The sequence below is a fragment of the Heteronotia binoei genome, chromosome 11 (assembly GCF_032191835.1).
Source record: "Heteronotia binoei isolate CCM8104 ecotype False Entrance Well chromosome 11, APGP_CSIRO_Hbin_v1, whole genome shotgun sequence".
Lineage (NCBI taxonomy): Eukaryota > Metazoa > Chordata > Lepidosauria > Squamata > Gekkonidae > Heteronotia > Heteronotia binoei.
Window position 1 is genome coordinate 80,817,635 of NC_083233.1, and position 270,323 is coordinate 81,087,957.

The 270,323-nt window shown below is 48.1% G+C and overlaps 2 protein-coding genes and 7 non-coding genes across 10 annotated transcripts; 6 read left to right on the top strand and 3 right to left on the bottom strand.

Moving 5' to 3' along the window:
* The first annotated feature begins 1,903 nt into the window (after positions 1 to 1,903).
* LOC132579769 (U1 spliceosomal RNA) lies at positions 1,904 to 2,067 on the top strand. Its single transcript, XR_009555993.1, has one exon. It is a non-coding gene; the product is annotated as a U1 spliceosomal RNA (small nuclear RNA).
* Positions 2,068 to 3,199: 1,132 nt separating this feature from the next.
* LOC132579770 (U1 spliceosomal RNA) lies at positions 3,200 to 3,363 on the top strand. Its single transcript, XR_009555994.1, has one exon. It is a non-coding gene; the product is annotated as a U1 spliceosomal RNA (small nuclear RNA).
* A 3,757-nt stretch (positions 3,364 to 7,120) lies between these two features.
* On the top strand, positions 7,121 to 7,284 carry LOC132579771 (U1 spliceosomal RNA). Its single transcript, XR_009555995.1, has one exon. It is a non-coding gene; the product is annotated as a U1 spliceosomal RNA (small nuclear RNA).
* Positions 7,285 to 14,887: 7,603 nt separating this feature from the next.
* On the top strand, positions 14,888 to 30,247 carry TRAFD1 (TRAF-type zinc finger domain containing 1). The gene is made up of 11 exons (XM_060250368.1): positions 14,888 to 14,993; positions 18,566 to 18,701; positions 18,802 to 18,855; positions 19,676 to 20,081; positions 21,855 to 22,112; positions 24,687 to 24,754; positions 25,556 to 25,780; positions 27,732 to 27,852; positions 28,287 to 28,596; positions 29,118 to 29,181; positions 29,520 to 30,247. Exons 1-11 carry the CDS (start codon positions 14,944 to 14,946, stop codon positions 29,565 to 29,567), a joined length of 1,740 nt encoding a protein of 579 aa, XP_060106351.1. The 5' UTR covers positions 14,888 to 14,943; the 3' UTR covers positions 29,568 to 30,247.
* Positions 30,248 to 30,620: 373 nt separating this feature from the next.
* TRNAL-GAG (transfer RNA leucine (anticodon GAG)) lies at positions 30,621 to 30,692 on the top strand. Its single transcript has one exon. It is a non-coding gene; the product is annotated as a tRNA-Leu (tRNA).
* Positions 30,693 to 34,390: 3,698 nt separating this feature from the next.
* HECTD4 (HECT domain E3 ubiquitin protein ligase 4) lies at positions 34,391 to 227,125 on the bottom strand. 2 transcript variants are annotated; one of them, XM_060250370.1, is made up of 76 exons: positions 226,940 to 227,125; positions 190,218 to 190,735; positions 181,564 to 181,653; positions 181,155 to 181,285; positions 180,259 to 180,367; positions 177,109 to 177,247; positions 172,702 to 172,872; positions 171,261 to 171,453; positions 163,134 to 163,295; positions 154,662 to 154,775; positions 150,106 to 150,246; positions 142,080 to 142,312; positions 140,271 to 140,416; positions 135,436 to 135,506; positions 135,176 to 135,281; positions 134,234 to 134,354; positions 131,119 to 131,241; positions 126,176 to 126,300; positions 124,874 to 125,027; positions 123,156 to 123,256; positions 122,288 to 122,486; positions 120,395 to 120,514; positions 119,819 to 119,923; positions 118,329 to 118,492; positions 116,939 to 117,172; positions 114,688 to 114,880; positions 114,415 to 114,519; positions 113,366 to 113,454; positions 112,957 to 113,132; positions 111,485 to 111,620; positions 111,235 to 111,376; positions 107,402 to 107,568; positions 104,711 to 104,857; positions 102,573 to 102,757; positions 101,276 to 101,429; positions 100,085 to 100,365; positions 92,733 to 92,922; positions 92,568 to 92,649; positions 91,139 to 91,341; positions 88,663 to 88,798; positions 86,984 to 87,166; positions 84,281 to 84,451; positions 83,768 to 83,937; positions 82,220 to 82,335; positions 80,632 to 80,735; positions 80,214 to 80,375; positions 79,983 to 80,131; positions 79,010 to 79,089; positions 78,731 to 78,894; positions 77,692 to 77,929; positions 73,224 to 73,360; positions 71,069 to 71,195; positions 69,246 to 69,383; positions 66,450 to 66,586; positions 65,514 to 65,674; positions 63,841 to 64,022; positions 63,406 to 63,611; positions 60,294 to 60,424; positions 59,073 to 59,278; positions 58,100 to 58,279; positions 55,968 to 57,268; positions 53,703 to 53,910; positions 52,371 to 52,594; positions 51,480 to 51,631; positions 47,484 to 47,590; positions 46,007 to 46,130; positions 44,834 to 45,024; positions 44,551 to 44,697; positions 44,091 to 44,210; positions 43,741 to 43,896; positions 42,813 to 42,916; positions 42,410 to 42,631; positions 37,436 to 37,602; positions 36,154 to 36,349; positions 35,608 to 35,830; positions 34,391 to 34,573 (listed from the first exon to the last, which is right to left on the bottom strand). In XM_060250370.1, exons 1-76 carry the CDS (start codon positions 227,123 to 227,125, stop codon positions 34,437 to 34,439), a joined length of 13,263 nt encoding a protein of 4,420 aa, XP_060106353.1. In that variant the 3' UTR covers positions 34,391 to 34,436. The 2 variants fall into 2 exon arrangements, with proteins under 2 accessions (XP_060106353.1, XP_060106352.1); XM_060250369.1 differs by having other exon boundaries at positions 131,113 to 131,241.
* On the top strand, positions 85,096 to 85,167 carry TRNAS-GCU (transfer RNA serine (anticodon GCU)). The gene has a single exon. It is a non-coding gene; the product is annotated as a tRNA-Ser (tRNA).
* TRNAS-GCU (transfer RNA serine (anticodon GCU)) lies at positions 98,710 to 98,781 on the bottom strand. Its single transcript has one exon. It is a non-coding gene; the product is annotated as a tRNA-Ser (tRNA).
* Positions 106,854 to 106,925, bottom strand: TRNAP-UGG (transfer RNA proline (anticodon UGG)). Its single transcript has one exon. It is a non-coding gene; the product is annotated as a tRNA-Pro (tRNA).
* Positions 227,126 to 270,323: the final 43,198 nt, after the last annotated feature.

Below are 270,323 nucleotides of genomic sequence, written 5' to 3' on the forward strand. Positions count from 1 at the left end.
GACTCTTCAGAGTGGAGGGCGGGATATAAATCCAAGATCTTCATCTACCTCACAGGGTGTCTGTTGTGGGGGAGGAAGGGAAAGGAGATTGTGAGCCGCTCTGAGACTCTTCGGGGTGGAGGGTGGGATATAAATCCAATATCTTCTTCTACCTCACAGGGTGTCTGTTGTGGGGGAGGAAGGGAAAGGAGATTGTGAGCCGCTCTGAGACTCTTCGGAGTGGAGGGCGGGATATAAATCCAATATCTTCTTCTTCTTCATCTTCTTTCCACCCTTCGGCCACTGCACGTCTTACGTTTTTTCCTTTCTGTTGGAGAGAGTTATGTCTACAAGGGTTTGCATCCATGCTTAAATTCAACGAGCCCATGCCCTCCTCCCATGACACCCCTTATGGCTGACTGGCCCGGGGGAGGGTTTCCGAACAGTGTAGGGCTGTATCCAACCCAGATTCGGCAAGGGCTGCCCCTGGAATGGAAAGCCTGCACAAGCCCAGAGCACAGGCAGAAAGGTTTGCTTTCTTACTGGTGCTTTCCTCTGGCACAAGGTAAAGGCAGTCCCCTGTGCAAGTGCCAGTCGTTTCCAACTCTGGGGTGACGTTGCTCTCACAACGTTTTCACGGCAGACTTTTGACGGGGTGGTTTGCCATTGCCTTCCTCAGTCATCTACCCTTTCCCCCCAGCAAGCTGGGGACTCGTTTCACCGACCTCGGAAGGATGGAAGGCTGAGTCAACCTGGAGCCGGCTATCTGAAAACCCAGCTTCCGTCGGGGATTGAACTCAGGTCATGAGCAGAGAGTTCAGACTGCAGTCCTTCAGCTTTAACACTCTGCGCCACGGGGCTCTTACAAAAGGAAAGGAAAGGTCCCCTGTGCAAGCACCAGTTGTTTTCGACTCTGGGGTGACGTTGCTTTCACAACGTTTTCACAGCAGACTTTTTACGGGGTGGTTTGCCATTGCCTTCCTCAGTCTACACTTTCCCCCCAGCAAGCTGGGGACTCATTTGAACGACCTCAGAAGGACAGAAGGCTGAGTCGACCTGGAGCCGGCTACCTGAACCCAGCTGCCACCGGGATCGAACTCCGGCCGTGAGCAGAGGGCTCCGACTGCAGTACTGCAGCTTTACCACTCTGAGCCAGGGGGCTTTGGCACAAGAGCCCACCAAAGCTCTCGGGGGAGGGGCGGCGGGAGACCCCACTGGTCGCAGAACTCACCTATGGGATCCAAAACTTTCCATTTGTGAATTGAGATCTTTGAGGGGAGGGGGGGGATTGGTCCCACGCTTAAAAACATCAGGAACGGAGAAGTTTTCAGTGGCTTTCTCCTGGGACTCCGCAGCCTCCAAAATGCCTGATGGGAAGAGAAATCTCTCAACTCAGCTTCCGCATGTCCTGATCGGGTGCACGCCATTCCTGCAGTGTCATTTCCTGCCGAATAAAGAGCTGGCAGAAGAGCGATGATAAAGCAGAAGGCGCACCAAAGCTTAGGTCCGGGATGAAACTTGGTGGGTCTGAAAAGTCTCCCCGGGCTGGTTTTTATCTGCTAGAGACCCGCAAGAGCCCGCCCCTTTTCCTCTTCCCGGATGGGGACGGCAGGATGCCCTGGAGCTCCCATGGGCTGCAGTCGCCCGCGCAGAAGTGCAGAATTGCTGCCCGAAGGCAGCCGCGAGAGCCGGGCGGGGACATGCAAATGAACCTACAAGCAAAGCATTGTGGGGGGGAAGCCAGGGGCAGATGGGGGCTCCCCTCGCCCGCCCCCGGACCTGTTTTGCGGCTTGCAGCCTGGCAGCTTGACAGGCGTCGCCGGGGTGTTGGGCGGAGAAGGGGGCAGGGGTGGGGTGTGGGGCCACCGTGTGTTGGAGGGCAGTGCGGGGGAGAGGCGAGGGGCTGGCGGGGCGGGAGGAACTCATACTTACCTGGCAGGGGAGACACCATGATCAAGAAGGTGGTTTTCCCAGGGTGAGGCTCGCCCATTGCACTGCGGGCGTGCTGACCCCTGCGATTTCCCCAAATGCGGGAAACTCGACTGCATAATTTGTGGTAGTGGGGGACTGCGTGCGCGCTTTCCCCTGATCGGCCTGGGTGCAAAGATAGAATTGCTTTCAATGATTTCCCTCTTTAACGGCAACTAGATGCTTTTTTTATCTAAACAGTTGTATTTATTCTTTGGCCGTTCCTCATCTAATTATTATCTGATTATTTCGCTACATATACTAACCATCTTCCACTATATTTTAATGTATTCTTTTTTCTAATGAACTAGAATCATGTTTATGTGTGCGCGACATGTTTAAATCAAGCCTCTAAGAAACCTGTCCCCTCATTTTAACCCAGAGCTCACATTACAAGAGACTCTCATTTATTGCACTTAACGCCCAGGCTACTTAATGGGTTTAGTGCCTGGCCATCAATCTGCTATTCCAACTTAATTACCTGCACGTTTTGTTTTGTTATTTCCTCTTTCCCCCCCTTATTTGGGCATGTGCTGTCTCGAGTTGCTTCACTCCGTCTCGTTTTCCTGCTGCTTTCAATTTTGCCAAATAGAGGGATCCCAGTAGACAGCCGGGTTGGTCTGAAGCAACAACAACGTAGTAGACAAGTGGCACCTTTAAGACCAACTAAGTTTTTTTCAACATAGGAGTCGATTGCCCCTTTAAAGACCAACTTAGTTTTATTCCAAACGCAAGCTTTCGTGTGCACGCACACTTCTTCAGACGAGGAATGAGGTACAATAAGCAGAGCCACATAGAGCTGGTGGGGTTTGGAACAGTGGCGCAAAGCTTTCATATGCCTACTTTTGCCTACTGTTGCTGTCTTTTCTATGAAGCCGTGTTGGGGTAGTCGTGGCCAGACTTGCTTAATCCTTTTCTTCTTCCGCGATGGGGACGGCAGGATGCCTTGGAGCTCCCATGGGCTGCAGTCGCCCGCGCAGAAGTGCAGAATTGCTGCCCAAAGGCAGCCGCGAGAGGCGGGCGGGCACATGCAAATGAAGGCGCGCGCGGAGCATTGTGGGAAGGAAAGCCGGGGCAGATGGGGGCTCCCCTCGCCCGCCCCCGGACCTATTTTGCCGCTTGCAGCCTGGCAGCTTGACAAGCGTCACCGGGGTGTTGGGCGGAGGTGGGGGCAGGGGTGGGGTGTGGGGCCACCGTGTGTTGGAGGGCAGTGCGGGGGAGAGGCGAGGGGCTGGCGGGGCGGGAGGAACTCATACTTACCTGGCAGGGGAGACACCATGATCAAGAAGGTGGTTTTCCCAGGGTGAGGCTCGCCCATTGCACTGCGGGCGTGCTGACCCCTGCGATTTCCCCAAATGCGGGAAACTCGACTGCATAATTTGTGGTAGTGGGGGACTGCGTGCGCGCTTTCCCCTGAGCGGCCTGGGTGCAAAGATAGAATTAGTTTCAATGATTTCCCTCTTTAACGGCAACGAGATGCTTTTTTTTATCTAAACAGTTGTATTTATTCTTTGGCCGTTCCTCATCTAATTATTCTCTGATTATTTCGCTACATATACTAACCATCTTCCACTATATTTTAATGTATTCTTTTTTCTAATGAACTAGAATCATGTTTATATGTCGCAGTTGGGGGGGAGCTGTCCCGGAGGTGCACACTTGACTGCGGTGTGCCTCAAGGGGCGGTTCTCTCCCCGATGTTATTTAACATCTATATGCGACCTCTTGCCCAGATTGCCCGAAGGTACGGGCTAGGGTGCCATCAGTATGCTGATGACACCCAGCTCTATCTATTGATGGATGGCCAGCCGACCTGCGTCCCGGAAAATCTAGACCGGGCACTATATGCCGTGGCTGAATGGCTCAGACTGAGCGGGCTGAAGCTTAATCCTGCGAAGACAGAGGTCCTTTGCTTGGGTCGCCGTGGTCCGGAAGGGGGAATCCCCCTACCAGCCTTTGACGGTGCGCCGCTGATAGCGGCGGACAGGGTCAGGAGCTTGGGGGTGCTGTTGGAGCCTTCCCTAAAGATGGAGGCTCAGATAGCAGCCGCTGCCAAGTCCGCGTTTTTTCATCTTAGGCGGGCAAGGCAGTTGGCCCCCTTTTTGGAGCGCGACGACCTAGCAACAGTGATCCACGCCACGGTCACCTCGAGGTTAGACTACTGTAATGCCCTCTACATGGGGCTGCCCCTGTCCCGAACTCGGAAATTGCAGCTGGTGCAGAATGCCGCGGCCCGGCTGTTATTAGGTCTCCCAAAGCGGGAACACATTCAGCCGGGTCTTCGGACCCTGCACTGGCTTCCAGTAATATACCGAGTCCGGTACAAGGTGCTGGTTATTACCTTTAAAGCCCTATATGGCTTGGGACCTGTCTACCTGAAGGACCGTCTTTCCCCGCACGTTCCCCAGAGAGTACTGAGGTCGGGAACACAAAATCTCCTTACTATCCCTGGGCCGAAGGAAGCCCGGTTGAAGTCCACCAGAGAAAGGGCTTTCTCTGTTATGGCCCCTACATGGTGGAATCAGCTGCCGGAAGAGGTGAGGGCCCTGCGGGACCTTGTTCAGTTCCGCAGGGCCTGTAAGACGACCCTCTTCCGGCTAGCCTTTACTTAGCTTGAGAATTTTACTGTAACTTGCTGGATTCCTTTTATATATAGCTGAAATATTTATGTGTATTAATAACTAGGGTTTTATCTGTTTTATCTGTTTTAAATATGGATCCCTTTATATGTGTAATTTTGATGGATCTACTATTGGAAGCCGCCCTGAGCCACTTGTGGGAAGGGCGGGATATAAATCTTAAATAAATAAAAATAAATAAAAAATAAATAAAATATGTGTGTTACATGTTTAAATCAAGCCTCTAAGAAACCTCTCCCCTCATTTTAACCCAGAGCTCACATTACAAGAGACTCTCATTTATTGCACTTAACGCCCAGGCTACTTAATGGGTTTAGTGCCTGGCCATCAATCTGCTATTCCAACTTAATTACCTGCACGTTTTGTTTTGTTATTTCCTCTTTCCCCCCCTTATTTGGGCATGTGCTGTCTCGAGTTGCTTCACTCCGTCTCGTTTTCCTGCTGCTTTCAATTTTGCCAAATAGAGGGATTCCAGTAGACAGCCGGGTTGGTCTGAAGCAACAGAACAAAGTAGCAGACAAGGGCACCTTTAAGACCAACTAAGTTTTTTTCAAAATAGGAGTCGATTGCACCTTTAAAGATTGCCCCTTTATAGCACTGGAGAAAGTGCAGGAAAGGGCAACTAGAATGATTAAAGGGCTGGAACACCTTCCCTATGAAGAAAGGTTGAAACGCTTCGGGCTCTTTAGCTTGGAGAAACATCGACTGCGGGGTGACATGATAGAGGTTGACAAGATAATGCATGGGATGGAGAAAGTTGAGTAAGAAGTACTTTTCTCCCTTTCTCACAATACGAGAACTCGTCAGCGTTCGATGAAATTGCTGAGCAGACAGGTTAAAACGGATAAAAGGAAGTCCTTCTTCACCCAAAGGGTGATTAACATGTGGAATTCACTGCCACAGGAGGTGGTGGCGGCTACAAGCATAGCCACCTTCAAGAGGGGTTTAGATAAAAATATGGAGCAGAGGTCCATCAGTGGCTATTAGCCACAGTGGCAAAAAATTTATATATATAAATAATTTTTTATATATATAAATAATTTTTTTTGCCACTGTGTGCCGCAGAGTGTTGGGCTGGATGGGCCATTGGCCTGATCCAACATGGCTTCTCTTATGTTCTTATGTTAAGTGAATTCCACATGTTAATCACCCTTTGGGTGAAGAAGGACTTCCTTTTATCCGTTTTAACCTGTCTGCTCAGCAATTTCATCAAATGCCCACGAGTTCTCGTATTGTGAGAAAGGGAGAAAAGGACTTCTTTCTCAACTTTCTCCATCCCATGCATTATCTTGTCAACCTCTATCATGTCACCCCGCAGTCGACGTTTCTCCAAGCTAAAGAGCCCCAAGCGTTTCAACCTTTCTTCATAGGGAAAGTGTTCCAGCCCTTTAATCATTCTAGTTGCCCTTTTCTGGACTTTCTCCAATGCTATAATATCCTTTTTGAGGTGCGGCGACCAGAACTGCACACAGTACTCCAAATGAGACCGCACCATCGATTTATACAGGGGCATTATGATACTGGCTGATTTGTTTTCAATTCCCTTCCTAATAATTCCCAGCACGGCGTTGGCCTTTTTTATTGCAAACGCACACTGTCTTGACATTTTCAGTGAATTATCTACCATGACCCCAAGATCTCTCTCTTGGTCTGTCTCTGCCAGTTCACACCCCATCAACTTGTATTTGTAGCTGGGATTCTTGGCCCCAATGTGCATTACTTTGCACTTGGCCACATTGAACCGCATCTGCCACGTTGACGCCCACTCACCCAGCCTCAACAGATCCCTTTGGAGTTCCTCACAATCCTCTCTGGTTCTCACCACCCTGAACAATTTAGTGTCATCCGCAAACTTGGCCACTTCACTGCTCACTCCCAACTCTAAACTCCCAGTAGACAGCCATGTCTACAGAACAAAGTAGTAGACAAGGGCACCTTTAAGACCAACTAAGTTTTATTCAAAATAGGAGTCGATTGCACCTTTAAAGACCAACTTAGTTTTATTCCGAACGCAAGCTTTCGTGTGCACGCCCGCTTCTTCAGACGAGGAATGAGGGACAGTAAGCAGAGCCACATAGAGCTGGTGGGGTTTGGAATAGTGGCGCAAAGCTTTCGTATGCCTACTTTTGCCTACTGTTGCTGTCTTTTCTATGAAGCCGTGTTGGGGTCGTCGTGGCCAGACTTGCTTAATCCTTTTCTTCTTCCCCGATGGGGACGGCAGGATGCCCTGGAGCTCCTATGGGCTGCAGTCGCCCGCGCAGAAGTGCAGAATTGCTGCCCAAAGGCAGCCGCGAGAGCCGGGCGGGGACATGCAAATGAACCTACAAGCAAAGCATTGTGGGGGGGAAGCCAGGGGCAGATGGGGGCTCCCCTCGCCCGCCCCCGGACCTGTTTTGCGGCTTGCAGCCTGGCAGCTTGACAGGCGTCGCCGGGGTGTTGGGCGGAGGTGGGGGGCAGGGGTGGGGTGTGGGGCCACCGTGTGTTGGAGGGCAGTGCGGGGGAGAGGCGAGGGGCTGGCGGGGCGGGAGGAACTCATACTTACCTGGCAGGGGAGACACCATGATCAAGAAGGTGGTTTTCCCAGGGTGAGGCTCGCCCATTGCACTGCGGGCGTGCTGACCCCTGCGATTTCCCCAAATGCGGGAAACTCGACTGCATAATTTGTGGTAGTGGGGGACTGCGTGCGCGCTTTCCCCTGAGCGGCCTGGGTGCAAAGATAGAATTGGTTTCGATGGTTTCTTTTCACGGCAACTAGATGCTTTTTCCCGCCTGTTTTTATTCTTTGGCCGTTCCTCATCTAATTATTATCTGATTATTTCGCTACATATACTAGCCATCTTCCACTATATTTTAATGTATTTTTTTTTCTAATGAACTAGAATCATGTTTATGTGTGCGCGACATGTTTAAATCAAGCCTCTAAGAAACCTCTCCCCTCATTTTAACCCAGAGCTCACATTACAAGAGACTCTCATTTATTGCACTTAACGCCCAGGCTACTTAATGGGTTTAGTGCCTGGCCATCAATCTGCTATTCCAACTTAATTACCTGCACGTTTTGTTTTGTTATTTCCTCTTCCCCCCCCTTATTTGGGCATGTGCTGTCTCGAGTTGCTTCACTCCGTCTCGTTTTCCTGCTGCTTTCAATTTTGCCAACTAGAGGGATCCCAGTAGACAGCCGGGTTGGTCTGAAGCAACAACAACGCAGTAGACAAGTGGCACCTTTAAGACCAACTAAGTTTTTTTCAACATAGGAGTCCATTGCCCCTTTAAAGACCAACTTAGTTTTATTCCGAACGTAAGCTTTCGCGTGCATGCACGCTTCTTCAGACGAGGAATGAGGTACAGTAAGCAGAGCCGCATAGAGCTGGTGGGGTTTGGAATAGTGGTACAAAGCTTTCGTATGCCTACTTTTGCCTACTGTTACTGTCTTTTCTATGAAGCCGTGTTGGGGTAGTCATGGCCAAACTTGCTTAACATAAGAGCCTTATAGAATAAACATCAGATGTTTGAGAGCCACAAGACATGAACATCAGATGTCTGAGAGCCACAAGAGGAAGGAAGGAAGGAAGGAAGGAAGGAAGGAAGGAAGGAAGGAAGGAAGGAAGGAAGGAAGGAAGGAAGGAAAATAAATAGATGAGGAAGGGAGAGGTAGAAAGAAAGCAACTTTAAAAGCACTTTCTAAGCTGCCAGGTAGCTTGGCTGGGAGACATGATTTAAGAGACTAATGCCTTCTCCAAGTCAGCTGACTGGGCAATGGGGGCTTCAAGAGCCACGCAATATGTGTGTGTGTACACACGAAAGCTTCTATCTTGAACAAAATTTTGTTGGTCTTAAAGATGCTACTGGAAGTTTACTTTATTCTGCTTTTTCTAGTAATTCTTTTCTCATAATGTAACCGAAGTACAATAGGGTCAGTTTGCTCAGCTGATGCTGGACTCAAAACCTCTAGGGACTCAGGCTCAATTTGATCTGGAGCCCACTGGTTTTTCTTTTCGGTAGTCCACAACTGGAATTAGTGACTGCACTATAGTGCAATGCGATATATTGGAATGTATTCCTTGATCCCTAAGAAAAGGATGAGAGGAGATGAATGAAGTGTAACCACTAAATAATAATAATAATATTTTATTTTTATATCCCGCCCTCCCCGCCAGGCGGGCTCAGGGCGGCTAACAGACATGGGAGTCCCATGATTCACATTAAACAGTATAACAGACATGGGAGTCCCATGATTCACATAAAACATAACAGTTTAAATATCAATTACAAATAAATTAATTAAAATAGATAAAACATATAAAAATAGGTGCTAAAATGATGTAATCCTGATGTACATAAGATGGCTAAGCGTCTGTTCGTTAGTTAATCAGGTTCTGTCTCAAATGCCAACTGAAAAAGAAATGTTTTGCAAGTCCTGCGGAATTGGTTCAGGTCCAGGACCTAAGCAGGACACTTTTACACACCCCTCTCATATTTAGACATATTTATTGCTTTTCTGTTTCCCCACATCTCCAATTAAATCCAAACATATGACGCCCCTGTGAACTTAGCTTGTTATTGCTGTTTGGCAATGAAGTGTTACTAAAGTCCTCTATCTGTGTGCATTTCTGTGAATCGGTGTGCTTTACAATGGAGTTCCAGCTTGTCATTGACTGCCACCTTTATTGTGAATTCCTGGCACACCTGAGAACAGGATTAAGACATCCTGATGCCTCTCAGAAGCGACAGTTATCCAACCAAGGAAAAATAAATAGGGAAGAAAGGACAAATGGTGCTTAAAGGGTCACCTTTTGCCACTAATTAAGAGCAGCCTCTGAGGCCCTGCTCTATATTGGCAGCATGATCCGGTGAATGGAGAACAAAGACAGGGCCTCTTTTGTGGTGGCACTAGGCTGTTGAATGCCCTTCCCTTGGCAGTTTGCCAGGCACCTAGTGCTTTAAAAATCAAGAGTCCAATGGAATATTTTTATACTTTGCCTGGACGTTCTGTTAATTACATCACATGTTGTGTCTTTTTTTTTTTGGTGCTGTTTGTCATCTCTGTTTCAAATAGATTTAAGACCAGGGGTGGTCAAACTTGCTTAAAATACGAGCCACGTAGAACAAATGTCAGCTGTAGGTAGGTAGGAGGAAGGAAGGAAGGAAGGAAGGAAGGAAGGAAGGAAGGAAGGAAGGAAGGAAGGAAGGAAGGAAGGAAGGAAGGAAGGAAAATAGATTGGGGAAAGGAGAGGTGGAAGGAAAACAACTTTCACTTTAAATGCTTTCTTCAAGCCTCTGGCTGGTTTGGCTTGGCAAAGGGATTTAATTCATGAATTAATTTACTTTAGATTTATATGCCGCTCACTCCACGACCAGACTCTGGGCGGCTAACAGTCATGATAAAATATGAACATATGAAGCTGCCTTGTACTGAATCAGACCCTCGGTCCATCAAAGTCAGTATTGTCTGCTCAGACTGGCAGTGGCTCTCCAGGGTCTCAAGCTGAGGTTTTTCACACCTCTTTACCTGGACCCTTTTTTCACACCTCTTTGCCTGGACCCTTTTTTGGAGATGCCAGGGATTGAACCTGGGACCTTCTGCTTACCAAGCAGATGCTCTACCACTGCAATACTGCCGTCGGAGCCCTCTGCTCACGACCTGAGTTCGATCCCAGAGAAAGCTGGCTCAGGTAGCCGGCTCCAGGTTGACTCAGCCTTCCATCCTTCCGAGGTTGGTCAAATGAGTACCCAGCTTGCTGGGGGGGAAAGCGTAGATGACTGGGGAAGGCAATGGCAAACCACCCCGTCAAAAGTCTGCCATGAAAACGTTGTGAAAGCAATGTCACCCCAGAGTCGAAAATAACTGGTGTTTGCACAGGGGATTACCTTTACCTTTTAAGCTCTTGGAGGATTGGCTACATCAGGGGTGTGTGGCCTAATATGCAAAGGAGCTCCTGCTAGAATTCCACCCCTGGCCCTTGTCAATATTATTACACTGCAATGTTATTTACATCCTTGTTCCTTTGCAATCTTAGATCCAAATAGACAGCCGTGTTGGTCTGAAGTAGTAGAACAAAATAGGAGCCAATTGCACCTTTAAGACCAACTTAATTTTATTCAGAACGTAAACTTTTGTGTGCATGCACACTTCTTCAGACGTCTGAAGAAGTGTGCATGCATAGAATCATAGAGCTGGAAGGGATCTCTAGGGTCATCTAGTCCAACCACCTTCACAATGCAGAAAACTCACAAACACCGCCCCCTAAATTCACAGGATAGAATCATAGAATTGTAGAGTTGGAAGGGACCTTCAGGGTCATCTAGTCCAACCCCCTGCACAAGGCAGGAAACTCACAAACACCTCCCCCTAAATTCACAGGATCTTCATTGTTGTCAGATGGCCATCTAGCTTCTGTTGAAAAACCTCCAAGGAAGGAGAGCCCACCACCTCCTGGGAAAGCCTGCTCCACTGAGGAACCGCTCTAACGGTCATAGAATCCTAGAGGTGGAAGGGACCTCCAGGGTCATCTAGTCCAACCCCCTGCACAATGCAGGAAACTCACAAATACCTCCCCCTAAATTCACAGGATCTTCATTGCTGTCAGATGGCCATCTAGCCTCTGTTGAAAAACCTCCAAAGAAGGAGAGCCCACCATCTCCCGAGGAAGCCTGTTCCACTGAGGAACCGCTCTAACAGTCATAGAATCCTAGAGTTGGAAGGGACCTCCAGGGTCATCTAGTCCAACCCCCTGCACAATGCAAGAAACGCACAAACACCCCCCCCCCCTAAATTTACAGGATCCTCATTGCTGTCAGATGGCCATCTAGCCTCTGTTGAAAAACCTCCAAGGAAGGAGAGCCCACCACCTCCCGGGAAAGCCTGCTCCACTGAGGAACCGCTCTAACGGTCATAGAATCCTAGAGTCGGAAGGGACCTCCAGGGTCATCTAGTCCAACCCCCTGCACAATGCAAGAAACGCACAAACACCCCCCCCCCCCCTAAATTTACAGGATCCTCATTGCTGTCAGATGGCCATCTAGCCTCTGTTGAAAAACCTCCAAGGAAGGAGAGCCCACCACCTCCCGGGAAAGCCTGTTCCACTGAGGAACCACTCTAATGGTCAGGAAGTTCTTAGAAGCACAGAGTTGGAAGGGACCTCCAGGGTCATCTAGTCCAATCCCCTGCACAATGCAGGAAACTCACAAACACCTCCCCCTAAATTCACAGGATCTTCATTGCTGTCAGATGGCCATCTAGCCTCTGTTGAAAAACCTCCAAGGAAGGAGAGCCCACCACCTCCCGGGAAAGCCTGCTCCACTGAGGAACCGCTCTAACGGTCATAGAATCCTAGAGTCGGAAGGGACCTCCAGGGTCATCTAGTCCAACCCCCTGCACAAGGCAGGAAACTCACAAACACCTCCTAAATTTACAGGATCTTCATTGCTGTCAGATGGCCACCTAGCACACGAAAGCTTACGTTCTGAATAAAACTAAGTTGGTCTTAAAGGTGCAATGGACTCCTATTTTGTTCCTTTGCAATCTTGTTTGTTTTTTGTATTGGAAAACTCCAATAAACAGTTAATTACCCCCCAAAAAGAGAACTGCCTTCTTCTCCAAGCCGGCTGATGGGCAGCGGGGCTTCAAGAGCCACACAATAGGCATAGAAGAGTCACATGACGCGGCTCCTGCGCGAGCCACGGTTTGCCCCTCCCTGCTCTGGGAGCTCCGGCTAATCCCAAACTCCGGAGGTGGAGTGGGCGTGGCGCGCTCCTCGGTGACGTGCGTCGCAGCCAATCAGCTGCCGTCTGCGCCTCGGGCTCCGGCGGCGAGGAAGAGCGTGAGCCAGAGGCTGAGCGAAAGGAAAAGGCCAAAGTTCCCCTTCTGGACGGGCGTCCGCTTGGGCCAATCGCAGAGCGGGGAGGGCGTGCTCGATGGGGCTGCCTGCGAATGAGCGCCGGGAAGTTGCGGACGACGGGGCGGCGCCGTCCAATGGGAGGGCAGGGGCGAGTGAGGAAGCGCGGCGGGTCTGAGGGAGCGGGCAGAGGGCGGCCGGAACGACGACGGCGGCGGCGGGGGTGAGTGGCAGGCGGCGCGGCTCCTTCCCCGGCCGAGGGGCCCACCTGAGGGTCGCTAGCTGGTTGGCTTCCGGAGGCCTCAGCCCGGGCGGGGCCCCCGCGAAGGAGCCGAGCAGGGTTGCCAACCTCCAGTTGGGACCGGGAGGCCTCCAGGAGTGACCCCTCCCCTTCTGGCAGAGGGAGGGAGGGCGGGCTCTGGGAGTCAGATCCCCCCCCCCCATCCCCAGACTGGGGATTTCCCGGCTGGAGGTGGCAACTGCAGACCCAGGGACGTCTGGGAGAGAGGGGTGGAAAGAAAGCCACTTTAACTTTAGATGCATTCTTCAAGCCCGCTGGCTGGCTTGCAGAAGTGAAGGGGCTGCAGGTGTTTTCTCCATAGAAGGGAAATCTGGGGTCGTGAAATGGACCGATTGTGGTGGTGGTGGGGGGGTGTGCCTTTTTGCCTGGCTCTTCCCTCCCCAGTTCTGCACGGTGCAGGACGATTGGCTGCCTCTTGGGCTGGGGCAGGAAGAGGAATGGCTGCGGGCTTTTTGAAATGCCTGCCTGTCTGTTCAGTGCCTTTTGATCCTGCCCTTTTTTCAGGGGGGGGGCCTAGAGTGGTGCCCCCAACAACTCCCCATTTCCCCGTTTTATCTGCACAACCACCCTGCAAGGGGAGCCAGAGTGAAAAGTGGGATTGCCCAGGGTCACTCTTGCAAGAGATAAAGAGAAAGCATCATCTGGGTTGTCTCTCTGCCTCGGGTTCCTAGTGGCAGCTACAAGCAGAGCCAGCTTCAAGAGGGGGTTAGATAAAAATATGGAGCTATTAGCCACAGTGTGTGTGTGTGTGTATATTGGCCACTGTGTGACACAGAGTGTTGGACTGGATGGGCCACTGGCCTGATCCAACATGGCTTCTCTTATGTGACACAGAGTGTTGGACCGGATGGGCCACTGGCCTGATCCAACATGGCTTCTCTTATGTTCTTATGGCTTGAAGGCTTGTTAATAACACAACCCATTCTGCAGAACCTGGAGGCCTTCTTCAATACATTATTGCATTCCCAGTCAGTTCCCTTAATGCTTATGAAAGAGCCCCACAGTTATAACTTGTTGGTAATTCATTTAGGCCAGGGGTGGCCAAACTTGCTTAATGTAAGAACCACATAGAATAAGCATCAGAGGTTTGAGAACTGCAAGACACGAACGTCAGACATTCGAGAGCCACTAGAAGGCAGGCTGGCAAATAGATGGGGAGAGAGAGGTGGAAAGAAAGCAACTTTAACTTTAAATGCATTCTTCAAGCCCGCTGGCTGGCTTGGCTTGGCGGAGTGATTTAAAGAGAGCAATGCCTTCTTCTCCAAGCTGGCTGACGGGGCAGTGGGGGCTTCAAGAGCCACAGTTTGGCCACCCTTGGCTTAGGCAAATTGGAGATCAGATTATTTTTGCAATCATTTCTGTGAATTTTTTTTAAAGTGATTTTAGATAAGTTGCTTAAGGGTTTTGAAAAGCGCGTGTCACTGTTAAGATAGGCTGTTGTTTTCCATTGTGCGGCTAAGAGAGAACTGATCTGGAACCCACACAGCATAAATGCAAAGGTAGGAAGGCCATGAACTGGAGGGAAGGGGGGGAAGAATGCTTCAGAGCAGGGGCGGCCAACGGGAGCTCTCCAGATGTTTTCTGCCTACAACTCCCTACAGTTTCTTGCCTACAATTGGCCATGCTGGCTGGGGCTGATGGGAGTTGTAGGCAAAAAACATCTGGAGAGCGAACGTCGGCCACCCCTGCTTCAGGGTCCGGGCGGCTCCATTTCTAGAAGCTCTTTAACAATGCCGTGTGTGGGCCTCTGTATAAAGCTGCATGAAGCCAGAGAACAACAATGCTGTGTTTAGAATACGGGCATGTGAGTCATACGCTTGCGAGCTGCGGTGGGTCTCTCAAATGCATCAGTTCCCCTTCTTCTGCCTCAGCCTGTTGAGTTCAATCAGATCACGTAGATTTCCTGCCTTGCCCTGGGTGGCGCAGGCTGGCCTCCTCTCTTCAGATCTCAGGAGCTCAGGAGGGTCAGCCCTGGTTAGTCTCTGGATGGGAAACTGCTCAAGGCCAAGGATTGCCTGGAGGGAATTTGACAGCGCCTCCCACCACCAAATAGATTTCTTTGGAATGATGCCAGCGGCAGGGAAACAGGGCTGGTCCTGAGGTTAGGAGCAGGGAATGTGAGTAGGCGGGGAATATAAATCAGCATGCCGGGGAAAGGAAAACAGAAAGTGACCTTTTTTTCCTCCCCGTCTCCTCCCAGTTCCTGGAAGAAGTGAGCACGATGGCTGCAGTGGCAGAAGAGGAAAGTGAAACCCAGCTGTGCAGCAACTGGTAAGAAGACTGAAGGGCCAGGCTGAAGGAGGGGCGTTTGTTCCAGCTCTGCCTGCTCTCCTCTGGATTAGGGTTTGCAGTCAGAATGGGTTATCTTTTGTGTTTCTGAGATGTGATGTTCAGAAAGATTGCAGCTTCTTAGATCAGCGGACCCCAACCTTTTGGGCACCAGGGACTGGTTTTGTGGAAGACAATTTTTCCATGAGGGGGGGTGGGTGGGGGCAATGGTTTCTGGATGATACAGTTGTGCACTTTATTTCTATTAGTTTGGGGTAGTAGTGAAGTGTGTGGACTCTTATGTGGGAGAACCAGGTTTGATTCCCCACTCCCCCACTCGCAGCTGCCGGAATGGTCTTGGGTCAGCCAGAGCTCTCGGAGAAGTTGTCCTTAAAAGGACAGTTGCTGTGAGAGCTCTCTCAGTCCCACTCACCTCACAGGGTGTCTGTTTGAGGGAAGGAGATAAAGGAGATTGTGAGCCGCTCTGAGTCTGATTCAGAGAGGAGGGCGGGGTATAAAGCGATGGTGTTCTAAATTCTTGGGACAGGATTGGTGGGAGTGGGCTAGAAGCTGAGAAGGAAAGTGTCAAGCATCGATATTTCTCAATAATCAGTCTTTTGTTGTTAAATCCAAAGTTGCTTTATTGTAGAAACTCTGAAGTTTTACCAAGGACAGAATCCTTAGAAGTAATGACGTATACATGATTGCACTGTTACTATATAGGATTACTTCAAAGGATAGCATACAGATGCTGTTTGAGTCATGGGTTCAAAGGTTAGTACATAGTATCTATTTTACTACTAAGGAATTTAGGTTATTAAAAACATCTCCCTTTCTCACACTTCTTCCAGACCTGATAAGAACTGTCTGTGTGAATGTGGAGGAGAGGCACCTCACAGCCAGGCTGCAGCGTTAACATCCTTGGGCTAGATGGATTTACTGTTTGCCCAACCGCTGAAAATAGGAAGGGAGGCGGTGGATACTAGCAGCCTGCTTTCTGTCTAAGAACCCATCACTGTATTTAGAAATATGTATGCTTGACAGAAGGCAGGGGCAGTAAAGGAGGGCCAAGGGAGCTGCAGACCCATGGCGGGGGGACCAGGACCAGACCGCTTAGTGCTGAACAGCTACTGCAGACCTGGTGGGATGGGAAGTATCAGTGGGAGGCTCCATCCTGGTTGCAAACTCTGTAGAAAGGTCAGATCAAAAGCATGAGGCATTTCTCAAGGTGGAGAAGAAAACAAGACAGAAGATGATGATACTGGATTTATGTCCCGCCCTCCACTCAGAGAGGCCTACAGTCTCCTTTCCCTTCCTCCCCCACAACAGACACCCTGCGAGGTGGGTGGGACTGAGAGGGCTCTCCCAGCAGCTGCCCTTTCAAGGACAGAGTCTCAGAAAGGCCTACAGTCTCCTTTCCCTTCCTCACCCACCACAGACACCCTGCGAGGTGGGTGGGGCTGAGAGGGCTCTCCCAGCAGCTGCCCTTTCAAGGACAGAGTCTCAGAGAGGCCTACAGTCTCCTTTCCCTTCCTCCCCCACAACAGACACCCTGCGAGATGGGTGGGGCTGAGAGGGCTCTCCCAGCAGCTGTCCTTTCAAGAACAACCTCTATGAGAGCTCTGGCTGACCCAAGGCCATTCCAGCAGGTGCAAGTGGAGGAGTGGGGAATCAAACCCGGTTCTCCCAGATAAGAGAGCTCTGGCTGACCCAAGGCCATTCCAGCAGCTGCAAGTGGAGGAGTTGGGAATCAAACCCGGTTCTCCCTGATAAGAGAGCTATGGCTGACCCAAGGCCATTCCAGCAGCTGCAAGTGGAGGAGTGGGGAATCCAACCTGGTTCTCCCAGATAAGAGAGCTCTGGCTGACCGAAGGCCATTCTAGCAGCTGCAAGTGGAGGAGTTGGGAATCAAACCCGGTTCTCCCTGATAAGAGAGCTCTGGCTGACCCAAGGCCATTCCAGCAGGTGCAAGTGGAGGAGTGGGGAATCCAACCCGGTTCTCCCAGATAAGAGAGCTCTGGCTGACCCAAGGCCATTCCAGCAGCTGCAAGTGGAGGAGTGGGGAATCCAACCCGGTTCTCCCAGATAAGAGAGCTCTGGCTGACCCAAGGCCATTCCAGCAGCTGCAAGTGGAGGAGTGGGGAATCCAACCCGGTTCTCCCAGATAAGAGAGCTCTGGCTGACCCAAGGCCATTCCAGCAGCTGCAAGTGGAGGAGTGGGGAATCCAACCCGGTTCTCCCAGATAAGAGAGCTCTGGCTGACCCAAGGCCATTCCAGCAGCTGCAAGTGGAGGAGTGGGGAATCCAACCCGGTTCTCCCAGATAAGAGAGCTCTGGCTGACCCAAGGCCATTCCAGCAGCTGCAAGTGGAGGAGTGGGGAATCAAACCCGGTTCTCCCAGATAAAGAGTCCACATACTTAACCACTACACCAAACTGGCTGTCACTACACCAGCCAGTACACCAAACCGATAGTGTGAATATTGTGATACTGGGTCACTGCAGTTCTACTTTGACTGGGCAAATGTGTGAAGGTTTCCAGACACTGTAAATGACTGCCCTGGAGTGGCTGATCGCAGAGCCATCTAGGGGTGTAGCAGCTTTGGGCTTGTTTCTGACTAGGCTCACGATCGGATGCCCGTTACAGACAACCAGGGCTTTTCTTTTTTTAATCAGGAACTCCTCTGCATCTTGGCCACACACCCCTGGTGTAACCAGTCCTCCTGGAGCTTCCAGGGCTCTTCGTAGAGGGCTTACTTGAAGCTGCTGGAGGATTGGCTGAATCAGGGGTTTGTGGCCTAATATCCAAAGGAGTTCCTGCTCCAAAAAAAGCCCTGGAGACAACAAACTGGAAATAGGGGCCATAATGCTATTAAGTTCAGCATTCACGAAATATCTTATTTCTGCAGGGAGGGGAAAGTCTGTTAGATGACAAAAGGGAAGGGGGCACAAAACATGGATTCCTACCATGAGCCATTAACCATTCAGGGAGGAAGGTTATGTCAAAGATTACACTTGGACTCACAAGCATTAGCTAAAAGCAAGCCTTGTGCACTAATTTTTTAAAAATAGTAATATTATTAGGAGAGCCATCTTAAGCAGGTCAACTGGGAAGTAAGTCTTGCGTTATTCCAGGGGTGGCCAAACCGTGGCTCAGGAGCCATATGTGGCTCTTTCACATACATTGTGTGACTCTTGAAGCTTCCACCACCTCATCAGCCAGCATGGAGAAGGCATTTGTCTCTTTAAATTACTTCTCCAAGCCAGCCATGGCTCAGAGAATGCATTTAAAGTTGCTTTCTTTCCACCTCTCCCTCCCTCCCCCCATCTATTTGCTTGCCTTCCTTGTGGCTCTCAAGCATCCGACGTTCAAGTCTTGCGGCTCTCAAACATCTGATGTTTATTCTAAGTGGCTCTTACGTTAAGCAAGTTTGGCCACCCCTGTGTTATTCAGTGGGCTCACTCTCAAGAAGGCACCTTCAGGGCCCAGAAGTTTTGATTCCAAGCCACTGCCCCAAAGCCCTTCCGTTGCTGCTTCCTCGGTGCCTTCTCTAAGTGCCCTCTGTCTCTTACCAGCAAAAAGGACATTCCCGTGGCGAACTTCACCATCCACGAGATCCACTGCAGCAGGAACATTGGGGTTTGCCATTTCTGCCAGGAGTCTGTCCCTAAGTCAGAGATGAAGAACCACATGGAACTGGAGCACACCCAGGTGACCGAGGAGCATCACCCGTTCTCCTCCATGGTTTGTTTCCTCCTCGGGTAGGTGGCTTTTGCCCTGACATTTTATCTGTTTTGTTTTCTCATTGCAGGTTACCTGCAAATGCAGCAGGAAGATGGAAAGAGGTGACTTACCGGAGCATGAGGTTAGTTAGCTGAATCTTGGGAGGTGTGGTGGCTTAAGGCGTGCAGTTGTTCTGCAGAAGTGAGCGGAGTCCCAGCGGAATGGCCAGTGACCCGGCTGTTGTAGCCCCCCCCTTCCTGGTTTTTGCTAGCTAGAGGAGAGCTGAGTGTTTCAGACGGAATGGCTGGTGCTGGTGGCTTGGTGCACATCTCCAAACGCAGGGTGGGCTAGGAATGTATTTGCAGAGGCCTAGCCATGTTAGCTTGTGGTAACCAAATGAACAGAAGTCGTCGAGGGGCACCTGGAACCTTGTTTATTTCAATATGAGACTGTGTCTTGTTTCTTCAGATCTGGTGTGACTCTTGAAAGCTGATACTGAAGTAAACTATTACGTTAGTCTTTCTGCTAGCATAGCTGCCTTGCTGGAATCTGTTGTTTTTAGATGCGGGAGCCTTAACAAAGGGTCCCATATGCCGGTTTGGTTTTTTGACCCCCCAGTTTGTACATAGAGACAACTTAGGAGAATATCTGAGTGGGTTCAGATGAGCAGCTGAGGTGGCAGGGAGGTCGTGTGAGTGCGCTGGGGCAGTGCTGCCAAGGGGTACAGTAGCTGCTCAAAAGGGCCCTTTTTCTCAAAGTGCTTGGTGAGCTCCTTTCGTGTGCTGTTTGTGTGAAAGCAGCCCTTTCTGCAGGCAGTTAGCCTGGTGCAGCGTGTGCCTCGCCCTCTGTGCCGCAGCAGTCCTTCAAAAATCTCCCTTTACGACCTTCCCAAGTGCCTTCATTTGCCTGCATCCTGGTGCAACGCGCTGCAGCTGTTGACCCGCTGGGCTTTCTTTTCCTAGGCCTCGGCCTGCCCTTTGCGGCTTGCCACCTGCCAGCACTGTGACTTGGAGCTCGCATTCCACAAGCTGCAGGAGCACTTGGACTACTGCGGCACCCGGACTGAGCAGTGCAGCAGATGCAGCCGCAACGTGATGCTGAAGGACCTGAAGGAGCATCCCGAGGACTGTGGGAAGAGGGCCGAAGAAAGCCAGATCGGCCCACCCAAGCCCTGCTTGAATTCCGAGGCGTCTTTGCGAAACATCCCGACGATCAGAAACGTCCTTCATTCCGACAGCCCGCTGGGGGGCCCCCCAAGGATGAACCGGCTTCCGGAGAGCAGACTTTACAATCGCCTTTCAGACCAACAGCCTCCCAGGAATCCTCCCCGAAGGAACGTAGACCTGTCGCAGCCGGCTGGAAGTCAAGGTGATGGCCTCCGAAGAGAACTGCTTGACCTTTTGTAAAAAAACCCCTTTTGAGGATTCAAAGTGCTTTAGTTCAGTGGGCAGCACTGAACCTCTTCTGTGCCGCTGCTCTCAGCTGCACCAGATTTCTAGTTGTAACCCTCCCGCCGTGTGTGAACGCTGGCCTTTGGGTTGCTGGGCAAGCACACGAGCCGCCTTTTCTGCTCAATTCCCTTGTTCTCACAAGATCTGAAAGTGGTCTGCTGCTGTTTGCTGTGTCTGAGTGGGCCACTCCCAGGCAGAAAAGGCTTTTGGCTAGAATGTCCCTTTCCCAGGGCCTGCTCATCCACTAGGCATTCTAGGCAGTTACCTAGGGCGCCGGCAGGGCAGAGGCGCAGAATTCGGCCTCTCCCCCCCCCCCCCTCCTTAGGCAAACGCCTAGTTTGCCTGCTCACCAGCCTCCTCCCTCCCTCCCTTCCCCAACAGGTCAGTTTCAGTGCCGGGGAACAGTGCCACACTCCCCAGTGGGCCATCTGGAAGAGTTCGACCCAGAGGTCGAAGGTCACTAGTTTAGGGGATGGGGCTTAGCCTGCAGATGGGGCGCCCCCTCTTTTTGTGCTCATAAACCCCGTTTAGTGGCAGCTGCTGTCGAGGTAGTGGAGAGGAGAGAGACTGTGGCAGAGAAGGAGGGAGGGAAGGAGAGCCTGGCCTTGCGGCTGATGGGGAGTCTTGGGTGTGGACTGACCGTCAGAGGCTCCTGGGCAGTTGTGAATTCAGGAGTCAGGTCCGCCATGAAGGCTACAGCAGCCGGAGGCCAGGTCTCTCCTGAAGCTCCTAGGAAAGTCTTTGCACAAGTTCATCACATCCACAAATTTGCACTTGTGCGACTTTTTTTACCCTCACAAATGCAACGCTGGCTGGTGATGATAAAAACATGTGTTTTGTTTTATCCGTAAGTCCCCTGCCTCCCTTCCGTGGAAAGGTGGCTCCCATCTGGATTTGCTGAGCTTCGAGAATGCATGCGTTCGGTCTGTTCTGCCAGTTTTCTAATAGGATCCAAGCGGCCTGTATTTCCTTGTGTGCCGTAACGAAAGCAAACATCCACGAGAACATCTGAGGGCTCCAGTAAGCCCTGCTCGGCTCTCCTCCGTAACTCCACCTTGTGCATTTCTTTGAATGTTGCTCTCTGGCTGCCTGTTCTGGAATGATGGGGATGCTCTTGATAGGCCTGAAACCGCCCTGACCTCTTTCAAAGAGGAGAGCGAAAGCAGGCAAGAGGGCCTGGCTGATCTTGAAGGGAGAGAGTTGCCCGTTATAGAGGTCAGAACCAATTTCTCGCAGCGAACCAAAAACCCAGTGCCGGATTAACCCTGTGGAGGCCCCTAGGCAGCCAAAAGCCTTTGCAAATTACCTCCGAGTCAGAGCATCTGCTCCACTCCCCCGGCCGCAGCGTGCAGGCCCCTTCTCCAAAGCCCCTTTGACAACACTGTGGGGAGGCCGAGAGAGGCGAACTTGGCTCCGCCGTCACCAGCAGCTGCACCAGGCAAGTTGGGCAAAAAGCAGCTCAGTCGCTGGCTACACGTGCAGGCTCAGAGTGCTGCAAGCAGGGGGGAGGCCGTGGGGGAAAAGCCAGCCCCGGGGGGCCCCTAGGGCAGTGCCTCCTTGGCCTAATTGTTAAGCCAAAAACACACCTGGAAGGCTGACGCATCAGGTACTTTCAAGACCGTCCCGATGGTTCGGCTCAAAGCGCTTCTGCGTAAGTCTTAATAGCCGCTTGTGTTCCTTCCTCATGAAGATCGCCTGGAGAAGACAACCAACACCTTGGCCTTTGGAGCCAGAGACCCTGACTGCCACCTGGATTACCTCTTGGCCCTGAGCTTGCAGCGGGACGGTTCCCCCCACGGCCGCAGCGCAGCCGAGCTCCAGAGGGAGGTCTGGAAGAACATCTTCCCCGCAAGGACGAGCACCATGGGCAATTCCCTTGAGGCGAATGACTTTGGGATCTTCTCTCGGGACTTGCTGGGATCCGTGGACCTGTCCAACAAGTCAAAAGGTAAGCTCGTCGAGCAGCACACTGAAAATGCGTCACTGCCGTTGGTTGTGGAATGCTTGGCTAGCATTTGGGGAGCATAGCCGAACGAAAGATAAGCAGCTTGCAAACACTGTAACTTGGGTCGGGGAGGTAGCAAGTTACAGTTACAGAGCCAGTTTAGTGTCGTGATTAAGTGCACGGACTCTTATCTGGGAGAACCGGGTTTGATTCCCCGCTCCTCCACTTGCAGCTGCTGGAATGGCCTTGGGTCAGCCAGAGCTCTTGCAGGAGTTGTCCTTGAAAGGTCAGCTGCGGTGAGAGCTCTCTCAGCCCCACCCACCTCACAGGGTGTCTGTTGTGGGGGAGGAAGATAAAGAAGATTGTAGGCTGCTCTGAGTCTCTGATTCAGGGAGAAGGGCGGGGTATAAATCTGCTGTCTTCTCCTTCTCCACTCCTCCACTTGCACCTGCTGGAATGGCCTTGGGTCAGCCATAGCTCTGGCAGAGGTTGTCCCTGAAAGGGCAGCTGCTGTGAGAGCCCTCTCCAGCCCCACCCACCTCACAGGGTGTCTGTTGTGGGGGGAGAAGACATAGGAGATTGTAAGCCGCTCTGAGTCTCTGATTCAGGGAGAAGGGCGGGGAATAAATCTGCAGTCGTCTTCTTCTTCAGGTTGAATCGGCTGGAAAGAAAAACTGGAACCAGTTCCAGAAATAGGCTGTATGTGAATGAGACCCATTGGTAGGAAGGGGATAGAGGATCCCTGGAGGCTTGTGGGGCTTTAGACCCAGGGAGCTGAAAGGAGTGGGGGGGGGGCTTGATTTCCCTTCTAGCAGGGGCACTTTAGTGGGTCTCGGGGTTGACCTGCCACATGAGGTGCCCTTGCTGGGCCTCTCTCCCCATTGGGTTGTTCTACTAGACCTGTCCCAGCTCGGTAGCCTCATCTTGCCCCCATCCCCAGCTCCTCCTTTAGGTCTCTCTTCCTGCTTTGAACCTCCTCGACTTTGCTCAGCCACCTTGCGTTGCTGACACCCTCCCCCCCCCGACTTTGCCCTTTTCATCCCCAGGGCTCAAGCCCAACACTACCCCTCCCTTCTCAGAGCCTTTTTGCGCTCTTAACCCTCCTGTGCTTTGCCTCACTCCAGCTGGATTTGCATAGAGCTGCTGCCGTCTTTTCAGGAGGTGCTTTTGCCCCATCCTGGAGCATCTGCTGCCTTCGGTCCAGTCAGGGGGGCTTCCTTTGGCCTCCCTGCCGCCTGCAGGTCACAGTTTTTAAGGTACAGGGCAAATCTGTCTGTGCCAATTGATAAATTAAATCAAAGAGTTTCCGACTCAACATCAGGAAGAACTTCCTGACCGTTAGAGCGATTCCTCAGTGGAACAGGGTTCCTCGGGAGGTGGTGGGCTCTGCTTCCTTGGAGGTTTTTCAACAGAGGCTAGATGGCCATCTGACAGCAATGAAGATCTTGTGAATTTAGGGGGAGGTGTTTGTGAGTTTTCTGCATTGTGCAGGGGGTTGGACTAGATGACCCTGGAGGTCCCTTCCAACTCTGTGATTCTATGAACTTCCTGACTGTTAGAGGGGTTCCTCAGTGCAACAGGCTTCCTCCTTGGGAGGTGGTGGGCTCTCCTTCCTTGGAGGTTTTTAAACAGAGGCTAGATGGTCATGTGACAGCAATGAAGATCTTGTGAATTTAGGGGGAGGTGTTTGTGAGTTTCCTGCATTGTGCAGGGGGTTGGACTAGATGCCCCTGGAGGTCCCTGCCAACTCTGATTCTATGAACTGCCTGACCGTTAGAGGGGTTCCTCAGTGGAACAGGGTTCCTCGGGAGGTGGTGGGCTCTCCTTCCTTGGAGGTTTTTCAACAGAGGCTAGATGGCCCTCTGACAGCAATGAAGATCCTGTGAATTTAGGGGGAGGTGTTTGTGAGTTTCCTGCATTGTGCAGGAGGTTGGACTAGATGACCTCGGAGATCCCTTCCGACTCTTGTGATTCTATGAACTACCTGACCGTTAGAGCAGTTCCTCAGTGGAACAGGCTTCCTCCTTGGGAGGTGGTGGGCTCTCCTTCCTTGGAGGTTTTTAGACAGAGGCTAGATGGCCATCTGACAGCAATGGGATCCTGTGAATTTAGGGGGAGGTGTTTGTGGGATTCCTGCACTGTGCAGGGGGTTGGACTAGATGCCCCTGGAGGTCCCTTCCAACTCTAGGATTCTGTGATTCTAAGGGGATCCAATTAGGGGAATGTAGTGGGACCAGACCCATTTGCTGGAGCAAGAATGCACCCCAGTGACCATCAGCTGGCCTTGTTTCCTCAACTGCACAATGGGACGAGGGGTGACCCGCCTCACGGAGCGTTAGGCTCGGAGCGTGCACAAGCTGTGCCAGTCTGCAGTTGAAGAGCTTGATTCGAGTCCTGGAGCCCCTTAAAGATGCACGAGAGTTCCAGGGCATGACCTTTGGAGAGCTTCCACCCCCCCCCCCTTGAAATCTTGTTGGTCTCGAAGATTCTCTGACTGCTTCAGAAGGCAGGCCTGCTCAAGGGGTGCTGCGTTGGGGTACACGTGAATGGATAATCCCACTTCCTTTCACCTTGCAGTTGAGACTCTGCTGCCCTGTGAGTTCTGTGAAGAGCTGTACCCCGAGGAAGATCTCATCCTTCACCAGGTAGGTCTGGCCATGTCTGCCGAGGGCTCTGGCACTCTCCAAGCGGAGGGGCTGCAGTTGGCTCCCCTTGCATTGCACTGATGGGCATAATCTGCCCGACGACCCCTTTCTTCTGTGTGTCGTTTTAATCAGCGAAAGGGAGCGGGAGACAGGCAGCCAGGGAGGACCAAGGTATGGCTCCTTGAGCTGTGGGGTAAGCGTGTGGTTGTTAGTGGCGGAGATCCGTGGACTCCATCCATGTGGGGGGGAAATACGTGGTCTGTTCCTGCATGCCTTTGAGAATCCCTCCCAGGAGGAGGTCTACTCCAGGTGCCATCTTGCACAGGGAGGGAAGATCTTGCGGAGCTCTGGGTAGGGCCCCCTTGGTGGTGGTGCCACAGCAGTGGCGACACGTTTGCCGAGTTAAAAGCTCTTCAGTGTCTCAAGCGTTCCATTTTTAAATCAACAGTTGGTGCCGTATAAATATGCGATTGTCCTCTGGCTTCAGCCTTCTAAGCAAGGGAGAGCAGGGAATATTTATAATCCAGTGATTCGGAACTGAACCAAGAAACTGGAGGTCACGGCTGGGTGGGGAAAGAGACGCTTAATCTGTGCTTCCTGCAGATTGCACGGTATACCTGGAAAGGAGGAATGGGGCTTCGAGAAACATTTGAAAATGAACTTGCAGAAGCGGAGTCCGAAGGGTTCTGGGGACCTTTTCTCACGTTATCGGGTCGGGTAGAACTGTTTCTTACTTGCCCCAGGGCTCTCATGAGATGGGCGTTGATTGACACCTCCCTTCCCCAATTTTGTGTGCGGCAGACGGGGTGCAGCCCAGCCAGCGCGTTGGCTTCCTTCAGCAAGAGGAGCTCCTCCCTCCCTCGGCAAGACCCGGACGAGCGTCTCACAGACCTGTGGGAGCAGCTGCAGAAGAATCAGCCCAGTGGCCGGGAAACCTCCCTGCAGCCCGACTCGGGAGGGAGCGTCATGATTCCCTGCGAGTTCTGTGGAGTCCAGCTGGAAGAAGAGGTGCTCTTCCACCACCAGGTACGGCACTCATCACCAGTGTTCCCTCTAAGCTGCAGAGTCTTGTGAGCAAAAATTCTACTCGGTGAGCTCCTGACCTGAAAGCTGTGAGTGGCTGCATCGAGTAGTGTGCTCTGGGGTCGTCCTTCCTGAGCGAAGACAAAAATGTGTGAGCCGGGGAGGCTAAAGATCTGTGAGCTAGCTCACGCTAACTCAGCTTAGAGGGAACACTGGTTAAGGGGAGCATTTCAGGTCGATCAGGAAGGCCCGTATCCCTTGCAAGAGAACCATCCAGCATCAATACTCCTTGTAAGCTGTGGGATCTTGTGAGCAACAATTCTGCTTTGCGAGCTACTGGCTTAGCTCACAAATGCAGAGATTAGTTTGCTCTGGGGCCATTTTTCCTGAGCGGAGACAAAAATGTGGCTATTAGCCACAGTGTATGTGTGTATATAACATTTTTTGCCACTGTGTGACACAGAGTGTTGGACTTGATGGGCCGTTGGCCTGATCCAGCATGGCTTCTCTTATGTTCTTATGTGTGAGCCAAGGCTAAAAAACTGTGAGCTAGCTCACATCTTTTTGTCTTAGCTCAGGAAGGATGACCCCAGAGAACACTAATTTATGCAGCAGCTCACAACTTTAATGCTAGTAGCTCACAACTTTAATACCAGTAGCTCGCAAAGTAGGATTTTTGCTCATGAGCTTAGAGGGAACGTGGTTTGTCCCTGGCAGCGTCTGACCGGCTTAGGCAAGGAGGCTGGCCCGCTCACTCCGGGGATGGTGGCTCAGTGGTAGAGCATCTGCTTGGTAAGCAGAAGGTCCTAGGTTCAATCCGTGGCATCTCCAACTAAAAAGGGTCCAGGCAAATAGGCGTGAAAAACCTCAGCTTGAGACCCTGGGGAGCCGCTGCCAGTCTGAGTAGACAATACAGATTTTGATGGAATGAGGGTCTGATTCAGTAGAAGGCAGCTTCATATGTCCATATGTATGGGAGGGATGGAGAAAGTCCAGAGAAGGGCAACTAGAATGATTAAAGGGCTGGAGCACTTTCCCTATGAAGAAAGGTTGAAACGCTTGGGACTCTTCAGCTTGGAGAAACGTCGACTGCGGGGTGACATGATAGAGGTTTACAAGATAATGCATGGGATGGAGAAAGTAGAGAAAGAAGTACTTTTCTCCCTTTCTCACAATACAAGAACTTGTGGGCATTCGATGAAATTGCTGAGCAGACAGGTTAAAACGGATAAAAGGAAGTACTTCTTCACCCAAAGGGTGATTAACATGTGGAATTCACTGCCACAGGAGGTGGTGGCGGCCACAAGTATAGCCACCTTCAAGAAGGGTTTAGATAAAAATATGGAGCACAGGTCCACCAGTGGCTATTAGCCACAGTGTATGTGTGTATATAAAATTTTTTGCCACTGTGTGACACGGAGTGTTGGACTTGATGGGCCATTGGCCTGATCCAACATGGCTTCTCTTATGTTCTTATGATGGTGGCTCAGTGGCAGAGCATCTGCTTGGTAAGCAGAAGCTCCCAGTTTCAATCCCTGGCATCTCCAACTAAAAAGGGTCAAGGCAAATAGGTGTGGAAAACCTCAGCTGAGACCCTGGAGAGCTGCTGCCAGTCTGAGTAGATAAGTCTGACTTGATGGACCCAGGAGGGTCTGATTCAGTAGAAGGCAGCTTCATATGTTCATATGTATGGGAGGGATGGTGGCTCAACGGTAGAGTATCTGCTTGGTAAGCAAAAGGTCCCAGGTTCAATCCCCGGCATCTCCAACCAAAAAAGGTCCAGGCAAGTAGGTGTGAAAAACCTCAGCTGGAGACCCTAGAGAGCCGCTGCCAGTCTGAGTAGACAATACTGACTTTGATGGACCGAGGGTCTGAGTCAGTAGAAGGCAGCTTCATATGTTCGTGCTTCTCCGAGAAGATCCCCCAAAACCTGGCCTCCTGACTCCCCCTGCAGGACCAATGTGACCTGCGTCCAGCCACAGGAAGGACCCCATCACAGCTTGAGCCTCCAGCCAGGGGAGACTTGGATAGAACGGACTCACCGGACCTGCCCAAGAGACGCAGCCGTCATCAAGGTATCGCTGCCTGAGCGGGAAGGGGAGAAGTGCGGGCTTCGTTGGCTGGGACTGGAGGGTCCTGGGGACTAAACGATGCCTCCTTTCTCAGAGCAGGGACACCCCTCATTTGTGGAGACTGTTTGCTGCAACAGGACGGGGGAAAGGGCCGCGCGCGCTTTAGAGCGAAGGGCGAGCAGGAGCTGAAGTTCTGGCTCTGCTTCTCTCCCCTGCCGCTGATGCTTTGCGAAGCTGGCGTTTTGGAAAGGAAGCCTGCAGCCGCTGGGCTTATCCTTCCAGCGTCCGCCCCTTCCTGGTGCAGAGCTATGAGTGCGGCCAGCTCCCCGGGCCAAGGCATTCTGCCTCCTTATCGATGGCTTGTGCTTTCTACTCGGCACTCCGTTCTGCAAACGTGGCTTCAGGTGGGATTTCCCCCCCCCCCCGTACTGCTCCAGGAGAAGTCTCACCTCGGTACCTCGAGGAGTTCAGGCAACAGAGGCCTCCCCAGCCGGTTGGCCAGAGCCCCTCTCCTCGGGGCAACCCAGCCACTGCCAACAACAGAAGAGAGACTGCCGTCGGCCCGCCGGAGCGAGGGAAGACCAAGAACCAGGCAGACGGGGGCAAAGGAGAGAAAGGGCAGCACCGGAGCCCAATGGACAGGATGGCAGAGTTTCGCGGACCTGTGCCAGCAAGGCATCCCCCTCGCAACTTTCCTCCCAGCGGTTACGTGCCAAGCTTCCCTGTGGCAGTTCCAGCACGACCCAGGTAGAGTGCCCCGGGAAAGCGCAGGTGCCCCCCTAGGCTGGAAGCACTTCAGGTTTCCATTAGGGATCGACTGCGCCTGCCGCCCCATAGGCCGGCAGGGCTTTCGGGCAGCTTCAAGTGGCGTCCTGGGGTCCCCCCGCCCCCTTTTCCACATGCGGAGGAGCAGCAGGAGCACACGAGGCTCGGGGGGGGGGGGCGGCGGTCTTTCAGAAGCCACGCCGTGCTCTGCCCTTGAGGCCGGCCAGTTTGCTTGGGCTTGCGGTCGTCCGCAAAAACCCCAGGAGGCGTGGGTTTTCCCTCCCACGGAGTCAGTGAAGAAGAACAGGAGAGCTACGCTTGGGAGAGGGAGGGAATGAGACGGTTGCAACCAAGACAGAAGAGGAGGTCGTCTGTGCTCCCAACGGGTAGGGGGACATCCAGCCACCCCCCCCCCCCCAAATCGCCCTTTCATGAAGCTTGTAACTCAGAAGTGATTCTCAGGTTGCCCTCCTGGTGCTCTCTCTGTCCCCCCCCCCCCCCAGGCTGAGAAGCGAAGGTGGCACGACTCCCCCTGGGCCTGCCCACTACAGCAGCAGCAGCAGCAGGGTAAGGCCAACTCGCGGGGCTCACTTGCCTGGGGCCACAGGGCAGGGCTCTCAGGCTCCCCCACTCCCAGCACCGAAGTTGGCTCGGGCGTGGCCTTGGCCTCATCGCGTGCTCTCAGCCTGGCCTGCCTCACAGGGTGGGTGGGAGGGAATGGAAGGGAGAGCCGCTCCGATGACCTCGGCTGCTTTGGGTCCCAGCTAAGAAGAGAAGCGGGATATAAAGGCACGCATGCTGGCCTAGTCCCTTTTCAGCAGGGAGCCCCACCCGCCTCCTCTCCCCTCCCCCTGAAGCTTGGGAAAGGCCTCCCTCCGCTCACCTCCCGGTGTTCTTTCTCGCAGGCAAAACCGTGGCAGAGGGACTCGGGCTACCCTGACAAAGAAGAGTAGGAGGGTGTCGCCACCGCCTGCGTTTCTTTTGGCACAAAGGATGTTTGCACCAGTATTGGTCTGAATGTAGGTGGTTTGCTTTGGGGGGTGGGTCCCTCCCACAGCTGCAGGGCAGAGAACGTGGCAGCAGGAAACGCCTGTTTGTGTTGTGTTCCTCAATGTGCACCGTGTTCATGGGCCGGGCAGACTGTCTCGGCTTATTTGCTTAGCGATCGTATGGCTTCGGAGGGTCTCGGGTGACCTGCTTTGGTAGCGCTTGCCCTTAAGAAACTCTTAAGAGCCCAAGAGGCTTTTGAGCTCAGTCAGTAGTACGCGAATAGCTTGAGGCTGGTCCGGAAAGCAGAGGAGTCCCCACAAGAGAGGCTGGAAGGTCCACTGCTGCCTTGCGCTCTTTCGGGGAGAATTTCTCCTCTTGCACTCGGCCAGTTGGGCTGAGTTCCTAACGAAGTCTCTGACCAATCAAGAAGAGAGAAACGCAGGGAAAAGCCATAATCCATGGCGGGTGAGCCTTTAAAGGTCTTGTTCTTTCTTTAATACCAGAAGTGCCCAGTTAAATTTCCTAAGAATTGAGGCAGGTTTTGACAGAAAATCAACTTGCGCTCCTCCTCCCCGTGCTGACTGTTCTGTAGTAGAGAATGTCCATTTTAAATTTCTTGTAATAAAAATTTGTATTTACCAGCTTTCTGTCTGCCATCTCTTTTAACAACCGCTAATACTGGCCTGTCCCTCCACAGCCTGGTTTATTTTACTGCTGCTGCTTGAAGGGGACGGTAGTAGGGGGAGGGACGGTAGCTCAGTGGTAGAGCATCTGTTTGGTAAGCAGAAGGTCCCAGGTTCAATCCCCGGCATCTCCAAAAAAGGGCCCAGGCAAATAGGCGTGAAAAACCTCAGCTTGAGACCCTGGAGAGCCATGAATGGGGCTGTGGCTCAGTGGCAGAGCATCTGCTTGGGAAGCAGAAGGTCCCAGGTTCAATCCCCGGCATCTCCAACTAAAAAGGGTCCAGGCAAGTAGGCATGAAAAACCTCAGCTTGAGACCCTGGAGAGCCATGAATGGGGCTGTGGCTCAGTGGTAGAGCATCTGCTTGAGAAGCAGATGGTCCCAGGTTCAATCCCTGGCATCTCCAACTAAAAAGGGTCCAGGCAAGTAGGCGTGAAAAACCTCAGCTTGAGACCCTGGAGAGCCATGAATGGGGCTGTGGCTCAGTGGTAGAGCATCTGCTTGGTAAGCAGGAGGTCCCAGGTTTAATCCCCGGCATCTCCAAAAAAGGGTAGAGGTGTGAAAGGTAGAGGTGTGAAAAACCTCAGCATGAGACCCTGGAGAGCCACTGCCAGTCTGAGTAGACAATACTGACTTTGATGGACCCAGGAGGGTCTGATTCAGTAGAAAGCAGCTTCATATGTTCACTTGGTGTAATTAGTAGACTGATCAAAGCCGCCACGGTCTTTCAGTTTGCAAAAATATATCTAACAAGAGTCGTGTACAACACAAATTAAACAATACAATAATGATAAAGGTCAGCGGTGCGAAGACCTCTTAAAGTGACAGAAACCCCAAGAATAAATATAAGTCCAAACTTGGAAATAGTCCAACTGGAATTCACAAAGTGACTGCTCCCTACCTTTATCATTATTGTTTGGAAACCTCCAAGGAAGGAGAGCCCACCACCTCCTGAGGAGGAAGCCTGTTCCACTGAGGAATCGCTCTAATCGTCAGGAAGTTCTTCCTAATGTTGAGCTGGAAACTCTTTTGATTTAATTTCAACCCATTGGTTCTGGTCCTACCTTCCGGGGCCACAGAAAACAATTCCACCCCATCTTCTATAAGACAGACCTTTCAAGTACTTGAAGATGGTGATCATATCACCTCTCAGCCACCTCTTCTCCAGGCTAAACAGCTTGGCTTGGAGAAATGATTTAAAGAGAAAAATGTCTTCTCCAAGCTGGTAGACAGGGCACTGAGGGCTTCAAGAGTCACAATTTGGCCACCCCTGTGCTAGGGCCTGAGGTGGGTGGTTGTGATACTCCCCCCCCCCCCCACATACGTTTGAAGACTTCCAAAAAGCAGATCATCTAAAGTTTGGCTGGGGTTCCATTCCTTCAGCTCACCATTTAAACATGACCTTCCCTTTACTGCAGTTATTGAATGCTTTAAGACACTTCCACCAAAAGTAAGCATTTATTAAATACAAGAAAAGCCAGAGAAAGATCTTAAAAACCAGTAGCAACCAATCCTGCAGTGTTATTTTGAAGAGCAAAGTGCTATGAGGGGGTCACGAGGGAAGCCGGGTCAGAGGTCGGGTACACTCGAAGGGGCGACAGTTCAACGGGAACACTTTGGTGGCAGAACGGGGAGGATGGAGAGAATAAATTAACAACACAAAAGGTGTGTGTCTGCACAGCTGGCCTTTGCCCTTGAGCAGCAGAGGAAGGAGGGTCGCTCCTGCGCAAGAGCAAAAGCTCACTTTTCCCCCCCTTTTATACAAAATATTTACACCTTTGCTGTTTTAAGTAAATACAAATAAAAATTAGTGCATGAACCTATCCCCAAAAGAGCAGGAGAGCAGGCATCCTTCCCGCCTGTCCTCTCAAGTAGTTTTCGGTGTGGGTTAACGGCGTTTCGCTTGCTTCTGGGCCAGGAATTGGGAGCCGCAGAAGACGGACAGAGACAGACAGACGCACAACCCATCACCGGAAGGATTCCCTTTAGCCCGGATGTCTGCCACCTGCCCAAGAGCACTTAAAACAGGTCGAGAGGGATGCTTCCCTCCCCCCCCCCTCCCCAGTGCCTCGACATCCACAGTTGCTGCTGTTCTTAGGACAGCCGTACATTCGGAATGAGTATATTCAAGTGAAAGGAAACAGCAGTTGTGATCCAAGAGGGGGTCCCCTCTTCTTGACAGCCCCGTCAGCGAACAGGGACCGAGGGAGAGCTTTGGGGATTCCAGGCCCCCAACCCGTGACTCCTCACCCGTTCTCAGCCACATCCTTCCGCTGGCTCTGTCTGCTCTTCCGGAGGAATCCTCAACGTGGATGAAGGAGGGCGTCGGATTATTTGGATGCACAAGGTCCCCGAGAAAGAAGCTCCGTTACGCAGGGTGGAGTTAAAACACCAGGAAGAACAAGTTTCTCTTTTGTTAATGCAACCATAAATTACTAATAAATATACACATCAAGCCACTCAACAGGACACTCTCTTCAGGGCCAAGGCGGGGGGAAACCCTCTGCGGGGAGGGGGGGGGAGGGAGGAAGGGGGGGGCAACTTCTCTGCCAATGTGGCAACAGGAAGGCCTGTGAGGTATCTGACAGAACGAGAAGTCCCCTCCAGAAGACGTGGCAATTCAAGACAAAAGGGCAGAGAGCGCCCTGCCGAAAGCAGGCTTCGTTGGCACCCAGCTGGGTACCCCGTTTGCCCAGCAGAGGGTAGGTGGGACAAAGCACGTCCCTTCCATGTCTGCCGTGGCGGGCTCTTCTCTTGGGTCTTTGTAAACTTATCGTAACGGCATTCATCTTTAGTCTGAATACATTTGTGCCCACTTGGGCCAGGAAATGGGTAGATCTCCAGCGTCAAAAAGGAGGCCTCGATACAGGGTTTTTTGCTTCCTTCTCTGGTGGGCAGCAAGCTGGATTTGTCATGCGCCAACAGGGAAGTACTTCAAAAACCCCACTGCCCATAGACCACACCGCCCCGTCCTCTCTCAGTATTCACAGTCGTGTTCCGTCAGGATAGCAGCTTTGCTGCGGCCGCTGCAGAGAAGCAAAACTATTTGGACTTGCTTTTCTGTCTCCCACCAGTTTGACATTATAGGTCAGAGCAGGCTAGAATAAAACTGGGAGCTCAGTCCTTTGCTGATGGCGAGCACCCAGCCAGCCAGCCAGTTTTGATCCAGCAATACCTTTTAACATCGAAAGGCTGCATCCCAAAGCTCTGCGAGAGCCCTCACAGCAGTTTAAGAGGGACAAGAGAAATAAAAGAAAAGAGAATATGGATGCCGGACAGCTGCATCTTGGATCGGGCACAAATGCAATTTACCCAGTGGGCTCTCAAATAAACTTGACCACAATAGCCAAGCTAGATGGATCGCCCCTGTCATTTTTCCAGGGAAGAGGAAAACAGCCTCTTGGAATTCAGCGTGGCTGCCCCCCCCCCCCCCCCGCCCCACTTTTCCTTCCCTCTTTCCAGACACAACATAATCTCAAAGCCATCATTTCTGAGTGCCAAAGATTAGCGGTGCTCTCCGCTGGTTTGGGAGTAATGGAGATATGCCTCTTTCCTTTTGTCTCTGAACAAAAGTCCCATTCTTGCAGTATCCTGGCAACCAATACTTTCAATGCGCCATTAAAATTTAGACCCTCTGGAAACACACATTTCCATTCTACCAGAGTCGATGACTCCTCCCACCCTCTCAACCCCTCAGAGGCTCTGAGGCCCTCGCAGGAAGCAGCTGGTACCTGTCGCTGCAGCAGCCTCCTGTTTGAGCTCAGAAACATGGGCAAGAGACAATAATATGTAGCCTTGCCTCGAAAGGTCTGGACAGTCAGCTCTTGTTCCGCAATCGGTGCTTGAAATTACAAAAGAAATGTATGGATTTCAAGGTTTGACCATCAGTCGGTGCGCTAAACTATCCTACGAGTGTTTCACAAACAAGGCAGTAAAGACAACCCGTCCACCTATGACTACAAAATGGAAGTTCTCCGGCAACCAGCCACTGTGGCGGCGAAACCCGGAGGCAGTGGGGTCAGTGTTTGGCTCTCGCCGTTGGTGCCGGGGGAGGCTTTCCGTAGAGCCTTGCGCGTTTCAGCGGGGGGGGGGGGGGGAGGGGGCGGAAAGGGCTTCTCCAAAGGTGCCTGTTGCCTCGGCACAGGGCAGCTCAGCCGCTGAGAGGGTCCTCGCGGTAGTGGATGGCGTACCGGAGTTTTTCCAACATTATATCGAGGGACGAGTATTGAGGCAGTTTGATCATGAACATGCAGGTCTCGACCCGGATGTAGCGGGAGTCTGGAGAACCTGGAAAGAATAGCAGAGAAGGATTTTGTGACTTGACTGGGCAGGGCGGGGCCTTGGTCCTTCTAGGTCAAGGGTCCCCAACCCCTGGTCCATGGACCGGTACCGCTCCTTGGCCTGTAAGCAACCGGGCCATGAGTTGTATAATTTTTTCATTATATATTACAATGCAATAATAATAATAATAAGGCAACGATGACGACTTTGGATTTATATCCTACCCTCCGCTCTGAATCTCAGAGTGGCTGACAATCTCCTTTGCCTTCCTCCCTCCACAACAGACACCCTGTGAGGTAGGTGCAGCTGAGAGAGCTCTGACAGAAGCTACCCTTTCGAGGACAGCTCTGTGAGAGCGATGGCTGGATGGGCCACTGGCCTGATCCAACATGGCTTCTCTGATGTTCTTATGTGACACAGAGTGTTGGACTGGATGGGCCACTGGCCTGATCCAACATGGCTTCTCTTATGTGACACAGAGTGTTGGACTGGATGGGCCATTGGCCTGATCCAACATGGCTTCTCTTATGTTCTTATGTGACACAGAGTGTTGGACTGGATGGGCCATTGGCCTGATCCAACATGGCCTCTCTTATGTTCTTATGTGACACAGAGTGTTGGACTGGACGGGCCATTGGCCTGATCCAACAGGGCTTCTCTTATGTTCTTATTGTGCAAGGCGGAGGCAGCTGAGCTATTGTCCCTTGAGAATTTTAAAGTCCTCCTGAAACCATGCAAAGTCAGAGGCCAGGAAGGTAGGATGGAGGCATTTAAGCAAGTTGCCTCCTCCTGCTGGACGTATTTAGGGACACCAAAGACAAGGAGCCATCAGAAGCCAAACTGGGCCACAGCCTCATTGGTTCTCAAACCTGCTGGGAAGAAAAGTCACTCAATCTAGGCATACAAATGTTGGGAGACTCCAATCCCCTGATGCTGGATCTTTTGATAGTTCAGTTTCCCCAAACGTAACATCTAAAATGGTCTTCACTTCCCTGCACGATACACAAACCAAGCGGTTTCAGAGCCCTCTGGGCAATTACCTGCAGTGCCATCTGGAGGTGCGATTTTCATGGGGTAGGGGGGGACATGGGCTGTGTCTGGCCCCCCATCCTTACACGGGCAGGTAAAAGGAATCCGCTCCTGGTTGCAAGCAAACTTGATGAACTTGCAAAGTTCCTCCTGCGTAAACATCTCGAGGGCCCCCCAGAAGAACTCAATATGCTGGTCCGTTTCCATCAGTCCCACTTGGTACATGGTATGCGCCTGTCCACAAAGGAAGGGACGGAGGGAGAAGGAGAGAGAGAGAGTGAGAGAGGAGAAAAACTCAGTCATGTCCCCAAACAGGTTCTCTTTTGCAGCCACCGTTTGCGGCCCCCAGACCTTTAAGGCCGGTGGCAGTCTCTGATTTCCATGGAAGGCTGTTGCACTATTCCTGGGCAGGAAGGGAGTGTGGCTCTCTGTGCTCCCTCCCTCACCCAGCCCACACAAGCAGGCCCAGGGCCCATGGAACCCACATCCTGTCTGCAGAGACAAACGGTCCGGAATCACATCTGGCGTCTGGGGAAGAGAGCCATGAAACCACGAACCTTGAGGAACTCCAGGTTGATGTAGGGAAGCCCGCAGGTCCGGAGCTCCATCTCCAGGGGCGTCAACATGGTCAGGAGCTGCAGGGGGATGATGGAGCCCAGACCGGCTCGCACGGCTGTCACACACTCGGGATTCTGCAGCTCGTGCATCCTCAGGTTCCGGATTGCTGTGGCATAGATATCCTTGTTCTCCCACCTGAGATGAGAGAAGATGTCCTGAGTTCTGAATAGCTGAGCAGACGGCACAAAAGGGCTCTCCCGGCCGCCACGCCGTCCTTTGCAGCCACCCGGAACAGTCTGCAGGCTGATTTTTGATTCCCCCGTCCCACTAAACACTTCCGCTGGCTCCATCCCATCCACTTTCACTCTTAGGGCACTTTCACCCGCACTAAAAAAATGCATTTAATCCATTTTCAATGCACTCCGCAACTGGATTTTGCTGTGTGAAACAGCAAAACCCACTTGCAAACAGTCACTGAAGTGAACTGAAATGGCATGAGCTAACATATCTGAAGTGCCTTTAGTCTCTTCCTGGTTTCAACTCATTGTGCATTTCAATTTGGTGCCATAAAGCTTTCCTCTCTGGGCTTTAATTGGGTGCCCTGCTGTCAACTGATCTCCTTTCGCCCAAGTTAGTGAGCTTTGACTGTGGGGCTTGGCCAAACTGTCACCCAACGAACGGCAAGTTTATCATCTTAAGATTTGTCTTGGAATAAGAAACGTGTACATGCAATGACTCGGGGTACTTTTGAGTAAAGAGAGTGATTCATAAGTAGTTACTCACTCCTAAGTACAACTAACTGTCTCTTTCTTTCTTTCTATCCTGCTTTATCACCTTAGACTCAAGATGGCTAGCAAAAGCAACAAGGACACAAAAAGGGGGCCCCCTTTTGTGGCTTGAAGACCGAGGGCACACGGAGTGGAAGGCAGAAAGCAGCCGCTCCTCTGTCCTTGCTGGAAAACAAAGGGACTCCCACCCCGGGGGCAGCAGATCTACCTGCAGTGCGCCACATGGGTGGGTCTCTCTCTGTCATTCTCCACGGCTTGCTCACCCCTCTGCCACTCCCATGCAAAATACTCCAAACGTGCCAGTCCAAATGACAGAAATGCACAAGGTATGAACTGCACACAGCCCTTTTTCAAACAGGCACGCGGACACCTCAGTCTTGGCATGCCTGCCGCGGCTGCCTCCGTGGCACAGGCCTCTACCGGCCCCTTTGCCCAACCCAGGCTCCCGGGACGGCCACCCTCCGCTCGTTGCTTTGCCGGCTGCGTGACTCACACGACGGGAATGTGCCTGCCTCGGGCGCACAGCTCCACCTCCTCTCCTGTCATGGTCAGGTAGGTGAACTTGCAGCTGGGCTTGTTGGGGCAGTCGGGGCTCTCCATCGCCAGGTGCTGGGAAGCGATTTCGGCACACAGGGCCTCCAGCTCTGCCTCGTCGTTGAGCTAGAGCAACAGGGAGGAGTGTCATGAGGGACGGCCGGCAGAACTCTCCAGGCGATAAAGCAAGCAAGCCGAGGGCAAAAGCTGCTGCCACTAGACCCCGCCCGGTCAAGCAGGACTCCCCGATTCGTTGCCCCGGAGGGAGTTGTCTTGTGCACACCCAGAGGAAGAAGCCTGATCACCAACAGCCCAGCGGAAAGAACGGAGGGCAATGGCCTGGCACACAGTCCTGGGCAGTGGGGAGACTCTCCAGGGCACTGCAGGCATCAGAGAGACCTCGTCCTGGCTGCAGACAGGCCTCACAACCAGCAGGGGAGGACCAATAGAGGAAGGCAGGGTTGCAACAGGGACAGCCAGAATTGTCCACAGCTCCACAGAGAACATCAAAAAGCTGTACAGCAAGAGTTGAGAAGACTGCTGGGAAAGAAACGACGTCTGGGTCCAGGGGCACCTCGAAGGCCGACCAAGTTTAATTCTGGGTAGAAGCATTCGTGGGCCTGCCCGCTTCTTCAGATACAGGCACGCGCACAAAAACTTATACCCAGAATTAAACTCGGCCGGTCTTCAAGGTGCCTGCCTGGACTCACACTTCGCTCTGTTGCTTCAGACCAGCAGGGTGACCTGCTTGAATCTACCTGCTGCGGGGGAGGGTAAGGGGCTGCCTTCTGGTAGAGCGACTGGCCGAAGGAGCGGGAGCCCTGCCCAGAACAAGTGGCATGGCCACAAGGCTGCGCTGGATCACAGGAGCCAGAAGGAAGAGGTAAGATTCTGCACGGGATGGAGAAAGTAGGGAAAGAAGTCCTTTTCTCCCTTCCTCACAATACAAGAACTCGTGGGCATTCGATGAAATTGCTGAGCAGTTGGATTAAAACGGATAAAAGGAAGTCCTTCTTCACCCAAAGGGTGATTAACGTGTGGAATTCACTGCCACAGGAGGTGGCGGCGGCTACAAGCATAGCCAGCTTCAAGAGGGGATTGGAGAAGAATATGGAGCAGAGGTCCATCAGTGGCTATTAGCCACAGTGTGTATACATATGTGTGTGTGTGTGTATGTATGTACATGTGTGTGTGTGTACATACATATATTGGCCACTGTGACACAGAGTGTTGGACTGGATGGGCCATTGGCCTGATCCAACATGGCTTCTCTTATGTTCTTATGTGACACAGAGTGCTGGACAGGATGGGCCATTGGCCTGATCCAACATGGCTTCTCTTAGGTTCTTATGTGACACAGAGTGTTGGACTGGATGGGCCATTGGCCTGATCCAACAGGGCTTCTCTTATGTTCTTATGTGGCACAGAGTGTTGGACTGGATGGGCCATTGGCCTGATCCAACAGGGCTTCTCTTATGTGACACAGAGTGTTGGACTGGATGGGCCATTGGCCTGATCCAACAGGGCTTCTCTAATGTTCTTATGTGACACAGAGTGTTGGACTGGATGGGCCATTGGCGTGATCCAACATGGCTTCTCATGTTCTTATGTTAAGCCCCCCCCCCTTTTGAAGGCTTCTTTGGCCCCTGCCCAGGACTCCGGCGGAGGCGGGGGGGGGGGCGCTTTCCCAGTAAGGCACTCAGATGCCTTCTTGCTGCCCTTGGTTGAGGCCTGATATGCCCGACAGACCTGCCTGGTGCTCAGAAGGAGCATTGTGAAACGATAGGATCTTAGTGGACAGCTATGTAAATAAAAAAACCGCTAAGAGACACCATAGATTTTAAACAACGAGACGGTGTGATGTAGAGGTCAGTGGTGTCCTGACAAAACTTGCACATAGAACTTCAAATAGCAGGAAAGGAAAGGTCCCCTGTGCAAGCACCAGTTGTTTCCGACTCTGGGGTGACGTTGCTTTCACAACATTTTCACGGCAGACTCTTTACGGGGTGGTTTGCCCTTGCCTTCCCCTGTCATCTCCACTCCCCCCCCCCCAGCAAGCTGGGGACTCCTTTGACTGAACTCGGAAGGATGGAAGGTTGAGTCAACCTCAAGCCGGCTACCTGAAAACCCAGCTTCCGCTGGGGATCGAACTCAGGCTGTGAGCAGAGTTTAGGTCTGCAGTACTGCAGCTTTAACACTCTGCGCCAAGCATGTAGCAAAAAAACATAAACCGAATACAATTCAAAAGCAGTCTTTCCAATCACAGAGTGGCAATAGTCCAGCATTTAGCTCATGGAACTAAAAGAAGCCCTTCCAAAGACGTCTGTTCTAGACATCAAGACGTTTCATCCGTCTTTCTTCAGTTTGGAGGCTTATTTATCACTGGAACCCAGTCTTTACAATACAGTCACAGGAGACCAACAAGTTTCAGAACATGTCTGTAAGAACCTGGAAATCTTACAGATTACCTTCTGAATCTTAGAGGTTTTTTTATTTACAATGGCGCTCAGAAGGAGCTGGTTCTGCTACCAGACAGACTGTTTGTTTTTTTAAAGACACTGCTTAGGATCTGCTCCACGGCTGCTGAGTCAGCATCAGGAACAAATACTCTGTAGCACTACCTAAATGATGACCGCAAGAGGCTGCCATAAAAACCCACGTTTTTCTGGGAATGCAACCCGAATGGAGCAGTGCTGAGTCACTGCAAAAAGCTGTCTTTATTCTTCCCTTCTGAGAAAACCACCTGGGGAAAACTCCAGTGAGCCTTTGAGGGCGCCATGTGCTGGGCATTTCTGCCTCACATCCATCCAGCAGCGGAGGAAAGGCCAATGCTCAGCCATTTTAGGGCTCAACATTCTGGGGATGACAGATTCAACTTGCAGGTCTGTTCAACCAGCCCAAGGCCAGTTAAAGGGGCAGCTGTTTGTAGATGGACTTTAGGATTGACCCTGCAAGGGTGGTAAACATGTCTTTTCTCCCTCTTGGGCACACTAGTCCACGCAGCATCCCTCTCTCTCTCTCTCTGCCACTTGATCTCCATATTCTCCACCAGGTTTCTTGAGGATATCCCCCAGCAAGAGGGGAGGGGAAGGCCCTTGGGCTGGATCCTGCAAATCCTTTCTGCTGATGGTGGCGCTTTCCCTTATCGCAAGAGGGCCTCTTATGACAGAGGAAGGTTCCTTGAGCTGTGGGGAAAGCACACCTCCTCCATGGCTGGGAAGGATCTGGGACATCCAACCCTTGAGTAACTCCACCCAAGAGAGATCAAGATGGGGAGCGGTGTCAGTCTGTCAGTAACAGGAGAAAAGAGTCAGAGTCCGGGAGCACCTTCAAGGCGAACCACATTTGTGGCTGCAGGGGAGGAGCTTCTGTGTCTGAAGAAGTGACTGACGAATGTCATAGACTCAGAGAATCATAGAGTTGGAAGGGACCTCCGGGGTCATCTAGTCCAACCCCCCTGCACAAGGCAGGAAACTCACAAACACCTCCCCCTAAATTCACAGGATCCTCATTGCTGTCAGATGGCCATCCAGCCTCTGTTTAAAAACCTCCAAGGAAGGAGAGCCCACCACCTCCCAAGGAAGCCTGTTCCACTGAGGGACCGCTCTTTAATGGCCAGGGTCGTCTAGTCCAACCCCCTGCACAATGCAGGAAACTCACAAACACCTCCCCCTAAATTCACAGGATCCTCATTGCTGTCAGATGGCCATCCAGCCTCTGTTTAGAAACCTCCAAGGAATTAGAGCCCACCACCTCCCGAGGAGGAAGCCTGTTCCACTGAGGAACAGCTCTAACAGTCATAGAATCATAGAATCCTAGAGTTGGAAAGGACTCCAGGGTCATCTAGTCCAACCCCCTGCACAAGGCAGGAAACTCACAAACACCTCCCCCTAAATTCATAGGATCCTCATTGCTGTCAGATGGCCATCTAGCTTCTGCTGAAAAACCTAGAATCTTAAGAGTTGGAAGGGACCTCCAGAGTCATCTAGTCCAACCCCCTGCACAAGGCAGGAAACTTACAAATACCTCCCCCCAAATTCACAGGATCTTCATTGCTGTCAGAGGGCCATCTAGCCTCTGTTTAAAAACCTCCAAGGAAGGAGAACATATGAAGCTGCCTTATACTGAATCAGACCCTCGGTCCATCAGTATTGTCTACTCAGACTGGCAGCGGCTCTCCAGGGTCTCAAGCGGAGGTTTTTCACTCCTACTTGCCTAGATCCTTTTTAGTTGGAGATGCCGGGGATTGAACCTGGGACCTTCTGCTTACCAAGCAGATGCTGTACCACTGAGCTACCATCCCTCCCCTTGAGAGCCCACCACCTCCCAAGGAGGAAGCCTGTTCCACTGAAGAACCACTCTAATGGTCAGGAAGTTCTTAAGCTGCTATTGCCCGAAACCTTTAAACCTCTGTCTAAATGATCTGGGTCCATACCTGAAGGACTGCCTCTCCTGATATAAACCCCACCCCCCGAAACACACACTTGGCTTGCGTTATTTTTTGACAGTGCCTGGCCCTTGGGGATTCCATCTTGCTTCCCCCGGGGCGAGGGCTTTTCCCATCGTAGCTTTTCCCTGATGGAATGCTTTATCAGAGAAAACATCTGCCCTGTCAAAGTTCTGCAGGGCACGCAAAATGGAATTGTTCCTTCATCCTTTTATTTTCAGCAGTTCTTAAGTCTGCCAGATGTTTTCTCTTTGGAATCTTTGCAGGTACCGGGAGAATGTCAAGATTTTAATTGTTTGAAGGACGAGCCTCGTGGCTCTGCTTTTAGAATGCTGTGAGCCACCCTGAGCCCTGTGTTGCGAGGGGGGTGGGTATAAATCTAACACATAAACAAACCGTCCCAAGGCCCTTTTCGATGGTCTGGGCCTCTGGACTTTTCAATGGCTGCTGGGAATCGAGCAGAGGGGAGCGTCACCTGAGACTTACATTTTCAAATTTTTTGACATAGTTGTAGGTGAGTACGTCTGCTTCCTGGAGGTCGAGGTCTGGATCCAGCGGTTCTCCCACCAAGGTCTTCCAGAAGGAAGGCAGGAGATCCAGGGGCAGGGGGACATCCGCCCGGATGGCGATACCCAGGAGCTGCCCGAAGAAGTGCAGAAGCTGCTCCTCCCCGTAGCTGATGGGGCTGGGCGTCAGAATGTACTTGCCCTGAGGGACAGAGAACAGCGTGAACCACGAGGCAGGTGATGCCACCGGCCCAGGAGGGCAACGAAGCAGAGGGTACCCTCTCCTCTCCCCCTCCCCCTCCCAACACCACAGGGGCCGGCAACTGCGCTGGAAGGGCGAGGCAACGTTTTTGCCCTTCTCACAGGCTGGGGCAGCGTCGTACCTTGTTCTTATTAACAGCCGAGCTGGGGCAGAGCAAGAGGAGGGACAGCAATGAACTCTGGAGCTCCTTGCAGACCTGCCACAGGAAGTGACGGAAGGAGCCACCTGGGAGAAGCCAAGATGGACTCTTCAGAGCGACACCCCAGCCAACCACGGCCCCCTCCCCCCCCCCCGCTCCTCCGTCACAAGCCATCTTTCAGCTCCTGGGGGAGGGGAGCTTTGTCAACCGAGGAGCGGACTGCCAAACAGCCAACAGCCATTTCCCCCACAGCCCTCCCAATCTGACATCTCACAAAGTTATCGAGAAGAAACCGGGAAAGGATTTTGGAAATCAAAACCCACTAACAGTAGCCACATATTGGGGTGGGCATCGATATATGGGGGAGGGACGGTGGCTCAGTGGTAGAGCATCTGCTTGGGAAGCAGAAGGTCCCAGGTTCAATCCCTGGCATCTCCAAAAAAGGGTCCAGGCAAATAGGTGTGAAAAACCTCAGCTTGAGACCCTGGAGAGCCGCTGCCAGTCTGAGAAGACAATACTGACTTTGATGGACCGAGGGTCTGATTCAGTATAAGGCAGCTTCATATGTTCATATGTACCTTCTGAGCTACTGGCAGGAAAGTTGTGAGCGAGCAATTTGGCTATTGCATCAATTAGCTCGCTCTGGGGCCCTTTTTCCTGAGCGAAGGCAAAAACGTATGAGCCGGAGGCCAAAAAACAGCGAGTTAACTCACGCTAACGCAGCTTAGAGGGAGCGCTGGTGGGTGGGTGCAGCGCTGTGAGTCCTCTCAGCTGACCTGGACTTCCTGGGCGGGGGGAGGTGGATTCTAGGCTAAACATTCCCCACCCGTTTCCCCAGGTTTCACACACTTGGGGCTCGCAGCACGGCTGCTGCTTGCAAAACCGCAGGGAGCAAAGCAAGGACCCTTACTGGTGCCGTGGACCTCCTCGCCCGTAAAGCGAATGTTAAAGGCGTACGTGGGGTCGCCTCCGCTGGCCAACTTCACACACAGCTGGGAGGAGGGGACGCACGCCAGCTGCCGAGCAGCCTGGCAGAAGTAGGAGTTCTCGGAAGAACGAATCTCTCCTGTTGGGCCACCCGTGGGTCGGGGAACAGAGCAGAGAGAAAGAAACACACGCCTGGGTTTACATCTGTAGAAATTCTCAACAGCCCCCCCCCCAAAAAAAAAACCAAAAAAAAAAACCCATGCCTGCTTCCTCCCTACCCCAGCCGGTAATCCAGCGTTTCCAACAGAAATGACAAACCGGGGCCAAGAATACCTCCAACTATTTCAAGTGGATCCAGGGTGATCTCCGGGGCTGCGTGATCCGCTGTCCTCTGAACGGTGGCATTGAGCACCCGATTCATGACCATCACTTTGGTGTCGTAAAAGATGAACCCTAAAGGAAGACCCAAGGAACTGACTAAGTGGCTCTTCCTCAGAGAACAGCCACAATCCAGGGACACCACGTGCCAGGTGATCCGGACGTCTGGTAGGGCCTTGGCGTTCCCCTGTCAGCCCCTGGTGCTCAGAAAAGGTTCCTTTCTCGGAACGATGCGCACGGTGCTCCTCCACTGCTGCCTGACGGCTGTGGCTACTCAGCTTGGGGAAGAGAGGAAAGCAGCCGGCTCCCCAGCCCTTCCAGCCTCTTTCCCCCAAGCAACAGTCTTGTCAGCGTCTCCATTTTGTCTGCCTGCAAAACGAGCCCCACTTCCCTTGTGGCTCAGCTAGGCACACACCTTTGGCCACTTGGAGCAGCGCGGCGATGCTGTTTGCGTACATCTCGGTCTGGCGCAGCTCCACCAGCGGCAGGAAGAAGGTCTCCAGAGTGGTGTTGAGGGACTGAAGCAGCGCAAAACGCAGGCGCAGGCTTTCGAGAGGAACGTCTGGCGGGGGAGAAAGAGAAGCCAGCTGCTGAGAAGGAAGGGAAGGAGCACCGAGGTCTGCTTGGGCCTCCAAGCTCTCCCTTTCAGCCTAAGGGCCCCTGGTCTGACCCAGCATATGCCCCAAGCCCACACATACTCAGCAGACAGGAGACGCGGGGGTCAGCAGTGTCCGCAGGGTCCAAGTACACTTCGTGTGGGTGCAGTCGGGCAGGGGTGATGGCCAGATGGCGACAGAGGCGGTTGACGTACTGAACGAGGGCAACGTCCATTTCCAGGGACCACTTGCGGGAAGCCTTCTGAGCGTGTCTGGCATCAATGCAGGCGCACCTGGGTCACAGGGAGGTTCAGCCTTGTCGTTCGCCAGAGGCCACGGGGTCTGGCCCCCTGACAATTTCGGGAGGCCCCCCACCCCCTTTCCCCCTCACGCTCCTTTCCCTCTCTCTCCTCCCCCCTTTAAACCAGGCATGAGGGGTGGGCGGTGCTCCTGCAAGCTCCTCCCAGGTGACTGAAAACACCCAAGAGGGAGAGGGATGCAGCCCTGGACTCGCCAGCTTCCTACTCTCCTCCTGTCTCCTCCCCCATGGCACTAGGGTTGCCAATCCCCAGGTGGGGGCAGGGGATCCCCCAATTCGGAGGCCCTCCTCTCGCTTCAGGGTCATTAGAGAGCGGGAGGGGGGGAGGGAACTGTCTGCTGAGCACTCCATTATTTCCTATGAAGATCGATTCCCATAGGGTATAATGAATTGATCCATGGGTATCTGGGGCTCTAGGGAGGCTGTTTTATGAGGCAGAGGCACCAAGTTTTCAGCTTAGCATCCAGTGCCTCCCCCCAAAAGATTCTCCAAGTTTCAACAAGATTGGATCAGGGGGTCCAATTCTAGGAGCCCCCAAAGAAGGTGCCCCTATCCTTCATTATTTCCAATGGAGGGAAGGCATTTAAAAGGTGTGCTGTCCCTTTAGATGTGATGGCCAGAACGCCCTCTGGAGTTCAATTATGCTTGTCACTCCCTTGCTCCTGGCTCCACCCCCAAAGTCTCCTGCCTCCACCTCCGCCCCCCAAAGTCCCCAGATATTTCTTGAATTGGCCTTGGCAACCCTACATGGCACTCCACAGTCCCTCCCCCCTAGCTACAGGGCTGGGGAGATTACAGTTCCAAAGGAAATGCAAAGCACCTGGTTTGGGGATGACGGGACTGGCCTCGCCGTATGGACAGACAAGGTGCCAAAAGCAACCATGTCTGCGAAATCTGCAGGCCAAGCATCATCCGCACACACCCCTCTCCTCTCTTGCAAGGAAGCTCCCCCTCACCTTTCAAAATGAAGGTCGTAGCCACACGACAAAATGGCTCGCCATACACTTCGGATGTCCTGTTTTGCCCGATCAATGACAAACCTGTGAAATCCGTCCAGTGTCAAATATTTCTCCTCCGGAACTAAAAGGGGTATCGAGAGAGAGAAGCAGCTTAAAAAACCAGCCATGCGTTTGGATTAACCACCCCCCCATCGTGTGTGCGAGGCCCCCTGCCTTCTCATTTTTCAAATTGCAGCCTAGATTTTTATTATTTATCCTTTAAACAAAGTTCCATCCCTCCTCCTTTCAATTTTAGGTCACAGTGGTGGTTCACCTGATTCTTTAAAATCCATGGGAATAAACAGGTGTGCACTCTGAGAGCTAGTGTGTGTGTGATGCTTAGAGTGTCAGACTGGGATCTGGGAGAACCAGGTTTGAATCCCCACTCGAGCTATGGAAGCTGGCTGGGTGACCTTGGGCCAGTCACACACACAGCCTAATCTACCTCACAAGGTTGTTGTAAAGGTAAAACAGAGGAGAGGAAAACAATGGAAGCCACTTTGGGTCCCCGTGGGGGAGAAAGGCGGGGTGTAAGTGAAGTAAAGGCAGGGTGTAAGTGAGCCTGCTTCGGCAGGGAGAGCGGGGTACAAATATGAAAAACAAACAAATAAATAAATAAAATTAATACATTCCAAAGCAGTTAAAGTAAGAACAGCCAAAGCGCACAGAATAAAATGAATGCAGCCAGCAATTACAGGCAGCAGACCATTTAATACTTGCCTAAAGGGAAGAAGTCAAAAGGATGCCAAGAAAAGCTACCAGGGAGCTTGAACATTTTTAAAAGATGGCTGTGATTACTAAGAGCCTGCATGGGTTTCTCATTAACAAGTTACGTCAGACTAACCTGATCTCCTTTTTGAAAAAGTTACTACCTTGCTGGATCAGGGGAATGCTGCAGACATAGTTTATCTTGATTTCAGTAAAGCCTCTGATAAGGTTCCACATGTTATTCTTGTTGACAAGTTGGTAAAACGTGGTTTGGATCCTGTTACTGTTAGATGGATCTGTAACTGGCTGACAGACTGCACTCAAAGAGTGCTTGTGAATGGTTCCTCATCCTCTGGGAGAGGAGTGACAAGAGGAGTGCCTCAAGGGTCTATCCTGGGACCTATTTTGTTCAACATCTTCGTAAATGATTTGGATGAAGGAATAGAGGAAATGCTTATTAAACACCCTACAAGTCTCACCACTTTGCATCCTACGAAAAGTACATTAAAAGACCATCACCCACAAGGGCGCCGGACTCTGCTGCACCACTCTCCAGCCAGCCATGATAGCCAACTGGATCAGGCCAGGCGTGTTTAATTCACGGGAGCAACAAGCGCAACCGGCATGCAGTCCAATCTGGGAGGAAAAATGCTTTCAGATTTAGGTGCTGCTACTCTGCTATGTGCTGCCATGGCTCTCCTGGGAAAAGGGCAGAAGCATTTCTCACCCTCCTGCTTCTTTGTGGGTGATTTGTCTGGGTCCTTTTCATCAGGTTTGCTCTTCTCAGGGGACTTGGGTTTCACGGTTGGCTTCTTCTCACTCAAGGCTGTCCTGCTGAGAGAGAGGAAATTGCTCTGTCAGAATGCACACTTTCAACTGCTTTCGAGAGCCACTGTGGAATAACTGCACATGTAACACTTAGTGGAACTCTTCTCCAGGCAGCCTGGAGGTACACAAAACTTAACATCTAGGACAGAAAACTGTGGTACTGCGATTTAACAATGGCTTCTGTAGTTGATCCCATTTTTATTTTATTTATTTATTTTGGTAAATTTATATTCCACCCTTTCCCAGACAGGCTCAGGGCGGATTCCCTGTGCAAGCACCAGTCGTTTCTGACTCTGGGGTGACGCTGCTTTCACAACGTTTTCACGGCAGACCTTTTTACGGGGTGGTTTGCCATTGCCTTCCCCAGTCATCTACACTTCCTCCCCAGCAAGCTGGGGACTCATTTTACTGACCTCGGAAGGATGGGAGGCTGAGTCAACCTGGAGCCGGCTACCTGAATCCAGCTTCTGCCAGGTTCGAACTCAGGTCATGAGCAGATAGCTCGGACTGCAGTACTGCAGCTTTACCACTCTGCGCCACGGGGCTCCTACTTCAACAGCTCCATGAAAAAGCCATGCAAGGGCTCCTGGTTATTTAAGGGCAGGCAAGGGAAAGGAAAGGTCCCCTGTGCAAGCACCAGTCGTTTCCGACTCTGGGGTGACGCTGCTTTCACAACGTTTTCACGGCAGACCTTTTTACAGGGTGGTTTGCCACTGCCTTCCCCGGTCATCTACACTTCCTCCCCAGCAAGCTGGGGACTCATTTTACTGACCTCGGAAGGACGGGAGGCTGAGTCAACCTGGAGCCAGCTACCTGAATCCAGCTTCTGCCAGGATCGAACTCAGGTCATGAGCAGAGAGCTCGGACTGCAGTACTGCAGTTTTACCACTCTGCGCCACGGGGCTCCTACTTCAACAGCTCCATGAAAAAGCCATGCAAGGGCTCCTGGTTATTTAAGGGCAGGCAAGGGAAGGGAAAGGAAAGGTCCCCTGTGCAAGCACCAGTCGTTTCTGACTGTGGGGTGATGCTGCTTTCACAACATTTTCATGGCAGACCTTTTTACGGGGTGGTTTGCCATTGCCTTTCCCAGTCATCTACACTTTCCCCCCAGCAAGCTGGGGACTCATTTTACCGACCTCAGAAGGATGGAAGGCTGAGTCAACCTGGAGCTGGCTACCTGAACCCAGCTTCCGCTGGGATCGAACTCAGGTCGTGAACAGAGGGCTCCGACTGCAGTACTGCGGCTTGACCACTCTGTGCCACGGGGCTCTCTACAGGGCGGATTACATCCAGATAAAACCAGGCACATACAATAAAACCACAACACAACACAGTTCCCATCTGGAAGTGAGGATTAAAGCTTGCCTACCCATTGTCCTGACAACAAAAGAAATGTGGCTGTTGACGACATCTTCCCATTAAGACTTACACGCCATTTGAGAACCGGGAGGTTATACTGTCTATACCAGGGGTGGCCAGCGGTAGCTCTCCCCATGCTGGCTGGGGCTGATGGGAGTTGTAGGCAAAAAACTTCTGGAGAGCTACCATTGGCCACCCCTGGTATATACCTATCTCTCTCTTTAGCAGCATCTGGGGAAGGTACTAGCAGACGCCAAGTCATGATCTCTTGTTCAGTGACTGAGCAAACACACATTTTCTTTTACAGTTTCTATTTCTCATGGATGTAGACAATGCCTGGTTTAATATGTGATTTCTTATCCTTCTGTATGGTTAAGCAGAAGGAAGCCGGGATAGCCCAGGCTAGCCCGATTCCATCCGATCTCAGAAGCTAAGTGGAACTGGTGCTGGCTAGGATTCGGATGGGCCACTTCCAAGAACACCAGGGCACGATGCAGAGGCAGGCAATGGCAAACCACCTCCGAAAGTCACTTGCCTTTGTGGAGAAACGCCATTTTAGTCAGTGGTGGTGCTTCATTTGGCAGGGGTCAGTAAATCCCTCAGCAGGCTTTGTAGCCTTCCCCTCACTCCCCCCCTCCCTTCCAGAGCCAAACCAACAACGCTAGGGGGAAAATCTCCTAGAGAGGCAGGAAGTGCTTTGTTCTTGGCATGTGTGTTAGCAGGAAGAGAAAGGCAGATTTGAACTGGGGCTCGAGCGAGCATGTGGTGAGCATGGAGGCTCCTGCCTGGGAGGCCCCAGGCAGGCAGACAAAGTAAGTAATTCTCAAGACAGGACAAGGTTAGACCAGGGACAGTAGAAAGCGTTTATAAACACCTTTCCTTTGTCATGCTGTTTGCTGTGCTGTGCTGTGCTGTGCTACTTTTTTAAATGCAACTGTTTTTGTTTTGTTTTTCTTTCCCTATCTTTTTCTCTTTTAAATAAATGTTTTTTCTGTTTTAAATACTGGCAGTCAATCTCTGTACCACATAGATCCCCAAACCGCTTTAGACCACGCTGTTTTTAAGAAGGGGGCCCCAGGGAAGGGGGAAGGCATGCAGTTGGATAAGGTGCCAATCCTCCAGGGGTGCCCCAAAGAAGTGCTGAGGTCTCTGTGAAACCCAAGTACAGGGTGGCAGAGGACCTTGAGGCCGGGCCTCATAGCTGGAGAGGGGGATTGGGAGTCCTGTTCCTCTCAATCTGAACCCCGGGACTGAGCAGGTGGTGGCAGCGCGCCCAAGGGGCAGGAGGAGAAATAGCTCCCTCCAGGAGTTGGCGACTCAATAGGGAGCTGACGGGACCGGGTCTGAAGGCACAATCGGGCCGGTTCCGCCACAGCCTTAAAAAAACAATCTAGCTCACCACCTAGTGGAGCAGAATGCTAAAAGAACTTCTGGCTGCCGGACAATCTTAGGATCTCCTGGCTCTGCGACACGCACTGTCATATGATAATTATTAGAAGGGGAAAAAAAATAATGGCCGGTGAGCAAGTCCTTACTGATATATGTCGATTTGTGAAATTCATACAGGTTGCAGCTTTCTTTGGAGCAAAATTTGTGTGTGCTTGTTTTTAAAGTATAATATAGAAACAACTCCAAACACCATGGGATCCACAGCAGAATCCTGACCATGTAACAGAAGACAAGGACTGAGTCTCTGGATCGGGCAGCACACAAAGGCACTTAACAGTATTTGCTGGCGTATAAGACTACTTTTTTGCCCAGAAAAACATGCCTCCAAGTGGGGGGGTCGTCTTATACGCCGGGTGCACTTCAGTTGGGATAGACATAGCTGCCCATAGTGGCCTTCCGATGCTCGCCTGGTGCCCATAGTGGCCTCCCGATGCCCGCCCACCTCATTCTACATACCGTCCAGTATCGCACGGTATCCAGCACAGCCGCGGTGGGTCATCAGCGTGGCTGCGGCGAGCATCAGCAGTGAGTCAGGGGTGCCAGCCTTTTCGGCGTGACCGGCCCGTTCTGCTCAGCGGGAAGCAGCGGCGCTCCGGCCCGCCCCTTGTCTATGCAGAGCTTGCACATGCGCACTAGTGCCGGTCACAGGAAGATGCAGGGGCGGGCCGGAGGCGCTGCGGTCATGCTGCGGCCGTACAATGGTGTGCGGAAGTGGGGGTAGTCTTATACGGCGAGTATATAACAAACTCTATATTTTGAGTGGAAATGTTGGGGGGTCGTCTTATACGCCCAGTCGTCTTATACGCCGGCAAATAGTAATCTTTATTCCAATGCAAGCCTATTCCCCCCCCAATGCTCCCCATCTAAAAATAGAGGCTGGAACTCAAACAGCAAGTTGGAAGGAATTCACTGGAGGAGGTGGGTGTAGCATTAACTATGCACAAAACTGCCTTTTCCTCAAGGGCAGTTTCTGGGCTACCAGTTGCTCACCAGACCAAGGGACGATCCTTTCAAGTCCCTTGTGCAGCACCCAAAAAGCTGCCCTTGCAGCGCCGGGATTGTGTCCAGAAAGGCCAAAGGCTCTCACCTGACGCTGTTGAGCACGGCCTTCTCCTTGGCTGGTGGTTTCGTGACAGGCCGCTTGGTGCTCACCACTTTCACGGGGTGCTGCTCTTTGCCTGCCTTGCTGTACTTGTTCTTGTCAAACTTTGGCTTGGGAGCCCCGTATTTCCTCAGAATCTTCAAAAGTCGGAAGAAAGATGTGTTAGCTGGCACTGGGGACTCATTCTGTCAGGCAACACAGGGTGTGTGCTACAAAAGGCATGCGATTTGTGTGCAGCAAGTCTCGGCATCCTAAGAATCTCTGTTCTCTCAATTATAGCAACTTCCTATAAGGACTTCCTTAAGGACTGCAAAGAAAAACTGGATTGGGTATCTTGGGAAATCTTAGGAAACCAGGGCAGGGGAGAGACAGCAGCTGCTAAGGAACACAGCTTCTGTACTTGCATTTCTTTACCTCTCCTCCCTATGACTAGACCAGGGGTGGCCAAACTGTGGCTTGGGAGTCACATGTGGCTCTTTCACACATATCGTGAGGCTCTTGAAGCTCCCACCACCCCATCAGTCGGCTTGGAGAAGGCATTTCTCTTTAAATTGTATCTCCAAGCCAAGCCACCCAGCAGCTTGGAGAATGCATTTAAAATTAAAGTTGCTTTCTTTCTACCTCCCCCTCCCATCTTCCTTCCTTCCACCCATCTTGCAGCTCTCCAACATCTGACATTCACGTCTTGCGGCTCTCCAACATCTGACATTTATTCTATGCGGCTCTTATGTTAAGCAAGTTTGGCCACCCCTGGATTAGAAGAACGATTAAACACAAATAGGTGCACATAACGCAAGTTGCAGAATCCAGTTTTTCATGGTACAGACTTCCTCTTCTTTACACACTGACAGGATTACACAAAAATGTAATGCTCACCTGAGTCAGCTGATCCTCCAGGACCTTCTTTGGGGGACGGACGTTGGTGAAGAAGGCAAACAAGAGGTTCCCAGGAGTCTGGGCATTGATCTGCTCTTTGCTCAGATAGATCTCTGCCACTTTGGTGGGTTTTGTAGGAGTTAAGCTCAGCATTTGCTCAGAGTGGAGGCAGCTTTTAAATATTTCAGTGAGGACTTCGCGAGCGCCTGGCACCAGCTTATCTCCTGATGGAAACAGGGTTTGTTAGAAATTGCAAGAGGGTGTTAAAGCCAGTTTAAAATAGCTTTCCTTCCATTTATATGCCGCTTAAAAGCATTGCTTATTTTTTATTTTTAAAAAATCCATTTCTGTACTTCCTTGTGACTTGCATCCATTTTCTATTCCTTTCTGGGAATGATGCCCCTTTCCCCCTACTGAGCTGGTGGCTGGGACTCCTGCTTGTGGGGCTGGCCAGTCCTCCAGGAGCAAGTTTGAGTGGGGGAGAATCTCTTTCCCTCCCCCTCAGACACTCCCTAGAGGGTCAGCCTCCTTGACGGGCCTGCCTGGACATTGTTCTCAGAGTGCCTCTCCAGGGTTTTGCCAGACACCTCAACGCCAGCGTTCTCGAGGGCGCACCAAGCTGCTGCACTGGGGAAAGTGGAAGGAGACACGTCGGCCGGTCAGAATCCTGCCTGGTGTGGCAAGCAGTGGCAAGAGCCCCAGAATTCTGCACCAGGAAGCGTGAGGGAGAGCGAGAGGGCAAAGAAGGGGGCTTTCTCAGGATTCAGAACGTTTGCATTCAGGGCTTTACTTATCCACTTCTGCTGTTCAAATGGAAGAAATGTGACTTTTCCATTCGTTTGGAAATAAATGCACATCCCCGCTTTGAAGCGGGGCTCAAACTTTTAATATTTCTGAACACATTTCTAAAGACGGAGGTGCTTCTTTCATTATCAAGTTTCATCAGAGTGGTACCCAGGGCTTTTTTTTTTTTGTAGCAGGAACTCCTTTGCATATTAGGCCACACACCCCTGATGTAGCCAATCCTCCAAGAGCTTACAGTAGGCCCCCGTAAGCTCTTGGAGGATTGGCTACATCAGGGGTGTGTGGCCTAATATGCAAAGGAGCTCCTGTTACGAAACAAAAGCCCTGGGGGTACTCTTGTGAAAGGGCCCTGCATTGCTCAAGGCTGTGTGCAAGTGGGAGAGCTGGCGTTTCTGCAGCTGCAGCGTAAGACTTCAGGGTCTTCCACTGCACAAGTCTCATGGAAATAAGTTCTCACTCTCGCACACATGTAAAACACACGCGCACACACACACATACATAGAGCAGTTGGATACTGCAAGCACACACCTTTGATAGTTTTGTCATTGAAGTAGTCTTCGAGTGCGGGACTTCCTTGTGTATCAAACAAACTCTGGTTCACGGTAGAGACGGTTAATATCTCCTCTGTGGACATTTCCATGAGCTCATCCTCCCCATCGAGACTCGATAATCCAATCAGGTCGCTGCTGTTAAATAAACTGGCCCGGATCTTCTCTATTTTGGCCCGGGATCTTATCTGTGGTAACAACACACTGCCTTCAGCAGAGATTTGGAAGCTAAAGCCAGTTTTCGCATCTAGTCGTTAGCTCTTTTGCTCCCATCCTGGTCTCACCAACAGCTCCCCTCCACCTTTCCTCAAACTGTAAAGCCCATCCCCAAAGCCAAATTTCCAAAATCCAAGATCGAGAACTCTGAACGTCATACAGATTAAACAAAATTAAATTGTTGCAGCACTGAGATGCATTTTAAGTAGCATTACTGTTCATAAGAACATAAGAGAAGCCATGTTGGATCAGGCCAGTGGCCCCTCCAGTCCAACACTCTGTGTCACATAAGAACATAAGAGAAGCCATGTTGGATCAGGCCAGTGGTCCATCCAGTCCAACACTCTGTATCACACAGTGGCCAAAAATTTATATATATACACACACACTGTGGCTAATAGCCACTGATGGACCTCTGCTCCATATTTTTATCCAATCCCCTCTTGAAGCTGGCAATGCTTGTAGCCGCCACCCCCTCCTGTGGCAGTGAGTTCCATATGTTAATCACCCTTGGGGTGAAGAAGTACCTCCTTTTATCTGTTCTAACCCAACTGCTCAGATAAGAACATAAGATGTTTATGACATTCCAGAAGAGCGGTCATGTCAGTCTACTGCAGAAAGGACTGCAAAGCAGGTTACACCTTGCAGATCTGTTCCACTGGTGGTCGGCACTCTCCCTACACCTAACCCTGCACATGGGCAAGGTCAACAGCTGCCAATGCACCTCTGTTCTTCACTGTGGCTCCCACTTTGCAGAAGGGTCTATGTGAGGTCAGGAAGACCCCCATACTGCAGAACGTGCATAACAGAATGTTCAGGAAGGCACTTTTACAAAGAGAAGAGCATAAGAATATAAAACATAAGAGCAGCCATGTTGGATCAAGTCAGTGGCCCATCCAGTCCAACACTCTGTGTCAGACAGGGGCCAAAAAACCCAAGTGCCATCAAGAGGTCCACCAGTGGGGCCAGGACACTAGAAGTTCTCCCACTGTGCCCCCCCCACCCCAGCACCAAGAATACAGCGCATCACTGCCTCAGACTGAGAGTTTCAACAATAAGCTATGGCCAATAGCCACTGATGGACCTCTGCTCCATTCTCCTCTTGAAGCTATCTAGGCTTGTCGCCACCACCACCTCCTGTGGCAGTGAATTCCACATGTTAATCACCCTTTGGGTGAAGAAGTACCTCCTTTTATCCGTTCTAGCCCGACTGCTCAGCAATTTCATTGAATGCCCACGAGTTCTTGTATTGCCCACGAGTTCTTGTATTGTGAGAAAGGGAGAATAGTACTTATTTCTCTACCTTCTTTATCCCATGCATAATCTTGTCAACCTCTATCATGTCATCCTGCAGTCCACGGTTCTCCAAGCTAAAGAGCCCTAAGCATTTTAACCTTTCTTCATAGGGAAAGTGTTCCAACCCTTTAATCATTCTAGTTGCCCTCTTCTGCACTTTTTTTTAGCACTGCAGTCTATAGCACTTTTTGCTGCATGTATTATTTTGCTCTTATGACAGCATCTTCTTTTTCTGTATCATGTCTCAGCTTTGCACCATGTTCTAATTTTGTAGGCCTGGTCCTATTGTATATGGGATGTCTTACACTGAATGACTGCATCATTTTTATAATTCTCCGTCTCTACTTCATACTGATTCATTATTTATCTGTTTTAAGCAGATTACTAAAGCTAGACCTCGTCCGAACGGCTGCCAATATCTATCACAGGTGCATAAAATTTTGCAGCTAAAAGAGTGACATGTCTGCTATTACCTTCTAATAAAAGAGGTAATGCTGCCATATGATCTATATTTTCGAGCAAAAGAAGAATGAAAAGATTTCTAGGCTCAGAATAACGATCGTATGCAAAGGACATGTGACGCAGGGTATCTACACTTTTAATATTTTTTGTATTTTGTAATCTGTCTGGAGCCTCAGGGAGAAAGGCAGACTACAAAATAAACACATTCACAAACTCTGTGATCGACGGTGTGCGCATTAAAAGTTTGCCTCATTGAAGTGAATTCTGTTACCTCCACAACAGCAAAGCCTTTGATGGGCCTCGATGGGACCGACTGACTGTCCAGTGACGTCACGGTGTACATTGACCCGACGTCTGACACCGATGCCGTCTCCACGTTGTCGAGGGGTTCCCCGAGGCTCCCCAGGCTGCCTAGGCTTCCGGTGCTGCAAAGGGAAAGGTCTAAACTTTCCTGACTGGAAACCACATGTGGTTCCAGCAACCCGGGTGGCATGGGCACCTCTAGGCTCGCCTGGAACTGGTCCACAGAGATGTCACTAATTGTCCGGGAGATGCCCTGGGAGCTGCAAAGGGAGGCCTGGCTAGTGGAGGCGGATGCGCTGACGCTCATGGCCGGCGTGACGCTGCTGGAGCTGCTGATATCCAAGCTGTCCACGCTGCCGGAGACCAGCGGCTTGTCCATCTCAGTCCTGCCTTCCCCTCCCTCCGCTTTGTCCTTAATTTTTTTAGGGTCTTCCTCTTGCAGAGGGATGTAAATTTCATCCTTGAAGACGCCGCCGTGAGCGTTGCAGGCCTTGCGGATGGCGTTCCGCACGGTGCCCTCTTCCAGGTGGGTGGGGATCCCTGAAATCACCAGCAAGCGGCTATGAGCCGTCGTCCCAACCAAGGCTTGGCAAGCGTCCGTCACGGCATCGTTCGTCACGCCGAGCCCCTGGGGATCCTTCTTGGTTAGATGCCTGAGAATGATGAGCAAGGTCAGCGCCCGGTGGAACCACAACATGTCCTCCGGCTTGCTCCCGCCCATGCTCAGCATGGCCGTGTCTGTTTCAGCGGCTCGGGACGAAGTGCGCTTCCCGGAGGACGATGTTTTCTCCCGCTTCATTTTCACCTTTTTCCTCTTTGACAGGAGGCTTGGGCTCTGGGGGGTCTGCCCGGGAGAGGAGGAAGAGGAGGAGGAGGAATCGCTGAGGTTTGGGCCTCCGGTGGATGACATCACGTTGGCGGTTATGCTCATGTTGATCGGCAAGGTCACTTCTGCTACGGCCAGGCAAACCTCCATCAGTGCATGGAAATAGGTGGAAAATCTCCCCTGGTCTGCTCCAACCCCAGAGCCAGCACAGGTGTTTCCCGATGCCCAGTTCTGGGTCTCTTCATCGTACAGCTTGTGCAGTTCCGACTGGAGAGCCATCAGCATCGCCAGGCAAGGGTTGAGCTGGAGCGCGATGGAGGACGACAGCCCTGCCGGGTTCTTCTTCTGCTCCAGGCTGTGGACTTTGCGAAGCAGCTCAGCCAAGAGATGGAACAGCAGCTCCTTCACGCAGGCGGCCATGTTTGTTGTCCACAGGAAGTTTCCTAGGAACAGTCAAGACAGGGCACAGAGAACATTAGGTGTCTTTAAAGCATTTCACAGATGTTACAGAATTCACAGGAGCGTGCAGAGAAAGTTTATTCAACTGTTTGTGTCAGAACAATAAAGCAGCCCTTACATGTAGCCAATCAAAAGACATTACAAAACATTAACATAATGTACTATGTCATTTTCCCCTCTTTCAGGCATTTTCAAAAGGCATCTCAGACCAATGGAAACTTCTGTTCTGGTGTGCAAGAGAACAAAGTGCAAAAGTGAAGCTTCACAGGAGCGTGCATCTAACAAAACAGTGAATGTGAAGTCTGAGTGATTGGACGGCGCACAGCCCTTGGACGGCACTTTCACTCTAGTCTGTACTGAGGCTGTGCACTCCACCCTTTGCTCACAGGGCAGATAATGTCCAGCGCCGTCCTTCCTGCCGTTAAAAAGCGACTTTTTCCATTCCCCAGGTGAGGGAATGCAGGTGGCATCTCCTGGGACTCTCACAAGACTGAAAATACCACCTTCGATGCCATTCCTGGACTTGTGCCTCCTTCCTGCTGGAGCCAAGTCAGTCCCTCCCTACAGGACAACTTATTAGGTGGGTCTAGATACAAGGGTGAGGAATGGTCAAAGTCTTTTTTTGCCAGGACTGAGGCCTAAATCCAACCAGAGTTTGCCTCCCAGAGTTTTCAGAAGATGGCTTCCAACTGAACTTTCCTGGCTTCTTGCATCTTTGGGGAAGGGCTACCATTTCCTGCTTTGGCTTAAAATCCCTGCCAGACAACCCTTCCCCACACTCCCGAGTGCAGGGTCCGCAACACCCCCACTCTCACCTAAGATTTCCACCACTTGCAGGAGGACCGAGGCGGGGATTGTGTCCAGCTCCTCTTCCGATTTCCCGTCGCTGTCATCCAGTTTCCAAGTCAGGAGCTGTTCCGTGAACGCCGTGGCCAATGGGAACTCCAGCGGAAGGGAGTGCAAGACAAGCACGGCTCCAGGGGGCGGGGACACTCCTTGAATGAGAGCCACAGAAAAGGAGTAGTTGCTACAGCTTGCTTCTATTAATTGAGTGCCATGCCACCCCTAAAAGAAAGCTTGCAACAAAGGGGCGGAAAGGGTATTCAGGCCCTCCGCATCCCCAAATTAGACATGCTCTTGGGACTTCTCCCAAGACACAGGTTTCTTTTAAAGCGGTGGGGTTTTTTCCAGTAATATAACACTACTGAAAAGCTTCTTTGGCAATCTTTGAGCTCCTGCCCTGTACAGCGCCAAACTATAGTCAAGTCATGTTCCCAGGGGTCGTTTTGTAGAAAAATAGGTGGTGAAGCTCATTAGCATAACTCATTAGCATATGCCACCCCCCCCCCAGCCAAGAGCAACCTGATGCAAGACAGGAGAGCCCTGGGCAAGTGAGGCCTGCTTGGGCTGGCTAGCGATCCCTAGTCACTTGCTGCCCAAAATCACATCGGAAGTGGAGAAAGGGTGGCGTGGGCTTCTCCAGGGGTTAATGAGGGCTGCTGGGGGTGTGGCAAAGCCCCTGGTGGCTGGCTGGCTGCCCGCTCTCCTAATCCAGGGATTGTTATGCAGCTGCACCTCCTATTCAATGGACAAGGTAGGTGGGGAGGAGGAGAAGGGGGAACCCTCAGAATGGTTCAGGAGCTGTGCTCCTGTGAGCTCCTGATGAGTCTGAGGCCTGCGTGTTTCCAAGATTATGGTCTGGTGGATATTTGCACCCAGGCGCTTCCCTGTCTGCTGTGGTTCCCAAATCCTGATTTGAATGTGCGGGGGTTTTCGTTTTAATCTTACCAAGTTTGATGTGGACCTTATCTGTGGAGATGATGACTGAAGGATACTGGTTGGTTGTGGGGGGCGGGGTCAGGCCCGTGTTGGTTGGAGAAGCATCCCGAGGGTAACACACTGCCTCAATAAGGTTCAACTGGCCATTCCTCTTGACTTTGTGGCCGAGGCCATAGACGAGAACCCGGGCCCATGGGGCCTTATACAGGGAGGAGCTGGAAAATAAGGGAATTGCTCACATTTCAATACAGCAAAGCTCACTGCAGCAGGAACCTATTATTCTGTTTTAGAATATTTTGTGAAGCACCATATATGCTATGTGCCAATGGGACTGCTTAACGTTATTACTGCATTGTATAAATATAGTTATACGGTGTCTTCCTTTCCCACAGTCACCCAACTAAAAAAAAATGTCAAGCTCTGACTTTGGCAAAAATAAATATGACAGAGTTACTGCACAGGCAGGAGAAGTAGAAGATGATGATATTGGATTTATATCCCGCCCTCCACTCCGAAGAGTCTCAGAGCGGCTCACAAGCTCCTTTCCCTTCCTCCCCCACAACAGACACCCTGTGAGGTAGATGAAGATATTGGATTTATATCCTGCCCTCCACTCTGAAGAGTCTCAGAGCGGCTCACAATCCCCTTTCCCTTCCTCCCCCACAACAGACACCCTGTGAGGTAGAAGATATTGGATTTATATCCCACCCTCCACTCTGAAGAGTCTTAGAGTGGCTCACAATCTCCTTTCCATTCCTCCCCCACCAGACACCCTGTGAGGTGGATGAAGATATTGGATTTATATCCCGCCCTCCACTCCAAAGAGTCTCAGAGCGGCTCACAATCTCCTTTCCCTTCCTCCCCCACAACAGACACCCTGTGAGGTAGATGAAGAGATTGGATTTATATCCCGCCCTCCACTCCGAAGAGTCTCAGAGCAGCTCACAATCTCCTTTACCTTCCTCCCCCACAACAGACACCCTGTGAGGTGGGTGGGTCTGGAGAGGGCTCTCACAGCAGCTGCCCTTTCAAGGACAACCTCTGCCAGAGCTATGGCTGACCCAAGGCCATTCCAGCCGCTGCGAGTGGAGGAGTGGGGAATCAAACCCGGTTCTCCCAGATAAGAGTCCGCACACTTCACCACTACACCAAACTGGCTCTCCATTTCAGCATTTCATGGAGCATTTCAGAAGGCAACTCCCCACCCTCCGTGCATTCCTCCTCACTCACTCTTTGCGGAATCCGGATTGGCTTTCCTTACAGGACACAACCACAAAGGCTGCGCCAGGGAAATTAACGTCCATGTTGACTTTCGACTCAGAAATAGGAAACTCCTCAGAAGGGAACTGTTCAGGAGCATTCTGAAATGAGTTTTTTAAATAGTCAAAACCACCAACTGAAAACACAGCTACCCCTTCTTTTCAGGTTCTAAAAAAACATGTAGATATATCCTGCATCCTGCAAATTTTTGCAGTCAGAAGGTGCCACCTCCTCATGCTGAAAAGGCTGCACAGAAATAAAGATGTGAAGCCACCCCCCCCCCCCATTTCTGACTGTTTCATTTCCCCAATAGAAAACACGGCCAGTCCAGTCCAGTCACAAGTGTACGAGAGTTCTTGTGCATTTCAAAACCACAATTTTTGTGTTTTCTGTTTTCCACCATTATCTTATCCTGCCTTCCAGATGACAAAACCTAGGACACCTGTATTGCATTAAGATGCAGCAGTTTGCAGCTCTCTCTGTAATACTGAGCATGTTCAGAATTGTGCATGTAGAAAACTAGGGCATTTATGCCAGGTAGAGCAATTTTATATGCCAAGTGATACGTAATGAGTTTTATACTGTTAAAGCAGTGCAATCAGCTATTGTTACTTCTCTGGGTACTCCAGCCCTAGGGGGGAGAAGGGACGGGACAGGGACACCTCCTTAAGCATGCTGGGAACGTGGCAATGGGGCAAGAAGGAGCCCCTTTGGGTCTGCAGGAGCAGACAGGAGTAAGCGAAGCCCTCCTTGAGAGCAAAGGTCTTCATGAGAGTGGGCACAGGGAAGCCAGAACTGGGCATGTACAGGAGAGAGAAGATTTAAAAAATGGTCCTAGTAGAGGGAGGAAGAGGAAAAGCTGCTGGCTGAAGAAGAAGAAGATGACGACTGCAGATTTATACCCCGCCCTTCTCTCTGAATCGGAGACCTATTTTGCACTCACTCTACGCTGCTCTGACGTTCCTCTTTACAGCGCGGCGTCCTTCCGATTTCCCACTATCTGCCTCAAGGCTTCAGCTTGCGTCGCCGTATTTGCAAGGCAAAGAGAAACCACTAAAAACCAGTTTCTCTTTGCCATGCAAAAACGGCGATGCAAACTGAAGCCCCGAGGCAGATAGTGGGAAATCAGAAGGACGTCGCACTGAAAAGATGAATGCCAGAGCGGCATAGGGTGAGTGTGGAATTGGTGAGAGACTCAGAGCAGCTTACAATCTCCTATATCTTCTCCCCCCCCACACAACAGACACCCTGTGAGGTGGGTGGGGCTGAGAGGGCTCTCACAGCAGCTGCCCTTTCAAGGACAACTCCTGTGAAAGCTATGGCTGACCCAAGGCCATTTCAGCAGGTGCATGTGGAGGAGTGGGGAATCAAACACGGTTCTCCCAGATAAGAGTCCACAAACTTAACCACTACACCAAACTGGCCATCTGAGACCAGCTAGCAGCAGGGAAGGAGAGCAGGTAGTAGCCAGGTCTGAGCTCTCTATGGTATGCAGGGACAAAATATTCTTCTGGACTAGGAAGATGGCAGTCCTGGCCAAGGGGCCACACGTATCACTGCCCCTAAAGTTCAGCAGCCTAGCTACCCCCCAGCATTAACCCTGTAGCAAGGCTGCAATGGCCTTAGACAGGAATTACAAAAACCTGGTGAAGGACCCAAGCCGGAAAAGAAGAAGACCGCAGATATATACCCCACCCTTCTGTCTCAATCAGGGTATCAGTGCGGCTAACAATCTCCTTTATCTTCTTCCTCTACAACAGACACCCTGAGAGGTGGGTGGGACTGAGAGAGCTCTCCCAGAAGCTGCCCTTTCAAGGACAACTCTTGCAATAGCTATGGCTGACCCAAGGCCATTCCAGCAGCTGCAAGTGGAGCAGTGGGGAATCAAACCTGGTTCTCCCAGATAAGAGTCCGATCATTTAACCACTACACCAAACTGGCTCTCTACCAAAAGCAGACCTAGAACTTGGGTGAAAGCAGGTGGAAGTGATAAGTAGTAAACTGGCCAGGCTGCAGGACGACTTTTAACCTCTGGAACTAGTGATTGGAAGCAATAACAGGGCAACCGCTGCATCTCTTGGGTGTGGACGTCTTTGGCAGAGAAAGGCTAAAGGGTACAGCCCAGAGCTGTTGCTGTATTTGGTAATTTAAGTAAATGTGTATGTAGTATTTTTAAATCATCTTCATCTTCAGAAGCATTTTACTGCTAGGAAACTACTCTGAACATTCCTCTTCTGCCTCTTCCACACTCTGGTCCTCTTTGGAATTTTCCACATCTGCTTTCACAAAAATACTGTTACAACCAGAAAGCATTTTGTCAAGGGAGGTCCCTATCTGGCTTCTAAGATGCTGTCTTATCAACATCTTATCAATGACTGCGGGGTGACATGATAGAGGTTTACAAGATTCTGCATGGGATGGAGAAGGCAGAGAAAGAAGTACTTTTCTCCCTTTCTCGCAATACAAGAACTCGTGGGCGTTCAATGAAATTGCTGAGCAGTCGGGTTAGAACGGGTAAAAGGAAGTATTTCTTCACCCAAAGGGTGATTAACATGTGGAATTCACTGCCACAGGAGGTGGTGGTGGCTACAAGCATAGCCAGCTTCAAGAGGGGATTGGATAAAAATATGGAGCAGAGGTCCATCAGTGGCTATTAGCCACAGTATATTATTGGAACTGTCTGGGGCAGTGATGCTCTGTATTCTTGGTGCTTCGTGGGGGGGGGGGGTGCAAAGTGGAAGGGCTTCTAGCCCCACTTGTGTACCTCCTGATGGCACTTGGGGGGGTTTTTTGGCCACTGTGCGACAGAGTGTTGGACTGGATGGGCCATTGGCCGGATCCAACATAGCTTCTCTTATGTCTGGGGCAGTGATGCTGTGAATTCTTGGTTCTGGGGAGGGGGCACAGTGGGAGGGCTTCTAGCCCCACCTGTGAACCTCCTTATGGCACTTGGGGGGGTTTTTTGCCACTGTGTGACACAGTGTTGGACTGGATGGGCCACTGGCCTGATCCAACATGGCTTCTCTTATGTTCTAACATGACCAGACTGTATCTTAGCCTTTATTTTTTCCCCCCTACTTGCCTGCAAGAAGGAACAGATCTGTTTTGTCAGGTCAAGGAGGCTTTCCTCTCCCTGATGCAGGCTGCGTGTGATGGCGACGGACAGCCACTCCTGGATGGTTTGGGAACTGCCCTGGTAGAAGAGGTCTGTGGCTGAGCAGTTCTGGGAATGGATGCAGTGCTGGAGCGACTGAGCCAGGAGGATGGAGCTGGAGCTGATCGTCCCGTCTGTTAAGGAAAGGTGGCATGCGACTGTCAGGATGCTGATTTCCAAAAGCCTACCTTCTCTCACTCCATCACGATGCTAGGACACACGGATCGCATGCCTCATGAAAGCTCAACACCCAGCAGCAGAGAATGAGCCAGTTTTATAACACCGCCCCCCTCTTTTTATGGGTATGGTGGAGTCTATTGCATTACCACTCCCCTCCCACAAGATGACCTAGTGCCTTTTTACCAGGAAGAGGTGGTGCCAGAAGTTGATTGGACAGCAGCTGGAGGTGCTCCAGGGTGATGTCCCGGATGGCAGGGATGTGAAACAGACGAGTAAACATGTGAGGAGATTTAGGGGCAAAAATGTTGAGTAGAGCCATGCGGCAGTACAGCCTAGCGAGCACAGCCTCACATCGCAGAAGTTCTCTGGGAAGAGACAGAGAGATACGTTTCAAGGCACTTAAAAATGCAGGGCGTGTGCCTGCACAGTATTCAGTCGCCTCGCAAGAGGGGACTTTTGACGGCTAAAAAATATTTAATTCCAATAATAAAAGCATTCAGAAGGTCTCATAAGGCAGAGCTTTAGTTCGTACAGTGAATATGGGCCATTATGAAGCTGGGTTTGACTGCTTGGTTCAAATGTTTGAAACATGCATCCTCTCAGTAGCAGAAAGTGCAAGTATTGTTCTTTGTCCTTTGATTCCTGTTCTAAACCTGCTGAGTTGTGAGGCTGGCATTCTCTCCTAGGTACTGCTACAGTGCCATTTATATGGGCCTACACCAAGCATCAGCGTTACAGTAACACCTAGTGAAAGAACAAACCCACCTTTTTGAAAAACAGCTGCTTTTCTGTTATCTAAGACAGGGCAAGGCAAGCCAGTGGGATCAAGTTATATAACCGCAGACAAATGTATGAAAATAAGCGTAAACTAACCCTGAATTAACAGAACAAGCAGGAATTAACCACAGTTAAGCAGTAAAAGAATCCCATGCACAATGTAAGAATTTCAAACCCACTGCAGTGGAAATTTTTGGGCTTAGCAGAACTAACTGTTCCAAACAGTTTGTTGTTCAGTCGCACAGTCAAGTCCGACTCTTTGTGACCCCATGGACAAAGTCTCGCCAGGCCCTCCTGTCTTTCACCATCCTCCGAAGTCTGCTCAAATTCGTGTTTGTTACATTAGTAACGCTGTCCAGCCCTCTTGTCTTTTGCCGTCCCCTTCTTCTCTTGCCTTCTGTCTTTCCCAGCATCAGGGTCTTCTCCAGGGAGTGCTCCCTTCTCATTGGGTGGCCAAAGTATTTGAGCTTTAGCATCTGACTTTCCAGGGAACAGTCTGGGTTGATTTCCCTTAGGACTGACTGATTGGATCTCCTTGCGATCCAAGGGACTCTCAAGAGTCTTCTCCAGCACCACAGCTCAAAAGCATCTATTCTTCTGCGCTCGGCCTTCCTTATGGTCCAGCTCTCACAGCCATACACTTCTACTGGGAATACCGTCGCTTTGACTACACGGACTTTTGTTGGCAGGGTGATGTCTCTACTTTTTATTATACTGCCCAGGTTCGCCACAGCTGTCCTCCCAAGGAGCAAACGTCTTTTAATTTCATGGCCACAGTCACCATCTGCAGTGATCTTGGACCCCAGAAATGTGAAGTCTGTCACTACTTCCACGTCTTCCCCTTCTATTTGCCAAGGTGTGATGGGGCTGGATGGCATGATCTTAGGTTTTTTGGTGCTGAGTACTCAGACATAAAAAAGTCATTGGAGCAGAACTTCACAAAGGGGCCAGGAATCTGTTTCCTTTTTTTAGACGTTTAAGGATTTATTAACAAAACTGTAGCTAAAAACGGCTATTAGCTGAGCCTAAGAAGCCAAAGGAATGACCATGAAGGAAAAGCAGACTTCATTTCTTTTTACCTGTGGATCTGAATGTTTGCATTGTCCAGAGACACCAGTCCATTTGTTGCTGTCCGTCTATAGCCGGCAGGTGGTCGTTCGAGCATATCAATAGGATACCAGTATCTTACCAAGACACCTTCACTCCTGAGGTATGTCTCTACCTGGACCAGTTCATTTACCTAAAACGACAAACCCCACCGTCATCTGACACCTTTCAGCCACTGTGAGAGACCACAGCAAATATTGGTTGGATTCCAACTAAAAGGTCAATGTTCTCTCCACTGCTAATTCCCCTTTCCTGCTGCAGACCCCCCTTTGCGCCATTCCCCAGGGAACCCTGCCCCTCAGGGACAGTATTTTGTGGAGATCAGGGGGCTGCAATGAGAAGCGAGAGGCACAAAAGTTCCATTCTGCTTTTGGGAAAATTTAGCCTCCGTTATCTCCAAGTTTAAGACAGGGCTGCCAATCCCCAGTTGGGGTCAGAGAATCCCCTGGTTTGGAGGCCCTCCCCCTGCTTCAGGGTCATCAGAAAGCAGGGGGAGGGGAGGGAAATGTCTGCTGGGCACTCCATTGTACCCTATGGAGACCGATTCCCATAGGGTATAACAGATAATTGATCTGTGGGTATCTGGGGCCGCTGTTTTTTGAGGTAGAGGCACCACATTTTCCCCATAGCATCTGGCGCCTCTCCTCAAAACATTCTCCGAGTTTCAAAACGTTTGGGCCAGGGGGTCCAATTCTATGAGCCCCCCCAAAAAAGTTGCCCCTAGCCATTAATTCCAATGGAGGGAAGGCATTTAAAAGGTGTGCGGTCCCTTTAAATGTGATGGCCAGCACTCCCTTTGGAGTTCAATCGTGCTTGTCACACCCTTGGCTCCTGGCTCCACCCCCAAAGCCCCCGGATATTTCTTGAGTCGGAGATTGCAACTCTAACTTAAGGGCAGTTCAACTTGCCGAATCAACATCCAGAACAACTCCGTGGAGCCCAAAGGTCTTCAGCATCCCACGAATAGCAAACTTAGGCAGGGCGGTTCCCACAGTGCTGGTGGCCACATTGTTGCTGTCCGGGCAGCGCGTGACGACGGTCAGGCCTGAAATAAAGAGGCAGCTTTCTCAATATCATGACCTCTGACAAGCAGCACCCAGGGTCTAGCTCAGTAAAGTACCCGACACCAAGGATCAGGGCCGTGAAGCCTGGGCCATGTGGACTATCTTGTACAGCAGGAGACTGCATCGGAAAAACATGTGGAGTAGACCAGGCCTCCGCAATATGCAGTCCGCTGCTTGGGGCTTGTTGCTTTCTGTCCTGCGGGGAGAGACAGAGAGAGACCAACGTCCTGCAGGTCTTGTGCAGTCCACAAGTTGACTGCTAAACAGCAGGGGCGGACTTGATCACTAACCTAGTTCTATTGTTCCCTTAGTCCAGGCGTCCCCAAAATGGTGCCCATGTGTGCTATGGTGCCCACCACTGTTCCTTCTAAGCTGAGTTGGTGTGAGCTAGCTCACAGATTTTTAGCCTCCGGCTCACACATTTTTTGTCTTCGCTCAGGAAGGAAGACCCCAGAGCACACTAATTGACGCAGCAGCGCACCGCTTTAATGCCAGCAGCTCACAAAGTGGAATTTTCGCTCACGAGACTCTGCAATTTAGAGGGAACACGGGTGCCCACCAACACCTTCCCTGGCGGCTGCCGAGTCGGCAAGGCCAGGCGGGGGCTTTTGCTCAGCAAAGTTCTGTTGGGGAGGAAAAGGAGAGGAGTTGGATTTAATACCCCACCCTTCACTCGGGAGCCTCGGAGGGGCTTACAATCCCCTTCCTTCCTCTCCTCCACAACAGACACCATCTGTGAGGTAGGCAAAACTGCAAGAGCTCTGAGAGAACAGCTCTGAGGGAACTGGGAATGGTCCAAGGTCACCCAGCTGGCTGCATGTAGAGGAGGAGTGGGGAATCAAACCTGGTTCTCCAAGTTAAAGTCCGCTGCTCTGAACCGCTACACCAGACTGGTGCTCAGATCCGATGGGCTGTACAGATGGTTAAAAATGCTGCATTGGCAGCCGCTGCCTGCTACCACAGCATCTTCACTGCAGCAGCCATATAGTGGCTGTGTCAGAATTTATATTCTGCTCCCTCTCCCCCAAAAGGGACCTGGGGCAGCTAACGGCATTTAAAATACACCGATAAAAACAAATCAAAGATACAATCATAATCTTTAAAATATAAAATGGTTAAAAATCTATCCACATTAAAATCTATCCGCTATCAAGCGGCGTAGGTTGTGTGGATGGTGAAGTCAGAGCTGAAATATCCCAGACTGGATCACAATCACCTAAAGGCTGCCTGAAAAAGAACAATCTTGCACACCCTGTGGAACCTAGGGAGGTCCCATGAGGCACGCACCTCTTCAGGCAGCTGGTTCCAGAAGATGGGGGCCACTACTGAGAAGGCCCTCACCCTTGTGGACACAAGGTGGGCAAGTTTGTGGATCAGGGACCTTCAATAAATTCCAAGGTGAAGATCAGATAAGATGGGGAGGATAACGTTGGGAGAGGCGGTTCCAAAGGTATGAGAGTCCCAGACCATTTGGGGCTTTAAAGGTAAATACAAATGCTTTGAATTGGCACTGGAAACTAATTGGGAGCCAGTACAGTTGCCGTGGGATAGGTCTCAATCTAAGCCAAGAAGCAGCATTATTTTTCCTAAAGTATTATCTTTCTTGAATTCTGGCTTTCCTTTTTTTTTTTTTTTTAAACTATATTTCTTTTATTCATCCATACAAAACATATATACTAATCAATAATACCTAAACCATGCTAACAAAACAGAAAATAAAAATTACATAAACAAACCTCGTTTAACAACACCAAATCTTGGACAACATAATTCAACCCACATACAAGAAAAATATAGGATTAACATCATCCTATAACAACAATCCTTTTTCCCGTTTAGGGTGTGACTGTGGCATCAGAGTCCCAAAACTGAACTTATTGCGATCCTTTTCATAGAAAGTCAACATTAATTTTAGTAATACTAAATTACTAAAATTCTGGCTTTCCTGGTGGACCTCTCGGTAGCACCTGGGTTTTGGCCACTGTGTGACACAGAGTGTTGGACTGGATGGGCCACTGGCCTGATCTAACAGGGCTTCTCTTATGTTCTTATGTGACACAGAGTGTTGGACTGGATGGGCCATTGGCCTGATCCAACATGGCTTCTCTTATGTTCTTATGTGACACAGAGTGTTGGACTGGATGGGCCACTGGCCTGATCCAACATGGCTTCTCTTATGTTCTTATGTGACACAGAGTGTTGGACTGGAGGGGCCATTGGCCTGATCCAACAGGGCTTCTCTTATGTTCTTATGTGACACAGAGTGTTGGACTGGATGGGCCACTGGCCTGATCTAACAGGGCTTCTCTTATGTTCTTATGTGACACAGAGTGTTAGACTGGATGGGCCATTAGCCTTGTCCAACATGGCTTCTCTTATGTTCTTATGTGACACAGAGTGTTGGACTGGATGGGCCATTGGCCTGATCCAACATGGCTTCTCTTATGTTCTTATGTGACACAGAGTGTTGGACTGGATGGGCCACTGGCCTGATCCAACATGGCTTCTCTTATGTTCTTATGTGACACAGAGTGTTGGACTGGAGGGGCCATTGGCCTGATCCAACATGGCTTCTCTTGTGTTCTTAATGAAAACCCACCCTTGAACCCAACACCACAAAACCAAAGAAGAGAGATGTACCTTTCCGAACTTTATCAATGGTGAATTTGTTTGCTTCATCCTTGATGTCCTCTATGGTGGGAAGGTACAGATCCCGAGGAATGCCCCCGTTTTCCTCATAAAGGAATTCAACTGTTTGTCGGGCTATATCTACCATTCCTGGAAAAGAGGTTACACAAAGCTACAGAAGATTTGCAGTCTGTCTGCTTAATGGGGTGGGGGTGTGTGTGAGAGTGACTGAACTAACTGGTTGCTACCGAACCCCTGGGAGAGGCATGTTCCGCTGCTCCGGCTTCGTTCATCTGATCCGAGCCTTCAGAAGGTGCCACCCTGCAAATGGGTCTGATCAACAGCTGCCCATACCTAAGTGGGAGCTCCCACTCGGTGGGATGGGCCGGCATGATGGCGTCAGGAAGGCCCTCACACCCTTGTTTTTCATCCCATACAAAGCGTAAAATGGAAATGTCCAGGACAACATTTTACTAAGGGAAGAGAGTTGCAGTTAGCATCTGCCGTTTTAGGCAGCTTTCATTGCTTTGTTTGCTGAATACGGTATGCTTTTTCTTGCATCGTTCTCTTAATCTTGCAGCCCAGCTTTTCTGCACTGTTTGTGGTAGGTATACTGTTTTTAGCACTTTGCTGTCCAACTTGGTCCCAAATCACATAGGGGAGGGACTGTGGCTCAGTGGTAGAGCATCTGCTTGGGAAACAGAAGGTCCCAGGTGCAATACCCGGCATCTCCAAAAAAGGCTCCAGGGAAATAGGTGTGAAAAACCTCAGCTGGAGACCCTGGAGAGCCGCTGCCAGTCTGAGAAGACAATACTGACTTTGATGGACCAAAGGTCTGATTCAGTATAAGGCAGCTTCATATGTTCATATATATAGGAGGGATGGTGGCTCAGCGGTAGAGTATCTGCTTGGTAAGCAGAAGGTCCCAGGTTCAATCCCCGGCATCTCCAACTAAAAACGGTCCAGGCAAATAGGTGTGAAAAACCTCAGCTGGAGACCCTGGAGAGCCGCTGCCAGTCTGAGAAGACAATACTGACTTTGATGGACCAAAGGTCTGATTCAGTATAAGGCAGCTTCATATGTTCATATGACAGCCAACAGGGACTTGCTGCCCATGGGCAGTTTCTAGTTCCCTGTGGCAATTCAATTAATAAATGCTGCAGGATCTGCAAACTTCCAGGACTATACCACAAGGGAGGAGGGGCTCATGCTTCTACCCCACCCCTGCAGTGCTATTTTCCTGATGCACAGTGGCATGGAGGCGGGTGGGAAATAATCAAGGCAAATTGAATATAGTTTTGAATGCACTGAGTTCAGTTTTATTGCATGTTGGTAGTATGTACTATACTGCCTGGGCTAGACACTATTTAAAAATGGAGGCTGGGAATTCAGAAAACCCGATAGACAAAACTGGTACAATGATATTCAATTTCTGATGGAACAAAACTTGAGAAAGTCCTCATTCTGCAACCGAGGATGACTGCTGCCTTGGGAATGGGCCAGGGAAAATATGGGGAAACCTGCCACATGGAATTCCTGTTGCTACTTGTGCTCTGTCGACAGCCGCAAGAAGGGGGGAAGCCCCCAGGCCTCGTCCCTGTCTGGAAAACGCCTGCATCACGTCAAGAAAGGTAGACTATAAACTAAGTAAATAGATTAAATAAAAAATGAGCTTTCAACAGTCCTCCTTATCTGTGCCGGTTCCCGACTGCAAATAAAAACAGAAGAATATGCAAGAGCAAAACTTTCTCGCTCTTGGTCTAAGAGTGAACAGATGGGCGCTGTCAATCAGTGCTGAAACGCAAAAGAGATGCAGAGAATTCTGATAGGCATACCCAGCTGCAGAGCTCCTTTGATCTGATCCAAGCCAGACTTCCTCTCTGCTTCGTTGCGGAACCGTCTTCTAATGGTCGGGAACACTTTTGTCTCCCAGGCTTTTACTAGCAAGGCATAATGATCCTCCTGCGAAGGGGAGCCAGATGTCAACAGGTCAGGACTTGGAGGAGAGAAAATGGGAACAACCTAAACCTTAAAGGTTTGGAACACTTTCCCTATGAAGAAAGGTTAAAACGCTCGGGGCTCTTTAGCTTGGAGAAACGTCGACTGCGGAGTGACATGACAGAGGCTGACAAGATTATGCATTGGATAGAGAAGGTAGAGATAGAAGTCCTTTTTTCCCTTTCTCACAATACAAGAACTCGTGGGCATTCAATGAAATTGCTGAGCAGTCGGGCTAGAAAGGATAAAAGGAGGTACTTCTTCACCCAAAGGGTGATTAACATGTGAAGAAGAAGAAGATATTGGATTTATATCCCGCTCTCCACTCCGAAGAGTCTCAGAGCGGTTCACAATCTCCTTTACCTTCCTCCCCAACAACAGACACCCTGTGAGGTGGGTGGGGCTGGAGAGGGCTCTCACAGCAGCTGCCCTTTCAAGGACAGCCTCTGCCAGAGCTATGGCTGACCCAAGGCCATTCCAGCAGGTGCAAGTGGAGGAGTGGGGAATCAAACCCAGTTCTCCCAGATAAGAGTCCACACACTTAACCACTACACCAAACTGGCTCTGGAATTCACTGCCACAGGAGGTGGTGGTGGCTACAAGCATTGCCAGCTTCAAGAGGGGATTGGATAAAAATATGGAGCAGAGGTCCGTCAGTGGCTATTAGCCACAGTGTGTGTGTGTGTGTGTGTGTGTGTGTATTTTTGCCATTGTGTGACACAGAGTGCTGGACTGGAGGGGCCACTGGCCTGATCCAACATGGCTTCTCTTATGTTCTTATGTGACACAGAGTGCTGGTCTGGATGGGCCATTGGCGTGATCCAACATGGCTTCTCTTATGTTCTTATGTGACACAGAGTGTTGGACTGGATGGGCCACTGGCCTGATCTAACATGGCTTCTCTTATGTTCTTATGTGACACAGAGTGTTGGACTGGATGGGCCATTGGCCTGATCTAACATGGCTTCTCTTATGTTCTTATGTGACACAGAGTGCTGGTCTGGATGGGCCATTGGCCTGATCCAACATGGCTTCTCTTATGTTCTTATGTGACACAGAGTGTTGGACTGGATGGGCCACTGGCCTGATCCAACATGGCTTCTCTGATGTTCTTATGTGACACAGAGTGCTGGACTGGATGGGCCACAGGCCTGATCCAGCATGGCTTCTCTGATGTTCTTATGTGACACAGAGTGTTGGACTGGATGGGCCATTGGCCTGATCCAACATGGCTTCTCTTATGTTCTTATGTGACACAGAGTGTTGGACTGGTGGGGCCATTGGCCTGATCCAACATGGCTTCTCTTATGTTCTTATGTGACACAGAGTGTTGGACTGGATGGGCCATTGGCCTGATCCAACATGGCTTCTCTTATGTTCTTATGTGACACAGAGTGTTGGACTGGATGGGCCATTGGCCTGATCTAACATGGCTTCTCTTATGTGACACAGAGATGGGCCACTGGCCTGATCCAACAGGGCTTCTCTTATGTTCTTATGTGACACAGAGTGTTGGACTGGATGGGCCATTGGCCTGATCTAACATGGCTTCTCTTATGTGACACAGAGATGGGCCACTGGCCTGATCCAACAGGGCTTCTCTTATGTTCTTATGTGACACAGAGTGTTGGACTGGAGGGGCCACTGGCCTGATCCAACATGGCTTCTCTTAGGTTCTTATATTAAACCAAGAGCCCAACCCAATCAAAGAGTAGCTCTGCAGAAGTCTTTGACAGGACACAAAGGGATCTGCAGCTCTGTCTCTTGGAATGTTCCTGCCATAATAAGGCGTGCAGGGACCTCTGAGTGAAATGTAATCAAAAGTCTTTTTTTTCTGCTACACCACCCTTTTTTCTTCTCTGCTTTGCACCTTCAAGACTAACAGATATACAGCAGCAGAAGCTATTAGGGATTATAAATCATCTCCATCGGCTGCATGAACAGAGAGGGGAGGGAGCGGGCCCAGGTGCTTCGGAGCTGCCCTCTGCTTACCCGCGGGATGTCGTCGTCGTCGTCATCGTCGCTCTCATCGTCTGCGATAGGAGGAGGGTGAGGATCTGGGCCCGACGTGATGAAGTTTTCAAAACTGAGCTCCATCTTGTAATGGCAGGAGGTGTCGCTGTCATATTCTGTACGTAAAGAGTATTTTGTGCATTTTACGTTTCTGCGATTTGACTGCGGGCTGGATCAGATGGATCTGTCCTGCTGGCGGAAGAGCTTTCCCCCAGCAGCAGCAGATTTCTCCCTGCTGCGTCAGAGAAGGCTCTTGATGCTGGAAGAAAGCACCCCTGCTTCAGGATCACACCTGGGAGGCCCAACCCTAGGCCTTTGTTGGAAGCTGCTCTGGATTTCATGGAAAAAGTGGAATATTATTACTTAGGTAGGCAACAAAAAATAAGGGGGGGGGAGAGTATGAGATTGCACTGCCTTTCCTGGATACGACACGACACTGTCTTTGGAAGCAAACTGTCTGATGGGTATTTTCTTTAGGGGAGGGACGGTGGCTCAGTGGTAGAGCATCTGCTTGGGAAGCAGAAGGTCCCAGGTTCAATCCCCGGCATCTCCAAAAAAGGGTCCAGGCAAATAGGTGTGAAAAACCTCAGCTTGAGACCCTGGAGAGCCGCTGCCAGTCTGAGAAGACAATACTGACTTTGATGGACCAAGGGACTGATTCAGTATAAGGCAGCTTCATATGTTCATATGTTCATGTTTATACTTGAGTCTGCAGACAAGACATTTCACACTGTAAAGCTGCCTTGCATAAGTCACATCACTGGCCCATCAAGGCCAAAGCTGTCTTCTCTCTCCCTGGAGGAGCTCTCCAAGGTCTCAAGCAGAGAACGAAGGGCTTCTTCAGCATCTGCTACCTGAGAATGATTCCTCACCGGCATTTGCTCTGCCCCCACTCTTCTTCCTGGTCCAGCTCAAGCGATGGGTTTGGGGGAGGGACGGTGGCTCAGTGGTAGAGCATCTGCTTGGGAAGCAGAAGGTCCCAGGTTCAATCCCCGGCATCTCCAAAAAAGGGTCCAGGCAAATAGGTGTGAAAAACCTCAGCTTGAGACCCTGGAGAGCCGCTGCCAGTCTGAGAAGACAATACTGACTTTGATGGACCGAGGGTCTGATTCAGTATAAGGCAGGTTCATATGTTCACTAGTTGCTCCACGGGTGTCTCCTACATCACGGCTTCTTCCTATTACTGTCGCAGCAACAGGATGCTGGTTTTTCAGAGTTCCAGTTGCAGCGACGGGAATCGGAAGTAGCCCCGAAGCAAGAGGTGCCGTGGAGCATCTGGTGGGGAATCAACGGCTTGTGCCGATGCAAGGAGAAGCACGGGGGCGGAGCAAATGCCTGTGAGGAATCGCTCTTGAGAGTCTTCAGCCAGAGATGCCAGGACTAGGGATGGGCACAAACCGGCTGACAAACCGAAATGCATCACAAATATTGCCCAGTTCACTGTTTACAAAGCAATGTTCACGAACTGATGAACTGCCACGAAGTTTGGTGTCGTTTGCGAAGGAGCGCACTAAAAAACATCTGAGCTCCCTGTTGCTCAGCTGTTTGGTTTAAACGGCTCCCAGCGAAAAGAACTTTTGGCACAAAGGTGAACGGGCACCCACTGGTGGAACTGGATTAAGCTTGAGGGTCATGCTGGGTAAGAACAGAGCACGGGTGGCCAGCGGTAGCTCTCCAGATGTTTTTTTGCCTACAACTCCCATCAGCCCCAGCCAGCATGGCCATGCTGGCTGGGGCTGATGAGAGCTGTAGGCAAAAAACATCTGGAGAGCTACCGCTGGCCACCCCTGGAATAGAGGATTCACTTGTCCTCCTGGTCACATGCAGAATATGGAAGGGGAAACCAGAATCTATTTGGAACAGATCATGTGGGTGAGGGATCTGCTCCCTGCTCCCTTCTCACGTTACTTTGCTGCACTCCATTATTTGCATTATTTTCTTCCAGACCTCCTCATTCCTGGTGTTGGAGCCTGGCTTGGAGAAAAACGCTTCCAACATCAGACTGCAGCAAGGTGGCTTAGTGGTAGAGCATCTGCTTGGGAAGCAGAAGGTCCCAGGTTCAATCCCCGGCATCTCCAACTAAAAAGGGTCCAGGCAAATAGGCGTGAAAAACCTCAGCTTGAGACCCTGGGGAGCCATGAAGTGGGGCTGTGGCTCAGTGGTAGAGCATCTGCTTGGGAAGCAGAAGGTCCCAGGTTCAATCCCCGGCATCTCCAACTAAAAAGGGTCCAGGCAAATAGGCGTGAAAAACCTCAGCTTGAGACCCTGGGGAGCCATGAAGTGGGGCTGTGGCTCAGTGGTAGAGCATCTGCTTGGGAAGCAGAAGGTCCCAGGTTCAATCCCCAGCATCTCCAACTAAAAAGGGTCCACGCAAAGAGGTGTGAAAAACCTCAGCTTGAGACCCTGGAGAGCCACTGCCAGTCTGAGAAGACAATACTGACTTTGATGGACCCAGGAGGGTCTGATTCAGTATAAGGCAGCTTCATATGTTCATATATGTTCATATGTTCAAGGTAACAAGGGAGAGGGGGGGTTAGTTCTCCTGACCTGTAAGTTGTGCTACAAACAGATTCTATCCCAACCCTGTTCTGCTTATGTGTCCTGCTGTCATATCTTACTAGCCTCTGACTCTTGAGAGTTTGGGAACAACCGATGCTACTATAATACCGCAATTAGAGTATCTTCTGAAATCAGGTGGACCACCAGCGAGAGTGTCTTCTCAGAGGGAAAGCCACTGGGCTTTCCAGCAAGCCAGTCTTAGTGATATTTTATATAATAAGATTTATGAATCTGCTGCTGAAATTAGATGTGTTTGCTGGACCGCATGTGATGTTTAAAATTTTTTTTTTGAATAATTATATACTAGTATGTTGTGTTTTTAACATTTGTAAAGCGCTGTTATAAAAAGTGGAATGGCAAACAACCAATTTGCTCCTTGGAAGAAAAAGAAGACAACTGCAGATTTATACCCTGCCCTACTCTCTGAATCAGAGCAGCTTACGATCTCCTATATCTTCTCCCCCAACAGACACCCTGTGAGGTGGGTGGGGCTGAGAGGGCTCTCACAGTAGCTGCCCTTTCAACTTCTGCGATAGCTATGGCTAACCCAAGGCCATTCCAACAGCTGCACGTGGAGGAGTGGGGAATCAAACCCAGTTCTTGCAGACGAGAGTCTGCACACTTAACCACTACACCAAACTGGTTCTCTTTTGAGCAAAACTCTGGGCTGGAACTCCATGTTAGAGCCTTTCCACAGCTTTGTGTTTGCTTGTCTTAGGGAATTTATTCAGACTCAAAGTCTGAGGCGACATCTTGCAACACACACTTAAACCAGTTTTAAATGGGTTGACCACTTTCCAAGGGACTTTGGAAACTGCCGTTTACGAGAGTCCTGAGACTCCCTTGTCTAACTCATTCACAGAAATACCATTCCTGGTTTTTTCAATGGGGCAGGATAATGGTTAAGACACCTTAAGACATGTCTTCAATGGAGACCTAGCCAGCCTTGTAGATTCGTAACTATGAATGAGACAGTGGTTTTAAGTTGCTTTTCACAACCATATCTGACAAAGGGAGCCCTGACTCTTGAAAGATGATACCCTGACAATGCTGATGGTCTCTACGTTGCTACTGGACTCAAATCTAGTACTTTGCACATTAAGAAAACTATAATGCAGGGGTGGCCAATGGTAGCTCTCCCGATGTTTATTGCCTACAACTCCCATCAGCCCCAGCCAGCATGGCCAAAGGCTGGGGCTGATGGGAGTTGCAGGCAAAAAACATCTGGAGAGCTACCAGTGGCCACCCCTGCTACAATGATCAAGGGTTTTTTTTGTAGCAGGAACTCCTTTGCATATTAGGCCACGTATCCCTGATGTAGGCAATCCTCCAAGAGCTTACAGGGCTCTTAGTACAGGGCCTACTGTAAGCTCTTGGAGGATTGGCTACATCAGGGGGTGTGTGGCCTAATATGCAAAGGAGCTCCTGCTAGAATTCCATCCCTGATTAGGCCACACCCCCTGATGCAGCCAATCCTCCAAGAGCTTACAGGGCTCTTAGTACAGGGCCTGCTGTAAGCTCTTGGAGGATTGGCCACATCAGGGTGTGTGTGGCCTAATATGCAAAGGAGCTGCTGCTAGAACTCCATCCCTGATTAGGCCACACCCCCTGATGTAGGCAATCCTCCAAGAGCTTACAGGGCTCTTAGTACAGGGCCTGCTGTAAACTCTTGGAGGACTGGCTACATCAGGAGGGTGTGTGGCCTAATATGCAAAGGAGTTCTTGCTATATAAAAAGCCCTGATAATGATGATAATGACCCTACAATTAGGGGCACTGACTTGTCAGTTGAGCTCAGAGCTCTGACCACTGTGCCCTTCACTGCGACATCATTCTGCTTGACCACTAGGGACAGAGTGCTACTTGAATGACTGGGGAAATGACTTTACGTTGCTGAGCTGTGGCCACAGCAGCAATCCTGCAAGGAGGTCCGTGAGTCCCGGGGTCAGAGGCGGTGCTGGTGCCGGCGTCATTATCGCTATCGGAAGCCATGGCGAAAGGCAATGCTTCGAAGTTGGCACTGATTTCTTCCGCGAGGTCAACGCAGAGGTCAGCCGCGTTCCGGTGAGCTTGCCCTTCTGCGTAGGCAAACTGGCGGGATCCAAAATTTGCCCGGACTTTGGTGTTCTAGCAGGGACAGAAGCAAAGCAGAAAAGGTAATTGTGAGCCCCGTTGCAACTGTCTGTTCTTCACTATGCCCTGCTGTTGAAAGGTTCTCTTTGTGTTATTAAACTACTTCTCAGAACTAGGATCTGTGCTGCATGGTGAATACAAGTACTTATTTTACCAATGACAGAGCAGCTGGTACTTCAATCTCCATGAAACCTTCCTACTCCTCCAACGGAGGAGCTCATACACACTCCCTTCCTCCTCTCCCCTTGCTTTTGGGCCTTCCTTGACTTCTCATTTCTTGATATAACATAACCTGCTGCTATAGAGTATTTAAGAAGTGCTGGGACCTGAGCTTGCCTTGAAAGCCGTGCCTCAGAAGCTGTCACCTCTAACCCCAAGGGTCTGTGGGACAGCTGTGATTATACAGCAGAGGTAGGAACTCTCCCTGCATCTCACTGTCTTGTCCATTACAGGCCTCACATTTAAAACAGATTCAACCGATTTAGTGAACTCTAGCTGAGAGGGAGAAGAAGAAGAGAAGAAGACGACTGCAGATTTATACCCCGCCCTTCTCTCTGAATCAGAGACTCAGAGTGGCTTACAGTCTCCTATATCTTCTCCCCCCACAACAGATACTCTGTGAGATAGGTGGGGCTGAGAGAGCTCTCGCAGCAGCTGCCCTTTCAAGGACAACTCCTGCGATAGCTATGGCTGACCCAAGGCCTTTCCAGCAGCTGCAAGTGGAGGAGTGGAGAATCAAACCTCCTGGATAAGAGTCCAAACCACTACGCCAAGGAGGGAGGGGGTTTAACATGCCTTCTTCTGGATATGTACAACCGGCCACATTCCCCCAGAGACGTCCTCCAGATAAGGCCCCAAACGCTGTCCGCAGTATGTGAAATACACTCGGCCTTTGGCAGGCTGTCCTGGAGGAGGAGGGGTGCCTTCGGCCCTCTCCCAGCCAATTCCTGCAACATCACCTAGAGGAAGGCAAAGTCACAAGAGGGACACGACGTCACATCTTCCTTCCCCTCCTCAAACTGCTGCCAATCTTCAGAAAGGCTTGCAGGTGAAGCAAAGCAAAAGCTGACATACCAGGAGAGAGGGTCACATCCAGTCGCACACTCTTCCACTGCAATAAACTAGAGCCATTGTAATGAACTGCTCGTCCATTGCTGAAAAGTTGAGAAGGAAGAAGCAAAGCGTTAACTGCCTGCATGCCAGGAGACACCATCAGATTAATCTTTAATTACACACTGGCAGCCAGCCTGCAAAAAACTGGGTTACTTGTTACTATCTCTCATTCTAAAGATGTCTTTGCAGAGGCCTAAAATGCACCCAACATTTTACAGAAATGGAAGATCCAAACTGCCTTGGATAATGCTTTTCCTGGAACCAAATAAGATCCCAAAACCTGAGCCCAAGTAGGATAGCAAAGTTTAAGTTTCACAGAGCTTTTCTTTAACCAACCAGGCTTCCTCAGGAGGTGGTGGGCTCTCCTTCCTCGGAGGTTTTGGAACAGAGGCCAGATGGCCATCTGACAGCAAAGAGGATCCTGCAAACTTAGGGGGAGGTACTTGTGAGTTTCCTGCATTTGCAGGGGTTTGGACTAGATGACCCTGGAGGTCCCTTCCAACTCTATGATTCTATGATCCTTCCTTTGCCCCAAAGATGCATGCGTTTATTTTATTTTAAAGAAAAAATTCTGGAAATAAAAGAAAAAGACCAGCATGAGCAGACACTGTCTCTTGTTCTGAGGCATCTGTGTAAGCTGGAGCAGAAGGGTAATACTTATCCCCCCTGAAAGTCCAATCATGCCCAGGGAAGAAGGCAGAAGCTGATGGGAGAGGCTGACCACTGAAGGGGAATGGAGAAGACTCACTGCAATGCAAAATGTTGCACTGCACCTATACAGTCAATCAAAGCAAAACTCACCTGATGAGCTAGCCTGTTTTGCCCTGGGAATCTTGCAACAGAAATACCAGTTGCCTTGTTCTTAAGGTGCTTCGAAGCACTGTTGTCATGCCTGAATAAAGCACCAATTTAGCGGCAGATATCTACAACGTACTTGTGGAAGAGGCAGGTGCCAACAGGGTTGGTCCAAGCTCCATCTCGTTTTTCTGCTTCTGTAGCAAACCCAAAAGAGACTATTGGACCGGTGTCGTCATCCGTATCTCCGTAGGACACAATCTCTATCTCCCAGTAGAAGGATGGAGCCTATCAAAAACAAGGTTCATGTAGACAAAGAAGGAACCTTCTGGGATGGGCTGGTGCAAATTCACGAACTGTGAACTCTCACCTGTACTGGAACACATGATGTAGCGTAGATGAAGGTGCCACGGGGCAGCCCTCCGCCTGCACTGGGATCCGCAAGGAAGGTCACAGCTGTAAGGTGCGAGGAGAACATGCAGGCCCGCACTGGCGGGAAGACCCGAGAAGGGCTCCAGGTGATTTCTTTTGGCTGAGTCAATAAGAAAAGGGTCTGCTTTAATTCTACACAACTGCACTGCGGATGCTGCATTGCATGCCTAGAGAATACAAGGGCTGGTGCTCTTCTGAAACGCACCCTCGGCAGAAGTCAGCCAGGAATGGGGTCCTTAAAACACTGCTGGCACGATGTGTCCCACGTGACAGAAGCGGACCACTGCCTTCCCCTGGCTCAAAAGCAATCTGAAGAAGAGGCAGGTTGTTATTCTGCCTTTTGTTGACATATTTACCTGCCTTCGATCAGCCTGAAGGGGTGGAGGAGGGGGACGAGCGCTATCTCGGTACAGCATCCTTAGCTTTTCACACTGCACTTCCACGACCAGCAGCCGCTCCCCTAGGACATGGCAAACAAAGCCCATCACAAAGACTGCAGAGATACCAGCGGCACTGTCAAAGTCACCCGGCATGCCCTTCTAACCTCCCCCAAGGGCCATCAAACAACTGCGGTTCTGCAGACTGCGCAAAATGTTGCTTAGCTAAAAGAAGAAAAGTTGAAACGCACTTCTTCAAAGAGGAACTTGATTGATTTGCATTCTGCTCTTTCTCTGAAAAGCTCAGGTTGGTATGCGGGGTCCCTCCCGCCCTTTCCCATTCTCTTTTGTCTTCACAGCTACCCTGGGAGGCAGGTTAGGCTGAGAGAAAGTGAGACGGGATTAAGGCTACTCTGCCAGCTTTGGGACTGAATAAGAATTGGAATCGGGGTCTTTTCAGTCAAAGTCCAACCCTTTATCCCAGTCAGCCTTTTCTCAGGAAGCTAGATCAGTTGCCTACCGCTGAAACAAGCTATCGGTTTTCTGTGTAAAAGCAACAGATAGCAGCCAATTGGCCATCATGTATCTGTGCTCCTCTGGCAGTTAAAAAGCATCCCTGAAGCTCCAGTCAGCTGCAAGAGGAAGGAGACAACCCCAGAAATGCTTGAGAGATGGCTTCTAGTGTCCTGGTCCCACTGATGGACCTCCTGATGGCACCTGGGTTTTTTTTGCTACTGTGTGACACAGAGTGTTGGACTGGATGGGCCAATGGCCTGATCCAACATGGCTTCTCTTATGTGACACAGAGTGTTGGACTGGATGGGCCATTGGCCAGATCCAAAATGGCTTCTCTTATGTTCTTATGTGACACAGAGTGTTGGACTGGATGGGCCATTGGCCAGATCCAACATGGCGTCTCTGATGTTCTTATGTGACACAGAGTGTTGGACTGGATGGGCCATTGGCCTGATCCAACATGGCTTCTCTGATGTTCTTATGTGACACAGAGTGTTGGACTGGATGGGCCATTGGCCTGATCCAACATGGCTTCTCTGATGTTCTTATGTGACACAGAGTGTTGGACTGGATGGGCCACTGGCCTGATCCAACATGGCTTCTCTTATGTTCTTATGTGACACAAAGTGTTGGACTGGATGGGCCATTGGCCTGATCCAACATGGCTTCTCTTATGTGACACAGAGTGTTGGACTGGATGGGCCATTGGGCTGATCCAACATGGCTTCTCTGATGTTCTTATGTGACACAGAGTGTTGGACTGGATGGGCCATTGGCCTGATCCAACATGGATTCTCTTATGTTCTTATCCAAAAGTAAGCAGGGCTAACCCTGCTTAGCTTCTGGCATCTGATGAGATCAGGCTAGCCTGGGCTGTCCAGGTTAGGGCTGCCGTACTCTACTCTTATTCCTTTTATTATATAGCTCCCTCTTGTCATTCCCATCTAAGCTGCAGGGGCAAGCCACAGTAAGAACACACACGCTGAACGGCCTTCCTTCCTCGTTCAAGCCCATTGCTACTTTAGCGGTGCAAATGAGACCAAGTCATTACCGGGGCTGCACTCTTGGGCCACGAGGTTCAGGACCTCCACGGCGGCTGGGCACTGCTGGATGAACTCTTCACAGAAGGAACTGTCTTCCAACAGCTGTGCCATCACCAGGCATGCCCTTGCGAGGAGGGGAGGCAAAGGCGAGCGAGCATTTTAAAACCAGAACATCCACAAGGCTATAACAGACTGTGCTGCATGTGTTTCTACAAGCTTCTAGGCAAAGGACTTCCTGCTCTCTGGCTGCTGAAGCACCGTTGAGTTTACCAAGCCTGTGCCTTAAGGCAGATCAGCCACCACAATGCAAGCCAGAAATCGGGGAACAAAACCACCCGCTCTTACTGCCAGCTCTTGTCACACACAGGCATTCAGGCAAATGTCACACTGAGCCTCAGCTTGTTCTCCTGAATTGTGCTTAAGCGTCACATCTGAATACTAAATGCAGGGCTAAGGATGGCCACAAACCAAGGTGTGCAAATTAGGCTCCGAAGTGGGCATTTTCATGTACATTTATGCTTTTCAGCTGCATCCAGAGAATGAGGGTCAAGGCAGGCTCCCTGCTTGGCCACTCACGAGGCAGCACAAAGCCCAACGCCCAGAAATGGTTTCCACTCTAATACGCCTTCCTCGACTATCGTAGCTTGATGCTGCTCCTGTGCATTGCAGCTTTGTCCTGGGAATTAATCAGACAGCCGCTGCAGGACCCTTTCAGTGTTCTCCTAGCCAGAAAGGAGCTACTTAGCAGCAGGCAACCCGAACACCTGGCATCTGGGTGCAGACTGAGAGGAGCACACGTCTTCCCGCCACAGTGCTGATTGCTTAGAAAAGACCCACATGACTGGGCCCCAGGCTCCCCCACAGCTGGGAGGACCTCTCAAATGCTTGTTGCCCGTGGCAAATGCCCTGTCACTGCTGCAGCATCAGCCACAGCTGCCCTTTCCTCACACCTCTGCGGCTCAAGGGATCCTCACTTCATAAGCGGATTTAAGATGCTGTTATTTAGCTAGCAGTGTGGCTCAAATGGACATGCTTGGCCAGGCCTGCCACCAGTCTTTTTAGCGCGGCCATATCACTGGCCTAGGAAACGCGTTTGCCGATCACTGCTCTTTGCTTTTGAGGTGAAGACAGACATAACAGATATCGAGAGCACTGGGAGTGACCCAGCCTTATTTATTCCAAAATGTACCTCTCTCTCCAAACCGAAGCACAGGGGTGGGTGGGAAATGAGCAACTTTAAAGCAGAAGCCAGTTGCTGATTGGCTGGCCTCTCGTGTCACCAACAACCATTGTACTTGTAAAAATAACCGTAAATATGCCCATGGGCGGAGAAAAATGCAAAAACTTAGAAACAAGCAGGTAGGGTGCCTAAAGTACTGGGGAAAAGTTGGGTTTCCCCCAGGGATGAAAGCCCCTGTAAGTAAGCATTACATCTGTCTTCACCTTAAATCAAGTGTCCTCTGAGATGGCACTACAGACCCACCGAACAAAGCACCCAACATCCAGACTCTGCCCCCCCGCAACACCGCTCAAATACAGCCAAAATGTCAACTCACCTGGTTCTAATTTCTGCAAGGAGTCGGACCACTGCCATTACTGGAGTTGAGCCATCTCCTGTTGCAGGAAGTGAGGTATGAATAGATAGACTTCCCTCCTGAGGAAGCAACATGGACTGGACTGCCTGTACTACCTTCTCAGTAATGGACAGTTTATGGAGAGGCAATGCCTGATGGTGGTGGAGGGGGCACGGTAAAAAGTTAAATTCAAGTCGTTAGTTTCTAGGAAATGAGGGAATTACCTGGAGTTATATATATATTGTTGTCTTTTACACACACTCCCCCCCCCACACACATACATAAATTAAAAATGACAAACCAACAGGCTACAGAATACATTCAAACTGAAGCTCTGTCAGTTCTGTAACTTTCAAACTGCCTGTGTGCTCCAAATTCCCCAAGTCAGCTTTAATAAAAACATAAACTGGCCCCCTTTCCCCCAAAATGCACGTATAAGTCTTAGCTTTAACAAATTGCCATTACACTCGACGTTGGATTTCAAGATGACCTTACCTCTGATCTTGGAACACAGAGCCTAGATAATGGAATAGTTAAAGTGTCTGATGCCTGGGAGGTCTTTCTACCATCTATACTGGTGGGTGGAAATTTGACCGTTGCTATACCTTCCTGTTCGTTAATGGATGCCACCACTCCAATGCTTCCGGCTATCCCCCTACCTAAAACCTGTATATGAGAGAGAGAGAGAGAGGTTTATAAATGAAGAAAAGATAAACACAGAACTACAAACTAAATGCTGATGATGCAGTAACAAATGTGGAAGAAAGGGATAGGAGAAAACGCAAGCCAACTTGCCCCATGCATCCCCCCCACTCTATGGAAAAAATTAATCCCTGCTAAGGCACAGATACTAAACTTTAGATGTAAATCCTGAATTCTGCTAAAGGCAGTGGCAGCTGAGCCCAGCAAAGCCCCGTCTTGGGTGTTTGGCTCCACCACATGCCCCTGCCCTCCAAACCAACCTGATCCTTGCCCCTCTCCTCCTGTCATCGTCTCTCCACTGCACTTGTGTCCTTTTGCCCTCACCACACGGTGGCTCAGTGGCAGAGCATCTGCTTGGTAAGCAGAAGGTCCCAGGTTCAATACCCGGCATCTCCAACTAAAAAGGGCCCAGGCAAGTAGGTGTGAAAAACCTCAGCTGGAGACCCTGGAGAGCCACTGCCAGTTAGGGGAGGGACAGTGGCTCAGTGGTAGAGCATCTGCTTGATAAGCAGAAGGTCCCAGGTTCAATCCCCGGCATCTCCAACTAAAAAGGGTCCAGGCAAGTAGGTGTGCAAAATCTCAGCCTGAGACCCTGGAGAGCCATGAATGGGGCTGTGGCTCAGTGATAGAGCATCTGCTTGCTAAGCAGAAGGCCCCAGGTTCAATCCCCGGCATCTCCAACTACAAAGGGTCCAGGCAAGTAGGCGTGAAAAGCCTCAGCTTGAGACCCTGGAGAGCCGCTGCCAGTCTGAGTAGATGACTTTGATGGACTGAAGGTCTGATTCAGTAGAAGGCAGCTTCGTATGTTCATATGTTCACATTACTGCTCCTTGACATAACTCAGGAGTTCAAGATTTCTCCACTCAGGGCAAAACTATCAGAGACTTTTTCCCCTCCTTGGTGGGTCCTAAGGCTGGCCCTAACACTGTCTGGCACCTGAGGTAAGGCTAACTTCTAGCGCCCCCCCTGCACTGATAGCGTTACTGAGTCATTTGGGGGTGCTAAATTCAGCCCCCCAGGCAATCACCTGGTTTGCCTAGCGGGAGGGCCAGCCTTGAGGGCATGGGCATCCCTGATTCAACACACACTCCCCCAAGTCAGATGCCAGATGCTGGGAACTAATTTTCCAAGTTCCGCAGAGGCCTGATTCGGATGAGAGCTTTGGCAGAAGAGGAGAATGGGCTTCAGGGCTGGGAAACCAGCACACAGGTGGGGAGGAAGGCTGAAGCCCCCCTCAAGCCATGATCCTGGTCATACTGGACCTCATCGGTGCTTGGGAAATGACACTCCAGCGGCTGATGTGTAACTAAGGAGAATGAGAGTTGGGTCAGGAGAATCTAGATCCAATTGCGCAAAAAAAATCCCATCTAATTTGGCCCTGGAAAGCTAATCCATGACAAGCGAATCATTACAAAACACATTATAATAAACTCCAAATAGGAAGAGCACAAAACACTGAAAATTATACACAACAGACAAATCAGATAAAGGTACATGTAATTATAAACTGATTTTGGTTTCTCATTCCCAGGATTAGAGCTTTTCTCTGCCAAAGGTAAGAAGTCTCACCTATAACATCCGCATAGTGCGGGGCTCCCAAAGCAGGTGCAGCCTAGAGGCCGCGACGCTGACAGAGGAATCAGGAAGCTCCAGGTTCAAATCTCAGCTTTGCTATGAACTCACTAAACAGCCTTTGGCAAGCTGTGCTCGGCCTCAGACCCCACGTCTGTCAGGCTCTGTAATTCTTATAACTAGTAAATGTAACATACTAACCATACGGACTCTTGGTACTAACCCAAAGCTCTTTCTTGTAATGTAGTTACTGTGCATATCAAAAGAGACAGAGAGGGGTTTGGATACAAATATGGAGCAGAGGTCCATCAGTGGCTATTAGCCACAGTGTGTGTGTATGTATAAAATTTTTTGCCACTGTGTGACACAGAGTGTTGGACTGGATGGGCCATTGGCCTAATCCAATACGGCTTCTCTTATGTTCTTATTTGATGTGTAAACATTGTTGATGCTCCCAAGGAACAAAAGAATGCAGCCGTTAGTAGATAACTCGGCCGCAAGGCAACTTCTCAGGGAAAGGAGATAAGCTGAAGCCCTGTGTGAAAGTTTGCACCCCCAACCCCTTGATGTTATGGGAATGGGAGCTTTGCTTAGAAAGTCTTTGATGTAGAATCTTTAAGAATAGTTACCGCCTAGTTCCAGGCATCAGTCTCAATCTCTGCATCCAGCTATGAGTTTCCAATAAAGTATCGTTTTGTTTCAAATGAATACTGCCTTGAGATTCCGCCTGACAATGTCTATATGTAATACCAGCCTACCCTGTGAGGATTATAACCCAAAGCACGTGCAGTGGTTCTGAGCGCTCTAAATGCGCCATACAGAAATGCCTGTGAGTATCCTGCAACAAAGCACAAGGTCTGCCATCGACATGATGCGTTGTGGGGGGGAACGGCGGGGAGAGACAAAAACAGCCTGGCCAGTCACCTGTACTTCAGAGCCGATTTTGATGGTCTCTTTGAAACCCCCAAGAGCACAGAGAGCAGCTACTGCCTGGCGAGCAATCCGTTGAAGTTTGGCCAACTTCCTCCCACTGCTGCTGCCGTTCTCCAGGATGCTTTCGGCATATTTCCCAAGCTGAGGAATATACATCAGAGCACGCGACAGAACCTAGGGGGATTTTTAATTGATGCTTTAGTAAATACAATGACTTAAATGGTGGCAGATCATCAGACTACATATAATGTTTTATTTGCTGAATTTTGGCGGCATTTTATTTTGCTTTAGTCTCTCCAGGGTGTTTTATTTTCAGCTCTCTGCTGTATCTTTTACATTCTGTAAAATATTACTGGTCCTTCCTTCATAGTTAATTGTTTTATTTGTGCCCTTCACAATGTTCTGTTACTGTTGCTACTGCTATTATCCATAAATACCGCTAATAAATAAATACTGTGTTAAACATTTTCATTTAAAAATCTGGACGTCTTTCCCCCCTTGTGCAGAGCAGCAAGTAGTAAGATTTAATACTCCTCCCACTAATTAATACTCCCTTCTGGCTTAAACCATAAAGGCTCAGTAGCAGCGCATTCGCTCTCCACGCAGAAGGTCCCCGGCTCAATCCCCAGCTCAACGGACAAGGCGAGATCTGCAGCCGATGACCTGATTCAGTATAAGGCAACTTTGTGGGCTCAAATCAATTACATTTCCAATGTACACAGAAGATGCTTTAGTTCCAGCTAATGGCCTAGTAGGATGTACCACTGACTTGTGAATATTACAGAGGCTGTAAGGCTCCAGAGATAAGAAATATTTTTGAAGTTGACATACGGTTTACAGAGCCTCAGAGTAAAGGCTTAAGTTATTCATATGTGCATCTCTTGACAAAGATATTAATCGAAACGGGAAATATAACGATCGAAATTCCGTTGAGAACCTACTTTATGTACAGTTGGGAGAATATGTTTATATCACCTCTGAGTGTTGTACAAGTCTTTACATATTCCTTGGAAGCCTGGAACTGCAATGGAACTTGGTGGTTTGGTTTATGTTTTCTGGATATTGTATTTACTGGCAACAGTGTGTGTGTTACAACGTTTTGAATTTTTCTCATAAGTAATGCTAGTGTGTTGTGTATTATTTATGTGTTGGAGATATTTAGTATATTGTTTTCATTACACAAGGGAGATACCTGGTGCTTTCTGGTTGTTTAGTCTTTCTGGAGAGCCAGTTTGGTGTAGTGGTTAAGTGTGCGGACTCTTATCTGGGAGAACCGGGTTTGATTCCCCACTCTTCCACTTGCAGCTGCTGGAATGGCCTTGGTTCAGCCATAGCTCTGGCAGAGGTTGTTCTGGAAAGGGCAGCTGCTGTGAGAGCCCTCTCCAGCCCCACCCACCTCACAGGGTGCCCGTTGTGGGGGAGGAAGGTAAAGGAGATTGTAAGCCGCTCTGAGACTCTTTGGAGTGGAGGGTGGGATATAAATCCAATATCATCATCATCTTCTTTCTCCCCCTTCCCTGTTTTTTCATTGTTAGTTTCAGCTTCATTGTTTCATTGTTAGTTTCACTGTTAGTTTCAGCAACTCCTCCTGTCATCAAAAAACCTTCTCACGGAAGGCTGTTCTCTTTACTACAGAAACACCCTTCCGAGAGTCGTCCCCCTTTGCTTACTTTCTCAGCAGTGGTTGTCCATATCTGGGCAGCATTGGACTCTGGAGCCATCAGCAAGCTGTGAAGCAAAGCAATCACTTCCGCGGCCATGCTGTTAGCAACGTGGCCGCTAATGAAAGGCCGCACGGGATCCGTCCTGTTGAGAGAAGCAGATGCTCTAGTCATCTCTGAACAAAGAGGTGGAGATTGCTGAGCAGTATATTAAGATACCCTTGAAGTATGAAGGGCTGCAACACAGCCCTTGCTAAGCTATCTACAGGAAAACACGAGAAGCTCAAAGACAAATCCATCAACTCGGGCGTGAAGATGCATCTCTGCATGCCCTGACCCGGATAGCCCAGGCAAGCCCCATCTCGGAAGATAAGCAGGGTCGACTCTAGCAAGTACTTGGATGGGAGACCTCCTTGGAATACCAGCAGTTGGGAGGACAGTGGCAGGCTTTATTCAGCCACCTCCCAGACCCTCAGCAGGGATCAATCACCAGAGGTTGCCATGACTTCCAGGTGCACACGCTCACACAATATATATATATATATATTTTATAAAAAATGCCAAAAGGAAAAAGATGCATTTCTGTATGGCTTGGGAGAGCACCATCGCCTTGGGGAGATGACAAGAATTATAATGGCCTGAGACCTAGGCCAGGTTTGAACTGCTTCTGATGTCATCCACATAAAGACTTCAAGAAGGAGACCACGTTATCCACTTTGAAAGAACTGAAGTCCTTTCTACGGTCTCACATTATCACACCCGCCTGAACAGAGAAGCTATTGAGATTTACAAACACCAGCACAACTTTAACAGAAAGGAAGAAGGCATTTCCATCCACCATTCTTGGTACCCAGCTCTGCAAAACACCCTACAGACTGCAAATTGCAGAAGGTCACAGAACAACCAGCACATTCCAGAGAACAATCAGCACAATCAACAACCATCTTCCTTATCTTCACACCCCTTCCAACCCTCCCAGCAATCAACACAGAACAATGGTCACATTCCACAGCCACTTTCCTTATCACCACCCTTCCAGGAAGCCCCACTAAACAATGGGTACATTCACAAACCAATTGCCCTCTCACCACACCCCCTCCAGCCTAGAAATAGCAGCTCTCCAGCAGCCCTGGCCTCACTCAATGCACAGCAGCCAAGAAGGTCAGAACGCCTGTTCCGGCGGCAACGCCACTGAGAATGTTCTCCGCAGCTGAGAACGAAACGTCTGGAAGAAAAACTTTCTCCAGTAGAACACGGCACTTGAGCCCGAAAGATTCTACAAACCCTAATCACATAAAGACTGTTTACACCCAGTCAGGGCACTTTGGAGGCTGAACCCAAGATGCACAAAAGCAGGATTGCAGGAGGACGTTGTGTGCAGCAGGCAGGGAGCTATTTGATTCCTCATTGCTCCTCTGTGACCTGGATTACTCGCCTGCCGCTGCTGCTAGTAGTTAGATCCCTTCTCTTGCAGAGGGGCAGTTTATAGCTTATAGAGGCAGAACCACTTCTCCATACTGTACATCACCCTGATATCTTAGCGCAGTGCACTGCTTGGGCCAAAATGGACCGAGATGGATGTCAGCCAGGCATCAGCATGGGAAAACAATTTCAAAACACTAGTCAGAAGCGGCTGGCTGGCTACTACCCCTTTCCTTGCCTTGGAGAGATGCAGGACTTTAGAGCAATCAGTCGCCCCTCTGTTCACTCAGCATAATCCCATCATCGCCCCAGCCTAATTTGACCTCATCCATTGCCTCTTGATTAAGTGGCAATTTATCAATGTTTATGACTATTTACCTCTTGATTGCCCTCCCCATCTGGTACTTGTGGAGCCAGCAAACCTTCATAAATTTTCTGTTTGTCACCAGTTACGCCATTTTGTCATTGTTTTCTGGCAAATGCGCCATCCCCGCCTGAGGGTACATTTTGCCCTATAACTGGACTACCCTGCTGACCCAGCAGTGTTTTGTGTGCCTTGGATCCATCCTCACACCCGTTCCATGGGCTTTTCTCTCTCCCCTTTTGAAACACTAGCCATTTTGCTCTTCAACTTGCTGCTTCCACGGACCTCTTCAACATTGGTAATTATCGCCCTTCCCTAAAGTCGCTTTTCCCCTTTCCTCCTTGTGCTTCTCTTAGTAAGCCCTTGTATGTGTATTGTACGCATCTTGTTCTTACTCCTTTTAATAAAAACCTTTCTGGCTGAACATCTGCCTGATTTGAGCATTTTCTTAAGGGAAAAATCCTGGTATGCACATGTGGAGAATCCCAGTTACCCACCTCTTCCTCTGTCTCCTTTAGCTAATCCCCCTAACTTAACTGGAGACTGCCTCTTCGGGTAACGCTATCATGACTGCTTTTAAACACTACAAAACAGCGTCCGCTATGCTGAGTGAACCCTGATTCAGTTTCTAGCACGTGAACCAGCACAGCCACACAACCACGCTCCAAGTTATCAGGAAGTCAAGCTGAGGTTTCCAACCTGGCGAGCTCTGAATTCCGCTCCCTGCAAATGGAGGTTTGTGCTGTTTTCTTTTTGTCGCCAGTCGACAGGCTGCCACTGCTTTCGGGATTGGCAGTCTCTACAGGTGGCCCCACGCTCACAATCAAGCCAGACTGTGCCCATTTGGTTGCCTTCCTCAGAGCTGCAGCCGCCTCTTCCGTGATAACTTCACAGGAGCCGCTCTGAAAAAGACAGAAATGCCTTTGCAGCTCTGTGTGTGGTGGGCCTGCACTGGCCGAGTCACAATTAGGAAAATATTTGTTATTTCTGCAGACTGGAAGTATTCTATGGGATACCCCCTGCAAAGCTGCTGCCAAGCCAGTTTTTGATGCCAGCTGAAACCTTGTTTTGTTTACCCAGGCTTCCTGCTGAATTCGCTCCGTCATGTTTTGGCCGGCATTTTAAAATATCTCCTTAGAATTGTTCTCCAGTTTTTAATACCTTTAGGACAATTTCTGCATATATATCAGTGATACTGCTTTGCTTATGCGCGACTCTGACCCACCCTGCATGCCAAAGGAATAGCCAGTGTAAAAAAACCAACCACCAACTACATGATCATTTGTTGTTGTGATACTGTCAGGTTTTCATTTGCTCCTGATTTGCAATAGCTTTGTTATTTGGTCATTCAGTCTTTATTTGCAATAGGCTGGTGTGAATGACTGGGGAAGCAATGGCAAACTGCCCCATAAAAGTCTGCCATGAAAATGTTGTGAAAGCGACGTCACTCCAGAGTTGGAAACGACTGGTGCTTGCACAGGGGACTACTTTTACCTTTACTAGTTATTGATATTTTAACCAGGGAGTTAAACCAAATATGATGCTAGTTCAGAGTGTCTTTTTTACTGCAAACTGGAACTGACCCTGAACTTTTTTGAACCTGAGCCAAGGTGACAGACCTCTCTGAAGGAGCTTCAATTTGACTCCTTGATTTTAATACTAGTAATTTAAAGTGTTTTTTCTTGGTTGAATTACAGCCAGTTTGGTGTAGTGGTTAAGTGTGTGGACTCTTTACCTGGGAGAACTGGGTTTGATTCCCCACTCCTCCACTTGCACTTGCTGGAATGGCTTTGGGTCAGCCATAACTCTCACAGAGCTGTCCTTGAAAGGGCAGCTGCTGCAAGAGCTCTTTCAGCCCCATCCACCTCACAAGGTGACTGTTGTGGGTGTGTGGGGGGGGAGATAAATAAGATTGTGACCGCTCTGAGACTCTGAGATTCAGAATATAGCGCGGGATATAAATCCAATATCATCATCATCTTTTGTGAATAGCCTTGGAACCTCCTGGCCAGGAGGGCGGAGCACAAATAATGCAACTTCTAAGAAATAGGATGTTCAGAATTCTCCTTCTGGGTCTCTGTGGAAGGGATTAAGCTACTCAAACATATGTTTATTAATGCCGACTTACTTTAGTCATGTCTCGATCCATCTTAACCACCTTTTCCATATTAGCTCCTGTTCCGAGTCTAAACGGACGGCCTTCTGAGCTACTATAAAGGGAAGGATACAGCACAGCATAAATGTGGATGCCCTAATGCAGGTTTTTTAATTACATCCGTTGGGGCAGGGTTACCTTAGCAACGGCTGAAGGACTTCGTGAGATGACTGGTCTTCCCGCTTATGAATAAAAATGGAAAGTTTACCGTCCACAGCCTCACTTTCTTCTCCTGGATCTTTGTCCCCTTTGAGGGAGCTTTTTGGACTGGCTTTTGTCAGAGAGGTATCAGGCTCAGAAGCAGTTGGAGAAAGAACTGTCTGACATCCTACAAAAACAGGGAGGAGAAAAAAATAAGCTCTGAAACAATACCCTAAGTGTACAGTAGACCTTTTCAGGCAGTACATAACACTGACCCAATCCATAACTCTTCCTGGCCCAAAGGCTCAAGGAGAGTGGTGGGGATGGCAGAAAGTACCATCAAGTCGCAGCAAACTTCAGGTGACTCCATTGGATTTTCAAGGCAAGAAACATTCAGAGGTGGTTTGCCATTGCTTGCCTCTGCACAGTGACCCTGGACTGTCGTGGTGGACTAACCTGGGCCAAGCCCGCTTAGCTTCCAAGATCTGATGAGATTGAGTTAGCCTGGGCCTTTTGGGTCAGGGTGAGCGGCACCCCCCACCCCACCCCCCGTCCCAAATACCCTGATCAATTCCAACCCTGCAGCATCATACAGTATCCCCAGTCCCCAAAAGCCAATTTGAATAAGAAGGCCTTACAGTGCTTCTGGTAAAAAACCTAGATCTGGGTCTTAGTAAGTCTCCAAGGGAAGGGAGGGGAACATCCACCAAAAAGACCTCTATGAGCACCCCTGGAGTCCGAGTGGCACATACGTGGTCTGCTAAACAGAGCGTTTCTGGTCAGCCTTAAAGGCCATGCTGCAACACATGGATGGAGGCCCTATTAGAAATGCTGTGCCAGGGTGGTTTGGTTGAAGTCATGAGCAGCTCCTTAACTTCACTGCAGAAGGCAATACAGAGCTAGTGTGAGCGCAGTGTCACGAGCTGGGGCCAGGCCAGGCGAAGTCCAGGGGCAGTCCAAGGTCTGTAACCGGTGAGCAAGAGTGTCCAAGGTGCCAAAGCCAAATCGTTGTCCAGGTATCGTAGGTCAGAGGTTCAGAAGCCGTAGTCAGGGGGTCCAGAAGTCAAGCCAAGGTCAGGAGGTCCAAAGTCAAAAGCCGAAGTGGATGCTAGGACGTCAGGTAGATGACTAGTTGCTTCCACAAAGCCTCCTCCCAAAGCCTACAGCTATATAGCCCTCTGCTGGCTGTTGCCCATTTGGGCTAATTGCTGGCTCAGAGAGGCAGCCAGGATCCTGTTGCAACTCAAGCATCCTTGCTCTTAGAAGGGCCAGAATCCTCTCAAAACTCAGGGCTCAGGGAGCGTCTTGCTTGTGAGCGTGCCGCCCTCCTCCGATCCCTGAGGTCCTGACGGAGGCGGTCACGCACACGCGCCACCCGAGAGGGCGAGGCAGGGGGGCTGGGATCTTCTCCAGCAGGAGGCAGGGGCACTGGTGCAGGTGGCAGGGGCACAGTTTCTGCTGCAGGCTCAACTTCCTCTACAGGGTCCCCAGCACCCATGACACTATCCCCCCCCCAGGGCCCCCCTCCGTCGAGGGGCCTGGGAGGTCGGGGTGGTCGTTGTGGAACCGTTGCACCAAGTCTGGGGCATGAAGATTGTCCACGGGCTCCCAAGACCGGTCTTCTGGGCCGTATCCCTCCCAGTCCACAAGGTACTGGAGGCCTCCACGATGGTACCGGGAGTCCAGGATCTGGCGCACCTCGTATTCTTCTTCATCATCCACCAACACTGGTGGTGGTGGCGGTGGAGAAGGAGGCCGAGCTGGGTCAGGGCGTGCAGCTGGAACAAGGAGGGAGCGATGGAACACGGGGTGAATGCGGAGGTGGGGTGGCAACTGGAGCCTGAAGGCGACGGGGTTTATTTGTTCTAAGACAGGGTAGGGTCCAATGAACCGCGCATCCAGCTTGTGAGACCGACCAGGCCGGCGCAGGTAGCGAGTTGAGAGCCACACCTGATCCCCCGGCTGGATTGGGGGGCCTTCCTGCCTCTTCCGGTCCGCAGCTAGTTTATAGGCTTCTTTGGCCCGCTGTAGCTGCTCTCGGAGCAAGTCTTGGCTGGCGCGGAGTTCTTGCAGGTAGGCCTCAACGGCGGGGACATTCGTGGGTGGCAGGATCGCCGGGAAGAACCGAGGGTGGTACCCGTAGGTTGCAGCAAACGGGGTCATTTGGGTGGAGGAATGGACCGCGTTGTTGTATGCAAATTCCGCTAGAGGCAACAGAGTGGTCCAGTCGTCCTGCTGGTAGCAGGTGTAACAGCGGAGATATTGCTCTAGCGTGGCATTGGTGCGCTCTGTCTGACCATCTGTCTGTGGGTGGTAAGCTGAGGACAGGTGCACTCGAGTCCCCAGGCTGGAATGGAGGGCTTGCCAGAACCGAGAGGAGAACTGGGGCCCCCGGTCTGAGATCAGGTGGGCTGGGAGTCCGTGCAGACGAAAGATGTGTTGCAGGTAGAGCTGGGCTGTCTCCTGAGCTGTGGGAAGTTTCGGGCACGGAATGAAGTGGGCCATCTTGGTAAATAGGTCGACGACCACCAAGATGCACGTCTGACCCTTGGATCGTGGAAGTTCCGTGATGAAGTCCATCGAGATGGTATCCCAGGGTCCTGAGGGTGTGGGCAAGGGCTGTAACAACCCCGAGGGTTTGGCTGGGACGTCTTTGGCCCGTCGGCAGACGTCACAGGAGCTGACATAACGGGCAACATCGGAGCGAACTCGTGGCCACCAGAATTCCCGTGTCAGCAAGTGGGTGGTCTTATGTTGTCCAAAGTGCCCAGCGGGTAACGCGTCGTGGGTCATGCGTAGTACTTCTGCCCGCAAGGGCCCGGGCGGCACATAGAGGCGTTCGTGGTGTAGCAAGAGGCCGCCTCGAGTCGTGAACTCGCCTGTTGAGCCATCTTGGAGTGCCTGGAGGTGTTGCTGGACCCAGGGATCATTGGCCTGGCTAGCACGAATGTCCTCCACGAGTGCCGGTGAAGTGGAGGTGGCTGCAAACACTGAGGGTGGCAGGATGGGAGCAGCAGGCACGGTCTCAGTCGAAGCAGGAGCGTATTCCGGTTTCCGCGAGAGCGCATCGGCTTTCCGGTTCTGGGTATGGGGGATGTAGGTGATCTTGAAGTCAAAGCGGGAGAAGAATAGGGACCACCGGATCTGGCGCTGGTTGAGACGGCGGGTGGTCTGGAGATGCTCCAAGTTCCGGTGGTCGGTGAGCACTTGGACAGGGTTGCGAGCCCCTTCAAGGTAATGTCTCCAAACCTCAAAAGCCACCTTGATCGCGAGCAACTCCCTCTCCCAGATGGTGTAGTTCCTCTCTGCCGCAGTGAGCTGGCGTGAGTAATAGGCGCAGGGCTGGAGTGGCTGGGACGGCTCCTCGCGCTGGGACAGCACTGCTCCCAGGGCCACGTTGGAGGCATCAGCTTCCACCGTAAAGGGAAGCTGGGGGTCGGGGTATCTCAGGAGTGGCCCGGTGGCGAAACGGGTCTTCAGGGTGGAGAAAGAGTTATCGGCCTCTGGGGACCAGTGGAAAGGTTCTTTGGGGCGGAGTAGTTGAGTCAGGGGTGTTGTCAGAGATGCATAGGCTGGGATGAATTGCCGATAGTAGTTGGCAAAACCAAGGAACCGCTGCAGGTCTTTGCGATTCTGAGGGGCCTGCCAGGTCAGGACCGCTTCCACCTTTTTCGGGTCCATGAGGATTCCCTGTGGTGACACAATGTGACCAAGGAACTCGACGGAGCGCAGGTCAAAGTCGCACTTCTCCAGCTTGGCGTAGAGGCCATGGGCTCATAGGCGCTGTAGGACCTGGCGGACGTGCTCGGCATGCTGGGCAGGATTGCGGGAGTAAATTAGAATGTCATCCAGGTATATGATCGCGAAGCGGTCGAGCAGGTCCCGGAATACATCATTCATGAACCTCTGGAAGACAGCGGGGGCGTTGGTCAATCCGAAGGGCATCACCAGGTGCTCGTACTGCCCGTATCGGGTCCCAAACGCGGTCTTCCATTCGTCTCCGGGCCGTATGCGCACCAAATTGTACGCTCCGCGGAGGTCCAGCTTGGTGTAGATTTGGGCCCCCTTTAAACGATCCAAGAGTTCAGGGATCAGTGGTAGAGGGTACCGGTCGCGGATGGTGATCTTGTTCAGGGCCCGGTAGTCATTGCACAGCCGGAGCTCCCCGCTTTTCTTCTTCACGAAGAGGACTGGAGCAGACAGGGGAGAAGTTGAGGGTCGGATGAATCCGCGCTTCAGGTTCTTGTCCAGGTAGTCTCGCAAGGCTGCCAACTCAGGCTCCGACATTGGGTACAGACGCCCCACCGGGAGTGGTGCCCCAGGTACCAAATCAATGGCACAGTCATAGGGTCGGTGAGGGGGAAGCTGATCTGCTCCTGTCTCTTCAAAGACATCGGCGAAATCTGCATACTTCTGAGGGAGCTGAGGACCACCACTCGGGATGCTGGCTGCTAGAGTGGTGGGAGGAGTCAGATGGGGGCATGGGTCTCGGAAGCGTAGTTCTTGCTGAGCCCAGTCCACGATGGGGTTGTGCAGCTTCAGCCAGGAAAGGCCTAGAATCAGCGGGAAGCGAGGCATGCGGGCGACATCAAACTGCAGCTGTTCTTGGTGCTGCTGGACGTGGAAGGTGATGGGACAGGTCTCCTGGGTGACGGGGCCAGAACGGAGGAGGCGCCCGTCAATAGCCTCCACCAGCGTCGGAATCTCTTTTGGCTGCACTGGGATCTGGTGCTGCTTTACAAAGGCGGCATCTACGAAACAGTGGGCCGCTCCCGAGTCCAGCATGGCATACACGAACAGCCAGCGTCCATCGGGCAGATGGAGTTTGACTGGTAGCAGGAACGGGCCAGGGGTATCAGCCTGTTGTTCGGAGGACCCAGCTAGTCGCCCCAGGCTGGAGGGTCCACTTACGCCTGGGGCTGGCCTTTTGGCGGCGGTGGCAATGTAGGTCTGGGTATTCGATGTTTAGCAGGGCAGCCAGAGGCATAGTGGCCTGCCGTGCCGCAGTAGAGGCACAGGTTCTGCGTGCGGCGTCTGGCCTTTTCTTCTGGAGTCAGGCGGGGTCGAGCAGCTCCAAGCTGCATAGGCTCACCCTCGTCTCTGGTACTAGCTGGGGATGGGAGAGGAGCCAAGTGGCATGGCGGTGGAAGCAATCTGTCACGAGCTGGGGCCAGGCCAGGCGAAGTCCAGGGGCAGTCCAAGGTCTGTAACCGGTGAGCAAGAGTGTCCAAGGTGCCAAAGCCAAATCGTTGTCCAGGTATCGTAGGTCAGAGGTTCAGAAGCCGTAGTCAGGGGGTCCAGAAGTCAAGCCAAGGTCAGGAGGTCCAAAGTCAAAAGCCGAAGTGGATGCTAGGACGTCAGGTAGATGACTAGTTGCTTCCACAAAGCCTCCTCCCAAAGCCTACAGCTATATAGCCCTCTGCTGGCTGTTGCCCATTTGGGATAATTGCTGGCTCAGAGAGGCAGCCAGGATCCTGTTGCAACTCAAGCATCCTTGCTCTTAGAAGGGCCAGAATCCTCTCAAAACTCAGGGCTCAGGGAGCGTCTTGCTTGTGAGCGTGCCGCCCTCCTCCGATCCCTGAGGTCCTGACGGAGGCGGTCACGCACACGCGCCACCCGAGAGGGCGAGGCAGGGGGGCTGGGATCTTCTCCAGCAGGAGGCAGGGGCACTGGTGCAGGTGGCAGGGGCACAGTTTCTGCTGCAGGCTCAACTTCCTCTACAGGGTCCCCAGCACCCATGACACGCAGCAGCATTCCTGATATCAGAAGCGGGGATGGAGATGGCAGCATTTTGCACCCAGTGCAATCCCTGAACTCTCAAGGGTAAAAGTGCAATACAATATATGAAGCTACCTTATACTAAATCAGACCCTCCTGGGTCCATCAAAGTCAGTATTGTCTACTCAGACTGGCAGTGGCTCTCCAGGGTCTCAAGCGGAGGTTTTCACGCTTATTTGCCTGGACCCTGTTTAGTTGGGGATGCCAGGGATTGAGCCTGGGACCTTCTACTTAGCAAGCAGATGCTCTACCACTGAGCCACAGCCCCATTAATGGCTCTCCAGGGTCTCAAGCTGCAGTTTTCACGCCTATTTGCCTGCTTAGCAAGCAGATGCTCTATTACTGAGCCACCGTCCTTCCCCATAGTTGAACATATGAAGCTGCCTTCTACTGAATCAGACCCTCGGTCCATCAAAGTCAGTATTGTCTACTCAGTCTGGCAGCGGCTCCTCAGGGTCTCAAGCAGGTTTTTCACACCTACTTGCCTGGACCCTTTTTTAGTGGAGATGCCAGGGATTGAACCTGGGACCTTCTGCTTACCAAGCAGATGCTCTACCACTGAACCACCGTCCCTCCCATATATATCAGCATATGAACAGATATGCCTTATACTGAATCAGACCCCCCTCAGTTCATCAAAGTCAGTATTGTCTACTCAGACTGGCAGCGGCTCTCCAGAGTCTCAAGCTGAGGTTTTCACGCCTATTTGCCTGGACCCTGTTTAGTTGGAGATGCCAGGATTGAACCTGGGACCTTCTGCTTACCAAGAAGATGCTCTACCACTGAGCCACCATCCCTCCCATATATATCAGCATATGAACAGATATGCCTTATACTGAATCAGACCCCCCTCAGTTCATCAAAGTCAGTATTGTCTACTCAGACTGGCAGCGGCTCTCCAGAGTCTCAAGTTGAGGTTTTCACGCCTATTTGCCTGGAACCTGTTTAGTTGGAGATGCCAGGATTGAACCTGGGACCTTCTGCTTACCAAGCAGATGCTCTACCACTGAGCCACCGTCCCTCCCATATATATCAGCATATGAACAGATATGCCTTATACTGAATCAGACCCCCCTCAGTTCATCAAAGTCAGTATTGTCTACTCAGACTGGCAGCGGCTCTCCAGAGTCTCAAGCTGAGGTTTTCATGCCTATTTGCCTGGACCCTGTTTAGTTGGAGATGCCAGGATTGAACCTGGGACCTTCTGCTTACCAAGCAGATGCTCTACCACTGAACCACCGTCCCTCCCATATATATCAGCATATGAACAGATATGCCTTATACTGAATCAGACCCCCCTCAGTTCATCAAAGTCAGTATTGTCTACTCAGACTGGCAGCGGCTCTCCAGAGTCTCAAGCTGAGGTTTTCACGCCTATTTGCCTGGAACCTGTTTAGTTGGAGATGCCAGGATTGAACCTGGGACCTTCTGCTTACCAAGAAGATGCTCTACCACTGAGCCACCATCCCTCCCACAAGCCACCATCCCTCCCACAATTCTGGATTCTCAAGCAACGCAGATTCGTTTCTCAAGCTATCAGGCTGGTAACGTAACAAGGTAACATCCACTACCTGGTACCACGTAATCGGCCAGTTTTGCTAAGAGCAGGGAGGCAATTTTGGAAGCTGGGTCGCTGGGATCGTCCTGCTCGCTGTTCAGGGAGGGCACCGAGTAACTCCAGGGGGGCAACTCGACATTCCCGCAGTCCTCGACGCTCATAAGCGGAAGAGCAGCCCGACAGAGTTGAAGGATGATGAGGACCAGCTTCGGGGAGGGGCGCTGGTCCAAGAGCAGGGACAGGAGTTTGGACACGCAGGCTGGCTGACTCAGGATCGCTTTGCCAATGTGGCTCCTGGAAGAGCAAAACAGGGCTCACTTTAAATGCACTCTGGATGATCAGAGCATTAGAGACTGGAACGGAGGCTCAAACCCTCACTTGTCATGAAGGCTGTCAGAGGGCCTAAGGTTAGTCACACTCCTTTGGGCTAGCATGCCTCAAAGGGTGGTTGTGATATAAATGTGGGGAATCAGAATCTCCAGAGACATCCAATGTGGTATCTACGTTGGGGAGCCAAAGTATCTTGCCAATTTAGAAGAGGTCTCTCTGTGATGATTTGATTTTGAGCATGGTTTATCCTAATTCATTTTCTTTTCTTTTTTAAAGTAACACTGCAGAGCATGTTAAGCGTGCAACTTATCCCATTTTCATCCTCATGACGGAAATTGTTATCAACTTGTTATCAAATTCACCCTACACAGCCTTGGATGAAAAGAAAAGGGCATTAAGTTGATGTCCGCCACTATGTCACTCTTAACAATCTTACGGCTAAGAGTTAAAATAGGAGAGACACAACAGCAGAGGCAAAATAGACCTTGTACAGCTACAGAATATTAAGAAGCGAAGGAGATGTGACAAACTACAAGTGTGGATGTTTGACACACTCTCTCTCTCTCTCTCACACACACACACACTCACACAAGCACACACACAGATCTGAGGCAGCTGCTTGAAACTTAACTTGTTCTATGGCTCACAAAAGAATTCAAAGCAGTATTTTAAAAGGCTCTCCTGCAAATATTAATAAAACCAAATCCATTCTGGTTTTACGCCTCATCACGGAATTTCAAAGCTGTATTTTAAAAGATCCCACTGTTGCTAAAATCTAACAAATTGCTAAAAACAAACCAATTGTCTGCTAGAAAAGCAGACTATAAAATGAAGCCAATAAAGTGCCCCGTAGCAGATCATAACCATGCTGTACCTCGACAGGTCATTCAGGAGGCTAAGGACGTCTTGCAGAGCATCATTCCCAGCCGCCTGGTTGCCGCAGCACTCAGTGGCTCGCGCCAGGTGGTTGGTTAAAAGGCTGGAGACCTGACGAGCCAGACCTGAGTGCACAGCCTCCGTTGACCCCCCTGCAAGTGGAGCACAAAAGTGGGACTCAGCTGAAATACAGCAGGAAGTCATTAAAGGCACACGACAGCTGACAACACACCATGTTGAAGTGGAAATTGGCTTGCTTTAAAAAATGTAAAAGAAAACTGAACAAGTTGCTAAGCATTGGCATTTCTGAGAACAGCTCTATTTGCACAGAAGGACACATGCCCAACCACAAAGGTTAGCTCAGCTTTAAGACCCCAAACTGAAGCTTCAGGTTGGGGTATGCATGCTAAAAATTACCCTAACTCATCAGAACAGAAACAGGAAGTTAAGGACAGATTCCCCAGCATCAACACCTGCTGTCAAGGTTCCAGGAAGCCGCCAGGTGAAGCAGAGGCACAAACATATGACATCATGACTTAAAGAGAAGTACCTGTCCTTTGGATTTTTTATCTAAACTACCATACCCTTTAAAAATGGGCCAAAAGAAACAGGCCAGTAGCAAGCATGCAGCTGGGCTGGAAGCAAGCAAGCATCCTTACAGGGGCAAAAAACTTACTGTCCGCCCCCGGACCAAAAGAAGCCAGGTTATGCGTGACAAGATCTAGGGCTTTTTCGGTGGCAGCACCAGAGCTTTGGAATACTCTTCCAGAAGCCATAAGGGCCCTGCGGGATCTGTCTGCGTTCCGCAGCGCCTGTAAGACCGAATTGTTCAAGCAGGCCTTCGATGCTTGACGGAAAGACGGCTGCCACTGGACATCACATAGAATGCCGGTGATCACTGTTCGGAAATTGAATGACGCCTATAATGTATGGATGCAGCACTATATAATGGTTTTAAAATTGTAATATGTTTTTAAAAACTGAAAAATGTATATTATGGTTTTATATGTTTTATTGGTTTAACTGTACGGACATGATGTTGTGAGCCGCCCTGAGTCCGCTTGCGGAGAGGGCGGGACATAAGTTGAACGTAATAAATAAATAAAATAAAAACCAAGACTTCCACTAATCTTTGGATCCTAATTCACCAGCCGCGTTTAAAAAACAACACATCACCATCAGCAGGTTACTGCATGACTGCCGCTAGCAAGGCAACCCCAGACTCTGTTCCATCCCTGCACCTTTTCTCACTTCGGCTCTCTCAGTGGTCAACAGCAGCACGCAGGCCCCCTTACCTTCCTCCTTTTCCCATTCGACACAGCGGTTGGCTAGCACCTGGAAGGCAGCCCAAGCCATGGTGGCCACCTTCTGCTTCTTGGTCTGCTTCTCGTTGGAGCTGGATTCCGTCTGGCTGCTCAAGCTGCACAGCCGATCCATGAGCTGGACCAGGCCGCTGCGCACCAGGCACTTCTCCTCACTCCTGCCCCATAAGACAAAGCACAAGGCTTGGGCCACAGCAACAATTCACACACTCCCCAAGCCATAGGGTAGCACATTTACAGCACCTGCCAATGCAACTCCTTGCTCTGCTGCCTTGTGTGACTCACTAAGCAAAACGGGACCGTGGCGTTCAGATGGTAATAGAAAACGCAACATCACTGTGAAAAAATTCTATTAAAGCTATAAACCGAATATTCACTAATGTAAGTGCTAGGCAATATAGAAGAAGAAGAAGATGATATTGGATTTATATCCCGTCCTCCACTCCTTTCCCTTCCTCCCCCACAACAGACACCCTGTGAGGTGGGTGGGGCTGGAGAGGGCTCTCACAGCAGCTGCCCTTTCAAGGACAACCTCTGCCAGAGCTGTGGCTGACCCAAGGCCATTCCAGCAGCTGCGAGTGGAGAAGTGGGGAATCAAATCCGTTTCTCCCAGATAAGAGAGCTCTGGCTGACCCAAGGCCATTCCAGCAGCTGCAAGTGGAGGAGTGGGGGATCAAACCCGGTTCTCCCATATAAGAGAGCTCTGGCTGACCCAAGGCCATTCCAGCAGGTGCAAGTGGAGGAGTGGGGAATCAAACCCGGTTCTCCCAGATAAGAGAACTCTGTCTGACCCAAGGCCATTCCAGCAGCTGCAAGTGGAGGAGTGGGGACTCAAACCCAGTTCTCCCAGATAAGAGAGCTCTGGCTGACCCAAGGCCATTCCAGCAGGTGCAAGTGGAGGGGTGGGGAATCCAACCCGGTTCTCCCAGATAAGAGAGCTCTGGCTGACCCAAGGCCATTCCAGCAGGTTCAAGTGGAGGAGTCGGGAATCCAACCCGGTTCTCCCAGATAAGAGAGCTCTGGCTGACCCAAGACCATTCCGGCAGGTGCAAGTGGAGGAGTGGGGAATCAAACCCGGTTCTCCCAGATAAGAGTCCACACACTTAACCACTACACCATACTGGCTCTCCATTTAAACCAATTTAAACCAAAATAACAATATGCACCCAAGTGTTCAGTACGATGCTACTACCTGCAGTCTTTCCATATGGCATCTTTGCAATGCATTTGCTACAGGCTCGTAAAGTGAACACAGAGACTTCTTTAGCTTTGCAAGTATTGGAATCCATGAAATATAGACTGGTGCTATCACTGCTACATCTCTCACCAGATCTTGAGCATTTAGGACGAAGTCCAGGATTGCCTCCCCACAGTAGGTTCAGTTACCATCTGCTCCATGGCACAGTCATTGAGAGTATCTAGAAACCCAAACTCTTTCTCTTGAGCACATACTGACCCAATGAATGTGGGGGTAGTTAAAATCACCTATTATTATGACACAGTTGTTCCATCTATTCCAAACCCTCTTTAGTCCACACCAGGGCATTTTTAAATTTCACATATTGGGTCATTTTTCCTGCATTCCTGGGGCGTCCCCTGAGTGGTAGAGACCCCTGTTTTGTTTACAGGAAGCCCAGTGTTCACCTTTCATCATACACAAGGGGGTCAACCAGTTTACTATTGGCTACTATTTACAATTATTCCACTCCAACACGGTTCTTAATGCTACTGACAGCATTCAGGAAACAGATTATTTCAGCAGGTTATATAGGCTGGGCTAAATAAGACCGTGGTTGAATAGATTCTATACTTGGCATTATGGATTATGCATTTCATTTACTGGATTTGGGCTTTTTCTCCTTTTTTGGCATTTATTTTTGGGTTTTTTTCTTTATGCTTTAATTTTGTTAGCCACCTTGAGGAAATATGGTCCATAATTCAGACTTTAATTAAATAAACAAACAGAACTTAACCTTGATATTTATGCCGGAGAATCTCCCACACTACGTAGTCCACAATTCTTGCAAAACATGCAAAAGAGTCAACATTTGGAAAGATGGGGTATAGACACATGCATATAACTTAAACTGTTTGCAGTGGTACATGCTTACCTGGTATAAGGAATGGTGCACAAAAGGCCAATGCTATTTGCACAAGCAATGGGGTAACGAGCGCAAAGTGCCACCACTGAGGTCATGGTCTCTCCAAAGGCTTCTTGCACTTGTTCCACCATTCCGCCACAGGTGAGCTCTTCAATTCTGTGGAGGAATCAAACAGCTAAAGGAAATTCTTCCAGTACAAGCAGCTCCTGAGCTCCTTGCAGAAATGCAGGGTGCAAAGGAGAGGTGGGTAAGATCACAGCTTGTTCTCACAGGGTGAAACAGGAAAAGTGGGACGTGAGCTTTTTAATAGCAAACCTCTGGATTAAATCAGTACATTTCAACTGTCCATTTGCAATGAATACCTGCCTTGAAAGGGCTTTAAAAGAAAGGAAAGCAAAAAAAAAACAATTAAAGAAAAAGAAGCTCAGCTATTAACGTATTAAAAGGAAGATACAAGTCAGAAGGGCATTGGGTTTTTCAACTGTGTCGGGTGCTTCGACGAGCCTTTCCTCAAAAAGCTGCCGTGACTTTTCATGCCTCTCTCCAAGACAGAGGAAACAGAAGCTACGGAAATCTGATTAAGCCATTCTGCCATTACATTCTGCTTTCTTGTGACATAACGAGAGAGGAAAATATGCCCTCTCTGTCAACGGAAGAGATGATGCATCCCTTTGCTGGAAATTTTTGTCACTCATAGGTACATTTCTATTTTTTTAAAAAAAAAACACCTTGAGAGGTGCCAAGAAACATCTCTCTGTGACATTTAGGAGACAACTAGTGGAAGAGGCGGGACTCCCTCCCCTTCAGGCTGTATGAAGGCAGGAACTACTATTAAAAGACGGGGAGCAGCTCATAGTTTAAGTTTATTTGATTTATATTCCATCCTCCCTGTCGAAGCAGGTTCAGGGTGGCTCACAAACATAATAGAATAACAATAAAAACAGTTAAATTAAACATCTGTTAGCCTCCTGGGTGAAGTATTTTGCTGACTTCAATGCACTCAGGGTGTAGCTGGCTTCAGGTTTCACTCTTGGCCTACTGGGACCACAGCGAAGCAATATTTCTCGGTATGACACCCCACCCCAGTCATACTTGGACAAAGTTCCACGGCAGAGAAAGAAGTACTTTCCTCCTTTCTCACAATACAAGAACTCGTGGGCATCCGATGAAATTGCTGAGCAGTCGGGTTAGAACAGATAAAAGCAGGTACTTCTTCACCCAAAGGGTGATTAACATGTGGAATTCACTGCCACAGGAGGTGGTGGCGGCTACAAGCATACCCAGCTTCAAGAGGGGGTTAGATAAAAATATGGAGCAGGGTGTTGGACTGGATGGGTCATTGGCCTGATCCAACATGGCTGCTCTTATGAATACTCTGTGTTTGGCATGTGGAGTTCCCATGTGGGGACTGCATAAAGAACACAAGGATGAACCTGGGAGATTCAGCTTGGCTGGAGGCGAGACAAGGTCAATAGTTTAAACAAGGAATTATCTGTACATCATCAAAATTACAATTGCCAGAGTTCTTTGGAAGAAGCTGCAGCAGTTGAAATTAACAGGAAAAATACAAATCTGCGTGGTGGATCTGCTTAAAACTAGTAGTAAGTGTGACCAAGGCACTAACAAAAGATTGGCCGCTAATTAAGCAACCATTCTAACATTTTATGGGATTTTGGCATTCCAAGCATCTTAAGGTACTTCAAATAACCACCAGTCGAATTCTCCCTCTGACAACGGGCACTTTCACATACACTAAATAATGCACTTTCACATCCACTTTCAATGCGCTTTGCAACTGGATTTTACTGTAGGAAACGGCAAAAATCACTTGCATACCATCACTGAAGTGGACTGAAATTGCATTTTTTAGCATGTGTGAAAGTGCCCATTGTCTCTATCCTAAGCCAACACCGCGCTTCTCAAGGGTCCAAAGTGCACACGTAATGAAGAGAGCTAATTCTGCCATTTCCTGCTCCTTTTCAGGAAATGTGTTCTATACAGCAGATCGTGTACATATGAACATATGAAGCTGCCTTCTACTGAATCAGACCCTCGGTCCATCAAAATCAGTATTGTCTACTCAGACTGGCAGCGGCTCTCCAGGGTCTCAAGCTGTGGTTTTTCATGCCTACTTGCCTGGACCCTTTTTAGTTGGAGATGCCGGGGATTGAACCTGGGACCTTCTGCTTCCAAAGCAGATGCTCTACCACTGAGCCACAGCCCCATTCATGACTCTCCAGGGTCTCAAGCTGAGGCTTTTCATGCCTACTTGCCTGGACCCTTTTTAGTTGGAGATGCCGGGGATTGAACCTGGGACCTTCTGCTTTCCAAGCAGATGCTCTATCACTGAGCCACAGCCCCATTCATGGCTCTCCAGGGTCTCAAGCTGAGGCTTTTCATGCCTACTTGCCTGGAGCCTTTTTAGTTGGAGATGCCGGGGATTGAACCTGGGACCTTCTGCTTACCAAGCAGATGCTCTACCACTGAGCCACAGTCCCATTCATGGCTCTCCAGGGTCTCAAGCTGAAGTTTTTTACGCCTACTTGCTTGGACCCTTTTTAGTTGGAGATGCCGGGGATTGAACCTGGGACCTTCTGCTTACCAAGCAGATGTTCTACCACTAAGCCACCGTCCCTCCCCTAAGCCACGTGTACTCCCCCATTCAGCCTTTCTCAAACTGATTTTTGCAGAGGAACTCACCGTGGGCCCCCTTGAAGTACCATTGTGACCGGACCCACAAGATGCGTCACGCCACCAACGCGAACTGCTGCTGTCAGGAGCTCCCGCATATGCACCAGAGCCTGCTTCCTTGTGTTTCCGCGCCGCCACCTGGTCTGAGCAGCCAACAGGAAACTACTGCTAGATACCTAGGAGAGAAGAGTGTTTTAGCTAGATAGTTAACACTGTTGTTTTTTTTTTCAGAGGAACCACGACAGCCAAGCGGCTTCCTTAAAACGAGAGTGAGTGCGGTGGAAGAGTCTGGACTTGGACCAGGGAGGTTTAGACTGAAATCCCGCTCAGTCAGTCATTGTCAAACAAGAGCTCTTCAGCCCACCTCACGTTCTGGGATTGATTTCCACCACGCAGGTTTCAAATCTGGCTCAAACTTTTAAATCTTGCACAAAGATCTGGATCAAGGTGTTTTGCTTTTTTTTTTTAAAAAAAGGAGTAGTAGTAGTACTTTATTCACGGTCATCCGACCAGCTTAATACAAACAGAAACAAAATCATAAAAACAAACCCATCACCTCTTACACAAAGTTTCTTACGCCAACTATTACATATATTGTTAAAAATCATAGCCAAGATTTACATTCTCAATTTCCCTCCTTTCCAACTGAGCAACATAACAGAAACGGGCAATCTTAGTTGAAACATCAGAGTGAGTGTCAGACAGGAGGAAGGCAATCTGCTCATCCTCCGGCCTGCCCGCCAAGGACCCGAGAATTGGAGAGATTAATCTTGCCCTCAAGTCATTGTAATTTGGACACCGCAAAACGATGTGGAGAGTTGTTTCGACCTCATTGCAATTACAGGGGCACAATCTTTCCAGATATGGGGACCCAGCGTAACGTCCCAAAAGCACCGAAGAGAAAAGAGCGTTGAGTCGTGCTTTTGAGAAAGCTATCCGATATTTTGGGATAGTGATGTTGAAAAGATACCTGGCTGGGGACAGTACTTCAGCTTGCTTCCCTAAGAAAATGTGCGCAGAAAGACTAGCTCTAGCAGATCTCAGTTCCAGCTCAACCAACCTCAGGCGCAAAAGTTCTTTCGCATCCCTCAGTTCCATCATTACTAGGGACTCAGGGGAGAGATCACAGAGTCTAAAATAATCTAGACACCTTTTCTCCCAAGTTCCCACAAAAGAGTCGAAAAAAATCAGATGGGGAAGGCCACCTGGCTTTGAGAGAACCCTCAAAAAGTAACAAAGGGTGTTTAACCACATAGACGTCTCGATGCTTGGGACGCCAGATTCCAACCTGATGGCAGTGTTTGGCACACAACTGGGAACGGACAGAAGCTTGCGCAAGAGTTTGGTTTGTACTATCTCCAACGGCTTGGTGGTTGAATAAGGGCCAATTTCAGCGCCATAGAGCAACTGGACCCTGGTCTTTGCAGTATGCAGCCTTAGTGCTGCAGGCAAGAATTTGGCCCCTTTAGAGATGTAAAAACGGTAGATGGCATCAGCTGTTCTTTGCGCAGATTGTGCAACATAGTTCTTATGTGCCACACGCTTTCCCTGATAATGAAAAATCACCCCCAGGTATTTAATAATTTTAACTTGCTCAATGGGTTTACCATTTAGAAACCAGCAATGAGCCTTGAAACGTTTGGTGAAGACTAAAACCTTGGTTTTATCTAGATTAATTTCCAACTTTTCCTGCAGACTGGTCTGGGTTAGATGGCGAAGGGCCCTTCGCATACCAATCTGCGTCCTGGATAGTATAAGCACGTCGTCAGCATACGCTAAAACTGGAATATGCCGATCGGCGAGCTTGGGAGGATGTAAAGCCAAATCATTAAAGGAGGTTAGAAGTGAGTTTATGTAGAAATTGAAAAGCAAGCGGGCGAGCACACAACCCTGTCTGACACCCTTGTTCACTAAAATTGGTTGGGTTAGATGGCCTTGAGATGAGCATCTTATCCTGATGCCCGAGTTGCTATAAAGGACTAAAGTAAGTTTTGCACACACAAAGCATCAAGTTCAAACCCAAACATCTCGACCTGAGATGGTATCAGACAGCAGCGCTAGGCAAGAGCTGCTGCAACAACAGACAAAACTGGACAGAATGGGCCAATGCCAATGGTACTGTTTCTTGTATTTGTGACTATGCAGTGGAAGGGGATGAGCAGCCAGGTTCCCTTATTCCGCTCCTCTTCCTTTCCCATTTTGTTTTTTATTCCTCTCCTTCCCCCACTCCGAAGAGTCTCAGAGCGGCTCACAATCTCCTTTCCCTTCCTCCCCCACAACAGACACCCTGTGAGGTAGATGAAGATACTGGATTTATATCCCGCCCTCCACTCTGACGAGTCTCAGAGCGGCTCACAATCTCCTTTCCCTTTCTCCCCCACAACAGACACCCTGTGAGGTAGATGAAGATATTGGATTTATATCCCGCCCTCCACTCCGACGAGTCTCAGAGCAGCTCACAATCTCCTTTCCCTTTCTCCCCCACAACAGACACCCTGTGAGGTAGATGAAGATATTGGATTTATATCCCGCCCTCCACTCCGAAGAGTCTCAGAGCGGCTCACAATCCCCTTTCCCTTCCTCCCCCACAACAGACACCCTGTGAGGTGGGTGGGGCTGAGAGGGCTCTCACAGATGCTGCCCTTTCAAGGACAACTCTGCGAGAGTGATGACTGACCCAAGGCCCTCCCAGCAGCTGCAAGTGGAGGAGTGGGGAATCAAACCCGGTTCTTTCAGATAAGAGTCCGCACACTTAACCACTACACCAAACTGGCTCTCCTAGTTGGCTAGAATGGCTAGATGGGCATCTGGCAGCAATGCTGATTTTGTGAATTAGGCAGATCATGAGAAGGAGGGCAGAAAGGGTTGCATCAGTGCTTCGTTCTTGTGGCCCTTTCTTACCCACCCAGGGAAATGCTGATTGCTGGTTTGGGGTCAGACAGCAATTCTCCTTCATGCCAGTTTTGCAAGGGGTCCTGAAGGTTTTTTGCCATTTTCCGGCCATGGAGCAGGGGTCGCTGGGAATGTATGTTTGGTGGGGGAGATATTGTGCAGGGGGTTGGACTAGATGACCCTGGAGGTCCCTTCCAACCCTATGATTCTACGATAATGCGTACAGAACATTTTAGATACTGAAAGCTCTTCCTTTCCCATTATTATAGAGGGTAGCCTTATTGGTCTGCAGTAGACAAGCTAAATTGGAGCCCAGTAGCACCTCACAGACCAGCAAGGTGTCAGACATTGTAACTTACTTGCTTAAAATGCTTTAAACTGCTCATGTTCCCTTACCCTAACTAACTCCATTTTGAATGACTCTACTAACGCTTTGAATAAGAGCTTGCATTTCAAACACTGTTGCAACAATAAACAGCTCCCATGGGAATTCCTGACATAGCCCCAACAAAGGCAGCCGAGCTTTGAAGATAGCTCGCGCCTCAAGGTAACCAGCAGGGCTCCTTCCTTGGGAAAGAGATAAGGGAGCCTGTGAACCATCTATTGCCTCCCAAATGTGTGAGAATGACTTTATTGTTTAGCGTTCGATGTTAGAGGTTAAAATAGCATGTACCCCGTTGAAACGTATCAATCCCAATCCGTCCTTGCTACAGACAACTAGTTCTCAAATAAAATGGATTAAGCTGCTACAAACTATGGTCCATTTGCTCTGAAGTTCCAAGTCTGACACAAGGGATTTGGAGCATAAGTTTTTGAGAGTCAAAGCTCCATTTGTCTGTATCTAATGAAAGGAGCTTTGACCCACAAAAAGCCTACTCACCAGAAACCTTGTTGATCTCCAAGGCACTCCCGGACATTACGATTAGACTCCTTATGACGACACAACTTACCGCCTGGTCAGGATTCGTTCCAATGAAAGCAAACAACTGCCCCAGTAAGACGCTGTATGTGGGCTTGTCTCGGCTATCCTCAATGGTCAGGGACTGAAGGAGAGTAAAGGAGCTGCTTCTATGACTAGCAGCGTGGCGCCTCCTAAAGGACAGAAAAGAGATCCAGTTAGGAAGAGGCTAACTGTACCGACAATTGGAGTTTTAGCACAGACAATTCTTTAAAGGGGACAAAAAACCCCAGCACATATACCTCTGGCTTGATCTGGTGAACTCCAGATCTTCGTTTGCAATCATTTCAAGGTCTGACGGTGCCGACATACTGCGGAGAAAGACAGGCTGGCGGACAGCGTGGGAAATCACCTTTGTTTCTGAAGCCGATTTACAAGCTGCAGGGGTAGGAGAACGGAACAACAAAATGCTTTCAGACACTCCAGGGCAACGTTTTGGAAAACCACCGTAAGAACATCAGAAGAGCCCTGCTGGATCAGACCAGTGGTACATCTTGTCCAGCATTTTGTTTCACAGTGGCCAACCAGTTCCTCTGAAGGGAGGGCCAACAACAGGGCACAGAGGCTGAGGCCTTCCCCTAATGTTGCCTCCCGGCTGTGGGATTCAGAGGATGAGTGCCTTTGAATGTGGAGGTTCACCTCAATCGTCATGGCTAGTAGCCACTGATAGACCTCTCCTCCTTGAATCTTTCTACAAAGAACCATAAGTCACGTAGTCTTCAGTTTGACCCTCCACCTGCAGATACAACATGGGCTGCTTTTCATAACTGATATACAAAAGGGATCTTAGGATGAAGAGAAGGAGACGTGATTAAGTGTGTTAGCTGTTGTTGTTCAGTCACACAGTCGAGTCCGACTCTTTGCGACTCCATGGACAAAGTCACGCCAGGCCTTCCTGTCTTCCACCATCCTCCGAAGTCTGCTCAAATTCGTGTTTGTTACATCAGTAACGCTGTCCAGCCATCACCTCTTTTGCTGTCCCCTTCTTCTTTTGCCTTCTGTCTTTCTCAGCATCAGGGTCTTTTCCAGTCAGCGGTCCCTTCTTATTTGGTGGCCAAAGTATTTGAGCTTCAGCATCTGACCTTCCAGGGAACAGTCTGTGTTGATTTCCCTTAGGACTAACTGATTTGATCTTCTTGCAGTCCAAGGGACTCTCAAGAGTCTTCTCCAGCACCACATCTCAAAAGCATCTATTCTTCTGCGCTCAGCTTTCCTTATGGTCCAGCTCTCACAGCCATACATTACTACTGGGAATACCATCGCTTTGACTATACGGACTTTTGTTGGCAGGGTGATGTCTCTACTTTTTATTATACTGCCCAGGTTCGCTATAGCTGTCCTCCCAAGGAGCAAATGTCTTTTAATTCCGTGGCTACAGTCACCATCTGCAGTGATCTTGGATCCCAGAAAGTGTGCTAGGGGGAGGGGTAAAACATGAATGCTGGGTTAAATGTATCTTTTCCCCATTGTGGGATGAGCTCTGCAGAAATCCACTCTTCACACTTTCATGCTGGTTCATTCTGAACCAAAAACGTCAGCTACAGAGTGTTAGCAATGGGCTAGCACCTGTGAAATGACCGACACGCTTTGCTGCCTCTCTCCCTGGATTTGTTCTGAAAAGCTTGCATATTTGCAAACCCAATGCTACAAGGACATTTTGCCTTGAACCAGGCTTATCGGTTGCGCAAATCTTCCTTGTTGCTGCCACCCTTACCTGGTGTCTCTGCAGGGGTCCCAGATATGCTCCTGGTGAGCCCAGACTGTGCTGCAATAGTGACATGCAACAGCAGTTCCGCTCGGTTCATCAAACTCTTAACCAGCGCTTTGGTTTTAGCCATGGGATGCAAAGGCTTCTGTAGCAGGGAGTTTACTTCCTGGAAGAATTTCTCTCTGAAAGCAGAGAGAACAAAACTTAGACAGACTGGATGTTCATTACATCTTCAGGAATCCCTATAGTCCAGGTTTTTCAAGTCTCAGGATGTAGTGGGAAAAGAACAGAGTATCTAGGGGCTACACATCCACACAGGAAGCATCCAAAAATTTAGAGAGAGAGAGAGACAAAGCAAGAGATAGCAAGCTAAAGGAGAGAGAGGAACCGTATCAGATTCAATGACTGCACCAACCTCAGGGAGAGAACCATATTCTCCAGATCACTTCCATCAAAAGAAACCTCCTTCATTGAGCACAGAAGTTCGAGCTCTTTCATTTTGCTCTAAAGAGAAGACAAATGGACATACATGGACTGAAGGTACATCCAATTCAAAGGATAATGTGCAACTCAGTCGATCACAAAACTGCAAGGCCGTAAATCTACTATTTGGCAGAGAGGGCAGGTTCTTAAGAATATGCCCCCCCATCCTTTAATTAGGTTTCTAGGCAAAATGATAGCACACAGAAACTCCCTGTAGGTTAGTGTGCAGGACAAAAATATTATTAATAAATAAAATAAACTGATTCCACTCTACACCCACCACTTGCTAGGGGGAAAACCCCATCCTTCAGGGCTGAATCCCAGAATAAACATGTCTAGTTCTGTCTACAAAATTTAGGCTTTCTGGATGAACAATCTCAATGCATTTCATTAAGAGCTAAAGATCACTGGATAACATTGTTCTGCTAAAAATGGAGTGTCAAGTTCGGAAGCAAAAGACCTCCAAGTACCACGGAGAAACCATGACCTTCGTATCTTGCTTGTGAAATGCCAGAGGCATCTAGCTGACTGTTAGTGGGGACAAGAGTGGGGGATAGATGAATCCTAAATGGTCTGATTCAGCAAGGCAGATTTTTGGGAGACCAAAAATCTGATGCAATGTCCCCCACTCGGTCAAAAGAGAAGTCCTGAACATGCTGTAACTAGACCTCCTTCTAGTTCTCTGAAAGCAAATAACAAAATCTAGTCATGCTCCATTACCATTGACCTTTTGGAAGAAACCTCAACATGCATTGGAACTGCTCTGTCCTTAAAACATATGCTGACAGAGTTCTTGCAATCATCATCAGCCTATTTCCAACAAAGAGTTAGTCAGCTGGCTTTAAAGAGCATGCAATTTATCCCTAATAAACCTGGCCCAATGCTTTATAGGAACAGAGAAAGTGCACTCAGAAAAGAGAAATTCAGAGGGAGCATCAGCTGATTTCCTCAAGTCTTATTGATACGATGTATGTCACTCACCTCGTTGAAGTGATAGTCATAAAAAAACGGGACATTGTTCTCCAGTTTCCCGTGCATAGCGTCTTCCACTTCACTTTGCCATTTCTGCTCTAGCTCAGCGACACTCTGGCCAAAAAGACAAGAGTGAAATGAAAGGGGGCGACCTCCATTAGCTTACTGAGACCAACAGTAAAGTGAAAATCAGAGTGTATTTGGCCCCCAGAGCTTTCTATGAGAGAGTTTAATTCTAAAGCATCCCTCTCTACAGGAAATGGATTTTTAGAGTAGTCTTACCTGTAACTGCCGTTCCATGGCATTTAGCTTCTTAAAGGTCTCTCCCATAATTTTACAAAGCAAGTCATATTCCTCTGCATGCTCCTCTTGGTACTGGAAATTTATTAGGGACTGGAGTGCATCGACCAGATTTAAGTGCTTGATGACGCATGAAACCACCATTTCTTCCATGATGTCTGGCTGGATCATCTCCCTGTCAAATGGTGGGACAGAATTAAATTCTGACAGATTGATATTTGACAATTCAACTAATCTGAGAGTGAGATTAAGCAAAGAGGGTTTGCAACACCACTGGGGTGGGCGGGTGAGCGGGGGGCTGCATAAGGGATCAAAGATCTCCAAGAGCCTAAGTGGGAGGTAACCCATAATCCTGTCAAGCACACAGGCCAATAAAAGGGAAAGGCCAGAGGCATAGCAAACACATTGCTAGACTTGAATCTAAAGGTTCTGAGACCACAGCACAGAGAGGCCAAGAGGAAGCACTGATATTATTTTTCAGCACTGACTCAGAACAGCATTATCACTGGCCACTAGAACATAAGAGAAGCCATGTTGGATCAGGCCAATGGCCCGTCCAGTCCAACACTCTGTGTCACATAAGAACATAAGAGAAGCCATGTTGGATCAGGCCAATGGCCCGTCCAGTCCAACACTCTGTGTCACATAAGAACATAAGAGAAGCCATGTTGGATCAGGCCAATGGCCCATCCAGTCCAACACTCTGTGTCACATAAGAATATAAGAGAAGCTATGTTGGATCAGGCCAATGGCCCATCCAGTCCAACACTCCGTGTCACATAAGAACATAAGGGAAGCCATGTTGGATCAGGCCAATGGCCCATCCAGTCCTACACTCTGTGTCACATAAGAACATAAGGGAAGCCATGTTGGATCAGGCCAATGGCCCGTCCAGTCCAACACTCTGTGTCACATAAGAACATAAGAGAAGCCATGTTGGATCAGGCCAATGGCCCGTCCAGTCCAACACTCTGTGTCACATAAGAACATAAGAGAAGCCATGCTGAATCAGGCCAATGGCCCATCTAGTCCAACACCCTGTGTCACAGAGTGGCCATTATATATGTGTGTGTGTGTACACACACACATATATATGTATGTATATGTATATATATATAAATATATATATATACACACACACACACACTCACTGTGGCTAATAGCCACTGATGGACCTCTGCTCCATATTTTTATCCAATCCCCTCTTGAAGCTGGCTATGCTTGTAGCCGCCACCTCCTCCTGTGGCAGTGGATTCCACACGTTAATCACCCTTTGGATGAAGAAGTACTTCCTTTTATCCATTCTAACCTGACTGCTCAGCAATTTCATTGAATGCCCACAAGTTCTTGTATTGTGAGAAAGGGAGAAAAGGACTTCTTTCTTTACTTTCTCCATCCCATGCAGAATCTTATAAACCTCTATCATGTCACCCCGCAGTCGACGTTTCTCCAAGCTAAAGAGCCCCAAGCGTTTTTAAACTTTCTTCATAGAAAGTAACTAGTAACCACTTGGAGTATTTTGGAGTAACTACTAGCAGGATACAAAAACTGGGACTTCTGCTGAATGCTAGAGAAGCATTGCAGCCACCAGCACAAGAGGAGATAATGAATTCAGGCCCAGACACGACGGACACAGCTAGTCAGTTTTAGAAACCGGGTTGGGAGAAGGGGTGGATTTCCTGCTTGCTCTCAGGCATTTAACTCCTCTTAAGCACCATCTACTTGCCATAATCAAATAAATAAATGCATGAACAAGTCACACTTGAAAGTCAGGTATCAAGATGCTAAAATCTTTTGCATCGTCATAAACAGGTTTCACAACAATGGGTGAAATAAACAATTTCACACCTCCAGTTATTTAATAATAATAATAATAATAATAATAGTTTTTATTTATATCCCGCCCTCCCCGCCGAGGCAGGCTCAGGGCGGCTTTAATGCTGTCAAGTCGCATTAAAGAACTGAAGAGATCCCAATGGGTTTTCAAGGCAAGAGATGAGCAGAGGTGTTTTGCCATTGCCGCTCTCTGTGTCACAACCCCGAACTTCCTTGGTGGTCTCCCATCCCAGAAATCCCCAGGGCCGGCCCTGCTTAACTGCCAAGATCTGATGAGTCTGGGTTATCCTGGGCGATCCAGGTCAGGGCCTTTGGTGATTTACGTGGATTTAAACAGGGGCGTTTGACAAGACCGCAAGGAAAAGAAGCGTTGGGGGAAACGACTGCTGTCACGTACCTGATGCTGGGTCTGAACTGAGGCCGAGCACGGCCAGAGATTTCCCTGAGTTTTATCATGATCCCAGGAGGGAGCCTGATCCTTGGCAAGTCAAAGTAGTGACCCACGGGGGGCACGAGGACATCCGAAGGGTAGGTGAACTCCCGATCTTCATCTATGGTAAGAGGCAGCGGGGAAGGGCTTGGTGTGAGAGCTGGGGAGATGACGCCGTTGGCTTCCACTTGCCACTGGCACCTGGGAAACAAGAAAGTCTTCGCTTTTTTCCCAATCCAGAAAAAAAAAAACCTATAGCCATTTTAAGGCCCTTTAAATCAGGGTGCTGTAATGAAAACCACAGAGTTCCAAAAGAAATGCTGTGTGCTCTTTCATGCTCTCTCTCCCCAACCCTTGCTCCCTCTCCCTCTATTGCATTCCTTACAGAGAAATACATTTTTTTTTGTCTTGACACAATTTCAAAAACATCTGCAGTTCTTCCAATCACAAAGGAATTTTGCTTTCATACTGCGGGGTTTTATAATTGTTACCTTTGTCTGCCTGATTTATATATTATAAAAAAACAAAAAGACTGCAGATTTATACCCCACCCTTCTCTCTGAATCAGAGATTCAGAGCGGCTTACAACCTCCTATATCTTCTTCCCCCACAACAGACACCCTGTGAGGTGGGTGGGGCTGAGAGGGCTCTCACAGCACCTGCCCTTTCAAGGACAACTCCTGCAAGACCTATGACTGACCCAAGGCCATTCCAGCAGCTGCGAGTGGAGGAGTGGGGAATCAAACCCGGTTCTCCCAGATAAGAGAGCTCTGGCTGACCCAAGGCCATTCCAGCAGCTGCAAGTGGAGGAGTGGGGAATCAAACCCGGTTCTCCCAGATAAGAGAGCTCTGGCTGACCCAAGGCCATTCCAGCAGCTGCAAGTGGAGGAGTGGGGAATCAAACCCGGTTCTCCCAGATAAGAGAGCTCTGGCTGACCCAAGACCATTCCGGCAGGTGCAAGTGGAGGAGTGGGGAATCAAACCCGGTTCTCCCAGATAAGAGAGCTCTGGCTGACCCAAGGCCATTCCAGCAGCTGCAAGTGGAGGAGGGGGGAATGAAACCCGGTTCTCGCATATAAGAGAGCTCTGGCTGTCCCAAGGCCATTCCGGCAGGTGCAAGTCGTGGAGTGGGGAATCAAACCCGGTTCTCCCAGATAAGAGTCCGCACACTTAACCACTACACCAAACTGGCAAAATAAGTTTGGAAAATAATGGCCACTTGGCAGATATTGCAACTGAGCACTAACTCAGCTACATGTGCACCTCAGAAGCTTGTTAAGTTCATTCCATTTGGTTTTGAGAATCAGCACCCTGAACTCGCTGTTTGCACAGTCCATATTGATGACAAGATATTTACCGCTGTAGAAGTTTGGATCGGAGAAGTTCTTGGCATGTTTCCTCCTCTTTGGTTATTTCTGGCCCATTGTACAGTATCCTCAGCATGGAACAAGCCAGCACAGACAAGCCTAAAGCCAGGTCTACCAGGAATGGTAACCCTCCCGATACATCTTCTGAAGATTCCTTCATGGAGGAGGAGAAAAGGCAACACTGAACACTATCAGTTGGAGCCCAGCCCTCCAACGAAAAAACGATGGCCCTCATCAGAGGCAGGTACAACACGGGCCTCTACATTTCTTCCTTCTTAGGGCAGCTAATCTGAATTGCAACAAATGTTCCATCTGAAACTGTACCAGAAGCAATACATAGCGAAGTGGAAGGGAGCTGCAGCTAAGAATGGAAATACCTCGTTGCACACACTTTTGTAGGCATGCAAAATGCCAGTGGGTTGGATACCATGGATCCATTCTGCTCACGGTGGCATCTCCCCCTGGCACAATGAGTCTTCCTTGCCACCATTAGCCTAACAGACCCAAAGGATCCGCCCCTGTGGATTTACTGAAAAACGTATCTGTTGCAATGTCCAGACTGAACAAATTCTGTACAGCTAAGGTGTAACCGGTGAAAGCTCTGGAGACAAGTGACGACAACAGTGGAAGGCAAGTGTTCAGAGGACCTCATCTGAATGGTCAAACCACTCTCAAGAGTGTATTTTTGCCTGCCTCCCACAAGAATAAGGGTGAGTCTAGGCCCCTCTTTGCCTTTTCTGGGTAAATTTAAACAGCACCAAGGCAGTTCAGCTCCTGCCAAAAATCGCCTGCCACTCTCTCTGTGCAGCTGTGGTCATGCCTAGGGGAGGGATGATAGCTCAGTGGTAGAGCATCTGCTTGGTAAGCAGAAGGTCCCAGGTTCAATCCCCGGCATCTCCAACTAAAAAGGGTCCAGGCAAGTAGGCGTGAAGAACCTCAGCTTGAGAGAGCCGCTGCCATTCTGAGGAGACAAGACTGACTTTGATGGACCCAAGAGGGTCTGATTCAGTAGAAGGCAGCTTCATAGGTTCATATTCAGTGGAGGGACAGTGGCTCAGTGGTAGAGCATCTGCTTGGTAAGCAGAAGCTCTCAGGTTAAATCCCTTGCATTTCCAACGAAAAGGGTCCTGGCAAATAGGTGTGAAAAACCTCAGCTAGAGACCCTGGAGAGCCGCTGCCAGTCTGAGTAGACAAGACTGACTTTGATGGACCAAGGCTCTGATTCAGTATAAGGCAGCTTCATAGGTTCATATGCCTGAATTCAGATCCCCTTGAGCACAAACTACCAATATGGGCTTCAGCAATCTGAGTGATGGTGCCTTATCCTTTTTTTTCCAATTGTAGAATATGGGCAGATTTGAACTGGGCCAATGATACTTCTCCCCCACCCCCACCCCCCACCTCATGTACACTTGGGCCTGCTTTAAAAACCTTAACAGTTCATGATCCCTACACAATGCAAAATCTGAAAGAAGAGTACCTGCGCCCGGACAGTGCAAGAAAACCCCCACATCGCCTTGTCTGGGGTGTTGTGCTCTCGGCCACTCCTCATTTCAAAGGAGAAGGTCACGGTATCCCCTTCCACCTTAGGTTTTGAAAAAGACAAAACAAAAAAGAGCGTTAAACAACCAAGCATGGTGGGACATGTTATGGATCAGTGACAGAGCAACGCAGAAGGCCCCCAAGTTCAATCCCCGTCATCGCCAGTTCAAAGGATGAGGTAGAGAAGATGATGTGAAAGACCTCAGAGGCTTGTGAACCTGGAGAGCTATTGCCAATCAGAGTGGATGACACTAACTTTGACAGACCAATGGTTTGGTCTATCAGTATAAGGCAACTACACATGGGATGAGCAGAAGCCTCTGCTTATTTCCAAGGAGGCTTTTAGGGAAAGTTGACAGATCTGAAACAAGTAGCTGCAACTTAACACAACTGGCCGGTGGGTGTAATTGTTTTGATGCCCATCAATCCTGTTTTCGTAGGCAAAAGTGACTCTTCTTAACCACAGTGTGACCCCTATGCCATTTTCAAGGACAGAAACTCCATCATACCGTACCTTGACAAGGTCTTTGGGCCAACCAGTTCCTAAGACGCTACGGCTGCCATATCCAAGGGTGTTGCCCCCGTACTCAGCAACCTTGCGGCTATTTGTGTTGGGGCCAGCATAGATCACCAACTTTAAAAAGAAAAGAACTAAAATGTCAGACAGCATAAAGCCAGAGTGCGTGCTTACAGCATTTTGAATACTGAAAACAACTTCGTGAACTGCTACGAAGGGGACACGTAAGCGTTGCCTTGATTTTACAAACAGGTAACCCTGGAACAAATAAGTATTTTACCCAGCTTGCTTTATGTCAATTCAGAACGACTGCTTCTAGCCAGCAAACACCTTTGGACTCTCCCACACCCTTACCATCTGCTTCTCAGTTCAGAGGAGTTAACTTCCTCCATACCACCATTGCTTCTCGTGGTGTTCTGTGACGCTCAAAGGTATCTATGGGGTGTGTGTGTGGGGGGGGGGTCTCACCTTCCACTTCACAGTTCTGGGGAGCAGGGGAATTGTAATTGTCTTCAAATATTTTATCCAGCCAGCTTGGGACACTGAGAGGGGAAGAACATCACCCTCTGTTCCTCAATCCCTTAAAGGGACACTGCAGAAAATCTCCTTGAAGAGTAACAACATTTTAGGGGGAGGTTTTTGTGAATATCCTACATTGTGCAGAGGGTTGGACTAGATGGCCCTGGGGGTCCCTTCCAACTCGATTATTCTATAATCTCTCACAGAAACAATGATTGATCATGTTCAGGGTAATGCTGTTTCCTAGAGTGCCACTCAGTTTTCTTTCCCAAGGGAAGAGGTGCTTGAGAAATTTGTTCCACAGTTGCAAAAAAAGTCATGAAGTCTTCTTGGACAATTAGATCTCTCCTCTCAGTTTTGGCAGCTTTTTCTAGACTCAGCATTTCACAACTTTATCACTCCAGATTATCTCCATTTCACCATTAGCTTCCACAATCTTTAGGGGCAACAGGGTGAGGGCGTCTTCTGGTGACCTGGCCCCACTGATGGACCTCCTGATGGCACCTGGGGGTTTTTTGGCCACTGTGTGACACAGAGTGTTGGACTGGATGGGCCACTGGCCTGATCCAACATGGCCTGATCCAACATGGCTTCTCTTAGGTTCTTATGTGACACAGAGTGTTGGACTGGATGGGCCACTGGCCTGATCCAACATGGCTTCTCTTATATTCTTAATCACAAACAAAGACTGCAGAAGTACTGTGCGGTCCTCAAAACTTCCCTCCCCTTTTTTGTTCAGGACATAGCTGTCAAAGATCAACTGAAGTTCTTACAACGCCAGGGCTTTTTTTGAGCAGGAATACAGTTCTGGCTGGCTTGGCCAGGGCTCTGGCTCAAACAAGGGTCTCTGGCAACGGAAGGCACTAGACAGCCATATGCTCCCGGACCGCTTGCTCCATCCTCTCTGCTGCCTCCAGCCTCCAAGGGGCTTGCAAAGAGAACGAGAGATGTGAGGCCACCCATAAGTCCCCCTCCTCCCCGGGAGAAGCTGGACCTACCACTTCCCACTCTGCTGCACATGGCTGTCTCTCTCCGGCCGTGTTTGGGGGAAGGGGGCAAAACAAGGTCTCTCATTGGGCTGTACACATCCATGAAATGCAGCTGATGGCACTGTACTCTTCTGTGCCAATATGCGGAAAGTAACCTACTGAACAGGTGACATCACTCCCGGAGACATCGCGGGGTGTGTGGCCTAATATGTAAATGAGTTCCTGCTGGGCTTTTTCTGCAAAACGCAATATGCAGAACGGGAGCAAATGGGATCATCATCAGAGTAAGGCTCCCTACAGCTTGGAAGGGAGTTCACGACCGACACTTCCGTTCTAGCAGTTCATTGACCGAACTGACACTTCCGTTCTGGGCCCGGCTTACCTTATCATAATCATACTGCGAGGAGCATCGGCTATCGAACCTCAGATACAAGCAACGGGCTCCTGGGATATGAACCGTCTCTTTAAATTTATAATTGTCTCTGACAGGATGAACTGTCTCTACAGTCTTCCCAGCAGCCCAAGGAGCTGGAATCTTCAAGCCAGTGAGGAAACCTGGCTCCTCTTTCTCTTCTAGCATTCTGGCGTTAAAGAAAGAGAAAAGAAAGCAAGAAGCAAACCTTGCAGATCTGTAGTCTCCAGCAGGGGCTTTCAGCATTCCCTGGAGTATCTAGCCGTGACAGCAAATACACAACACAAGTGGAGCCCACAAAGGTATGTCATTCCCCGCTCCCCCCACTGCTAAATTCCCTCCCCAGCTAAGTTCCTTCCCCAGACTGACCTCCACAGTAGCCCAACCAGACAATGCCAATGGGAAGGACCACAAGCAGGGCACTGTGAATAATGCCCCTAAGTAATTGTCACCTGGGGACTAAACGCTGCACGCCAGGATGCGGTAATAACATCTTGCCCTTTGCAGTGTTTCTAATCTTTCAAGCTAAATATCCCCTGCCATTCTTCTAAAGGCAGCAGAGGTGGGGGGAGAGAAAGCAAAGATGCAGCTCATTCTTCAACAGGCTTTCCAATTACAACAACTGCTGCCAGTTCTTTACGGGAAAGCTTTGTTGTGAGCCTACAAAGCAATTTAAAAGAGTAGCCTAACGCTGACCCCTGGGTTTCCTGCCTCTGAATCATGCAATAACGGGTTCGTCTAGCAGCCACGCCAGCAGCATATTATGAGAGTGCTCTCAGTACATTGCTGGGTGAACGCTGGGTGTAAAAGGGCAGTTCGACGATGCTACGTCAATTACCTCTCTTCAGGGAACAGCTTGCTCCTTTGTTCAGAGGATCCTCCAGGAGAACAGCCCACTTCAGAGAAAACCGGAGACTGGGTCTTCAGCAGCAAGGCTGTCTGTAACACAAGACGTTTCAGGACAAGAGCTGATCAAACAAAGATGGGTTGTGATTAATAAAACTGCACTCTCATTAATGCCACACCTAGATGGGGGTGAAGAAAACTGGGAAGGTGGATTTTTATGCCTCCATCGGGAGGCAAAACCCTCAAGTTCCAGAATATCTCCTGGGAAAGGAGGAGACTCAATTCACTGGCAGCTATCAAATGGTGCTTCAGAGAGTACCGACCTGAAGCCACATGATGGTCTCCATTAGCAAGCAATTCAATTATGTTTTTGCAAAGGGGGGGAGAGGAGCCCATCTTGCCTAAATGCTTTCTGGATAGGCAAACACTGCTTCAGTTCCACTGGAACCAACAAAGGTGGGGAGGGGGAGAGTAAAGAAAGGATGATGTCTGCTGTAAAAGGAAGTACACACAGTGACGCTTAAGGAACTGTAATAAACATCATAACTGCCCACTGTGTCAATAACTGTGAGTCTGAACATTAATACTGGGGCATTACTATATTAAGACAAACAAACCACACTAAGCTGACAGATGCATAAAAGTGTTGGGGAAATAAGGGGTGCAGGAACCTTTGCACACAGCCCCATTTCCATTACGTTCACTCGGGGAGGGAGAGAAGCTGGTTTCCCAATTGCATCAAGAAACAGAGGCAGTTGTTTCAAAAAAACCCCCTCTGATTTATTTAACTTCAATCCCAAATGTAAATTCATTAAAACACATAAAGAGTCATACATCATTAATCAAAATTCAATGCATAAACACAGCGCACAGTAATTTTATTGTCAAGTCCCACACCACATGGTAGTTGGCCAGAAAAACCAGGAACAAGAATACATTCACGCAAATACTTTTTTTTCCATCCACAGGGCCCAATGTAATTGCCAATCAACTCTGTGACGAGTATCTTGACATACAGTGACGTACACAACACAGCTCAACCCTTCTGTCTTTCTGGAGTCACAAGGGTCCAGGAAAGCTGGTTTAAGAGAGTCAAGGTTAACTAAGACAGTCTCAGAAAGCTAGGTTCAGGTACTCTACTTAGAATTTGACAGCATATAAACATTCCAAAATGCAACCGTCATGTGAGGCTAAAAGACAGAGTTATTGGTAGCAAAAAGATCACATCATTCTAAAGCCTCCTGGGAAACAGAACCAAAGTTTCAACTATAAAAAGGTAAAGGTCAAGGTAGTCCCCTGTGCAAGCACCAGTAGCTTCTGACTCTGGGGTGATGTCGCATCACGACGTTTTCACAGCAGACTTTTTACGGGGTGGTTTGCCATTGCCTTCCCCAGTCATCTACACTTTCCCCCCAGCAAGCTGGGGACTCGTTTGACTGACCTCGGAAGGATGGAAGGCTGAGTCAACCTGTAGCCAGCTACCTGAACCCAGCTTCCGCTGGGATCGCATTCAGGTTGTGAGCAGAGGGCTCCAACTGCAGTACTGCAGCTTTAACACTTTGTGCCACGAGGCTCTCAGAACCAAAGTTTCAACTATAGAATCTAATTAATATAGAAACTGAAACAAGCACTGGGTTAGCATGGGCTGACAACTGAGGCTCAACCCATCCCTCATTCCACAACAAAGAAGTCCCAGTAGAAACGCCGCACCTGACTTGTGTAAAGGACCAGCTGCACCAGCTGTGGCATCAGAGCATCAGCCATGGTCAACGTCTGCAGGTTGGGATGCATCAGGGAGGTCAGCAGTACCGGAAGCAAGTGGCCCAGCATCGTGGCTTTGGTCACCTGCTCCAGACCTTTTAACCTGCAACGAGAGGTTCTGTTGATTAAGTGGTCCTTCGCTGAACAGTCCTGCCACTGCACTTCACCTCTGGGTCCCTAAATACTTCCTGCTTCTTTCCTTTGTATGCCAGGGAAACTTGTTGTTTCCATGCTGCTCCCCGCAAAGCCCTTGACACCTCTCAGCTTCCTGTCATTCACCCTGGACTCTGATCCAACACCTTGTGCCTGATGGTTCTGTAACTTAACCCACTCCGTTGCTGTTTCATCCTCCTCACCACTGAGCTGCCTGCTCTGCTTAGGGTTGCCAGCAATGTTCCCTCTAAACTGCAGAGTCTTGGGAGCAAAAATTCAACTTTGTGAGATGCTGTTATTAAAGTTGTGAGCTGCTGCATGAATTAGTGTGCTCTGGGGTCTTCCTTCCTGAGCGAAGGCAAAAAGGTGTGAGCTGGAGGCTAAAAATCTGTGAGCTAGCTCACACTAACTCAGCTTAGAGGGAACACTGGTTGCCAGGTCCATCTAAAGAAATATCTGGGGACTTTGGGGGTGGAGCTAGGAGACTTTGGGGGTAGTCAGGAGCAAGGCTGCAACAAGCATAACTGAACTCCAAAGGGAGTTCTGGCCATCACATTTAAATAGACCACATTCCTTTAAATACCTTTCCTCTGTTGGAAATAATGGATAGTAGCACCTTCTTTTGGGGCTCATAGAATTGGACCCCCTGGTCCAATCCTTTTGAAACTTGGAAGGTGTTTTGAGAGGCATCGGATGCTATGCTGAGAATTTGGTGCCTCTACTTCAAAAAACAGCACCCCCCCCCCTGAGCCCTAGATACCCGCAGATCAATTCTCCATTATACCCTATGGAAATCGGCCTCCATAGGGAATAATGCAGTGCCCAGCAGACATTTCCTGCCTCCCCACCCCCCACCACCTGCTTTCTGTTGACCCTGAAGCGAGGGAAGGGCCTCCAAACCAGGGGATTCCCTGCCCCCAACTGGGGATTAGCAACCCTAGCTCTGCAACTTTGCCTCACATCCTGCTGGTTTTGCCTTGGAGATCCTGATGCTGCCTGAATTTACATCCTCCTGCCATGTGGATAAAACCAGATCACACAGTGGCTGTGGAATTTCCAATTCATACGATGTTCTTCTGTCTGCAATCCGAATCTTACCTCTGTTCCCTGTCGGGAATGTCACTGTTTATGAGCGCCATGGTGACTTGCTGCAGCATTTCTAGGACTTCGTCGCACCCAGTCAAAATTTGTGTCGCAAGAGTCAAAATGCTGGCCTTAAGTTCCTAGGCACAAAATGTTACAGGACAATAGTTTACATGGCCAAGGGGATAAACAGCTTCACAACAAAACAAAGTAAACAATGGCAACACAGTGTAAACAGAAGTCTAAAAAGCAACTGTGTCAGAAATACATAACACTTCTGACAAATTTACAAAAGTCTGTATTATATTGTGCAAAAGCATCCAGAATTCATTCCAAAGATATATATTACATAGAGAGCATAAAGTCCCAAACAAAAACACAGTTCCCAAGGATAACTCCGGAAAATTCCAAAAAAGTCTATAAGGAGTACTACTACTCAGAAGTAAATTCCAAACGGAGTCCTTCCACTGATGTCGGCTTCCCAAGGAGCAAGTCTTGCCTTAATGCAATCACCGCCTTAAACTGCGTTCCGCTGCATTTGCAGCTTCTTCACAAGCCAACTGACAAGGTCCTCAGACCGGCTTCTCTCAAACGCCCATATTATATATTTCAATTGACGGCCATTTGAGAGTAGCCAGTCCATAATATTGAAATATATAATATGGGCGTTTGAGAGAAGCCGGTCTGAGGACCTTGTCAGTTGGCTTGTGAAGAAGCTGCAAATGCAGCGGAACGCAGTTTAAGCCGGTGATTGCGTGAAGGCAAGACTTGCTCCTTCAGAAGCCGACATCAGTGGAAGGACTCCGTTTGGAATATACTTCTGAGTAGTAGTACTCCTTATAGACTTTTTGGAATTTTCCGGAGTCATCCTTGGGAGCTGTGTTTTTGTTTGGGACTTTATGCTCTCTATGTGATTTATATCTTCGGAATGAATTCTGGATGCTTTTGCACAATATAATATAGACTTTCGTAAATTTATCAAAGATTTCAGGTTTTCACGGCTGGTAACATCATTAGGGTTTGTAGAGTCTTTCGGGATCAAGTGCCGTGTTCTACTGGAAAAAGTTTTCCTTCCAGACGTTTCGTTCTCAGCTGCGGAGAACATCCTCAGTGGCGTTGCAGCCAGAGCAGGCGCTCAGACCTTCTTGGCTGCTGTGCATTGAGTGGGGCCAGGGCTGCTCTAGCAGCTCTCCAGCAGCCCTGGCCCCACTCAATGCACAGCAGCCAAGAAGGTCTGAGCGCCTGCTCCGGCTGCAACGCCACTGAGGATGTTCTCCGCAGCTGAGAACGAAACGTCTGGAAGGAAAACTTTCTCCAGTAGAACACGGCACTTGATCCCGAAAGACTCTACAAACCCTAATTTCGTAAATTTGTCAGAAGTGTTACGTATTTCTGACACAGCTGCTTCTCACAACAAAAAAAAAGCACAGGCTTCCAAAAACGATGCAATGGTCATGATAATGGAACCAGGCAATGGCAGATTTATCTCTGAGGCCAAAGACAGACCACAGTTTTTTGAGAGAACTGAAGATGCTTTGACAGGAGCACTGTTCCCCATGGTGCACTCATTCACTTCCATCCACAAGTATTACGGGTCTCCATTGTGCTGTTACAAAGCATGCACAAAACTAGAAAGAAATGGACACATCGCGGGAAACAGTGCCTTCATCATTGGAGCTGAAATGCCTTCTGCTCCCTGAAAAATGAATGCCCTTCCTCAACATGAGATTTGAAAATTTAGTCCTAAAAAAATTTAAGTCCACTGTTAGAAGAGATGCATCTGAGTGCCAGAGAAGCAAACGAAGGACTGATTTGGTCTAGAAGGTTTATGGGAGTCTTTAGCCTCACGCACACGACTCTAAATTTCTCATCTTCCAGCCTTCATAGAAAAAAGGCCATAATGCTTCGCTGATCAGTCAGTTCAAACGATATGATCAATTAAAGGGTACCCCAAATGCCTAGCAAAGGTTTTCTAAAGAAAAAAAAAACTATTTTAATGTCCATAGTTACAGAACCTAGAGACAGCATGAGCTGACTTAGCTTATGAATCCTCCTGCCCTTCCCTTCTGACACACAAAGAAGAAATGCCTCTTCTAAGATGGTACCTGACACAACGCTGTGTGTGCATTAGCTGAAAAAAGCAAAATATGCTTTTTCTCAGGTCTATTGCTTTTATACATATGTAATGCAATTGTAGCCAACTGATGAAGAAGAAGATATTGGATTTATATCCCGCCCTCCACTCCGAAGAGTCTCAGAGCGGCTCACAATCTCCTTCCCCTTCCTCCCCCACAACAGACACCCTGTGAAGTGGGTGGGGCTGGAGAGGGCTCTCACAGCAGCTGCCCTTTCAAGGACAACCTCTGCCAGAGCTGTGGCTGACCCAAGGCCATGCTAGCAGGTGCAAGTGGAGGAGTGGGGAATCAAACCCGGTTCTCCCAGATAAGAGTCCGCACACTTCACCACTACACCAAACTGGCTCTCCAAACTGATACAACTTATCAGCTAATATTTTCTTCTGTTGATTGATAGCTTTAGTGGGCACAGAGACAGACAGACGCAAGCACACATGTCCTTCCTCCTATCCCCTCTGAACCGCCCCAAGTCATCTGAAGAGCACAGGACATTCTACCCCTTATACTGGAGAGAACAGCATCATTCTATCTATTGATGGGAACAGGGCCATGGCAGTCCTGCTTCACAGCACCAGAACAGCCAATTTCTTCCTGTCTCCACAGATGTCGAAGAGAAGGCAGCAAGATAAATACAGCAGGAAACTCAAGTGACTTATAAGGGAGGGCTCTAATTGGTCCAGAGCTGGCACCAAGAAGTACTTATCAGAATGGTTAATCCAGCCCTGACCGTTGGCCAGACAAGGAACGAAACAGACAGTCCTAGAAGGGAGGATAGATGACAACTGCAGAGAGAAACTGGGAAAAAAATGTGTTGGTAGGATAAGACACATCATGGACACATTTAGCACTTACTTAATACATTAATTAATGTGTTAGAGAGGCCTATGTAGGACAAGTTCACAAATATACCAGTGGAAATTGAAAGAGATTTAAGTCCCCAGAGTGGGGGGGGGGGGAGAGGAACGGTCAAACATAGACTTCTGTGTGGGCCCTACTGAGGGAAATGGAAGCCTTTTTTATATCCAAAGGGCTCTAGCAGAAGTTTGCATTGGATTGGGACCTAAGTGGCTGTAAGCAGTTGCAAAAACGGATGCAAAACTAAGCAGAAGAGATGGACTGATATTGCCCTGTTTCTTTCAATACACAAGTAAAAGTCCTTGAACAGAATGAACTGTTCTTCTAATGGCAGTACTTTACTGTAACCAGGTCACCATTAATAGTGGAACAACTAACAAGAGATTTCAAGTGTTACATTAAAACACCTGAAAGGCTACTTCCCCCTCCACCAGAGACCCAGCTCTTGCCCCTCAGGAATACTCCATGAAACCAGCAAGTTCCAAAATGGAGCCATTCAGTCTTTGTAACAATATCGCAAAGACAACTTGGAATCAAAGATTTCAGGTTTTCACGGCTGGTAACATCATTAGGGTTTGTAGAATCTTTCGGGATCAAGTGCCGTGTTCTACTGGAGAAAGTTTTCCTTCCAGACGTTTCGTTCTCAGCTGCGGAGAACATCCTCAGTGGCGTTGCTCCGGCTGCAATGCCACTGAGGATGTTCTCCGCAGCTGAGAACGAAACATCTGGAAGGAAAACTTTCTCCAGTAGAACATGGCACTTGATCCCGAAAGATTCTACAAACCCTAACAACTTGGAATGACACTTGGCTAACACCCAATTTGAAACAAGGGCCCCAGTGTCGGGTTTTCAAGCTTGGTCACAGGAAACGTATCCATGCACAGAAAACACTGCTTATAGGTGCATTCGCATCACAGAGGCAAACTAGTTTCAGTTTAAGTGGTAAAACTTTCTCCAAGAAACCCTGAGGACTAGGGGCATACTGAGAATTTTCTGTTAAGAATTTCCCAGTGGCCTCACAGAAATGACATCCCCATGGTCTGAAGCAGGAGAAAAGCCATGATTTCTGGTGGGATGAATCTATTTTAAAGGTCTGTTGCATAGGTCCAACTTATGTGTACAACAAAATGGAGGCTCCCCGTTGGGTTGGGGAGGAGGAGGGGGGGCACAGAGGTCTGTGCATATAAAAAGGATGAGTAAGCAGAGATGCACTCTACAATGATGTATAAAGGGCAAAGTTTTTGGCAGACTAGGGAATATAGATTTTGAGCCTGGAGACTGGGGGTTGTCAGTAAGATTTAAAGGCCCACGGTCAGATATATTGAAGATTGAATTCAAGCAAGTTTAAAAGAATGGTTAAAAAACTAACTACACCGTATGATATCAACATAGAGAGTCTCTCTCTCTCACTCACTCACACACACAGACTTAAATCAAAGGGTTCGTGTACAAACAGCACATGCAGCAAAATAATTCTTTTGCAAAAATAGTCCATGGATAGAACCAGGCAGTGGACCCCCAAGCAGAACAGCACTCGTGGAACAATTACGTGTGGACTGAAATCTAGGATGGGGGGGGGGGCTATGATTCCCCCCTCCCCCACACATTTTCATTCATTCATTCATTCATTCATTCATTCATTCATTCATTCTATGACTTGTATCCCGCCCTTCCCATAAAAATGTCTCAATTTTGTGAATGGCACCCTGACCAGTCAACAGGGCAGTCTTCTCATGTATAAACCGAAGCAGCCTTGGATCAGCCACCCCCTGGGAGTCCCAAATGAAGCAGAGGCTCGTCGTTATCTGCCGCAAAAGGACATCCAGACAACACAGAGCGATGCCACGTGACAGAGAGGCTCATACCAGCTGGATCACCTGTATGGACACAAGGGCCCGGAAAGAGGCGCAGGGGGGGCGGGGTTTGTCGAAAGAGGTGCTGGAATTTAATCTTGATGTTTACCTGTACCTTCAATGTCTCTCCCTGCACGGAGCTGTCACTGTCATCGTTCTCGTCAGGCTTAATCAAAACAGTATTACTCAGAAGATGGTTCTGAACGGCCATCAGGTACCGCAGGCAGGAGGAGGCAGCCTTTAATACAAACCAGCAGCGATTGCATTATCGTCTCAACACTTCGATTAGAAAAAAGCAGCACAGAAAAGGCAGCGGGGCTATTTTTGAAACACGAAGGAAGAGCACAAAAGAGGAAGGCTACAATGGAAATGTTAAATTGTTCCCCTGCTAGACAGTCAACAGCTTTGCGACAAAGCATCAGAGCACATCAGAAGCTTGCTAATTCGGGCTAAAAAAAACCCCCCTGGGAATCACAGCATAAGTTGCAACGTTTTGCCAACTTTGCAAATAGGGGGGGGGGGGGGAATATGAAGTATGAGTAAACAGACAGTCACTTTGCTCTAAAAGCAAGGCTGAATTGCAGAGATTAACAGCTACAGCCTGGGACAGATGCCGCTGAGGTGGAAGTAGGTCTTCATGCAAGACAGCTGCAAGTCTGCACCAGGGCTGTGCATGCACCACAGTTCTGCAGGAGCAAAGGTAACTTGCAGGATATAGTTCTTCTCGATGCAGAACTCAGTTGCTTGGAAATCTTTCATTTCAGGAAATAAATCTGGCTGTAAAGATATTCCTGCATGTGAGGGGGCTGCTGAACCTTCAGAAGCCAGAGAAACAGCTATAGAAGAGTTTAAATGGTCGGGGACAGGACTCAGGGCCTTGCAGGGCCCTCTGGCCATTCCCGGGAATACTAAAGTCAGAATAAATCATGCAGAATGTTTTATTTATGTCTTAAGATTTATAACCCACCCCTTCCCCTGCAGAGCTGGGCTCAGGGTGAGTAACAACAATAAATTAGGTTAAACATTTACAGCAACTCCAAAATTTACAGTAATCGGCAATCAATAAGATGGCAAATGAAAAAAGCACAAATAGTGCCTCATATCCCGGCAGGAAGAGAGAGGGAGGAGAGGAAATGGAGAGAAAAAGGAAGAAGGAAACCAGCCTAATTTGAAATCGTCACTGTCCCCAACTATAGGCCAGGTTGAACACTTCTGTCTTACAGGCTCTGCAGAACTGCATCAAATCCCACAAGGCCAGACCTTGCTTAGTACAGAGTTCCACCAGGCCAAGGCCAGGGCCAAAAAAGCCCCGGCTTTGGCTGAGGACAGCTGAACATTCTAAGTAAAATAGTAAAAAAAGGATAGAATGAATTATGCAAAACTCGAGAAATTATGAACACCGTAATTCATAGATGGTGCAGGACTCAGCTTTTCTTGGCACAGGTTTTAGATTACCTTGATGAAGAATTTCAATTTTTTGTATTAATGCAGCTCAGATCTAAATCTTCCCCTACGAATTTCCTTTCTCATTGTGATTTCAGGAACATTCTGCCAGAAATGGCAGTACATTTTTATTACCCAGAGTGTTATTAGGCTGCCTTTAGCTTTAGAGCTGTTCCAAGCTTCCCTTTAAGGCAACCCCAGGGGTGGAATTCTAGCAGAACTCCTTTGCATATTAGGCCACACCCCCTTGATGTAGCCAATCCTCCAAGAGCTTGCAAAAAAGAGCCTTGTAAGCTCTTGGAGGGTTGGCTACATCAAGGGGGATGTGGCCTAATATGCAAAGAAGCTCCTGCTAGAATTCCACCCCTGGGCAAGTCAATATGACTATCCCTGTACTATACAAGGAGGTGGGGTTCACTGCTTGCAGGAAACTTTCCCCCAACCCTACATCATTTTAATAGTGCAGGAACTCCCTTCACAGCATCTGACTTTGCCCCAAAGTTTGCCCCATGAGGTCAAAGCTGAAGGCAGGATTTGAATGATGGGCTTCCTAGGTCAGTACTTGTTATGTGTACTACGCTCGCCCAGCTCTGTTATTATGCTTTTGTTTGGCCACTGTATAATACAGAGTGCTGGACTGGAGGGGCCACTGGCCTGATCCAACATGGCTTCTCTTATGTTCTTCTGTGGCACAGAGTGTTGGACTGGATGGGCCATTGGCCTGATCCAACATGGCTTCTCTTATGTGACACAGAGTGCTGGACTGGAGGGGCCAGTGGCCTGATCCAACATGGCTTCTCTGATGTTCTTCTGTGACACAGAGTGTTGGACTGGATGGGCCACTGGCCTGATCCAACATGGCTTCTCTTATGTTCTTCTGTGACACAGAGTGTTGGACTGGATGGGCCACTGGCCTGATCCAACATGGCTTCTCTTATGTTCTTATGTGGGACACAGCGTTGGACTGGATGGGCCACTGGCCTGATCTAACATGGCTTCTCTTATGTTCTCCTGTGACACAGAGTGTTGGACTGGATGGGCCACTGGCCTGATCCAACAGGGCTTCTCTTATGTTCTTATGTGACACAGAGTGTTGGACTGGATGGGCCACTGGCCTGATCCAACAGGGCTTCTCTTATGTTCTTATGTGACACAGAGTGTTGGACTGGATGGGCCATTGGCCTGATCCAACATGGCTTCTCTTATGTTCTTCTGAGACACAGAGTGTTGGACTGGATGGGCCACTGGCCTGATCCAACATGGCTTCTCTTATGTTCTTATGTGACACAGAGTGTTGGACTGGAGGGGCCACAGGCCTGATCCAACATGGCTTCTCTGATGTTCTTATGTGAGACAGAGTGTTGGACTGGATGGGCCACTGGCCTGATCCAACATGGCTTCTCTTATGTTCTTATGTGACACAGAGTGTTGGACTGGAGGGGCCACAGGCCTGATCCACATGGCTTCTCTTTTGTTCTTATGTGACACAGAGTGTTGGACTGGATGGGCCATTGGCCTGATCCAACATGGCTTCTCTTATGTTCTTATGAAAAGAGAAAGCAAGGCAATGCGTGGATGAAAGGAATTATGGAATGCCCATCTAGAACATAAACAGAACATTGTGCAACGATCTGTGACACTCCTTCCCACACTGCCAGTCACAGTTTATGTGAAAGGCCACTGTGGAAGAACACTTAAAGTCCATCATCTTGCCTTTTTATAACTGTAGCCATAAAACAAGGCATCATTGGAAATGAGAAAGAGTAAGCTAGAGGGTTTTTACTCACAGGCACAGTTGAAAGGAGCCGTTGAAATTCATCTCTGGACACAGTTTGGCACTTGGTGATTAAGATACAAGATTCTCGGACAACAATCTTGAGAATGTAGTGCAAAAGTTCATCGTTTAGTCTTTAAAATACAGGAAACACATGGTAAAAATGAATAAGGTACAAAAACACATACACAAATTGCAGTGCACTAAACATTACAATAGCGTAAGATTGATTTGCATCTTTTTATTTGCTTAACTTTCATTGGCAGGATTCAAAGAACTGCACAGTCAGTTCCATATGCCCAGTTAGCTCTGGGCTTATCTTAAATAGCAAGCCCTGTTTTCTCAAATTCTCAAAAGGCCTGGGGAAATTTCAAAAGCAGAATATGATATGATATGGTGGACGTGGGGTGCCTGCTGTTCAGATTCCCCCAACAGACGCAAGTACTTGGAGGCATCTATGTTTGCTCTTGGTTTGGATCCTGATCTCACTGTGTACTTTCCTAGGAATTTCTTTTAGGCAAACGAACAGAAACCCAATTCTTGTGCAGAGGAAATTTCTGACAAACTGGAATCTGTGCTGTTCATGTCTAAGGTTGGTGCTATTGCAAATAACTGCCCTGCACTAGAGAGCTGCGCTGAATTAAATTACATGTTAAAGATCATTTACGCCCTAATCTGATTGCAGGAAAACTGCGATTTCACGGTTCCAAGCATCTCACTGGTTCTTCTGAATCCTCATTCTCAAAATTAACACACACACTCTCTCTCTCTTTTTAAAGCAATCTGAAGGAAAACTGGCTAACTCCTTGGACCATCCAGCACTGTTCTGCTACCTGACCTATTTCGACAATTACTTTTAATTTCAATCATTTGTCTTTATAGGTCTATTCAAGAAGATGAGGGCAAGGTCTTACTGGGCTCTTCCCTAGCGTACAAGATGGCGGGTGTGAGTTACCTGTAATGTTCATCATCTTCACTGCCAAATCTGTTGTTCTGAAGCTGCTCAGCTAAGTTCGTCATGATCACATCTCGAAGCTGGGCCAGCCCGCTATTTCGATCCCCTGCAGTGAACAAATTGTGGGGCCACTGGTTATGCATGCAAAGCCTGGGCTATGCAGCCAGATTAATGTGCAAAGTATGCTTTCCGAACTGCGTACAGTCAGTTCTCAGTTTCCACATGAATTTTCCTTCCAATGTCATTGAAAGGTCTCTTACCTTCCGTTAAGACCAGCTTAAGCAAGTTATTAATTTCTACTTCTCCAGGATACAGGATATTTAGACCAGAGCTTAAGAGGGGAGAAATGAATAAATAATTTTTAGCATTCACTTACAGAAAACAAGAGGAAAGTATCTTTACAAAACACACATAAACACAAATTATACTGCAGAGGCTTATAGATAATTTTATTCGGAGCAAAAAAAAAAAGCTAGGCTTTCTTTTCACAAGCTTAAGGGAGGACTCAGAGCTCCACAGCTGTACTTCAATTACTCAGCATCTCACATGGAAATATTTTTACACATTTTAGGGAACATGGTAAAACATGGCTTAATATAGAAGAATCCTGTTGCAGCCAGTATTGTTTAAGAAGAGATTACTTGGATGCAACACAAGCCTTGACCTGAAGAAATATTAAAGAATGTTCTTCTAGCTGTTACTCTTAAAGGGAACTCTAAATGGGCTCCAGGAATTTCTTCAATACAGCCATTTCTAGGATAAATCCTGCCCCCCCCCCCCCGCCTGGATTTCTTTTCCAGGTTGGAGAACAATTTATACAGTTTAAATAATATATCAAAAAAGATGTAAAAGCAAAACAAACCTATTATATAACTCATTGGTTTCAATACCTCCAGGTTCAGCACTGCATAAACACTCCAGATGTTAAACAGCAATTTGTGAAAGAACTCACACAATCTAAAGAATAGGTTGCCAATAGTTCTTACCTTACCAAAGCTAACCATTAAGAACCGAACAGTGCAATCCTAAGCAGTTACACCTTTCTAAGTCTACTGAACTCTGTTTAGGATTGTACTGTAAGTCTGGCATGCAATTTCTAATTATGTCCATAAAAAGGAAGAAGGCTCATATGAACCAGTAGACTCCACAGTTTGGTCCTTTATATGGACAAATTCACCTTTTCCCCTGCTCCACATAAGATGGTATTTAACTCCAGACAGACTCCAGTATACTTATTATGTATCTTTGGCCAAATGTTAAAAGAAATTTGGTGAAAGAGGTACTTATCAAGTCTGGCAACAGTGTACAAAACTTCAACTTTTGGAGCTCTGCCTGAACATCTTATCTTAACAAGATAAGAAAAAGGTATACCCTGTTAAGAGCTAAAACAATAAGACATACCAACGCTTCCAGTTTGGAAAGCACGTAAAATCTGTTACTAACAGCTGCTCAAATGGAAATAGCACAAAAAACGAAGACACCCCACCCCCCCAATATCTATTCAAACTTTGTTACAATAGAATATGGGATATTATGGTAGCTGATAAAATTTCATCAAAGGGAACAGAAGATCCTGCCTATACCTCCAACTTTCAGCAGAATTAACTCCTTTTTTCCCTGTACTCTGCTTTAAATGTTCATCTAAGCAAAAGCAAAGCCAAACCACATATTATATATACACAATTTTAAAATAATGGCAGTAACACCATAGCTTTCTATGTAATTTATTATGAACAGCTGAGTCACAACAATACTTAGTGGTTTCTATTACTGCAACAGACGAGTGTATACATAGATTTTATTGTATTTACATCATAATGTTGTCAAATGTTAACTTGACTTTCTTAACTTTTGGCAGATCTAGCATATTTATTCAATATGACCTGTGATTAACTGGCTGAAATAAAAAAAAACCCAGATAAAAGCTTCTGTTTCATCAAGAAGGATGTCAAAAGTCCATTAAAGGTAGTCCCCTGTGCAAGCACCAGTCATTTCCAACCCTGGGGTGACGTTGCTTTCACAACGTTTTCACGGCAGACGTTTTTACGGGGTGGTTTGCCATGGCCTTCCCCAGTCCTCTACACTTTGCCCCCAGCAAGCTGGGGACTCCTTTGACCAACCTCGGAAGGACGGAAGGCTGAGTCAACAATGAGCCGGCTACCTGAATCCAGCTTCCGTCGGGATCGAACTCAGGTCGTGAGCAGAGCTTAGGACTGAAGTACTGCAGCTTTAACACTCTGCACCACGGGGCTCCTCAGAAAAAGGCCACTGCCAAGAAAAGCCCCACTGCCACGCTCCAAAAGACTACACCTGAAGGTCAACAGCAATATTCTCTTTTGTTCTGTGAATCTGATTCAAACTAGACATCTTTTTAGAACAGTTTGAGTCCAGTGGTACCTTTAAGACCAACAAAGTTTAATCCTGGCTATAAGCTTTCATGTGCATGTCTCTCTCGGCTTGGCTTCGTGAACGAAGATTTAAGAAGGGTGCAATAGTCCACGTTTGCTGCAGGCTCGCTGGTGGCTGACAAGACCAATGTGGGACAGGCAGGTCCGGCCACAGCGGCTGCAGGGAAAAGTCTGATTTAGGGTTGGTCCTGTAGCAGTGCGATTCTTCCTCAATCTCCTTTTGTCCTCAAGACCAGCTATGCGTGTGTTCTCAAAGGAAGAGACAGCCTGGTGGATGGTGTGCCTCCATGCTTTGCGATCTGAGGCTAGGTCAGACCACTGGTGATGGTTGATGTGACAGGTGCTAAGGGATTTCTTCAAGGAGTCCTTGTACCTCTTCTTTGGTGCCCCTCTATTTCGATGGCCGGTGGAGAGTTCGCCATATAGGGCAATCTTGGGAAGGCGGTGGTTTTCCATCCTAGAAATATGCCCTGCCCAGCGCAGCTGCGTCTTCAACAGCAGTGCCTCGATGCTGGTAACCTCTGCCCGCTTGAGGACTTCAGTGTTGGTCACAAAGTCACTCCAGTGGATGTTGAGGATGGTGCGAAGGCAGCGCTGATGAAAGCGCTCAAGGAGTCGCAGGTGATGACGGTATAAAACCCACGATTCGGAGCCATAGATGAGGGTTGTCATCACAACCGCTTTGTAAACATTGATCTTTGTGCCTTTTTTCAGATGCTTGTTGCTCCACACTCTTTTGTGCAGTCGGCCAAATGCACGGTTTGCCTTTGCCAGCCTGTTGTCAATCTCCTTGTCGATCTTGGCATCTGAGGAGATGATGCACCCCAGGTAGCTGAACTGCTGGACTGTCTTCAGAACTGATTCACCCACAGTGATGCAGGGAGGGTGATAATCTTCCTGGGGTGCAGGCTGGTGGAGAACTTCTGTCTTCTTCAGACTAACTTCTAGGCCGAATAGCTTGGCAGCCTCTGCAAAGCAGGACGTCATATGCTGCAGAGCTGATACCGAGTGGGAGACGAGTGCAGCATCATCAGCAAACAGTAGCTCTCGGATGAGTTTTTCCATTGTCTTGGAGTGTGCCTTTAGTCGCCTCAGGTTGAACAGGCTGCCATCGGTGCGATAGCGGATGTAGACACCATCGTCCTCATCTAGATCTACTGCGGCTCTTTGAAGCATCATGCTAAAGAAGATCGTAAAGAGAGTTGGCGCGAGAACGCAGCCTTGCTTTACACCTGTGCCTATTGGGAAGGGCTCCGAGAGGTCGTTGCAGTGTCTGACTTGGCCTCGCTGGTCTTCGTGCATGTACACGAAAGCTTATCCCCAGAATTAAATTTTGTTGGTCTTCAGGGTGCCACTTGACTCAAACTTCGTTCTGTTGCTTCAGATCAACACAGCAGCCCACTTGAATCTATAGATATGGATACGAAACATCAAAAACATCTGCTTCTACAATTAAAGAAATAAGCAAGGGCTTGTACGGTGCTGCTTCTCGCACTACAGGCGGGGGAATCAGGTCTATACTCAAAGAGTCTTATGTTTTAACTAATGCCTTTGCTTTTGATATTTGTAGTGACAATTTTTTACTCCTAAAACACTTTGCAATCCTTAATGTTCACAATCACCACCCAGTGAGGTCACCCCTGTTTCATTAAAAAAAAGATCTGCGGCTGAAACTGGACTGAAGCCATGCAGCGAGTCCTGATTAAGGATTAAGGCCGAGTCAACAATGAGCCGGCTACCTGAATCCAGCTTCCGTCGGGATCGAACTCAGGTCATGAGCAGAGCTTAGGACTGAAGTACTGCAGCTTTAACACTCTGCACCACGGGGCTCCTCAGAAAAAGGCCACTGCCATGAAAAGCCCCACTGCCACGCTCCAAAAGAGTCTCTCTCTCGGCTTGACTTCGCGAACGAAGATTTAAGAAGGGTGCAGTAGTCCACGTCTGCTGCAGGCTCGCTGGTGGCTGACAAGACCAATGCGGGACAGGCAGGTCCGGCCACAGTGGCTGCAGGGAAAAGTCTGATTTGGGGTTGGTTCTGTAGCGGTGCGATTCTTCCTCAATCTCCTTTTGTCCTCAAGACCAGCTATGCGTGCGTTCTCAAAGGAAGAGACAGCCTGGTGGATGGTGTGCCTCCATGCTTTGCGATCTGAGGCTAGGTCAGACCACTGGTGATGGTTGATGCGACAGGTGCCAAGGGATTTCTTCAAGGAGTCCTTGTACCTCTTCTTTGGTGCCCCTCTATTTTGATGGCCGGTGGAAAGTTCGCCATACAGAGCAATCTTGGGAAGGCGGTGGTTTTTCATCCTAGAAATATGCCCTGCCCAGCGCAGCTGCGTCTTCAACAGCAGTGCCTCCAAAAGAGTACACCTGAAGAATTTCAACTCAGATCTCTCAACCCAAGATTAAAATCCACCCACTAGGGCACACTGGCTGGTTCTGTTTTGCTCAGAATTACACTCTTAATCCAGTTTCCCCCCCCTGTAGAATTCACAGGGGCATATGCAAAGATTTCCAGGTGACCTGCTAAGATTCAGAAAACTACTGCATTGTGGGCCTCCCTTAAAAATACGAATCTGAAAAATGTGACAGGAATACCTGCCCTCTACATAGCTTTGTGGTCAATCTTTAGTACAATCACAGAAACCTCAGATTAATTCCAGTAGCATGTATCGCTTATCAGAACCCACCTGATTGCCAGGCAGACCTCCTTCTGAATTTCAGGGCTGATCTGGTCTGCTGGTGCCATCAGTAACTGCCAAAGCAAGAGGCCGGAGCGCCTCACGATGTCGCGATTCTTCTCTGTTTGGGGGCTGAAGAAAAATCTAAAAACCACCTGCAAGGCAATCATTGGAGGGAAAATGCTCATATTGAACTATCAGCTACAAGTCAGCGATGAGAAGCGACTCATTAAAGTGGTCTGGATCCAAAAATGCCCACCTCCTTGGACTAGGGTCCTGGGAGACCTGGGTTCAAACCCCCATTCTACCACGGAAGCTCACTTTCAGCCAGTCGCTTTTCTTTTTTGCCCTGTCCTGGGTGGCCCAAGCTAGCCTGATCTCAGAAGCTAAGTAGGCTCAGCCCTGGTCAGTATTTGGATGGGAGACCACCAAGGAAGTCCAGGGTTGCTGCACCAAGACAGGCAATGGCCAATCACCTCTGGACATCCCTCGCCTTGAAAACCCCACAGGGGTTGCCATAAGTCAGTTGTGACTTGATGGCCTTTCCCACCACCAGGCAAGTTTAGAGGAGATGGTCTTTCGCTAGCCAACGGTCATGATAACTGAACGGGGTTTCTGCTTCACAGAATGCAGGGGAGGGTTATTGTCTGCATGCTCTGCTTGTAAGTTTCCCTGTAACATATGACTGGTCACTGTTGGAAATAGGACACTGTGGAAAAGACGGACTGCTGGCCTAATACATAAGAATTAATATGTTCTTATTAATTGCTTCGCTGCCAGGGAAGCACCTAAAGCAACATGGACTGTAATACAATTGAAATAGACAGGCCTCAGATACAGCAGGAGCTCACAGGAGCCCAGCTCCTGAACCTTTCTAAGGGTTCCCCCTCTTCCTCCCCACCTACCTTGTCCATTGAATAGTGGGTGCAGCTGCATAATAATCCCTGGATTAGGAGAGCAGGCAGCCAGCCAACCACCAGGGAGTTTGTCACATCCCCAGCAGCCTTCATTAACTCCTGGAGAGGCCCACACCACGCTTTCTCCACTTCATATGTGATTTCGGGCAGCAGGTAGCTTGCTGGCCTTTTGACTGGGTGGTGGGCGGCCCAGGAGTGACGAAGGCTTGCCTAGGCTGGCTGGATTTCTAGCCAGCCCAAGCAGGCCTTGCTTGTCCGGGGCTCTCCTTTCTTGTATCAGGTTGCTTTTGGCTGGGGGGGGGCATATGCTAATGAGCTCCGCCACCTATTTTTCTACAAAATGACCCCTGGAAATAGAATATACGTAATACAGAACAGAAGGTAAAAAAACCAGAAGCTGTCAAAACTGGACAGAAGTGCTGGGCCTTCATTAATTTTCTAAAATTTGGAAGCGAAGCAGCCAGCCAGGCCCCTTTGGACTGAGAACATGTGCCTCCTCCCAATTATGCACCCTGACAGCTGTCCCTGTTTCCCCTACTGGGAAGGATCCAACGGTACTTGCAAGACTGAGGAAGTACTGAAGCCCAGAGCCAGCTCCAGAGAACAGCAAGGCAAAGCATCTGTCAGGGCCCCGATCCTTGTCAAGAGCCCAGAACCACACCACTGCTGACACTTTTGCATGCGGCACCCAAGAAGGGTTAGAGACAATTTTGAGATAATTCACAGTTTGCACATCTCTCTTCCAGGTCAAGGGGACCGCACCAAGGGTGTCCTACCTAAATACCTCCTGAAAACTGGAGCCAACATACAGAGAACTTCTGGCAGACATTCAGAATAAGACAAGTGCAACAGGAACTGAAAGCAACCGGAATTGAACCCACACACACACACACGTGCCTACCTGGAAGACAACCAGGATACAACGTATGATACAGGTATCTCCATTGACCATGGCTTTCTCCATTATGTCACAAATGCTGCTGAGGTGATGAGCTTCGATTGGATGCTGCTTGCCCAAAAAATTCGTAATGGGAAGGTTGTTACTTGCTGCAAGCAGATTGAGCTGATGGATACACATGGCACCAACATGGTGTAGTAACTGGTTGATAACCTCATTTGTGGTTATGGCATCTCCTAGAAAAAGAAAACAGGGCAACAAAGCTAAGGATGCCTCATGCAGATACACAACACGTCTTTCGAGGCTTTCTGCAAGCCTCATTAATCTGCAAAACACCTGCATAACTTTGGAAATACGATCTGCACAATGAAGAAATTATTGGAAGGACACTATGGCCCATGTCTCTTCAGCAGAGCAGTCGCTGAGATCATGGGCGGCATCTACTGTCTGCTGGAGGAGACAACAGGTCGGATGCCATAAGACAGCATTAGGTATACATGTGTATGAAAAGCAAGCAAGAAAAGGGCATAGTGGTTGGGATGAGGCTGGCTGCAAGATCTGAGTAAACAGCAACCAACCACTGTTCCATATCTGAAGAAGTGAACAGTGACTTATAAAAGCTTATATCCTGACATAAGTTTTGTTAGTCTTTAAAGTGCTACTGGACTCTTGCTCTTTTCTACTGCTACAGACAGACTAACATGGCTACACATCCACCGTCTGGAAAGAGAGCGATGAAGCCAGTCATGGCTACAAAAAAACCCCTTCTGCTGGCTATTAGAAAACTATGCCAGGATTGTCTGGGCTTCTAAATCCCTCTCCAGAGAAGACAAACAGGTTGCTTACCTGTAACTGATGATCTTCGAGTGGTCATCTGTGCATTCACACTCATGGGACAGAGCGCCTGCGCCGATCCCCGAATTGGTACCTAGAAAGCCCGGGATTTTTCGCACCTGGCACTCAGTGAGCATGCGCAGAGGCCCCAGTACGCATGCTCACGAGGGACAGCGTGCGGATCCTGCCAGTTCCTTCTTGACCGCTGGAAGCCCCTAAAATAGGGAGACCGTCAGCAGTGGGGAAGGAGGGCGGGTAGTGTGACTGCACAGATGACCACTCGAAGATCATCAGTTACAGGTAAGCAACCTGTTTATCTTCTCTGTGCCTCACACTCATGGGAGATTAGCAAGCTAGACATAGCGGAGGCGGGAGCAGACGGCCAACCAGAAAAAAAAGCTTGCAGCACCACAGCTCCCAAGCAAGTCCCCTGCTGCGTACGCACATCCAAAGCATAATGCCGCATGAAGGCGTGAGGAGAGGACAATGTGGCTGCTTTACAAATGTCCGGCAAGGAGACACCCTTCAGGAATGCCGTCGACGTTGCCATAGCCCTAGTAGAGTGCCCACGGACAAGCCCCGGCAACGGCCTCTTTGCTAACAGGTAACAAAGTTTAATAGTCTCAGTGAGAGCCTTTGGGAGGAAATTCTGCAGCCCAACCTAGGAGCAGCATAAGACACAAAAAGATGCGGATCCTTTCGAAAACTCTTGGAACGACTCACGTAGAAGAGAAGTGCGCGCTTAACATCAAGTGCATGTAGCCGTCGCTCCTCTTCCGAGGTAGGTGCAGGATAAAACGTGAGGAGCCATACCTCTAGGTTAAGGTGAAACTGGGAAACCACCTTAGGGAGAAAGGAAACGTCCGGAGCCAAGGACACACCCGACTCATGAAAGGCCAAGTATGGGAGGTCACAACGCACAGCCATGAGTTCACCCACCCTCTGTGCAGACGTAATTGCAACCTAAAATGCTGTCTTCCAAGACAGCAGTTGTAGGGAACAGGTCGCCATCGGTTCAAAAGGTTGCCTGGTCAACCTATCCAGTACTAACGGTAAGTCCCACAAAACTGGAGGCGATTTAGATGGGGGATGTAATCTGAGGAGTCCCTTCAAAAATCGCTTTGTCTGAGGGTGCGCGAAGACCGAGTGCCCCTCAACGGGCACATGTTAAGCAGATATAGCTGACAAGTAAACTCTAATTGAAGAAATAGTCAGACCAGTATCAATGAGAGACAGAAGGAAATAAAAAATAACAGATAAGCCTGCCGACTGGGGCGGAACGTCTTTTCCCACCAGAAACTTGACAAACCTTGTCCACTTCCTCTCATAGGACGGATGGGTAGACAACTTCCTGCTGTTCAGGAGCACCTGCTGGACCCTCTCTGAAAACTCTATGGATCGATGAACCAAGTCGTCAATTTGAGGTCAGGAACATTGTGGTGAAGTAGTTGACCCTCCTGAGTCGAGAGGAGGTCCGATTCCACCGGAAAGTGATAGAAAACTCCCCATGCTAGCTTGAGCAGAATCAGGAACCAATTCTGACGGGGCCACCATGGTGTTATCAGTATACACTTCAGCCGTTCCCTCTGGAGTTTGTTGATTACCTTCGTCAGCAGTGGAAGAGGTAGGAACATGTACAGAAAAAGGTTGTTCCAGGGAAACAAGAGGCCATCCCCCAGATAAGCGGGGTCCCTCACTCCCCTGGTGCAAAACAGGTGACATTTTCGATTTAGAGCTGTTGCAAAAACGTTGACCTGAGGATGTCCCCATCGCAGAAACACCGGTTGGAGATAACATCACTGGATTTCCCATTCGTGGGGAGATGTGGCTCCCCTGCTCAGGGAGTCTGCTTGCAAGTTGAGCACCCTCAGAAGATGGGATGCCTTCACATAGATGTCTAGGTCCAAGCACTCCATCCATAACTCGATCGCTAGGGCACATAGCTTGCAGGAGACTATCCCGCCTTGTCTGTTGACATAACAGAGGGCCGTAATATTGTCCGTGAGGACTGCCACAGCTTTGCCCACTATCATTGGCGAAAAGAACGGAGTGCAAAATGGATTGCCAGCAACTCTAGATAGTTTATGTGGCAGGAAGTCAGTGGTGGGGGCCAGGGTCCCAGGTGTGCACCCCACCCCCACAGGGAAGCGTCCGTGGTGATCGTGATTGTCGTCACGGGTAAATTGAAGGGGGCTCCCTGACAGATGTTGTCCTCTAGGGTCCACCACTCCAACAACTGCAGTATTGAGGGGGGGATGCTGAACCTCTTCCGAGGTAGGTCCTGTAAGAGACGAAACCGCTTGAGGAACCAAATCTGGAGCATTTGCATGCGAAGCTTTGCAAACAGCAACACATTGGTAGTTGCTGCCATCAATCCCAATAGTCTCTGCAGCTGTTGTGCTGTGCCCCACTTCTGGAGCCAGAGAAGGTGGATGAGAGTTATGTCCAGTGCTCTCTGCTGGGGCAGAAAAGCACGATGTAGCATCGTATCTAGAGGTGCTCCTATAAACTGCACAGACCTCAATGGGAGCAAATGTGACTTTTTTGCATTGACTTGTAGGCCGAGGGTGCGGAGGAGTTGCATAACAGAAATGTGGTACGAAAGATGATCTTTGGAATCTGCAACTAGAAGCCAGTCGTTGATATACGGAAAGACGACTATGCCCTGGAGCTTTAGGTGGGCGGCTACAACGATTATCACCTTGGTAAACATCCTCAGCGCAGTACAAAGCCCGAACGGGAGAGCTTTGTATTGGAAGTGACTGGAACTAATCGCAAACCTGAGGCACTGCCTGCAAGACGAGTGGATGCTGATATGGAAGTAGGCATCCTTCAGGTCCAGGGTGGCCATCCAATCCTCTTTGTTGATGAGGGATAAGATTGTCTGTAGAGTGGACATTTGAAACTTTTGGTACATGATGAATTTGTTCAGGTTCCGCAGATCCATAATTGGACTCAGACCCCCCATCCCATTTGGGGACCAGAAAATACCGGGAGTAGAACCCCTTGCACCTGGCTGTGAGGGGAACTGGTTCTATTGCTCGCTTTTCCAGAAGATTGCGCACTTCCTCCACCAAGGGAGGGGAGGGAGGTGTGATGACAAAGATTGAATGCATCAGAACTCGATCGAATTCTATCGTGTACCCCTCCTCTATTATGGAGAGGACCCATTTGTCTGTGGTGATGGACCTCCATGCAGATAAGTAAGGATGGAGACGGGTGGGTCCAGAAGCGGAAAGGGGACACTCTGTGGGCAAACCGGGAAAGTCAAAGGCCCTGTTTAGGTGGGTGGGACCCCTTGGGTTTGCTTGAATTGGCAGAAGTCGAAGTGAACTTAGACTTGTTGTTTCCTCTATAGGGTGACCTGCTGTCAGCTTGTGAAGAGCGAGGTCTCCAGGATTGGTCAGGTGAGTATTTTTGATATGGCCTTTTAGGCCATGGCTTGTGCCAGGATTTGCCTGAACAAGAAGAGATAGGGATCCCAACATTTCGAGAGGTTTTAATACTTTTGTCCATTTCTTGTAGGACACTGTCAGTAGTTGAACTGAATAGGCCTTCCCCTTCAAAAGGAAGTTCCTCTACGTAGGTTCTAGTGTCAGGCTGGAGGGCTGTTGACTGTAACCAGGAATGACGGCATAGCAAAATGGCAGATGTAAGAGTCTTAGCAGCTAACTGTTGCTTAGTTAGAGCAAACCCCTCTTTCTGTAGCTTTCGTGCCGCAGATCGCTTATTCTCTTGCAGGGAAGAAATTATGGGCATGAGCTGTTCCCAGATGGAATACTGATAACGTGCCATACAGGCAGCATAGTTGGAAATTTTAACCCCTAGAGCCCCAGCAGAATAGAAATGTCTATCAGCATTGTCTATCTTTTTCCCCTCCTTGTCAGGAGAATAGTGGGTTTTATGTGCCTTTGAAGAGGAGGAAACCACCACAGAATTAGGCTTGAGGTGGGTAAGGAGAAACTCACCCCCAGTTTCTTGTATGCAGTACATATGGTCTAAACGGCGTGAGGAAATTGGCGTGGACGCAGGCTTCGACCACTGCTCCTTTACCGCCTTTAAAATAACCTTGGTGATAGGGAGCACTACAGCTTTGACATATCCCGCTGCATGATGTCAAATACTGTGTCATCGATGACAGGCTGCAGCTGTACCACTGTGAGTGAGAGGGCTTGTACCATGTGCTTCACTAGATCCCCAAATGATTTAAGGTCTTCCGAGGGAGAAATAGGGAGGTCATCTGTTCCAAGTCATCGTCACCGGCGTCGGAGTCAGATGTCGAAGATGCCCCTTGCACATCAGAATGCTCTGACAACTGCAGGGTCGAAGCTCGATCAGGAGGGCGCATCGATGCCGGTGGGGTTGTCTGGGGATCCCTAGCTTGCTCTTTGTGTCAATCCGGTGGGATCGATACCGATGCAGACAGTGCATGATACACTGGCGAGTGGTGCGAGACTCTCAAGAAGTGAGAAACTTTCAAGCGTTGATCCCAGTCCAGCAAGTCACGAGGGGGATACCATGGGTATGTCGAATGATATGGATAAGCTCCATAGGCATATGGCCACAGTTGCTGTTCCCAATCAGGAGGTGGCGGAGGTCTACGGAGAGGAGTTCTCAATTCCATCCCTCGATCTTGCATTTATTCCGTTAAACAGCGGGACCAGTGCTTTGGCCGATGCTGAGGCCTTGACTTCAGATACCGACCACTGTCACTTTGCTGGCGAGACCTCAAATGAGACGAAGGCATTTGCTGGGTCAGATCAATCTCGTGCTCCGATCCCGAGAGGCGAATCGGTTGCGAATCAAGTCTCCCTGACGCCGATGGGCTTCTCCGACTGCCAGGTGAAGCTAGTAGCTTTCGCAGTGGCGCAGCTTGCACTGGCGCCGGATCCAGCGTTGAGGCATCCCGACATGGAGAAGGTCTGCAAGAGAGTCTCTCGTGTCTCTTGCGCTTTTCCCTCGACTTATTTTTTTTCGGTATCGATGCCTTGGCTCCCGAATCGTCCCGATGCTGCTTAGTCGGGGTGGATTCAGTCGGGGCGTTAGCCACTGCTTCGCAGCGTGATTGCGATCAATGGGTGTGGCTGCCAAGGTTTTGGCTGATAATCCCATCGGGACTGTAGATGCCGACTAGGTAGGATTGCCCATCGGTGCCGAAAAGCCTGAAGCCATTTTGGGCGGCAGAAGGGCCGATTCGACTAAGGCCACTGACAGCCTGGCTGCTCGATTTTTCCGCGTTTGTTTGGAAAATTTCAAGCAATGCTAGCACAAATCGACGCAGTGTCCCTCGTCCAGACACAAAAGGCAGAAAGAGTGACTGTCCGGAGGTGCAATTTTGCTTCCGCACTTCAAGTACCGTTTGAAGAACCCCCAACGTTTTTCCATAGGAAGCCGGAGCAGGAGGAATAGGGGGGGGGGGGGAATGCCCCGAAGGGCGAAGTCCAAACTAAAGTCTCTCTCTCTCTTTTTTTAAATAGGGAAACAAAGTGGTAAGAAAAAAACGGAGACGAATAACGGGCAGCTAACTGAAGAAGAAAAGAACGGGTAAGTACCGAGTGGAGCAATGAAGAAGAGATCCTTCCAATGCAGTGGTCACGAAAGAACTGGCGGGATCCACGCGCTGGCCCTCGTGAGCATGCATACTGGGGCCTCTGCGCATGCTCAGTGGGCACGAGGCGCGAAAAATCCCGGGCTTTCTAGGTACCGATTCGGGGATCGGCGCAGGCGCTCTATCCCATGAGTGTGAGGCACAGAGACAACGAAGAAGATCCATGCATTTCAGAGTCTTCTCAACCAGATGGGCCAGAAACATACTGAGAACAATTTACAGCTTTGGCTCTCAGAACATCAAATCCCATAATGGGCACCAGATGTCATATTTGCATATTTAAATCACAGACACCCAAAATAGCTATCTATCTAATGCATTTTTACCCAATTATAGCACAAAGGAGAATAAGAAGACTGCAGATTTATACCCTGCCCTTCTCTCTGAATTTCAGAGACTCAGAACAGCTTACAACTATCTCCTACATCTTCTCCCCCCACAACAGAGACCCTGTGAGGTGGGTGAGGCTGAGAGGGCTCTCACAGCAGCTGCCCTTTCAAGGACAACTCCTGCGATAGCTATGGCTAACCCAAGACCATTCCAGCAGCTGCAAGTGGAGGAGTGGGGACTCAAACTTGGTTCTCCCAGATAAGAGTCCACATTCAAAAAAGATAAGAGTCCGAAAGCATTCAAAAAAGTAATGAAGCAGATACACAGAGGGCTTGAATTTCAGAGAAGGGATTCAAAATTCCCCTCTTGCCTTGTTCTTATTGGTCACCCTTTCACTAAATAAGTCCACATAAACATGTGGAAGTCCCACTGCTGTTGCGCTTAATTAACACACACAGCAGCAAAGCTACACAAGCTGGCCTCAATTTGGAAAACAAGTTTCTCATCTGTAAAATGGTCCCACTTAACAAGGTTGTTACAGAGGTGATCTCATAGTAATTATTACGAAATACTCTGAAATTTCTATTTGCTATACAAGTTATATCCTAATGTTTCCCTTACTGTGTGTGTTACATCTTTGTTATGCTTTATTTAATGGTTTCAATTATATTTTTGCATTTTAAATGCTTTTTAATGCCTGAAATGTTTTGTTGCTTTCTCTCCATGTTTACCATCCTAAGGACCATGAATTGGGTGGAAAGGTGGAATAGATGGGCTTTAAATAAATAAAAACACAGAAATACTTCACTGCTAATACTTAATTCAAAAGCATAATTCAAAAGCATAATTTCTGTGTATTTCCTCTGTGGCTGACACACTGAGCTACCTTTCTTCAGCATCCTTCCATGGAATTTGAAGGAACTAACCAGATTTGGGTTCTGCAGCCTGTAACTTGTGAAGCAGCAGAACTTCAAAGATCCTGCGTATTCCTTACACTACCTTGTACAAAAGCACAGTTCTGCACAGACATTTTCTTGGTAGGGTGCAAAGGGCTTAGAGGAAAACCTCACCAGCCTGGGCTTAGATCAAGACAGGTAAGCCAGGTTAGTCTGTCTGTAGCAGTAGAAAAGACTAAGAGACCTAGAGCTCCTTGAAGGCCAGCAAAATTTGTGACAGGGGAGACACTTCCGTGAGTCACTGCTCACTCTCTGGGCTGCTTGTCTCCGTTCAGAGTGCTGGCTGTTGATTTCCCCATACCTTTTGGCTCCAGAATGATATGGCTGACTCCTAGCCTCTGGCAGACATAGTGGAAGGCTTGATTCCCAGGATTGCACCACTGATCAATATAGTCATTTGAGCACGTCCAGATCATGTTGTTCATAGCATCGTAGCATGCTCCTGAACACAGAGAATAAAAGATGTCCATCAATCAAAACAGTTTGAACGCAAAACATTTTTGGTCTGTAATAACTTCCACCCCCTTTATCCCCCAACTAACACCATGCTCTGAAGAGGAGCAGAGGGATCATTGTTAACTCTTCCGATTTGGAATTTAAAACGATTTGGAATTTCCAAGGCTTGTGGAAACGATCCAACTTCACTCAGCAAAGTCTGAAGTTCTAGGAAGCCTTTCTCTAGCAGAAGATTCACTTGTGTGGAGAAAACCTCCTTAAGTGAGAGGAAGCCGTCAAATTCTGCTGAGTGGAAGGGTACATACAAGCCCAAATATTCAAATTCCCATTAAAATCAATATGAAATGGCTATATATAAAGCAGCAAATTTTTTAAAAAAGTTTCCCTCCACATACAACCCTTTTCTGTGCCAACCTCAAAGAGCTGAACAAATGAATAACCACAACTTCCAGGCAGCATTTCCTCACCATCAGGCAAGTCTGCAGCCTGGCAATCAGAACTACGCACAGTGTGTCACGAGGGTGGGCAAATACCCAGGGTAGCAGACAGCTGGCAGCAGAAGGGTAACTTGCTTTGCAGCAAAATTTTGGGAAACATTGCATCAAAGCTTAGATGTCTGCAGTGTGGGTGAAAAAGTTCAGATTTTCCCAGCCTCAATCACACCACAGCCATTTTCCAGCCTCTGTCCCCGCAATGGCCATTTAATCCCCCCCCCCCCGCACCGTCATTATAGCACTGGGAAAAGTGCAGAAAAGGGCAACTAGAATGATTAAAGGTTTGGAACACTTTCCCTATGAAGAAAGGTTAAAACGCTTGGGGCTCTTTAGCTTGGAGAAACGTCGACTGCGGGGTGACATGATAGGGGTTTACAAGATTCTGCATGGGATGGAGAAAGAAGAGAAATAAGTCCTTTTCTGCCTTTCTCACAATACAAGAACTCGTCGGCATTCGATGAAATTGCTGAGCAGACAGGTTAAAACGGATAAAAGGAAGTACTTCTTCACCCAAAGGGTGATTAACATGTGGAATTTACTGCCACAGGAGGTGGTGGCGGCTACAAGCATAGACAGCTTCAAGAGGGGGTAGGATAAAAATATGGAGCAGAGGTCCATCAGTGGCTATTAGCCGCAGTGTGTATATGTGTGTGTGCGTGTGTATACATATATATATACATATATATAACTTTTTTTGTTCACTGTGTGACACAGGGTGTTGGACTGGATGGGCCATTGGCCTGATCCAACATGGCTTCTCTTATGTTCTTATGTTCTTACTGGGGAAAGCTGTTTTTTAAAAAAAAAAAACTAGCAAGTGAATACTGTTGTAACATTGTACAGTCCGTATGAGGTTCACTGAATTCCAACCTAAAATTACCTCTCCCCCTTTGGTGTAGTGGTTAAGTGTGCGGACTCTTATCTGAGAGAACCGGGTTTGATTCCCCACTCCTCCACTTGCACCTGCTAGCATGGCCTTGGGTCAGCCATAGCTCTGGCAGAGGTTGTCCTTGAAAGAGCAGCTGCTGTGAGAGCCCTCTCAGCCTCACCCACCTCACAGGGTGTCTGTTGTGGGGGAGGAAGGGGAAGGAGATTGTGAGCCGCTCTGAGACTCTTCGGAGTAGAGGGCGGGATATAAATCCAATATCTTCATCTACCTCACAGGGTGTCTGTTGTGGGGGAGGAAGGGAAAGGAGATTGTGAGCCGCTCTGAGACTCTTCGGAGTGGAGGGCGGGATATAAATCCAATATCTTCATCTACCTCACAGGGTGTCTGTTGTGGGGGAGGAAGGGAAAGGAGATTGTGGGCCGCTCTGAGACTCTTCGGAGTGGAGGGCGGGATATAAATCCAATATCTTCATCTACCTCACAGGGTGTCTGTTGTGGGGGAGGAAGGGAAAGGAGATTGTGAGCCGCTCTGAGACTCTTCGGAGTGGAGGGCGGGATATAAATCCAATATCTTCATCTACCTCACAGGGTGTCTGTTGTGGGGGAGGAAGGGAAAGGAGATTGTGAGCCGCTATGAGACTCTTCGGAGTGGAGGGAGGGATATAAATCCAATATCTTCATCTACCTCACAGGGTGTCTGTTGTGGGGGAGGAAGGGAAAGGAGATTGTGAGCCGCTCTGAGACTCTTGGGAGTGGAGGGCGGGATATAAATCCAATATCTTCATCTACCTCACAGGGTGTCTGTTGGGGGGGGGGAAGGGAAAGGAGATTGTGAGCCGCTCTGAGACTCTTCGGAGTGGAGGGCGAGATATAAATCCAATATCTTCATCTACCTCACAGGGTGTCTGTTGTGGGGGGAGGAAGGGAAAGGAGATTGTGAGCCGCTATGAGACTCTTCGGAGTGGAGGGAGGGATATAAATCCAATATCTTCATCTACCTCACAGGGTGTCTGTTGTGGGGGAGGAAGGGAAAGGAGATTGTGAGCCGCTCTGAGACTCTTGGGAGTGGAGGGCGGGATATAAATCCAATATCTTCATCTACCTCACAGGGTGTCTGTTGTGGGGGGAGAAGATCTAGGAGATTGTGAGCCGCGCTGCGGAGTGGAAGGCGGGATATAAATCCAGTATCATCATCTTTTATTGCAAAGATATAAGGGAAAGGCAAATCACCACCACGAAAGTGGCCAGAGACTTACTTTTTGAAAAGAAAAGATAACCTGGGGATTCAGAGAATCAGACTGCTATAATAATATTCAGTTGCCAATTTAAAAAAACAAACCAACCTGAAAAAGCCCCGGTCACACTGGGGGTGTATGCTGGGGCAGTTGCCAGGGAACAGAGTCAGGGAAACTACAAAGAACTTGCTATGTGGAAGCCCTGTCGCCACGGCCCTGAACTGGTAGCTGGATCAACAGTGGGAAACCACACAAGCCTGTCCCTCTTTGAAAAACACCAAAGGAAGGAAGGAAGGAAGGAGCAGCAGGCAGAAGCGCTTCATGCCCCCGGTGACAGTACCTCAGGGAAGCCCAACGGTGAACCCACCAGGGCTTTTCTGAGCAGGAACACACAGGAACGCAGTTCCGGCTGGCTTGGCAGCAGGGGTGTGGCCAAATACGCAAATGAGTTCCTGCTGGGCTTCTACAAAAAAGCTCTGCGTGAAACAATGGTGACACCAAGGGGTGTGGCCTAATATGCAGATGAGTTCCTGCTGGGCTTCTCCTACAAAAAAGCTCTGCGTGAAACAATGGTGACGCCAGGGGGTGTGGCCTAATATGCAGATGAGTTCCTGCTGGGCTTTCCCTACAAAAAGGGTTGGAATCCACTTACCCTAAATCTTATCCCTATGCAAAGGGCACCGAATCATAAATAAGTACACTAGGGAGAGAGCAAGAATCACTCAGATGCTGGAAGGAGAATTGTCTCAGCATGGAGAACACTGATCAACAACGCAGAGTCAGGGGACATCAAGAGAATTATAAAGGAGCTATGCTGCCCTTTCAGCTGGAACCGACCACCATGAAAGGGCTTCAGGATTCCGTAAGTGCAGACAGACATCAAAGACAGACTTTGCTCTTGGCCAGCTTCCCCTTCCAACACAAATCAGCGCCAAACTAGACCAGACAGCATCCTTGTGTCTGCCAGGATCAGGCCCTTACAGCATTTTAAAATCACTTTAAGATGGCAGCAGCAACATCCCCATGGCGGACACAAGGATGCTGTCGCATCTATAGTTTGACCCTCAGGCTTCCTGGGATCAGGGCTTCACTTTAATTTCCCACCCAGCCCAGCTTGTTCTCTATCCGAGACAATAGGATTCTGAATATCCAGGATTATTCTGAATATACAGAATTATAAAACTCGGAAATATTTAGAACATGGCATTATTTGGTAAATCCCAAATATTTCCAAATCTGAATTGCACGTTCTTACAAGAATCAGGTTTCTAACACAATACCTGAGAATCTCCAGCTTCCCTAAGGAAGCTGTTAAAGGTGTGCTTCCTCCCTTCCCCAATGACTCTACAGGTCTCTCTGTCATGCACGAGCGCACACACTATAGAGTCACATGGTTTTAAACCCCAGTAAACTAAGAAGTGTTCAAAAAAACCTTCATGCAGCACTTATTGCTCCTGTCTACTTATCTGCTGGATCCCTCCTTTAATTCATGCCGATGTATGTCCTTTATTGGCATTTTAATTTGCTTTCTGAAGTGGTGTCAACCCTTATTAAGGTTCAAAGCAAGTTTACAGTTTTAAATAGTGGTTCGCTAATTATATACCAGTAATTGCCTCTTCTATTTTATTAGCTTCTGCTTCCTTTAATAAGTTATCTGCACGCTCAAAAAAGGACAGGGTTCAACTTATTAACTGTTTACAGCAAACCAGTTTCTTCCTGAAAAAGTTCATACTCTGAGCTCCTGTTGTTTCAAATGGCAGGTCATATTTAAAAGCATTCCTTACCTAGACCAGGAACAAGGGCACTGCGTCCAAGTGAACTCCCAGCAGCATCGATGAGATCTGCTCGGCTTGCAAACTGCCCGTCTGATATATTGAACACCAAGCTTGAAGCCAGAACTGTAAACAAAGAACCTCCCATCAGTCTCTCAAAACCTAATATATATTTTTCACATATGATTTTAGAAATGTTTTGGTACTGATTTAGTGATGAATGTTACGATAGCGTTTTAGAAGAGGCAGGTAGCCATGTTGATCTAAAGCAACAAAACAGAGTTTTGAGTCCAGTGGCAGTCTCAATTACAAATTATTATGAAACTTGGAACAAACACCTCTCCAGGACTGAACAGGGATATTGGGTTTTTTTTAATTTCATTACATATGCTAAACCCACTTTCACCAAGTATAGCTATATAGCCACAGTATTCCAATGTATTTCTCTTTTAGAATAGTGTATCTGCTTGGTGATAAGAAGCGCTACAGCTGTTGACATATCCCGCTGCACGATGTCAAATACTGTGTCATCGATGACAGGCTGCGGCTGTACCATTGAGTGAGAGGGCTTGTGCCATGCCAGTTTGGTGTAGCGGTTAAGTGTGCGGACTCTTATCTGGGAGAACCGGGTTTGATTCCCCACTCCTCCACTTGCACCTGCTGGAATGGCCTTGGGTCAGCCAGAGCTCTGGCAGAAGTTGTCCTTGAAAGGGCAGCTTCTGTGAGAGCCCTCTCCAGCCCCACCCACCTCACAGGGTGTCTGTTGTGGGGGAGGAAGGGAAAGGAGATTGTGAGCCGCTCTGAGACTCTTCGGAGTAGAGGGCGGGATATAAATCCAATATCATCCTTCTATCAGAATAATGTTTTTTGTATTGACATTCTCAAGTAAGGGATATTAAGTGTTTACCTCATTATATACACTAAACGCATCTTCCACTATATTTTAATGTATTTTTTTTCTAATGGCGAACTAGAATGATGGTTATATGTATGTTACATGTTACAAGGTAAATTAGTTGGATTAGAAAAACTTGAGAAAGAAATGTCCTCGTTTTGGCTCAGGCTTGCCAACAATATAGTAATTAACAGACATTCTCACGTTCTGACATGTTACTGTTTTATTGCTTTCCCACGCAAATGCTATTCAGACCACATGTTCTTTCAATTTGTTAATTTCACTATTCTGCCAATGGATTATAACTTTGTACCACTTTGCATTGTAAACCACTGCCCACCAGCTCTTCTCACTGTACCTCATTCCTTGTCTGAAGAACATACATGCATACAAAAGCTTACATTTGAATAAAACTTTGTTGGTCTTAAAGATGCTATTGGACTCCTACTTTAGTCTGTTCTAGTGTTTTAGAAGTTTACTCTGCAAATACTTTCATGGGGTGGTGATGTCTTGTTTGCTGTAGATCAGAAATCACTCAAGCAGGGCCTAGGAACACAGCTGGTGCTGCACAAAAACCAGGTTGCTTACCTGTAACTGATGATCTTCGAGTGGTCATCTGTGCAGTCACACACATGGGTCTTGCCCTCCGCAACGGATCCTAACTCAAAGACTCCAAAAGCTTGCTTGAGCGTTATTTTTGGCGTGCTTTCCAGCTCGCCCTGGGGAGCAGACACCGACTGCGCATGCCTGGAGCGAGCGGAAGGTGCCCCTCCCACTCAGTTTCTTCCAGCCGCTACTGACATCCGTGCAGGAAAGCAAAGAGCCAGCAGAGGGGAAGGCTGGGTGTGTGTGACTGCACAGATGACCACTCGAAGATCATCAGTTACAGGTAAGCAACCTGTTTATCTTCATCGTGGTCTCTGTGCAGTCCCACACATGGGTGATTAACAAGCTAAGCACAGGAGGTGGGTGCTGGCAACTGGAAAGCAAACACAACAGTTAGTTCACATATGGCACTCACTTTGCACTATGCTGCACTCACCTGGAGAAGTCTTAGTGAAAGACTGAGTGGAGGACTGCTTGGCCGAAGGAGGCATCATGTCTAGCATGAACATCCAGGGTATAATGAGGGACGAACATGGACGGAGGGGACCAGGTTGCAGCAGCACAAATGTCCTCTAAGGATACTCCTTGCAGAAATGTTGAAGAAGTAGAGACGGCTCTAGTAGAATGAGCTCTGAGTCCGACAGGTAATGGCTGTCTAGCAGTCTCATAACACAACCGAATCGCACTAGACACCCATTTAGAAAGTCTCTGGGTGGATATCTATGAGCCTTTATGGGGCTTGCCATAGGCTACAAATAAATTAGTGTCTTTTCGGAAAGGTTGTGTACGTGCAAGATAGAAGGATAAGGCTCTCTTCACGTCGAGGGTATGCAATATCCTTTAACCTGAGTCCTTGGGTTCTGGGGAGAAGGCTGGTAAGGAGGTAGCACTTGAAAGGTGGAAAGGGGAGACGACCTTCAGGAGAAAGGCGGGGTCCGTCCGAAGAACCACCTTAGAGCTATGGAAGATGGTATAAGGTGGGTCAGAGCGGAAGGTGCACAGATCACTTGCTCGTTTGCCTGAGATAAGGGCAACCAATAGGGCAGTCTTCCAAGAAAGTAAATGGAAGTCAACAGATGATAAGGGCTCGAAAGGAGGTTTAACAAGTTGAGCTAGGACTAAGGATAAACTCCATGGAGGAACGATGGGTTTAACTGGGGGATGTAGACACAGAAGTCCCTTGAGGAAAGCTTTAGATAAGCGATGAGAAAAAACTGTCTGACCATCAACAGGAACATGGAACGATGAGATGGCGGACAAATGAACCTTCAGTGAAGAGTAACTAAGTCCTGAAGTTTGCAATGACAATAAGTATTGTACAATAAAGGGAACAGGAGCGATGTCTGGATTAATGTAATGAGATTTTACATATGTGGAGAAGCGCTTCCATTTGAGAAGGTAGGAACGTCTAGCGGATGGTTTCCTAGCGTTGAGGATAACCTGTTGCACTTTTGAGGGAAGTGTTATGGTCGGATCCTCCACACTGTGAGATGTAGAATCTGAGGACTGTGGTGCCAGACCTGACCTTGATGTTGAGTGAGGAGGTCGGGTACCATAGGGAGGCAACGATAGCAGTGGCGGGATAGCTGAAGAAGCCTCGCGAACCACGGTTGTCTTGGCCACCACTGAGTGATGAGAATGCAGTCTGGTCTCGGGTGATCTTGAAGATCAAGCATGTGATGAGTGGAAATGGAGGGAACAGGTAATGGAGATCTCTCGTCCAAACGTGGAGGAATGCATCGCTCCCCCTCGTGTAGAAGCGACGGCATTTGGTGTTTGAGTCATGTGGCAAAGACATCTACACTGGGGTTCCCAAAGCAACGAAAGACGCGTTGAAGGTGTGCAGAGTTGAGTGCCCATTCGTGGTCATCCAGTCGAACCCGGCTGAGAGAGTCTGCTAGAGTATTCTCCACTCCGGGTAGATGGATTGCAGTGATGTAAATGTTGTGTTTGATGCACCATTTCCAAAGGGTAATGGAAAGATGGCAGAGTCGAAGAGGCCTTGTTCCTCCCTGTCTGTTTATGTAGAAGACGGATGCCATGTTGTCTGATGTGATTTGAACATGATGACCCGTCAGAGAAGGAAGGAAGGATTGAAGGGACCTGTGGACCGCTATAAGTTCCAAGCAGTTGATGTGGAATTTTCTCTCTGCAGGAGACCATAGACCCCTGACAGTCTTGTCCTCCAAGTGGGCTCCCCAACTCCACTTCGAGGCATCCATGGTGACATCTGCAGTAGGGGAAGTCAGGAAGCAAGTTGGGCTGAGGGGTTCACCAGTGAAGAGAGAGGAGGATCTCCTTGGGTGCAGCAAGAATTGTGGTTTGGGGCTGCCTGTGAGGGTGGAAGGCGCGGACAAACCAAAGTTGCAGAGGCTTCATCCGAAGCCTGGCGAATTTGATGATGGATGTAGTTGCTGCCATGTATCCCAGAAGACGTTGAAACATAATAGCAGGTTGAGCTGGAGACTGGAGAATAGCAGTGGCAGTCGCTATAAATTGTAGACTGCGTGGAAGAGGAAGGAAAACCATATGAAGATGTGTGCAGAAGTGAACACCTATGAATTGTAGGTCCTGGGTAGGGGTAGTTGTGACTTGGTAAGGTTCACACACAGACCTAAGGATGCTAGGAGTGATAGCATGACCTGAATGTCCTGTTCGAGCTGTTGAGGTGATTGAGCAGTCAGGAGCAAGTCGTCCAGATACGGGAAGATGGTGAGTTGGAGACTGGAGAATAGCAGAGCTGCAGCCACCACTGCCATACACTTTGTGAAAATGCAAGGGGCCATGGATAGCCCGAATGGGAGGGCCCGATATTAGAAGTGGTGGTGACCCATGGCGAATCTCAGGTATTTCCGGTGTTGAGGTCTGACTGATATGTGGAAGTAGGCATCCTGAAGGTCCAGGGATGCCATCCAGGTGTTCTGCGGAATCAACGGAAGAATTGACTGAACAGAAATTATTCTGAGTTTTTTGTGAGTTATCTGTTCGTTGAGTTTCCTGAGATCTAGAATTGGACGTCTGCTTCCGTCTCGTTTTGGGACTAGAAAGTATTTGGAGTAGAACCCCGTCTTCTGAAGATGGAGGGGGACGGGTTCTATAGCTTCCTTGCGAAGGAGATCTAGGATTTCCTCGTGAAGAAACGGGGACGGAGGAGTTGAAATGAAATGGTGATGGTAAGGGGGTGAAATGAACTCTATGGAGTAGCCTATTCGAATTATGGTGCGTACCCAGGAGTCTGTGGTGATCTTCTGCCAAGTTTTGAGGAACGGAGAAAGCCTTGTGTGGTACGGAGAGAGTAGGGGAAGGAAGTCAAAGAGACTGTTTGGAGGGTGGTGTAGTCTTCTTTCTTGGCAGCAGGCGGGTTTTTTGTTGGTAGGACTGGAAGGGTTGCTTGCCTTGGGGTCCCTTCTGATGCCAGTATTCTGCTTGTTTAGGGGAACGTTGACGCCTCAGGTAAGGCTGTTTCCAGGGCTTGCTGAAAGTTTAGAACTGTTGTTGCTGGGCAACACCTAGGCATTTAGCGCGCTTACGGCCATCGTCAACGGAAGTAAAGACCTCATCTGCGGAGGCGTGAAACAACCCTTGACTGTCAAATGGTAGGTCCTCAATCTTCTGCTTGATGTCAGTCTGCAGGTTGGTTGAGCAAAGCCATGCGTGGCGCCGAAGCGCTATTGATGACACAAAGACCCTGGAGGAGCAGGACATTGCATGCCGAACGGTGTTTATTTGTTTACTGACTCTGGAGAGTTCTGAAACCAGTTGATGAGCCAGCTTTTGAGAAGCGTCCGGTAAAGTTGGAATCAAAGGTGTGAATTGGTTGGCAAGGTTGAAAACATAAGCCGAAAGATAAGCTAAATAATTATTGATCTTAGAGTTGGTGGTAGCCAGGTCGTAGATCTTTCGAGGGTGTTGAGTTTACGCCCTACCCGCTCGGGTGGAGCAGGGTGCCGTGAGGGTAGGGCTTTGAAGCCGAGTGGATAATGATAGAATTGGGAGCAGGGTGAGAGGAAAGAAACTTCGAATCTGGGGCACGGACTCGATAAAGAGAGTCAAACCTCCTAGGGGTTGGTGCGATGGAGGATGGCTTGTCCCAGGCTCCTTTAAGTCCCTCCAGATGCACAGGGAGCATTGGCAGTAAAGATCTAGCAGGCAAGTCAGATTGCACTAAGTCATGCACCATATCAGTGACCGTCGGGGAGTCAGACGGTAAGGTGACATTGAGAGCCTCCGCCATGGTGGAAATTAGGTTGAGATAGGCCTTAGAGCCGTCGGATGGTGAAAGGCGGTCGGGGCAAAGCATGTCGGAGCCGGGGGAGGCTGGTGAATTAGGCTGATCGGAGCTGAAGGACCTAGAACTTACGGATTCTGAGTCGGAGCCGCCTGGATGTAGCAGAGGCTGGTTTGAAGACGGCTGCTTGCTGGGGTCTGTCGGTTGTACTATAGGAGCCGAGAGCATGGTTGCCACCGGTGAGTGAGGGGCTTGGATCGGAGCCGAGGAAGTCGTGGCGATCGGTGAACGAGGAGCTCGAATCGGAGACCTAGGAGGCTGGGTCGAGGTGGAGGCTTGCCGTTGAGGTGCATACGTGGGTGAAGCATGCCGACTCCTAGAGTGCCTGTACTCAGCATAATCACGGTACCGAGAGTGCTGAAGTCTTTCACGTGAGGGAGATCTGGAGAAAAACCTGTAGGCTCTACGGTACCAAGGCGAAGGCAATCTCGAGGCCGAGGAATAGTTGTAACGGTAGCGGTAGTCATGGCGAAGGTCTGTACAGATGGGTGAGCGAGAACGGTGAGAAAGTTCTCTGTCGAGAGGTGCCCTGTAGTCCCAAGTGGAGAACTGGGTTGATGTCTCTCTGTAAAGCTGGGTTGAGAGTTGGGTGGATGATTCACAAAGCTCTCTATACGGGGGAGAAACCCCGACGTCTCAATACATGCTTGGCTTTCTATACAGGGGAGAAATCCCGATGTTCTGAAATGTGCTCGGATCCAAAAGATGCCTAGGGTCCTGTTCCAGGATATCCAGAGGCAGGGAGCCATGGAGTGATGAAGATCTGGATGGGATCGGAATCACATCTGCGGATCGAGTGAGCTGGGGCATCTCAGTGATGACGTCAGTGGGAGCCGTGAGTTCTGCAGGCAACAATGTTGAGACTGAACGCTGCATCGAAGTCGAGGCCATCAGAGTTGAGGTGGTTGAAGTTGAAGCCATCGAAGCCAAAGGTGCAGACTTTGTAGAAGGCTTGCTGGTCTTGGCTGTAGACTCCCGGTGTTTCTTAGACGTCAAAGCAGATGGATCCAAGTGGTGGCTCGACTTCTTGGACTTGTGACCGGACTCGGAATGGCGGGAAGCAGATTTGTTGGACTTATGCTTTCGTAGCGATGCTACAGCGGCTAATGCAGCCAAATCTCCCTCTCTAGATGTGGGAGGCGGCGAATTGCTGGAAGTGGGCATAGCCCAGAGAGACTTCTCAAGAAGAAAGCTCTAAAGTCTGGCGGCCCTGTTCTTTTGAGCCTGTTTGCCGAAACTAGGACAATGGTGCAGGAGTCGACTCTGTGAGCTTCCCCAAGGCAGAAAAGGCAGAGGGAATGACCATCGGTGGACAGGATTTTACCTCCGCATCGGCGGCACTTTTTAAAGGTAGTTTTCCCTTCCATATGCTCCGGACAAGGGGGGGGGGGGAAGGGGAAAGTAAAGAAAAGCGCAGATTAAGGGACTTTTAAAAAAAAAACAGATAGGAATGAAATATAAAGAGAAAGAAGAATACGATACCACAGGAACACGAAGTAGAAGACGAAGAGAAGAACGAGCTAGGAGAGGAACACAACGAGGTAGGTGTTGTCCGATTGGCGGTTAGGAAGAAACTGAGTGGGAGGGGCGCTTTCCGCTCGCTCTAGGCATGCGCAGTCGGTGCCTGCTTCCCAGGGCGAGCTGGAAAGCATGCCAAAAATAACGCTCAAGCGAGCTTTTGGAGTCTCTGAGTTAGAATCCGTTGCCAAGGGCAAGACTCATGTGTGGGACTGCACAGAGACCACGATGAAGATCATGCCGCTGTGTTACCCTCATATATTCCAGGGCTAAGTGAGCTCAACACTGATTTGTGACTGGTTAGCGTAGCCTAGGCTCGGGCTAAGTCCTAAGCTCGGGCTAAGCGGAAGCTGCAGCTGGTGCAGAACGCAGCGGCCAGACTGTTGTTGGGGCTCCCTAAATGGGAGCACATACAGCCTGGGCTGCGCGAGCTGCACTGGCTGCCAGTTACATACCGGATTCGTTACAAAGTGCTGGTCATTACCTTTAAAGCCCTATATGGTCGAGGACCTGTCTACCTTAGGGACCGTCTCTCCCCATACGAACCCCAGAGAGCACTGAGGTCAGCTGGAAAAAACTTGTTGACCACCCCCGGACCGAAAGAGGTGAAGCTGCAATGCACCCGTAACCGGGCCTTCTCCTCTGTAGCCCCGAACCTATGGAACCAACTTCCAGAGGAAATGCGGGCCCTGCGGGACCTTGAACAATTCCGCAGGGCCTGCAAGACTTTCCTCTTCCGACTGGCTTTCGCTGACGAAGAAAGAAATTGCTAATGATTACCGCCATTATAAAAGCACAACTAGCATTAGCACTTTTATCAATTTAATTAAGTGATTTTAAACTTATCAGAATTTTTAATGTTTAATGTTAATGTAACCTTGTCTTTGTATAAGGGAAATTGAATGATGTTGTTAGCCGCCCTGAGCCTGCTCCGGCGGGGAGGGCGGGATATAAATAAAATTATCTACCTATCTATCTATCTAAACTGGCCAACCAATGGAAATGAACTGAAAGGAAACTCTTCCTCTGAGGCAGAGCAAAAGGAAAGAATCCCCTAAACAGAAGTGGGCAAAAATGAGAAGATTGCTATGGAAAGATCATTTGACAGAATGCTCTGCCAATTTCTGAGGTCAGCAGGGCAAGCAGAAGTAAAGAAGGCAAGCTGCAGAGAACTCACTTTTTAAGGATGACAAACCACTTGTTCCTCCAAAAAGAGACCGTGTGGCAGAGCTGCCGGAACCACCCGGGGGTGGGACCAGCATCACCAAGTACGTCCCGCATGTGTATATCGGGGTCTTCCGTAGCATTTTGAGAGGCAAGCCACAACTTGTGTTAGCTGCTGAAAAATTCAGACAAAAGTTACGAGAAGCAAGCAAAGCACTTTCCCCATTAAAAGGAGAGCAAAAAGGGAAAGATCTGGGGACAAAATAAATCAACCTCTGGAGGGATTTTAATCCTAAACCATAACAAAGATACAACCACTTTCAGTGAGCAACATCTTGAGAAGCAGCACAGATCATCAGAATGCTCTGGAATACACAGACTCCTCATAAGAGGACAAACAGGTTCTTTCAACAGGGCTTGTTCATGAGACAACTCCAAATGTCTTGTGTCCCACAAAGCCAGAGAAGCAACTAAGGACTGGACTCCATAAGAACATAAGAGAAGCCATGTTAGATCAGGCCAATGGCCCATCCAGTCCAACATTCTGTGTCACACAGCGGCCAAATACACACACACACACACACACACACACTGTGGCTAATAGCCACTGATGGACCTCTGCTCCATATTTTTATCTAACCCCCTCTTGAAGGTGGCTATGCTTGTGGCCCCACCACCTCATGTGGCAGTGAATTCCACATGTTAATCACCCTTTGGGTGAAGAAGTACTTCCTTTTATCCGTTTTAACCTGTCTGCTCAGCAATTTCATCGAATGCCCACGAGTTCTTGTATTGTGAGAAAGGGAGAAAAGTACTTCTTTCTCTACTTTCTCCATCCCATGCATAATCTTGTAAACCTCTATCATGTCACCCCGCAGTCGACGTTTCTCCAAGCTCCAATATCACTTAAAACCACATTTGCTTGACTGAAACCTGTCTGATTGAATCAGATATTGTAATTCAAAGGTGGTGTCAGCTGAGTACAAAGTCAGAAGCTTCAAAGCAGATCTTAGCAATCCCTTTCCAAAGTCTTTCTCCATCCACAGATAACCTGGTACAGTCAGAAAAAACAGGTTACTCACCTGTAATTGATGATCTTCGAGTGGTCATCTGTGCAGTCACACACATGGGTTTTCCCGTCAGGACGAACCCTACCTCGGAGATTTTAAAAGCTAGCCTAGGCGTTATTTTTGGCGCGCGCTCCCTTCCGTCCTGGGGAGCAGGCATCCACTGCGCATGCCTGGAACGGGAGGGAGGCGCCCCACCCACCCAGTTTCTTTCCCCGCCGCTGACATAGTAGATGAGCGGTTGTAGAGGACCAGTAGCCAGCAGCGGGGATGGTTGGGCGGGCGTGTGTGACTGCACAGATGACCACTCGAAGATCATCAATTACAGGTGAGTAACCTGTTTATCTTCTTCGTGGTCTCTGTGCAGTCCCACACATGGGTGACTGATAAGCTGAAGTGCACGGCGGTGGGTGCTGGCACTAGAGAAGGAGAAAAAAATCAATGCAATGTTAATGCAAATCAGTCAAACAAGTATTGGACTCCAAGGTAAGTTGGTACTTACCGGACCCATGTCGTATCTTCAGTCGAAGATAGAACGAAGTACTGCCTGTCCAAAGGAAGCATCTTGCCTAGCACGAACGTCCAGAGCGTAGTGCATAGCAAAGGTCGAGGTGGAAGACCAGGCGGCGGCAGCGCAGACGTCTTCCATGGAGACCCCTCTGGCAAAGGCAGATGATGTTGACAAAGCTCTTGTGGAGTGAGCTCGTAATGCAGTTGGAACCGGCTGCTTTGCGAGTTTGTAACACAGCGTTATAGCAGCAACCAACCACTTCGAAAGTCTCTGCGTAGATATCTTTTGTCCCTTATTGTGGCGTCCATAGGCCACAAAAAGTCTGGAGTCCTTTCTGAATGATGCTGTCCTATCTATGTAATAAGCGAGTGCCCTTCTAACATCTAGGCAGTGTAGGGCTTCTTGGCCCTTATCTGTAGGACGTTGGAAGAAAGCAGGTAAAGTTGTGATCCTGTGCAAGTGAAACGTGGAGACTACCTTAGGTAAGAAGGTAGGATCTGGTCGTAGCACTACCCTATCGTGATGAAAAATGGTGTAAGGTGTGTCTGCTCTAAACGCACAAATATCACTGGCTCTTTTAGCGGAGGTGAGTGCGACTAGCAGCGCCGTTTTCCACGAGAGAAAATGCAGCGGTATTGAAGCCATGGGTTCGAAGGGTGGTTTCATTAGCTGACTTAATACTAACGATAAACTCCAGCTGGGGTACAGTTGTCGTGATGGTGGATGCAAGTGTAAGATTCCTTTCAAGAAGGATTTTGCAGCGGGGTGTGAAAACACAGATCGGCCCTGTATGCGAGGGTGAAAAGCTGAGATCGCTGCCAAGTGCACCTTTAAAGACGAATAAGTTAGTCCCTTTTCCGACAATGACAATGTATAGGCCAAGATTTGAGGCATAGAAGCAGATAGAGGTTTGAAGTTATGCTTGGTTGCGTAGATGGAAAATCTTTTCCATTTCATGGAGTATGATTTTCTCGTTGATGGTTTTCGCGCATTTAATAGGACATTTCTCACTCCCTCAGGGAATTCTGAGAAAGTATCCTCCAAGCCGTCAAGCGAAGTCTGTCCGGGTCGTGATGAAGAACCTTGCCGTTCTGTTGTGAGAGGAGGTTCTTGGCCCGGGGGAAGTGATGGTAAGTATTGTCCGATAGGAAAAGGAGCGTCGTGAACCATGGTTGGCGCGGCCACCACGGTGTGACTAGAATGCAATTTGTATTGTCCAGTTGAATTTTCTGTATTGATCGTGTTATCAGTGGAAAAGGTGGGAAGAGAAAATGCAGCGGACCTGTCCATTTCTGGATGAAGGCATCCCCTGCAGATTGTGGTGAGGGCGGACCTCTCATAAAAAAGAGCGCACATTGTGCATTGTCTGGTGCAGCAAACACATCTATTAACGGTGTTCCGAATTTCCGGAATACTGGTAGGAGGTACGGCCTGTGGAGTGACCACTCGTGGTCGTTGACGAGATACCTGCTTAGTGTGTCCGCTTGTGTGTTCTGGGCACCGGGGAGATGTACTGCGGTGAGATGGATCTGATGTGCGATACTCCAGTGCCAGAGATGCATTGCTCTCTTGCAAAGGCGGGTAGATGCAGTCCCTCCTTGCCTGTTTATATAAAATACCGTCGCCACGTTGTCTGAAGCTATTTGAACGTGGCGGCCGTGAAGAGATGGCAGGAATGATTTGAGAGCTCTGTGTACGGCTAGGAGCTCCAGGCAATTGATGTGGAGCGACTGTTCGTATGCTGTCCATTGACCCTGGACTGAGAGGGTGTTCAGATGGGCTCCCCAGCCCCACCTTGATGCATCTGTTGTGACTACCGCTGACGGACTTGGCCTTAAGAATGGCATGCCCATTAGCAGATGATCTCGTACTGTCCACCATTCCAGAGAGAGAAGGATGTTGTTTGGGACGGTTAGGAGGGTTTGTTGAGATTGGTGTTGGGGACGAAATGCACGGACAAACCAGATTTGTAGGGGTCTCATACGGAGTCTCGCATGTGGTAAGACCGCCGTTGTTGCTGCCATGAGTCCTAACATGCGTTGAATGATGAAAGCTGTTTGTCTGGGCTGTTGCGTTATTTCTGTGGCTAGGGTATGAATAGAGGCTACCCTGTCTGTTGGGAGGTAAGCCTTGTGGTCCGTGGTGCAGAGGCGAGCCCCTATGAACTGAATGTCTTGAGAGGGGATTAGATTCGATTTTTGCTGGTTGACTTGGAGACCCAGGTCGGCTAAGAGTGTAAGGGTTATAGCAATGTCTTTTTCCAGTTGTGACTTTGAAGCTCCTACAAGGAGCCAATCGTCTATGTATGGGTAAGTTGCAATTCCGCGCTGTCTGAGGGATGCAGCGACCACAGCCATACACTTTGTAAAAGTCCTGGGCGCTGTGGAGAGTCCGAACGGAAGCGCTCGAAACTGATAATGGCTGTTTCCCACGGCAAATCTCAGGAACTTTCTGTGGCATTGATGAATCGTTAGGTGGAAATAGGCATCCTGTAAATCTACCAGCGCCATCCAAGCATTCTGAGGGATTAGGGGCAGAATGGATTGAAGGGTAACCATCCTGAATTTTTTGTGGTGGATGAATTTGTTGAGAGCCCTGAGGTCCAAAATCGGGCGCTGACCTCCATCCCTTTTGGGAACTAGAAAATACCGGGAATAGAAGCCCGTCCGATGGTACTGATCTGGGACAGGTTCTATGGCCGCCTTGGCCATTAAGGTGATGAGCTCTTCTTGGAGGGGAGGGGATGGAGGGGTTGCAACAAAGTGATGTTTCGCAGGGGTTGAATGAAACTCTATTGAATAGCCTCTTAAGATGATATTCAGGACCCATTTGTCTGTGGTAATTAACTTCCAGTTTTCGTAAAACGGTAGGAGTCTGGAAGTGTGGTGAAGTATTAGAGGTGGAAAGTCAAAGAGACTGCTTGGATGAAGTTGCAGTCTTCTTAGGTGGTTGCGGTCTTTGCTGCCTTTGGTTGAAAGGTTGCTTAGATGGAGGAGCCTTACGCTTCCAGTATTCCGATTGTCGAGGAGACCTGGAGCGTTTGAATGGCATTGGCTTCCATGGTCTGGATTTGTAGCCCTGCTGCTGTTGTTGAGTCACACCAAGTCTTTTTGCCCGTTTGCGGCTGTCGTCGACTGTGGTGAGTATGTCGTCTGTCGTGGCATTAAAAAGGCCTTGGCCATCAAAAGGGAGGTCCTCGATTTTAAATTTAATATCGGGTTGTAGGGAGGAGGAGCGAAGCCAGGCGTGTCTTCTCAAGGCAATTGAGGCAGCCATCGCCTTGGAGGTGCATCCCACTGAGTGACGAATGGTATTTATTTGCTGTTTGGAGACTCTATTGAGCTCTTGTAGTAATGTGCATGCCTGCTTTTGAGAAGGTTCTGGCAGGGCAGAGACAAGTGTGCTTAACTGGGAGGATAGATTGTGGGAGTAAGCAGCAAAGTATGCCAAATAATTATTGATTTTGGCGTTTGCCGTAGAGATGGAATACATCTTCCTTCCCAGAGTGTCCAATTTCCTGCCCTCCTTCTCTGGGGGTACGGGATGACGGGTCTGCTTCGATTTGGAGGAAGAGTGAACTATCATTGAATTCGGAGCCGGGTGACTGAATAGAAACTTTGACTCCGTAGCTTGAATTTTGTATAGGGATTCGATTCGTTTTGAAGTGGGGGGGATAGATGCCGGCTTGTCCCAGGCTTCTTTAATGGCATCTAGGTGTACTGGAAGCATCGGCAGAAAGGAACCAGCGGGTAGGTCTGAATGGACCAAATCGTGAACCACATCCGTGACCTTGGGCGCGTCTGATGTAAGCTTAACATTAAGAGCAGAAGCCATATTTGCAACCAAGTCCAGATATGTCTTGGCTCCGTCGGATGGTGACAAATCTGCAGGCTTCGCAATATCTGAAGCTGGGGATCCAGGAGAGGACATCGATTGCATCGACTCCGACGATTGTGCTTCGGATTCGGCATCAGAGTTGTCAGGTACGGGTGCCTGTGGGTCCGGTCTAGTTGGACTCGTGTTCTTAGGCTTAGAAGTCGAAGTGGAAGGAGTCGGGGATGGCTGTTTCGTTGGGTGCTTACTCCGTTGAACGGGAGTTGCTTCCTTGGATTGGTCCCTGTGGTAATCGGCACGGTACCGAGAGTGGTGGTAACCGCAACATTGATGGGAATCCATTGATGGAGACCTCGAAGTGTAGTAGCGTCTTCTCGGGGACATGGATGGAGACCGAGATCTCGGGCGGTAGCGGTCCCTCCCCCTGCTAGGGGATCTTTCTGGGAAACGCGTATGATGGTACCGATGTCTCTCGATGCTTGGAGATCTGGCTGGGAACCGATGAGTATCAAAGTACCGATGAGCGTCGTGTTGTCTATATTGGAGGGGATTCGACATATCACGAAACGATCTGGGGTTGATGTGTTGTTGTGTCCACTGCAGCGGGTCTCGGATCTTCTCCAGCGAAGGGTCTTGTATGGATCCTTGCAATGAAGGGGATCGGGACGGAATCGGGATAACTTCTTCCGTCTGCTGTTGTGGTGATTCCGGAGGCGGCGTGGCCGATCCTTGGGTATTGGATCCGGGTGTGGACGGATGACATTGTCTGTCGGGCTCGTGGGCTTTCTGCTGTTCCGAAGATTTGTTCGGGTCGGTAGGTTTTCTCGAGTCCTTCGGGTCGGTAGGTTTTCTCGAGTCCTTCGGGTCGGTAGGTTTTCTCGGGTCCTTCGGATCGGTAGTTTTTGTCGAATCCTTCGGGCCCTTCGGATCGGAGTGCTTGTGTTTTTTGGTGTGCTTCCCACTTTTCATTTTAATAGGCGCGGCCGTTTGTTCTGACGTTTTCGCGCCGTCGCCGGTTTTCGCGGCATCGCCGGGCTTATGCTTGCTGGGAACAATGGCCACTGAAGCTGCCGACCTTGCGCCGTCCCCTTGGGGAGTCAGAAGGGGAGACGACTTACTTGCGGTAGAGGATTGCGACATCTCAGGGTGAAGCACAGACTCCATAAGATGACTTCTTAGTCTAGCGGCCCTGTTTTTTCGCGCCTGTTTGCCGAATTGAAGGCAATGCGCACAGGCGTCCACTTTATGGGTTTCTCCCAGGCAAAATAAACAAAGTGAATGTCCGTCTGACGTAGGGATTTTCGCCCTACAACGCAAACACCTTTTAAAGGTTATTTTACTGTCCCTTCCTTCCATACGCCCGGGGGTGGGGGGGTGGGGAAGGGAGGTCTGAGGTAAAAAGTAGGGAGATATATATATATATATATTTTTTTTTTTTTTTAAAGATATAAGAAGGAAGATGGAGTAATAATGCGAAATAGAAGAAGAGAACGGGGAAGAACGAAGGCTAGGTTCTGAGGTAAAAGAGGAGCGCAGCGAGGTAAGACTATCCCGGGCGACGGTTGGAAAGAAACTGGGTGGGTGGGGTGCCTCCCTCCCGTTCCAGGCATGCGCAGTGGATGCCTGCTCCCCAGGACGGAAGGGAGCGCGCGCCAAAAATAACGCCTAGGCTAGCTTTTAAAATCTCCGAGGTAGGGTTCATCCTGACGGGAAAACCCATGTGTGGGACTGCACAGAGACCACGAAGAAGATCCAGCCTTGATTGTATGCACCTTGCACTGGGTAGCAGGAAAAAATCAGAGATGCTGGCTTACCATCTACCTAACTAGCCAGCAGGCTCTCCCTGGCTGAGATGATGGAGGTGATCTTGAAAGACCCTCAAGGATAATCATATATTGCAATATTTATGCCACAGCTGCATTGTCAGGCCAAGCTCTGGACTTCATGGCCACTGTGACAACAATGGGACTGTCTCAGGTTATGAGACGCCCAACGTATGAAGAAGGGTCTACCCTGGATCTTCTTTTCTACCCCAAGTAGCTTAAAGGTAATCTAATTACAGGACTGTCTCCCCAGTTCATGGTTCTCTGGCACTGCCTGCCAGGATCATACCAGAGCCTGCTCTTTTCAACAGAGGCTCTTGCTTTGTAGAACAAAGTCTAGGAAGAAGGTACCCATTCTCAGACATTTTTAGAAGACAGGCACTGTAAAGTTGTTTTACTTGCTTGGGCACCCTTTTTCAGCCTGCAGGATTCCTTTAGAATTCTGACACAGCATGGTGGGCACAGCCACAAAACGGCCGCCACAGGAGGTGGAGCCAGCCACAAAATGGTTACCGCCACGGCTTACCTTCAGTCACACAGTGAAGATCTTTGTGCTGTGGTGGCAGCTGCTGCCAAAGCAGCATTTTTAAAAATCTGCACAGCCAATCAAATCTCTGATCACTAATCAGAGTCCTTGGTGGGAAAAGCCCACTTTCTAAAAACACTTGGCAAGCCCCAGGAAAAGTGCTGGCAGGTGCCACAGTGCCCATGGGCATCTTGTTGGTAACCCCAGTGCTTGGGTTTCTAATGTGGTTTGAGAGCAGGGGGTTGTATAACAACATTTTATTATAGATAGTTTTCATTTAGAATTGTAAGTGACCTCGAGACTCAAGAGAAAAGCCAGGAATAAATAAAACAAAGAATCAATAAAGATAAAACATTATTGCTAAGAAGTCCTTCCTCACCTGCTTGGTCCTCCTTCAGTGTATTGGAGATTGTGGAGCCAGTGAGGGCAGCCAGTGTTGCTGAGGGAGAGGCTCTGTACCTTGACAGCCTGCTTAGAAGCATCTCATTGATACTCTTGGCTGAATCCCCCTCTTTTCTCATTAATATGATGCGTTCCTGAAGGGGATTGGCTACACAGATGCCGTTTTCCTCCTATTGAAACAATCCAAAAACTTTAATTCTCTTTGGGAGAAACAAAATTCACTCCAAATACATAAACCCCACCCGCTCTGAGCTGCTCTTGGGGAGAGTGGGCTATAAATTGAAATGAATGAATGAATGAATGAATGAATGAATGAATGAATGACAAGGTCAAAAGACAAAAATACATAGAGCTTTGAGTGCAGTGCACTGAGTAGGGTGTTGGCAGTAGAGGCTTATAAAACTCAAACTGCTCTTTTATTTAAAGAAAAATAACTGCACATTATAAAAAAATTAGCATTAAAGACAGGTGGAGCAGCAACAGACAGAACAGCAGTCAACAGAACCTAATGCAACAGCTCTTCTGATAGAAAAATAGTTTGGCAGAACAGTCTGACTAACTTCCTACAAAGGTAACACAAGGGAAACTCCTTAGGCACTGTAGTCCACAGCCTTGACAAAGTGGGCAGTGAGCCCTCCACCATGCTTCCTGGGTAGATATTAGTGATCAGAAGTTTAATCGGTACACATGATAGGGAAGACTCAAACTTAAACTCTTACCGAGCAGACCCCTCCTTGGGTGCATTCACACTACACTGAATAAGAATAGCAAAAATCCAGCTACAGAATGCATTATTTAGTGTAGTATGAACACACTGCTTGTGTCATATTTTAGTCCTGCCAACTTCTGTGAGCCTTTGTGATCCCCTCGTCTGAAGAAGTGTGTTTTCAGCACACGAAAGCTTCCATTCTGAATAAAACTTGGTTGGTGTTAAAGGTGCAACTTGACTCCTGCTTTGTTTAGCTGCTTCAGACCAACACAGCTGCCCGCTTGGATCTATCTGCTTTTGTCAGGCTTTCACAAACTGATTTCCTTTTATAGCTGATCTCCTTTTACTGCACTTGTATCCCCTCTCAGTCCCCCCTTCCTTCTCCCAAAGCATCACGTCTTTTAGATCGTAAGCTAAGGAATGAAGTCCTTATAGTTTTTAATAATGAAAACCTGCTTTTAGGGCACTGTATTAATAATAACCATGCAGTATAACAAAACAATATGAAGGATATATTAATCTAAGCCATCAGTCTTGAGATGGAAAAGATCTAAATAAATAATTAAGCCACAGCATGGAATGAAGAACTGCTACGGCACAGATCTTAAAAAGCGAACCAAGCGCACTCTACACAATATGCAGGGTAAATCAGAAGTATGTTGGAAATAGCAGCACTAAGCTTCATTCTCTCCTTGGAAACAGCACTTACTATCAGCTCAAAAACATCCATGAAGACGGAGTGTCCCTTGGGGGTTTTTTCATTCAAGCTTGCAGGAGACCAGATCCAGTAGAAATAGGTCCCATCGGAAGAAAGGTGTACGGTGGTCATGGTGCTGCCTACTGGGAAGTGGTCTGGTGGCATCGGGAGAAGCTGACATACCTGCATTGTGACACAAAAAGAAAGTAGGGAAGAGATAGTCTGCTTTTTTTTCTTGACTGTCTTTCTGCACAGCCAATCAAATCTGCGATCACTCTCCAACTAGAGTTGGGAGTGAGCAGTGAAGTGTCCAAGTTTGCAGATGACACTAAATTGTTCAGGGTGGTGAGAACCAGAGAGGATTGTGAGGAACTCCAAAGGGATCTGTTGAGGCTGGGTGAGTGGGCGTCAACGTGGCAGATGCGGTTCAATGTGACCAAGTGCAAAGTAATGCACATTGGGGTCAAGAATCCCAGCTACAAATAACAAGTTGATGGGGTGTGAACTGGCAGAGACTGACCAAGAGAGAGATCTTGGGGTCGTGGTAGATAACTCACTGAAAATGTCAAGACAGTGTGCGTTTGCAATAAAAAAGGCCAACACCATGCTGGGAATTATTAGGAAGGGAGTTGAAAACAAATCAGCCAGTATCATAATGCCCCTGTATAAATCGATGGTGCGGTCTCATTTGGAGTACTGTGTGCAGTTCTGGTCGCCGCACCTCAAAAAGGATATTATAGCATTGGAGAAAGTCCAGAAAAGGGCAACTAGAATGATTAAAGGGTTGGAGCACTTTCCCTATGAAGAAAGGTTGAAACGCTTGGGACTCTTTAGCTTGGAGAAACGTCAACTGCGGGGTGACATGATAGAGGTTTACAAGATAATGCATGGGATGGAGAAAGTAGAGAAAGAAGTACTTTTCTCCCTTTCTCACAATACAAGAACTCATGGGCATTCGATGAATTTGCTGAGCAGACAGGTTAAAACGGATAGAGGGAAGTACTTCTTCACCCAAAGGGTGATTAACATGTGGAATTCACTGCCACAGCAGGTGGTGGCGGCCACAAGCATAGCCACCTTCAAGAGGGGGTTAGATAAAAATATGGAGAAGAGGTCCATCAGTGGCTATTAGCCACAGTGTGTATATGCGTGTGTGTGTATGTGTGTGTGTGTGTGTATATATATATATATAGTGTGTGTGTGTGTGTGTATATATATAAATTTTTTTTGGCCACTGTGTGACACAGAGTGTTGGACTGGAGAGGCCATTGGCCTGATCCAACATGGCTTCTCTTATGTTCTTATGTGACACAGAGTGTTGGACTGGATGGGCCATTGGCCTTATCCAACATGGCTTCTCTGATGTTCTTATGTGACACAGAGTGTTGGACTGGATGGGCCATTGGCCTGATCCAACATGGCTTCTCTTATATTCTTATGTGACACAGAGTGTTGGTCTGGATGGACCATTGGCCTGATCCAACATGGCTTCTTTTATGTTCTTATGTGACACAGAGTGTTGGACTGGATGGGCCACTGGCCTGATCCAACATGGCTTCTCTTATGTTCTTGTGTGACACAGAGTGTTGGACTGGAGGGGACACTGGCCTGATCCAACAGGGCTTCTCTTATGTTCTTATGTGACACAGAGTGTTGGTCTGGATGGGCCATTGGCCTGATCTAACATGGCTTCTCTTATGTTCTCCAACCTCTGGGCCGTGGACCAGTACCGGTCCATGGCCTGTTAGCAACTGGGCCACAGAGCGAGGCAGAGGTGCTGCACTGCCCCTTCTGCTTCCCAGGACCTGGGCAGATGAAAGAGGCACCGCAGCCTTGCTCTGAAGCATCAGTGAACTCTGATTCTGGAAGTACCACAGCAGGTTGTCTTGCATGTCTCATTCGCCCAATTAAAATAAAATGCATATGCTTTCAAAGACAATTGAAAAAAATTACACACCATCATACCCAGAGATGCATAGTACCTAAAATTAGACTGAAACGCTTTTTATTTTTCACAGTTCAATGAAAATCACTGCAAGGAGAGGCGGTGATTTTGCAAACTCATGCTTGCAAAGCAAAACGCTGAAATGTTTAAAATGTTCAAAATGCTTTTAATATGGTTTCCCATATGAGTACTCTTCACAGTCTCCATAATATTAATCCACATCTCTGAAACACAGAATTAATCAATGGAAACAGGAAACTGCAGACTGGTAACGGAGCAACTGTTTCTTACATGCCTTTGGCCCAGCTTCGATGCCTGGCATCTCCAGTTAAAAAGACGCCTTAAACAGCACAACTAAGAATGGTCAAAGACAGCCCCTATCTGCCAGGCGGAGGAGAAAAATACCGGCCCATGTGGACAGGGCAGCTCCATGTGGGAGCAGAACAGCACTATCTCCATTTGCTATATTGACATGGTGGATCAGAACACTGAAACTAGTAATGTGTTTACGTGCTTGGAGTACAAACTAAACACAGTTTTTTAAAAAGCCCAGGGGTTTTCAGCCTCCTGGCATCACTTTTGCCCAGCTCATCCTCGACTTCTGCGCTGGTATATCAGACTGCACGCTCAGCACTTAAATGCCTCCTCTGGTGTAACATTTGGAGGCACTGTGCAGGACAGCAGTTGACACGACTCATGCTGGCAATTTATTTTGCTGAGTCTTAGGATCAGGACCATGAATCACAGATACAGCCAGCACACGGTATTTTGCTGAGCCACAGACATTCTTGACACTGGATTTCTGTCCTTCGAAGACAGATTGCTACTGAGTCATCTTTGACGGACAGAAGGCAGATTTTTTTTTTTCTGAACAGTCATCCAAGTGCTAAAGTCTTATTTTTATGATGCAAGACAAAAGGCGCTAAGTTTTTAAGTTTCTATATAAAGAAGTGCTGCAGAAAAGACAAAGCACACAAAATTCTAATCTCATTTTTTTGAAGCACCACACACTTTCCAAAGGCAACTGACAGAAAGAATAACTGATAAGCCATGCTGAAGTAGTCAACGTTACACCACATGTTTGGAAGAAGGCAAAGTCATCAGAGTTCTTCGTACCTTAAGACAATGTCTCCAACCTCTGGGCTGTGGACCAGTACCGGTCCGTGGCCTGTTAGCAACTGGGCCACAGAGCAAGGGAGAGGTGCTGCACTGCCCCTTCTGCTTGCCCAGGACCTGGGCAGATGAAAGAGGCACCGCAGCCTTGCTCTGAAGCACCTTCTCTTTCATCCACCCAGGTCGTGAGTGGACGGAAGGGGTAGTGCAGAAGTGACCTTCACCTACCCCTCATTTAAAGACCCCCAGGGAGGGGCAGGGACAGAGCATGGGGGCAGCTTGGGGCAGCAAAAAAACCCAGCACCCCCGCCCCCCCACTGGTCCATGGAAAAATAGTCTTCCGCAAAACTGGTCCCTGGTGCCAAAAAAGTTGGGAGTCACTGCCTTAAGGGAACATCTCTAATGTCCCATGGCCACCACTGCAAAAAGTATCTCTGATTAACAAATCAAATGGGAGAGGGCAACATGAGATGGTTAGGCAAAGGACCTCAAACCTCGCCCTCTCTCACACATGGCCGCCAGGAACAGTCCTGCTACATGTTTCACTGATTTCAGAAATTTAGCTGATAGCAACAAGCAGTGTTCCCTCTAAGCTGAGTTAGCATGAGCTAGCTCACAGATTTAAAGATTACCCTTGCAAAGCAAAGTTATTCACCAGTTTCATGCTGCTACCGTCCAGCTCACACATTTTTGTCTTAGCTCAGGAAGGATGTCCCTTGAGCACACTAATTTATGCAGCAGCTCACAACTTTAATGCCAGTCGCTCACAAAGTAGAATTTTTGCTCACAAGACTCTGCAGCTCAGAGGGAACGCTGGCAACAAGGGATGGGGCCTTTACGGAGGCAGCGGCAAGGCCTTGGAGCTCCCTCCCCATGAGGCTTATCTGGATACCTTCTCTACTTTTTGTAAACTGGATTCCCCTTAATTTTTCACAAACTGGTTCAGTCAAGGAGGCTTCTAATCTGGCTTACATTAACACCCATCCTTCTGCTTTATCCCTGAATAGCAGAGTGGCTCCACTGGCTGCCTGTGTGTGTTGGGTTTGATTCTGCTGGTTCTGGAATGTGTTGACAACCATTTGTGATTGCTGTGGGTGTTTGTGATTGGATTAGAATTGATTCTGCTGGTGCTAACTGTCTTATGGGGTCCCATAATAAAAACAGGATATATAAGGCTCCCCAAAGATGGCCTCACCAGCAACCTTTTAAGTAGATGTACATTATATAAGTTCAAGGTAGCTACATCTCATAAAGGGACAATGAAACTTATATTACATACTGGTTGAACTTATCAAGCAATGAATCTTTTTCTAAATCTTATCCCGGATAGAAAACAACAGGAACTTTTTTCATTTTTTTACCTGAAGAGTATTCTGGTCAATGACCTGGAAAAGGGAGTGAGGTTTATTATCAAAAGAGACAGGCCTGTGAAGGAACCTGCCATTGCCAAAAGCGATCCAACCCGTCTCCAACTCTTCATTACGGCAATACACAAAGCCTCTAAAGGAAAAAAAAAAGCAGGAGATTAATTTTTTAAAAAAATGTTTAATGAATTAAATGCGTCTTCAAAAATATCAGCAAGGAATTATTAAGAGTTCACGGAGTGGGTGTTTCAAAAGGAAGCGTCTACACCAGAGTTCCGTGATGTCCCATGGGTAGGGTTCCCAAATCCCCCGCTAGGCCTGGAGACCCCCGATTTGGAGCCTCCTCCCCCTGCTGGCCATAAAAGGGAAAGCGGGGGGAGGGGAGAGGAGGGGGAGAATGGCAGCCCTTCCCACCCAGCCCCGATCGCAGCAGCCAGAGCTCTTCCGTTTTCTCAGGCTGCTTCCCGCCCCCAGTCAGCTGGCCGGTGAAGGGAGGGGAGCCCAGCCACGCCCCCAAAGGACCATGTGCCTTTGCACCTCCGGAGGTGAGTGAGTTCTGCCGGCTTCCTATTCCATGCCATAAAGTGCCCAGCTGGTGTGCCTGTGTTGCTGTGAGAAGCTGGCAGCAACTCGTGAGTACAGAGTCCCCTGCATCAGATTTGCCAGAAACGGGGGGGGGGGGGTGGAGAGGGAAACGTCTTCTCATAGGGTATAATGGGGAATTGATCTGGAGGTTTCGGGGGCTCTGGGGGAGCTGTTTTTTGAGGTAGAGGCACCAAATTTTCAATATAGTATCTAGTGCCTCTCCCCAAAGTATCCCCCAAATTTCAAAACGATTGGACCAGGGGGTCCAATTCTATGAGCCCCAAAAGAAGGTGCCCTTATCCTTCATTATTTCCTATGGAAGGAAGACATTTAAAAAGGTGTGCTGTCCCTTTAAATGTGATGGCCAGAACTCTCTTGGAGTTCAATTATGCTTGTCACACTCTTGTTCCTGGCTCCGCCCCAATGTCTCCTGGCTCCACCCCCAAAGTCCCCAGATATTTCTTGAATTGGACTTGGCAACCCTACCCATGGCCACGGAGCCCAATTACACTGTTCTTGGCAAGGGTTTTTAGGAAGCAGGTAGGACAAGAGGTGCTATCTGCCCTGCAGAGCTGTCTGTGCAGATCTTTTTAAAAATATTGCTTTGGCAGCAGCTGACACAAGGATATTCACTGTGCGCAGGGTTTGTTTTGTTGAAAAACAGGTGGTGGAGCTCATCTAGGGATTATTATGCAGCTGTGCCTACTAGTCAATGGACAAGTTAGGTAGGAGGAGGGAGGGACCATCAGAAAAGGTTCAGGATCTGCACTCCTGTGAGCTCCTGCCGAATTCAAGGCCTGACTGTGTGACTGAACGTAAGCCGTAGCAGCCATTTTGTGCTGTGCCCAATTCAAAAAGGTTAGGGACCCCTGGTCTATACCTTAGCAATTCTCTAGCAGCTTCAATTGGAATACAAGAGATAAAACTCAGAGCTGCCTGGAAGAAGCAATAAAGTGAGTCTTCACAGAAAACATAAATGTAGCCAAGGGAGAAAGAAAAATATTTTTTCCTTTAATTGTAGTCTGCCAAGATTTTCAGTTCCCCCCCGCCCCCGAGGTAAAACTCCACCAGTCAAGATTACAATTTCTACAGCTTCCAGATTGCCCAGTCGGGAAGAAGCAGGGCCCAATGGATTCATATCAAGTTCTAAAGACAGACTTATACGCTGACTGACACAAATAAGCAAGTAAATTTTAGTTTAAAGGAAACTGATTACTAGCTCAGCTGCTTAAAGTGGCCTGAGAAACAGATACAAATGCTTTTCACGAAGATCCCAAGCAATCCTTTGCAGAGTTACTTCTGTCTAATGGCCAACCGAGATGCAACGTTTTATGACCCGGTGCTCACTTCCCCCTACCAGACAACATCTGTTGGGAATGAATTTTTCAAGAGCGGCAGTGCCTTGTTCAGATGGGGACTGTAGTATGAGGAGGGAGAGGGCTTCAGCTCCTCCCCCGTCCAGTGACATTTTTCTGGCCTAAAAATGTTCCAGGGGATGTAATTTGCTGGGTGGGGGAGGGTGCTCCATGAGCACTTTGAGCTTTTAAAAAATACCCGGTTGCTAGATGGCTGTAGTGCAGGGGTGGCCAACGGTAGCTCTCCAGATGTTTTTTGCCTACAACTCCCATCAGCCCCAGCCATTGGCCATGCTGGCTGGGGCTGATGGGAGTTGTAGGCAAAAAACATCTGGAGAGCTACCGTTGGCCACCCCTGCTGTAGTGCAATAACATTAAAAACTATCTATTGCCACAAATCTACTAGCTCCTCTGAATTCCCAGATCACATTAAAAAAAAAAAAGTCTCTAAACTCTCATCACTGCAATGAAAAGGGCTAAATGAAAGCCAGGAATTCAGAGGAGCCAGTAGATTGGGGCAACAGACAGCTAATGTTGGCTACAGTGATCCAGCAATTGCCAATTTTTAAAAAAGCCCCAAAAAGCCCTCCAATGAGGGGGTGAGGCAAGGAAAGTTCAAAGAAGATAGCCATGTGGACACTACGTTTGCTGCTGGTTTGAATGCCTCAACATTTGTAGTGGCAATGAGAACTGAACAGTGAATCACCACTAGATGTGGAAGCAGCCTACAAGATCTGAACCTTTCTTGGAGAAGGCAAGATAAAAATGCTTAAATAAGTGAATATATTTTCAGGGTACATTTATGAGCTGTAGTCTATCTTCTCAAACGGTCCTATGCAAAACAGTTAGGAGTATTCTGGCACACGCAGTCTCTGCAAGCACAATTTTTTACATTTTTCACTATCTTCAGCAATGAATCAGAATTGTTAATTCAAATTACTATGGCACAGGTTATTCAGCTGCTGACTTGTTTCAGATTTGAAAATAGACACATACATGAAATAGGAACGACGACAAAATAAATTGCTATGCAACATTGAAAAAAACAGTAGAAGTCGCACGCTTAATCCATGAGCCAATCCCACTGCTGTGCTCTCGGAGAAACTACAGTACAATTGTTTCAGAAGCCTCTCTCTAATAATTTGTTGCATTTTAAAAGCCTATTACAGCATATATTAATGGTGCATTTAATGAAAATGTGCCTTACCGTAACGTTCCATGTAATCCAGACCCTAATTTGCTTATTCCCCGGCCAACTGAGTTTGTTGTATAAAGATAACACCCATCTGCTGCAAGGCAGCGCCCCAAATCTGCATCTGTAACAAGAAGCGTGCATAACAAAGGAAATATCTTCCCAGGCAGCAAGGTTATGGTTATCAGGCAGGGGGAACTTCTACATGCTTCTGGGACAACACAGAAGCCAATTCTTCTACATGGGCCATAAGCAGCATACTCAAACTTTGCCCAAAATACCTCTTACCATTGGCCCAACATGCTCAAGGCCTATATTTCTGCTTCTAAAAGGCAGCAGCATTTGCTTGATTCCCTAATCTGGCTTTGTAGTCAATGATTCAGCAAGGGCAAGTCAAGTTTTTTTTTAGGCAAGCACTCAGCCATTCAAGCCACCCAACAACACACATAGCACGGAAATGTATGCTATTCATCTTCTGGCAACCTCTGTAAATATTTTGCACCAATATCTGCATGCCCACAGACAAATTATTCATTCTCCTATCATTCATGTTCTTGAAATTACACAGTAATTTCCATTACTGCAAAGCCAGTGCAGAAGACCCACTGTTAGAAGCACATTTGTAAGAACCACATTTCTGTCCCAAATGGGGCAAATGGTTAGCATGAATTCAATGGTTACATGCGCATCTTCTGTGGTTGATGCCCCTCGGACCGGGGAACCGGGCACTCCTCTTGGAAAGAAATACTTTGGGCTTCTGTCCTCAACACCTGCTCGGGCTTGTAGCACAGTTTCTAACAAGGAAAGCTGTTCTTGTAACTTCAGATATTTATAAGGCATGGCAATTTAAATGCAAAAATCCCCAGACAGCTTATTACAGCAGTTCTGCTTTTTCACATCAAGAGTCTCACCTTTATTTTCTGAGCTAGAACCAGGGTTACCATCAGGAGCTGGCAACATGTCTTCAAAACCCCAGGAGACCACGTGCTTGCCCCCAAGCAAACAAGAGGGAGATCCAGGGCCCCCTTCCAAAAGCAACAACCTTTAGAGAACAGAAACAGGACTTCCATGAAAGGGAAACATTTCTATGTACAGATAAGAGAGTTCACATTAATATGTATTTATGTTGATTCATACAAACAAAGAGAACTACTAGTGTACTTCACAGCTGTAACTAACTTCGCTTTTCTCACTGTTGACTTGAAAGCTTTTGTAGCCTTGCTAAATTACAGAAATCTCATTACTGCTCAAATCTTAATATTAAACATTTGGTCTATAGCAATATGTGGGACAATTATCTCCCAGAATCCTCCTTCCTACCTGTATAATACATCGGCAACAGGCAGGGATCCCAAATCGCTCTGTTTCTGCAAAAGGTGCACCGTGTGAACAAATGTTTTCAATGATCCCCTAAGGAAAGAGACAAAAAACAGGGCAGCAGTCACTTTTTTGAAACACAGTAAGACATTAACGGTAAGACATCACAACAGACTCTCATTTATTGCACTTCACACCCAGGATATTTAATGACATAGACATCAATCTGCTATTCTGATTTATTGTTGCTTCAGCCCAGTCAACACAAACTAACAAACACCAGACCCCAACTTGTGATTCTTTTGATCTGCTAAAAACATTTCCAAGACTTTGCATACTAACTCACTGCCCACTGTCTATATATTTAGGACTGCTTGCCATTCCATCCTATTGTCTGATGAAGTGTGCTTTTAGCACACGAAACCTTACATTCTGAATAAAACTTTGTTGGTCTTAAAGATGCAACTTGACTCCTTTGTTCAGTAAGACATCAACTTTTTTTTTTTAGCTATTCAAGAATGAAGCAACTGGTTCAAAGCCTCAAGATGTCTTTAAAAAAAAAAAAAAAGAACCTGCTCATTTCACTACAATATATGGCTCATTAGGGCTTACCTCTTTAGAGGATATTTCAACGTCTAATTCATTTCATGTAATTCTAACAAGGGCCTTGTATGTCTTGATGGAAACACTCATGTTATGCACAAGAGACCTTTCAACATGACCTGCCGTGATTACTCAGATGACTCCATTCATAAAATCTACTGGATAACGGTAACTGTCAAAGGACAAGATTAATGATAGGCTCATGGCACCCAGCCACATCTCCGTTCCTCTGGAACTGCCTCTCCACCTTCCAGAACCACAATATGCTACAGTTTAGTTGGTTACTGGCACAAATTAAATGTGAACCCAGAACAAAGCGCCGTGGAACAGGCCGCAGATATCCTGCTGCACATCTCTGCATAGCAAGTTGGAAGGGGGGGGGGGAACCCCAGATCTGCACATGAACAGACACAGCTTTGAGATATCAACACTGCCTTCTGCCATTCTTCACAGAAAAACAGCGGTGAAAATGCTGAAAACAAGACAGTGGACAGATAGGAGGAGACTAAAGATAAAATATTCGTGAAGCACCAGAAAGGGCATTTACAGAAACTGAAAAGACTACCAATATCCAGTACTGCTACGCCAGGAGCTGCTGCAGAATTTCAGCACAGAAAAAATGAATCAGATGCAGAGTTTCCCCCCATTAGAACAAAAACTCCTGGCAAAACCAATCCAAGGGCATCAAGAAACAGAAATCTTACTGAGAAGAAGCTTTATGGATTAGGTAGGTTCTAAACAAGAGTTCTGCAATTTAGGGCAGGGGCAGCAATATTGGGGACTCCAACAATATTGGGTTTTGCAGCATGTTGCTCTTCAGCACGACAATTTGTGAACAGTAGGACCTACCATAGAAACAAAGAGAAACAGGACAGGGTGGGAAGAATAAAAAGCACGTTGTCCATGACTCTGTTTCCCCAAACAAGTTAACTCACATTCATATTTTCTTGGGGAAGAGGACTGAAACAACTAGCTGGGCGAGTATTAAAGAGGGCGAGCTGTCTTCTGAAGAACAACAAAGACCATTTTTACAGTCAATTTCAGATTTAAAGCTATCTTGGAAAAAACATCAATTCCAAAGCGGAGGCCATGTAAGAACGAGGCCAGTTTGGTGCAGAGGTTTAAACCTACCCATACGATGTATTATTTATTTCTTTAACTTATATCCCATCCTATTCCACAAGTGGGCTCAGGACGGCTCATAGCATAGTAAGATCACAATAAAACCAATAAAATCCAACCATCAAACAGTATAAGCCGGCACTAAAATATTAATAAAATGACACTAAAATACTAATAACTCAAATCTCCTCATGCATGCATGATTTGATGCATTCATATAAAGGTTTTTGAGACAAAGGAGTGTTTGTCAATACACTTTGCAAGGATCCATTACTTAGCATGGCTCCATTACTTTGCAGGGATCCATTACTTAGCGTGACAAATATGCAGGCAAGAAGCTCTGACCGTGTGTGACTGAACAGTGAAGGCACAAGCCTAGCTTTGAAGCTATTTCCTGGTGACAGAGCGACGTTGGAACCTAGTTAGGACCAATGTTCCCTCTAGCTGCAGAGGCTTGCGAGGAAAAATTCTACTTTGTGAGCTACTGATATTGACGTTGTGAGCTATGGGCAATAAAGTTGTGAGCTACTGCATAAAGTATTGAGCTTTGGGGTCATCCTGAGCTAAGACAAAAACATATGAGCTGGAGACTAAAAACCTGAGCTGGAGATTAGCTCACGCTAACTCGGCTTAGGGGGAACACTGGTTAGGACCCTCCTCCTCACATGCCCTGCTCCAGGTGAGGTGGATGGCAACCAGTGGCAGGGTTTTTTCAGTGGGCAGGGGAGAATCTTGATGGATGTATTAGGGTTGCCAGCCTCCAGGGGATGATATACTTTGTATACTTTGGTGAAATTATAATATTTATTACTGTCAACAGCAATTACTGTCTTTACCCTTAGAATTAATTGTAGTATATAATAATTTCGGTCACTACAACCTCAGGGTTGTTTTTGTGTATACAAACCTCCCGGTGACAGCTGGAGATCTATGATTATGACTGATCTCCAGGTGACAGAAATCAGTTTACCTGGAGGAAAACAGTCACATTGGAAGTTGAACTCTATGGTATTATGCCCCAAACCCCGCTCTCCTCGGGCTCCACCCCAAAATCAATATTTCCCAACCGGGAGCAGGCAACCCTATGAGGAATGCTGGGTTTTCATGTTAAACCATGAAGATCTCTTTGAAAATTCTTTCATCATGTTTTATTTTATAAGCCACTCAGAGTAAGTTCCCTGGAAAGGTAGCCTGCACACGTTCAAGATAAACAAAGAGAAAGATCTTGCATCGTGTTTGGCTGGGATTTAGAAGAAGAAGAGGAGGAAGAATTGCAGATTTATACCACGCCCTTCTCCCTGAATCAGAGACTCAGAGCGGCTTACAATCTCCTACGTCTTCTCCACACACACACCCCCGCAACAGACACCCTGTGTGGTGGGTGGGGCTGACACGGCTCTCACAGCAGCTGCCCTTTCAAGGACAACCTCTCCCAGAGTTATGGCTGATCCCAGACCCAAGCCAGGTTTTCCCTGCAGCCACTTAGCAGCTGTGTGGAATGCTTTCGAAAAACCGAGGAGAGTCCAATCAGACATGGACCACCACTGTGGGGCAGGAATAGTTCCTGCCTCTCCCCCAGCCATTTTCCCCAGCTAGGGCGAATGATTTTCCTGTTTTTGCTGCTCCACATGGAGTATTCTGTGCAAGTGGAGCAGCAAAATATCCCCTTGCCTTGCACTGTTTTGGTGCAGGAAAAGAGCTTGGGGAGGAGGAAGGAAGGAGCCCTTCCTCTCCCACCTGGCAGTCCTATCCTAGTTGCATTCTCCTTTGTTTTTAAAGAGCCACTCTCCACAGCTGCTGTGTGGCTGCTAGGAACCTGAGTTAAGTTTGGGGAATCTGGTCTTTGTTCTTTAAAAAGCCAAATGGGTAGTTTGGCCCTCATTTGTACATTCTATGGACACTGCAGCTGCTGTGAAGCAACAGAAAAGACCTTCTCACTCTTGGAACAGATGAAAGTAAAAGAATACCTACTGATGTAGGACAAGAATAGCGGTGATACTGTGAAGTACATTTGCAGAGATGATTACCGTGAAGATGTAACTGATGTAAATTGCAAAAGTGATTAGGCAGCACTTCTAAAGCGCAATTTGAGAATGGTTGTCAAATTACAGTACAGCTTGATCCTGTGAATACAATTCCTTCTGATCTTGCATTAAAATAATGCCGTCGTCATCCAACCCTCACAATATCAGTGTCTTGTTTTGCTTTCATTTTGGTGAGACTTGTGGTACGGCGTAGTAGATAGTGTGTCAGACTAGGATCTGGAAGACACAGACCAGAATCCCCACTCTGCAATGGAAGCTTGCTGGGTAACCCTGGGCCAGTCACACACTCTCAACCTAATCTACCTCACAGGGTTGTTGTGTTGGTAAAATGGAGGAACGGATCATTATCTAAACTGCTTTTGGTCTCTACTGGGGAGGAAGGGGGAGTAAAAATAAAGCACTTAAATGATAAATAAATGAATTTCAATAAATGGAAAAGCGAGGGGAAAATGAAATAATTGTGGTCTTACAGAATCTTGGCCTGTCACCCTCATTTGCATGCACTGGGAAGCTCATCTCCTCTGCCAATCTACAAAAGTTTCCATCTGAGGAGCAGAAATTGTTTTGCCCTCTAAAGTTATGCAAAAGAACTCTGGTAATGGCCTTTTGACAACACTACCATTTGGTTCAGATTAACCTCCAACTACAAAGTGTATATAACAACTATCTTACAACATTTCCAGTAGGTAGTCCTACCTTCCCAAGATACAACACTAAGGACCTATGTTAAAAACAAAAGAACCATCCCTGCTGGAATCACACAAAATGTCCAGTAACACCAAAAGTTCTGTTTCCCACAGTAGCCAATCAGATGCCTCAAAGTAGCCCACAAGTATGCTATGAAACAACCACCTTTCTCACCTGTCTGCCCATAGGAACAGGTGTTCAAAAGTACACTCATCACACAGGCTTCCTTTAGCCCTCATGATTTAAAAGCTGATGAACTAGTTATAATAATTAGCATTTGTACAGCACTTTCAAGTGTGCAAAGTGTGCTCATTCTGCTGTGGTGCTCAAGGAGTGACCTTGGGACAGCTGCACATTCTCAGCCTAACCTACTTCATAGGGTTGTTGTAAAATGGAGGAGAGTGATGTAAGAAGATGAGGGGCAGATAAAAGGTACAATGATGCATTTGTGGGAATGAGAGAAGAAAACAGAAGGGAGAGGATATCACAGATGCCAGTAAGAGAGAATGAAGAAACAGCATGGGGGAAGGAAATACGGAGGAAAGTGAGGTGCCCACAAAAGTCCTTAAGAATTCTCCACGATGCACCTGGGCCTGCCTGGCAGCCAGCAATGTGTAACTGGCATCCATAACTGTGCAATTTGGACATAGTTTTCCTGGGGAGCCAATTTGGTGTAGTGGTTAAGTGCGTGGACTCTTATCTGGGAGAACTGGGTTTGATTCCCCACTCCTCCACTTGCACCTGCTGGAATGGCCTTGGGTCAGCCATAGGTCTCTTATCTGGGAGAACCGGGTTTGATCACCCCCTCCTCCACTTGCAGCTGCTGGAATGGCCTTGGGTCAGCCAGAGCTCTCTTATCTGGGAGAACTGGGTTTGATTCCCCACTCCTCCACTCGCAGCTGCTGGAATGGCCTTGGGACAGCCATAGCTCTCTTATCTGGGAGAACCGGGTTTGATTCCCCACTCCTCCACTCGCAGCTGCTGGAATGGCCTTGGGTCAGCCAGAGCTCTCTTATCTGGGAGAACTGGGTTTGATTCCCCACTCCTCCACTCGCAGCTGCTGGAGTGGCCTTGGGTCAGCCAGAGCTCTCTTATCTGGGAGAACCGGGTTGGATTCCCCACTCCTCCACTTGCAGCTGCTGGAATGGCCTCGGGTCAGCCAGAGCTCTCTTAGAGCAATTCTAAGCGCTGTTCCCTGGGCTTACCTAGATACGACGGAGGAGATGGGAAGGAAGCACTTCGATCAAGCTCTCAAAATCTTTTGGTTGCCCCCTGGGCTAAAAGAGGCTAGGCTTAATTCCACCACAGCAAGAGCCTTCTCGGCTGCAGCCCCAAGACTCTGGAGCACCCTCCCAGAAGCCATCAGAGCCCTGCGGGACTTATCGCAGTTCCGCAGGGCCTGCTAGACTGAACTGTTTCGGATGGCATATGACATCTAATGGGAGAGGGCTGCCACCACATCTGGATCTGTTGCACTTTAGTACTAACTGCCTAGGATCTGTACGCATTGAGAAAGGAAATATTATATGTCTGAATGAGCCAGTTTTGTGTAGTGGTTAACTGTGCGGACTCTTATCTGGGAGAACCGGGTTTGATTCCCCACTCCTCCACTTGCACCTGCTAGCATGGCCTTGGGTCAGCCATAGCTCTGGCAGAGGTTGTCCTTGAAAGGGCAGCTGCTGTGAGAGCCCTCTCCAGCTCCACCCACCTTACAGGGTGTCTGTTGTGGGGGAGGAAGGTAGAGGAGACTGTAAGCTGCTCTGAGTCTGATTCAGAGAGAAGGGCGGGGTATTAATCTACAGCCTTCTTCTGAGAGCCAGTATGGTGTAGTGGTGAAGTGTGCGGACTCTTATCTGGAAGAACCGGGTTTGATTCCCCACTCCTCCACTTGCACCTGCTGGAATGGCCTTGGGTCCGCCATAGCTCTGGCAGAGGTTGTCCTTGAAAGAGCAGCTTCTGGGAGAGCCCTCTTAGCCCCACCCACCTCACAGGGTGTCTGTTGTGGGGGGGGGAAGGGAAAGGAGATTGTAAGCCGCTGAGACTCTTCGGAGTGGAGGGTGGGATATAAATCCAATATCTTCATCTACCTCACAGGGTGTCTGTTGTGGGGGAGGAAGGGAAAGGAGATTGTGAGCTGCTCTGAGACTCTTCGGAGTGGAGGGTGGGATATAAATCCAATATCTTCATCTACCTCACAGGGTGTCTGTTGTGGGGGAGGAAGGGAAAGGAGATTGTGAGCTGCTCTGAGACTCTTCGGAGTGGAGGGCGGGATATAAATCCAATATCTTCATCTACCTCACAGGGTGTCTGTTGTGGGGGAGGAAGGGAAAGGAGATTGTGAGCTGCTCTGAGACTCTTCGGAGTGGAGGGTGGGATATAAATCCAATATCTTCATCTACCTCACAGGGTGTCTGTTGTGGGGGAGGAAGATAAAGGAGATTGTGAGCTGCTCTGAGACTCTTCGGAGTGGAGGGTGGGATATAAATCCAATATCTTCATCTACCTCACAGGGTGTCTGTTGTGGGGGAGGAAGGGAAAGGAGATTGTGAGCTGCTCTGAGACTCTTCGGAGTGGAGGGCGGGATATAAATCCAATATCTTCATCTACCTCACAGGGTGTCTGTTGTGGGGGAGGAAGGGAAAGGAGATTGTGAGCTGCTCTGAGACTCTTCGGAGTGGAGGGTGGGATATAAATCCAATATCTTCATCTACCTCACAGGGTGTCTGTTGTGGGGGAGGAAGGGAAAGGAGATTGTGAGCTGCTCTGAGACTCTTCGGAGTGGAGGGCGGGATATAAATCCAATATCTTCATCTACCTCACAGGGTGTCTGTTGTGGGGGAGGAAGGGAAAGGAGATTGTGAGCTGCTCTGAGACTCTTCGGAGTGGAGGGCGGGATATAAATCCAATATCTTCATCTACCTCACAGGGTGTCTGTTGTGGGGGAGGAAGGGAAAGGAGATTGTGAGCTGCTCTGAGACTCTTCGGAGTGGAGGGTGGGATATAAATCCAATATCTTCATCTACCTCACAGGGTGTCTGTTGTGGGGGAGGAAGGGAAAGGAGATTGTGAGCTGCTCTGAGACTCTTCGGAGTGGAGGGCGGGATATAAATCCAATATCTTCATCTACCTCACAGGGTGTCTGTTGTGGGGGAGGAAGGGAAAGGAGATTGTGAGCTGCTCTGAGACTCTTCGGAGTGGAGGGTGGGATATAAATCCAATATCTTCATCTACCTCACAGGGTGTCTGTTGTGGGGGAGGAAGGGAAAGGAGATTGTGAGCTGCTCTGAGACTCTTCGGAGTGGAGGGCGGGATATAAATCCAATATCTTCATCTACCTCACAGGGTGTCTGTTGTGGGGGAGGAAGGGAAAGGAGATTGTGAGCTGCTCTGAGACTCTTCGGAGTGGAGGGTGGGATATAAATCCAATATCTTCATCTACCTCACAGGGTGTCTGTTGTGGGGGAGGAAGATAAAGGAGATTGTGAGCTGCTCTGAGACTCTTCGGAGTGGAGGGTGGGATATAAATCCAATATCTTCATCTACCTCACAGGGTGTCTGTTGTGGGGGAGGAAGGGAAAGGAGATTGTGAGCTGCTCTGAGACTCTTCGGAGTGGAGGGCGGGATATAAATCCAATATCTTCATCTACCTCACAGGGTGTCTGTTGTGGGGGAGGAAGGGAAAGGAGATTGTGAGCTGCTCTGAGACTCTTCGGAGTGGAGGGTGGGATATAAATCCAATATCTTCATCTACCTCACAGGGTGTCTGTTGTGGGGGAGGAAGATAAAGGAGATTGTGAGCTGCTCTGAGACTCTTCGGAGTGGAGGGCGGGATATAAATCCAATATCTTCATCTACCTCACAGGGTGTCTGTTGTGGGGGAGGAAGGGAAAGGAGATTTTGAGCCGCTCTGAGACTCTTCGGAGCGGAGGGCGGGCTATAAATCCAATATCATCTTCTTCTTCTGAAGTAACACCATTGTAATTTATCTGATTGTTTTAATATTGCTTACCGTTTATTTTTTATGTTGTTAGCCACCTTGAGTCTGCATGGAGTAGGCGGGATATAAATATAATGTAAATAAATAAATACAAAGGCCAAGGACCAGTCCCTTGGCACAATGTTATTCAAACCAGAATATTTTCTCCCACAGGCACACAACAGTCCAATCCTGCCCAGATTTCCCCCTTCCCCTTTCCTTACCTTGCACAAGCCAAGGCAACGAGGGCAGCGGCAGCGTTTTCTTTTTGCTTGTGTGGAATCTGCTGGCCTGAGGTGGAGGTTTCCCCCAACCAGGAACACAGTAACGATTCGATGCCGTTAAGACAGTCCGCTGGCTCCTTAGTCAAGCTTAAGGGCTGGCAGTCACGAAGGCAAGTCAAGAGCACCTCAGCAGTTATGTTACACAGGGAAGGGTCAGTTCTACTTTGGGATTCAATGAGAGGAAAGACCAAGAGCAGCCCCATCCGCGATGTGAACGGTGCCTGCTCGGGTTGCTGCAGCAGGCCCTGCCGCTTGAGCAAGGCCAGAGTCTCCTCGTCCCCCGAATTCTCCCGCTCATGCTGTTCTTCCAAGGCGAGCTGACGCTGGGCATTCCAGAGTCCACGCAGGGCATTCAACCGGTACTCCAGCAGGCGGGCGTAGGCATTGCTTTGATTTCCGCAAACAGAACGCAAGCGCTCCGACAACTCCGTTGGATTCTTAGTCTCAAAAGTTAAAATCTAAGGGGGAAAAATGAGAAGAACCTGATGTTAATAAATGCACAGACCAGGTTGCTCTTAAGGGGGCCTCTCAAAAATCAAGACAAAATCTTATGCAACTTGGAAACATCCTAAATAAAAACATAAGAGAAGCCATGTTGGATCAGGCCAATGGCCGATCCAGTCCAACACTCTGTCGCACAGTGGCAAAAAACCCCAGGTGCCATCAGGAGGTCCATCAGTGGAGCCAGGACACTAGAAGTCCTCCCACTGTTGCCCCCCCAAGCACCAAAAATACAGAGCATCACTTGCCCCAGACAGAGAGTTCCAACAATATGCTATGGCTAATAGCCACTGATGGACCTCTGCTCCATATGTTGATCTTGAAGCTGGCTATGCCTGTAGCCACCACCACCTCCTGTGGCAATGAATTCCAGAGTTCTGCAAAACATCCCAAATCTAAGAGTTCTGCATAAGATACAATCATAGGTTTCAGGTGACAAATGTATCAACCTATCTCTAGGTTTATAATTCAGGAGCTACAAAACAAGCAGAGGTCACTAGACTGCCTCGAGTAACCAAAAACCTCTCTTTGAGGTCTACAAATTAAACAGTAAAGTTTTACCTCCTTTATTGATGATTGTTCGCTCGTCAAACACAAGATATTATGACATATTTTCCTCTGTCTGGGAACCAAGCGACGTTCATTTCAAAGAAAAAAATTAAGAAATCATGACAGAGAATCAGTCAACAATTCTGCCCTCCTTTAATTAGCAGGTTTTTTTAAGATCATAAAGTAAGATACGGCTAATGGTTTTGTTGAAACATTTCGATCATATGTACACTGGCGCACAGATGCGCCAGTATGCCAGTTCTGAAGACTGGCTTTCTAAGCCCCAAGACTTCATTTTCTAGTCTCTGTTACTCAAATATAGACGGCCCTAAAACGATCACTTTGCAGAGGCCAGCCTCATTCCCTGCTGCTGACTGGGCACCATTTGTCTTTGAGTTCCGCTCTTTAAAGTCTGTCCTGGGAAAAGCACAGGTGCTTCGTTCACCTTCTGACCTCATCAGTTTCATCACAGCTAAGCAGCTAAAAGCCAGGCCTGCAGAGGGGAAAAATTCTATTGATTACTCCCCAGCCCCCTGCAACATTATCCAATCTCATAAGAGCATGCAATGCAGACACACAATACTCAGCGCTTTTATGAAGCATTTGTCATGTGTGTCTTGCACTAGGCACAGAGTCAAATCACCATCTGCTTTGTTTCTAAGTTTGTTTGTTTTTTACGTTAGGGTCATGTTACAAGTTCCTTTATGATCAGTATCAAATACTTCTGAATTTACAACGTTTGCTTTTGTAAGAGCTCTTAACGTTTTTTTAGAGGAAGTGACTTGAGATGCAACACTGGTTCCTCCTCCCCCAAAACAATTTTAATGGAATTTGACCATTTTTGAATCATTTTCAAGGACAAAGCTCAGCTAACACCAAACAGGGTTATCCAGAATGGATTTCAAAGATAATTAACTAAATAAACATCACCCAACACACACGACTGCTGCAGGTATTGATTTATCAGTGTCCCAATCTCACAGCTGCTTTTAAAAATCCATTAGGATTTCCAGTGGTACTAATCTGCAGTGGCACCTCACAGGTTCTACAAACTGTGATCTTTATTAGAGCTTTCCACTTTTCCCTCCCCAAGGTTTTGATGGTCTTTTGCCTTTGCTATCAAATTACAGAGAAAAGAGCTGAGGCTGTGGTTGAACATCTGCCTCACATGTAAGAAGGTTGCAAGTTAAATCCTCAGCATCTCCAGTTAAAAGGATCATGTAGCAGGTGCCTATCAAAGGCAGTGTTGTCTATTCAGACTGGTGATAGCTCTCCAAGTTCACACGTAAAGGTCTTTCATAGTACCAAGTTTGATAGATCAGTGGCTTGATTTAGTGCAAGGCGCCTGCATATGTTCGCATACACATTGGGAGGTGAGCAGGTACTAGTGGACATCCCAACCTGCCAATCATGGTCACCTACCTCCTCCGGCAAGCATCACTGCAACTCTTAACTCTTTGTACTGGTTGGGCTCTGGACCTTAATGCAAACATGGAACAGCAGGGAGAATAAAGAACTGAAGAGAAGCCATGTTGGATCAGGCCAATGGCCCCTCCAGTCCAACACTCTGTGTCACATAAGAACATAAGAGAAGCCATGTTGGATCAGGCCAATGGCCCATCCAGTCCAACGCTCTGTGTCACATAAGAACATAAGAGAAGCCATGTTGGATCAGGCCAATGGCCCCTCCAGTCCAACACTCTGTGTCACATAAGAACATAAGAGAAGCCATGTTGGATCAGGCCAATGGCCCCTCCAGTCCAACACTCTGTGTCACACGGTGGCCAAAAAACCCAAGTGCCATCAAGAGGTCCACCAGTGGGACTAGAAGCCCTTCCACTGTGCACCCCCCCCAAAGCACAAGCGATAAAAAAGCAATATGCAGCCCACTGTTTCATCTAAAATATTTGTTTAGCTTTTAGTTATCATCAAAGGCTTATCCACCCAGATTTAGTTTGGTACCAGCTATAGCAAGGGAAAGGCCATGGCGTTGTAGGTTCAAGTCCCAGCATACCAAGTTAAACGATCTCAAGGAACAAGTGCTGGGAAAGGCCCTTCTCTGCGCAAGACCTAACATAATTCTGCAGTCCTCAGAAGAATCCCATTTCCTTGAGAAATATTGCATGGTGTTGATGTGGGGGTGGGGGAAACATGATGATATGGAAATTGGGGGGGGGGGTGTCTCCAGGACACAGTCAAAATAAGATGTACAGGAGCAAGAAAGGGATGGAAGCTCTGGAAGAAACAGACTCCCCCCCCCACACACACACAAGCCAATCTTGTTTTATTCCAGCTATGCCTGTCAGGTTGCTATGGTAATGGTGATCAAGGCAGAAAGGTGATGAAGATCAGCAAACAGCAGCAGAGGGCAAAGAGATCTGAGCAGAAGTGATTTGGGCATTCACGATTCCAGAGGATAACAAAAACGCTGCTCCGGGTAGCTCTGAACCCACTAAGGGCCTGGATAGTGTCAACACCCCATCTGAATGGCAAGGTAGGTGCGACGGAAATCTTAAAAAACAAAAACTATGACACCTACGATGGAGAAGACCGCATAAGACCCTCTTCCCCAAGAGTCTTGAGCAATTTGTAGATATCAGGAAAACAAGAGCAAGGACAGAAGTAATGAATTTAAGGCATAAAAACATGACTGTTCTCATTCACTGCCCAGCTGAAAATGCATGCCAGCATCTAAGGTCGTTAAGTGAGTATGTTTGGGGGAGGGATTGTGCATGATGTCATCTATGCCATATGCTAGGGGAGTTTTCTAACAAGTTCATACAGCTAATTCTCGTGAGCTCCAAAGGACATCAGGCATATATTTCTTGCACAGCTGATGCACCAATCTCAAACACTTTTGGAGAAAAGTTCCCAAAGGGATCTGTGATACAGCAATGGGGACCTGCTGCTTAGCAAGAGACTCTGTGAGTCCAGTGAATATATATGAGCCCTTGGGCACCTCCTAAAGAGGCTCACTGGATCCAAGCCACATGGCAATCCCACGCTTCTTCAAAGTGGGCCAGAGGATGCCCTCTAAGTGCCTGTCTGCTGCTGGAATTGCAAAGCGGATCTTGTTTGGGGCCTGATCAGAAGATTATCCCAAGCAGGAAATAACAAGATCAGCTACTGTGAAAGGGTTATCTAATGAGGCGATCATCTGGCAGCAAGGAGATCTCAATAGTAAAAGAAATCTTCATTATATCTATTGTGTGCTTGGGCACATCTGTTTCAAGGGGGCTAGGTTATGTTCTTGCTCTGCTTTGTGGGAAATGATTGATCTTGTATAACAGCTTTTGAGTAATCATTGTTCTGCTTTCATCTTAGTACCTGACAAAGCCGGTAGAAAAGAATCAATGCATGGGGAAATATATTTTTTTTTGTGGGGGTGGGTAGGGAGGAGTGAAACTTTTAGTAAGCACTAAGCACTAGCCATGTTTTAAAAATAAGTTTAGCACTCCTGAAGACAAAGGAACACTGAAATGGAAAGAGTGTCCCCTAGAGGAACAAGTTACTTCATCTCAAGCAGGACTCTGGAGGGGCAGCATATAAATTTATTAAATAAAAATAAGCTTAAGCTCATCTGAGTACGTTTATTTGACATAAATTTAACCAGGAATAACAGAACAAGGGAGGAAGCCAATGAGGGAGCAGGAAGCAAGCCACTTGGCAATGGCCAGTCTGTAGGTCAACTTAGGATTTCAACCTACATATTAGTAAAGCAAAGGAACAATCTGAACTTCACCAACATAGACTTCCAAATATTCCTATTGTTGGACTGTTCAGCTTGAGGCCTTGCAGTTCAAATGAATGCCATTCAAACCAGCACTGATCTGTGGCAAACTAGTAGCCCCTAATTAGAATCTGAAATCATGCCTGCAAACAGATGTGTATCCCAAACTGGGAACCAGTGAATTCTGTCTGCCACGTCCCCCGACATTCACACTCTTGGATCGACAAAGCATCAGCTCTCCGCACCAGTCACCCTATGGATTTATCAGCTGACAACACATTTATTAAATACTATTATCAGCATGACTTTTTTTTTGTAGAAAAAGCCCAGTAGGAACTTATTTGCATATTAGGTCACACCCCCTAATGTCACCATAGTTTCACACAGGGCTTTTTGTAGAAAAAAGCCCACCAGAAACTCATTTGCACATTATGCCACTCCCCCTGACACCAAGCCAGCTGGAACTGCGTTCCTGAGCGTTTCTGCTCAAAAAAAGCCCTGATAATCAGTTCCAGTAATGTTCTAATAAGAAATCTGGCAGAATTAAGCACTCAGAAATCTGTATCATTTAAACAGTCACTTCAGCCAAACAAAATTGGGGGAGGAGGGGTTTCCTCATGTTACAGCACCTGAAGGACTCTTCCAACTGTGTGCAATTACATTCCTTTTGCATCTCTGCAAAACTTAACCCTGGACAGTTCCCTTGAACTCTAGCACCTGATTACAGATTTTAGAGTATGACTGTGAACACTGCTACTAAATATTTTTTAACATGGATGGAAAGGAAATTCAGCTTTGCTATACCACTACTGCCTGTGTCTTCTGCCTGGGTCTTGTTCTATTACTCATACCCACAGTTTCTTGCCCTCAGTCATTCAAGTCGAGTATTTAGCTTCGTTCTGACCACCGCTGCATTATCTTAACCTTTGTTGTTCCTAATCAAAGTCCGTCCCAGGGCTTTTCCTCTGTTGTGCAATAAAATCATGCTCAAGAATTAGTGCTCTAGACTTAGGACCAGCAATGCAGGGCAGAACATTGTTCAATGCTATATTTTTCCACAGAAAATATTCCATCCAAACACATATAGGTAAATACAGGCTGTTTATCTACAGTTGTACCAGAACAAATCTATCATGTTAGATAGGTTACGTCTAGGATATGAAACACAGATAACCCGCACTACTTGTATATTGTCCAGGCTTGTGTATTTACCTTCTTTTGCTAATGTTATTAAAGTTTCGCTAACAATAAATATTTAATTAACTTATTTAAGTTTGCATGGTAAAATTTGTCCACATCAGGTTTTCCCAGAAAACCCACATCACTGTTTAGGATTACTGTTCAACAGGACTCCCTGACTCAACACACATTTGGGCACTGTGACCAAGCTGTCCAATAACTTCGTCTCAAAGTTCACAGTTTGCTCTTAAATAGCTTTGATCAAACATTAACATTTTAGTTACTAATAGTATAAATATGAACAAATTAATGTAACTGTGAAGGAAGGGCTTCCTCTTAAAGTAAATGAGACAATTACCCGGCAAATCGGTTTTGAAAGATAATTTCAAAAGCTCTGATAACTAAAACGGTCTTTGCCCAGGCTCAGCCCGAGATGTTTTTCCTCCTCTACCCTCTCGCTCAAGGCAAGAGGTGCACCCTCAAGGAGCCCCCGGCATCTTCCACAACACTGCAAGCATCCTGCGCACATCTCTAACCTCCCCAACACATTGCTTCATCAATTGCCCTCTTGGATTGTTTGCACAACTGAGCTTGTCCTCTCAAAGATTCCTACCTTAACCACTAATTCAAAACTCCACCCCCCACACCTGCTAAGAGGAAGTTCATCTGACTACAAGTGTTAGGTCCACCACATCCATGGGCTGGGTAAGTCTAGGAGGTAATATATGTCTACCTGTGGGAGGGTGTAGTTCCAAATACCCTAAAAGACCCTGGAGGTCCCTTCCAACTCTATGATTCTAAAAGGCAGCCATGAGACACTCCGCCCCCCCCCCCCCCCCAAGAAGCTATCCCTGGATACCACTGACCTAAACAATCACCACCCTGTGGCCAACATTCTGAGTCAAGGTGCTTGAACAGGTGGTGGCTACACAGTTTCAGGCACTGTTGCACAAAATGGATTATCCAGGCACATTTCAATCCACGGCTAGTAGCCATTGATAGATCCGTCCTCCGTGAATCTGTCTAATGGCCTTTTGATGTCTGCGGCCATCACTACATCTTCTAGCAGTGAATTCCGTATTTTAATTGCTATCTAAAGAAGTCATGATTTAGTCCATCCTAGATCTACTGCCCATCAGTTCATTGGATGCCCTCAAGTTCTAGGATTTTGGGAGGGGGAGAAAAAGTTCTCTTTGTCAACTCTCTCCATCCATTGCATAATTCTATAAACCTCTATCATGTCCCCTCTTGGTCATCTCTTTTCTAAACTGAAAATTCCCAGACTCTTCAGTCTTTTCCTCATAGGGAAGGTGCTCCCAACCCTCTGGACATCTTGGTTGCCCTCTTCCATACTTGTTCCAGCTCTGCAACACTATTTTTGAGATATGGTCACCAGAGCTGCCCACAGTATTCCAAATGAGGCCACACCATGGATCTGTACAGGGCGTTATAATATTGGCTGTTCAATTTTCAATCCCCCTCATAAAAATCCCCAGCATAGAGTTTGCCTTCTTCGCTGCTGCAGCACACTGGGTTGACACTTCCATTTCCCGATCCAATATGACTCCGAGATCTTTTTCCCCCTCTCAGTCAACCTCATTAGCTTATAATTGAAGCTGGCATTTTTTCCAATGTGCATCACCTTACACTTATCAACACTGAACTTCATTTGCCATATCGTTGCCTGAGCACACTGTGAAGATCCTCTTCGGGCTCTTCACACAAATCTTTTTTTCACTATCCTGAATAAACTCGGCCATTACATTGTTCGCCTCTAGCCCCAGATCATTTACGAACAAATTAAAGAGTTCTCCCTCAATACTGATCCCTATGGAACCACATGGCTTACTTCCCACTGCTTATTTATTCCTACTCTTTAAAAAGGTAAAGGTAGTCCCCTGTGCAAGCACCAGTCGTTTCCGACTCTGGGGTGACGTTGCTTTCACGGCAGACTTTTTACGGGGTAGTTTACCATTGCCTTCCCCAGTCATCTATGCTTTCCACCCAGCAAGCTGGGTACTCATTTTACCGACCTCAAAAGGATGGAAGGCTGAGTCAACCTGAGCTGGCTACCTGAAACCAGCTTCTGCTGGGATCGAACTCAGGTCATGAGCAGAGAGTTCAGACTGCAGTACTGCAGCTTTACCACTCTGCGCCACGGGGCTCTCCTACTCTTTACTCCCTGTTATTTAAACAATTTTAATCCATAAGAGAACCCATTGCATGACTGCTAAATTGACTCAGGAGTCTTTGGTAAGTTTGCAGACACAAATCTAATGATCAAATCATTTAAGTGGGTTTTTGTAGCTATTTCTATTATTCCCCCATTACTTTTTTACCATTTGATTCTACTAGCTATGCAGGAATAAACCTGGATTAGACACTGAATGGACAATCAACAAGGCGCTTTGCGTCTTACAGTCAAGTGCACCTTTATGATGTCTTTGTTTTCAAACATGCATTGCTGCCTTCTTACTTAAATAGTTTCATTAGCACTTCCAAGCAATTTACAGTACTCCATTGGAAAAATGCGGCTAGTAATTTCATTCTGAATTTCAACGTTGGTAGAGCTAAACATTTGCCTCTCTCACTTAAAGTGGCACTTTTTAGTATTTAGAATTTTTGTTAATTCTGAAGCCAAAGCTACCAACTCACTGTGGCTGGACTGTAACAAAGGAAACATCATCATCATTTTATTTATATCCCGCCCTCCCCGCCGAAGCAATGCAGTCCAGTTAGTGTTGGGTGTCATTTATAAAATGCTTTAGGCAAAAAAGAAAAAAGAAAAAAAGAAACAGCAATCAAGTTTTACTGATTGATTCTGCCATAAAAAGGAAAAGAGCAGAAAAAGCGAGCAAGGAACTTTTGGAGAACGATAAACAGATTTCTCTTCATTAATTGTGCGTATACGCATTACATGTCGGCAGAAGAAAAATAGGTTGAACGCAATGCTGGCACATACGGGTATCAGAGGAAAAATATTAGTCAAAAGCTGTACTAGTTCTCAGGCCCTCTCTTGCAACGCATCAAACCTAGGAAATAAAACAGGAGTGTCGCAAGAATTAAGGTAATGCTAAGATTTCTCCTCCTGTGCGGGAAGCCTCATATTCTTCCAAAGGGCTTCCCTCTTCTTCAGTAGAAGAAGATGATGAAGATATTGGATTTATATCCCACCCTTCACTCCAAAGAGTCTCAGAGCGGCTCACAATCCCCTTTATCTTCCTCCCCCACAACAGACACCCTGTGAGGTAGATGAAGATATTGGATTTATATCCCGCCCTCCACTCCGAAGAGTCTCAGAGCAGTTCACAATCTCCTTTACCTTCCTCCCCCACAACAGACACCCTGTGAGGTAGATGAAGATATTGGATTTATATCCCGCCCTCCACTCCGAAGAGTCTCAGAGCGGCTCACAATCTCCTTTCCCTTCCTCCCCCACAACAGACACCCTGTGAGGTAGATGAAGATATTGGATTTATATCCCGCCCTCCACTCCGAAGAGTCTCAGAGCGGCTCACAATCTCCTTTACCTTCCTCCCCCACAACAGACACCCTGTGAGGTAGATGAAGATATTGGATTTATATCCTGCCCTCCACTCCAAAGAGTCTCAGAGTGGCTCACAATCTCCTTTCCCTTCCTCCTCCACAACAGACACCCTGTGAGGTGGGTGGGGCTGGAGAGGGCTCTCCCAGAAGCTGCCCTTTCAAGGACAACCTCTGCCAGAGCTCTGGCTGACCCAAGGCCATTCCAGCAGCTGCAAGTGGAGGAGTGGGGAATCAAACCCAGTTCTCCCAGATAAGAGTCTGCACACTTAACCACTACACCAAACTGGTAGTAAGGATATGGGACATATTCTGCCATCATAGATGCCATGACCCAAGATCTGTCAAGATCACAGTCCATTTTCCTTTTGATTAGACAGAGGTTTCCTCCAATAAGAGGCCATGTGAGCGGAGAACAGCGTTTATTTTAGAACAGCGGTCCCCAACATTTTTGAGCCTGTGGGACCATTTGGAATGCTGACATGGCACTGCGGATGTAGCAATAAAATGGCTGGTGCAGGAGGCGAAGCCTGCCACAAAATGATGGCCACAGCTTAATTTTAGTCACACAGTGAAGATCCTTGTAGTGTGGTGGCAGCTGCTGCCAAAGCAATATTTTTTAAAAAACCTGCACAGCCAATCAAATTTTCAATAAATCAGAAGTCCTGCTTCTACCTGGCCCTGCTCACTTACTAAAAACACTCGGTGGGCACCAGAAAAGGTGCTGGCGGGAGCCACTGCACCCACGGTTGGGGACTCCTGTTTTAGAAGCTCTGGTTTCAAATCACACCCTGCTACAGATATTGCAAAGCCTGGGGCAATTCAGTCTCTTTCAGCTTTCATTTGGTATTTGGGACTAACCTACTTGAAGTCTCTTCCACAGCGTTATCAGAACATCTTATACCCGGGGTGGCCAACGGTAGCTCTCCAGATGTTTTTTGCCTACAACTTCCATCAGCCCCAGCCATGCTGGCTGGGGCTGATGGGAGTGGTAGGCAAAAAACATCTGCAGAGCTACCGTTGGCCACCCCTGTCTTGTACCATGGCAGCCACAGATACGCATGAAGGTGTAGCCACCGTGTCACACACCAAACACAGCATACAGAAATACTGAGAATGCAGTGGGGTTGCCAGCCGGTGAATCACTACAGCCTCAGCGCCTTATTATTTATTTATATTTTAGAGCAGGCACCGCATCTGAACCAAGCCATTGAACTCAAGTAGAACCCATTAAGTCAGCATAAATGCTGCATGCAATATGGAACTACCATGACACACTACTTATTCTGAGTATGTGCCAGAGAGATATATTTTTTAAAAAAAAACATGCAAGATAATTTAAGCCTGCTCTCAACTTAACCTGGGAAGAAGCAGCAATTTACTAAGAGGTATTTTTAGCAAAGTGCGCAGGAAACAAGGTTCAAAAAACACACGCACCCAACAATAGTGCGTATCTGAAGTCATGACTCTGCTCCACAAACTCTGTTCAGGGTTCTGTTGTCCACCACAGGGTATTCCCCATTCCCTTCACTCCCCACCGGGATCATGGCAGCTGCATTTCTAAATGGAAAATGCATCAGCAGAAGAAAACAATTGCTGATTTTGGTCTGATTGTTTTGAGGTGTGCCACTGTTTTTACATTTTGCAGTCAGAGGTTTCCCCATCACATGTGAAACATCATGAGTTCTGCACAGGTGCCAGAAGAGTCTCTGTGGAGCTCTGGCAAATTCTCAGGCCCAGCATGGAACAAGGAGACTCAGCTCAGCTCAAATATTTGAGTTAACCTAAACTACACAAGCTGGCAGCTGACCAGAGCAAATGTTAAAGGGACAATTAAATGCCTACATAGGATGGAATTCTTTGGAGAAAGAGCTATATTTGATTATCGAAAGGCTTATGTGAACCCAGTGGAGTTTTTAACATTTCTTCACCGGAACAGAAAACAAGATTTTTTTAAAAGAATTTTTTTTTTGCTATGTCCAACACTCCTCTTAGAGGTAGTCTGCTATGCAGCAAGAGGGATTACAGTGTAAGAAACCAAAATCTATAAACTCCTTGGGATGCACAGAACTGATTGTAGGATTGTCTGGGCCCAGGTAAAAAACTAGACAATAATCTATGAAGCAGAGTTCAAATGACTGTAATACATTATTCACCACTGCTTATCAAATGTAGGAAAGGAAGCTCAAGGGTGCAAATTTAGATCCAGGATACCCATGCAGTTTACAGAGGAAGGGAGATGTGTCCTTGGCTCAGTCAAGCCTGACCTTCTTCACATAGTTGTTAGGGGGATACTAACCATGTATACCAATCAGGGTTCCTTGAAGAAAGTGCAGAATACAAATATGTTCATTTTATTGATCATATAATATTTTGTGTTACGTTTTTAAAAGATATTTTCTAAAATCATTATGTCTCTCTCTCTTTTGCATTTGTGTCTGCATGTGCACATGCCTGAAGTCATAGTTGACTTTCGGCAACCCCTACTGCGGCTTGGACGTTTCAGAGAGGTGGCTTGCTTGCCTGCCTCTGCAACCCAGCCCTGGTATTCCTTGGAGGTCTCCCATCCAAGGACTTGCCAGGGTCAGCCCTGCTTAGAGCTTCCAAGATCTGATAAGATTGGGCTTGCTTGGGCTGTCCACTCAAGGCACATGTGTAAGTTTTAAACTCCTTGGTGAAGCAACAAACTGGCAACTGCCTTTCGCCTTTCTCAACAATCAAGTCATTTGCATCTTTGGTTTAGTTCCCATTTGGATTTGCCCTGAGCGTTATTTGAAATTAAACGTTCCCTTATTTGCCCAAGAGCATTCCTACACGTGGCTGGATCTGTCTGCATGGGATGCTCAGCCATTTGGCACCTATAAATTAGAATGTAATGAAATAATGAATGGGTTGACATGCTGCACCCAAAGAAAGGGATGCGAATGAGGCCAGCCAAAAAACCCATCACTTCCTCCCTCTATCTCATGCATGACCGCCAAGGTGAATCACTAAAGGGGACCATTCAGAGAATGCAGTCCTCCTGGTTATTAGCATGAGTAACTGCAACTGAATCTTATAGGCCTTCTGGTCACCACCTTCTGGATGTTCCAGTATTTTAAGTGGTCCAGCTGGCATCTACTATACACAATTGCTAATCTCTTCCTAGGATCAGAAGGCTTTCTGGAAACATGACCATGGGGTAAAAGGATTACTGAAGGAGGATAGGGAAATGGCTGAGAAGCTAAATGAATTTTTTTCCTCCGTCTTCACTGTGGAAGACGAGAACTTTTTGCCCGCCCCAGAACCACTAATTTTGGAAGGGGTGTTGAAAGACCTGAGTCAGATTGAGGTGACAAAAGAGGAGGTCCTACAACTGATAGACAAATTAAAAACTAATAAGTCACCGGGTCCGGATGGCATACATCCGAGAGTTCTGAAAGAACTCAGAGTTGAACTTGTGGATCTTCTAACAAAAATCTGTAATCTTTCATTGAACTCTGCCTCCGTTCCTGAGGACTGGAAGGTAGCAAATGTCACCCCCATCTTTAAAAAGGGTTCCAGAGGAGATCCGGGAAATTACAGGCCAGTCAGTCTGACTTCAATACCGGGAAAGTTGGTAGAAACCATTATCAAGGACAGAATGAGTAGGCACATTGATGAACACGGGTTATTGAGGAAGACTCAGCATGGGTTCTGCAAGGGAAGATCTTGCCTCACTAACCTGTTACATTTCTTTGAGGGGGTGAACAAACATGTGGATAAAGGCGACCCGATAGATGTTGTTTACCTTGACTTCCAGAAAGCTTTTGATAAAGTTCCTCATCAAAGGCTCCTTAGAAAACTTGAGAGTCATGGAGTAAAAGGACAGGTCCTCTTGTGGATCAAAAACTGGCTGAGTAATAGGAAGCAGAGAGTCAGTATAAATGGGCAGTCTTCGCAGTGGAGGACGGTAAGCAGTGGGGTGCCGCAGGGCTCGGTACTGGGTCCCATGCTCTTTAACTTGTTCATAAATGATTTAGAGTTGGGAGTGAGCAGTGAAGTGGCCAAGTTTGCGGATGACACTAAATTGTTCAGAGTGGTGAGAACCAGAGAGGATTGTGAGGAACTCCAAAGGGATCTGTTGAGGCTGGGTGAGTGGGCGTCAACGTGGCAGATGCGGCTCAATGTGGCCAAGTGCAAAGTAATGCACATTGGGGCCAAGAATCCCAGCTACAAATACAAGTTGATGGGGTGTGAACTGGCAGAGACTGACCAAGAGAGAGATCTTGGGGTCGTGGTAGATAACTCACTGAAAATGTCAAGACAGTGTGCGTTTGCAATAAAAAAGGCCAACGCCATGCTGGGAATTATTAGGAAGGGAATTGAAAACAAATCAGCCAGTATCATAATGCCACTGTATAAATCGATGGTGCGGTCTCATTTGGAGTACTGTGTGCAGTTCTGGTCGCCACACCTCAAAAAGGATATTATAGCATTGGAGAAAGTCCAGAGAAGGGCAACTAGATTGATTAAAGGGCTGGAGCACTTTCCCTATGAAGAAAGGTTGAAACGCTTGGGACTCTAGCTTGGAGAAACATCGACTGCGGGGTGACATGATAGAGGTTTACAAGATAATGCATGGGATGGAGAAAGTAGAGAAAGAAGTACTTTTCTCCCTTTCTCACAATACAAGAACTCGTGGGCATTCAATGAAATTGCTGAGCAGAAAGGTTAAAACGGATAAAAGGAAGTACTTCTTCACCCAAAGGGTGATTAACATGTGGAATTCACTGCCACAGGAGGTGGTGGCGGCCACAAGTATAGCCACCTTCAAGAGGGGTTTAGATAAAAATATGGAACACAGGTCCATCAGTGGCTATTAGCCACAGTGTATGTGTGTATATAAAATTTTTTGCCACTGTGTGACACAGAGTGTTGGACTTGATGGGCCGGTGGCCTGATCCAACATGGCTTCTCTTATGTTCTTAACGCCACGACTACTTCCATGCCAGGGTGGTTTATCATGGCAGTCTGGTTGCTGGTACCATTCTATACGAAACAGCCCTTGCAACAGAAAATCCATCATCTTTCCATTTTTAGGAGCGGTTTCCCTTTCACACCTGATGTGCATTGAGTGCACCCCCAGTGTTCTCACATGACCCTCAGAATTCTCTGGGCTTTTTTTTAATTTTGAGCATGGGCAATGCAGTGCGGCACAGAAATGATGCAATACCTTTAAAAAAACTTTTTAAAACTCTTCGTATTTGCAAAGTGCCTGACAATCCCCCTCCCTCTGCCTAACAGGCAGGCAATTCTCTTCTGTTATACCACTCGTTGTCAGAGACTGGACACCTACAGTCATCAACAAAGGAACATAAGAGAAGCCATGTTGGATCAGGCCAATGGCCCATCCAGTCCAACACTCCGTGTCACACAGTGGCAAAAAATTTTATATATATACACACACACACACACACACACACTGTGGCTAATAGCCACTGATGGACCTCTGCTCCATATTTTTATCTAAGCCCCTCTTGAAGACGGCTATGCTTGTGGCTGCCGCCACCTCCTGTGGCAGTGAATTCCACATGTTAATCACCCTTTGGGTGAAGAAGTACTTCCTTTTATCCATTTTAACCTGTCTTCTCAGCAATTTCATCGAATGCCCACGAGTTCTTGTATTGTGAGAAAGGGAGAAAAGGACTTCTTTCTCTACTTTCTCCAGCCCACGCATTATCTTGTAAACCTCTATCATGTCACCCCGCAGTCGACGTTTCCCCAAGCTAAAGAGTCCCAAGCGTTTCAAAGGAAAAGAATAACTGACTAGGAGTGCGCTTCATCAAAGTACCAAAGTCCTGCAACTGTGCAGTTTCCCCTTCAGATAAAAGAAACTGCTTTTGCCAGTAGCATGCCTCCCAGAAAATACGACTTTTATGGGTTTAAAACAAAGCAGGTTTATTTAGGGGGGGGGAAGGTTTTGAAAGAATGGGCTGTTAACCATCGATGCAGAAACGGAGGACAAAGGCAAGGGAAATATGAAAAACCCACACCAGTCAGGTAGCTGAAACATGGAAAAGCCTTGTTGTGGAAGTAGTCCAGATCTCCCAAATAGAAAAATCAGTGCCCCAGAGAAAAATAAGGCAATTGTGGCTTGACAATCTATTTATTTTAAAAATCTCTATGCCACCCAAATAGGGTACCCAAGGCAGTAAACAACAAAACAAAATTCTACACTAAAACAGCATTTAAAATACAGTGTGTGTATGTGTGTGTGTGTAAAACAAAGTGTGTGTAAAAACAAACACACGTGACACCACAACCAGAGGGGAGGGCCAATAACAGCTATTGGGGGTATACCAAACAAACCAAAAAGAGTCTATATGTGCTGGCTGAAGACAGTGAGATGAATCTCCTTGGGGAGGGAGTTCTAGTGTTTTAAAACCACAACCAAGAAGGCCCTTTCTCAAGTTGCCACATGTCTAGTCTCAGAAGGGGAAAGCTCCAAAGATGAGCAGGCTGGTTCATCCGGCTATTCCATCTCTCCTTGTTTCTCTGGTTCATGGAAGGAACACCTGGAGCAGGGGTGTCAAACTCACTTGTTATGAGGGCCAAATCTGACATAAATCAGACTTTGTGGAGCTAGGCCATGCGCGTCATAAAATATAATGCCAAGTAGTAGAGATATAAACTTTATAAAGGGCACAAACGAGCACAATTAAAACAATTTTTTTTTTAACTCAAAATACAAATATACTTTAAACTCTTGCAATATTTTGCTCAAAATGGAAAAGTGGGGCGGGGAATAGTGGGATTTGGCAAAGCAATTTTTAAAATAAAATACCAAGAAACATGAAACGCCTGGGCATTGCCTGCGGGTCCACTCAGATTGGCAATGGCTCTCCAGTGTAATATCTCCCTTTGACTGCAGATTCCTAGATGATAGTACTCACTAGGCACTAAGAAAATCTGGACCTGGCGTTACAAGCCGTGGCTGGATGGCTCAGGCTGAGTAGATTGAAACTAAATCCAGCGAAGACAGAGGTCCTTTGCTTGGGTTGGCGTGGTCCGGGAAGGGAAATTCCCCTACCAGCCTTTGACGGTGCGCTACTGACAGTGGCGCGCAGGGTCAGGAGCTTGGGGGTACTACTGGAGCCTGCCCTGACAATGGAGGCCCAGATAGCAGCCACTGCTAAGTCCACATTTTTTCATCTTAGGCGGGCAAGGTAGTTGGCCCCTTTCCTGGAACACGGCGACCTGGCAACAGTGATCCATGCAACGGTCACCTCAAGGTTGGACTACTGTAATGCCCTCTACATGGGACTGCCCCTGTGCCGAACCCGGAAGTTGCAGCTAGTGCAGAATGCCGCTGCCCGGTTGTTATTAGGGCTCCCCAGGTGGGAGCACATTCAGCCAGGGCTCCGGGGACTGCACTGGCTGCCAATAATATACCGGGTTCGGTACAAGGTGCTGGTTATTACCTTTAAAGCCCTATATGGCCTAGGATCTACCTACCTTAGGGACCGTCTCTCCCCACATGTTCCCCAGAGAGTACTCAGATCTGGTTCCCAAAATCTGCTAGTAATCCCCGGGCCGAAGGAGGCCCTTCTGAAGTCAACCAGGGATAGGGCCTTTTCAATCACAGCCCCCTGCTGGTGGAACCAGCTACCGGAGGAGGTGAGGGCCTTGCAGAACCTTGGGCAGTTCCGCAAGGCCTGTAAAACAGTCCTCTTCCAGTTGGCATATAACTAACTGGTATTTAAAAACTGCGAAGGAAGGCTGTGAGAATAGCACTGAACTGTCAGACTGTTTGTTCTTGTTTTACCGCTTTAACTATTGTAAATTATTGTATATGCATTTTAATATTTATTAATCTTATTGTTCTAGATTTTATGTTGTAAGCCGCCCTGAGCCCGCCTCGGTGGGGAGGGCGGGATATAAATCAAATAAATAAATAAATAAGTTCTCAGGTCCATTAAGCAGAGACAAACTGGCTCAAAGCATCAACCCTTTGTTTGCAAGGACACAACTCCAGGAAGCAACAGCTTCAACTGGCCATATGAGCGGAAAGTGAAACTGAACTCTACTCCATTGAAACACTGCAGCACAGACAAAGGTTCAAGGAAAACATTGAATGGATTTTCCATTAAGGTCTCCAGGTCCAGACAGGCTATCTATTTGGGCACAGAGACCTTAATGGAAAATCCATTCCACATTTTCTTTGTAGCTTTGCAAGCCCAGAAGAGCTTCCTGCTGCAGCCCGCAAAGACAAGGTGAAGAAGCTGGGAATTTCAGCAGCTTTGGAGCTTCAAAAGGTGAGGGGAGGAGGAGGGGAAAAAGAGCTGCAGGCCTGATTAAAGCCGTGGGCGGGCCAGTTCTGGCCTGCAAGCTGGAACTTTGACACCCCTGATCTAGAGCATCCACACAGGTGTAGACAGCTGGCATCCACCTCCTCAGCCTCATTCTATACCCAGGACTCACCCCAGGAGGAGGCAAGACAATTGTCTTTTCAAGTCTTCAGCAGGTGCTGTAAGGCCTTTTTACCTAAGAAGGCTTTTAGTGGGGTTTTCACTGAAGGCATATTCTTGGGGAGGCACTGCAGCAGAACAGCCCCACTGACCTGCAGGCCCTGTTCTATCTTGTCCTATGAGGTGTCTGGGCACCCATGGCCATTCAAGTCTCTGCCTAGCAATGCGTCAGCCTCCTGTCTTTCCCAAATGTCAGAAGGTTTTCATCTCCCTCTTTCAGTACACCCACTGTTGCCACCTGGCCTTTGTAGGAATTACCCATGAGACAACCAGGGCTCCCAGTTTCCTTCTTCTGCACTATTGTCCTAAGGCCCCATCTCATGCCAGTGTCTCACATTACCCAGCATCTGGATACCAGGGGGAGAGCTTATTGTATGTGCACACCACTGGGGAATTAGCAGCTTGCCAACCGATTGACCATTTTACATAATATGTTTGGAGGTCTATGTGATAGGGAGGGACGGTGGCTCAGTGGTAGAGCATCTGCTTGGGAAGCAGAAGGCCCCGGGTTCAATCCCTGGCATCTCCAAAAAAGAGTCCAGGCAAGTAGGTGTGAAAAACCTCAGCTTGAGACCCTGGAGAGCCGCTGCCAGTCTGAGAAGACAATACTGACTTTGATGGACCAAATGTCTGATTCAGTATAAGGCAGCTTCATATGTTCATATGATACAGGGAACAACTATCAGCATAAAAAAAATTATCAAGCATTTATTAAAAAGAAAATGTCCACATGCGTATGCTCAACACAGCAACAGCTTACACTTTTCTCTTGGATCCCTTGCTCAAACACATAGTTCTCTCTACATGACTCTCTCTACAATACTCTCTACATGACCTAATTGATGTTATTCTAAGGTAGTCTTTAACTTAGAAATTACAGAGTTTTAAAAGCTTTCTGTTACTTTGGAGTCTTTGTTCAGCCCTGCAGCCCTCCACATGACAATCATGGACAACAGGAGTCCAGGTGTATGAGCTCCCTCCTCTTAGATGGAATCAGCCAAAGAGACCATCTTCCTCCATGCCAAGGAGCTTTATTATCTTTGTTTGGAAGAGACTTTCTACCATTTTAAACTGTAAAGATGTCTCATCTGCAGTTAGTGTCATTGTCTTCTAGAGAAAGACTCGACCATCCCATTGTCTCTGGCCAGGGAGACATTTGCATTTCTAATATTAGCTTGACTCCCCCATCCCCGTCTGTTTTCTGCTAAGAGAGAAAAAATTTTAAAACTCAGGTTGAGAGTCTTACACAGTCCAAACCACAAAGTGAAACACAATCCTCCACAAGGGTATTAAAGTACTTTTATTCTATTTTGCATGAATTTAATACTGGAATTGTAAACCACCTTGAGCCACAAGACAGGGTATAAATGTTTAAATAAATGTAAACAGAAGATATTCTGCTTGTTTTCAGGATAATTTCTCCAGGTAAATAAGGATATAAGACAAGCCATGTTGGATCAGGAGAATGGCTTGACCAGTCCAACACTCTGTCACACATGGCTAAAACCCAGGTGCCAGCAGGATTTTCATCAGAAAGGCCAGAACTCCAGAAACCCTCCCACTGTTGCTCCACCCATGCACCAAGAATACAGAGATCACTGCCCCAGACAGAGTATTCCCTCCCTACCTTGTGGCTAATAGCCACTCATGGACTTATGCTCCATGTTTATCCAATCCCTTCTTGAAGCTATCTATGCCTGTAGCCTCCACCACTTTCTGCAGCAGTGAATTCCATGTGTTCATTACTCTTTGGGTGAAGGAGTACTTCAGATTTTGAAATGCAACTGCAAATTACCAGAGGATTTCAGTACTGATGAGATTTCCAAGGCACTGAAAGACATCAAGACACCAGGCTTTGACTGCATCCACAGAGTTCCTGATCAATAGTGGCATGCTCACCAAGAAGTGGCTCACAAAGTTTCACAGTGACATCATGAGAACATGAAGACTTCCAGGGAAATTCAAGAAAGCAAAGATAGTTGCTATTCTGAAAACTGAAGAACAAAACATCTGGCAGAAAGTTACAGACCTATTACCCTTCTAAGCTCCTATTATAAACTCAAGAGACTAATCCTGAACAGAATCAGTGACAGAATTAATGAACATGTCCCTATAGAGCAAGTGGGATTTAGACCCCATTGTAGCTGAAAAGATCAGGTTCTCAGCTTAACAACTTTCATTGAGGCAGGGTATCAGAAATGTCTTATGACATCAGCAGTTTTTGTTGATCTGACTATTGCTTATGACAAAGTCTGTAGGGATGGCCTGCTGTACAAGTCCCCCCCCCCCAAAAAAAACATTAGTTCGACTTCTAAATAACATGCTGAGTGATAAAACTTTCCAAGTAATTATGGGCCAGTCAATCAGCAAGCAGAAGAAACTGAATAATGGTCTACCTTGTCCTAATTCCAGTTATTTTCAATCTATACATCTCTGATGTCCTCGAGATAATATCCAGGAAGTTTGCTTATGCCAATGACATGGCAATTGCAGTAAGGCACAACTCAATTGAAAGGACTGAGGAAATACTGACTAGGGACATTGAAATTTTGGTTGACTACTACTACTATAAATGGTGGCTTATTCAAAGCCCAGGAAAAACAGAACACTCCTGTTTTCATCTCAATAACAATCTTGTCAACAGTGGACTAAATGTCTGCCTTAATGACACCCAACTTACACACAACCATACACCTTGGCATTACCCTGGATAGAACTTTGAGCTATAAACACCATCTTATCAATGTAGCATTGAAAATTCACATGTGAAACAACATTCTCAAAAATTATGTTGGGATGCATCTGTTACAACACTTAGATGCTCAGCTTTGAGGTTTGGTGTATAGTACTGTGGAATATGGTGCTTTAATGCGGCTCATGTACACAAACTTGATGTCCAATTCAAAACAGTGAAACCATTAGCAGATATATTAAACCCACTATGTCCTATTGGCTACCCACATTGTGTCACATTGTTCCCCCACATCTCCAAAGACAAGGTGCTCTTATTTGTGAATATAGAAAGGTCACTGGAAACAGAAAGTTGCCCATCCACAAACTGGCTGATCCGAGCCTATCGAGACTAAGATCCCAAAATCCAGCAATAAGACCTGCACAAATCTTGCAATCACAAAATTTCCATCTTGGGAATGAATGGTTGTGAACATGGATGAAGTCAGTTCCACCTGATACCCATAACCTGATAAAAACCAATGAGAGGCCCGCAGGATTTGATTTGCCATGTAAAGTAAGAAAAATGTCTAATAGAATATGAAGAATAGAATAGAACAGGCTCTGCAGACCTGTCATTTAAAGGGGAAAAATACCAGGGCCTGAATGCGATTGTGGTGCAGCCCACCAAACTATTTTCCATCTGTCACAGGAATGTGAGCATCATGCTTTCCAGGATGATGTGACGGAGCTCTTTGTAATGTATGGTTGTGAGAGTTGGACCATAAGGAAGGCCGAGCGCAGAAGAATAGATGCTTTCGAGCTGTGGTGCTGGAGAAGACTCTTGAGAGTCCCTTGGACTGCAAGAAGATCAAATCAGTCAGTCCTAAGGGAAATCAACCCTGACTGTTCCCTGGAAGGTCAGATGCTGAAGCTCAAATACTTTGGCCACCAAATGAGAAGGGAGCACTCACTGGAGAAGATCCTGATGCTGGAAAAGACAAAAGGCAAAAGAAGGCGGCGGCAAAAGATGAGATGGCTGGACAACGTTACTGATATACCTAACATGAATTTGAGCAGACTTCAGAGAATGGTAAAAGACAGGAGGGCCTGGAGTGACTTTGTCCATGGAGTCACAAAGAGTCGGACTCGACTGTGTGACTGAACAACAACAACATTTTGGAGGATTGCCCAATCGGTCTGCATACCCATTGTATCAACCTGGTAACATATTTTATATAATTATATGCTTCCTGTGTGTAACTCTGCTCTACAACAAATCAATCAATCAATGAACAGAAACCCATTTTAAATAGGTGTTCCATGGTCAGAAGTTAAAGCTGAATGCATTTCTACATTTAAAAATCCAACCTGTTTGGCTCCCTACTGCTTCTTCCTAAATACTCTATCTTGTTCTTCTACTATTCATTTGATGTATTATTATCTAACTTTGTATCAGTACACTAGTGACACATACTCTGACAAGAACTTGGAAACACTTCAACATTACAGAGGTCATAATTAACAGTGGTTCTTTGCAGGCCTAACCCAACAACTATGGCATGAAAATTATTCTAAAAGTTATAGAAGGTGCTTAAGAAATCCACTTAATGGGGAAAGGAAGAGCATTTTAAGGTTTTGCACATTTTAAAAAAATGTAAGGCATGCACCTGCCTCACAAAGTGTGCAAAGACTAAAGCTTGCGTGTTGGAACATCAGAACCATGCTTGACACAGTAGACAGTGGTCGCCCTGAACGACGCTCTGCTCTAGTTGCCCACGAACTTCTCAGGTTGAATATCGACATAGCAGCTCTCAGTGAGGTCCGTTTCCCTGAGGAAGGTAGTCTTCAAGAACACGGTGCTGGCTATACCCTCTACTGGTCAGGTAAGTCAAAGGCTGAGAGCCGCCTTTCTGGCGTTGGCTTCATGGTCAGGAACTCCATTGCCTCCAAACTCGAAAACCTGCCAACAGGTCACTTAGATCGCATCATGTCCATGCGCCTCCCACTTCAAAACAAGCAGCATGCAACACTCTTCAGTGTGTATGCCCCAACCCTTCAAGCAGATCCTGCAGAAAAGAACAAGTTCTATGCTGATCTACACAACCTCGTATGGAAGACCCCTACAGAGGACAAGGTGATCATCCTTGGCGACTTCAATGCCAGAGTAGGTAAAGACTCGGAAGCCTGGAAAGGAGTACTTGGCAAACACGGCATTGGCAACTGCAATGACAACGGGCGCCTCCTGCTAGAATTCTGCATGGAGCACCAGCTCACCATCACCAACACTATCTTTCAGCAGAAGAACAGTCTGAAGACAACCTGGATGCACGCACGGTCCAAGCACTGGCACCTTATCGACTACATTCTGGTGCGCCAGAGAGACCTTTGAGATGTCTTACACACCCGAGTAATGCCCAGTGCAGAATGTCATACGGATCATTGTCTTGTACGCTGCAATCTCCGTCTTCACTTTAAACCCACACCCAGGAGAGGCGGTATCCCTCGGAGGAAGTTTCAGGTTGGCAGTCTCCAGTCAGCCGAAGTTAAAGCTGCCTTCCAGGCAAAACTCCAGTCAAGAATTGAGGACCCCAGTTGCCCCACAGACCCTTCTCCAGAAGCACTCTGGGAACACCTAAAAACTACCGTCCTGCAGATCTCTGAAGAAGTCCTCGGGTTCTCCACAAGGAAGAACAAGGACTGGTTTGATGAGAACAATCAAGAGATCCAAGATTTACTGGCGAAAAAGAGATCTGCCTACCAAGCACATTTTGCTCAGCCCTCCTGTCCTGGGAAAAAAGCAACCTTTCGCGCTGTATGTAGCAACCTCCAGCACAAGCTTCGAGACATTCAGAACGAGTGGTGGACCAAGCTTGCTGAGAGAACCCAGCTGTGTGCAGACACTGGTGATTTAAGAGGGTTCTACGAAGCCCTGAAGGCAGTATATGGTCCATCATATCAGACTCAGAGTCCCTTGCGTAGTGCAGATGGCCAAGTGCTCCTCACAGACAAGGCATCCATATTGAACCGGTGGTCGGAGTATTTTCAGGTTCTCTTCAGTGCCAACCGCGTAGTTCAAGATTCAGCAATCCACCTCACCCCACTTCAACCAGTGAAAACAGAGTTGGATGAGATCCCCACCCTAGAAGAGACTGTTAAAGCCATCAAGCAACTGAAAAGTGGCAAGGCAGCAGGAGTTGATGGAATTCCACCAGAGATCTGGAAGCATGGGGGCACAGTACTACATAGCTCACTTCACAAAGTACTTGTCACCTGCTGGGAACAAGGCAAATTACCACAGGACTTTCGCGATGCAATCATCATCACCCTATACAAGAACAAAGGGGAAAAGTCAGACTGCTCCAACTACCGGGGGATAACCCTGCTCTCCATCGCAGGCAAAACCCTTGCCAGAATACTCCTGAACACACTGGTGCCCGCCATTGCAGAAGAACTCCTCCCAGAGAGCCAGTGCGGCTTCAGAGCTAACAGGAGCACCACCGACATGGTATTTGTTCTCAGGCAGCTCCAAGAGAAATGCAGGGAACAGAACAAGGCTCTGTATGTGACTTTTGTCGACCTTACCAAAGCTTTCGATACCGTTAACAGGAAAGGCCTGTGGCAAATCTTGGAACGTTTAGGATGTCCCCCAAGGTTCCTCAGCATGATCATCCAGCTACACGAAGACCAGCGAGGCCAAGTCAGACACTGCAACGACCTCTCGGAGACCTTCCCAATAGGCACAGGTGTAAAGCAAGGCTGCGTTCTCACGCCAACTCTCTTTACGATCTTCTTTAGCATGATGCTTCAAAGAGCCGCAGTAGATCTAGATGATGACGATGGTGTCTACATCCGCTATCGCACCGATGGCAGCCTGTTCAACCTGAGGCGACTAAAGGCCCACTCCAAGACAATGGAAAAACTCATCCGAGAGCTACTGTTTGCTGATGATGCTGCACTCGTCTCCCACTCGGTATCAGCTCTGCAGCATATGACGTCCTGCTTTGCAGAGGCTGCCAAGCTATTCGGCCTAGAAGTCAGTCTGAAGAAGACAGAAGTTCTCCACCAGCCTGCACCCCAGGAAGATTATCACCCTCCCTGCATCACTGTGGGTGAATCAGTTCTGAAGACAGTCCAGCAGTTCAGCTACCTGGGGTGCATCATCTCCTCAGATGCTAAGATCGACAAGGAGATTGACAACAGGCTGGCAAAGGCAAACCGTGCCTTTGGCCGACTGCACAAAAGAGTGTGGAGCAACAAGCATCTGAAAAAAGGCACAAAGATCAATGTTTACAAAGCGGTTGTGATGACAACCCTCATCTACGGCTCCGAATCGTGGGTTTTATACCGTCATCACCTGCGACTCCTTGAGCGCTTTCATCAGCGCTGCCTTCGCACCATCCTCAACATCCACTGGAGTGACTTTGTGACCAACACTGAAGTTCTCAAGCGGGCGGAGGTTACCAGCATCGAGGCACTGCTGTTGAAGATGCAGCTGCGCTGGGCAGGGCATATTTCTAGGATGGAAAACCACCGCCTTCCCAAGATTGCCCTGTATGGCGAACTCTCCACCGGCCATCGAAATAGAGGGGCACCAAAGAAGAGGTACAAGGACTCCTTGAAGAAATCCCTTGGCACCTGTCGCATCAACCATCACCAGTGGTCTGACCTAGCCTCAGATCGCAAAGCATGGAGGCACACCATCCATCAGGCTGTCTCTTCTTTTGAGAACGCACGCATAGCTGGTCTTGAGGACAAAAGGAGATTGAGGAAGAATCGCACTGCTACAGCACCAACCCTAAATCAGACTTTTCCCTGCAGCCACTGTGGCCGGACCTGCCTATCCCGCATTGGTCTTGTCAGCCACCAGCGAGCCTGCAGCAGACGTGGACTATTGCACCCTTCTTAAATCTTCGTTCGCGAAGCCAAGCCGAGAGAGAGACATTTTAAAAAAGAAAGTTTTCTGCACGTATGGCGATGGAGATAATCATTCCAAACTTTAGGAAAATATAAACAAATGCAGCATCTTACAAGCTGCCCAGTTGCGACAATACAAAGAACCATGGTGGTCTCTGACTGCAGCTATTGCTGCAGCTATGAATTTCAAGAGAAGAAAAGGTAGTGGAACAATTTTACTCAGGGAAGATGCTAAAAGTTGCATTTAACAGTGTACAGATGACTCATATCATGATAGCATCAGTGTAGATACAATCAACGTTCCCTCTAAGCTCCAGAGTCTTGTGAGCAAAAATTCTACTTTGTGAGCTACTGGCATTAAAAGTTGTGAGCTATTGCCATTAAAGTTGTGAACTACTGCATGAATTAGTGCGCTCAGTGGTCATCCTTCCTGAGTTAAGACAAAAATGTGTGAGCTGGAGGCTAAAAATCTGTGAGCTAGCTCACGCTAACTCAGCTTAGAAGGAACACTGGATACAATGCATTTATAAATAATAACATTAGCATTACGCTAACATGGACTGGGGTACAGTCCATCAGTATGCAGTTTCCCCTATAGGGAAAACAGTGGCTCCCTGCACTATTCAAAGTTTGCAAAATGGTGCATGGGGAATGTTTAAGGCCCCTGCCCCCAGTTCCCAGTACCTCATGATCCAAATCAGACCTCCATCACAGAGAATTAAGTTTTTAAAAATTGTTGGAAGCTCTGAACACATGACGCCCAGTGCATGCCTAGTATAACAGGAATCATGGTGGAACCAGGAACTGTTCAAGCCTTCACATGCAATTAATTTAGAATTCCAGGGCCAAACTAGATACGATGCTGGGAGACCCAGAGAGAGAGGGGAAGGGAGGGGGAGGGAAGGAGAGAGAGGGAGGGGGAGAGGGAGGGAAAGGTAGAGGGGGAGAGGGAGAGAGAGAGAACACGCAGCAGTCACAGAGGAACCAATCTGGATCAAAACCATGCTGTTAGGCGTAAGATTTTAATTCCATTCTCTCCATGCAGCTTTCCTAATCTCCTGCTATTTACACTTTTCTTTAAAAAGGCCATTCCACAAGGTGAGAGCCACAACAGAGAATGTACATGTACAGGCAACTGTCCGTCTTACTCATTCACACAGTGGCACCTTCAGAAGGCTTTGCTCAGAGCAGCAAAACTGATGGAGTAGAGCACAGGAAGAGAGGTGGTACTGCATATATGTAGATCCAAGGCTATGGAGGGCTTTGAATGGGATTCCAAGTATCCTGAACTGAATTCAAGAACTGATAGGTGCCAATGTAGGAACAGAAGAAAGGGTATAACATGCATGCTCTGCCTAGCTCCCAACAATAACCAAGCTGCAGTGTTCTGTACCAACTGAAGTTTCCAAGCTGATTTTGAGGGATGACGACCCATGGAGAATGTTACAACAGTCTAGTCTTGAAATCTCTGTGACATGGATCCACATGGCCAGCCCAGCATAGTTAAGGAATAAATGAAGATTACAGAAAACAGTTTTTGCTGCTGAATTAAACTGCTTCTCCGGCGCCAGTGTTGTGCCCAGAATAACCATTAAACTCTTAACAGAGTCAGCAAGCGTTGACTGAACCCCATCAAATGTGGGAAGCACAGTGTTTCATGCAGAAATAGCAACAACTTGACAGTTTACGGAGATCAAAATACCCACCACACAAATAAGGCCAAATGCACATTTAACAATATACACCTCAAATGCCTGCCATGCTTTGTTACATGTTCATAATCTAGAAGCAACAGCTTTCTGCAAGACTACTAAATTCTAGCACTACCAGAAAAGGAAAAAGTTTGTCACTTTAGAGATTACCTCCAGCTCAACTCATGATATATTCAACTGTTGGACCCAAACAGCTTTTGCGAGTTTATTTAAATCTCACACACTGATCAGATCTCATGCACAGCACATGCTAGAAACTCCCACGTAAAACGGAAGAAAACAGCCTGTATTCTCCCTTGAACTTGAACTGTTTGCTCCAATGCGCACCATAATCTGCGGCACTACCCTGTTCTCCAGTATTAGCATGTAACAGCGTAATCCTAAAGAGAGTTATGCCCTTCTAAACTCGTCATCTTTAGCGGATGCAGAAAGGTATAATTTAGTTCAGAATTGCACTGCAAGTCCCTTAAAGTCAGGCTCCAGTAGGCACTGTGCTTACCAGACATCTGATGAGTTCCTTGTTTAAGTACTGAAGGTTTTGTTAGTTTTACATGATCAAAGAACTGCACTGTACAATTAGTTCCAAATGCCTATGGGGGCTCCAAGGTTGAGTTTCTGCAGACCAAAGCAACTCTTTTTTATAAGTAAACAGTTTGCTGCTTGTAAGTATTTGCAATTAACTACCTCCTGTAAGAACCCAGAGCCTCAGTGATTGCAACACTATTTTTCACACTGTTTATTGATAAAAAGTACTGATTATACAGCAAGCTTTTACTATGTTTGGCGCTCCATTACCAGCAATAAAGTGCTTGTGAACCAGCAACTGGCTGCTGAACCTAATTATGTTCCTAATTACATTTCTTGAACTGCAAACAACCATTACCAAAGGATTCCAGATTTCTGAACACGGCTGGTAATTTTTTTTAAATTGTAAACTGTAATCAGTCATTCCCATCTGATGTTGCTGGTCAAACAAACAACCACGTACAAAATTAAAAAAAAAATTATTTACTAATGGAATTAAATGGCTAATTCAAGATTAATATAATTCTCTCCATGTCTTGGAAGACACAATAAACAGTTGCACACCCCTATGTGGAGCCTTGTATACATCTAAAAAACATATAATACAAATAAATACATTTGAGTGGGCATACACGTGGCCGGTTTCAACAAAAATTCAAAGAATCACACCTACCAATCAACGGCGGAGGCATTACAGGGAGGAAAGCCTGTGTGTGGAGTGGCGAGCCTGCAGCAATAAGAAGCTGCAGAATTGGGACAACAAAACAGTACACAAGGCTGGGTCAAAAGCCCACAGCTAGATTTGTTAAATTCAAAATAAAGAAAGGTTTAATGAAGGACTGCTGGTTTGCCTAGGTTGACCGTTTTGCTGCCTTTTACATTGTCCTGATAGCGGCATTTGCACTTACTGCTGTAACCATGTGCAAACCCAACACCTTAGGTTACAAATCATCAAACATAAAATTAGCTAGGTATTTAACATATTTTGCCCTGAATATATTCATTAAAAACATAAAGCTAGAAGGAACCTCAAGGATTGGGGAGGGACGGTGGCTCAGTGGTAGAGCATCTGCTTGGGAAGCAGACGGTCCCAGGTTCAATCCCTGGCATCTCCAAAAAAGGGTCCAGGCAAAGAGGTGTGAAAAACCTCAGCTTGAGACCCTGGAGAGCCGCTGCCAGTCTGAGAAGACAATACTGACGTTGATGGACCAAGGGTCTGATTCGGTATAAGGCAGCTTCATATGTTCATCTTTTTGTCCAGCTGCCTGCACAATACAGGGAATTCCATGCTCTTGGGAAGCAAACCTCCAGGATCCCTAGGCCAATCTGGCCTGGAGGAAAATTCCTTCCTGACCCCAAAAGTGACAGTGTATTACCTGGGGCATAAGAGAAAGAGCCATGAGAGCCAAGCAATAGCGCATCTCTTCTTGCCCTCCCTCTCACAATCTGCCTAAATTCATCACGAGCCACAGAATCAACCCTGCTGTCAGATAACCATCTGCTTAAAAACCTCCAAAGGAGAGCTCATCACCTCCTGAGGAAGCCTGTTCCACTGAGAAACCACTTTAACTGTCAGGAAGGGCGTCCTAATGTTTAGCCAAAAACTCTTGATTTAATTTTAATCCATTGATTCTAATCCAACCTTTTTTGGGCAACAGAAAACAACTCCAGTCCATCCTCTATATGACAGCCCTTCAAATACTTGAAGGTGGTTGTCATATCAATCATCTCTTCTTCAGTTTAAACATGCCCAGCTCCTTCAACCTTTCCTCATAGGACTTGGTCTCCAGACCCCTCAACATCTTTGTCCCTTTCCTCTGGACACATTTCAGCTGATCAACATCCTTCTTAAACTGTGGTACCCAGTACTGCAGATGAGATCTAACCTGAGCAAAGTGATCTTATCACTTGGCATAATCTGGACACTATATTTCTATCAATACAGGCCAAAATTGCACTTGTCTTTTTAGCTACTGAACCACACTGCAGGCTTATGTTCAATGTATGGTCTACTAAGACCCTAGAACTTGTTCACATGTGCTACTATCAAAATGAGTCTAACCCACACTATGATTTTTCCAACCTAAATGCAAAACTTTACATTTATATCGGTTGAAATTCATTCTGATAGTTTCCAACCAGTTTCCAGCCTGTCGAGATCATTCTGAATCTTGATTCCATCTTCCATTGTATTTGCTACCCCTCCAAATTTAGTATCATCTGCAAATTTAATGAGCATCCTCTCTATTCCTTCATCTAAGTCATTTATAAGGATGTTGAACAACACTAGGCCCAGGACAGATCCCTGAGGCAATCCACTTGCTCCAGTTAACCTGTGAAAACTTAGAAATATGAACGATATAGCTTAAGAATGAAACATTCTCAAGCTCTTATGAGACTTGTTAATATAGCTAAATGAGTAATTCTTCCGAAGTAGAAAGCAAAAGTTACACCACATATTGAAATATGGACTGATATAATGTTAGAACTTGCAGTCAAAGAAAGAGTTGTCCTTAGTAGACAAGAAGCAAATATGAAATACCATGACATTCAGACTGAATTTGTGGATATATTTGTGGATATATTAACCAGTGTGCATTTTAAGCTGTATACAACATGGGATCAGATGGTTGCTTCGGGGCCAAGCAGCAATATTTTAGGCTTTCTTTTAACTGACTATGAACATGTCCTTTTTTTTGTCTGCTGCATATGGTATTCAAGAACTTTAGCTTATTTAAACAGACCTTGTTAAAGTAGATTGATAAGATCCTAACTGGGAGGGTAGGTATGAAGCCAGCACCAGCGCCGGCCCTAGCTAGAGTCAGAGTGGAAACTTACCCCCAAAATTAGGGTTATTTGAAATAAATAAGTAAAACCGCGTTTCTTTTTATTACTTTTTAATAAAAGTTTTTAAATGAATAAATAAATGGGTGTTTTTTTTAAGTCAGGAAAACCTAGCAGGCATATTGAGGCATCTGTTGATGAAGGAAGTCTGCCTTAGCCAACCACTGATCTTCTATATGGCTGGGAGGGGCATGGCTTGGTGCTGGGCTGCATTCGACTGGACCCCAGCTGCTCTACTGGCTAGGAGGATGCTTGTGAGGATCAGTAACTCTTGGCACAATTCTGTGCAGGAAATAAAACCCCCAAAATGTTCTTCTTGATGCTCTCATTTGCTGAATAATAGCAATATAGATAAATAAATGGCACTTCCTCTCTTTAAACAAGTTAGGCAACAAAAAAAGAACAGAATATTAGTTGCTGGTTCCCTTTTTAAGACGCCCTGCATATCCATTTCCATCCTGCAGGAAGTAATTTTAGGGCTTGTTAAGAAATAGGTCATGCTTCTTGGCCAGTACATGCCGAGCACTGCCATGAACTTGCCTAGACCACAGCTAGCAAGAATCTCTCTCTTTGCACAAGCTGATACAAAAATGAACCCTGGACCACAAGACCAATGAATCATTGCATTCTTCACTCCCCCAGACACAGCAGATAAGTCAGCCCCTGAATTGCTTGGCAAAACGTATTTTAAAAACGACCAACCTACAAATTATTTACTTATTCGCTTACTGAAAACAATACTGAGACCATTCCATATAGCAAAAAATCTGTCAAGAAACAATCATTCCCCTTTTTGTCACAATAAACTACAGGAGTTTTCCCAAACAAGGAACTGACCACTGTGTTACCAAAATACAGCCATCACATTCTCCAGGCTGTCAGTTACTACACTGGGCTCTTTCGGCAAGGACACAGCTCGCTCCCCACTCTCTAAATGAACACAGGTGACTGAACATAATCATTCAATGCAGCGCTTGCTGATCCATCCCCATTCGGCTCACGCCACCCGATTTCTGACAAAGAACCTGTGTCACTGCAAGCCACACTGTCGGGGGGGAGAGGGCGGAGTGACAGAGGGAGGTACATGGGGCGGGGGGGGGAGAGATGGATGCAGACTATGGAAGAAATACAAGCAGATATCAAACAACACACACACAGCTCAGGCATACAGTTATCCATCTACCGCTGCTTCCATTACAGAAGGAGAATAAGAGGCAGAGGAAAGGGAAAAATCACAGCTGCTCCTTTTGGCCTTACTGTAACCATGATAACAGCAGCCTGCATACCCAGCATATAAACACACTCCAGAACCCCTGGCACATTTCAACTGTAAAAAACAAAGAGCTATAAATTACTAAGCAAATAATAATAAAATAATAGTAACTCTATATAATTAATGTCATAAAGTTATATCTATATATAATTAGTGCTTTACAAAGCCCCTTTCTGGAAGAGGAAGACGGGCAGCATTTTTACCCTTCCGAGCTTAAAAATCAGGGAGGCTTCAAAAGGTTTACCCTCCTGCTTCTCCACCCCACTGCTGAATCACCTTTGCATCATCATTTCAACAAACTGAGGTGTTGACAGACTTGCCAGGGTGTGTGTTCACACATCAATCACTCTTCATGTTTGCCAAACACCCTCCCCCCCGCATGTAATGATTCTGGTGGGTAGAAACATTCCTGGGACCAAAAAGAAAAAAAAATCAGACAGTTTTCTTATGACCACCAAATCAATGGTCACCTTTTATTGATTGGCCACTTAACACATCCTGTTCCCCATCTTCCATTTAGTCTCCATGACCCTCTAGGACTTGACAGTATATCCACCACAACCTGGCCTCCTTTGCCTCCCCAGTCCTTCACCAAGGACTCTCCACCTTCACTGCTTTCGATCCCCCCACTTTTCACCCCAAGCAGCATGCCCCAATCGTCCAACCATTCCCACTGCTCACTGCTCTCAGCCTCTGCTCCACACCATCCTCTCTTGGACCCATCATCCTCTCCCATTCCCACCGCCATTAGCCTTCATTCCCCCTCCTCTCTGCCACAGGCTTTCTGGCACCCCCCTCTTCCATGACCCCCTCCTTCCAACTGACACATCACCCCATCTCTGACTCTCTTCACCCCCATCCCTTGCAACCCGAGAGCCTCTTTTCAAGACCTTCTTATTTGACCCTCCGATCACAACCTAGTACATTCATCTGCAGCTACCCATCATTTTCCTTTGCCCTTCCTTAGTTGTGGCATCCCACCTTTCCCAACCTCTCCCTCCATCTTGGCATCCCATCTTTCCCACCCAATGTTGGCATCCCAGCTGGGATACCCCTCAGCCCCTGAGACCCACCCCCACCTCCCTCCCTCTTCTAATACTGGCAGAGTCTCCCACACTCACTGTCCCTTTTGCGACTCCGCCCCCCCCCCCCCCGTTATATATCTTGGAGGGGGATGATGATGACCAGGCCTTGAATTCAGCAGGAGCTCACAGGAGCACAGCTCCTGAACCTGAGGGGTCCCCCTCCTCCTCCCCACCTCGTCCACTGAATAGCAGGTGCAGCTGCATAACAATCCCTGGATCTGCTCCACGACCTCTTTTTCTACAAAATGACCCCGATGATGATCAGGCCTTGAATTCAGCAGGAGCTCACAGGACTGCAGCCCCTGCACCTTTCCGAGGGTTCCCCCTCCTCCTCCCCATCTACCTTGTCCACTGAATAGCAGGTGCAGCTGCATAACAAACCCTAGATGAGCTCCACCACCTGTTTTTCTACAAACGACCCCTGATGATGATGATAAGGCCTTGAATTCCGCAGGAGCTCACAGGAGCTCAGCTCCTGAACCTTTCTGAGGGCCCCCCCTCCTCCTTCATTGAATAGCAGGTGCAGCTGCCTAACAACCCCTGGATGAGCTCCACCACCTATTTCTCTACAAAACGACCCCTGATGATGTTGATCAGGCCTTGAAATCAGCAGGAGCTCACAGGAGTGCAGCCCCTGAACCTTTCTGAGGGTGCCCCCTCCTCCTCCCCGGAAAAGCAGGTGCAGCTGCATAACAATCCCCGGCTGAGCTCCACCACCTATTTATCTACAAAACGACCCCTGATGATGTTGATCAGACCTTGAAATCAGCAGGAGCTCACAGGAGCACAGCTCCTGAACCTTTCCAAGAGTCCCCCCTCCTCGTCTATTGAATAGCAGGTGCAGCTGCATAACAATCCCTGGATGAGCTCCACCACCTATTTTTCTACAAAATGACCCCTGATGATGATGATGGTGATGATCAGGCCTTGAATTCAGCAGGAGCTCACAGGAGTGCAGCTCCTGAACCTTTCCGAGGGTCCCCCCCCCCTCCTCCATGAAATAGCAGGTGCAGCTGCATAACAATCCCTGGATCTGCTCCACCACCTCTTTCTCTACAAAACGACCCCTGATGATGATGATCAGGCCTTGAATTCAGCAGGAGCTCACAGGAGCACAGCTCCTGAACCTTTCCGAGGGTCCCCCCCCTCCTCCATGAAATAGCAGGTGCAGCTGCATAACTATCCCTGGATGAGCTCCACCACCTCTTTTTCTACAAAACGACCCCTATGATGATGATCAGGCTTTGAATTCAGCAGGAGCTCACAGGAGCACAGCTCCTGAACCTTTCCGAGGGTCCCCCCCCTCCTCCATGAAATAGCAGGTGCAGCTGCATAACAATCCCTGGATGAGCTCCCCCACCTATTTCTCTACAAAAAGACCCCGATGATGATGATCAGGCCTTGAATTCAGCAGGAGCTCACAGGAGCACAGCTCCTGAACCTTTCCGAGGGTCCCCCCCCTCCTCCATGAAATAGCAGGTGCAGCTGCATAACTATCCCTGGATGAGCTCCACCACCTCTTTTTCTACAAAACGACCCCTATGATGATGATCAGGCTTTGAATTCAGCAGGAGCTCACAGGAGCACAGCTCCTGAACCTTTCCGAGGGTCCCCCCCCTCCTCCATGAAATAGCAGGTGCAGCTGCATAACAATCCCTGGATGAGCTCCCCCACCTATTTCTCTACAAAACGACCCCTGATGATGATGATCAGGCCTTGAATTCAGCAGGAGCTCACAGGAGCACAGCTCCTGAACCTTTCCGAGGGTCCCCCCCCTCCTCCATGAAATAGCAGGTGCAGCTGCATAACTATCCCTGGATGAGCTCCACCACCTCTTTTTCTACAAAACGACCCCTATGATGATGATCAGGCCTTGAATTCAGCAGGAGCTCACAGGAGCGCAGCCCCTGCACCTTTCTGAGGGTCCCCCCCTCCTCGTCTATTGAATAGCAGGTGCAGCTGCATAACAATCCCTGGATGAGCTCCACCACCTATTTCTCTACAAAACGACCCCTGATGATGATGATCAGGCCTTGAATTCAGCAGGAGCTCACAGGAGCACAGCTCCTGAACCTTTCCAAGGGACCCCCCTCCTCGTCTATTGAATAGCAGGTGCAGCTGCATAACAATCCCTGGATGAGCTCCACCACCTATTTTTCTACAAAACGACCCCTGATGATGATGATGGTGATGATCAGGCCTTGAATTCAGCAGGAGCTCACAGGAGTGCAGCTCCTGAACCTTTCCGAGGTTCCCCCCCTCCTCCTCCATGAAATAGCAGGTGCAGCTACATAACAATCCCTGGATCTGCTCCACCACCTATTTCTCTACAAAACGACCCCTGATGATGATGATCAGGCCTTGAATTCAGCAGGAGCTCACAGGAGCACAGCTCCTGCACCTTTCCAAGGGTCCCCCCTCCTCGTCTATTGAATAGCAGGTGCAGCTGCATAACAATCCCTGGATGAGCTCCACCACCTATTTCTCTACAAAACGACCCCTGATGATGATGATCAGGCCTTGAATTCAGCAGGAGCTCACAGGAGCACAGCTCCTGAACCTTTCCAAGGGACCCCCCTCCTCGTCTATTGAATAGCAGGTGCAGCTGCATAACAATCCCTGGATGAGCTCCACCACCTATTTTTCTACAAAACGACCCCTGATGATGATGATGGTGATGATCAGGCCTTGAATTCAGCAGGAGCTCACAGGAGTGCAGCTCCTGAACCTTTCCGAGGTTCCCCCCCTCCTCCTCCATGAAATAGCAGGTGCAGCTACATAACAATCCCTGGATCTGCTCCACCATCTATTTCTCTACAAAACGACCCCTGATGATGATGATCAGGCCTTGAATTCAGCAGGAGCTCACAGGAGCACAGCTCCTGCACCTTTCCAAGGGTCCCCCCTCCTCGTCTATTGAATAGCAGGTGCAGCTGCATAACAATCCCTGGATGAGCTCCACCACCTATTTCTCTACAAAACGACCCCTGATGATGATGATCAGGCCTTGAATTCAGCAGGAGCTCACAGGAGCGCAGCCCCTGCACCTTTCCAAGGGTCCCCCCTCCTCTTCTATTGAATAGCAGGTGCAGCTGCATAACAATCCCTGGATGAGCTCCCCCACCTATTTCTCTACAAAACAACCCCTGATGATGATGATCAGGCCTTGAATTCAGCAGGAGCTCACAGGAGCGCAGCCCCTGAACCTTTCCAAGGGTCCCCCCTCCTCTTCTATTGAATAGCAGGTACAGCTGCATAACAATCCCTGGATGAGCTCCCCCACCTATTTCTCTACAAAACGACCCCTGATGATGATGATGGTGGTGATGATCAGGCCTTGAATTCAGCAGGAGCTCACAGGAGCGCAGCCCCTGAACCTTTCCGAGGGTCCCCCCCCCTCCTCCATGAAATAGCAGGTGCAGCTGCATAACAATCCCTGGATCTGCTCCACCCCCTCTTTTTCTACAAAACGACCCCTGATGATGATGATGATGATGGTGGTGATGATCAGGCCTTGAATTCAGCAGGAGCTCACGGGAGCACAGCTCCTGAACCTTTCCGAGGGTCCCCCCCTCCTCTTCTATTGAATAGCAGGTGCAGCTGCATAACAATCCCCCGCCTGTTTTTGTCCCCAACGGCCCTCACCTCCAGCTCGGTGTCTCCGGGCTCGGCCACGCCGATGATCTCGCTGGGCAGCTCGGCCAGGTCGGTGACCCGGATCAGGCCGTCGTGGAGGAAGATGGTCTCCTCCTTCACCGACAGCCACTGCGCCGAGTCGGCGGCGGCGGCGGCGGCGGCGGAGCTGGAGGCGGCGGCGGCCGGGGAGCCCATGGCCGGGATGGCGTCGAGAGCACCTGCCGCCCGGAGCGCTGCTGAGGAGGCGGAGCCCGTCACCCCCCCACCATGGCGGGGCGGAGCCGAGCGGGGGGCGGGCCCCACAAGGGGGGGCTAGGAAGCGGTGCGAGGCCCTCCCCCGCTCACGCCCTCCGCGCCGCCGCCGCCTCGGCCCCCCTCACACACAGGTGACAGCGCGACGCCATGTTGGCGGGGGGGGGGAGGCCAGCGGCGAGAAGGCGGCCTGAGGAGGCGGGCCCGACATGCACCGCGCGCGGCTCGGCCCGCGTGCGCGCGTCTCTCTCGGGAGCGCGCACCGAACCTTCTCCCCCTGACCGAGAAGAGGCACCGCGGCTGAAGGACGCGGGGCCGCTGACAGACGCGCGCGGGGCGGGGCCGGCGCCGCCGCGGGGCACGCTCATTGGCCTGCCCAGGACGACGGCCCCGCCCCGCGCCGGTGGCCCCGCCCCGCGAGCCTCAGCGGCGCTTTGAAGCATTTTTCCTCTCAGACCCCTGAGGGGAGAGTTTTGGCCCCGGGCTTAGGGTTGCCAATCCCCAGGTGGGGGCAGGGGATCCCCCGGTTTGGAGGCCCTCCCCCCGCTTCAGGGTCATCAGAAAGCAGGGGGAGGGGAGGGAAATGTCTGCTGGGCACTCCATTATTTCCTATGGAGACTGATTCCCATAGGGTATAATGGAGAATTGATCCACGGGTATCTGGGGCTCTGAGGGGGGCTGTGTTTTGAGGTAGAGGCACCAAATTTTCAGTATAGCATCTAGTGCCTCTCCAGGAAATACCCCCCAAGTTTCAACAAGATTGGACCAGGGGGCCCAATTCTATGAGCCCCAAAAGAAGGTGCCCCATCCTTCATGATTTCCTATGGAAGGAAGGCATTGAAAAGGTGTGCCGTCCCTTTAAATGTGATGGCCAGAACTCTCTTTGGAGTTCAATTATGCTTGTCACAGTCTTGATCTTGGCTCCACCCCTAATGTCCCCTGGCTCCACCCCCAAAGTCTACCGGCTCCACCCCCAAAGTCCCCAGATATTTCTTGAATTGGATTTGGCAACCCTAGCCTCGCTTCGGTAGTGGGAGCACACCTACAGCAAGAGTCCTGCAGCACCTGAAAGGCTAACAAAATGTGTGGCGGGGTGTGAGCTTTTGTGAGCCGCAACTCCCCTCTTCAGGTGCAGCTGGAAGGAGAGTCCCTCTGTCCATATATCTTGGAGAGAGGAGTGATCTGTCCACATTTAACCATTCAAAAGTGAGCGGTGACTCATGAAAGCTCACACCCTGCAACACATTTTGTTAGCCTCCCTTCGGTAGTGAGAGCACACCTTGCCACGGGTTTAGTTAGTCTTTGGCCTCTTGCTCTTTTCCAGTTAATAATAGTACTATTGCAAAGAGTCAAGTGGCACCTTTAAGAGTAATACATTTCATTGTAGCAGAAGCTTTGGGGAAACACAGCTCTCTTCGTCAGATGCGTGGAGGGTATCTTTGGCCAGTTTCTACATACCCTGCATGTATCTGATGAAGAGAGCAGTGTTTCTCCAAAGCTTCTGCTACATTAAAAATTTGTTACTCTTAAAAGTGGCACCTTTAAAAGTAATACATTTTATTGTAGCAGAAGCTTTGGAGAAACACAGCTCTCTTCATCAGATGCGTGGAGGGTATCTCTGGCCAGTTTCTACATACCCTGCATGCATCTGACAAAGAGTGTTTGTCTGTACCAATAGGAAAGACCAAGAGTCCTGATCTTGATCTATCTTCAAAATAAAGCAGACTTGAGGGAAAGGGGGAAGGAGGCTGCCCTGTCCCTCATCACAATAATAAAAAATGTCTTCCTCTTCAAGACTCACCTGCTTCTCAGTTCCCTTTTCAGAGTCTCTCCCCACCCAGCTCATGCAGGTTTCCACACACCCTCAAGTCTCCTCAGAGTTTAGGTTCTCCCTTCAGGATTATCCCTCACCTGCCAATACAAATGATGGTTCTTAAAACCTCCCCCGCCATCTTTTTGCCCCCACACAAAAAGTGTGCATACACACAAAAGCTAGTACCCAGAATTAAACTTTGTTGGTCTTCCAAGTTTCACACTGGACTCACACTTTGTTCTGTTGCTTTAGACCAGGAGTGACCAAACTGTGCCTTGAGAGCCATATGTGGCTCTTTCATACATATTGTGTGGCTCTCAAAGCCCCATCACCCCGTCGGCTGGTTTAGAGAAGGCATTTTTTTCTTTAAATCACTTTTCCAAGCCAGCAAGTAGCTTGGAGAATACATTTAAAGTTAAAGTTGCTTTCTTTCCATCTCTCTGTCCCTTCTCCCTACCCCATCTATCTTCCTCCCTCCCTCCCTCCCCGCCTGCCCTTAAAACATCTGAGGTTCATGTCTTGTGAGTCTCAGACATCTGACATTTATTCCATGTGGCTCTTATGTTAAGCAAGTTTGGCCACCCTTGTTTCAGACCAACATGGCAACTCATTTGAATCTGTCTTGATCATCACCATTAGACCTTACCTTTGTCTCACCCACCCTCAGGACCTCTCACCCTCCCACTGTGCTCTCTCTCCCCTGAGAGGGCCCAATCCTCCTTCCAGTCAGAGTCTATTTCCACCTTCTGGGTTTCCTCACTGTCCAGTGTCTTGTTCTTACTTTGCAGAGACCAGACCCACAATTGTGGAGTCTCACACATAACAGAGATTCAGTCTTTAAAAGCTGGATGTGTGTGTAGGGGGGGATAGACTGCACAGCAAGGGGTCTGGAGTCTCTACCTCCTGATGAGGTGAGCATCTGTTAGCAACGTGCCATTAATAACACTGAGAAATTGCTGAGGCATTTAAATTTAGTCTTTCCCCCAGTTTTTCAACCTCGCAAACAAGGCCACAGAGGCAGCTCGCCCTCAAAAGTGCTTGTTGGACTGCCTGCCCAAATCTACCCATAATGCTGAATTTTTAATGCCACACTGACAAGAAGGCACCAAGCTCTCCTCCTTGGAGACAATTACTATTGTCCATAGCTGACCAAGCAAACGGCTGCCTCCTACTCAAAATGGTCATATGCTAAGGGTCTCCAACGTGGTGTCTGTGAGTGCCCAGAGCCCGCCAACACCTTTCCTGGTGCTCGCCAAGTGTTTTTTAGAAAATGGGATGAGTTAAGTTGGACTTCTGTCCAGCAAGTCTTTGGAGATTCGATTGCCTGTGCAGATTTTTTAAAATATTGGTGTGGCAGTGACGGCCACCTAGGGTTGCCAAGTCCGATTCAAAAAATACCTGGGGACTTTGGAGGTGGAGCCAGGAGACTTGGGGGGCGGAGCCAGGAGCAAGGGTGTGAGGAACATAATTGAACTCCAAAGGGAGTTCTGGCCGTCGCATTTAAAGGGACCACACACCTTTTAAATGCCTTCCCTCCATTGGCTAGGGGCACCTTCTTCGGGGGCTCATAGAATTGGACCCCCTGCTCCAATCTTTTTGAAACTTGGAGGGTGTTTTGAGGAGAGGCACTGGATGCTATGCTGCACAGCCCCCACAGAGCCACAGATGAATTCACCATTATACCCTATGGGAATCCGTCTCTACAGGGAATAACTGAGTTATCAGCAGACATTTCCCTCCTCCCCCGCTTTCTGTTAACCCTGAAGCGCGGGGTGGGTCTCCCAACCAGGGGATCCCCTGACCCCACCTGGAGATTGGCAACCCTACTGCCACCACAGCACAAATATCTTCACTGTGTGACTGAAGCTAAGCTGCAGTGGTCATTTGTGGCAGCCATTGTGTGGCTGTGCCCACCACTCTATTAGAAATCCAAAGGTGCCCACAGGCTTCAAAAGATTGGGGAATGCTCCCTCTAAGCTGTGGAGTCTTGTGAGCAAAAATTCTACGTCATGAGTTGCTAGCATTAAAGTTGTGAGCTACGGCATCAATTACTGTGCTCTGGGGCCATTTTTCCTGAGCTAAGACAAAAATGTGTGAGCTGGAGGCTAAAAATCTGTGAGCTAGCTCACGCTAACTCAACTTAGAGGGAAGACTGGTGGGGACCCCTGCATTATGTAGTGTGGATATTTAGTGAATATGTAAATAGACAGTGTGAAACATGGGCAGTGTGTTGTTTTGGGGTGTTGTTTTTTTTTAAAAAAACACCTCTTGCCTGGCAGTGGGTAGTAGCCAAGAGACCAAACTGTGAATAAGGAAGATGCTGGTTCCAATTCCACACCCCCACACTTCTGGGTAACCGAGGCAGGCCACTTTCTTTCAGCCTCAGCTCCCCCAACTGCAATATGGAATTATTATAACAGGAATAACCTATCTTATACAGGGGTGTCGAACTCATTTGTTATAAGGGCCAGATCCAACATAAATGAGATTTTGTTGGGCCAAGCCATGTTGAACTGGGCCATGTGCGTACCTATTTAAGGTGCACACATGGCCCAGAGATATAAACTTTATAAAAAACACAGACAAACACAATTAAAGATTTAAAAAAAAAACACCCGTAAAATAAAACATACTTAAAACATTAGCACTCGTTGGTTTTAAAGGTACTTTCTTTGTATCTTTCCTATGGGATCCAGTGAACTGGGCAAAGGAAGCTCTGACTCTTTCCTTCTTTCCCCAGGGACCAGGAAGGGAAGGAAAGGAGCCTCAGCCAATAGAAAGAAGAGAGACTTGACTCAGTAGCTCTGCTGTGCAACTGAGAGAGCCTGGCAAATCAAGCTCTCCCTTCCGCCTTCCTCTCTAAGGGAGGAGCCTCAGCCAATGGAGAAAATAGAGACTTTGCTCTGTAGCTCCTGTGCGATTGGGCAAGCCTGGCAAAGCAAGCTGTGATGCAGAAGGAAGCAAGAGAGAGGGAGAAGGAAGCAGATGAAAGCCTCCTGAATTGGCCCCCAGGCCACATGTTTGACACCCCTGTTATAGGATTTGTATGAAGGCTATTGCAATAAAGTATATCAGGTGCTATTTACACTGCGAAAGCGCTATCAAATGTTATTAATTGTCTGTTCCCTTTTGGGATCCAGTTCAAGATATCAGTGGGTTTTTTTTTTGTATGTTTGTATTTATACATGTGTGTTTGTGCATGCACACCTGGAAATCATGGCAGCCTCTGGTCACTGACCTCTACGGTGGACCTGGAGGATATTCAAGGAGGTGGCTGAATAAAGCCTGCCCTTGCCTCCCGGTGCTGGTGTTCCAAGGAGGTCTTCCATCCAAGCGCTTGCTAGAGTTGACCCTACTTAGCTTCTGAGATCTGATGAGATCATTGGGCTTGCCTGAGCTGAAGACACCACCAATGTTTTTAACCTTAAATGGCTTTGGGATCAGGCTGCCTTACCCTATGAAACTAGTGGCAAAAGAGCCCTGCTCCTTGGCCTTCTACCCTTTGAGGTGCAGCTGGTAGGGTTGCCAATTCTCCCCATTGCCTATGGAGACCCATCCCCATAGGGTATAATGGAGAATTGATTTGTGGGTATCTGGGCCTCTAGGGGGAGGCTGTTTTCTGAAGTAGTGGTACAAAATTTTCAGTGTAGCATCTGATGTCTCTCCTCAAAATACCCCCCAAGTTTCAAAAGGATCAGACCAGGGGGTCTAATTCTATGAGCCCCCAAAGAAGGTGCCCCTATCCTTCATTATTTCCAATGGAAGGAAGGCATTTAAAAAGGTGTGCGGTCCCTTTAAATGGGAGGGCCAGAACTCCCTTTGGAGTTCAATTGTGCTCGTCACAACCTTGCTCCTGGCTAGCCCCAGCCCCAATGTCTCCTGGCTCCACCCCCAAAGTCCCCAGATATTTCTTGAATTGGACTTGGCAGCCTTAGTTCTGGGAGAAGACAGGGTTTGGGGAGGGGAAGGGCTTAAGAATGGTCCAATGCCCTTCAGAGCAGCCATTTTCTCCAGAGGAGCTGATCTCTGCCACCTGGAGATCAGTTGTAAAAGCAGAAGATCTCCAGGCCCCACCTGGAGGCTGGCAACCCTATGATGGCCACCTACATATCCAGGGCCTTTTTGGTAGAAAAAGCCCAGCAGGAACTCATTTGCATCTTAGTTCATACCCCCTGTCCCCAAGCCAGCCGGAATTGCGTTCCTGTGCGTTCCTGCTCAAAAAAAACCCCCTGTACATATCTACTGTCTACACAGAGGAGGGAATCACTGCTTCCTCAAAACAATGTTCCAACACTTAATCCAATTTGCCTTTCAGCTGCTATTTTTTTTTTAATGCGAGTAGACAACAAGGAAAGAGCGTCAGGCTTGGATGGCAGAAGCCAGCTCAGGGTTCAAATCCTGGCTCATCCTTGAAGCACTATGGATTCCCAGGGGCATCTTTGCTTGTCCCACAAGGTTGTTCTGAATATAAATGAGAGCCTTATAATGCATTTTGCACACTGGAAAGAGCTGCTTTAGGCATCCTCCCGTTTAATTCATCAAGTAATGTATTTGGGTCTTCTCCATCCATTATACTTGAAGTAGCTTATGATAAAATAAGGAAAACAACACAACCAAATAACAACATGAGCAGCAGGTAAAACCAGTTCTTAAAACACTGTGTAAAATATATGAAGGCCAAGCACAGACTAGCATGCCAAATGCAGAAGTAGTATAGGTCAGGTGCATAGCCATGTTGGTCTGAAGCAGATGAACAAAGCTGTAGAAACAGCCCAGCAGCAACTCATTTGCATATTAGGCCACACACCTCTGGCCACCATTGTTTCACACAGGGCTTGTTTGTAGAAAAAGTCCAGCAGGGACTCATTTGCATATTAGGCCACACCCCCTGACACCAAGCCAGTTGGAACTGTGTTCCTGTGCGTTCCTGCTAAAAAAAAAAAAAAGCCCTGGATTTCTACCTGTTGAGTTGTTATATCTGTTAGTGGTCGTCAAACTTGGAGAAAGTAGAGAAAGAAGTCCTTTTCTCCCTTTCTCAAAATACAAGAACTCATGGGCATTCAATGAAATTGCTGAGCAGTCAGGTTAAAACGGATAAAAGGAAGTCCTTCTTCACCCCAAGGGTGATTAACATGTGGAATTCACTGCCGCAGGAAGTGGCGGTGGCTACAAGCATAGCCAGCTTCAACAGGGGGTTGGATAAAAATATGGAGCAGAGGTCCATCAGTGGCTATTACCCACAGTATATATATATATATGTGTGTGAGTGTATACACACAAACACACACACATATATTGGCCACTGTGTGACACAGTGTGTTGGACTGGGTGGGCCACTGGCCTGATCCAACATGGCTTCTCTTATGTTCTTATGAGACACAGAGTGTTGGACTGGATGGGCCATTGGCCTGATCCAACATGGCTTCTCTTATGTTCTTATGTGACACAGAGTGTTGGACTGGATGGGCCACTGGCCTGATCCAACATGGCTTCTCTTATGTTCTTAAACTTCTTGTCTTCAGGGAACTCTGTTTACGGTGCCTTGTAGCTAAAAAACCCTGGCAAGTCTTTTGTGGAAATCCTGCATGTTGGAAAGGGCTGGGAAATATCCTAAGGTACATCATGCTCATATCTACTGAGCCTCATCTTCATCCTACTTAAACTGAAAATGAGCCACAAAACACACCCAAATCTCACTTGCAGAGTGATTTTGTTTTTATTCTCAATCTGACAAATTCTGTAATTCTTTATTACAATAATATTTGCCAGCAGGAACTCACATGCATCTTAGGCCACAGCCCTGATGCCAAGCCAGTCGGAACTGCGTTCCTGCTTTAAAAAAAAAAAAAGAAGTCCTGTTTGCCTGTATTTTATTACTAATGTCTCCTAACAGACTTTTGCTTTGCTACCCTGTCTCTTCTCTCTTCTTCAAATCACCATTCTCATCAAATTTGGAATTACTGCAATTTTTAAATAAGGAGGGAAATTAAATTTCTTTCTGGGAACAAAGCAGGAGTCAAGTGGCACCTTTAAGACCAACCAATTTTTATTTAGAACGTCAGCTCTTAAGCACTCTCCATCAGACGAGGAATCCGGCACAGTGAGCAAAGCCATACATAGCTGAGCAGAGCCATACAGAGCTGGTAGGCAGTGGCCCAAAATGCAAAATGGTACAGATTTAAGGCAATAAACCTAAGTGCAAACTTTGCTGCCACATACATCCAGACAACACAATCACTGGGCCTAACAAAATTAACGATACCATCTCAGGCTCATTCACTTGTTCATCTTCCAACATTATATATGCCATTAAATGCCAACAATGTCCTTCAGTTCTCTACATAGGGCAAACAGGACAAACCCTACGCCAAAGGATAAATGGACACAAATCTGACATTAGGAATTACAGAACTGAGAAATCTGTGGGAGAACACTTTAACCTTCCAAAGCATTCAATGGGTGACCTCAAGGTAGCTGTTTTACTGCAAAGGAACTTCAAAAACAGAACGGAAAATTGCTGAATTACAAATTATTATGACACTTGGAACAAACACCTCCCCAGGACTGAACAGGGATATTGGCTTTTTTATCTCATTACAGATGCTAAACCCACTCTCAGTGAGTATAGCTAGACATCCACAGTATTCCAAGGTGTTTCTCTTTTCGAATTGTGTATCAGAATAATTTTTTGCATTGACATACTCAAAATAGGGATATTGGCTGTATATCTCATTACATATACTTTACCCATTTTCACTATATTTTATTGTATTCCTTTTTCCTATGGCAAACTGGAAAGATGTTTACATGTTAAAAAGTAAATTAGGTGGACAAGAACATCACTATCCAATGTATTTCTCTTTTAGCCGTATTGACACACTCAAACAGAGACTTTAGTTGCTTATCCCATTACATATATTGAACCCATCTCCCACTAAATTTTTCTCCTAATGACAAACTATATGTATGTTGCATGTTTAAAGGTGGGTTAGTTGGATGGGTAAACATAATAATTCCTTCCTTTTGGCCCAGGTTCATAGCAATAGAGTAATTGAAAGACAATCTCACATTTTGACAGACTACTGTTTTGTTGCTTTCGCATGTTCATGCTACTCAGATCAAAGGTTTGCTCAATTTGTTAATTTTACTGCATACTACTGTTTTGTTGCTTTCACATACTCATGCTACTCAGATCAATAGTTTGCTCAATTTGTTAATTATATTATTCTGCCATTGTGCCATTTTACATTCTAAACCACTGCCTACCAAATAATTTTACTTCACTGTCATTGGTTCTTAAATCTGTACCATGTTGCATTCTGGGCCACTGCCTACCAGCTCTGAATGGCTCTGCTCAGCTCTGCATGGCTTTGCTCACTGTGCCGGATTCCTTGTCCGATGAAGTGTGCTTAAGAGCACACGAAAGTGTACGTTCTCAATAAAAATTGGTTGGTCTTAAAGGTGCATCTTGACTCCTGCTTTTTTCAACTGCTTCAGACCGACACGGCTGCCCGCTTGGATCTATCTTTCTGGAAATAAAGAATGTGCTGAAAACGTTTTTTCAAAATTGAAAAATTCTACACTGCCTCCGGCAAATACTGATCTCTCTCGATTTTGCCGAATGCAAAAGATGACACGAATGCAAAAAAGATGACAAGTGCAAACGATGGCATGTATTTAACAACAGTTGTCTTGATTTTGTGGTATGTAACTGAGCAAAAAGCAAAAAACTGCAGGTCCCCGCAGACATCCCGCAGAACAGGCTTCCTCAGAAGGTGTGGACTCTCCTTTCTTAGAAGTATTTAAACAGAGGCTAGATGTCCACCTGATAGCAATGCTGATTCTGTGAATTAGGCAGATCATGAGAAGGAGGGCAGGAAGGGTTACATCAGTGCTTCCTTCTTGTGGCTCTTTCTTACACACCCATGAAAATGCTGATGGCCACTTTGGGGTCAGGCAGCAATTTTTCTCCAGGCCAGTTTGTCCCCAGGGATCCTGGAGGGTCTTGCCATCTTCTAGGCATGCAGCAGGGGTCACTGGGGATGTATGCACGGCCGGGGGAGGTATTTGTGAGATTTCTGCATTATGTAGGCGATTGGACTAGATGATCCTGGAGGTCTCTTTCAGCTCTATGATTCTGTATCCGTTTCTGTTCTCGAGATACATAAAGGACGCAGCACAGAGAAAGCTAAGGGCACCGCAGTACTATTGAACAGAATGGCACAGTTCAAGCCAAACCATGCTTCATGTCAATAGGCAAACGACCAGGCAAACTATGGTTTTGAGTGGTTTGTCTGTTTCTAGGAGGAGTGGCCTCCGGAAGGAAGGTTGCCAGCTCTGGGTTGGGAAATACCTGGAGATTTTGGGAGTGGAGTCTGGGGAGGGCAAGGTTTGGGGAGGGGAGGGGAGGGGAGGATCCACCTCAGCAGCCTCCAGTGCCATAGAGTTCACCCTCCAAAGCAATCACTTTCTGCAGGGGAACAGAATTTTGTAGTCTAGAGGTGAGCTGTAATACCACTGGATCTCCAGGCCCCCACTGGAGGTTGGCAACCCTATGTCAATACTAACATTTTTCCACACCAAGCCATAAGTCATGGCTTCTGGGTCTAGTTTGCTCCTCAATGGCAAACCGGTCAACCACAAAACCATAGTTTTTTAGGCAGCTACAAACATAGCCAGCTTCAGGAGGGGATTGGATAAGCATATGGAGAGCCAGTTTGGTGTAGTGGTTAAGTGTGCGGGCTCTTATCTGGGAGAACCGGGTTTGATTCCCGACTCCACCACTTGCACCTGCTGGGATGGCCGTGGGTCAGCCATAGCTCTGGCAGAGGTTGTCCTTGAAAGCGCAGCTGCTGTGAGAGCCCTCTCCAGCCCCACCCACCTCACAGGGTGTCTGTTGTGGGGGAGGAAGGTAAAGGAGATTGTGAGCCACTCTGAGATTCAGAGTACAGGGCAGGATATAAATCCAATACCATCTTCTTCTTCTATGGAGCAGAGGTCCATCAGTGGCTATTAGCCACAGCCTATTCTTGGAACTCTCTGTCTGGGGCAGTGATGCTCTGTATTCTTGGTGCTTGTGCTGGGGAAGGCTAGTGGGAGGGCTTCTAGCCCCATTGGTGGACCTCCTGATGGCACTTGGGGGTTTTTTGGCCACTGTGCAACACAGAGTGTTGGACTGGATGGGCCATTGGCCTGATCCAACATGGCTTCTCTTATGTTCTTATGTGACACAGAGAATTGGACTGGATGGGCCATTGGCCTGATACAACATGGCTTCTCTTACGTTCTTATGTGACACAGAGTGTTGGACTGGATGGGCCATTGGCCTGATCCAACATGGCTTCTCTTATGTTCTTATGTGACACAGAGAGTTGGACTGGATGGGCCATTGGCCTGATCCAACATGGCTTCTCTGATGTTCTTATGTGACACAGAGTGTTGGACTGGAGGGGCCATTGGCCTGATCCAACATGGCTTCTCTTATGTTCTTATGTGACATAGAGTGTTGTACTGGATGGGCCATTGGCCTGATCCAACATGGCTTCTCTGATGTTCTTATGTGACACAGAGTGTTGGACTGGAGGGGCCATTGGCCTGATCCAACATGGCTTCTCTTATGTTCTTATGTGACACAGAGTGTTGCACTGGGTGGACCATTGGCCTGATCCAACAGGGCTTCTCTTATGTTCTTATGTGACACAGAGAATTGGACTGGATGGGCCATTGGCCTGATCCAACATGGCTTCTCTTACGTTCTTATGTGACACAGAGTGTTGGACTGGATGGGCCACTGGCCTGATCCAAAATGGCTTCTCTTATGTTCTTATGTGACACAGAGTGTTGGTTTGGATGGGCCATTGGCCCGATCCAACATGGCTTCTCTTATGTTCTTATGTGACACAGAGTGTTGCACTGGGTGGACCATTGGCCTGATCCAACAGGGCTTCTCTTATGTTCTTATGTGACACAGAGAATTGGACTGGATGGGCCATTGGCCTGATCCAACATGGCTTCTCTTACGTTCTTATGTGACACAGAGTGTTGGACTGGATGGGCCACTGGCCTGATCCAAAATGGCTTCTCTTATGTGACACAGAGTGTTGAACTGGATGGACCATTGGCCTGATCCAACATGGCTTCTCTTATGTTCTTCTGTGACACAGAGTGTTGGACTGGATGGGCCATTGGCCTGATCCAACATGGCTTCTCTTATGTTCTTCTGTGACACAGAGTGTTGGACTGGATGGGCCATTGGCCTGATCCAACAGGGCTTCTCTTATGTTCTTATGTGACACAGAGAATTGGACTGGATGGGCCATTGGCCTGATCCAACATGGCTTCTCTTACGTTCTTATGTGACACAGAGTGTTGGACTGGATGGGCCACTGGCCTGATCCAACATGGCTTCTCTTATGTTCTTATGTGACACAGAGTGTTGGACTGGCTGGACCATTGGCCTGATCCAACATGGCTTCTCTTATGTTCTTATGTGACACAGAGTGTTGGACTGGATGGGCCATTGGCCCGATCCAACATGGCTTCTCTTATGTTCTTCTGTGACACAGAGTGTTGCACTGGGTGGACCATTGGCCTGATCCAACATGGCTTCTCTTATGTTCTTCTGTGACACAGAGTGTTGGACTGGATGGGCTACTGGCCTGATCTAACATGGCTTCTCTTATGTTCTTATGTGACACAGAGTGTTGGACTGGGTGGACCATTGGCCTGATCCAACATGGCTTCTCTTATGTTCTTCTGTGACACAGAGTGTTGCACTGGGTGGACCATTGGCCTGATCCAACATGGCTTCTCTTATGTTCTTCTGTGACACAGAGTGTTGGACTGCATGGGCCACTGGCCTGATCCAACATGGCTTCTCTTATGTTCTTATGTGACACAGAGTGTTGGACTGGATGGGCCATTGGCCCGATCCAACATGGCTTCTCTTATGTTCTTCTGTGACACAGAGTGTTGCACTGGGTGGGCCACTGGCCTGATCCAACATGGCTTCTCTTATGTTCTTATGTGACACAGAGTGTTGGACTGGATGGGCCTTTGGCCTGATCCAACATGGCTTCTCTTATGTTCTTATGTGACACAGAGTGTTGGACTGGATGGGCCACTGGCCTGATCCAACATGGCTTCTCTTATGTTCTTATGTGACACAGAGTGTTGGACTGGATGGGCCTTTGGCCTGATCCAACATGGCTTCTCTTATGTTCTTTTGTGACACAGAGTCTTGGACTGGATGGGTCATTGGCCTGATCCAACATGGCTTCTCTTATGTTCTTCTGTGACACAGAGTCTTGGACTGGAGGGGCCACTGGCCTGATCCAACATGGCTTCTCTGATGTTCTTATGTGACACAGAGTGTTGGACTGGAGGGGCCATTGGCCTGATCCAACATGGCTTCTCTGATGTTCTTATGTGACACAGAGTGTTGGACTGGAGGGGCCACTGGCCTGATCCAACATGGCTTCTCTGATGTTCTTATGTGACACAGAGTGTTGGACTGGAGGGGCCACTGGCCTGATCCAACATGGCTTCTCTTATGTTCTTATGTGACACAGAGTGTTGGACTGGAGGGGCCACTGGCCTGATCCAACATGGCTTCTCTTATGTTCTTATGTGACACAGAGTCTTGGACTGGAGGGGCCACTGGCCTGATCCAACATGGCTTCTCTTATGTTCTTATGTGACACAGAGTGTTGGACTGGAGGGGCCACTGGCCTGATCCAACACGGCTTCTCTTCTGTTCTTATAGTTAAGGCCAGGGCCTTTTTTGTAGAAAAAGCCCAGCAGAAACTTATCTGCATATTAGCCCACGCCCCCTGACATCACCATTGTTTCACACAGGGCTTTTTTGTAAGAAAAGCCCAACAGGAACTTATTTGCATATTAGGCCGCACCTCCTGACACCAGGCCAGCCAGAACTGTGTTCCTGTGCCTTCCTGCTCCAAAAAAGCCCTGGTTAAGCCTCTTTGGCTAAGACCCATTCCCCACTCGCCTTCTGCCGCTCTCACGCTCCTCTTCTCTGCGGGGCTTTCGTCGGATTTCACACTCTCTGCCTCGGGGCTGCAACTCGCTTTGCCTTTTTCGCGCGGCAAACAGAAACCGGTTTTTAGAGGATCTTGTTTGCTGCGCGAAAGAGTCGGAGCGAGTTGCAGAGAGTGTGAAATCCGGCAGAAGCCCGGGGAGAAGAGGAGCGTGAGAGCAGCATAAGGCTAGCGGGGAATCAAGCCGATCATGATTTCTGAACTGAGCCACTGTGAATGGCTAATTGCAACTGAGTGGGATTTAGGTGCACCTGACCTTCTTCTGATGGTGCCCATGCTCTGCTCTCCTGAAACGTAGGGTGGCCAAGTCCAATTCAAGAAATATCTGGGGACTTTGGGGGTGGATCCAGGAGACATTGGGTTGGAGCCAGGAACGAGGGTGTGACAAGCATCATTGAACTCCAAGGGAGTTCTGGCCATCACATTTAAACGGACAGCACACCTTTTAAAATTTCTTCCTTCCATAGAAAATAATGGATAGGGGCACCTTCTTTTGGGGCTCATAGAATTGGATCCCCTGGTCCAATCATTTTGAAACTTGGGGGGTACTTTGGGGAGAGGCACTACATACTATACTGAAAATTTGGTGCCTCTACCTCAAAATACAGCTCCCCCAGAGCCCCTGAAACCTCCAGATCAATTCCCCATTTTACCCTATGAGAATCGGTCGCCACATAGGGAATAATGAAGTGCTCAGCAGACGTTTCCCCGCCCCATGTTTCTGGCGACTCTGAAGCGAGGGATTGGCCTCTCTACTCACGAGTTGCTGCCAACTTCTTCAGAGTAACACAGACACCCCATCCCAAGAGGAAGCCTTTCAATCGGAGACTGAAGCCTCCGGAGGAGGAAAGTCACATGGTCCTCTGGGGGTTGGGCTTTCCCCCGCCGGCCAGCTGACTGGGGGCGGGAAGGAGCCTGGGAAAGCGGAAGAACCCCCGCTGGGACGTGGGGATTGGCAAGCCTACTGAAACTGTACTGCTTGCCCTTTTTTCCTAGCAACGTTCCTTTTTCAGCTCATCAGGCTGCGAGGCTGCCAATGGAGCATGAAGGGCTTGTGCTTAATCTCAGCAGCGACCATATTGCACGGCGGGCGGCATGCAGACTGTATGTATTCGATCATAGTGGAATATATAGGGCTCTGCCTCCAGTCCTTGACTGAAGCAAACTGTAACACAGCCAAGAGAATGCCTCTCCTCTTCTCTTCTCTCCTAACAACGACAAATTGGATCCTTGGGGATGCCAAACCCTGGCTGGGAAATATCTGGAGATGTTAGGGGTGGAGCCTGGGAAGGGGAGGGACCTTGGCAGGGTCTAGAAAAACACCCTGTGTGAAACTATGGCGACATCTAACGTTGCCAAGACCAATTCAAGAAAGAACTGGGGCCACTCGGGGTGGAGCCGGGAGACTTTGGGGGTGGAGCCAGGAGACATGGGGTGGAGCCGGGAGACTTTGGGGGGTGGAGCCAGGAGCAAGGTTGTGAGAAGCATCATTGAACTCCAAAGGGAGTTCCGGCCATCACTTTTAAAGGGACCGCACACCTTTTAAATGCCTTCCCTCCATTGGATATAATGAAGGATAGGGGCACCTTCTTTGGGGGCTCATAGAATTGGACCCCCTGGTCCAATCCTTTTGAAATTTGGAGGGTGTTTTGAGGAGAAGCACTGGCAGATATGCTGCAATTTTGGGGCCTCTACCTCCAAAAACAGCCCCCCCCAGATACCCATGGATCAATTCTCCATAGGGAATAATAGGTCTCCATAGGGAAAAATAGGTCTCCATAGGGAATAACGAGGCCCAGCAGATATTTTCCTCTCCACCCCGCTTTCTGATCACCCTGAAGCGAGGGGAGGGCCTCCAAACCAGGGGATCCCCTGCCCCCACCTGGGGATTGGCAACCCTAGTTGACATCAGAGGTGTGGCCTAATATATATATGAGCTCCTGCGGGGCTTTTTCTAAACCCCCCCCCAAAGAAAAAACTGTGCAAATGTGTTCCTGCTGGACTTCTTCTACAAAAAAACACCTCTGTAGAAATCGTATGCAGTAAAAACCAAGATAAGTCAAATATAATTTATTTAGATATTACACCCTAATTTTCTCTCCAATATGGAATCAAAGCAGCTTGCAGTATCATTATCTCCTGTTCCATTTTTATCCTGACAACCACCCTGTGGGGTAGGTTAGGCGAAAAGAAGGTCACCTAGCAAACTCCCACGGCAAAGCACAAATTGGAACCTGGTTCTCCAAAAACCTAGTCCGACATTCTTCGCCACTAGACCAAGCCGAATGTGAAAACGCATTCTATAAGCGAAGCTCTTTTGAACTCTGTTAGTGTAGGGGATTTATTATGCCACGTTTTATTTTGATCATATTGTCTTGCTGTTGTACCTACCTCTTGAACTTCGCCCGTCTGAATCTGATCCTGGGATAATGGTATAGATGTGTTCTTATAGGTTTTTACCTGGGGGGAGGGGGATTTAAGGGTCAAGTATTTTGTGAATATTTGACTGCACTTGTTGTATATAATTTTTAAAAGTTTAATTTAAAAAAAAAAAAGAAAATGCAAAAAATACAGCGTTGCCTTGTCAATAGTTAGGACTTGAACACCCTAAAATTTATCCCAAATATCTCCTACATACACACCCTAAAGTTCATCCCAAGTTATCTCCTACACATTTGAGGGGAGCCAGTTTGTTCTTAAAAGATGGAGAGTTCTGCCCTTAACTTTTGAGATTTGTATTATCCCTGAAGCCGTCAAGGATGTTAATGTGTTTAGATGTTCAAAAACCCCTGTGCCAGTATCCTTTTCTCTGAAACAAAACATGCAATTTAAACTATAATGAAAACACTTAAACAATAGTGTTGTTGTTGCTCAGTCGCACAGTCGAGTCCGACTCTTTGCGACCCCATGGACAAAGTCACGCCAAGCCCTCCTGTCTTCCACCATCCTCTGAAGTCTGCTCAAATTCGTGTTCGTTACATCAGAAACGCTGTCCAGCCATCTTGCCTTTTGCCGTCCCCTTCTTCTTTTGCCTTCTGTCTTTCCTAGCATCAGGATCTTCTCCAGGGAGTGCTCCCTTCTCATTGGGTGGCCAAAGTATTGGAGCTTCAGCTTCAGCATCTGGCCTTCCAGTGAACAGTCTGGGTTGATTTCCTTTAGGACTGACTGATTGGATCTTCTTGCAGTCCAGGGGACTCTCGAGATTCTAAATGTGCAAATATTCTTAAGGAAAAAGAAATGCATGAAGGATGGTTAAGCAGTAAGGAAGAGAACATCTGGGCAGTTCTGAAGCACATGTACTCAGTTTAGAAACTAATAAAATCTCCATGTTAATTTCACACATTGACAAGCACAATTTTCTAAAATCAGTTTAAAGCTACTTCATTGGTTTTGATGGCCAGAACAAGTATACTTGTTCACATGCTCTCTCTCTCTGTAATACTGATTTTTATATTACAGAATGATGCATTGCTTGTTCTTAATTTATAACTGAACTTCGTAATATTTTCCATTGCTATTTCTTTATTTCATCCTTCCATCCCTGTTTCCTTTTGGCTCTCTGCTTCAAAAATCACAAAAACAAAACTCACTAGGGCTGTAATCAGTGTCAAATTCCATCTCCTAAACAAAAGCTCAAATTATTTGACATTTACTGCAAAATGCAGACGTGGACTGTGATCCTGAGCAAATATACTTGGAATTAAATTCCATTGAAATCAATAACATTTCGTTTCCGGCAAATGTGTTTTGCCCTGAGGAATCAGGAAGGCCCTGAAACAGAATGGGGCAGTGTGGAAATCACAGCTCCTTCCATGCACAGTATTAGTAATGATAATCAATTTGATGACATTGGTACAGCAGGATGTTACGTGTCTGCCAACTCCTTGGACACTCACCAGTAGCCCTTTACCAAGATCATATCAATAATGGCTTGCATTTAAGAAGTCACAGCCTTCTGTTTAGCATCCCAATGGCTAAGTCTCCTGGCAACAGATGTACTATTCCAGTTATCCTAGATTTAGCTGAGATACAGCACAACAGTACTATTAAAGAATCTCATCACACACAAGTTTTATTTTTATTGACATTTAAACTGACCCGACCTGGCTAGCCCAATATCATCAGATCACAGAAGTTAAGGAGGGTCGGCTCCCGTTAGTATTTGGCTGGGAGACCTCCAAGGAATACCAGGGTGGTGACGCATAGGCAGGCAATGGTGAGCCACCTCTGTTCGCCTCTTGCCTTGAAAACCCTACGGGTCGCCATAAGTCAGCTGTGACTTGATGGTGCTTCCCACCGTGAAGCACAAAAACATCTTTACCATTTTAACTGGCTTCAAAGAACATAAAGGTGTCAGCACTTAGTTCTACACTGGGGGCAGCCAAACGGAAACACGTGGCGCTTTCACACATATTGTGTGGCTCTTGGAGCCCCCCAGCACACCGTTGGCTGGCTTGGAGAAGGCATTTCTCTTTTAAAATCCCTTCTCCAAGCCAAGCCAGCCAGCAGCTTGGATAATGCATTTAAAGTTAAAGTTGCTTTCCTTCCACCTCTCCCTCCCCCCTTCTTTCCTTTTACATATTTTCAGATAAACCCACTAAACGTCAGTGTAAACCCTGTTAAGCATTTTTCTTACTTTTAATCCTCAAGCAGTCCATGCTAATTATTTTCCTGACATGCCTTCCGCCTGGATTTAATGTCTAATTAATAGATTCCTTATATCGATCGCTAGAAACCAGATCTGTCTCTGAACTGCCTCAAGGCTGTGCTGACCAGCGGGTGCTCTGCTCTTTGTCCAGCATGCTTAGTGCAACCGGCCATTTCCCTGGTTGCGGCCTGCAGAAGAGCTCTTGTTGTCTGTCTCACCAGCAATGGCCAGCATTTGGTTACCGATGCTCTTGGCAAACCTGTGCCATCTTGCCAAGAGGAAAGCTGAGGTAACTCTCACAATCTTAAACTCATGCAGCTACTCTGGTGACACTGGATAAGGAACAATTAAGAAAACTCCCACTAGTTCCGAGGAACAGGGAAGGGAGAAAATAAAGATTTAAAATATTTATGTCCTACGACTGAAGTGTGCTACATCTACGGCTATTCTGCATTGCCTACAAATATCTTTTTCTTCCTTGTATCCCACAATTTTAAGGTGTGGGCTAAAAATATATTGTCATTTATGGACTTTGGTCTCTCTTTTGAGTTGTTCCAAACCGCATCATTTATTACTTTGGGGTGGACAAACAATGGCTCAGTATGTTTCTGATCTAGCTCAATGCTTGGATTGAGTAGTTTGATTAGATTTGTTAATTGGACTGCCTCATAATAAAGCTTAAGATCTGGGAAGTTAAGACTACCTTGCCTGAGAGGTCTTTTGATTGAAAGCTCAATGTGGGTTTTTTTGTAGCTCCAAATAAAATATGCAAATTATTTCTGCCAAGTTTTAAAATAAGTAGAAACTGGGATGGGTAAAGCTCGAAAGTAGCATATAAATTTTTGGTAAAACTAAGGTCTTAACGAAATTGTTTTTTTCCGTCCATTATAAAGTTATGTTATCCCATTGTTTTAAAAAGGCCATTATCCATTGATGGAGTTAAGAAGTTATCTTGAAAAAGATTTTTTTTGTTATGTTATGAGTAGCTGTGACTTGGAACAGATTAATACAAATACTATGAGGTTCTATGCATCTTTATCTCTCTCAGATAGCTAGTATAAAGATCTTGTATGTTTATTCTCATATTAATTGCTGTACCAGTTAACTGTTCTGTACGTTATATAATGTTATGTATTGCTCATGCTACTTAAAATAACAATTTTAAAATGTCAACCACCCCCCCCCCCAACCAAAACTAGAGAGCTCCAATTTAGTTGTGTGACATGATCACCATTTACCTATAATTGTTTAAATCATGATGGCACATTTAAAAATATAACTGCTGGTCATGTTGCCCTTGAAAAATTTGACTAGGAATTCTAGAGAACAGAAAGCCCACGATAAATTGGATTTCAGGTTTGCCTTTAGTGTTTTAACTTCCTGCTGCGGTTATTGAAATGTTATTGCAGAATGTTTCTTTTAGAAACAATACAGGAAGAGATAACCCCCTCTGCAAATTCAGCTTCCTAAAACAATGAAGATGATAAATGGAGTGTATTAAGACAGCAAAGAGAAAGCAAAGGAAGACATGTGAAAAAAAACCCTCCAGAGTTATGAAAAATACTGCATTCAATAAAGAAGAAGAAGAAGAAGAAGATATTGGATTTATATCCCGCCCTCCACTCCAAAGAGTCTCAAAGCGGCTCACAATCTCCTTTACCTTCCTTCCCCACAACAGACACCCTCTGAGGTGGGTGGGGCTGGAGAGGGCTCTCACAGCAGCTGCCCTTTCAAGGACAACCTCTGCCAGAGCTATGGCTGACCCAAGCTGCAAGTGGAGAAGTGAGGAATCAAACCCAGTTCTCCCAGATAAGAGTCTGCACACTTAACCACTACACCAAACATCATAGTAAACAGGATGCAGATACAACAAACTTTTAAAAACAATGACTAGGATTGTTATGTTCCAACAAATGTTGGTAAACTTCACCAGTTTATCAGGATGCCAGCCTCCAGGTAGGACCTGGGGATCCCCTGGAATTACAGTTCATCTCCAGACTAGACCAGTTCCCCAGGAGAAAATGGAGGCTCTGGTGGTGGACTTTATAGCATTGTACCGCCCCCCCCAGTCCCTGTCTGCCCCACACTCCAGCCCCAAAATCTCCAGAAATTTTCCAACTGGATCTGGCAACTCTACACCCTCATTATATTATAGCATTGGAGAAAGTCCAGAAAAGGGCAACTAGAATGATTAAAGGGCTGGAACACTTTCCCTATGAAGAAAGGTTGAAACGCTTGGGACTCTTTAGCTTGAAGAAATGTCGACTGCGGGGTGACATGATAGAGGTTTACAAGATAATGCAAGGGATGGAGAAAGTAGAGAAAGAAGTACTTTTCTCCCTTTCTCACAATACAAGAACTCGTGGGCGTTCGATGAAATTGCTGAGCAGTAAGGTTAGAACGGATAAAAGGAAATCCTTCTTCACCCAAAGGGTGATTAACATGTGGAATTCACTGCCACAGGAGGTGGTGGCGGCCACAAGCATGGCCACCTTCAAGAGGGGTTTAGATAAAAATATGGAGCAGAGGTCCATCAGTGGCTATTAGCCACAGTGTGTGTGTGTGTGTATATATATATATATATATATATATATATATATATATATATATAAACTTTTTTGGCCACTGTGTGACACAGTGTGTTGGACTGGATGGGCCACTGGCCTGATCCAACATGGCTTCTCTTATGTTCTTATGTGACACAGAGTGTTGGACTGGATGGGCCATTGGCCTGATCCAACATGGCTTCTCTTATGTGACACGGAGTGTTGGACTGGATGGGCCATGGGCCTGATCCAACATGGCTTCTCTTATGTTCTTATGTGGTACAGAGTGTTGGACTGGATGGGCCAATGGCCTGATCCAACATGGCTTCTCTTATGTTCTTATGTGACACAGAGTGTTGGACTGGATGGGCCAATGGCCTGATCCAACATGGCTTCTCTTATGTTCTTATGTGACACAGAGTGTTGGACTGGATGGGCCAATGGCCTGATCCAACATGGCTTCTCTTATGTGACACAGAGTGTTGGACTGGATGGGCCATTGGCCTGATCCAACATGGCTTCTCTTATGTTCTTATTCCCACCAGCAGCCAGAGTATCCTGCAGGATCACATTCTTCTCAGTGCAGATCATGACAAAGTAGTTACACACACATTACAAATGCCCACTTGATTAATATTACATGGAACGGAATCAATGACCCAATCAAGATATCCAAGGTAGGGAGACTGGTGTGTGGGAACATCTGTATTTGGAATGAAAGCAAAAGGGTTCTGAAGTTCGCTGCGATCAGGGAAGCCGCTGGGTTAAACTCATTGGGTCAAATTAGGGTTGCCAAGTCCAGTTCAAGAAATATCTGGGGGTGGAGCCAGGAGACATTGGGGGTGGAGCCAGGAGCAAGGGTGTGACAAGCATCATTGAACTCCAAAGGGAGTCCTAGCTAGCACACTTAAAGGAACGGCACACCTTTTAAATGCCTTCCCTCCATTGGAAATAATGAAGGATCGGGGCACCTTCTTTTAGGGCTCATAGAATTGGACCCCCTGGTTCAATCCTTTTGAAACTTGGAGGGTATTTTGGAAGCTATGCAGCCAATTTGGTGCCTCCACCTCAAAAAACAGGCCCTAACCCCTGAGCCCCAGATACTCGTGGATCAATTCTTCATTCTACCCTATGGGAATCGGTCTTCATAGGGAATAATGGAGTGCCCAGGAGAGATTTCCCTCCCCCGGCCCTCTTTCTGATGACCCTGAAGCAGGGGGAGGGCCTCCAAACGGGGAGATCCCCTGCAACCCTAGATCAAATTCAGTTAGGGTTGCCAGCCTCCAGGTGGGTCCTGGAGATCTCCTGCTTTTTCAGCTGATCTCCAGCTGGCAGAGATCAGCTCCCCTGGAGAAAATGGCTGCTTGAAAGGGCGGACTCTGGGGCATTGCGCCATGCTGAGGCCCCTCCCCTCCCCAAAGCCCACCTTCTCCCAGATCCACCCTCTAAGTCTCCAGGTGTTTCCCAACACAGACCTGGCAACCCTAAATACCAGAGTGAAGATGATACTGGGTGGCTTAAACTCCAGTACTGCAGTTGGAGCTCTCTGCTCACGACCTGTGTTCGATCCCAGTGAAAGCTGGTTCAGGTAGCCAGCTCCAGGTCGACTCAGCCTTCCGTTCTTCCGAGGTAGGTAAAATGAGTCCCCAGGTTGCTGGGGGGAAAGTGTAGATGACTGGGGAAGGCAATGGCAAACTACCCTGTAAAAAGTCTGCCGTGAAAATGTTGTGAAAGCAACGTCACTCCAGAGTCGGAAACGACTAGTGCTTGCGCAGGGGACCTTTCCTTTCCTTTCCTTGCACACCATAAGAGCCCCTTGGTGCAGAGTGTTAAAGCTGCAGTACTGCAGTCCTAAGCTCTGCTCACAGCCTGAGTTCGATCCCCGATGGAAGCTGGGTTTTCAGGTAGCTGGCTCCAGGTTGACTCAGCCTTCCATCCTTCCGAGGTCCTTCCGAGTCCCCAGCTTGCTGGGAGGAAAGTGTAGATGACTGGGGAAGGCAATGGCAAACCACCCTGTAAAAAGTCTGCTGTGAAAACGTTGTGAAAGCAACGTCACCCCAGAGTCGGAAACGACTTGTGCTTGCACAGGGGACGACCTTTACCTTTATTGCAACAATATAATGTGGCTGAAGCATAGTCAACACTGAAAGTATCACTATATGTATGCCAAGTACAGTTTTGTGCAAGTACACTTCCTTCCAAGACTCCTTGAGAGCCACATGAGCAGCCGACAATCCTCTGCGTTTTAAAAGACAACTTTTTCACGTGCATGCCTGGTTTCTAGATCTTTCTCTCATGCTTCAACATTTTCACGCACTGGTGGTTTCCAGCCACCTTAATATCAAGCTATTATAATTCAGCCACTCAGACACAGAAGAAGGCCGGCCGCTCTCGATTACGCAGCTGAAGTAATCCAGAAATAGAGGCGAGTAGCATGAGTCGGCTTTTAATTCTGTTGGACTTCAAATTGCTTTTCAAATTGCTCAAGTTTTGCTGATAGCTGGCTCCTTTCCCTGCCAGGCTCTCCCCAGCAAAAAAGCACAACAGCCAGGTTTCCATAGCTATGCCGCGAAGCCAGAAAGAAGGTCAAAGGAGAGAATTAATACACTGTCAGTGCAATCCTAAACAGAATCGGAGCGGTGCCCTTTTAAGTCCACGGAAGTTGATGGGATTGTGTGCGTGTGTGTGTGTGTGTTAAATGCCATTATGCTATCAGGTCATGACTTTTGGCAGCTCTATGAATTAATGAAGAGCCCCGTGGCGCAGAGTGTTAAAGCTGCAGTACTGCAGTCCTAAACTCCGCTCATGACCTGAGTTCGATCCCAGCGGAAGCTGGTTCAGGTAGCCGGCTCAAGGTCTACTTAGCCTTCCATCCTTCCGAGGTTGGTAAAATGAGTACCCAGCTTGCTGGGGGAAAAGTGGAGAGGACTGGGGAAGGCAATGGCAATGGCAAACTACCCTGTAAAAAGTCTGCCGTGAAAACGTTGTGAAAGCAATGTCACCCCAGAGTCGGAAACGACTGGTGCTTGCACAGGGGACCTTTCCATCCTATGAATTAATGACCTCCAGTGTGACTCATTATTAACAGTTTTGCTCAGGTCTTGCAAGTTGGATGGGGTTTGAAGGGTGGAAGCAACTCTCTTTAAGAAGAAGAATATATTGGCTTTATATCCCTCCCTATGCTCTGAATCTCAGAGCGGTCACAATCTCCTCTACCTTCCCACCCACCCCCACAGCAGACACCCTGTGGGGTAGGTGGGGCTAAGAGAGCCCAAATCCTATTGGGCAGTTCATCAGCTGTAGACTGTACTTGACATACTACGTGATCCACCTTGAGTCTCAGCAAGAAAGGTGGACCATAAATAACCAAATAAATTCGGGGGGGGGGGGGGGGAGGGATACTCTGCATATGGCATGCAAGCCTGAAATATACACTGTCTACCAAGAAGACAGAGCATCACTGCCCCATACAGAAGAACATAAGATAAGCCAGGCTGGATCAGGCCAATGGCCCATCCCGTCCAACACTGTGTGTCACTCAGTGGCCAAAAAACCCAAGTGCCATTAGGAGGTCCATCAGTGGAACATCAGAAGCCCTCCCACTCTTGCCCCGCCAAGCACCCACAATACAGAGCATCACTGCCCCAGACAGTGTCCCAACGATAAGCTGTGGCTAATAGCCACTGATGGACCCCTGCTCCATATACTTATCTAATCCCATCTTGAACAAAGGAGGAATCCAGTAGAACGTTTAAGAGAGCCAGTTTGGTGTAGTGTAGTGGTTAAGTGTGCGGACTCTTATCTGAGAGAACCGAGTTTGATTCCCCTCTTGCCCACGAGTTCTCGTATTGTGAGAAAGGGAGAAAAGTATTTCTTTCTCTGCCTTCTGTATCCCATGCAGAATCTTGCAAACCTCTATCGTGTAATTTTAAAAGCACAATGGGAAAGAGAAGTGAGAAAGAATAAAACCAACGCTGGGGTGCCCATTGCCGCTGAAACAATCCGGTTTGCATGTGCACATTCCATCTGATTGCCACTGCTGGAGCAGAAGCTCCACCCACTTTCTAAAAACACCTGGTTGGTACCTTGTTAGGCACCCCTGCCCTACAGACATCTTTTCCCAGCATGTTGGACACAAATAGTGAGTCAATTCAGCATTTATTTGACACAGGGGACATTTGCCGTTGATTTGTGTTTCATCCACATGAACTGAGAGCGTTTCATTCCATTGCAGAGCGAAGTCTTTTGCTGCACAATCTTTCCTTTAAAAGACAAACCCCACCCCCTAAAAAAAACAAAAACCCTCCTATGAAACTGTTAAATGTCAGGTTTGAAAAACAACATTTGTTTCAACTGCCAAACAATTTGGATGTTTGCTGGCTCAGGGCCATGAGAGCTAGCAAAATATTTCTTCACTTTAGCTCTGACTTCTATTTTAATCTTACAGTGGGCTCGGCATAATGCTTTGAAACACATTTGATGGCCTGTGGTTTTCTGGGCGGAGGGGGGGGGAATTGGGCAATTAAATTTTTATCTAAAACTTATTGGCACCCACTGGCTCCTGGATATTTTTGGTAAATGATGTGATTCGCAAAACAAAAATAGAGATTACAATGGAAAAATCCAATGTGCAGAAGTATTATCTATCAATTGATGAGGGAACAGCACTAAGAACAAAGGAGGAATCCAGTAGCACCTTTAAGAGAGCCAGTTTGGTGTAGTGTAGTGGTTAAGTGTGCGGACTCTTATCTGGGAGAACCGAGTTTGATTCCCCACTCCTCCACTTGCACCTGCTGGAATGACCTTGGGACAGCCATAGCTATCGAAGTAAGTAAGTAAGTAAGTAAAAGTAAGTAAGTAAAATTTTATTTGTATCCCGCCCTCCCCCGCCAAGCAGGCTCAGGGCGGCTAACAACATCCAAAATAAACAACATCCAATTCAAGGAGTTGTCCTTGAAAGGACAGCTGCTGGGAGAGCTCTCTCAGCCCCACCCACCTCACAGGGTGTCTGTAGTGGGGGAAGAAGACAGAGGAGATTGTAGGCCGCTCTGAGTCTCTGATTCGGAGAGAAGGGCGGGGTATAAATCTGCAGTCTTCTTCTTCTGCAGTCTTTAAGACCAACAAAGTTTTATTCAGAATGGAAGCCTTCATGTGCATGCGCCCTTCATCAGACAATGATAGGGGATGACGTCTGCATGCATACGAAAGCTGACATTCTGAATAAAAGTGTGTTGGTCTTAATGGTGCTACTGGACTCCTACTTTCTTCTATTGCTTCGGACCTACCCGGCTGCTCATCTGGATCTAGAGCTATTATCAGTCAGCTATTACTTCAGAGGTTCCTCCCCAGGCCCTTTCGGATTGTTGACAAACAAGCGAGTGCCACTTCCTGCAATTTCTTAGATGAAATCAGAAGGGCTGTCATCATTTGTACGGCATCAAACTCACAGAACCGGTCTGTGTTTCTGGAAACAGGATTTCATTTCCGGCTATTGGAGTGAAGCAAGACGCTTTGCTGCCTGCTCTCACTGATGTTTCAAGTTCAGATTATCTGACTATTTGCTACAGCATTGGAGTACAGTGTGCAATTCTGGTCACCGCATCTCAAAAAGGATATTCTAGCATTGGAAAAAGCCCAGAAAAGGGCAACTAGAATGATTAAAGGGCTGGAACACTTTCCCTATGAAGAAAGGTTAAAACGCTTGGGGCTCTTTAGCTTGGAGAAACGTCGACTGCGGGGTGACATGAGAGAGGTTTACAAGATTCTGCATGGGATGGAGAAGGTAGAGAAAGAAGTCCTTTTCTCCCTTTCTCACAATACAAGAACTCGTGGGCATTCAATGAAATTGCTGAGCAGTCAGGTAAAAACAGATAAAAGGAAGTACTTTTTCACCCAAAGGGAAACATGGAATTTACCGCCACAGGAGGTGGTGGCAGCTACAAGCATAGCCAGCTTCAAGAGGGGATTGGATAAAAATATGGAGCAGAGGTCCATCAGTGGCTATTAGCCACAGTGTGTATATATATATATATATATATATGTGTGTGTGTGTGTGTATATAATTTTTTTGGCCACTATGTGACACAGAGTGTTGGACTGGATGGGCCACTGGCCTGATCCAACAGGGCTTCTCTGATGTTCTTATGTGAAACAAAGTGTTGGACTGGATGGGTCACTGGCCTGATCCAACATGGTTTCTCTTATGTTCTTATGTGACACAGAGTGTTGGACTGGATGGGCCACTGGCCTGATCCAACAGGGCTTCTCTGATGTTCTTATGTGAAACAAAGTGTTGGACTGGATGGGTCACTGGCCTGATCCAACATGGTTTCTCTTATGTTCTTATGTGACACAGAGTATTGGACTGGATGGGCCACTGGCCTGATCCAACATGGCTTCTCTTATGTTCTTATGTGACACAGAGTGTTGGACTGGATGGGCCACTGGCCTGATCCAACATGGCTTCTCTTATGTGACACAGAGTGTTGGACTGGATGGGCCACTGGCCTGATCCAACATGGCTTCTCTTATGTGACACAGAGTGTTGGACTGGATGGGCCATTGGCCTGATCCAATATGGTTTCTCTTATGTTCTTACTAGGCTGATTTTTTTTGGGGGGGGGGCTCTCCCCAGTTTCCAAGGTCTTCAAATCAATGCTGCTATAGATGTAACATTGGCACTGCTGTTGGCAGGTTGGGGGAAAACCCACTTCCTGTCTTTCATCTGTGGGAGCCTGGATCTGTCAAGGATATGTCTTTGGAATGAAGCTTGATCCAAGAATGATTGAAGTCTGCGTACAATGATCTCCTGTTCTATCCAATGAGGGGGACTCCAGACCTTCCTGAGTAATACTTTCTGTGTATTTGGCAGCCCATGGATTGATTTGCTAGTTCCATGTAGGATAATCAATTTTGACTTGCAGTCATCTTCTTTTTGGTGTGTGCATCTGCACTGGAAGTCATGTCGACCTCTGGTGACCAACCCCTAATGGGGGCCTGGAGGATATTCAGGGAGGTGGCTGCATAAGCCTGCCCCTGCCTTCCGACTGGGTATTCCAAGGACAGTCTCCCATCCAAGTACTAACCACAGCTGACCCTGTTTAGTTTCTGAGATGTCATGAGACAGGGCTTACCTGGGCTATGCAAGTCAGGGTAGGCTGCAATCTTATGAACGCTTTTCTGGCAGTGAGCCCCACTGACTGAAATGGGGCTTCCTTCTGAGTAGCCCTGGCACTCTCAGGATGGTTTCTTCAAAGGTCTCAAAATGTCTACCACTTGTTGTTCAGTCTCACAGTCAAGTCTGACTTGTTGCGACTCCATGGACAAAGTCACACCAGGCCTTCCTGTCTTCCACCATCCTCCGAAGTCTGCTCAAATTCGTGTTTGTTACATCAGTAACACTGTCCAGCCATCTCGCATTTTGCCGTCCCCTTCTTCTTTTGCCTTCTGTTTTTCCCAGCATCAGGGTCTTCTCCAGTGAGGGCTCCCTTCTCCTTGGGTGGCCAAAGTATTGGAGCTTCAGCTTCAGCATCTGACCTTCCAGGGAACAGTCTGGGTTGATCTCCCTTAGGACTGACTGATTGGATCCTCTTGTAGTCCAAAGGACTCTCAAGATCCTTTTCCAGCATCACAGCTTGAAAGCATCTATTCTTCTGCACTCGGCCTTCCTTATGGTCCAACTCTCACAGCTATTACTACTGGGAATACCATCGCTTTGACTATACGGACTTTTGTTGGCAGGGTGTTAGCTCTACTTTTTATTATCGGTTAACAAAAAAAAAGGGAAAGCCTGAATCTGTCAAAGATATGTCTTTGGAATGAAGCTTGATCCAAGAATGACTGAAGTCTGCGCACAATGATCTCCTGTTCTATCCAATGAGCAAAATCTTCTATCTTAGCAAAATCTGTGAACATGAGTCTTTAAATTGATTCATGGTTGAGGCCATTGCATTAAATGATTTCTGATCCCCCCCCCCGCATGTTGTGAACGCTTACCTGTATAGAAACTTTTATTAGTTTTCTTATTATTATCTCTCTCTCTCTCTCATTATTATAGTTTTTTATTTATTATAGTTATTATTATAGAGCCACTTTGGTGTAGTGGCTAAGTGTGCGGACTCTTATCTGGGAGAACCGGGTTTGCTTCCCCACTCTTCCACTTGCACCTGCTGGCATGGCCTTGGGTCAGCCATAGCTCTGGCAGAGGTTGTCCTTGAAAGGGCAGCTGCTGTGAGAGCCCTCTCCAGCCCCACCCATCTCACAGGGTGTCTGTTGTGGGGGAGGAAGGGAAAGGAGGTTGTGAGCCGCTCTGAGACTCTTCGGAGTGGAGGGCAGGATATAAATCCAATATCTTCATCTACCTCACAGGGTGTCTGTTGTGGGGGAGGAAGGGAAAGGAGATTGTGAGCCGCTCTGAGACTCTTCGGAGTGGAGGGCGGGATATAAATCCAATATCTTCATCTTCCTCACAGGGTGTCTGTTGTGGGGGAGGAAGGGAAAGGAGATTGTGAGCCGCTCTGAGACTCTTTGGAGTGGAGGGCGGGATATAAATCCAATATCTTCATCTACCTCACAGGGTGTCTGTTGTGGGGGGGGGGGAAGGTAAAGGAGATTGTGAGCCGCTCTGAGACTCTTCGGAGTGGAGGGCGGGATATAAATCCAATATCTTCATCTACCTCACAGGGTGTCTGTTGTGGGGGAGGAAGGGAAAGGAGATTGTGAGCCGCTCTGAGACTCTTCGGAGTGGAGGGCGGGATATAAATCCAATATCTTCATCTACCTCACAGGGTGTCTGTTGTGGGGGAGGAAGGGAAAGGAGATTGTGAGCCGCTCTGAGACTCTTCGGAGTGGAGGGCGGGATATAAATCCAATATCTTCTTCTTCTTCAATATTAGATACATAAACTTCTTCCTTATTGCACTTCTGGGATCTTTATTCATACTTTCTGTGTATTTGGCAACCCCCTATTTTTTCTTCTCTTGGTATTCCAGTGGGTGTACAAGCAATGCTTGCTGAGATACCTCATCTTGCGGAGGCCAAACTAATTAGTGTTTGGAAACCCTGCGATCCTTCCATTGAAGGGGCTGTCGTGTATGCATTCAGTGATGATTAAGAAGCGCTCGATGCAAAGACTCCTCGCTGCAGCCCTGCCTCTTGTCAAAAGTCATTGCATCTCACAGGGCTTGGCAGAGGTGGTGACAACAGGAAGTGCTGTACTTTTCCTTTTGAACCAAGTATGTGTCAGAGTGGCTCAGTGGTGGTTCTAAGGTCTAGACCAGGGCTGCCGAACTCATTTGTTACGAGGACCAGATCTGACATAAATGAGACCTTGTCAGGCTGGGCCATATGTGTACCGATTTAGAAGAAGAAGAAGAAGATGATACTGGATTTATATCCTGCCCTCCACTCCGAAGAGTCTCAGAGCGGCTCACAATCTCCTTTACCTTCCTCCCCCACAACAGACACCCTGTGAGGAAGATGAAGATATTGGATTTATATCCCGCCCTCCACTCCGAAGAGTCTCAGAGCGGCTCACAATCTCCTTTACCTTCCTCCCCCACAACAGACACCCTGTGAGGTAGATGAAAATATTGGATTTATATCCCGCCCTCCACTCCGAAGAGTCTCAGAGCGGCTCACAATCTCCTTTACCTTCCTCCCCCACAACAGACACCCTGTGAGGTGGGTGGGGCTGGAGAGGGCTCTCACAGCAGCTGCCCTTTCAAGGACAACCTCTGCCAGAGCTATGGCTGACTCAAGGCCATTCCAGCAGGTGCAAGTGGAGGAGTGGGGAATCAAACCCGGTTCTCCTGGATAAGAGTCCGCTCACTTCACCTTTGAGAGAAACGTCTGGCTGACCCAAGGTCACATCAGCAGGTGTATATGGAGGAGCGGGGATTCAAACCCGGTTCTCCCAGATAAGAGTCCGCACACTTAACCACTACACCAAACTGACTCTATAATAATAACTATAATAAATAAAAAACTATAATAATAAAGAAACTAATAAAAGTTTCTATACAGGTAAGCGTTCACAACATGGGGCGGGGGGGGGATCAGAAATCATTTAATGCAATGGCCTCAACCATGAATCAATTTAAAGACTCATGTTCACCGATTTTGCTAAGATAGAAGATTTTGCTCATTGGATAGAACAGGAGATCATTGTGCGCAGACTTCAGTCATTCTTGGATCAAGCTTCATTCCAAAGACATATCTTTGACAGATACAGGCTTTCCCTTTTTTTTTTTGTTAAACAACCGATAATAAAAAGTAGAGTTAACACCCTGCCAACAAAAGTCCGTATAGTCTCAGTGGTCAAAATCTCCTTTACCTTCCTCTTATAGCAGATGCCATTTTAAGGACAACTCCTGCAAGAGCTATGGCTGACCCAAGGCCATTCCAGCAGCTGCAAGTGGAGGAGTGGGGAATCCAACCCGGTTCTCCCAGATAAGAGAGCTCTGGCTGACCCAAGGCCATTCCAGCAGGTGCAAATGGAGGAGTGGGGAATCAAACCCGGTTCTCCCAGATAAGAGTCCGCACACTTAACCACTACACCAAACTGGCTCTCCTAATTTAATTTAAGATTAGGTAGCAGAGATATAAACTTTATAAAGCACACAAACACAATTAAAGGTTAAATGCTTAAAACCAGGGCTTTTTTGTGAGCAGGATCGCACAGAAACACAGTTCCGGCTGGCTTGGCCCCAAGGGGTGTGGTTTAATATGCAAATGAGCTTCTGCTGGGCTTTTCCTACAAAAATGCCCTATGTAAACAATGGTGATGCCAGAGGGTGTGGTCTAATATGAAAATGAATTCCTGCTGGGCTTTTTCTACAAAAAAGGCCCTGCTTAAAACATTAGCACTCATTGGTCTTAAAGGTGCTTTCTTTGTAGCTCTCCCATGGGATCCAGGGAACTGGGCTTTCTTTCTCTGGCTCTCTCCTTCCTTTCCCAGGGGACGAGGAGGGGAAGGAGCCTCAACCAATAGAAGGAAGAGAGGCTTGGCTCAGTAGCTCTGCTGTGCGATTGAGAGAGCCTGGCAAAGCAAGCTATCCCTCCTCCCCAAGGGAGGAGCCTCAGCCAATGGAGAAAATAGAAGTTTTGCTGTGTAGTTCCTATGTGATTGAGCAAGTCTTGCAAAGCAAGTTGTGATGCAGAAGGAAGCAAGAGAGAGGGAGAAGGAAGTAAATGACAGTTTTTCGGGGGCCTGATAGGAGCCCTCCGGGGGTATGTGTGTCTGATTCGGCCCCCAGGCCACATGTTTGACATCCCTGATGTTAAAAGATATGCCAGGATCTCAGGCAGAAATACCTTTCCATCGGCAGGTGAAGATTTCTCCCTATACGAATGAGCCTTCCTAGTCCTTACAAAATCAAAATGTGTACACCTTGGGAAAAACTATATCTAGGAATTAAAACTGGCGTCCAATGCTTATTCAGCTACAATTCGTCGGGTGCCCTTTTGCCTTCAGCTTGCAGAACAGAAAAATTCGTTGCTTGTCAGATGACTCAAGATTTACACGTGAGAGCCAGCGTGGCTGAACAGTTTGTAAAGCAGAGCCTGAGATCTGGTTTCGATTTCCCCTTTGGGCACAAGGATGCTCTGGGCTGCTGCTAGCTCTCAGCCCCGCCTCCCTCACAGGGGGAGGGGAGAAACTGCTATGCCATCATGACTTACTTGCTGAGATTAAAAAAGGAACGGAAGATGCATCGCCACTCAAGGGCTGAGCATGTTGAAGAGGCGCAACATCTGTGATGCCGACACAGTCACCACCTCTGTCAACACCACTGGCTTGCAGATGGGCGCAACTCTGCTGTCAACATTTGCCACGCCCTCTGACCCACGCCGGAAATGAATTGGGAGGCGTTTATTGTAGCTCCACGGCTCTGCTGGTCACAGGGCAGCTGTCCCCACCAGACCATAACATCCAAACTGGGTCTTAGCGCATGCCTGACTGAGGATGAAGAGTGGGGTGTGGGTGGGGGGTAAACTTGCTCAACGTAAGAACCACATAGAATAAACATCAAATGTTTGAGAGCCGCAAGACATGAACGGCAGATGTTAGGAAGGAAAGAAAGAGGAGGGAGAGGTGGAAAGAAAGCAACTTCAACTTTAAATACATTCTCCAAGTCGCAGGCTGGCTTGGAGAAGTGATTTAAAGAGAGATATGCCTTCTTCAAGCTGGCCAACAGGGTGGTAACATAAGAACATAAGAGAAGCCATATTGGATGAGGCCAATGGCCCATCCAATGCAACACTCTGTGTCACATAAAAACATAAGAGAAGCCATGTTGGATCAGGCCAGTGGCCCTTCCAGTCCAACACTCTGTGTCACATGAGAACATAAGAGAGGCCATGTTGGATCAGGCCAATGGCCCATCCAGTCCAACATTCTGTGTCACATAACAACATAAGAGAAGCCATGTTGGATCAGGCTAATGGCCCATCCAGTCCAACACCCTGTGTCACACAGTGGCCAAAAAAATTATATATATATATATATATATATATATATATATATATATATATATATATATATATATATATATATATATATATATATATATATATATATATGTACACACACATATATATATGTACACACACACACTGTTGCTAATAGCCACTGATGGACCTCTGCTCCATATTTTTATCTAAACCCCTCTTGAAGCTGGCTATGCTTGTAGCTGCCACCACCTCTTGTGGCAGTGAATTCCACACGTTAATCACCCTTTGGGTGAAAAGGACTTCCTTTTATCCGTTTTAACCTGACAGCTCATCAATTTCATTGAATGCCCACGAGTTCTTGTATTGTGAGAAAGGGAGAAAAGGACTTCTTTCTCTACTTTCTCCATCCCATGCATAGTCTTGTAAACCTCTATCCTGTCACCCCGCAGTCGACGTTTCTCCAAGCTAAAGAGCCCCAAGCGTTTTAACCTTTCTTCATAGGGAAAGTGTTCCAAACCTTTAATCATTCTAGTTGCCCGTTTCTGGACTTTTTCCAATGCTATAATATCCTTTTTGAGGCGCGGTGACCAGAATTGTATAATTCTGGTCACCGCACCTCAAAAAGGATATTATAGCATTGGAAAAAGTCCAGAAAAGGGTGGTGAGGGCATGGGGGTTCCAAGAGCCACACAATCTGTGCAAAAGAGCCACAGGTGACTCCCAAGCCACAGTTCGGCCACCCCTGACATAGAGGCTCCATAGTAGCAGACAATGTTCTACGCACGAGCTAGCTCACATTTTTTTAGCCTCCAGCTCAGGAAGGATGGCCCCAGAGCACACTAAGAGCTTTTTCACACAGTCTAAGTGTTCTAATATGGCAGCTGGTCAGTTACTGAACAGTAATGGGCTTCTGCTGGCATTTCAGACAGACCTGATTCAGTAACTGGCTGCTACCGGAATACTGTTGTCTCGTCACACAGTCCCACGGCTGTCCCGGTAGTGAGGCATGCCTGAGTCGCTATGAACAAAGAGCAGCTTCTTTCAGTTTTCAACCCCTCCTTCCAGGTTGAAATCGTTATGGGACGCTGTGTGAAACGTCCTGCAGTGATTCCGGGAGTGCCGTTTCGCGCCCTTTTTTGCCTGCCGGCATGCCATCTCCAACTTTTTCTAGGGGAACGTTGGGCTAGGATCGCTATAGCGCAATAGCACTAGAGCGATGTTTCAAAACAGCACCACCATAGGGATGCCTGGGCTCCACTTAGGCTTCCCAAACCTCCCGCTCTGGCGGGAGACCCTTGGGTTCGCAGCCTCATCTCCCTCTCTTCAAAAATTGGGAAGCGGGGGGTGGGGGGTGGAGGGGGGCGGAGAACATACCTGTAGGCTTCATGTTATTATAGAGCTCCTGAGCCATTTGTAAAATGTATGCCCCTTTAAGGCTGGGCAGGAAGCAGGAAGGGCTTGGGAGAACGGCACCTCCCTTTCTTTTGCTTTCGTTTTCACAGCAAGAGTTCTCTGGAAGAAGATCTGGTAAGTATTTGTGTGTGTGTGAGAGAGGGAGGGGGCAGGGGATTCCCTGGTTTGGAGGCCCTCCCCCTTTAGGAAGCGTGGGGGGGGGAGGGAAATGTCTACTGGGCACTCTATTATTCCCTATGGAGAACGATTCCCATAGGGAATAATAGGGAATTCATCCGTGGGTATTGGGGGCTCGGGGGGGGTGTCTATTTTTTGAGGTAGAGGCACCAAATTTTTAGTATAGCATCTAGTGCCTCTCCCCAAAATACCCCCCAAGTTTCAAAATGATTGGACCAGAGGGTCCAATTCTATGAGCCCCAAAAGATGGTGCCCCTATCCTTCATTATTATGGAAGAAAGGCGTGCTGTCCCTTTAAATGTGATGGCCAGAACTCCCTTGGAGTTCAATTATGCTTGTCACATCCTTGTTCTTGGCTCCACCCCCAATGTCTCCTGGCTCCACCCCCAAAGTCTCCTGGCTCCGCCCCCAAAGTCCCCAGATTTTTCTTTAATTGGACTTGGCAACCCTAGCTCCACTGAGATGCCTGAGTGTAAAGCATTGTTTATTAGTTGTATAGTTCACTGAGGAAGAAGTCATCGGAACGAGGGATTATCTAGAATCCTTGTGTAGACTAGAACTTCATCTTGGACTTGATGGTTTCTGTTTGAGAACTAATGAGTGTGAACTTATAAATGAACTTTGTGAATTAATTTGTTCATTGGACTTTATGTACTCTGCCTTTTGCTTTAATGCTCCACGTTAAGAGGCAATACAATCGTGTAAAACTATAGCGAGATTCTGTCATCTTTGACATTAATGAAAATTGTTCTTTGTTTGTGTGCTATTATAGCTAACTGTGTTGATTCTATTTGGTCTTTCATGCTGTAATCCTTTTTTTGTCCCCCCACACAGCAGGCCCTGGAATTCAGACTGGGAAACAACCTGGACAGGTGACATGGCATAGCTCTCGTTCCCAAGGTTTGGGTTACCCCTATTCCATATCCCTTACCTTGCAGTCCAAGGCGTGCAAGGTAAAAGGCAGTCCCCCGTGCAAGCACCAGTTGTTTTCGACTCTGGGGTAACATTGCTTTTACAACATTTTCACGGCAGACTTTTTACGGGGAGGTTTGCCATTGCCTTCCCCAGTCATCTCCACTTTCCCCCCCAGCAAGCTGGGGACTCCTTTGACCGACCTCGGAAGGATGGAAGGCTGAGTCAACCTTGAGCCAGCTACCTGAACCCAGTTTCCATCGGGATCGAACTCAGGTCGTGAGCAGAGAGTTCAGACCACACTACTGCAGTACTGCAGCTTTACCACTCTGTGCCATGGGGCTCTCTAAGGTGTGCAAGGAAAGAAGTACAAGAGAAAGAAGTACTTTTCTCCCTTTCTCACAATACAAGAACTCGTGGGCATTTGATGAAATTGCTGAGCTGTCAGGTTAAAACGGATAAAAGGAAGTCCTTCTTCACCCAAAGGGTGATTAACATGTGGAATTCACTGCCACAGGAGGTGGTGGCGGCCACAAGCATAGCCACCTTCAAGAGGGGTTTAGATAAAAATATGGAGCAGAGGTCCATCAGTGGCTATTAGCCACAGTGTTTGTGTATATATAAAATTTTTTGCCACTGTGTGACACAGAGTGTTGGACTGGATGGGCCATTGGCCTGATCCAACATGGCTTCTCTTATGTTCTTATGTTCTTAAAGGAAAGGTCCCCTGCGCAAGCACCAGTCGTTTCCAACTCTGGGGTGATGTTGCTTTCACGACATTTTCACAGCAGACTTTTTATGGGGTGGTTTGCCATTGCCTTCCCCAGTCATCTTATTCTACGCTTCCCCCACCCCCAGCAAGCTGGGTACTCATTTTACCAACCTCGGAAGGATGGAAAGCTGAGTCAACCTGGAGCCGGCTCCCTGAAAACCCAGCTTCCACCGGGAATTGAACTCAGGTCGTGAGCAGAGCTTAGGACTGCAGTACTGCAGCTTTAACACTCTGCGCCACGGGGCTCTTATGCTGTGCAAACCACACCCTTAAGGCAGGAGGAGCCTTAGTGGTGATTTTGGGGACAGGCAACAAGGCAATTTCAACAGGGATGCAAATTGCTCAGCGTAGGATTATGCATATGCTCCTTGGGAACCTTGTAAGAGTGATCCTTGCAAAAAGTAAAAATTAAATTAAACATTTCTCTCCCATTTCCCTAAACAATCCACCCTCCCATCCCATTTATTTTTATTGGAACAGGCAGCATCAAGCAGATCCGATGCTAACGAAATGTGTTGCTATGCTTGACTCTGCAACTATTTTTGGTAGCAGATACCTTTTTAGCATTTCCTATTGGAGGCCCAGGGCTGCGGGTGGGGGTGGGGAGAGAGCTCTCGGTCCTTCTGCGAGAGACCGACGTGCTCGGCAGAAAGCAGTGAGTCAGCAAAGCCAGCCTGCCGCAAAGCCAGCCGCTCGCTTACAAATGGGGATGTTGGGAGGTGGGACACAGAAGGAGCCGCCCTTGAGCGCCTGGCAGAACAAACCAAAGACCTGCGCATAAGCTATGCCTTTGCACGACTTCGCTGTCTTGGTTTGTGTTCCCGGCCATCCTCTTTTAGGATAGCTTCACCATTCTCCCAATTGCTCTGCTAAATAAGGCACCTGAATTAATGCAACGTAGCCTCTCCCAGTCTAAGTAATTAACGAGCGCCCAGGATGAGCCACTGTTTTGGGTATCAAGCTACAGGCCTGTAGCTACAGGCGGGCCTGTGGGGGCCCTGCCCCCTGGCTTCCTGCTAGGTGCCCCTGACCTTCCCCCTCCCCCACCATGGGTGGAAAAGCTAGGGTTGCCAAGTCCAATTCAAGAAATATCTGGGGACTTTGGGGGTGGAGCCAGAAGACATTAGGGGTGGAGCCAAGATCAAGGCTGTGGCAAGCATCATTGAACTCCAAAGGGAGTTCTGGCCATCACATTTAAAGGGACGGCACACCTTTTCAATGCCTTCCTTCCATAGGAAATAAGGATAGGGGCACCTTCTTTTGGGGCTCATAGAATTGGATCCCCTGGTCCAATCTTTTTGAAACTTAGGGGGTATTTTGGGGAGAGGCACTAGATGCTATACTGAAAATTTGGTGCCTCTACCCAAAAAAACAGCCCCCCCCCAGAGCCCCAGATACCCACGGATCAATTCTCCATGATTTTTTATGGGAATAAATCTCCATAGGGAATAGAGTTCCCAGAAAACATTTCCATGTAATTTAAATCACTGGGAAGGGAGGGAGGGAGGGGATGGCCCCCACCTTTCACCTCTACTAGCCCCCAGGTGGTTTCAGTGGAGGGGAGGGAGCAGAAGGGAAGGTCACTGAGTCAGGTGCCGTGGGTCAGAGCCAAGGTGGCCAGGGGAGGGGAGCTGTTAAGTGCCCCCCCCCCCCGAACTTTTAACATCCTGGCTATGGGCCTGTCAAGGTATTCACCAGGGGTGGCCAAATCTGCTTACTGTAAGAGCCACATAGAATAAATGCCATATGTTTGAGAGCCACAAGACATGCACACCAGGTGTTTGAGGACCACAAGACAGAGAGGAAGAACTGCAGATTTATACCTCGCCCTTTTCTCTGAAAGAGACTCAGAGCGGCTTACAATCTCCTTTATCTTCTCCCCCCCACTCCAACAGACACGCTGTGAGGTGGGTGGGCTGAGAGGGCTCTCCCAGCAGCTGCCCTTTCAAGGACAACCTCTGCCAGAGCTATGGCTGACCCAAGGCCGTTCCAGCAGCTGCAAGTGGAGGAGTGGGGGATCAAACCCATTTCTCCCAGATAAGAGTCCACGCACTTTACTACACTTTTAAAAAAATTTAAATATGTAAATTATGGTTTTATGTTTTAATGGTTTAACTGTATTGACATGATGTTGTAAGCCGCCCTGAGTCCGCTTGTGGAGAGGGCGGGATATAAATTGAACTTAATAAATAATAAATACACTTAACCACTACACACCAAACTGGCTCGCAGGCAGGCAATGGAGGCAGAGGTAGAAGGAAAGTAACTTTAACTTTAAATGCCTTCTCCGAGCCCGTTGAGGAAGCAGCAAGAGCCGTACAATATATGTGAGAGCACCAGTTTGGCCATCCCTGGTATACGCCAACTTTGAAACCTTCCTTTCCCCTCCTCCAAGAATGCTGGGAACTGGAGCTTGAAAATGTGTTAAGACAACCAGGCCATCCTCGCCACAATATAAAATAGCCTGGGGGATAAAAACATACCCTAATACAAGCGGCTGTGAATAGCTGCTAGCAAGATTTAAAGCTTTCTTCTTGAAGAGAATTGTACAATCTGACACTACCCCAAAAGTCGGTTACCACCAATTTAGGCTCGTTAATAGAATTGTACCAACCCCCCTAAAAGACCATCAATCCTGGCTGCCTTTGATTAACACGTGGAATTCACTGCCACAGGAGGGGGCGGCAGCTACAAGATTAGATGGCTTCAAAAGGGGATTGGACAAACATATGAAACAGAGCTCTATCTGTGGGTATTAGCCACTGCATGTTGTTGGAACTGTCTGGAGCAGTGATGCCCTGTATTCTTGGTGGTTGGGGGGGGGGGCACAGTGGGTGGGCTTCTAGTGTTCTGGCCCCACTGATGGCACCTGGTTTTTTTGGCCACTATGTGACACAGTGTTAGACTGAATGGGCCATTGGCCTGATCAAACATGGCTTCTCTTATGTTCTTATGTGACACAGAGTGTTGGACTGGATGGCCCATTGGCCTGATCCAACATGGCCTCTCTTATGTTCTTATGTCTCCCATCCAAGTACCGTACTTGCCAGGACAAACACTGCCCAGCTTCTGAGATCTGCTAAGATCAGGGCATCCATCTGGCTGCTGTGTGATTTATGAACAGCAATTTGCTGCACATTCTTTTAACAGGCACAAAGTATGACTATTGTCCTCCTTTTTACACTGCTAAGGTTGTACTAAGCGCAAAGGTCAGGGGCTGTTCACACTGGCAAGCTTCATCAAGCGCCTCCCTTCCTGGAATCTTCAAGTGCTACACCAGGCTGGTCAAACTGTGGCTCGGGAGCCCGTTAACTCTCTCACACATATCGTGTGGCTCTTGAAGCCCCCATTGGCTAGCTAAGTGAAGGCATTTGTCTCTTTAAATCACTTCCCCAAGCCAAGCCAGCCAGCAGCTTGGAGAATGCATTTAAAGTTGCTTTCTTGCAACTTTATCTATTTGCCTCCCTCCCCCCTCCTTTCCAGTGCTCAAAATTCTGGTGTTCATGCCTTACGTCTCTCAGACATTTGACATTAATTCCCTGTGGCTCCCACATTAAGCAAGTTCGGCCACCCCTGATCTACATGCAAAGCTCTTCCAAATCTATCATTGCCCCAATCACTTTTGCACGAGCTAAATTTTTAAAAGGTGGTGGCTATCAGTAAGCAATTCTAGTCTGTATTTTCCCCAGGGTAATATGGGAAACAAACTGTGAATCTGACTTTTGCATCTTGATGTGAAGTCTGTCCCCCCTCCATTCCTCTCTAGCCTTTTAACTCAAAAAGAAAGCTGATATGAAGCCAAATATTTCCACTTCCCCCTTCTGCAGTTCACAAAACGACACCGAAGACTCTGCTCACCAGCACTCTCTACCGGCAAATCCCAATCCACACATCCTGACTACTGCTCCAATCCAACCTTAGCTACTACACTTATTGCTGTTATGCATCTTGACTCTAGCTAGCTCCTCTTAGAAACTACCCCAACCCCCTCTACCTATATGGAAGGCTTGAGGAAGTTTCGGTGTATCTGAAGAAGTCTGCATGTACAATGAAAACTCCTATCCAGGATTAAACTCTTGTCGGTCCTAACAGTGCAACCGGACTCCAGCATCGCTTTTGTGCAATTCCTGCTTTACAAAGAATGACTTGTGAGGAAGTGACAGGATTTTTGGGTTCCACTTAAAAGCCATCAGTCTTAAATGCTCAACACTGGCTAATGTGGCCGGGCTTTATGTGGATGAACGTTTCATCTTAACACGTCATTGAAACAAGAGAGGACTGAGTGTGCATGACTGTGAAGTGGAATAAGAACATAAGAGAAGGCATGTTGGATCAGGTCAATGGCCCATCCAGTCCAACACTGTCACAGTGGTCAGTGTACACACACATATAAACACACTGTGGCTAATAAGCACTGATGGACCTTTGCTCCCTATTTTATCCAATCCCCTCTTAAAGCTGGATATGCTTGTAGCCACCACCACCTCCTGTGGCAGTGAATTCCACATGTTTCACCCTTTCGGTGCAGAAGTACTTCCTTTTATCTGTTCTAACCTGACTGCTCAGCAATTTCATTGAATGCCCATGAGTTCTTGCATTGTGAGAAAGGGAGAAGAGTACTTCTCTACTTTCTCCATCCCATGCATTATCTTGTAAACCTGTCACCCCACAGTCGACATTTCTCCAAGCAAGAGTCCCAACCTTTCTTCATAGGGAAAGTGTTCCAACCCTTTAATCATTCTAGTTGCCCTTTTCTGCATTTTCCAATGCTATATCCTTTTTGAGGTGTGGTGACCAGATTTGTACACAATATTCCAAATGAGACTGCACCATCTATTTATACAGGGGCATTATGATACTGGCTGATCTGTTTTCAATTTCCTTCCTAATAATTCCCAGCATGGTGTTGGCCTTTTTTATTGCAATGGTACACTGTCTTGACATTTTCATTATCTACCACGACCCCAAGATCTCTCTTGGTCAATCTCTGCCAGTTCACACCCCCATCAACTTGTATTTGTAGCTGGGATTCTTGGCCCCAATGTGCATTACTTTGCACTTGGCCACATTGAACCTCATCCGCCATGTTGATGCCCACTCACCCAGCCTCAACAGATCCCTTTGGAGTGCCTCCCTCCCCCCCTAATAATTTGATGTGAGCACTTTATGTGGAACCCATTAAAGAAGCACCTGTGTTGTACTCTGGGCGAAAGAATTCATCAGACTGTTTTTCTAACGTTTTGGCTTACAAGTCACCTTTCAAAAGTGCCTGCACGTGCTCTCTGATCTATTCTACGGCAGACTGTTTGGAGTCATTCAGTTGCAGATGGCTTGGAAAAAGAGGTTATGTTAATATGCCTGCATACACTCTTGTGTACTCTCCTGCAGTCTGGCTGGTCATTTGGCGGCACTGTTGTTGTTAGGCAACCTGAAACCAACTTTGTTCAGGACACAAAGCTCCGTTGGGGTCAGCATGGTTTTTGTTTCTTAAAGGAGACAAAAAAACCCCCAATATTGGAGGAAGGCAAATCTGGACAGCCAAATCACAAAACGGCGAAACGGGAGATGAGAAAGAGCAGGAAATAGGGAGGGAAACGGAGATCAAGCGGATGAGAGAGATGGAAAAGGGAGATGCTGCAAGCAACGCCAAGCTGAGGCAAATGGGAAAAGCAAAAAGGGGAAATTAAGACTCCTCTTGTAGATTCTAGCAGGGGTTTCGAATTCATTTGTCATGAGGACAGGATCTGACATAAATGAGACCTCCTCGGCCATGCCGTGCATGCACTTAAGATTAGGTAGCAGAGATATAAACTTTATAAAGGACACAGCCAAGCACAATTAAAGACATATTTTTAAAAAATGTAAACAAAAAAAACCCCAAGCTTCAAACATTAGTACTCGTTGGCCTTAAAGGTGCTTTCTTTGTATCTCTTCCATGGGATCCAGGGAACTGGGCAAAGGAAGCTCTGGCTCTTTTTTTCCTTCCCCAGGGGACCAGGAGGAGGAGCCTCAGCCAATAGAAGGAAGAGAGGCTTGGCTCAGCAGCTCTGCTGTGCAATTGAGAGCCTGGCAAAGCAAACTCTGTCTTCCTCCCGAAGAAGCCTCCGCCAATGGAGAAAACAGGGGTTTTGTTCTGTGGCTCCTGTGCGATTGAGCAAGCCTTGCAAAGCAAGCTGAGATGCAGAAGGAAGCAGATGACAGCCAGTTGCGTGGGGGCCTGATACGGCCCCTGGGCCGCATGTTTGACACTTGTTCTATAGTGTACAACTTTTAGTTTTCCCAAAAGCTACCCTGTGTTTGTTCTTCGGCTGTTTTAGAATGAAGACAGAAAACTTGAACCGGAAGTTTTGCGTA

Excerpts from the sequence above, each read along its gene's own strand:
- TRAFD1 (XM_060250368.1), top strand. The coding sequence starts at position 14,944 with ATGGCTGCAGTGGCAGAAGAGGAAAGTGAAACCCAGCTGTGCAGCAAC. Across the intron at positions 22,113-24,686 it reads CCTGTCCAACAAGTCAAAAG|TTGAGACTCTGCTGCCCTGT; the intron begins GTAAGCTCGTCG and ends TTCACCTTGCAG. Across the intron at positions 27,853-28,286 it reads GAGACGCAGCCGTCATCAAG|GAGAAGTCTCACCTCGGTAC; the intron begins GTATCGCTGCCT and ends GTACTGCTCCAG.
- HECTD4 (XM_060250369.1), bottom strand. The coding sequence starts at position 227,125 with ATGGGCTCCCCGGCCGCCGCCGCCTCCAGCTCCGCCGCCGCCGCCGCC. Across the intron at positions 92,650-92,732 it reads GTCCTTCAGCCGTTGCTAAG|TAGCTCAGAAGGCCGTCCGT; the intron begins GTAACCCTGCCC and ends TTCCCTTTATAG. Across the intron at positions 73,361-77,691 it reads TGTGGCCACAGCTCAGCAAC|AATATGACAGCGACACCTCC; the intron begins GTAAAGTCATTT and ends CTTTACGTACAG.